This window comes from Phocoena phocoena, chromosome 10 (genome assembly GCF_963924675.1).
Source record: "Phocoena phocoena chromosome 10, mPhoPho1.1, whole genome shotgun sequence".
Lineage (NCBI taxonomy): Eukaryota > Metazoa > Chordata > Mammalia > Artiodactyla > Phocoenidae > Phocoena > Phocoena phocoena.
In genome coordinates this window covers 49,872,789-50,161,146 of record NC_089228.1, presented here as the reverse complement: position 1 = coordinate 50,161,146, position 288,358 = coordinate 49,872,789, and the positions used below count along the sequence as shown (strand labels likewise).

Genomic DNA, 288,358 nt, shown 5'->3' with positions numbered 1-288,358 from the left:
CTCCTCTGAGATCTAGTGTAAATTATTTCATCAGTCTGATCTTGTTCTATCTCTGGGCCTCAGTTTTCTCATTTAGAAAGTGAGAAAGATAAGAATACTAGCTCCCTCTCGGATTTTCTAAGTTCATTTTTTTTGTACCCAGAGCAAAATAAGTTCTCCTTAATGATTGTTTACTCCACAACCTTTATCATAGATTCCATTCTGGACATCTTTGTTTTGACAGGTATACCAGTTAGCTTCTGCTGGGTAATGAACTACCCTAAAACATTTTAAACAAAACCATTTCCTGAGCTCAGCGTTCTTCTGATTGGCAGTTTGAGCTGGATTTAGCTGGACGTTGTGTTGTGGATTTGGCTGATGTTGGCTGGGCTTGCTCTTAACTGCGTTTAGCTGGTAAGGCACCCAAGGCTGCCTGTGACAGGGGAGCCTTTCTGGAGAGGCTGGATTTGTTCCCACGGAAATAGCGGAGGTACCAAGAGAGCAGAGTGGAAGCTGTAAGACTTCTTGAGACCCAGGTGTGGAATAAACACAACGTTTCTTCTGCCACATTCTTTCGGTTCATCAACTCATAAGCCCAGCCCAGATTTAAGGGGCATAAAATACATTCCGTTTCTTGATGGAGGAGCTGAAAGAATTGGTGCAATATTTGCCGTCTACCAGGTAAGCTCCTTCTAGATACAGTTTTAATTAACAGAAGGAACACTGTACTGCATGACAGGATGCTTGGTTCTTAGTCACTTCACTGAGTCTATCATCATCTACAAAGGAGTGCATTTGTAGCAAAGCTTTGTTATTTTAATTTAAAATTGCGTCTCCATCTCCTAGTGATTCATCCCAGAGCTAAGACAAGCATTGATGCCTGCCGTGCATTTATTTATTGGGGGTTGGGGACACCTCCTCTTTTTTTTTCTTTGTAACAGGTGTCCTGGGAAATCCTTCTGGAGTAGCAATCTGGCCCTTCATCTCATTTTGTCAATCCGATCACCCTAGGGTAGGGCAATTTAACAGGAGTAATTAATCATTGTATTTTCTGAAATTCGAAGCCAAGGCACATTAGCCTCATACCAGAGAGCATGTATGCAAGTGAGGGGGTTATGAAGGAGTGTGTGTAATGAGAGAGGTAAGAGTCTTATAATTAAGGAGGAGCATAAATAATAATGAAAGTCATTAGTGCCACTCGGTTGAAAGAATGTCATCAATGTAATTGGGGCATTAAAGTGAAATCCATTATGACAAACATTAACACATACAGAGGAGGGGAAAATGCGGTTATCTTGAGTTTGACAGATAGTGTCAGCTTCCAGTGGGGCCCAGATGGCATTCAGGAAAATGTTATGAGCAGTTTTATTTTAATATTTTTGGTTATGTGATATTTGGGAATCAAATGACACAAACACATGAGGAATTTTCACATGCCTGGCCTTGAAGCGGCTGGCAGAGAGGGGAGGTCACCGGAGGCAGCAGCCGACTGGAGGACTTCCATCTCAGTGCACGATGTTTTTTCTTAGGTGTTGTGAAAACTCAGGGCATATGATGCAGCCTGGCATTTTTTCCTCTGTGAAATTCCCCGTTGAACCAGACATGCAGTTTGGATGCTTTCTTTAAAAAATAGCAAAGTGTGGGGGGAGCGACAGGGATGAGAATGAGGACATTTAAACAATTATGCAGGAAATTATATGATGCTAAAATTGAACACGGACAGACTGTGCAATGGCAGGATTCCCACTCGTGCTGAGCTTTGCAAAGTAGAGGATTTTTCTCTCTCTCTGGGACTGTCGTTTTTGAGCGTGAAATAATTTAGAATATAAAACAAAAGAAAAAATTTAAATATGTCTAGAGATGGAGGCAAAGAAAAACAAAAAAGAAGGCAGTTGTAAAAAATAAGAGAATTAAGATGAAGTGTGAGAGAGGGAGTGTGTGTGTGTGTGTGTGTGTGTGTGTGTGTGTGTGTGTGTTCAAAAGGAGAAAATGATAAATGATGGCAGTGGTTTGGAAAGAGGTATGTTCTTCTCTGGGGTTTCTTTTTTTTTTTTAATAAATTTATCTTATTTATTTATTTATTTTTGGCTGCATTGGGTCTTTGTTACTGCGCACAGGCTTTCTCTAGTTGCAGCGAGCAGGGGTTGCTCTTCGTAGCAGTGCATGGGCTTCTCATCGTGGTGGCTTCTCTTGTGGAGCATGGGTTCTAGGTGCGCGGGCTTCAGTAGTTGTGGCACGTGGGCTCAGTAGTTGTGGCTCACGGGCTGTAGAGCGCAGGCTGAGTAGTTGTGGTGCACGGGCTTAGTTGCTCTGCGGCATGTGGGATCTTCCTGGACCAGGGATCAAACCTGTGTCCCCTGCATCGGCAGGCAGATTCTTAACCACTGCGCCACCAGGGAAGCCCTCTGGGGTTTCTTTCCAGGGTAGGACAGACTCGAGGGGATTGAGTCTCTGCCAGCAGGGGTATCATGAGGATTCAATGAGTCTATATATGTAAAAGCCTTAGCACACTGACTAATGGTAAACTCTCAATAAATGGGAGCTATGATAACTATCATTATAAGTGTTATTGTATGTCAAGACTGGTAGAGCAATCCATATATGGGGGGGTCTAGATTATTCATGCATGATGGGGAAGAGGGCGGAGTACATTGACATCTGTGTCAAACCCACTGTATGCAAAGAGATTTAGATAATATGTTAGCTCATTTAATCCACGTGGCAAACCTGCTCAGCAGGTATTATTGCCTATAATCTAGGAGACAAAGGCTCAGTTTAACGCATGTAAAGCAGTTAAAATAGTGATTGGTACATAATAAAGTCTCAATAAATACTAGCTCTTATGATTGCCACACTCAAAGTCACACAGCCAACCATTGGAAGAGTCAGGTTTTAAATCCTTCTCTCTTTAATTCCAGCTGCACCAAGCTGCCTCTCACCTGACTCACCTGGAACAATCTGCACCCCACAGATGAACATTCTAGGGTGAAAAGGCTGTGGAGACAGCTGGGATGTGATGGAAAGACTTTGAAGCTTGGAGCCAGATACTTAAGTCGAAATCCCTGATACTTAGATGCATGGTTTTTGTAGTGCACATGGAATCAGGAAGGAAGGACTGGCTACCCCAGTTACTGGGAAAACTGTTAGTGCTCATATAAGGTCATGGCCCTTCCTGAGATAGTCCATACTTGATCTTGATGACTAATGGCCATGGAAGTGTGAAGGCATAGACATCCCAGCTTAGTAGGAACGACTCAGAGGGGCCATCATAGCTCTAGGGCTCCTCGCGTGCAGGGGTGTGTGTGTGTGTGTATGTGTGTGTCCGAATGTTGCCTGAAGCTGTCAAAGGTCCTGCATGACAACTGGATTCCTCCTTCCCATCCCCTGTCTTTTCCATCCCTTCCACAAGAGTGGATCCCAGACACTCTTTTTAATAAACATTCTGCAGATTAAACTCTAGTTCAGAATCTGCTTCCTGGGGAATTCAAGTGGAGACAGTTTTGAATCTGCAAAGGGAGGTGGTATGGTAGTTGCCTAAGAGGTTTCTGTGAGGCTCTGAGGGGAACTAGTCAGCCTATTCAGGCAGGAACACAGCTCTGAGCACACAAAGGAGTTTCAGAAAATATTACTGAATCTAAAGCTGAGTTGATTAAAGAAAAGATGATGAGCACACATCTTAACATCAGCACTGAGCAGGATCATTCAGGGGGGCTGAAGCATTTCAATCAGCATCTCCATCCCACCCTGAGGAGATGCCATCCTGCATTCACGTTCATCCCCAGGAGACAAAAGAGATTGTTTGAGTAACAGTGTCTTGCCGAACTTCCCCCATGTATGTGCTCTGATGTAGGAAAAAACCTATTTAAAATGAATATCAAAGACATCAGAGAAGAACAAAAAAGAGTCATAAAATGACAACATTTAAACCTAAGAGGAAATGTAGAGAACAGACTTGTGTCTTGATTTAGGAAGCCTGACTTAAGAGTCTAAATAATAAGTAATGATAATAATAATGAGTGGAACTGAGGAGGAACAATCAGAAGTAAGAGACGGACTGACTTAATTTTGTCTGTTTGCTTACTTGTGTTTTTTTGTTTGTTTGATTGATTGATGGCTGCTTTTCGGGTCTTCGTTGCTCACACGGGCTTTTTCTAGTTGCGGCGAGTGGGACTACCCTTTGTTGCGGTGCACGGGCTTCTCATTGCGGTGGCTTCTCTTGTTGCGGAGCATGGGCTCTAGGCGCGTGGGCTTCAGTAGTTGTGGTGCATGGGCTCAGTAGTTGTGGCTCATGGGCTCTAGAGTACAGGCTCAGTAATTGTGGCACATGGGCTTAGTTGGTCCACGCATGTGGGATCTTCCTGGCCCAAGGATCAAACCCATGTCCCCTGCATTGCCAGGCAGATTCTTAACCACTGCAACACCAGGGAAGTCCTTCCTTACTTGTTTTTAAATTACATTTTTATTTATTTTAAATTAGTTGAATAATATATAAATATGATCTCATAATACAAAAAAGCAAGTTAGTCCTTTAAGGATCTAACCCTAAAGGACTAGATCCTGCTCACCCTAGAGGTCTTTGGCAATAGAAAACATTGTTGGGCTAGAGATTCTTTTCTATTAGTGAATACAGTATTTGCTTTTATATTTTTATTTGTTTTTTTAGAATTTTCAATTACTTTTTGAGTCTTTTTTAACTTACATTTTTCTTTAAGATATCTTATTTCTTCAGACTCTTAAAAATTATTTGTAGAAGGTTGTTCGTAACTTATTTTGGAATTAAACAAAAGGAACCTCACGTTTGTAGCAAAATTACCCTTATACTTCCTAAGAGTGTTTATTTGTATATTGTTCCTTATTTTCTTAGAGAATTTTCTGATTTTCAAAGAATGAGCTGTGTGCGGGAAAAATAATCTTTGTTATAATTAAAATTACAGTAATTTAATCATTATACTTTTATATTTTTTTAATTTTTGGTTTAACTACAATTGTCTTTCTATGTTTTACAGTTGGATATTTAGATAATCACATCAACTGTTTTTGTAATTATCTATCTACCTATCAATCTCTATCCATTATTTGTAGGGCTGTGAAATCCCCTCTGAGCACAGCTTTAGTTACTTCCTAGTGGCTTGAAAAACAGGTCATTTATTTTAAATAGTTTCTATATTGTTACTGCATTTTAACTAGTTTATTATTTAAAAGTATAAAATTTAATTTCTCAACATGTTTTGGAGGGCATTAGCCATTAATATATTATTGATTTATAATTCAGTTTCATCAGGGTTAGAAAATAGATTGTCTGCATGTATTTTTTAGAGATAATTCCCTGTTGCCTAGCATATAATCTGTATTTATAATGTTTCCTAGGTTTGTAAAGAATGCATATTTTTTCTTTGGAAATTATGAGCTGCTCTAGAGAGCTATTTGATCGTACTTATTGTTTGTATCACTTAACTCTTATATCTTCACTATTTTTCCCTTCTTTTAGGGAAAAGGTTTCAAAGTCTCTCCTATGAATTCTCCCACTTCAGCTTTATATATTTGTGAAGATATTGCAAAATCTCTTTGCATTTTCAAAATTCCATCATTAGAAATGGTTTACTTTCCATCCAAATGGATTTTTATTTTCAAAAATTTTCTAAAGAAATACCATCAGCCTTAGAAAAGGTGATACTTCCAGCTGGCCTGGCAATCGCAAGGTATTGATGCCTCTCTCTTCCCTCCTGGGCCTTTGCCAGTCTTGGCTAATTGATCAAGGTCTTCCTTCTTGCAGAGTCCAGATGCTACCTTGGAATATACTGCTCAAGTCAGTTGCTACCAACTGATCACAGTTTGCCCTTCAGTTAAAACCTATTTGCCCTCCCTGTTTTAAACATTATTAGTCAATGTAGGAAAGTAAAGTTGACCAATGCCTACTAGGTTTGGAGAGATGCCTCAGATTAATACTTTATCTGTCAAGCTAAAGCTGTTGGCCAACACTGTTTAACATGGGAAATCTCAAGATAAAAAGTATCCTTGAGACCTTCTCAAAATAATTATTGGACAAAATCCAGGCAGCCAAGTGATGAATCAAAATAAACAATTCTGTATTAAAGAAACTATGGCCATGGAATCCATCAAAATAAGATTAAACAATTATAGTTACAGGACAGAATATACACAGTTTATACTCTGACCATGGAAATACAGTGTGTTACTGGCTGGAAATAAGTTAAAATAGCTGATCTGTGATTATTGGGAGGATATTTTGGGGGAAGGATAAAAGCTGTTGACCTCACCTAATCTTCTTTTAAACATCTTGGTAACTAAACCCCTTGGTAAATAACGATATTTGGTAGGAGGGAGGGTTCTTATCTATGGAATTGTCTTCACAGAATACCCATGGGTTAGGATTGCCTATGATGAACAAGACTAGTACAAGTGGATTTATGAAACATAATTCCCAAGAAATATTATATAAGCTATATGACAATCTAGAATATCAAATGAGAATGTCTCATGACTAAAATGTTTTCCCCTGGGTAAGACTCTAGCAAATTTCAATTAGAGGTCTCCTATATTACTCTAGTCCAAAGATCTCTTCTCAGAAGGAAGAATCTGAGGAACTATTAATGGTCTCTGGGACCTCTCTTCACTTTGCTTGGACCGCTCAATTCTTGCATATTGAAATTATTAGTAAAGCTTGGGGTTGAGTAAGGCCATTCATCTTCTTGACTCATATTTGACAATCAGTTCTTCATGTTTGCTGAGTAAGAAAATTGGGAAGATGCATAGACAGAAGTACGAAACTGAGTATTTCATCTTTCTTAGCATGGAATCCAGCAGAATTGAAACATGGGACTAACAAAATGTTTCACTCTCAACCTGTTAATGTTTTTCAAAGTATTCTTTACATACTTAGGGGATTTTTAGGCAATTCCATCACTTAAAGTGTAAAATGTTTACCTATTATTTAACAGATCATTTTGTTTTGCTTCTATTTCTCCTCATTCTATATCCAAGTAATTTATTATTATTATTAAAAGTAGCATGTACTATAAAATCCCTGAAAAATGTTTTGTTTCTATCTACCTACCCGTACTTTTTTTCAAGGAGAGCACACATGTTATAAAGATTATTTAACATTAAATTCTTTATAATATGTGTGAATAATTTTCAAATGATAAATTATTTATTTAAAAACGGTGTGCCAGATCCTTAGTAAGGATTGATTTAACAAATGTCAGGGCCTATGGAAATGCTAAAGGATGGGGAAGAAAATGATTAAAATGTGGAACCCAGCATTCTCAATCCTAACATTTGTCTCCAATCTGGTAATTTATACAGATTTTTAGAGTGTTCATTCTCCCTTATTTTTTCTACATGCACAGCTACTTATAATGTCCTAAGCAGTATTTTAAGTGATGATAAAAAGAAAAAGGATAGAAAATCTTCCCTCAAGGAGTTTAGAGTTCAAAATAAAAGTAGAAGTGTGGTGTATTGTTAAAGGTAACAAGCTCTGTATAAAGCGCCAAGGAGACTTGGAAGAGGAAACAGTAACTGCCTGGGGCAGCTAAGGAAGGCTTCCATGAAGAGATCAGTGTACAAACTAGGGACATCTAATTCATGGTATATAGGAAAGTTTTAAGACTTTGATATTCCATTATTCAAAATAACACTTTGAATGGGGTGCAAAATACAACATCACACCTGATTGAAATAGTCATTGAAAGAGTCATGAATAGTCATGTCAACACTGTAAACCTTGACAATTAACATCGTTATGCATTGACATAAACTCTTCGGGTTTCATTTTCTTCATCAGACAAAAAGTGGGGTTGAATTGCATTACCCAGTACTTTTTGAACACAGGAATCAGTGTTGCCAAGACTAATAATAAATTTATACCGGAAGACAGACTATAACCAAAACCTACCCTAGGAGGCATTAGCTTAGCAATCAGGCAGCAGGTGCGAGAATCCTGATATAAGAAGTTGGAAAGAGCAGAATGTCTGACGAAATTGTCACCTACAGTAACCTAAGAACAAATCACATTCCTTACATACATGAGGGCATGGGGGGAAAGTATGAAGACAGAACATGTTAGCAATGTGTGTAGAATATTGTTGGATGCTTCAGCAAAGTGTTAAAAGAAAGAGATTAACTCCAGATAGAATTGGCTGGTTTCCAAATAAAAATGAAGGAAAGCAAAGGGTTCTAATGTTGGAAAAGCATACTGCATCTAAACCCTAGTTAAGATGGCAAATATAGAGGTTTTGAATGGAAATATGCCCAGTAAATCTGATCAATTGATTAAAATGATGTAAGCAAAAATCAAAGTAAGAGTATAGCCTACATACTTATTGTTAAAATTATTTCAGTGGGTTATTGTGCCTCAGGGAAAAGATTGAACAAAGGGTTTGGCCTTTACACCTGTTATTGTAGATAACCTCTTAGAAGCAGCATAGAGAGAGAGAGACAGGGAAAGAGAACCAGAGGTGTGGGGAGCAAGGAGGAGGAACAGGAAGAGTTTAATAAACAGCCATGAGTGTAGTTAGCACATAGAATTTACTGGTATCAAACTATAAGAAGCCAAGTAAGTTTTGAAAGATAGTTACTACCAAAGAAACCAAGAGCTTGAGACTTAAAATGACCCTTTGGCTCTCAAATTGCTGCAGGCAAGAGGCAGAATAAGAAAGTCACACAACCCTCTAGGTGGGCCAAGGAGGATAATGGAAAAAGAACCACCGCCCCAGAAGGCATTGCCTAGAGACTCGAAGAGCAAAGACAAGGTTGCTTCTTTCCAAGAACAGAATCAAGAGTTAAAGACTTCTCTGTATACAGAGAATGGAAGACCTTAAGAATGTCTGCCCAGAGGATTTCAAATTTGCTACAAACCTGTGGCTGATATGTATTTCCCATTTCTCCACTTTCCACCTGGGAGTGTTTACTGTGGTTATCCTCTCCTTGTCTAATCTCTGCATTTGAGGGTAGGTTGATAGGGTGTCAGGAAATGCCTTTTAACTCACAAATTTCTGTAATATTCTATGAAAGTTCTTCTGAACCTGATATATAGTAATTACTACACATCACTAAGAGATCCTAGACTTTGAAATAAATGTGTTGATCAGTTGATATTTGGGATTGTCTCCCATGACAAGGGAGTAAATGGGTTTTGTTGTTGTTTTTGGTTTTGTTTCCTAAATATGTGGGAAGAAAGGGAACAAAGAGATATATGGTGATCACTAGGATAGAAAATTACAGTATTTATATATTTATATGTCTGAAATTCAAAAAATATCAAGGATAGCTGAATTTAATTAGCGTTCATGTCTAGGTGTTTGATGGCTCAGCAGTGTTCGGATGGGTGATAATATAAAGACGTACATACTATATAAATCAATGTACACTTATTTGCTTTTCTTGCCTTCACTTCAGGTAAAATCAATAATTATGTTTTTATATAAGGTTTGTCCCCTAATTTGTGTTCAGGTGACAATAGTAATAGAAAAGGTTAAAATATAAAGTAGAGGGACTTCCCTGATGGTCCAGTGGTAAAGAACCCGCCTTCCAGTGCAGGGGACATGGGTTTGATCCCGGTTGGGGAACTAAGATCCCACATGCCACAGGGCAACTAAGCCCACACCACAACTACTGAGCTCGCGCATCTCAACAAGAGAGCCCGTGTGCTGCAAACTACAGAGCCCACGTATTCTGGAGCCCATGCACCACAACTAGAGAGAGAAAACCCACGCGCCACAACTAGGGGGAAGCCTGCATGCCCCAGCGGAAGATCCCACATGCAGCAACAAAGATCCCGTGTGCTGCAACTAAGACCCAACGCAGCCAAAATAAATAAATAAATAATAAATATAAATATATATATATATATATATATACGGTAGAGATATAGTCAAAGTGCAGACAGCTTGAATATGAAACAAGCATAAACAATAAAAAATATAGAGTATAGATTTTCAGGAATGTTATTTTTCTTCTAAATTGTTTATTATTTTTTGTTAAAATAAAATGAAAAAAATCAAATCACTAATTTGAACAAAATATAGTAAATTAATTTGGATTTATATTTTTTAATTATTTAAATCAAATTCATTACTCTTTAGATATAAAACTATTCACAATTCTAGCCTTTAATGTCCATCTAGTTGCCAGTGTAAACAATCAGTATTGTCCTTCAGACATATTGCCCAATTTTATCAAATAAAAATGCAAGACACTCCATTAAATTTGAACCTCAGATAAACAGCAATAGTTTTTCGTATAAGTATGTTCCAGATATTGCATTAAGGCATACTTATTCTAAAACAGTTACCCATTTTTTAATCTAAAATTCAAATTAAACTGACTGTCCTGTATTTTATCTGGAAACCCTAATATACTATAAATTTAACAGTAATTGAATTTGCTGAATATTGCAACATGTTCCAGAGTCACTAGATACAACTGTTGCAAATAGTATGGTGATACGTAAGTAAATATCTGAGGAGGAATTCATTGAAAACCACAAGTAGCAACAAAACAGGCACTTGGCAATACAGGGAACATATTTCAATATATTAAAAAAAAACATTAAATTCACACCCAGGGGATAGATTTGACATGTTAATTAATTTGTCTTTTCTCTTACCTAAGTGCTTCCACTGCTCAAATTCCTCCTGCATTCCAAAGCAGCATCCGTCTTCATACTTAGCAATGCCAGGCATTTTCAAGGTAGTCAAGCACAGGTGTCTTCTGTCTCTAGGCCATAGGGCAGAAGTCCTGGAGAAGGGTTTTCCCCCAACACCTGAGACCTGCAATGGGATTAGTCATGGGGGTAGAGTTAAGAGTTATGACTTATGCTCTACCATGCAAAGTCCTTCATCCCAGTGTCATTGGGGCACATGTATTCCTTAATAAGTGTGTGTGTGTGTGTGTGTGTGTGTGTGTGTGTGTGTGTGTGTGTGTGTGTTCTTATAAAATCCTGGGCTCTTGAACACCCAGGACCCAGAGTAGACATCCCTCATACGCAGGTGTAAAATGAATAAATTAGACCTTAGATATATTTCTTTCCGACTGTCTCTGCTCTGACAATTCCCCAGTCCCCTTTGTAGGCCCCCTTTAGTCCATGTGACTAGTCCTGGGCAATGGACTGTGAGGAGAACTGGGCACTGTGTGTCATGTCTGTGCCATTTCAGAGCTGGTATGACATCCTTCAACTGTCTCCAATAGTATCTGCTGTGGAGATGGCAGCACAAGACTGTAGGGCCTCCATTTTTGACCAAGTGGAAAAGAGCCTGGCACAAACCCACATTAGATATGTTGCAAAAGCAAAAAAATAAACATCTGTTAGGACAAAACCAGAAGGATTTTGGAGGTTTATTCCTTCCATCAAAGCATAGCCTGGCATAATATGAATAATATCAGTTCCATACTTTAAAAGAGCTTTCCACATTCTAAGATTATGTATCCACCTGTTTTTTTTAAATCGTAGTTTGTGGTTTTTAAATTTATATTTAAATATTTAATCAAACTGGAATTTTATTTTAGTGTAACATATACCATACATATTTAAGGTTTTATTCCAAAAAACCTGTCCAGACAAAATTTATTACCTAATCAATGATTTCCCCAGTAATTTCCAATAAAATTTTTATCATCCACCAAATCAGGGGTCACAAACTATGTTCTGCAAGCCAAATCTGCCTGTTTTTTTAAAAAATAAAGTTTTTTTAGAACCCAGTTATGCCCATTTGTTTACATGTTGCTGTGGCTGCTTTCATACTATGGCCGAATTGAGTAGCTGTGACCAAGACTGTATTCAACTGACAGACAAAAAGTAAAGTTCAAAACTATAGCCAGGATAATCATTAAAAAGAAGAATTCTCAACAAAAAATAGAGATAAATATGTGAGGTATTGGATATGTTACCTAGATGATGAGAATCCTTTCACCATGTGTACGTATATCAAATCACCACCATGTACACTTTGAATGTCTTACAATGTTTTTTGTCAATTATACCTCAATAAAAGCTGGGGGGAAAAAGAAGAATGAGATCTTGCCTAGAACATAATCAAGCCTTAGTATAACCCATCAGTAATTAGAACAGTGTGATACTGGTTAGATGAAAACTTAGTGCTATCACCTCATTTTGGAAATTTAAAAATAAAAATGCTTTAAGGTGGAAATGACTTATTGAAATCGCATAGTTGATTTCATGGCTGATTCAGGACCAAACTCCTGGCCTCCTGCAAGCCACTCTTGGTCTCTGTTTACTTCAGTACATGTCACTTTCTCACAGGCCGACTAGCTTTATAAAGCAGGGAATCTAGGTTGTACTGTGGTAACAAAAAATCTGCAGAAGTCAGTGGCCTAAAACATAATTTTTATTTTCTTGCTTAGTTTGTCTGACATGGGTCACTGTTGCAGTCTGCTCTACACAGTCACTCGGGGACCCAGTTTGATGCAGGCTATCACCATGGAGCTGGACTATCTGGGCATCTGACCTCCTCTGTGGTTGTGTGGGGGCCAAGGAGAACCCAGAGGATTTTGCAGAGGCTTCTTACTGCCTCGGCCCAGAAGTGATATGTACAGCTCTGTTCACTTATTGTTAGTGAGAATTTGTCACATGGCCAAGCCTGACTGCCAAAAGGCTGGGGCGTGTGCTGTCCTCTAAAGGAAAGAAGTGGGTGTGGTGAGCCCTGGGTTACAATTGCATGTGATGAAGTGGAAGTTACTGAATTGTTAGACTGGTGATTTCTTTCTTTCTTTTTTTAATATTATTGGAGTATAGTTGATTTACAATGTTGTGTTAGTTTCAGGCGTACAGCAAAGTGATTCAGTTATACATACACATATATTCATTCTTTTTCATTCTTTTCTCACATAGCTTGTCACAGAATGTTGAGAAGAGTTCCCTGTGCTATATGGTAGGTCCTTGTTTGTTATCTATCTTATATATAGTAGTGTGTGTATGTTCATCCCAAGCTCCTGATTTATCCCACCCACCCCCCCGCCATCATTTCCCCTTTGGTAACTATAAGTTTGTTTTTGATATTTGTAAGTCTATTTCTGTTTTGTAAATAAGTTCATCTGTGTCCTTTATAAAATTAGACTCTGCATATGAGTAATATGTTATATTTGTCTTTCTCTGTCTGACTTACTTCACTCAGTGTGATCATCTCTAGGTCCATCCATGTTGCTGCAAATGGCATTATTTTGTTCTTTTTTATGAATGAGTGATATTCCATTACATATATGTACCACATCTTCTTTATCCATTCATCTGTCAATGGACATTTAGATATGCTTCCATATCTTGGCTATTGTAAATAGTGCTGCAGTGAATATTGGGGTGCATGTATATTTTCTAATTATGGTTTTCTCCAGATATATGCCCAGGAGTAGGATTGCTGGATCATATGGTAGTTCTATTGGTAGGTTTTTAAGGAACCTCCATACTGTTCTCCATAGTGGCTGTACCAATTTACATTCCCACCAACAGTGTAGGAGGATTCCCTTTTCTCCACACCCTCTCCAGCATTTATTGTTTGTAGACATTTTGAAGATGGCCATTCTGACCAGTGTGATGTAATACCTCATGGTAGTTTTGATTTGCATTTTTCTGATAATTAGTGATGTTGAGCGTCTTTTCATGTGGTTTTTGGTCATCTGTATCAGACCAGTGATTTCTTATCTGATTGAAAGATAAGAAATTATTTCTCTCCCACAGAAGCTTCCGGTTTTTTAACATATTCCTGACTCTCTGTGTCTGTACCCTCATCCTGAGAGTTGAAGGGTAAATATATGTCAAAGCAGTGATTTTGGCCCTGTGTGCTTAAAATGGTTAAATTGATAAGCAAAAAAAAGAGGATGAAAACAATGGTTTGGAGGCTTGCTCATGGCTCCCAGGGATCTGCTGTATTTCTGGAGTGAAGGAGGGCAGAGTCCACCAAATCATCCACAAATTCTTGGCCTGAAAGAGTTCACTCAGCTTCCTCAAATATTTACCATTTTTTAATAGAAAGAAAAGTGTTTAGTGTTTGTGTTAAGGGAAAAGCTTGAAGCAAAAAGATAATTAGTAAATTCACAGAATTTTTATTTACTTCTCTCTCCAAAACGAAAATTTTGCCTTATGACAATTCAATTAAAAATACACACATAACAACATTTCGTAGGTTTGTAATGGTATATTTATTTTTTTATTCTATGTAATTTATACCAGGAGGCAAAGGTCAACCAGCTCTTTAATAAAGATTAGTAATCAAAACAAAAGATATTCTGAAGCTGCTGTAGCATCTTTAAATCTAGTATTATGCCAAAATGTAAAATAAAGGCACGTTTGACAGGCATTTCAGATTTAAAGATTTACACTAATGGGATAATCCTCCAGTTTGGAAACCACACCCTCCAGTAGCCTTCACTTTTGCATAATACCCATATTTTGTATTTAATACACCACTCTGCTGTCATTAATATGTTGATGTAGTCAATGTCGTGGAGATAATGCCCATGACTTATTCTAAAGAAGAGAATAAGGAGCATATTATAAAGTGACATGCATTTTGCAATCCATTTATGCAAAATATACCTGTATATTTATGGATATATATGCACAGAAATTGGCTAAGCATGAAAGTGATGGCTGTTGAGGTGGTGGTATTTTGGGAGATTTTACTTTGTTCCTTTTTCATTTTGATTTCCACCCTCATTTTGTTTTTTTACGATAAATCTCTATAGATTTTGCAAACGTGCATTTATTTTTCAAAATTAAAAAAATTCTTTGGAGAGAAGCTTTGGAGAACAAATTTTACATTCACGTAGAATTATAAATGTGCACATTGTCCTTTAGATGCTGGATATTGGCCTACAACTGGGTTTCCAGTAAGATCATAGTACTCTTTTGAAATAGTAACACTGTGAATATATTTTACCTTTTAAACACACACACACACACACCATTTTAAGTTATGAAGAACAGTTAAAAATGCAAATGTGCTATATTTCATTAGAGATGGATTGTAGCTGTTTTATTCTAGTGGTTAATTCATAGACCTTTTAATGTTATCTCATTGTGGAGAAGCCAAATATATTATTCCAGTTCTGAATAACCTGGTAACCTTTTTTGTCTCCCTTTGCGTGAAAAAGAGAGCGGTGTCCATTACGGAAGAAAATGCTGTATCTCAGGGCCAGGAATGTAAAACTAGAGACAGGATTACACATTTGCTTTGGCAAATGCTAGATTATGCTCTGTATCATTCCTTGCATTGCAGGGAGAAACATTTTCCCCTATCCTTCCCAAATATGCCCCTGATGCTTCTGCTACATTTCTGCTTTCAATTCTGGGCTCTGTTTTTAAAAATCAAAAACATCTTTCATGGTTTCCGTGGGAAGTTGAGAGCACTTCATGCTGAAGGAAGTCCTAGAGGGCAGAGCTAACCCTAGGCAGGTAGAGAGGCCCCTAGACGTCTTGCCTGAACACACGCCTGCTCTGCAGTCAGATTCCCTGCATCTGAGTGCCTTGCTGCCTGGAACACAGGCCTCGGCTATGCAGAAGTCACGGGTCCCTCAGGGCAGTGGATGCAGAGAAGGAAGATGCACAGTGCTCAGGGGGACCAGGGGCCCAAACCCCCAAATACTAAGGTTGTGTCTAAATGCTGGTATTTCTTTCCCAAGAGATGCTAAAAAGAAATACGCAGTTTAGTCAACAGCCTTTCTTGTCTTTCGATGCTCAGATGACAGGTTTCCTAAACCTCTCTTCAGCTTTTTCTTCTTGTTGTCCCTCCGCTGATTTAGATGCATCTCCATGAAAATACTACACACATTCCTTTTTGAGGAAATTTCTGGGTTTGCCCTCTCAGCAAAGCATCACCGTGTGCGTGTGCTGGCCAGTGTTCATTTCCGGTCTGCCTGTGAGAATATCAGGTTCATGGAGATCATTTTCTTGTACTGCACACAGCAGACTCCAGAGGGATCTGTGCCATCAGAACATTTGGTTTCTAGTCTCCCAAGTCCTCTTTGTTTTTGATCGTGACATTTCTTCATGCTCAGATGCATACGTGATGTAACATTCTTTGTTGATGTTCTGAAATGTGTTTTAGAGTTATTTTGGCTTAGCACGAATTAAGAATGGGGAACTAAACTTTTCTGATTAAAATGTTACTCTTCTCCCCTCCTCCTTATTCCCCCTGCCTTTCTGTACCAGGCATATCTGTATGGCTTTAAACCCAAGACTCGTATTTAATAGACCCTAGACTGTTATGTTGGAAATAGGGCAAATGAGAAGTCTCTCTGGGGGGTTTGTGAGCCTTTGTTGTGATGGGGGAGAATGCCCTAAAGGGGAGCTCCTAGCAGCCTAATTGTTGAGAAATGATGGAAGTTCAACAGCATGGAAATTTATTTCTCGCTTCAGCTGAAAAGGTGCTTATAAAGGTAGCTGGGCTATTTTAGCAATTTGCCTTATTTTGAAAATCCAATTTGAAAGCTTCATTAAAGGGCACTAATTTAGTGTCTTAAGGGAATATGTGTAAAGGAGCTTATCAACAATCTTAGATGTTTGCCAGTGTGTAGGTGAGCTCAGCTCCCCAAGCTGGCATTACCTGGTTACCTGTATGCCCTTTCACTTCAAACAGAATGCCAAGTAAATTCAAAAGCATCCAGACCAAGAGGCTAACAGCACAGCTTCTGCTTGCCGCACAACAGGCCAGTAAATCGGGAGATGAGTTCTTGGGGCAAGGAATAGTGAGTGACTTTATTCGGAAAGCCAGCAGACCGAGAAGAGGGTGGACTAATGTCCTAGAGAACCATCTTACCCCAGTCAGACTGCAGGCTTCTTTTATAATAAAAAGGGGAGGAGGTGTGGTTGGTTGTTACAAACTTCTTGGGGCAGGAATCCTCTGTTCTTGCAGCTGTCCACCTAGGTCAGGCCAGGATGCTCCTGTAAACCTCCAACAAGACAAATTGTTGTTCTCTGTTCTGCAACTTTTTAACCTCTATATGAATGGAAGAGTGTTATACTCTCAAAGGTCAGAGCCTTGAAAATAGGCTATCATGTGTATTCCAGGCTATAGGCAACATTCGTAACTCAAAGCAAAAGAAATAGAATACAAAGGTTAAAGTAAAAGAAACAGATCTAATATGGAGTCAGATTTTGTTCTTCCCTGTTGCACTTCCTTTTTCCCCCATTACCACCACTTCCCACCCCTAAAGGCAGGATGCTTTCAGTGCAGAAACACGTCTGCATGGGCATCAGCATCATAGATGTCATGCAGAAGTCCAATAAGGTAGACAACAGATTTAGTGAGTTTAGTGGTAGTTAATATACAGCAGACCAAGGGCCTTAAGGAATGGTAACTGTTTCAGATTGTTTAAGGAAATACAAACACCTTCCAAATGCCTAGAAGAGTCACGTACTGTTCACTGCCTGCCTCATATTCCCAGAAGTATATTTCAGGCCCACATTGGGATGCAAAAGTTAAAATTGGCAAGCTGAATTCTAATTACCTGCACGGCCTCAAATAAACTTGAACCTTCTCTAGTCCCTAATTTGTTGACTACATATGAGAAAAGGTAGAAAAATTTAGCTGAATTAAATGAATATTATTCTTCTTTGTCACACTTTCCTTTCTAAATAAAGGTTAAACTCTATGAGAAACTGCATTAAGTTTCATCATCAAGCTTGTCTATACACTGATAAGATATTGAAACATTCTGTCTTTTTCTTTTACATAATCACCGAAGTATGTACTACGAGGGCTGTTTGAATTCCCCTTCCCCGATCAATGGTTATAATTTCTAATCCAGTTTATAGAATCGAGTTCCTGTGTGTGTGTGTGTGTGTGTGTGTGTGTGTGTGTGTATTTCCAGAGTGAAGTTCGATCTAGAAGACTTGGTGTTAAGAATAAGCTCTTCAGGTTTCCTCTTAGTAGATTACCCTTTCACCCATTCAGGAGCTGCTTAGGTGTAGTTCTGTCCAAAAAGAAAATCAAGTACACTGATCCTCCTTCCATGCAGTCGCAATCGTGTGAGTTTAAGACAGTACAACTTGTCACAACAATTTCCCCCAAGGAAAGTAGATTTTTTAGAACATAACTTGAGTTGAAGGGAAGAGAATTAGAAATACTTTTGATGAATTTTTCCTTGAATTCCATATGGCTGGAAGGAGGGGAGAAATGCCTGTCAAAATGTTTTTGGAGAGGACTAAGTCGAAGTCTCAAAAACTAGATCAACAGAAGGGTCTTGAATTCTTTAGGCTTCATTTGCTGAAACCTCATACAACAGATTTACTCTTACTCCAGCACGGCTGATCCCCACGGGAGGCATTTTCCAATATTTGGGAAATATGTATTCATCAAAGACCAGTACAACCTTATCCTCATTCTTTGCATAGCATTTGCTAGAACCACACATACCATCTGTTTGATATTTTAATCAATCTCTTAGCATATATGAACATGGCTACTGCGGTTGAAATTACATTTCTATAAAAAGTGGAAGGCGCCTCCCTTAATAAATCTGTTTATGACGTCTGTCATCGGGAATGGGTGTCAATAAATGGAACTAAAAGGACATTTATTGACGTGTATTACTAGTTATTTGTTGTCTCTTCATGGGGTTACTAATTGCAGCTGTTAAAAGTTGATTTTCTCTTCTCCAATTTATTGTGGGATGGGGCATTCATTGCGCCAGATCCATAGTTATTCAGTGCCTACATTTCAGAAGCTGAATTGCTGGATACTGTCAGAATGAGCTTTGGCAATTCCATGCAGGCGTGTACAAGTATAATTTTGCTTCCCGTTAATAACAGCCTAGCAAGGAAGCTCAGAATCAAATGCCTTGCTCTCAGCTGGGGGCAGAACGCCAGAACGATCTATCTTGGCTGGTGACCTATAATGTTGGAAAAGTAGGCTCCACATTCACTCAGGAGGGGTGGGCGGTATTCCGGAAATGTATTCCCATTCCTCCACTATTCCTTTTTTTTTTTTTTTTTTTTTCCTTTTGGTAGTGTGCGCCTTGAAACAATGGGAAAAAATGAATTACAGATAATAAAAATAGCACATCTCCAGAACAAACGGGAAATGCAGCGCTTTTATTTCTTGGGTTGTCAACTCGGCGCCCTGCCCCACGCCCTAGCCTGCCGGGGTTTCTGGGGGCACCTCTGCGATTCTCAGTCAGCGCCCGAGTGGGCAACGGGCTGGGCAGGCGCCCACGGGGAGTCCACTTGGCGTCGCACGCCGGGACTTGGGGTCCTGCTCAAAGCCGCGAATCTCTGAGAGCTCTGAGGCTACGGCTCGATTGGGGTGGAGTGAAGTGTTATTGTTGTGGGATATTCTCTGCAGAGTTGGCCTGGAGAGTGAGCCCCGGAGGAAGGGAGTGGGCAAGGCTTGGCCAAGTGTCCGCCAAGTCGGAGTCGAGAGGCGCCCGGGAGAGGTACGCGGGGGGTCTCGGCCCGGGGCGGGGAGGGATGCGCGCCGGCCGGCCGGCGGGGAGCGGGAAGGCAGGGTGGAGGGGAAGGGGGCAGCGTGCCAGTTTTCTCTCTGATGAATGATGCTCACGCCCTGTGCGTGGCTCACGCGCTTTGTCTCTAGCCCGGGGCCAGGCGGAGGAGAACGGCTGGGGGGACGGATGGCACCACGCGCTCCGAGCGCACCGGGCAGGTGCCCGAGCTCCAGCTCGGCCAACTCCGGCCGCGCCCCGTGGCCGAGGCCCGGCCCCCGCAGGCGCCCGGCCGCGGCCATCTCCCGGGTGTGGCGGGTCGGGGACTGGAGTCTGCCAGCCGAGCAGCTGCCACGCCACATGCCACCCGCGCGCTGCCGCCAGCCCAGGCGGGGACCGGACGCTGCCGGGGCTGCGGGGAGGAGCCGGGCGTGTGGGAGGGCAGGGGCGCGCGGGACCCAGGGACTACCCGAGCCGCCTGGCTCGGGGGATGGGGGGCGGGGGGGGGGAGACAGAGTGACAGAGCGACGGACAGGTGGGAGCAGTTAGACAGCTGGAGACTCGGAGACCGGCACGCAGAGAGAGGGAGGGAGAGTCAGGGGAAGGAGAGAGAGAGGAGGGAGAGGGAGAAACAGCCTCGTCCTCCCTTACTCCAGACGCCCTCTCCTCTGTCCGAGGGAAGCGGCTGGGGCATCGAGTGACAGAGCGACAGAGATGCGGGCACAGAAGACGGGGAGAGGGACCCTGCCTCGCTAGTGGGACCGAGATTCGCGGAGGGACAGACCGACACGAGGGGCAGCTCGGAGAGCTGAGCGCGGGACGGCGAGAAGCCCGCGGTGGCCCGCCAGGCTGAGTGACAGACGGCCAGACAGACAGACGTGCCCGGGGACGGACCGGCAGACAGGAGGCGGGGGCACGCTCGGTCTCCGCAGGCAGCAGGGCGGAGAAGGCGGCGGCGGCGCCCCCTGAGCGCATCCGGAGCAGCGACGAGCAGCAGGGGCCGCGGGGTCGCCGGCTGAAGCCACCGCCGTCGCCGCAGTCCTGGCCGCCGCAGCCCTGCCAGGAGCCCCGCCGACGCCGCAGAAGGCTCCTTTTACTAGCAGTTAAATAAACCCACCAATAATAACAATAATACTAATAACCCAAGCCAAACCAAACAAATACAGCCAAATCGATCCGTGAGAAACAATAATATTAATAAAAGCCAAAAACTAAATCAGATCAATCAAGGCACCGAGACGCTGGGGGGATATCCACTGCTCGGTCAAGGTAATATAATTAAGGTCTTCAGACGTGAACGTTGCACGCCTTTTGTGATTTTTTTTTTCTCTTTCTTTCTGCCTTATATCTATCTGTGCTTTCCTTTCTAGTCTGTATTTCTCCTTCCTGTTTGTAGAAAGCTGTTGTTTTATATGTATTGTGTATTTATGTTTTGTCAGAGGAGGGGTAGATTCCCCCTCCCCAGAATGAGGCAAAAATGGAAAGCTGCGAGAGAATTGAAAAGGGCAGGTCTCTTCATCAGAGAAGTCTACAGTGATTTATGCAGGTTTCTCAGTAGAAAGTTTGGAGTGTTTTTATTTCATTTGGAAGAGAGCTGTGCAAGGGGCAGAAAGTTGTCATCTGTTTGTTGTCCTCAGGGGACTTGAGGTCCCAAGGGGTTTAGGGGGAAGAGATGTTCAGTTTTATCTTTACATGGTTGAATTCTGTGTTTCATTGCAGACTCCAAATTTAACGTCTTCCATCTGAGGTTGTAGATATGGTGGTAGAACTGAGTTGACTGAGACAGGTGTTTAGAAAGTTTCCCAGGAAGAGAAATTGACTCACTGGATTTTTATGCATAGAAATCAAGCTGGAGTAGATGTGGTTGCTGTCAGCTGCTTGGGTTCAGTATTCCGAAGATACAGGATAAGGACAGAGTCCAAGCCTGAAAGGAAAGACAAAGAAGGAATTGAAAGTTAGAGGGATGGGAAGCTAGGAAGTACGATGCAAGGCTGGTAGGAATCACTTTCATGGTAATGTGTTTATAGAGTGCAGATATCCATTTTAATTTCTGATTTTTTTGAAGTTTGTTGGTATGACACTTCAGCCTCCCCAGACACAAATGACGATCCCCAGAGTTGGAGTGAATCTGGACAAGATTTCACTCAAATGCTGAGTAAATCCAGATGATCCCCACCTCTTTCTCATCCACTTTGGTGATCAAAATGGCTATGATTGTTTTTAGAAAACAGAGAAATTGAAATGAGAGGAAATCATTTTTCATTTGGTAAAAGTTAGGAAACCTTTGACACTTTAAAATAAATGCACCTACTGCTTTGATTCGTGTCACCACAGGGTTTGCATGTCTTCAGAAGATTTTAATGTCATTTTCGCAGAGGGCAGTCATTTGGAAGCCTAGAGCTCTAGCTATGTAGCCGAGTGGTCTACTGTCTTGGCAGTAATTGCTTCTGCTGCCTCCTAATGTGGATCGCACAGGAGAAATTAAGTATGTACTCTTCGCAGGTTTATATGGATTTTTAAGGTATGTATTTGTGTTCGATCCTATATTTCCTTTCTTATCACATTCTTATACTTCCTTTTATCACTTCAACTGACAGAACGTTTTTCAATTTTCCAGAGAGGGAGTTTAGAATACTCTTTAAGGAATACACTTCCTCCTCACAAAAGATACAAAAGGCTAACCTATTTCTATCCTTGCTTATTAATACCATTACTTGGTTTAAAGTAACTTGGTTTAAATGCAATTTTAAGACATTTAGACTGCTATGCAGAGATGTGTTAATTTCCCCTCACTGGACGTGATTGATGTTGTCCAATAAATCATATAACTAAGTTGCTGTGGATGAATGAATGTTCAACGGAGTACTTGTTTGGGTGAGGCATATTTAAAGAAACTTATGCAGCTCCAGAAATGGTCCTTTAGCTTCCCAGTGGCTTAATTTCACTCTACCCTGATTTCTCTTTTACAATATTCAGCTCAGACTGAGACAGGTTTGTGTGCTCTATTAGATTTGCAAATTGCTGATCTCCCAGTGACTTTCCCTCTTAGATACCAGCTGAGTGTGGTTACCTTGAGAACTGTGGCATTAGCCCATTAGAGCATGCTCCACTGGGGAGTTCTGTGCAGTCTATTTTTAATGCTATTTAATGAAGGAGCGAGCACCTCACTCAGCGATACAAGGAGCAGGATGGAAGACAGAGCTGGGCATGGTTATGGATACTGGAGAGGGATCTTTGGAAAGGTACAGACTGGCTACTGGGTATGGTAATTTTCATTAGTCCTAATATATCACACTAACAGAAATCAATTGATTTTAGTGGGAGAATTACACACGAATAGTTTGATATGTGTTTTCATCAGCCTTTTCAGTAATTCTTAGAAAGAAGACTCAATAATTTGAGTGCCTTAAAACTTCAGTGAGACAGTAACCAGGGAGTTGCTGCATATATACTATTTTTAATTCAAGCTGTCAGGTGCTTGGGTGGTAAGAAGTGCAGAAATAATTTCAGATTCCTAAAATATTGTACTAGGGAAGGGTTTGGAGCTTGTAAAATGTTCTAGGTGTAAAATAACTAACATCATTCTAAGATGCTGACGACTTGAAGCTCTGCCTTGTGATTTTGTTTTTCATTTTCCTTTATAAACTTGGAGTCTAGGTCAAGTATTGTGAAAATGAAGTGAAATAGGAAGTTTTGGTTGAACTTGTTAGAATATTTGAGTTGTTTTCTCTCCTTACTCTGAGATAAGCACAATAGATTATGTTACCGAAGGTTAAATATTTTAAAAATGTAGATAGCAGAGGCAGCACTGGTAATTTTTGGAATCTTATAATGAGGGGGGAACATATCTTTATATTGTAGTGTGTAAAACATGCAAAGCCATCTGTCTGCAACGTTTGCATATATGCAGAAGACCTTTCTTGAGGTAGAAAGTGAGAATGTTCAATCAGAAAGGTCTCTGCTGTTCATTTTCGTATTAACAACCTACTACAGTCGGGTTACTTCTTTCTACAGCGTAAAGCTAACTAGAAAAATGCCTAAGCAGTTTCAAAAGTAATAAACATAAGAGAAAGTGAGAAGTTTGTATTAAGTGGGGAAATGAGTCATATAATTATTGTTAAATGAAGCTGTTAGAACAATGTAAAGAGTTGTCCTGGATCTTGTCAATTTTTACAGGAAATAATCCAAAAAACAAGTACCGAAGGGAAATACATTGCAAAGAGTTACTGTAATTTGCTGTTGTTGCTTCTGTTTTCCACCTTGTACTTTTAGAGGGAGAAAGTAATCTATATTGACTGTAATATTTCCCTTAGTGGTCAGGCTATTTGGACCACTGTGCTGCTACCTTTCTTAGGATTCTCAAGGCAGTGGGCATTCTCATCTGAATTCAATGTGTATTTTGTCTGTGGACAAGATAATGATAAGCTACATGAGTAGAGTGTAGAATGAGTCAGCCACTGAAGACAGTATACCATGTAGCCAGAAGTGGAAAGGATTGAAAATTCTCATTAGTATGGGGAGACAGTTTTAAGTCCATAAGTTTGGAAATTGCAAATGAACCATTTGTATACACGTTAGTTTAATTCAGATCTGCTTTGTGACAAGGTTAGGAGAGAATCTGGGGCTTAAAGGTGAGGTCGACACCGCGAGCCATCTCTTCAAATGGTAAGTACTGGCATCGTCCTAACTGGTACCACACAGTGGTAGCCTGTTGAGAAATTTGTGAATCTCTAACCAGAATAGGAATTGATTTCCTTAAAAATGCCTTATGTCACCTGCAAAGTTCTGAACATATTTTAAGTCAGTGATGATTAACTTACAAAATACATGCTTCCTCTCTTTGGACAAAGGATCTTTAGTTTTTAGGAAATTGATGGTTCTAGAGGCTTTACATTTCTGCTGACTTTGCTTTCTTTTATTTTTCATTCTAACATTTAAAGTTAAATATGATAAATGATTTCAAGCAGTGATAGAAGTCAATGCTAAAGGGCTGTTGAAGGTATAAGCAGAACATTAGCAAGATGTGTCTGTGACTGGATTTGTTTTTCTCAGGTAGTCTTTGCTTCTGAGGGTCAGTTTCCTTTAAGGTGTATTTATGCCAAGTGCTAATAAAGTGATTTTTTTCAGTGCCTCAGAGTCTTATAATTTAAATTAGTTTTACTCGTCTTGGATTAAACTTGGCCCTGGATGTTCAAAGTATTTATTCTATTTACATCACAACGGTCTCATTTCTCTGAGGATGAGATGGGAGCTGATACAAAGTGTTTAAATTGCGTACATTAATATCATATGCTTGATAAAAAAATAAAGTGCTTGGGACAGAGTATCAAGTTTATACAGCAGTTTTTAATGTTTGGCAGCAGTGTTGTCTTGTGGTTTCAGAATTCTCTGTGGTCTGGTGATATTTTCTCCTAAGCTATAAAATGCCCATCTAACGTTTTGAAGGTACCTTTCTCTAAATTTACTGGGACATATCTGTGCCCTGGGAAATAGCTATGCAGGTAAGCCAAAAAGCGAATTGAAATAATTACATTGAGACAGTTGAGGGGATATCAAAAAAATAAAAGGACTGACTTCTATTTACCAAACTGACTCTACTTTCAAACTGAGTCCTTAGCATCATGTTATGTTCTTTTCTTGCTGCCAGCATAGACTTTGGTATCGCCAGGTGGAAAGACTGGTAATCACGGTCTGTGGCCACAGTAGATGAACATTTTAAATTTCTCTGCATACTTTTCTGAAGAAAATTTCTTCTGGTAGTTTTTTATGACCCCCGCTTAATATACATGTCAATGCCAAAGGTTATATAAGATTTTTAAAGTTCTGTAACCAAGTGATATCTATTAGGATAAACTTGCATCTGTGACTTATTTAAATGCCAAGGAATTAATCCAAAATTATCTCACTCAAGGCACAAGTTCATAATTATCCCTCAGTCATAAGTTCATACAACGTTTTTAAAGTAGTATAATTTACAATTGCTTCTTTTATCTAGCAACAGAAAATATTTCATTTTTTCCGGGTAAAGGGGAGAGGGTTCCACTAATCATTACCCTTTAAAAAACAGGCCTCTTACCACTTTGTCACATTTATCAGTACCTTAAAATTATACAACAGTTTTTACATTAAAAATGTGTTGTGGATAACACACAAAATATTAAGATTTTATTGACAAAATCACTTCTGTAAATAAAAACTGGTTTTAATATAAGTAAAAATAAAACATGGTTTCAATTGAAAGGAGGACTTAAGCTTTTTAATAGGAAAACAGTTACGTCACGTTTTATTTCAAATATTTCAGCAAATTTTGTAGAGATTTCTTTGGTATCCTGTGGTTACGCAGTATGTGATTCTACGCAGAATCACATAATGTAATATACAGTCTTTTTTCTGCAGGTTTTTTCACTGCGACATATTCACAAAGCTAATCTACCTAGATAAACCCAGATAAACTTCCTGATACCCACACAAGATAGGAAATCAGTGTTTGTGATAGGGACTTCCAAAAGAACCCTGTGACTTCTCAACCTAAGATGTAGTGCTGGAATTTTTAATAGTGGATATGCATTCTTTTACATTTGCATTATCATTGCTTGCTTCTTTATTATACACTAAATGCTTGAGATAAGAATGAAGACCATCTCTAGGGAAATGGAAACCAGAGGAATGATCCTCCTATATTTTGCAGATTTTCTTCCAGTTGCCAAGATCCAGTACTCACTGTTAGAACAATCTAATCCATAGAATCATACCTTAAAGGAAAAAAAAATGCATGTTGACATATTATGATCTGGTTGAAATTGAAAATCAACACCCATAATTGAGGTAAACTATTTCTACACCTTAAGAGAATTAAAATGGAACGTCAGTTTCTAAAAGTTTCACGATCCTTCAAGTACAAATATAATATGCCTTGACGTGTAAATCAGAAGGCCTAGCTGTCATCCGATTGTTCCGTCATTTGAGTTGCTTTCAGGTGAATTCATCACTCTCGCATAGATCTAGAAGAATCCAGCCATGGGTCAGAAGAGAATGAAGGAGGGGCATGGCAGCTCACTGAATTTCAGGGACTACGTATAATTGTTTAACTTCTTTTTGCTCATAAACTCAGTAGGAAGATAAAAAGCTATCAAATTGTTTTTGCAGTTTTTTTATACATTTCTAAAGCCACCAGCTAAAATCCCCCCCATGAAGTTCAAATATTTATTAATAAGAAAATATCTATACTCTGGATTGACAGATTTTTCTTAGCATTTTGCTTGTTAACATGTATACCACTTTGATGGAAATCCCAGTGTTGCTGTCATCTGACTTAATTTAATCATCAAAGAGCTGTTAGAAAATAAGTAGATTCTGTCACATGAGTATTTCAGCATTGTTTACAAGCTTCAAATACCCGTTTCATTAAAACATGACTTTTTTTTAAAAAAATGTTAGTGTCAGAAAACCTTTTGGTTGGAAATATGGCAATTTATTTTCTGTATTTAGAGAAAGAAGATTGAGGTTTATAGTCAGATGATCACTCTTTAAGCCAAGGAAGCACACAGTTGTGTTGAAATTGCTATTGAACTCTGCCAAATTCATTAACTGTCAGGACTTTGCAGTCATGTCTGTAATCCTGTTTCTTTTATCTGGCTTATGGGAATGATCAAGCTAACACTTTTAAATTACATAGTTTTATATTTGTTTATTTTAAATTTACTGAGATACGCTGGCATTGTAAGAACTTTAGGAAATTATCAAACAAATGGCATAGCACTAAAGATGGATTCCAAAATCCCAACTAGCTGGTATTAATGATTCGTCGTTTTTTTTTTTTCACTCTGGTGCTCATTTAACTTTGGTCACAGCACATACTTCCTTTGTGAAGATTAAAGTAGTTCTCTAATCCTGAAATTTCCACATAATCACCACCAGAGTTTTGGAAAGATGAAATGGTATAGCACGCCATCATAATGCGTGTCCATGCTGTTGCTATCTGCTTAAGCACCGTAAAGCACCCTTAACAACTAGACTCCTTTATCTTTAATTATTATTATAATTATTGTCTTCATCCGGAAGTCCACGTGACTTTGTTTTTAGTGGAGTTTTCTTTCAGCATCAAGAGATGGGAGAGTATATATAGTTAAATGTGAGAATTTACATATGAAAAAAAAGTATACGTATTTTAAGACAAGAATGTAAACATCCCTCCAAAAGGGAAATCATTTTACTACACAGATGATTGCAATGTCTGCGTTACTTGTCAAGTGTGATGTGGGAAGCTCTAGTAGAGAGATATTTTGAACTCAGTGGTGCTTCCGATCCAATGTCAGGTTAAAAGTGAGCGAGGGATGTATGCTAGAGCGTACTGGAGCTCATCAGAGAGGGAGCAGGTGACTGCTGTGTGCCGCGACGAAGGGCTTTACTTCTGAGGTATGCGGGCCTCCGTGGAATTCTGCAGATCAGAGAAACATACAAAATCTGGATTAAAATAAAAGGTCTGGAAAACAAAGTCAAAATGTGGTGGTGCACCCAGATCTCACTTCTCCAAAACTTACATCCGTAAATATGCAATTTACCACCTGAACAACCCATCCTGGAGTTTGGCCTCTGGATCTGAGTAAATAACTAGAAGTGTGTCTATGGCCAAGACTCTCAACCCCTCTCTGCTTCATAGTTTCTGCAGGTAAAAGAGCATAGTAACACCAGTCCAGAAGCAACAAATGACTAGTTATGTGACTTCAGTGATTTCGTTAATTCCTCATTGCTTCTATTTTCTCATGTAGAAGGTAGGACAGATAAGGCCGACTTTGCAGGACTGAAACAGAAACAAAGTACCTGCCACATAGGTATTTTTCACCAAAAGGAAATCATCATCTTTTCATATAAAAAAGTTTAGAGGGAGATTTAACCTGATTACATGAATGAGAAAAACGTCCTTTTAAGAATTTTTAAAAATAATATAGAGTACAGTTCTCTTCTGTTCCCACCCCGTAAACATTTTTACTGGTTAGAGTTGGAGACTAGCTTTACTCTCTCTAGGCCTATGAAATGTTGAAGGCCAAGCAAAGGTAGTAACTAATCTAGGAGGTGTGCCTTGTACGTGGATAAAGATGCTTAGTAGGGTCATTATCTTCTGTAGTCTGTAGGGGAAGGGATGGCTCCATTCAGAGTTGTCTGGAAAATGAACAGATAGGAATTATTTCTCTAAAACATTTTAATTGTTTTAAAATTAAACAATTTACAATTAACATTTAATTTAATTACATTAAACAATTAACATTTAATTTAATTTAATTTCTACCATCCCAAAGGGGTGGTAATCATTGAATAGGAAGGGGTTGAAATGAATCCATGAAAGAATAGCCTTACAGGGCTTCCCTGGTGGCGCAGTGGTTGAGAGTCCTCCTGCGGGTTCGTGCCCTGTTCCGGGAGGATCCCACATGCCGCGGAGCGGCTGGGCCCATGAGCCATGGCTGCTGAGCCTGAGTGTCCGGACCCTGTGCTCCGCAACGGGAGAGGCCACAACAGTGAGAGGCCCACGTACCAAAAAAAAAAAAAAAGAATAGCCTTACATCCTATGCTAATGGGTGAGAGCAGGAGCGGCAGCTTTGGGTTGGCATGAGAGGTGGAAACATTTTTCAACGACCTCCCAGACGTGAAGGGAAGCAGAGCTGTGGGCTTGCTTCTGGGCTCTCTGGCGACCCCTACAGACAGCTTTGGTTTCCTGTCTCCAAGCGCTGACTGAGCTGTTTGGGCAACTGATATGGCCTCTGATTTTCAAGTATCTTCACTTAATGTTGCGGAAATGAATCATTTCGGCACGTGTGTGAAAATAGTCAAAGGAGGGAGGGGAAGACTTCTCTCATAATTGGGGTTTAATCAGTTAGTCCCCCGTCAGAAAATGTAGAACCATGAGTTGTGTTCAGTGCAGAGGGTGAGCCATGCAAAGCAGTAAATTCATCAAATAACCACATTTTATTTTCTATTATAATTAAATATCAGCCATTCTTCTGAGGGATAGTACCATCAGAAAGTCATCCAGTGAAATTTCTCAGAATGTACCTGAGAATAAATTTATAATCCTTTGGTATTGTAATATGAGCTGGAAAACAAAAAAACAAGGAAAGGGTAGACAGATTACATATACTGTATACGCTATATAGATATATACATATGTATATCTATATAGCGTGTGTGTGTATCTAGAGTCAGCATACAATATATGCTTAAATAATAGCTATTTAACTAACATTAAGCAAAAAACTAATTTATCTCAAAAGGATACAGGCAAACCTCAGAGATATTGCAGATTCAATTCCAGACCACCTCAATAAAGTTACTATTGCAATAAAGCACATCAAATGAATTTTTTCTTTTCCCAGTGCATATAAAAGTTATGTTTACACTATACGACAGTCTAAGTGTGCAATAGCATTATGTCTTTAAGAAACCAATGTGCATACCTTAATTTAAAAATATTTTATTGCTAAAAAATGCTAGCCATCATCTGAGCCTTCAGCGAGCTGTCATCTTTTTGCGATAGTAACATCAAAGATCACTGATCACAGATCTCACTATAACAAATATAATGACAAAGAAAAGGCTTGAAATACTAGGAGAATGACCAAAATATGACACAGAGACATGAAGTGAACAGATGCTCTTGGGGAAAATGGCACCGATAGACTTGCTTGATGCAGTGGTGTCACAAACCTTCAATTTGTAAAAAAAAAGCAATATCTGCAGAGCACAATACAGTGAAGCGCCATAAAACAAGGCCTGTATTTCCCAGTGCATTTTTTTCGCTGTCTTTAGCTGTTCTTGCTTGCACATGCTAGATATTTAATCAGCTTGTTGAATTAAAAATTGACCTTTATATTGTTGATGGCACCTAATATTCAAGATTTAAAATCAGCTCTAAAGTTTTAATTGTGATTATTTTCCCCAAAAGTTTCAGCCAAAGTGGATCTGACATTCATCTTTCTGACAAAGAGAACAAAGAGATGCCCTTATATGTAGAGTTATAACTTCACTAGAGATGATTTTGGCTGTTACAAAGAAGCTTTTCCTTCAGATCTCAGGCAGTGACTCGGGCTTCTATGGGGATAGCAAGGTCCCTAAAACTTCAGTCGTTTAAACCGAGTACCTAGATCACTTTTACATCTACATGGAAGGAAATTACAGTTAACCGTCAGTTATGGTCTCGGGAGAGAAGATGAGGCAAGTTCACAAACAATTTCCAAATCACTGGCACGCAGAGCTAGAGACAACTGCTGTTTACTGGAGATGTGCCTTCGGAGAGATTAACATTGGTGAAGGTGATCCAGGATGTGGGGAAGAAATTCATTCCTCTGAAGAACTGGGCAAGTAGGCAGTGATGGATTAAAAGGCAGGGGTTAGGGAGTGAGGAGAAGAGAATACTGACAAGTTGGGGTTTCCTAACTCCTCTTCCTACCTTAAGGAGAGTCGCCCTACTCTCCCTGCTATGTGGGAACAATGATAGGATTAACCAGAGTTAAATGGCAAACCGTTTAATCCACTTGGGACCACCGGAACTGAATTAATGTCTTACTCCTATCTTTCAAAACAATCTAGTCCTAAAGGATGGGATCCAGTCGATTAAGAGTAGAGTGAGTTTGCTTTCTTAATTTAACTTCTACATTTTAAGATATGCTGAGTGTGGTTCTGATTGTATGAACATCTACTCACCCTTCTGACTTCCCAAAGCAAAACAAAACCTGGTACCTTAATTTAGAGAGATGAGGAGAATATTCTCTTTCTTCTTTGAGGCTACGGCAGGCTTTAGGAAGATGTGGATAGCAGGAGATTCTGACACAGCTGGTATTTTCATCAGGAAGCCGGAAAAATATCTTCCGAACCACACTGTATCAAAGTAGGGGAACTTCCATGGGAGCTGAACTGAGATTGGGTTCTTGTGTGCGAGTCAGCAAGACTTGTCTGTTGCATCAGATGTCCCACTCATTTATTTTTTCATTCTTGTTTTTCAGATATTTATTGAGGGTTTCCTATGTGTCAGGTCTCATGCTAAGTATTTGGGAAATTTGCTATATAGGATTTTGTAGGCATTTGGGAGAGAGAAATGCACTAGAACATTTTGAACAATGAATTGAATGGTTGAGAGTGTAAGGAAACTCCAAAATGATAGGTGGGCGATATCTTGGATGATAAAGCAGTATGAATTAATTTTGGCAAATGATAAAAGTCTTTTTTTAACCAGTAAATCTCGTTAAGAAAGTTGACAAGGAGTGTACCTCGAGAGCGGAGACCATTACTGTTTCCAGAAAACAAACAGGGAAGAAGTAGCCCCGCTACTGGGGAAAAGTTCTGTTGATGGTAATAGAGCACAAACTAAAACCATCAGTTGGGAAGTTCTCTAACAAGAGAAAGAAGATCAGCTGATTATGACAAATGTGTATGGAATTGGAATAAGCCATTTTGTTTTCTTCGTTGATTTATAAAATCATATATTTACAATATTACTAGAGCTGCAAGCAACTGGTACAGATTTAATTGTAATTATGAACTGCAAAGTTCAAGTTCATATCAGGTCAAACCAATGTATCTGTTTAGAATTAAAAAGTAAGTTTTTCTAAAAGCAAATTATTCTTTGAATTTGTTGTTAGATTCCACATTGTGCGTTTGAAAAAGGAAACTGAAATAGTTTCAGAATTTTATAAATGTCCTTAATAGATTAAAAATAATGCCTGTGATTAGAGGTAGGTGGAATTACGTATGGTTCTGTAGGGAAACTTTAGGAGTAAAAGATTTGATCTATAAGTTACCCGAAGGATTTTTGTTTTTTAAGGATGCAATTCTTTCCACTGGCAGAGATAAAGTTAAAGATTTAGGTATTTGGAAGCAGAGAGATATCTTGATACATTGTCCCAAAACCTGGCATCCTGTTAAAATTTCTTGCCCTGAAACACTGAGAAAGAACTTACTTTTAGAAGTTACCCATAAAGCAACAGGATTACACCAGAAGATTTCTAAAATCTCTTCCAGTTTTCAATGTCTATTAATGATTTTGGGGGGTATAATATTTGTGAATCAATTTTATATTGCATTGTCCATAAATTTTGGTCATGCTTTTTTTTTTCTTAGCCTTTAAACTAAGCACTAATGCTACAGTATGAGTGAAATGATTAGAAGGTTATCGTTCTTCTATCACATAACTAACTTATCAGGAATAGAATAGTTAGTTAAGAAAAAAGGATAATGGATTCCCAGACCTGGGTTCAGATCCCCCTCTGCAACTTGCTAGTAAGTTTCTCAAGCTTTCTAAACCTCAGCTTCCTCATCTCTAAAATGGGCTTGTTGTAAGAATTAAAGATGCAGTACTTATCCCAATGCTCAGTATTCATTTATTTATTTCCTGATGCTCACATTTTCAGATACGCACCTCCAAGCCAATGGTTCAGTGAGGAAAGGCCATCTGTGAACCCCTAAAATTCAGATGTTTTCCAAAAGATGCTCCTTTGCACAGACAGCAGGCTTTGACATTCTAGAAGCTTAGATGGACAATAGGGACCCTGGAAAAGAGATGTGGGCATGGATGATTTAGAATTTCATTATCTGTTAAGGGTAACTCACATGGGATAAGATTGTGGCTCAATGCTTCTTTACAAAGAAAGTTAGCTAGGCTTTTTTCTAGATTTGTCTAGAAATGGTGTAGAGAGTTTAGTCTTAGCATCATTCTGGGGAAAATTTGGGACTTTAAGAACCAGGAATGATTGCAAATAAAATTGTGGTAGACTTATGATTTGTACACTTTGCAGGTAAAACCAATAGCTATACCCAACAGAAGGCCATTTGTATAATCAGAGATTTACCCAATGAATCTAGCAAGAGAAGAGAGCTCTAAAATCAGTTTTTCTAAAATCACTGGAAAACATTACCTCATTGTTCTGACCTGGCTGTAAAAATAGATTGGTTTGGATGTTTTAAGAAAGGATGAGGGGATGTCACTTGTTTCATTGTTTATAGATTAGATCCTCGGGCTCAAGCAGGAATCAGAGGGTTTGCACTGTTAGTGAAGGTATGTACAGCAGTGAGACAGACCCAGACCTGCGAACTTGAAAGGACTGATAGATGTTACTCCAGGTCTTAGTGACCCGACCTAATGTATTGAATTGAAAGAAAGTCAACTTTGGGGGTATTCCTAATGAAGTACACCCAGAAACGTAAGGAAATTTTAAATGAAAGAGACGTGGGTTTTTTTTTTTTTTTTTTTTTCTGAATTTTTTAAGAGACATTACTGAGTATCCATTTGTGGAGGAAATCTGTACTTATTTCTCTATTGATTAGGTCATTAATGCCATTTGTTCTGCCCTGTGGGTGTTACTTTACTTGGCTAGCTCCTTCTGCGCTCTGCATTACCCTGTTTCTTCAGGCAAAAGTTCTTATTAATAAGAGATCCGAGATTTCTGTAGCCCTGCATGTGTCATTTGCTGGAGCCACAGGGACAGTGCTAAGGAAAAATCAGTATCCTTCCACTGATTCTGAATTTACCTTTGGATCATTTTTGGTCAAAAGTTGTCTGTGGCCTTATTATTTTGGAGAAATAATTTGTTTCATTGTTTTGCAGTGTAAAAGTTCTCAGATATTTATGAGCACCCTCTCTTACGAAAGAGAGGGACTTGCATGCCCATGTGATGTCCACGCCGACCTGCTCTTGGTTGTGGTCACAGCCGTGGCAAAATTTCTGTTGTAGCATACTTGCAGATTCTTGTTGCAGGGAAAAGAAAGGTGTATATTTCATCCTTCTTCTATTTTTTCCTCTGTAATATGACTTACACTGTAATATGTAATAGCCGTATGAAACACAGAGAATTTGATCTCATCTAGGCATAAGGAATTGAGAAACAGGATACAGTGGGATAGTGGAAGGATATGTATGGAGCCATGACAAAGGAGGGCATGGAAATTAACTTCTGAAATTGGTACAGCCACTTGGGACAAGAATGGATTCTCAGCTCCTGATTTTAGGGACATTTTCTCCTGGTATGATGGAAGGGCAATAGGCTTGAAGTCCAGGTGACTTAAGTTTGAATTCCATCCCCGCCTCTCACTGACCTAGTCAAGTTAATTAACTACTGTGAGCTTCCATATGTCAGCAACAAAACTCTCTTCATGAATTATCATACGTAAAATACTTGCCACAAACAGAAATGTTGTCTCTAGCCTGCTTCCTCCTACAGGGCCTATTAATCCGTTAAAACATTGAAACCTGTAAGAGCACATGTAATGAAATGATATATCAATACTTGTTTTAAAAATGCTACGAAGCTTGAGTCCCAAGTATTTTATCTGACCACAGATTACTGGAAAAAAAAAAGATAAAATTATTTTGGTGGGTGGTGGGATTTTTTGTTGTTGTTGTTGTTGGCTATGCCGTGCAACATGTGGGATCTCAGTTCCCCAACCAGGGATCAAGCCTGTGCCCCCTGCATTGGGAGCGCAGAGTCTTACCACTGGACTGCCAGGGAAGTCCCATGGTGGGATTCTTTTGCTTTGGCTTTTATACAATGTTGACAATACATATAGCATAGTTAAGGAAAAGAATAATGAAAGAAAAAAAAAACTACACCACATCTAACCTGTATCTTTACTCACCACTCAACTTAGTCTGAAACAATGTTATTGATTTAAGGGACCCAGTGGTTCATACTTAAGTACAAGTAGATGCCCAAGGATAACTGATTAAGGAACAAAATGTTAATTAAAAACTTTTAGTAAATAGATAATGGTTTTGAAGATATTTATTGAATGAGGAGTGGAGTTTCAAGATAAATTGCCTTTCCATTTTTTTTTTTCTCATGGAGTCACGAGGTTTGGGCTTTTAAGTGCATGCTTGACGGTGCACTTGTGATTCTTATAGTTCAGGTATATTGCCTCGCTCTTCAAATATGTGTTCTGAGCTATCACTCAGTCAGGTTGGGGAAAAGTTTATCTACGCTCTGCCTTCTGTCTCATGTTCCCCATTAGTTCTTCCTGAACTGATACCAGGTAGATAAACCTGTTTTAGGTCCACTGGCCAACCCATATTTCTGCAGTTTCCTAATATTGAAGATGAAGTTATCAGTTTTTACTGATATGTTTTCCCTGAAATTATCTTCTGGAAAACCTAAGTTAGAATGAGCCAGTGTGAGCTTTCTTCGTAGATGGTTTGTCCTCAATTCGTTTTCTACCTAGCGAACCCCAGACACCTGGGACACAGACCCACTCGTTCTTCGCCTGTGCTTTCCGTGTTTGCGTAGAGGGTGATGGTTGCCTTTGGCAGATGTACAGGATCAAAGGGGCCTTTTGATCCTGCTACCCTCAGGGAGTCAGTTTCTCAGATAAAGGAAGTAGTGAGGTTAACAGTAGTTTCAGCCCTCCCCTGAAATAAAAGATAAGTGTAGTAGGTATAATAAACATATTTATTAATTATTTGTCAAAGGTAGTGGCTTGGTTAAAATATTTGGACAGAGAAATTTAAGGATTATGCTTACTTTTTATTAATTAAATGCTTTAATTTTAGTAATTGCTGTAAATGAGATATACATTTACATATACACATATATTACATTTTATAGCATATATAATAAATTATATATTATATGTATATATATGTGTGTGTATGTGTATATATATATATATATATATATGTACATATATAAATTTGGGATCTTGTTATAAAAAGAGCAATCCCTCTTTTTGTGAGATCTGTGGTGAGGTGACCTAAGCTAGCTGCTTTTCTACTTCATTTTCCTTCTGAATTCATTTATCTCACTGCTGATGAACAATATCCCACTAAGGACAGGGTTACAGAACAGAGCCAGTGAAGAGAGGAAACTTGCATTTGCCCCTGTTCTCTACGCATCAGTACTGATAAAATGGCAAGATGGAAATAGAAGGTAGGGTGATGAATTCCTTGTTTCAACTGAGGAGTTAGGGATTTCTGTACATTTCAGGTTAGGGATTTCTGTACATTTCAGGTTTTGATTCCATAGCTCTGCCCCCGGTGACCAAAGTGAACCACACTGTCTGTGTTATAAATGTCAGTGGGTGATCTAGGGCTCATATGTGAACACAAATGAGCCATCTTACTTTTAAGTGACTCCTACTACAGAAGGAAGTACGTGTAAGTCAGTCTGTCGTCTCGAGGGGAAGTCTTGGACTATGGCATTCTTTTCTGTACTGCACAGAGTCGTTCATCCCTAAAGCAGTGGTTCTCAAACCTACACGAGCATCTGAAATCACCCGGAGAGTTTCTTCAGACAGAGATCACTGGACCCCACTGCCAGAGTTTCTGATTCAGTAGATCTGGCGTGAGGCCCAAGTATTTGCATTTCTAACAAGTTTCCAGGCGATGCTGACACTGCTGGTCGATGGACCACAATTTGAGAACCACTGATCTAAAACATAAAACTTTTTGTCAGAATGTAGAATTTGCATGATTGATGTTTCATAATCTGAAGTAGTAAAGAATACTGTAAAATTTCAAAAAAAACCTCAGGATAAATTTTGATTTACTCTGATTTAAAAATTATTTTTTAAGCATAGCATCTTAAAAGAAGAGATGAGGATTCCAAATTCCACTAAACAGAAAAGAGTTAAGAGCCTCTGTTTTGGATGACTATAGGAGGGTGCAGATTTTCCCATGAGGGTACGTTCTAAGAATCTCCAGTGTAGGATCTAAAATCCATGGACATAGAATAATCCCAAATTCACAAGATTGGGTATTCTAAGGATCAAGAAAAACTTTAGAATAAAATTTGGTGAGCACCAGATGTTAAAACTATGAACACAGAAACCTGTAGATAAAGGTCTGGAATAGCTTTATTCATAATTGCCCCAAACTGGGCGATTTGTGTTTCAAAAGGTGACTGGATAAAAACATGGTGCATCCATACAATGGAATATTACTCAACAATAAAAAGGAGCAAACTGCTAATTCTTGCAAAAATTTGGCCGGATCTCAGGGCCATTATGCTGAGTGGAAGAATCCAATCTCAAAACATCACAGACTTCATAACCCCATTTATGTAACGTCTCAAAATGATAAAATTATAGTGGCAGAGAGGAGGACAGACTAGTGAATGCCAGGAGCTATGTCAAAGGGGAGGTGTGATTGGAAAGAGATGGCGTGAGGCAGTGTTTGGGATGATGAAACTGTTCTCTAGCCTGATTGTGGTGGTGGTTACACAAACATACAGGCATTAAGATTCATAAACCATACAGCCCCCTGTCCCCAAGAAGTCAAATTTACTATATGATCACTTTAAAGTTAAAACAATTAAAATCAGAATAGTGCTATCTTTTATTCGTACCAAGTAACTGGATTTGCACAATTATATCAGGTAAAAGTACCAGTGTATTTAAAGAAATAAAAATGCTTTACCTCAAGCAAAAGGAAAACAAAAACAAAAACGTGATTTTCATGAAAAGGGATCTTCATAAATGGTTAAGGTCATTTGCTGCTAGCAGAGATCCTAGGAAAATTTGGAAGTTGGAAAAACCTGCCTGACACAGTCCTGACCTGTGTCCCTTCTAGGAGTTCTCTCTCATTTCCTCATTTTTCCTTTTTCTTAGAAACCTTCTCTGTAAGCTTTGTTGCTTTCAAAATGAATTTCAAGGACATTTGAATTTCATTTATATTAGCTGAAAAAGACCGACAACCCCAGAGCTGTCATCCACGTACCTCCCACATATATGCATGAACCCCCAGAAATCACCATCCACCCACAGCTTGAATAACCCCGTGATGGTGCCTGGGAGCCTTGGAAGGATGCCAAAACCGTTTGGAAGTAGCTGTATTTTTTAGAGACACTGATGTCTCTAGAAGGTCTGGCTCTGCAGAAATGTTGGCAGTTTAATATTAGCCAGGCTCTAATCAGGTAATATCAGTATCTGTTGAAAGGATGCATGTGTTTGTCTCAATGGGACATAGAATGCTAATTACGAGTGACAGTGTTCTTCTGAGTGCTTCACATGCGTTAACTGGTTTAATCCTCACAACCGTCTGGGGGGGCAGGGGGGTCTCATTATTTGGGTTCCCAGATAAGGAAACTGACGGCACAGAGACACGTAAGGAAATTGCTCAGTCAGTGGTAGAGTCAGGCTTCATCCCTGGACATCTAGCTTCAGAGTCCGAGCAGTTTCACAACTGTAAAGCTCTGTGATGTCTTGATTTTGCCTCTATTTTCTCCTTTTCAGGATAGGCTGATATTTGTGTTAATGGTGCCTTTCAGTTTCCATGTGACCACCAACCCCGAGGTCCCTCATTAACTCTTGTACACAAATGACCTTGTTGTACCAACTGGGCAGGACATACGGATTCTAGTGTTTAAACCCAATCACACAGGATGCCACTGGTTACCTGAACCTCGTGTGTGAGTCGAGTTACAGCTGTGGGCAGAGGGAGAGGGCAGCCAAAATGCCTGCTGATACCCAAAGCAGTACGCTGCTCTTGTGGACGCATACACATTGGCAAGCTCCGCAATACGGTGTCTCTGGTCTTTGGATGCCTAGACTTTACAGTACTTGGAAGCTGCTCTCACGTCGGTCAGGCCCGAGTGCTGCTTGGTTAAATCCAAAGTTTGTCCAAGAAGCCTGCTCCTGGCCTAGGGAATCTGCTTTTCCAACCACCTTGGGTGAGCCGAGGAGAACTTGACTTTGGAATGGAGAGAAGACTCCTTCTCCTCATTCTTCCTCTAATGCAGCTTGTAGAACAGACAGAGGAGAACAAGAATCCAATCTAGACCTTAGAAATACAGAGGTTTTCCTTAGGTTCACTGCTAACCAGCTCCTTCTCAGGCTGGACTCTGGTGATGTTCCCCCAGAAATCCTCCTTATCAGAGATAGTCGACTCAGTCCCCAAAGACAGCTGTGGATTGAGGTTGTACCGCCTTGAGGTCGGCTCCATGCATCAAAGAAATCCCTGTGCCTGAATTTCAGCATGGTGGTCATGGTGAGACCTCATGAACCTTAGAAACAGTCCCTCCCCCGGGTGGGGTAACACTGGCATGGACCACAGGTCATGCATCCATTGTACACTAACAGCTCTTCTGTAGCTCATCTGCTTCTCACTTTTAAGATTTTTATAGAATCAAGTATTCAGTATGCTTTTTTGTATTGTAGTGGGACATCCAAGGCAACTCTACTGATGAAACGTAATTGCAGGTTTCTGGCTAGGGACAGCAGAAATGATCCTCTCTTGCGATAAAAGGTGTAGTTATTGTGCGGTTTGCCATCTTTCTGGAATAAGCACCCGTGATTGTATGTGTGGTGTTGCGGTCACTCCTTGGTGCATGCATACCGCCGAATGCACAGATTGAACAATGTTATGGGTGGCAGTGGACAGAGCTATGTCAAAGGGGAGGTGAGTTTTTGAGACCAACATTTGAAGAATATCAGTGACATTTGACCTTGGGCAGGGGCCCTATCCCTTTTGAACTTCAGGTTTCTCTCCTCCTTCCCTCCCTCCCTCCTTCCCTTCCCCTTCCTCCCTCCCTCCCTCCCTTCCTCCTTCCTTCCTTCCTTCCTTCCTCTCTCCCTTCTCCCTTCCTTCCTTCCTTCCTTCTTTCTATTAATATGTGAATGAGATTAGCAGTAGTGAAGATTAAAAACACTACGTGTAAAGTATTTCTTGCAGCATTTGGCACATAATATAAGAAAACATGGTGGCTATTATTTTTTAAAGTATGAGTTTGTGCATCTGTGCGTAATTTGAATTAAATATGAACAACTCTGGAAATTTGTGACTATCATTATCCAGATAACAATTTTGTGATTTACTTTAAAAAAAAAAAGTGATATGGAGGATCAATTTCCATTGGTTACGAAGGATGCTCCCAAGGCTCTTCTGGTGACTTATCAGTAAGTCTCGTGAGGAAATACGGTAATTCAAATATAAGTTTCACCCCAGCACAACCGTAGAGGCAAATATGTCTATTAAATAAAGCACTTGATGTCTTAAGAAGCTGCCTTTCAGACAGGTTCTTTCTGAACTAACCCCTCTTCGGCCCCCAGGCTCTGGTGTGTGTCGCTGGACTTGTGCGGGGCTGAATCTCAAGAGTGAGTGTACAACTGGCACGCACAGTCTGCGTGTGAGCAACAGAGCACCGGCCAATCTTCTGCAGCTGGGAACAGCAATTAGCTGCTTGGTGAATTAGGGTCTTGTTTACACTGTTGTCCAAGATAATCATTTGCTTGTTTTAACTAAGATGCTCTATCTTCCTCAGAGGCATCAATCCTCATATTTAAATGATAAGTTCTTTAAATCTCACAAATCATGTGTGGGTTTCACAGGAGGAACCCGGTCACAGCCTGTGTTTTCTCTCCCTAATTGGGGAATCAAGGCATGAGTTACAGGTATATTTCAAAGTATTCTTCAGACAGTTATAAAAACATTATGTGGTCTAGTCCAGCAACTTTTTGGACACAGACCTATTTTTAAGAATGCCTTTTATGTGAACTCCCAGAACACATCTATACGTACACATGCACAGACACGCCCCCTCCCCCCCCCACCCCAGCACACAAACACCTGCACACACAGATGCGAAATTCGAGTTTACAAAATAAGGCATAGCCTTCCCTAGGGTATCGTACTCTAATTCTTACCTATTCTATTCTGGTGCCTCTCATTTCACTCCATTCTATGTTCTGTTTACTTCCTTTACAAAATTCAAGTTATAACCAATGATTTGACTTTCTGATTTACTAACATGTCACAACCTGAAGTTTGAAAAGCATTAATCTACATATAAATTGACTTTGGATTCTATCTGCTCTCCAAGTATTTGCAGAAAGGAGTACGTCTGGCATTACTATGTCTTTTTGATCTTCAGCTTCGTGTGATCACAATACAATGATCCAAATATGTCCAGATTTGCTCTACCGAATAAATGCCAATTAGTACCCCTTTAGGACAATAATGACCTCTAGTCACTCAGTATGTACTTATTGATGAGTCAGATAAATTATTTTGGAGATCATGAGTATGAGTCACTACCTACTATATCCGGTTTTTCCAGAAGAGGGACTTCCTGAACAAAGTGTCTGTGTATTCCTAGGAAATGTTTGCTGGTCTGAGTTGTGTTCTTCATGCAGCCACAGCACACAAAGTCAGGTTTTTTAAAGACATAAGTCTTAAAGACACATTTTAAAATTTTATACCATGAATATAATATAAACAGTTAATATTTTAAACAATTGAAAAATTAATACAGCATTCCTGGTTAAGATGATTAGAAGACATTCGCAGAAGACATTTATCTTTTTTAGAAACCATGGTTAATTTCCTGTTACGTTCCAGATACCTTCGTGGTTTCTGGAGACCTAGAGATAAGTAAGACATAGTCCCTGTTCTAGGGGCACTAACGCCTGACTCTCAGATAACTTCAGGACCCTCTGATAAGTGCTGGAATGGAGATGTGTCCTCTGATGGAGGTCATTGTGAGCACAGAGGAGGAATAGACCATGGGGAGTGGGGACAGAGCCAGAGATTTGATGGGGAAGAGGTGACTTTTGAATCTCATCTTGCTGGTTAATATATAGGTTTAAAGCAGTGATCCTTCACATGTTGTAAAATGAGTTTCTCCTTTGGAGAGTGGAGGTGGCTGGGGTCACCTTCCCCCGCCGCCAACTGATGGAGGGGCTTTCTGCTTTATCCCCAAAGCCCTATACCCTTCCAGAGTAGCCCAACCAAGAAACACATGGGTACACAATGACCATGAGGCCCGGATGTGTGAAATTCGTGTTAGTTCTTGTAACAAAAACATCGGAGAGCTGTTTTGTGACAAGTGTCACAGGTGTGCATTGCACCATCTGCTGGCACTGGAAGAATATGAGAAGCATTGCCAAGGGCCGGATTGAAGTTCTGGCCCTGACAGGCCTTACTGGCATATTTCGCAGGGTTCTCAGGTTATATGGACCTTGACTTCTTTCCCTTTTTGACTGGGTTCAAGGCCAGAGGTGGTATAATAAATAATATAAGGTATCTTTTCTAAATTAGTGAAGATTCTTTTAAATGTGTACATTTAAATGGTTCTTTTCAGTTTCTCCAGTGGGACATGGGGTGGGGCTAGTATATCCACACTAAGCAACAAGCAAGATGATCTGTAGACCTGAAAAGGCAGCGGGGGGGGGCGGGGGGGGGCAGCCATCAAAGGACCACTTACTGTGTGTTTACTTGTGACTTCGGCAGCTTATCCTGGTCTAATCCGTCCAGTGTGAGCAGTGGAACTCTGCCTCTGCCCCGCCTCCTGCATCCACACCAGAGGTGCGCATCCCTACTTTGACCTTGCTCCTCTGCCCCTTCGAATCATCCTGGCCGCCGGCTGTCACCTTTGCCCTCCTTTCTGATCTCTGCTGCCCCATCCCTGGAGAAAGGCCTGGGCTCTCAAGGAGGGCAAGAGGGAGGCTGTTCCCAACCCTTCAGGGTGTGGAACCACAGGTTCAGATAATGACCGGCTTCATTCTTAAAGTTCACGACTTGGCGAATAATTGTCAGACTCAAAAGGAGAATTATTAACTCTTGACTGAGGACTTTGAGTAAATATTTCCTTTCTTACTGGGAGGATACTACTTTCTTCATTTCATTGGGTGAGAGGATGTTTTCTTCAAAATCATAAATTAGTCTAATCTGTTATCCTTGAAGCTTAGTGAACTACCCAGTAAGGATTCATTTGGAATTTGTTGTTTAGCATACTCGCTGAAATACAGAGAGGGTAAGCCCTTGAAACGCTAAGTTGAATAACTCCTCGTTTTTAGCAGACTGTAAATTTCCTGAAGGCAGGGGCTGGACCATATCAATCTTTGCACGGCTCACAATTCCTAGCAGACTGGATTGTACCTAGTAGGAGCTGAGTAAATAATTGTTTATCCATTTCACTAGCATTAACAGCCCTGATTACACACATGATCACACACACGGATTGTCTGGGCAATTAAAGTGGGGTCCTCCAAGAGACTAAATGTTTTACCTAGACTGATTTAAGTACACATCTTCTCAGCCTCGTAAAACATCAAATGCTGAATACAACTTACTATTCTCATATTGATTCATTGTCGTAGTATGAAAATCAGTTATTGAGCTGTGTTTGTGGGAATAACGATTCATGCTGTTACAGCTTCACCTCCCCCGAGGCCTATCCACAAAGAGAAGTGGTGAAGGATGCCACATAAAGAGGGAAAGGGATAAAGTGACTCTGTGGGTTGTCACTGGTAAAGTTTATAGAATGCTGCTCAGCCTATAGGACCACAATGAAAGCATTAGCTGCTATTATAATTGTTTAGACTGCTCCTTTATTAGTGTCTTTGAAGTGCTAACATACTTGCTCTGCATAGGGGAAATCAGAACACTTATAAATTTCCTATGGCCAGCTATAAAAATTTTTAAATCAACAATATTCAGTTCTAATTTACCTTATTATGTCCTGCCTATTCCTCCAAAGAGTACTTTAGATAGACAACAGTAATACATGTTTCCTGTGGTGAAAGGCATGGTCAACACTTTCTAACTTGTATAATCTCGGGCAATTTTCTTGACCTACTGAGTCTCAGTTATCCCATCTGTATAATGGAAACTGTGACGGCTAAGTATTAGCGATTTTGACAGAGTAAATGATATCATGTGTATAAGCCGTTTATCATGATATCTTTAGTGCCTACTGTGTATCAGGCATGGTGTTAGCCGCTGGTGGTCTTGAAATGACATCTAGGAATGTCACTTTCAGAGGTGCCTGCAAGTAGATGTGTGCTAGATTTGAGGTTAGAGGACTGTGTAACCTAATAGTGGCCTCTGAGAATTGGAAGTTAAAAATAGGATCAGATTTTATGTTTAGATGAAAATTCATAACTTTGGAGAGAGTTATAGATTTTTAATTGACCAGAATTAAATGTGGGGTCCAATAAGAAGCAGTTACTCGGAAGTACAGATTGATATACAAATACACATAGTATGTACAAGTTTCAGTCCCTTTACACGTATTGCAAGATTTGGATCAGTAGTGAGGTGTCCAGGGTTAGAGAAGGTGCGTTTTGTGACCACCACGATGCGACTTCAGCCTTCCAGAGGGAAGTCCTGAGGTGCGGCAGGCAGGGTCCCCAGAGCAGCCTCTGAGATGGAGTTCAGTGTGCAGGAGGTTTACTCAGGATGGTTCTTGGGACCAACACCATGAGGGACACAGGGAAGGGAGCAGGAGTGGCCAGAGGGAGCGGTGAACCACAGTTCAGGCCTGAGGATGAGATCAGCCTTGGCCAGCTCCGGGGCCCTGCAGCTAGGATGGACCTGAGTGTCAGCCTAGGCTGGAGATGGCCATGCTTACCTTCCCACGTCAATCACTTATTGGATATGGACTGTCCTAGGAAGAGTGTGGCATTGGAGCCTCAGACTCTGCAGTCGAAATAACCCCTCAAGAGGCAACAAGTCCTTCCTTGAAGAGGATTCTGTCTCTACTATCAAGGTTGACCAGAAAGATTAAAAACTGACCACCACAGTGCCCTAGAACAAGTGTATTTTAATGTGTACCCCAGTGTTGCATAAAACTTGTCTTATATCACTCCTTGGGAAAAAAAGCCTTAACTAGATATGGGTCAGTTTTTTTCAAAGAAGCTGTGGATCTAAGAGATTTTCAGACCTCTCCCGTTCTCCCTGGCAATAATCATCAGTCATCTATGAATCAGAGTCTCTCCCATCTGGACTGAAGCCCCGTTTGGGTGCACAGTACTTCTATCTGATACTATTATATTATTTAATCCCAGAGGGATTTATTATGAAAATCTTTAAAACATGCACAAAAAATAACGATAATTGAGTACCAACCCCCCATGTATGCATCAGGGAGTGTCCACATTTCCCCTTCTCCTTCCGGAGGGATTTCTAATGCATAAAGCATAGCCTCCTGTGTTCATCTGAGACAGATCCTGACGGGTGTGTCCTCAGAGCAGGGTGAGATTTCACAATGTTTGAAGTCACTAATGTTTCTTAATAGCACTGACGTGAACGCAGTTGGAGTTGTCAGATCCATGGTTCCGGGAAGCGACCTGCTCACCACCCCCAGATCTTCAAAGCAGTGCCCCGCCAGCCACTCACATTTCTTTCCACTGTCTTGCCTCTGCAGCTCAGCAGTGGGGATTAGATTTGGGCCTGGAATGAGGGCTGTTGCCTTAGGCTGTCTCAACAATGTTCATGGCAACCCAAGAAGCCCACACCGGGAGTCACAGGCCGAGAAAGGTGCATGGAACTCTTGGGCTTCAGTTTTGTGATACTGTTGTGTGGAGGGGCCTCCTGAAAATTGATGGACATGGAAGTGACCTGCCAGCCTGCTGTGCTCTTGGCAATATTTCAGCCCAATGTAACATCAAAATCAAAATTTCAGTTTGGGAAAGGAGCATCGTAGGGAAGTCGTACAGAGACTATCTAGAGCCAAATCGGGGATCTGATTAGAACCCGTGACCTGAAGTTCCAAGACCATTTCTGATTCCCTAGCAAGTTCGAGTCCCCAGGTGGGTCTTCCAGGGTGTCCAGGATGAGGCCCCAAGCCTTAGGCTGCGCTGGGCCCGGCTCTGTCCTGAGCGGAGCAGCCCTGGCATGCCAGGGAGTGAGTCAGCAGTCCCCTCTGCCCCCGCGGATGCAGTGGGGACTTGGTGGCTGTTTGGCCCCAGCGCAGGTGGCAGCGGGGGTGGCGGCGGTTGCATTTCCTCTTTGAGGTGGGGACTCAGCTGTTTCCTTGGTCACGTGCCCCTCCTAAGCGCTTGGAAGAGGCAGGAGGCCAAGAATACAGCTGAGACTTGAGCTGCAGCCAACTCCCAGCAGCTGCTACTCTGTTCTCTGAGCTGGAATCAACTCCAGGCTGCAGTGTGGCCTGATCTGGCATTTGGGGAGGGGCCCGGGGGGGGGGTATCACTTGCACATTCTGAGTGACTTAACCCACCTGCTCTGTGTGTGTGTGTGTGTGTGTGTGTGTGTATGTGTTTGTGGCTTAATTTAAGTGACACTTTTCTAATATCCCAGTTACATGAAAAAAAATGTAGCTCAGTGAAAAAAGGAGAAGGCGTTCACTTTTGGGGGGGTCAGTGGATTTGTAGATCTTAAAGGAATTACTTTAAAACATAAAGTTGAGGGTACCATCCTAACTCAGAATGTGTTTAATACAAGCATGTTTTGGTCTACATTTTCGTCTCTATATATGCACAGAAGCAGCTTGGCAAGGATATTGCACCAGGAGCAAGAAGTACTGAGTCCTAGTGATTGTGTGGCCTTTACAAAGATAGGTATGTGATTCTGGACACCATCTTTGTTCTCAGCCTAGGCTGTTTGTTTGTTTGTTTAACATGCTAACTGAAGACAATAAATCTCTCAGATCAAATTATGAGTGTTTTTTGGAGAAGCAAAACAATTAAAGAAAGTGGAAAGTTTTGGGCAAAATGCCAAAAAATCAAATTTTAACAGTCTACAGAATCAAAATGTGTACTTAGTTAACACACAGTATCTATTTCTTTTTTTCCCCTTTATTTATTTATTTATTTACTTATTTATATTGAAGTATAGTTGATTTACAATGTTGTGTTAGTTTCAGGTGTACAGCAAGGTGATTCAGTTATACACACATATTTTTTTTTCAGATTCTTTTCCCTTACAGGTTATTACAAAATATTGAGTCTAGTTCCTTGTGCTATACAGTAGATCCTTGTTGGTTATCTATTTTATATATAGTTGTGTGTATTTTTGTATCTGTTTCTACACAGCAATAGTTGATAGGTCTTTAAAATGGCTTAGCATAGAGCTGTTTTATATAATGTAAACATAGCCGTTTGGAGGTAAGAGATCCTACCAAACATCTAGGATTTTCTTACTTGCTATATTTGAGAAACCAGAGAAAGAATTATCTGCGTAAACATCGCATGAGTTCCTGAATCTGTCCTCCTATTTGAAAGCATTGCTGTTGACGAAGAGCCACCTTTAATGAACTCTACCTGCTTTTTTACGCAGTTAATACAAAATCCTCCTCAAATCTGGGTCCTCCAGAGGGTGCGGTGTATTCTAGTCATCTTTGGACCCCCTGTTCCTATCAAGGTGCTCGTTAAAAGTATGTAGAAGAAATGAAAAGGCATTCAGTTTATCCTGTTCATTATGCTTTTGAAAGGAAATGTGATGATGATGTGTGTTGTCGTGGTTTTAAAAATACCCAGATCAGGCTTCCCTGGTGGCGCAGTGGTTGAGAATCCGCCCGCCGATGCAGGGGACACGGGTTCATGCCCCAGTCCGGGAAGATCCCACATGCCGCGGAGCGGCTAGGCCCGTGAGCCATGGCTCCTGGGCCTGCGCATCCGGAGCCTGTGCTCCGCAACGAGAGAGGCCACAACAGTGAGAGGCCCGCATACAGCAAAAAAAAAAAAAAAAAAAAAAAAAAAATACCCAGATCATCGCTCACCGTGTAACAGCTCCGCTGGTCTTTACCCTTCTTCCCAGACCCTTGGCTCCAACCTGCCCCTGAAAGGAGAGTGGCTGCAGACAGGAGATGTTTAAAAGTGACAAACTTATAGGTGGCTGCTGAGTAAAAGGGACTACAGATGGTATAGTTGGAGAATGCTATAAATGATGACGGATGTCACCCAGGCACCATTCCCTGAATCCAAACCTACAAAGCGGAAGGGAAACACATTTCTTTTAATGAAGTTACAGGGTTTCCCCACAAACAGTCCATTTTCATTGAAAACTTTTGGTTGATTCCTTGTAGAAGCAAGTAAGCTCAGAACCCAATATTCACGTCAATGGCTCCATATAAAAATATCCTTGAATTCTTAAGACATTTAAGTCCAGTCTAACTTGTAATTGTTTTTGACTTTGTTTTTAATGCATTTGAGTTGTTTTGATTTTAATATTCCAAGAACAAAACATATTTTATGATAATTTAAATGTTTAACTCATCTTGAGATTCTTATGGCATTATTAAAATAGTTCTAAAAAATTTTATTAAACAATTTGGTTCATGTGTAGGGTATTTTTCTTTAGGTTTATCTTTGATGTTTATTTATTTATTTTATTTACTTATTTATTTAGGCTGCACCGGGTCTTGGTTGCGGCACGTGGGATCTTCGTTGAGGCATGCGGGATATTTCATTGTGGCGCGTGGGCTTCTCTCTAGTTGTGGCGTGTGGGTTTTCTCTCTCTAGTTGTGGCATGCAGGCTCCAGAGCGCCGGGGCTCTGTAGTTTTTGCGACACGCAGGCTCTCTAGTCAAGGCGCACGAGCTCAGTAGTTGTGGCATGTGGGCTTAGTTGCCCCGCGGCACGTGGGATCTTAGTTCCCCCACCAAGGATTGAACCCACGTCCCCTGCATTGGAAGGTGTGATTCTTTATCACTGGACCACCAGGGGAGTCCCTGACGTTTATTTAAAACATGCCTTTCATAGACTAACTCCTTTCGCTGTGCATTTGATTGGATGGACTTATTCTCTACTTTCGGTTTTGTTAACAATTGCATTGTCTTTACTTTCATGTTTTCTAATTGAATGGGTAATTTCATGGCAACCAAAAAGGGATTCACTGTGCAGTTAGCACTGCAAGTAGCCTATTTGAACTCATTCAATATTTTTTGGTGTCTTCTCAATCTTTCAGTTTACTTTTTCTGATTGTAAAGCTAAAATAGGTTCATTTGAGAAAATTTTACTCAAAAAGCATGTACCCTCAGATATCCTGTGGTTTCATCCCATGGATTCCAAAGCATCACTTTGGCTGCCTTGGTTACTTATTATCAGGCATGTGGTGATTGTTATTCTCACTCATTTGAAAGTGTTGTGGTTGAAGTTGAAGTCCTGTGGCCAGTCTGTCAGAATCTGAACTGTAACCCCACCTTGTCCTAGAGCAAAATCTTAGCTATGATACTTAATGTCTCTGTAGCTGTTTCCTCCGTTCAAAAATAGGACATTTGAGGGTGAATCCTTTTATCCTATATTTTTTAATCGAAATAATGTCAGGTACACAGTGAGCAATAGGTGTATTGAAATTTTTGTCAATCGGCTCTGTTTACATTAGCATTAAACTTTCTTTTTATGTAAAATCTCTAATTGTATCATAGTAAAAGTCATTTTCTTTGCAGTGTGATTTATGGCAGTGATAATGATAATGAGGAAATAATTGCTAGTTTGAAAGTGGGACGTCAGCGGTTTTGCATTATGACTAGGTACCATAATCTCATGACTTGTTAAATTTATGTATTCATTCACTAATTCATTAAATAAGTACATCATCAAACCATTACTGAACACCAGATGTTTCCATACAATAAAAGTAAGGATAGTCCCAGTTTTTAAAGAACTTATGTGAGAGTAAGAGAGATAAGTAAGAATCTGTTACTTCTCTCTCTCTCTCTCACAGAGGAATCTACAGATTCTTCCTGAATCTTGACAGTCTTTTTTTCAATGTCCATTGGAAGCTGGGCTCCATTTGGCTTACTTCTTTTTTTTTTTTTTTGCGGTACGCGGGCCTCTCACTGTTGTGGCCTCTCCCATTGCGGAGCACAGGCTGAGGACGCGCAGGCTCAGCAGCCATGGCTCACGGGCCCAGCCGCTCCGCGGCATGTGGGATCCTCCCGGACCGGGGCACAAACCTGTGTCCCTTGCATCAGCAGGCAGACTCTCAACCACTGCGCCACCAGGGAAGCCCCATTTGGCTTACTTCTTAAATAGGTTTTGGAGAGGTGCTGGATTAAAGAAGAAAAAGAAGCAATGTAAGATTTTTTTAAAGTTAATTAAAGGAAAATATCTAATCTGAAATGGGAACTTATAATGCACAAAAATGTAATTTATAATGAAATTTCTCCTAAATAATGCACTCTGAAAACTAGCATGGAACAGGCATCTTGACAGCGTATACATTCTTGAGTAGACACTGATTTTCAAAAGGAGGACCTTTACATACTGGTAGTATAGTGGCTGAGTACCAGTAGTGGTGACTGGAGCATCCCTGTACCATCTCTGAATTTGTTTTTATCCATTTGGGGTGAGGAGTAGTCTTAATTAAATATAGAAGTGTTCATTTTTGCCTGAGCATATCTATACTAAAAAAGGGGGGAAAAAAGAGAACCTAAAAGCCTTTTTTAGGGGTGAAACTGTAAATATTGCTTCTAATAAATATTGTTTATTGTATTCTTCATATATAGCCCAGATGTGAGTGAGTGTGTGTGTGTGTTTCTGTGTATATGAATGTGTATCTTTAGAGAGGTTAAGATGTGTAGAGACTACACTTCACATAGACCATGGTGAATACAGTATCAATAGCTTATTATTGCTGGTCAGAAAACAAACTTTTGCTCCAGTGTTTATTTAAAGGCTGCAATTGTCTTTCAAAATCCACTAAGAAACCTGCCCCCCAAATTCAGTTATAATGTTTTAAAGAGAAAAGAAAAACAGTGAACAGAAAAAATTTACTTCTAATTTGCATACAGAACTTTTGACAAAATAAAATATGTGAAAATGCTGCATTACAATACGTGTTAAGAGAAAGTTTCCTAAATTTTCTACCAGTTTTTAAGAATGTTGCCAGGACACAAAATCTGCAGTAAAGCCCAGGCCACTCAACTAGGTTCTGTCTAGAGAAAGCCAGGAAATAAGGGTAGGTTTCGCTTATAACCAGAGCATTGGTTTTTTAAAATTTTTTATATATATACTTTTTGCGGTATGCAGGCCTCTCACTGTTGTGGCCTCTCTCGTTGCGGAGCACAGGCTCCGGACGCGCAGGCCCAGCGGCCATGGCCCACGGGCCCAGCCGCTCCACGGCATGTGGGATCTTCCCAGACCGGGGCACAAACCCGTGTCCCCTGCATCGGCAGGCGGACTCTCAACCACTGCGCCACCAGGGAAGCCCAAGAGCATTTACTTTTTAAACAAAGTTTTCCAGAATTGACCAACTGAATTCATGTATACACGATACAGCAGGCCGGGAGGATTTAGACAGGCAGCTCTTTTCAGTTTTTCACAGTCTCCTGAAGTTTGGCTTCTTGGTGAGCCAGTGGATGGCCTGTGGAGGGAATAGCCAGTGGTTTCTGTCCCTGTGTCACTCTCCCCTTTCTCCTTCTGGAGTCTCTGAAGTTGAGAAAAATTATGGCCTCACCTGGAATTGGCATCTGCAGGTGTGACCAGGCCCCCCATGGGAATGATCAGGCCACAGAGTTTCCAGCAGAAACACTCGCAGGCAAGTTAATAAGGATAGTTTCAGACCAGAAGGGATTTCAAAGACCTGGGATTGTACAAATCACACATGTGTGTTCTCTCTCTGTGTATATATGTATACATACATACACATAGATACACATACATATACACACACATATATATATATAAAATCTTAATATTTAAATTAGGATACTAACAATAACTTTTGAGGGTAAAAGTAGTCGTATATGTTGACATGCTTAGAATCCATCGGTACTAACAGATTCAGATTACCTTTCTTATCATTATGTACGTGATTTGTGAGGCAACAGGATCCAATCATGTTCTTTACACATCTTTTCCTTTTCAGTGAAATTACATAATTGTTTGAAGTGTAGAACCCTTTTTTGTATATACCATACTTTAACAAATACAGAAAAATGCTCTCCTAACATATCTGTAATAATGAACCATCCTGTCTTTGCTTAGATGCTAGTAATAATGAGTGAATGACTCTTTTTGTCTTCCTAGTTTTCAGTCTATTTATGAAAATTAAAATTTGTTTCAGGCTCCATCATGAATTCCTCCAAATATTCCATGTTCTACTTTCACATATTAATTTTGGATGATTTTTTCTGACAGTTGGGCTGGCCTGCCCCTTCCTCCTTACCTTTTTTTCTTTCCTCCCTTCCTCCCTTCTGCCCTTCCTCCTTTCTTCCCTCCCTTCCTCCCTCCTTCGTTATGAGTAAAAAAAGTTATGTTTTTTTTCCGCTCTGTATAGTTTTCCCCATGTTTACGACTTGGCCTTTTTATTAAGGAGATTGTATCTAACAAAAATGTTTCCACTTCTGAGCATGCCTTGCTATATATTATATTATGCAACTGTTGACTTCTCTTATCTATGTTTAAAATCTTGAAGGTATCACAAATAAGCCAGTGGCTCAAAAGCTGAATATTACACATTACATAAGACTGACAGATGTTTCATTTCTACAATAAATCAAATCATAAATTTGATTCTTTTGCAGATAATTTCATCCTGGCCATTTCCACGTCTGAGGCTTGGATGTACAGTCTTGCAAACTTTTAAACAGCTGTTGTTTAAAAGTTGTTTTCGTTCATTTTGCTTGTTTTTGTTCTTTGATCCAATACCAGATTTCCAGCCCCCATTTCAGGAATCCTGTTGTCCTACTGAGTTGCAGGGCTACTACATCCCGTCTGACTTTTAACTTCAAGGTTGCACCTTAGAGATATCAAAGTGCGCACATTAGCCTCATGTCTTTCTTCCTAAAATGTCCGTTTGCACTAGGTCCACCCACAGTCCCCCTTTTTTGAAGTCTCTGAAAATCAAGTGAGTTTCAAGGCTATTTTCTTCTAATCATACGACACATGTACAAGGCTAATAGCCCCTTCCCGACCCTTAGCTTAAGCATTATACACCCCATGAGTAGAATGACCCCAAGTCTTCAACTTCACCATCAGGAATCCTCAAAGAATTTTTACATACAGCTTAACCCTGTTCTTCCAGTAGTCATGGGACCCTTCAGCCCTGGGATCTCAGGCCCACATCTCTCATCACCTGGGTTGAAAGTGACCATGTATCTCCTGAATTTCATCAGTGATTTCTGCCAGTTCCCTTATATAGATGGTTTGATAACCTGTTTTTTCCCACGACAGGTAATTCTAGCAGGCTCTAATAACTCACAGAGCTTACAGCAGCGCATAGTTTTGTAAGATTATCCAAATGTATTAGATATTTTAAAATATAGAGAATTTTAAAAAGCACACACCTGTTTTCCCTGGGCTTCTCTGGATTGAAGGGACTTGTTGGAAAGTTTGAACAGGGAGCATCCCAATAGGAGAGTCTATCGAAGTAGAAGGCATTCACCTGCAAAATACTGCAGTCTTGAATGCAACTAACTCTCTAACAGTCCCTTAAAGCAAGAATGTTTTCTTTAAAAAAAAAAAAAAAAGCTTTGAGGTCAGGCTTGAGGCAGGGAGCAGGGGAGAGGTCATGGGTGTCTGGCCAAGCTTTTGAGGTACACAGTGGTCATGTGATTGCAGTAGTGACATTGAATGGTGGCACACAGGCCAACTTTAAACGGCAGCCCCTATCCTTCAAGTGACCGACCACAGCTCCCTGTAGGTGACTTTGCAAGCAGGGCACCTCGGGTTTTAATCACCATTGCCATAGATGGCCCCAGACCTGGGGGAGCATGTACATGCACATTCATATGTCTTAAGTAGGAAATTACCTGCCGGGTGAGTCCTGGGACACCTGGCAGAGAGACAGATTCTGTTCCACCAATGTGTCGTAAGTTTTCTGAAAATGTTTCCCTCCCAGGAATATATCCATTTCTCCTCCTGGCAAATTGGTACAGATTGTGTTCATGCTGTGTGTGAGGCATTATCCATGCTCTTGGACCAGAGACACTGGTCCAAGAGCCCTCTGTCCAGGGAATTTAGTCATTCTCCCACCCATGTTTACCACCTGGAATGCTTTAGATGGTTTATATTTAAAGCAGGATCCTAAAACAAGCCAAACCCTCGATGGCTTAGAAGTCAAGGCTTTGAGACACCATATTGCATATTTGCGTTCTTCTCCTAGACGTTTGTTCTCCCTGAGTCTCTGTAAGTCCTGTCTCTGAAGCCACAGAGGTTTCACTCCCTGCCTGCTTCCCTTCTCGTCGAGGAAAGGAAGCGTCGCAGGAAATGTTTTCCCATCACTTTCTCCAGCACTTGAGGTCCCAATGCAGACTCTTTTCCCGAAGTCCATTCCTGAACATCCTTTGGTGGTTTTGTTGTTAACTCACTCTCTCACATCTACAACTTACATAGTCTTTCTAGAGATTTCATTGTGGTGAGGAAAAATTCCAACACCGCGTTGCTAGCCATTAAAACCAAAAACATGCGGATGTCAAATGAATTCATGTATCCTACATTTCAAGTGCATTTTCTCCCAGGAAGTCTGAGGATAGTAGGAATTATTTATTGAACACCTATGTTCTTCTCTAGCAAATCTGTTGATCTCAGCCCAGTGGCTTTCTGGTTTTCATGACTGTGTTTGCAGGGGTGTCAGTATGGAATTCTGTGTCGTGCTGTACTAGGCAGTGTAGAGAAAGAGGAAAAACAAGAGGAATAAAGTTCCCCGCATTCAAGAAGGAGCAGAGATGGCCGGTAGGATGTAGATATATTATCCTCCTCTGTGTGGGCTGAGCACCATTGCACTGCAGTGGGGGCATGGCATCCTGAGGGGCCAGATGACACAGGTGAGGGGCCTGATGAAGTGAGCACTTGGACGAGACTCCATGGAAGAAACTCGATGTAATAACTAAAAAAAGTTGAGTTTAGAAGGAATGAGAGGCACTACTTCTGTATTTGTTTTTAGTCTGGAAATGTGAGCAAGGCCTAACTGTCTGGCCAGTTTAATTGTAATAACTCATACATTTGTTGGATGCCATCATTTTCATGAAAACTCAGACACTATCAAGGCCCTAAAGAAACTCACCCGCATGTGAGTCTTCAGTTCAGGGTTTCCATGCTTTCCTTTTATCTAATGAAAACGTCTGCCCATTGTCTGTTTTCTGTCACTTGTATTTATTAGTTCCCTTAAGACTGCATTCAAATTAGCCTTTGTGAATAGAAGACTTTGAGGAAACGTTAGGTCTAAGGTTGGCAGTGGTGTGCGTTTTTGTATTGTATGCTTTATTCCTCTGGATGGGTTTGCTTTGCTCTCAAATCCCTTTGTCCGCTGAATTCTCTAGTTGGGTTGTTAGCTGTCCCCGGGGGCAAGCGCCATCTCTTTCCTTTCTCTAGTGTCCTGTCCAAAAGGCCACACAAGTGTAGGTGCTCTCTAGGTAAGCTTGGACTCTTTCTCTGAATGGACTGTCCATTATCACAGACACACAGAGCTCAGTGAGACCAAAGCCCTCTTGAGACCCTCCCATCCAGAAGCGTGTCATGGTTTTGCCTTATTAGTGGCTGTTGGGCGTTTTCCCTTAACCTTGCCACATTGGTTAATAGGTCTCTGGATGGTTAGATGCCTTGACTTTTCGGGGTTGGAGGAAGCAGAAAAAATAGTACAGTGACAACAAGTCCTGCTGTGTGTCAGGCACTGTTCTCAACACTGAGTTAATACAGAGGTAAACTAACCAGGCACAAATCTCCATTGTTGTGTAGCTTATGTAATAGTGGGGGGAGAATGATTTTTACTACTTGTTTCAAATATTGAGCCTTGTTAAAGAGTGACTTGTCTGAGTGTCTAAGATCTGGGGATTTCAGTGATCGAAGTAGCCAGTAGCCAGCTGCCCTAACACTAAAGAGACAAGAAAAGTAGGCGTGGTCTTGCCCACTATAGGTTAGCAACAAATAGTGCAGTTGATGTGGGATAAAATGTAATAATCTATGGAAAACACTCATTCCAAAATCACCCATGTGGAAGTAAATACTAAAAGCATTTATTGGTGTGGCTGTTGGATCTTGTAGAAAGAGCTTGCTATCAATATATTAACACACAATTGTAGCCCAGAGTCACCCGACAGAACTAAAACTCCCTTTGTTCCTGAATCTCCTGAAATTCCCCCTGCTGTACTTGGGATGGCAGCAGACATCCGTTTCTGGTAAATCTCTCTCTCCTGCCTCTCTCCCTCCCTTTTAGGTGTAGAACTCGCCTCCTGCGGTCATAGACCCTTAAGACCCACACTTGAGCTTTTTATTTTGGGGGAACATCCTTCAATTCCTTTGCTCCCCTTGAAAATCTTTTCATTCTTCTGCTGTTGTAGGGGGGTGGAAGGAGGCAGAGCTGAGGTCCTGGGTGGGTAATTTAAACTTCTATGTTGATTCACTTTGATTAGATTTAGTGATGATGTTAGCTAGGAATAATTCTGAAAAGGCAACCTTAAGGCGTGAAATATTCACAGGCTGTGGCACCAAGTAATACCCCTTGACGTAAGGGAAAACAAAGATAACGTGGCATCATGGCCGTGAAAACCTCTTATTTTTCCCAGTTTATATATGGATAGAACACGAACCTTATCGCCATTTCAAGAACTGACAGAATAACAATTTATCAATTTATCTTTGCTTTTACTCATTTTATCTAAATGTCTCTTCCTTCTTTTCTGCAAGAAAGGTTTTAATGACACACACATTTAGCTCACCCTGTGACACCTATAACTGCATCACATTTGTTAAGTTTCATTGCTTTTGAAATGACAGATTCTTCCTTCACTTCTTGTAGGAATAAAGGACAAAAGAGTTCACATCAGATACGCTGAATAAAATTAGTATTTCTCCCCACCCTTTTTTTGAAGTGCCTTTTCTCTTCATGATGAATTTTTAGAGTTTTGAATTCTTTAAGCCAGAATTGAAAATATGCATTTGTGATAAATCCTTGTTCCGTTACAAGGTGTCTCCAGTATACGTAACTGAACATAAGTAATGGATTATATTCTTGGCATCCAGATCCTCCGAAAGAGGACATCTTAAAATATTGCATTGAACTGAATTGAACTGAGTTGAGAATACAGAAGTTCTGACATCTGTGAGATTAATAATGCTCAAGCAAAAGTATCATTTCAATTGATCATCCCCTCTCCCTTCCCTGAAATAGTGTTCTTTGTCCCAGGAAATCATGGTACAGTGATACCGAGGGAAATATTTAGGATAAGTGTGTAACTTGGTGAGATTCCTGGAAGATCTAACTATTTAGAAACATTTTTGTTTGAACAAAGTTATGTGGTATCATCAGCAACAAGATCCCAGCAGTGTTATTTACTTTCCCGGCAAATTTGTTTTAGTTACACTTGGAATAAAAAAGCAACTTCCCAAGTCGGAGATTCTGGCTCTTTGCTTAAACATTAAGGAGACACTCATTTCTAAATGTTACATGTGTTCTGGCACCAGTAAATTCAAATTCATTGTTCCATATTTAAAAAAAAAAAGTATAATGCTTTCTGAAAACCCTGGGCACACTTTATCTGGGAATCTTGCAGGCATGTGATTTTCTGTATGGCTTCTGGAAAGACAGGTACCATGAGTTCTAGAAGTGAAGGAGGAAACTGGGCAGATAACTAGCAGATATCTAGAGGTCATTCTGATGACTATGGCTTATGGGCTTTCAGGAGTTTCAAAGAAAAAGATGAAGCACAATGTCTAGAAACACACATGTGTCCATAAAATATTAGGGATAAGATCGGGAAAGAAACACACGTACCATTATCAGACAAACTGTTCATGAAGTTTCTGGGCAGTATTTGTTGGCTCATGCGACAGGAAGGGCAGTAGTGGTCTAAGGAAAAACAATGTGTGGGTGTCTCTTGCAATATCCCAGGAACTAATTGCACAGATTAGATAAGCCTCGTCTGTATTTCTAATAGAGCCCCAAGTCACTAGAGGAACACGGAGTTTTAAAAACAGCTCTGATCCCCAGTTAAAATGACAATGTTTCTTACCCAGCTCTGCCACTATCTGTTTGTAGATCTTCTCCAAGTCACTGGGTTTAATATCAGCTAGACTAGCTGATTTCAAGGTTCTTTGCAGCGCTGTGGTTCTCTGGGTACTTTTTTTTTTTTTTTTAAGTTTGCACATGGCTGGAGGTTGGTGATGCTACCCTGTGTATGGATAAATCATACCTAGACTCTTAACAGATTGAGGTAGGAAACATAAGGTGGTGATTAGCCTGCATGGCCTATGAAAGTTGAGGCTCTTTTAAAATCCTGGGACTGGTCCCAGGGGTCACCCAGTCAAATCTAAACAAGCCTCAGTGCTTTCTCAGTCTCGGACTGTTTTCTAACATGACAGCGGGGCCACTGGCCCTGTTCTCTGTGGCATTAATTGTGGTCAGAAAATTCTCCTTATCTGCAATAAAAAAATATGCAGGGCTTCCGGGTTCCGGCTTCTGGGACCGGGTTTGTGCCCTGGTCCAGGAAGATCCCACATGCCGTGGAGCGGCTGGGCCCGTGAGCCATGGCTGCCGAACCTGTGCGTCCGGAGCCTGTGCTCTGCAACGGGAGAGGCCACAACAGTGAGAGGCCCGCGTACCGCAAAAAAATATATATATGCAAAATACTCAGTCAGTGATGTGACAAAGTAGCTGATCAGCTGCCCCATTACCGGCAGCTCTCTCATTCAGATGATTGACAGCTGATGTTTGTATTGCACTAGGATGCGCCCAGCGTTGTCTTGTGCAGTTAGAAGTGGTTTCTGTTACCATTTGTGGATGAGGACACATTGGCCCAACATGCACTGATTCTAGTAGAGGTGCAGTAGAAAATTCTCAGCACATCACTGCATCCTAACCTTTTATTCTTGCAGTGTCCACATTGGATGGTTAAATCGCAGAGCTTATCTTGCCAAAGATGAGACTGCTAAGATGATGCTGAGGAGGAGGACGGCCCCACTTATTGGGTACCTATTTGAATCAGTACAAACCAAGGCGGGTTACATCCACCACACTTGTCTTTCTGTGTATGTGTTATCAATACACCGGAAGCAGTTTTGTAAAGTAGGCCAGTTCCTCTCTTGTACTATCATTTTCTGCCTTTGATCTGTTTGTATGTATATTGATTTGTCTGTTTTTCATTTATATCATATTCAAGAAGAAAAAAGTTTTTTAGGTTCTTTTATTGTGACAAAGTATACATAATATATAATATTTATCATTTTAGCCATTCCACAGTGTACAATTAAGTGGCATTGAACTGTGTAACCATCACATCTGTACCCACAACTTTTTTTTTCCCCCCACAACTTTTTAATCATCCCCAACAAAAACCAATTAAACAACAACTCCTTTCTTCCTTACCTCCAATTCCTGGTAGCCTCCCTTCTATTTTCTGTCCCTATAAATTTGCCTGTTCTAGGTACTTCATATAAGCAGAATCATACCATCTTTGTTCTTCTGTGTCTGACTTATTTTACTAAGAATAATATTTTTAAAGTCCATACATGTTGTAACATGTATCAGAATTCCATTCCTTTTTAAGGCTGAATAATATTCCATTGTATGTTCTAGTCCCTGCTTTCCATTCTCTTGGATGTATATTTTGGAGTTGAATTACTGGGTCATATGGTAGTTCTATGTTTAGAAAGGTAGGTTCTTATTTTTTTTTTCCTAGTGCTAACTTTTGAAGCAACACCAAGTAAGGCCAATTCCTTGTTCTCTGAATATGTTTTAAAATAGCGTTAGAAAATAGCTATTTTGTCCTCCCCAAGTCTTCTCTTGTCTAAACTAAAAATTGCAAATTATGCAACTATTTTTTAGAACCCAAATGTAAGATATTTTGTCCTGCTACATTTCACTTTATTACTTTCATCAGTTAGTTCTGAGGATATCCAAATATTTATTATGGAACCCAGTACATTATTTACTTCTCCCAAGTTTATGTCTTTCTTTGAAATACACTGAGAAAACATTTAAGAATTACAAAAGCAGAAGTCATCTTTGTTTTCCAGTTCATGAATAATCAAGAAAAGGATGATGAAATTGTTTAACCCGTCTTTAAAATTTTTCATGTGGATCCATTAGAAGTATTTAACTTTTATCTTATTTTATTTTTTTGAAAAAAAAAGAGGATTTTTTGAGATGGTGTTACAGCATCCTTGCAGGTGGTAGAGATTCCATAAACAGTTGTTATAAAAGTGAGGAATTGAAACATTGGCCTTTTTCCTTCAGATGTTTTTACTGAGATCAGACCTCTCTTATTTTTAAAGACACTTGTGATTATTGTGGGGCTGTTCTTATGTTCAAAGCTTTGACATCAGTTTTTTCCGTTACTGAAGTCTGCTAAATGTTGATGTAGGTTATGTTTGTGTCCAATTTGCTATGATAATAAGGAAGAAAAAGTGATATTCTACATATGAGGTACTGTATGTTTATAAACTGCCTAGCTATCAAAGTTGAAGTAAGAATATTCATGTAAAATACTTCTACCTTTAAACCCCTAGTATGAAAATTCCTTTTCTTAAATATCCTCCTAGGTTCTTCCTCCAAAACAGTTGTCTGATCACTTTGGCATTTGCATGGTGGTTCAAGAATTTTACAGAATGCCTGTGCATTGAGTTGACCAAAAAATGTTTAATGAAAGGGTAGAACTCCTGGTTGAGTATTTCTTATACATGTATTGAAGGAGACATTTTTCTTTGGAAAGTAAACTTACGTGAAATTCTCTTATTGGTGTTTTTCTGTTACCTGGGGAAATTTTCAAGCTTGCTGAAGGTATTAGTCCGTGTGTTCTATTCATGCCATGATGCCATGGTTGCTCTCATTTCTGAAAGGATTACATTCCAATTACTTCTCTTTTCTTTCTTTCTTTCTTTCTTTCCTTCTTTTTCTTTCTTTCTTCCTTCCTTCCTTCCTTCCTTCCTTCCTTTCTGGCTGCATTTTGGGTCTTTGTTGCTGCGTGCAGGCTTTCTCTAGTTGTGGCGAGCGGGGGCTACTCTTCGTTGCAGCGCGCAGGCCTCTCATTCCGGTGGCCTCTCTTGTTGCAGAGCCACTAGGGAAGCCCTCCAATTACTTTTCTTCTCTCTTTTTTTTTGTTTTTTAAGTCTTTAAACTTAATCTTACATGTTCAAACTAACTCGTTTAACTTTAACAGAATAACTGTTTTGAGACTAGGGTGTATCTTTGGTTGATAAGGGGTTGCAGCATTTAAATACCTTATGCAGAAAATTGACAGATCCCCCTAATATCACAATTTGCTAGTGGCTTACGTTTGCAGAACTGTGACTAGCTAAAAGAAGAAGGAACAGTGCATAAGGGGAAAACATTTCAGTTGTTCAAATAAGTAAATCTTGATTGTGTTGTCTCATCATAAAGTACCTATACTGATGGAGGATAAGATTAGTCATCCTCTGCTAATTTGGAGTAGAAGGATTGTGACAAAAGGGACTAATAAAGTGGCCCTCCCAACTTGCTAATAGAATTTAATGTCTCATTTTAGATATCCTCTGAGAACTAAATCACTGCTGGAATTTGAATTAAACCCCAAGCTTTCTTTCTCCACATGACAGCCCAGTGATTAATGTATGCAACACACACACGCGCGTGTGTGCACACAGTTAGGACATGCCTGTTTTGTTGGTAATGATGAAAGACAGAATACTTGGTCTTCTGCACGGTGCTTCTCTCCTCTCGCCCTCTCTTTCTCATTCCCACAAACCCAGTTGCTACTATATGCAACTCTAAAGTCAGCCCCAAAAATAAGAAACAACATAATCTAAAATGGTCATTATTTTACTCATTTTCCTCATTGTAAATAGCTGACAACACCATTGATCAATTTCCTATAGCTTACTTATTGCCTGCCTTTCCTCAATATCACCCCCTAAACCGTGGTTAAAATATTATTTCCACTGAAAGAACTGCAGTGACTTTTATCTTGTGCATTTGTATAGAGTCTCCTTTTTCTCCCTCCCCACCTCCAACCATAACAATTGACACTTGGCCAGGATATCTATTAACCAAATGTTGGGTAAAACATATTTGTTAGACATGGTTTTGCTTCTTTGTGAAAAATGGGAGAAATTGGGACAAATGAAGACTAAACAGCAGTGGAAGAGTCGGGTTCGTTTGGGGAACGGAAAGCTGGACTAGGGTTGATTCCCTGGCACTGCTTTCTTAGCAAAGAGAACAGTTTTAATCAGTTACAAAAATATTTGTGATCCATATGTTCCTCCCTGCTCGTTCCCATATGCCCATATTCTCTTTTATCTTGGTGGATGATGACTTTATGATTCAGGGAGGCAAGAATAATACCTCGCTGGCTTTAGAGCGCAGTGCTATTTCCAAACGTGTCCTGGTAGTTACACACGCACACATATCCAGGCTGTTCACGCTTTGAGATGGTTACGTGAACACCAGTTTGTTCTTTCTTCGTGGAAAGAATTATATCTTGCATCCACCTACTGGGGCTGGAATAAGGCATCTAAGGCTTAGATTTGAAAACTGCATGGCCATTTCACCGGCTGGATTAACCACCACTGTACAAATAGGAGCATCAGAAAAAGGAGACAGGAAGGCTGCGGTGATCGTTGATAACTTCATTTTCTTTGGGAAAAGGAAAACAGAATCCAAAAAGCATTTGGTAAATCCATTCATCACAGGTGCCTATTCTAAGACATGTTAGATATTGAGCTGGTTACTTAAATAGATCCTAATTTTAAGGCATGTTGACTTCTATTTAGTATCAAGTTTTCATTATGTGAAACTGATAAAAATTGAGAAATTAAAATTACTGTTGATGAGCAACGCATTTGATCCCTAAATTCATGTTTCCTTCGCCATAGTTATATAATTTTTAACGACAAAAGAAACACTTTTTACAGCCAAAGTATCCATTTTAATAAGACATAAATAATGCTAGAAATGATTGACTGTATAAGCGATTGAATTTTCAACAGTTGTTTTCCTCTTACACAACAAATGGTGTCGTAACCCAATAGGCTGTTGATAAAGCTGCAGTAAAATCCGATGAGGAGCCAGCTGTGCTCATGTCAACTTGGGAGGGGGCAGCGAGGGGGAGGCAGAGAGAGTTTCTAAACTTCAGAGTAAATAACTGAGATGCATTTAGTGTTTTCAAAGTCGGGTATATGGTGGAACACGTGCGCAGGCTGTCGGATTTAGCAGATGTGCGCCAGGGTAGAGTTGCAGCAAAGGGAGAGAGATACAGCTTGGTTTTGGCAAACGTTATTAGGAATCTGTCTCTCTCTTTGCATTCAAGCTGTATTTGCCGCTGCTCCTGTAGGAGTTGTGAGAAAAAGAAAGTGCACGTTATAGCAGGGATTGTTTTCAACAGGCTCAAAGTTTGCAAATCTGTTGAATCCCTCTGACAGTGTTGCTTTGCTGTCAAACAGAATGCCCAGCTGACGGTGGCAGTCCTGATTGGGAGGGGCCAGTAGGTGGCGGGTAAATGATGCTCACACAGCAAAGAGAATATTCGGAATTCTTCTTCTCAAACTGTCAGTGGAGAGGAAAGAGCTCTCTCAACAATACCACTGTGAAAGTTTTCTTTTTCCTTTCTTTGTTTTTTTCACTTTTATAGCTAATGCCTCATTAAGTCAAAAATCTTTCAGCCTTCTTAGGATAACTTTCAGAAGAAAAGAGTCACAGGAACAGCACTCAGGTAGATTATATTGATCTATAATTAAGACAAAAGCTTTGGTTAAAAACGGAGGCAAGACTTTTGCTCATAGGTGATCTGGATTGTCATTGAGGCAAACACACAAGCTTGTTTTTTTTTTTTTAATATAAAGTGCGAGATTTCACTAAAAAAGGTTAAAATTGAAGTGAGTAATCTTCGGTGCATAATGCAATTGTTAATTTTAGCTCGTTGCGTGGGTGCCCCTCTGACTTGAACAGCCGGCTGTAGCCTTCATTAGAGAAGAAGCAGGCAGCTCGGGACAGGTGGAGTGGATCAAGCTGTGAACGTGATTTGCTGGAGGCCGGTCATTAGTGTTAGAAACCCAGTCTTGTTTATTTCGTCCCTCACCCTTACTATGGTTGTTGCAATTATTGTGACTATTGACTTTTCGTCTTTTTTCAGGTGGATGATGTGTCAGGCTGTGTAAGGGAATCGCACGGAGATGGGTGTTTTGAACTGTTAATGGGGACATGGGACTCCCGCTGTCTCTGATCCCTCGTGTGGATTTTCCCAGCGTAGAAGGACAGAAGCCGCTCGTAAGTCGCCAAGACCGACAGCAGAAATTCTGCGCAAAAGGTAAAGGGCTGTCATCAGATGGCTGTCATCTCATCTGTATATTTTTCTCATTCTATAAATATGCCTGTTTGCATAAAACAGTTCATGAAAGGCAACCAAAACAGACAGGATCTGTATCAGGGATTCAACTGCCTTAGTGTTTGTAAAATTAGAGCTCAATTTGTTCTTTTTTTTTTTTTTAAAAGCTGGCCACAATCTGTTTTTTATTGAAACCCTCTGGAAAAAAAGTTAGGGCAACAGAAGTCCCATCTCCTCCCCCGACTCAGTACATTGAGAAACAAACGATTTGCTACTGGGAAACAGAACTTTTTGTTTGGTTAACTACACACATCCCCGGTGTCACTGAAATACAAGAGATCTGTCAGATACACTGAATGGATATCCTCAAACCTCCCCAAACCTAAGAGCCTTGCTCACCAGGCCCTCACAGACTCCCAAGTACCATCCTTGAGGAAAACTTACTTTTCCATTCCCACAATCCTTTGCCAAGTGAGCTTGTCCTGTCATGGTAGGTCTTAGCAAATTTGCAACAGAAATTACTGCAATTTAGATTTTTCTCGTGCTTCCTATGTCCAGTTGGAAATAAAGTTACTGAACTAGTAAATGATAAACACTCCCAGAGAAACATGTCAAGACACTGATTTGTCCAGTAATAGTTACCATTGTAATGACTAGGAACAGGGCAGTCATTACTTGGGAATTTTTGTGAAAAAACTGACTTTCTAGGCTACAAGGTCTTTCTCTTATTTTTCTTTCTCCTTCGTTCCTCTCTTTTCTTCTTTCTTTTCCTCCTTCCTTCTTTTCTCTCCTTTCTTGTTTTTCTTTAAAAAAAAAATTGAGGAGGAAGTAAATGCTAAATTATTGAGGAGCCCCCTTTGACAGCACATCAGAAGGGGAAGTGTCAGGGCTTTATGGAGGAAGGGAGAAAATAGTACTAATAACAGGCTTACACTTTGAAAAGCCATTTCCAGTGTCTGTGTAGTCGTCTCTTGTTAGCCTGGAGCATCGGAGTTCAGTTGTGATAGCTTCCTTCTGCAGAATCTCCAGCATCAGTCACCGACAGGGCTTGGGGAGGGCTTCTGCTTTTAATAGCGTCACTGTTACTTTGAAGCCTGAACTGTTGTCCCTGAAAGGTTTACTGCCAAATTTAGATCCTATGTGTATACTGAATTATTACCTCTTACATTGACTTCTGCCCCTTGTAGAGTGTACTGAATCCCTTATACCCAGGAAGGTATGTCTGTGGTTGAAATTTGCAAATGATTTATGAGTCATCTTAGAGATGCTGCAGAACCTAGTACCACCTCCCGACTCAGAAGTGGAGGAAGAGTTGGGGAGATACTCTCTTCTTCTTTTGCTTCTACTTTGTAGAGGAGCATAGGAACCGGGAGACGTGTGGGACTTTCATGTCTCATTTTAAGATGTATTGACCCACCTTGACGGCAAGGTGTATTCACAAGAGCATGTTTATGTGTTTGGAGGGGCGTGGACAGGGCAACTGAATCTGCCTCTTGTGTTTGTCTTGGGTACTTGATTTGATCTTGTTTTATTCTCCTTTTGTATAAAATTGTCAGGGAGGCTGGAGTTGCTTATTCGAATTTGAGTACAAAGGGAAAAATCAAATATCTCAAGGATAATGGTCAAGACTTCACCCTGTGCTGACATTACTTTCTGATGTCTTAACTTTGTAGGGTGTCAAATCTTGTTATTTTAATTTGCATCTGGGAGAATGTCTGAGCCAGGAGACCTGAGTCAGACCATAGTGGAGGAAGGCGGGCCTGAGCAGGAGACGGCCACTCCAGAGAATGGCGTGGTTAAATCCGAAAGTCTGGACGAGGAGGAAAAACTGGAATTACAGGTGAGCCTGGAGAAGTCCCATTTCTCATACCACTGTGTGCATCCCTTTCTTTCATTTTGAAGATACTCTGAAGGTTTGGGGGTTTTTTGCTTGTAAAGAGTTTGACTAGTAAAATAAATAGGAAATCCATAAAATGAATCTTCTCCTTTCCCAATTATTAGTCTTCTTTTTTTTTTTTTCTGACCAAACAGTGCATTCTGGTCAAAATGCCCTTTGAAATGAAAAAAAAAAAAAAAAAAATCCAAAGAACATATTTAATGACTGAATTTGCCCACAGCTTCTGCATATTAATTTCCAGATCAACTCAAGTAGCCTGTGGAGGACTTCTCCTGGGGCAGCTTTACACTAGCTGAGTTATAAAAATGGGTTTGTAGTCCATGGAATACAGCTCATGACAGACTAAGAAAAATCAAAGACATGAGCTCTGTTGACCTTCCTGGGCAGGCTAAGCTTCGATTCTTATTAGCAGAAAAGCCTGGGGAGAAAGAATGCTCTAGAAGGGGTAGGGGGAAGTTTGGGAGTGATTGACGGTACTGAAAAAGTGATATGATTAAATACTCATGATTTATGAGAGAAGGAGATTTGGTAGAAGGAAAACAAACTGTACTTGCAAATAACCTGTATCGATTTTCTTTAAACCAAACTACAAAAGTGTTAACTCTTCTTATATAAAAAGGGAGCAGAGGCTGATAACAGCATAATGGCCAAAAAAACCTTCAAGGCCGGCTTTTCCCCTCCCCAGGAGCTGCTATAAGGAGGGAATGAGAAAAGCTAAATGGTCAAAAGTTTGGGGAAGCAAGAGCTGGGGGAGTCCTCCCTGGTGGTTATAATACCTTGTTGCTGTTGTTATTGATTTTTCAACTCTGGTGACATCTTTTTCTCTCCTTCTCTCCCCTCCCCTCTCCTGGTTGTTGGTGGACTGTTTGTTTGTTTGTTTGATTTTGTTTCTAACATACAGAGGCAACTGGCGGCTCAGAACCAAGAGAGAAGAAAATCCAAGGTAGGGTTCTGGAATTCTACACTGACCTGATATCATGGTTGCATGTGGATTAACATCAGGGTTAGAGAATTTGCCAACGATTCACATGGCTGTATGTGGATCTTGGCTGCACTGGTGCTGCCTGCATTTAATGGGGCCGTGTTGATGCCTCTCTGCTCTATGTGCTTTTTTTGGATGTGGACCATTTTTAAAGTCTATTGAATTCTGTTTTATGTTTTGGTTTTTTGGCCACAAGGTATGTGGGATCTTAGCTCCCTGACCAGGGAACGAACCTGCACCCCCTACATTGGAAGGTGAAGTCTTAACCACTGGACTGCCGGGGAAGTCCCTCTGTAGGCTTTTTAATTAGAGCATTTAGGGTTCACATAGCTGCAGTGTATATATTTGATCCTGGCAGACTTGACAGTGCTTTACAAACAAATAGCTGCTTGTTTTCTTTTCATTTTAAATCAAGTTTGGGGGAAATGTTTTAGTCTGTCTAATTAGTTTCTGCCTTGAAGTAAACAGGTTCTAGTGTTTAGGACACAATCTTCAACTTTTAAAACATCTTCTCAGTCAAGTCACTTCCAAACCCAGTTTTAGTAGAAATTAATTTGTGTTATCTTTTTCTCCTTGTACTTTCATGAAAAGACAGCAATTCATTCTTTGTATGTTTCCAGTGTGATGGGCACAGTTTGCTAGGCATGTTCCTTAAATTCATCCTTCCACATTCTCCTCCACCTGCATCTCCATCAACACTGGGGTCCGATGCTTTAAGCCAGTGTAGACACTGCATCCCCATCAACACAGGGGGCTGATGCTTGGAGCCACTGTAGACAGCACTGAGCAGTGGATCTGAAGCTTGCTTTTAAAACTCTGATTTGGGAATGTCCAGAGAAGGTGGAGATGATTCGACAGCCTGAGGATATTTCCTGGGGTTTTTTTCTTTATTTTCCTTTCCTTCTCGTTTCTTTTCCCTCCCCAGTCAGGAGCAGGGAAAGGTAAACTGACTCGCAGCCTTGCTGTCTGTGAAGAATCCTCAGCCAGACCAGGAGGGGAAAGTCTTCAGGACCAGGTATACCCCCCATCATTATGGATCATTGCATGAACGGGATCTACCTTTGTGTGCATGAGTATTAATTTGGCATTAAATAGTGTTTTGGGGGAGCAAAAAACAGTTCAAGAAGGAAAAAGTCTTCTGGCTTCATCCTCTGTTTCTGAGACATTCAATATTAGTTGAACAGTTTGTCACAAAGTATTACATTTGTTTTTTTCCAGACCCTCTGAAAACTGCAAATGGAAAGGAATTCAAAAGAATTTAGATTAAAACTTAAAATGTAAGCACAGTCGTGCTGATATTCCCCAAAGGCTCTCTCTTGATAAAACTGAACCAAATATAGTCCCAAGTATCCCATCTCCTTCCTTATTGGAGATTCTTACCTCCCCAAAATGCACTTGCCTATAAAAAAACAAATCTTGGCTTTTATGAAACTTCAGAAATAGTGAATAAGGTGCATTGAGTTTTGGAGACATACTTTTATGGCCTTTGGTGGAGATTTCTCACTACTGGAAAAACTGTCCAGAAATAAACCTGAGATGATGGTGAATTTGAGTTAATATTATTAATTCATTGCTGCATATCCTTATACCTATTTTTGCTCCTTATAGCAAGACTATTAAGCTCTAAAAATTCAAATGCCAACAAAACCCTTCTGTGACAAAATGGGAAACTTCACATCATATTTATTTTTGTTTGCCTTTCAGGCATCATATTCATTTTTATAAAAATGGTCTTGCTGCTAAAAATTTTTCCTTATTTTATCAGAGGCTGAGAGCAGTCAAGACAAGTAAAATGATTTATCTGAGCCCAGAGGAGGAAAAATTGATTAAGATAGCATTATTTTTGTCGGGCCTTGTTTTGCTTCGCTCTTTTTACTTTAATGAAAATAGTCTAAATTCTCCTCATGGGTACAGAGAGCATTGAGAGCACTTTCTTTAAAAGGACCAAAAATAAATTCCTTATAGATTTTGTCCTAAGAGTATTTTTTTTCCCTAGCCTCATTTCCTTAAGAAGCCACCCATGTCGTAAGCCATGGGCAGGCTAGCTTTCAGTAGCCGTCCCTATGTTTCATACACAGGCTTTATTTTACTTGGGCTCTGAGAAATACGTGGCTTTTGTTCAGCATTTTATTTGTGCTTCTTCTTTTAAGGGAGATTGAAAAGGGGGAATAATGTGAATATCACAGCTTATATTATTCAACATTGATTGATGGCTTGTGATGTAATGCACACAATATATGTTAACACTGCAGAATGACAGACCCTGGGAGAAGTAATGCCCCAGTGGTCCCCCACTTCTAATGCCAGGCAGAGGAGGACAGCCTTTATAGATTTCATCTGCTTTTTATCCTATTTGACAAGTACCAGGAGGAAATTTTTTAAGAGATCATCTGTATCATTGTGCCCATCCTGGACCTAAGTCTAGGTTCTCCATACAATTGGTGCAGAGAAATAAGAGGCAAACGGTGCTTTGTTCCTGCTGGTTCCAAGCTGAGTAACTAAGACTAGCTTTGTAGAAATTAGAGCTTGCAAGCCTCTCTTTGGACTGGCTGAGGTGTGGTGGAAGCAGGGGGCTGATAGACACACAAATAAGCGAGTGGCCGTGCTACTTTTTTTAGAAAATAAAGAAGCAGACCTTTGAGCTTGAATGCAATGCCTTCATTAGGTACTACCGGCACTTAAACAAAATGTGGGAACTGAATCCCTGAGAACACTGGCCGAAGTATACAGTATACGGATTGTATTGCTTCCCCAATGTCTGTATATTCACAGTATTTGGAAAACTGCCTTCATTTTCCTGCGTGGGAAAAACTCTTGCTACCTGTATTACTTGATCTCAGACCCATAGCTGATGGTTCAGCCTGTCCTTAAGTTAAAGAAGTTTTGCTTTTCTAATGTTATACTATTTACCTATCAGTGTATTACTGCAACTTGAATCATTCTTTTCCTGTTGTTGGATATAAACTTATCCTGTACCGATGTATTTATTAATACTTGTATTTTATTATTGAGCATATCAATAAAAATATTAAAAAAGAACAGATTGTTTTTTACCAACTCTATAGCACTTTTGTGTGTTCTTTCAACACCAGAATGTGTAGAAAAGACAGGTATGTTTCTGAGTATGGTATTTGTCAACACACGGCATGAGTTTGTACATATTTTTGGTAAATGATGTCCTTTAGCCTGTGCTCTTACATTTATATTTCCAAGCCTCTTTGATTTTAGATTCAAACTTACCGAGGCTGGATGGTTCAATCGGTTTTGAAGAAGCAATGAGACCACTGCCATGGCCTGGTACCATCACTTTCCTCCCCTGATCCACTGTCGAATCGATTCTTCCCCACTCAGAGCCAGAAATGTTCCAGCTGTTTCCTTAACAAGTGGAAGCAAACCGTAACCCCGAAGTCTGCCTGAATCTTTGCAGACTGAGACATTTCTGTCCCAAGTCCGGTGATAAAAGACCTTACAATCAAATTACACTCCATTTTACATAATTTGTATATGTCCATCCCGAGGATAAACGTGTAGATATCAGGAAACCCGGCTAAGATAAATATTTACCATGAGAAGGTGTTTTATTTCATCCTCTGTATCATGCATCTTTCCAAACGTGGTGACTTTTTATTCCAGCCTGGAATACACAATGGAGCCTCTCCCAAAAAAGAAATTTGGCTTTGGAGGATTTTTGTTTTCTGCTTGTTAGATTAGCTAGATTTACCAAGAACCATTGAGAATCCCAGATTGACCGTAATTTGAGGACGTAGAGGCATAGTTTAGTCACATGTAGAGGAGCATTAGTTTAGTTATCAGTGAGAAACACTATTAGTCATTGGGAATATTTTTTTCCTACGTCATAAATGTTAATGTCGCTAGTAGAAGAAAGCTTTCCCATCAAATCATCTCTTACATAAGAGCCAGTGGGCTTAATGTTGGCTCATTTGTCATAGTTTTAATCATAGTGTAGTTTTTTCATGAAACTGAAAAACATAATTTGGCTCATTCTTCTTCAAAACAGTGAACATACTATCAACCAAATGGCTGATATATGAGTTAATACAAAATGATCTGTTTTCAGTGAAAAATCAATAAATATAAAAGTGGATCCAGTCCCAATACTGTAAATGGTCAACCAAGCATCAGTTCAAGAGAACCTTACATCTTGGAAAGGATTAACTGATGCTAGAATTAAAATAATATTAAATATTTATGTATAACTGATGGAAAATATAGTCCTATTTTCTACCTTTTCTAAAAGGCAGTGCTTATTGTAACCATATATTACGATGATTTATTAATAGCCTTTGTAAACAATGTATGGTAATAACCCATACCTAGGATTCCTGCAATTCTATATCTTGAGTTTTCATAGTGATAGAAATCATTATTGATATGGTTCTAAAACAGATTTTTAATTGTAAATTGGCTGTCATGGCCTTTATTTATGTCTGTTTTTTCTGTAATTATGATTCAGAGTATCTGTCTGTCTGTGTTTGTGCCAATTTTTCCTTACAAGGAATTATAGAAAAGAACTGCAGAAGCCTCTTTTTTTCTTTTTTTTTTTTTTTTTGAGACATGACAGGAGCTGTGATGCAAGCTTATTGATAAAGAAAAATTTTCCTAGGTGTTTAAAAATAAACCTGTAGAGAAAATCAGTGTTGTTATCTACGGAAGTTTAACTTGCTTATGGTTAATATTCATGAGGCAAAGTTTTAGTACTATATACTTCTCATGACCTTCCATTGACTTCTGAAGTTTAATTCACCTTAAAGGGCAATTATTTTTCTGACAGGTTTAATTTTTTACCATTTAAGAAAAAAAAAAATCTGCACCTGGCTTTCATTTTCCTGTTCTTAATAATCTCTATGCAAAATGGAAACCAGACAGAGATTCTTAAATCTGGCCCTAAATTATTATATTTTTTCCCCAACAGGAATCAATTCATTTACAGCTTTCCAGTTTTCCCAGCCTGCAAGAGGATGATAAATCTAGGAAAGATGACTCTGAAAGAGAAAAAGAAAAGGATAAAAACAAAGATAAAACCTGTGAAAAACCCAAGATCAGAATGTTATCAAAAGGTGAATGTGAAAATGTTTCCTTAACTTAACTTGGACGCATAAATAGTCACAGAATACATTATAGATTTTACACACATGTCACCTCCCACCAAATTCTGCATATAATTTTATATGTGTACGTATGTGTGTGTGTAAAAGGTGATGTGACCTTGATTTTTTTTTTTCTGTTCATGGTGTCATTTTTGTGTATCTAGAAAGGTTACTTTTAGGATCACTTATTTCTTTGGATATTCGTTTGGATATCCTATTTTCAATGAGAAGTTTGTACAAGGGAGTGAATATAAATATGTTCTTAATTCAGGTTTATTAGTCCAGTTAACTCGAATTGATGAACAGTAATAGTACCCAGTTTTATATCTTAACTTTCATGTTTATCTTAAAAAACAGATAGTGGATTAGCAATTCTCAGTCGATAAGTGGTAAGTGTTGTTATCCCCAAAGCACAGATGTATATACCAATGTCAATGGAACACATATTAACATTTTATCTGGCGCAGATGAATTTGGTCTCTGCAACCCATATACTGCTCCATAATGTCTCATTTAAAATATACACACTTCTGCTTCAATAAAAATTCTTCCCCAAAAGTTATTCCTCCTAAAACCCCAAATCCACAATCCGGGCTTTTCAAATTGTTGCCTTACGTATAATTATACAAAACTAAAACCAAAAAAAGAGAGAGAGAGACAAACAAAACTAAGTTGAAATGAAGAATACCATGAATAAATAGCTTGGCAGTAGACTATTTTTTTAAAAAATAACTGAGGGAGCATAGGGCATCAGATCAGCTGAGAAATGACAACTACTTCTCATACTATGCTCTATAACCACATATCTGCCTATAACGATTATCTCTGCTGCTGAATATCTAAAACCAAGGTGTATCCAAGAGTAAAGAAGTACAGCTCCCTAAGATGGCTTTAGAAATGAAGCTTTAGCCAGCATCAAAAGACTTGAAAGACTTGGAAATATTTAGTGCCCTTCTATACTTTGTATTGATTATTATTTAGACAGTCTTATAACAGAACTTTCAGTTTTTGCCTTCTCTGTTTTAAGAGAAAGAGAGTTCCATGGTACCTCAAACTCTTGAGAGCTCTCTCTGTGGGTTGGGAGTACCCCTCACTGTCACGGTGAGGTCGTGCCCTTGCTGACTGACAGCACAGAATGAACACATGACATTTGACTCCACCCACCCACCCAGACTGTGCCCACTTCCTCTCCTATGACAGTTGGGTCTTTCCACACTGGGAATTTACTGGGTGTTCTCAATCCCCGAATCTAATTTTCATCCTGATGTAATATTACCAGGTTGCTAGTTTTGTAACACGTATCTTTCACACCAATAGCTTCACCTAAAGTTTACCTGAGCAAAAGGGATCGGGAAAGGTTGGGAAAACCTTTTCCACCCCACCTCCCCATCGGCCTTTCTGACAACTCCATCCTGCTATTTGTTTCAGATTGCAGCCAAGAATATACGGATTCTACAGGCATAGACTTACACGAGTTTCTGATTAACACATTAAAGAATAATTCCAGGTAAATTATTAAGTAAACCTCTCATTTCTAGAAGAGTCAAGTAGAATATTACCATCAAACTCATTAATCCAAACACTTCTAAGAAGAGAGTTGTAAAAGGCAGGCTTCTTCTCTGATGTCTTAAACTGTCTCTTGTATTTTCTTTTTTCTGCAAATAGTTTGCATGTGTACTGTTTATAAATAGTCTTAATTCCTGGGTACTTAGCCAATGAATAAATTACAGTTTACAAGTTCTGCTTTTCTGGTCACAAAGAGATACTGATTAAGGGGAAAAAATAGAGGATGAGAATCAATGTCAGATAAACCAAATATGCATCATTACAGCTATAGAACCAACTACTTAGGCTTAGCTTTGTTCCAGTTTCCTATCAATTTAAAATATAAAATTTACTTGATGTGTTTTATGAGCCTAATACCTTGCATGCCTTAATTAATATTAAAAACTACAGGAGTTTCAATATTACAAAATACTTAACAAATGAGATGAGAAATAATCTTAAACAGAATGGAATTACAGGTATTTGGACAGCATATTCCAGAGAAGAGTTAGATACTGATTTGTAGCCACATAGATTTAAACAATCTTTTCCATACATATAAATGAAATTGTTAAGTCTTTGGGAATGGAAAGTACATAAAGCCTTTTCATTTTAACATTTATTTTGCAGAGACAGGATGATACTCTTGAAAATGGAGCAGGAAATTATTGATTTCATTGGTGACAACAAGTATGTCAAATTGCAATGCCGGTTAATTAATCTGATCTGTCTTAGTTTGGTATTTGGGTTTAATTATTCATTCTGGAAGGATTTTTAGGGATAGATAAAACATTATTTAATGTGTTTGCTGACTCATTAAATAGAGATGCTATTGGAGTTAGGAGCTATGTGCTGATGGGAATTGTTGCTTGGACCGTGTGTGCTCCTGCTTGTTAAATTCCTGACAAAATGGCTATAAACAGGGGGCCACTGATTAGCATAGAGTAGCAGTAACAAGAAGCGACCCTTTTCATTTTTATTATAGTTTTTTAATGGGCGCCAGCTGGCTGTAGTCAGTTATGCCTGGAAATAATTGTACTGCTTTCAGTGTCAACCATGTAATGACATATCTCCAGATAGGCATCTGCAGTCCCGTATTATGTCATGTCATTTGTCCTGTGCCTGGCTCTGTTGATAAGGTATCCTGGACCAAAACAGAACACTTTCCAGTGGACATTAAGTTCTCTGTGGTCTGAGAAATGTGCAACTATAAAACAAAAACACTTATTGTAACTTAATCAATACATCTGTAAGTGGAAAATGTGTCTGGAAGTGAGGACCTCACGTGATGCCAGAAATGAAATAAGCTTAATGGTTTGGATGAAAAAGAAATGGTTTTGTTTGTGTGCCTCTAAAATGTACTACAGGCCAGAAACGAATATGCTGATTCTGCTGTTTCTTGTATTCCTTTCCAGTAATCATTATAAAAAGTTTCCTCAGATGTCGTCCTATCAGAGGATGCTTGTCCATCGAGTGGCCGCTTACTTTGGGTTGGATCACAACGTGGATCAAACGGGGAAATCTGTCATCATCAACAAAACCAGCAACACAAGAATGTAAGCCCCACCACTGTATTTATTTAGCATTTGCTTTTTCTCTTGTGGATTCATTTATAAGAGCACAGTATAAAATTCAAAGTACATGGCATTTAAAATGTGCAGTGTTATTTCTCTCTTGCTCTTATCAGCAGTAGTGGCATTTATCTGTAGAAGATTGTCTGAGGACCAGGAAAGTCGATAAAATTTAGGCCGTACTGTGTTATTTATTGCCTGATCTTTTACATAACTCGTGAGACGCAATTTTCTTCCTTCCATCAGTAATCCCTGTGATTACATACAAAACATGGAACGTGTTATGTCAAATATACCTCCAATGAGAAATAACAGACATTTTAAAACAATAATGACATACATAGGATAATTGTCCTTTTCTTTGTTTTTCTGTTTTATAGACATCGATCTTAGTGTGGTTTTTAGAATAACAAAAAATTCCAAACCTGGAGACAAAAGTCCTGCCTCTAAGACCCAATTTTTTTACACTAGCTGTGAGACTTGAAACAAGTCATTTAAAATCTGCCATCTCAGTTTTTTCACCTGTAAAATGAGAGTTTTTGAGCTGGCTAATATCTAAGTTCTAGATCTAAAAGGAGGTTGCTTGTTTGGTTTTGCTCCTTTCAGTAATTGTTTGCTTCTATCTTAATGACTTTTCATGGTGCCACTGAGTCACCAAAAAGCGTAAGATGAGTAGTCATTTGCTTTGGTAATTTGGAACTGTCTCTCTTGAACTCATGTCTCCTTTAAGTACAGCACGAACCACCTTCATAGCAAAAATACACATTAAACTCAAAAACTGTCCCTATATAAAGCATTCTCTTAAGACATCTGTGTATTATAATTTCTTTTTTCACAGTGTTTGGTAAATTGTGTAACCTGCATGGTTTTTAGGAATGCCGTGTTGGTGAAGGGAACTTTTGTATCAAGCACAGCAGCATGGTTAAAACATTATTTTCTACTCACTGGAGGTTGGGACTTGTTGGGATGGAGATGAGGCTCTTTCTCTGCTCAAGACTCAGTCTATGTTCAGCAGAATGAGCGTGGAAGTCATAGTGGAGAGAGCTCAGACTAGGAGATCTGGGACTGAGGTTGGCTATTATCTCAGGACCACTGAACACTTCACTTCTCTGGGCTTCAAATTACTTATTTATCTGCAGGAGAGTTTGAAACGGATAATGTTTAAAGGCCCTTGGAGCTTCAGAATTCTTGGGTCCTGTGGTTGCATTCTACTGTGCTGGCAAAATACATCTTAAAATGTATTAGCTTTCCACTTTATCTGATTGTTGGCACATGGACCTCCTATTCTGAACAGTAGTAGGAATGAAAGATTACTGTCCTTTAATCCTTTACATCTTCCCTCTCCATCAGATACTCCTGGTTGTTGCTGTTGTTTTTCACTCTCCATTCTGGTTTTTCTTATGACGTTCTGATACTAATGCAGGGACACACTGATTGCAAAATAGGCAAGCAAGTGACTCTTTCCTTCTAATTTCACCTCTTTCTCTGTAAGGCCATAACAGACATGGAAAAAACCCATAGGTCAAGTAGATTGGTACAGTTTTAACGAGTAGAGATAGTGCATTTATGTTTAATTCACTGTGATTTTGCAATCGCATAGTCATAAATATTAATACACATGTTTGAGACCTGTTTCCTTGTATAACAGTTTTTGAGAAAATAAACCAGTGTATAAAGGCTCTCAGTAAACTCTGAGTGATGACTCTGAACTTGCTCAGTTCGATGTAGTAGTCACTACTTATGTATGACTATTTACATTTTAAATTAATTAAATTTAAATAAAATTTGAGCATTAAGATTCAGTTCCTCAGTCAGGCTAGCCACATTTCAAGTGCACCTGTTAGAGCATATATAGAACATTCCCATTTCTTCAGAAAGTTCTATTGGTCAGCTCTTCTCGAAATCCTTATGATTCTTGCAAGTTTCCATACACCACTAAAGGGCATAATTTGTCCCTTAAACCTTTTATTTTCTGCCAGTGAGCGTCATATTATCATAATATCAGACTTCTTCACTTCCAAAAGAGCACTAGATTTTCTTTTTCTTTTTTTTTTTTTAAATGGCCAGTTTCCAATAGACCCCATGTGTTCATGCCTCCAGGAAGAGCAGAAGGAGTGTTTATGCAGGGTACACCTTTCGGTGTTGCTGCTACAACAAAACGCCCAGGCCGCTAGACATTTTGCCTGGTTCCTGCTCTTGATCCTCACTCTGTGAGTCCTAAACAAAAAGAAATGACCGTATGTCATGCACAATCAAGGTATTTTCTGAAGAGCTGAGCTTAATAATCCTTCATCCACAGTTGTCAAGGCCTACTGTCCTATTCCAGCTGCCTTTCTGACCGTCCTCGATTTGAGTGGCTCTTGCAGGGGTTGAGATGGGGTTGGGGGAAGTTAATATCTTTTAGGACAAGAGAAAAGGAAGAATTAAATGTCCTTTTACAAATGTCCTTAACAAGTCACATTTCCAGGACCTGAATCACTTTGGGCAGTTTCAGCAAAGGAGAAATAAATATTGTTCTGTGGGAAATGATACATTTGATGTTTGAAGTCTGTTGCCGTGTTCTCATGGAGTTGAAGTTGGAAAGGGAACATCTCTTCAAGTTCTAGGTGTCTTGCGTTTCTTTGAAAATTTCAGGAGTTGTGCCATCAGCGCAATTGGCATGTGATGGTCGTGGGGACCGTATTGATTTAGATATATTATTAGATGAAAATGTTTCCATTTCTATAAAGGAGGGAGGCTGAGATGGAAATTCCTCAGATGGTTCCTTGCAGGTTTTGTGTTTTAGGAATACCTTTTCAATGTGTACAGTTTTATGCTATTCTGAAGCAAATACATTACAAATGCATATTTTAAATGGCACTGCAGCTGGGGAGAAATGCAGAAAAACGTGGATGGAAGATATAAAAATGAACTAGAGGGCTGAGGGAGAGAAAACACTTTCTTATTTAACCTTTAATTTTTCTTTGTCAATGACACTGAGCTGGCGTATAAGGTGTTCCTCTGGCGTGGATGCATATCAGCTAGATATTGGCTGGGATTTATTTCCAGAATCCCTGTTTTTCTAGATTGTCAGCAGTTCAAGTAATTATAGAATGTGACTTGAAAATATTAAGTTTTGCTTGGAGAGAAAATAGTTTCACCTGAAGTTCAAAATATTTAAGTCACGACAGCAGACTCTGAGGATTATACATACACGTATGTGTACCACACTCACTTCTAGTATTTTCTCTAATGTCTTCAGATATAATACATCCATCCTTTCATGATGGAAAAAACTTATCTCAGACTTCTCAGTTAGTTAAGTGGTATAATCTCTTATAAGAACATTACCTAATGTTCGTTCAATTGCACTGGGTACTTTACCTCTTCTTTAATGTATATTATTTCATTTAATATTAACAACATATAACATAAGTCATTAGAGGTTCATTTTACAGAAGAAGAACATTAAGCACAAGCTCAGGTTCAATTTTGGACTTACAGAGAAGCAATGCTCAGCGTGGCTGGGGTCTAAACCAGTGTGTCTAATGCTGAGAACAATTTCCTTAAATAATCTAACTCTCTTTAAAGCAAAAACGTCCAAAACATCTTGGGCAAAATCCTCAAGCTCTCCGGGATTGGTTGGGATTTTCAACTCTTAAGTCTTTTGTTGTCTGATAAGAAACAATGATTGAGGGAGAAGATCTTTTTGAAGATTAACTCAGTGGTGTCAATAAATAACAGAGTCTTCCTATAAAATGATAGTTCTTGCCAGATTTTCTGTATTTATCACTGCTACAAGATGTGATATTTGGGGAGAAAAAGATGCCGTATTTGGTAGGGGGTGATAGCCATCCAGTGGAAACTTCCTATACTCCATTTCGATCTGTGTTTTCAAGAATGAAAAAGCTACGCTTATGGATAATGTCGGTACAGGAGATAAACGTATCCATTGTGTTGATACAAAATTACTGTTCCAAGCAATTCAATTGTCCAAATGCATGTTTTCATGTCATAGCCACAGGAGCATGGGGTTGAGGATGTAGTAGTCCTGAGAGAGTAGAAAATAAGAATCATGTTCACTTGGGATATGTTCCAAAAAGGTGCCTTCTTCTGAGTGAACTGATGCACTTTAGAGACTTTAGCAAAGGAAAGTCACCTTAGCCTGGCACCACTGCATCCTTGTTGATTCTCAGGGCTAGCCAGGGTGAGAACAGGTGAGTGTATGTCACCTACAGCCATCCAACACATCTGTTGTTCCACGAGTTGGATCTGAATGGTTGGGGATGCCTCTCATTAGAATTGACTGCTTTTTGTTGAAATAACAGAGTTTTTGAGCTGAGGCTCACTACGTGTTTGTTTTTATTTTCCAGCTTTTGTTGGGCTCTCTTTCCCCCGTTTATTGCTAGAAATATGTTTCACTCTCTAGCACTTTTAAATTTTTTCTGTTGACATTCTTTGTTAACTGTCAGATTAGGTGGTGACACCAAATGAGCCCCTTGGAAATCTGGGGCAGAGGTACTAGGGTCCGTGCAATTTGGTAGTGCAAGTGATATTTAGAATGTATTTACTGTCTATCATGTTACTTTTTTGATAAGTATTGAGGGTTGAGGCTAAAAGATGAACAGTGCTTTTTAAAAAATATTTAAATGTTACAAATATGTGGGTCTATTTTCTTTATGAGAAGCTTTATTCTTCTCTTTGTTTCCCTCTCTGATCTTCACTCTTTCTCTTTTGCTTATTTTTCTACGTGTTTAGCCCAAAGCAGCTCATTGTTCTCTTATTAGATAATTTTTACCCGCCCCCCCCCTCCCATTTTCTCCTTCTTAGAGAAAAGATGTATGCTCAGGGTGTATCATATGGAGACGAGAAACCATCTACTTTGACTAGTATTTTCCAAAGGGCCAAGATCAGTCATAGGCAGAGAAAATCCCACGTGTATCTGAATGTCTTTGCATATGTCAGAGTAACCATTTAACTAGCTCCAGATAATTTTCATGTTAAGATGTTGTCATCTCTTGAATATTTTTTTCTTTTGTCTTTCACATCCACCCACTGTCATTGCCTCCAGTCCCCTACTCTTAAGAGTGCAAAGCAAGGAAAGGAAATGGCAGATCTACTGCGGAAAGAGGATACAGGCCCCTGCAACCATGAAACAAGAATAGTGGCTCAAAGGCAGAGGTTGGGGGTGACACCTTAAGAGTCCAGTGCTCAAGAGCACAAGGTCCCGATTCCTGAGAGGTGTGGACGTGGGTATTGGCCTGGAGTGATGAGCGGCGTATGGTGACTGTGGTAGTTTGCTTGTTTGTTGCAGAAAGGCTGATTCACTGAGCTGGCTATTAGGTAAATCACAAGAACCATGCAACTTGTTCTGGTGCTGAGCAAAGCCTCTCTCTAAGTGAAGCATTTGAGCCCAGTTGGCTTTGCTAAGAATCCCTGAGGTGATGGATGATGACTGCCCTATGAAAAGGACTGGGGGACTGCCCCCTTCTCAGGGGGCAGACCAGAGAGGAGTGGCCAGCAGTACAGCAGGGTCAGTGGACATCTGTTCTGCTTAGTTTCCTGAAGGGACTCAGGTTGAAGGTGGGAGTCATCAGTTCTTGACCCTTAAGCACTCACTCCCTGCAGGTGATGGAGTGCATTTATACCAGAACAAACCCAAAAAACCCATACTTTTCCTCCCACATCTGTTGTATTTCTTTTCCTTTGTCTCGGAATGTGAGTGGCACCAGGAATAAACTGAGCAGAGTCCTGATATGATGCTTGCTTACTAATCCTCTGAAGAGGACTACGCATCACTTCAAGTGCCTCTTGGAAATCTGTGAGCGGTTGGTTGGCATCCTGTCATTTCTAAACAGGACAGATTTACTCTGCGCTTTTTATAGGAATAACATTGAAAAATCATCTGACCTTAAGCCAAAGGTCAGAAACCTAACTAAGAATCACATTACTTTCAGGAAAACCGTGGGATTTTATTTACTGAACAGACAACCGAGTTCTTTAAACAATAGTCCAGCTCAAAGTTAAGACATTTATTTATTAACATCGGTCAAACTCTGCATCATGTCTCTCAAAATATATTTTCTCATATTATTATTCTCAAACACCTCAGAGAACATGTGTCTGTAGATAGACAGACAGACATTGTGAGGAGAGAAAATAAGTGTGCTGTGTTCCTTTCGCAACTTGAAATTATGTATGGGCCTTTGAGTGTTGAACATATAATTTACTGTTTAATTTTGGAAATGAAACATGCACGTACCTTCTATAATGTTAATATCCTTAATATAACTTTTTTAAAAAAGAGCTTTCCCATGCAGTAATAATACTTTCCAAATATCTGTATATCTATCTATCTATCTGTCTAGCTCACAACATTCTAGGTAGATAAAGCTAGACTGTCTTACAGAAGAGAAAACTGAGGTTCGTGTCTTGATCTTACCTGGTCATTTCACAGAAGATCAAGACTGAAATCCACGGCTACTGCCACTCAGCCAAGACTGAGGTTTACATGGTGTGTAAGTGCAAGCCTGTGTGTATAAATGTGTAAAGACATTATCTGTATTATACAGTTTGGGAGAGTTTAGAGGGAGGTTCACTATACATATAAATACTACATATAGTCTTTTCCTATATGTAGAGTAGTTTGGAGGGAGCCAGATTACAGTGATTTGGTTCCTTCCATCAGCACCTTGGCCTCCTGTAGGGAGCAGAATTAGGCCCAGTTTCTGCAGACTCCCTTTGTTGCTTCTAGATCCACCTTTAGTAGGAGCAGCCACATTAGCACTCTCCCTGGGGGAAGTTGTAGGGCATACTTGAAGGCCAGAGCCTGGTTGTATACAATGAATCTTCTTGGTGTATTTCCTGTGTCTTACTAATCTTAAGATTGCGAGAGAACAAATGTATGGACACCAAGGGGGGAAAGTGGTGGGGGAAGGTGGTGGTGGTGGGATGAATTGGGAGATTGGGATTGACATATACACACTAATATGTATGAAATAGATAACTAATAAGAACCTGCTGTATAAAAAATAAATAAAATTCAAAAAATAAAAATGGTCAATAGAATGAACTGAAATTTCAACAGAGAACATATACAAATGACCAAAAACAAAAAAAAAAAGATTTCTGCTAGTGGAGAGGCCGTGAGTGTGTCACCATGACTTCAGGAAAGGTGGAATTGGGGCATAGAGTAGAAAGAGAAGTTGTAGTCTGTTGGTTGAAGATGTTTGGTTTCCAAACTTAAATGCTAGAATGCTGAATTTTTAAGGCGTAGTCTCATTTAAAAGAGAATAAAATGGTATAGAATGACAAGGTGGAAGTGGAAATCATGAAATATGTAAAGAACATAGGACTTTCTTTTTTAAATAAGAGGTATCAGTTGTCAGTATCATAATTGAATATTTCCACGTGTTAAGGGAACAGGGCCACTCAGACTTCTGTAATATGTTTGACTATTAAAATATTTTTGACGAATGTCTTTGACATCAAAATATTTCACCCTGCTGTGCACAGCAAGCTTTCATGCATATTGATGACCATCTTTCCATTATTCAGTATGAAATTCAAAGATGTCCCTTTGTGCTTCTCCTTGTTTAGCAGAATTGAATTCTTCATTTGTGCATATGTGAGGGGGAGGGATTAAACTGAACTGTTTGGATGAGAAGTAATACATTTGGTTTCAAGAAATGGAAACCAAATGGCAGTGAGAGTAAACCACTGAAAATACTTCTAGATCAAAAAGATTTTAAAAAAATAATAAAGCATCCTCATCTTTTTTTAAGGTTCAGGCGAAAGAAATCTAACTAAAATTGGAATCAATTGACGAGAAGATAGAGTTTGATGGTCTTACACAGTATTTCACTCAGCCATACTGCCTGTCAATTCATGAGCTCTGTCTAATAAGGAACAATGAAGAGTTAGTTCTAACTTTTGAAAGGTTTGACTGGGAATGCCGAGACAGAATGGAATTGCCAGTACTGCTCACCACACGTGATCAATGAGTGTCACAGTAGACACCTGCTATGAATTGTGGGAAAACACTTTTTTAAAAAACTTAAGAAGAGGAAACTATTTTTTTTTTTTAATCAAGAAGAAACATTAGGAACTTCCCTGGTGGCGCAGTGGTTAATAACCCGCCTGCCAATGCAGGGAACACAGGTTCGATCCCTGGTCCGGGAAGATCCCACACGCCACGGAGCAACTAAGCCCGTGCACCACAACTACTGAGCCTGCACTCTAGAGCCCACGAGCCACAACTACTGAGCCCGTGCACCACAACTGCTGAGCCTGTGCTCTAGAGCCCGTGAGCCACAACCACTGAGCCCACGTGCCACAACTACTGAAGCCCGCACGCCTAGAGCCTGTGCTCTGCAACAAGAGAAGCCACCACAATGAGGAACCCATGCACCACAAGGAAGAGTAGCCTCCGCTTGCCACAACTAGAGAAAGCCCGCACACAGCAATGAGGACTCAACACAGCCAAAAATAAATAACTAAATTTTGAAAAAAAAGAAGAAACATTAAATTTGTTTTCTCTGCTTTTTGATAATGATAAAGAGACAGCTAAAAATAATAACTCATGGACTGAAATGTTCCAGGAAAAAAAAATGTAGGCATGTATAATGCATGGCCATGAGATACATAGTAAACTCTAGTTATCATTAATTTAATAAATACCTTGACCTTTTGAAGCCTTGAGGAGTTTTTCTTAGAGTTACATCTTGATACATTAAAAATAATTCATTACCATTTTAAATAAAGGTCCATGATATATTACTTTAGTTCCATTCATTTTATGGCTAAGAAATAATATTGCTATAATGTTAAATTAGTGGTAAAAAGGATTTTTAAAAGCGCTAATATAATGGTGCATTACCAGTAATTTTTAGTGTAATCACATATAATACTTCAGTAATAGCCTGCATGAGTTTAAACCTAAAATTACTCCTTACCACTAGGTAATTCTCTATAAAATCAACCTGGAAAAATCTTATTAGGTTTATTTTATTCCTTTTATGCAAACTTCAAATGGTTACTTTCTAACCTTTGAAAATATTTTTGGAGAATCAAGAAGGGATTAGTAATTTGGACTTTTAGTTTCTAATGTTTGAAAACAAATTTAAACAAAATACTTGAAAAGCAGTCGTGCAAGATGCAGTTTGCATAATTTATATCAGAGTAACAAATATTGTTGTTCTAAATAATATTTCCATTATTGATTCAAACGAGCTCCTTTGACTACTCTTGCTTATGTGATGGATGTATTTTTCCTGCTATGAAAAAAAGAAAATCAGTACTATGAAGAAACGCAGATGACATTTCAAAAATAATGGTTGAATAGCTCTCTCGTAACTATAATGACATTTTAACTGAGAAGTTCCCAAACTAGAAAAGCTAAAATTCCCATGTCCACCTCTTTTCCCAAGATATCCTCAAATGTGAAAAGCTTTTCTTTAATAACACAATTGACTTGAAGCCAAACATAAGTCTGATTTTTAAAGATGTTCCTAATGGTCTAAATTTTTTTTTAAGATTTATAATTTATTTATTTTTGGCTGCATCGGGTCTTAGTTGTGGCACGCGGGATCTGCATTGAGACATGCGGGATCTTTCGTTGCGGCATGAGGGCCTCTCCCTAGTTGTGGCAGGCGGGTTTTCTCTCTCTCGTTGTGGCGGGCAGGCTCCAGGGTACGTGGGCTCTGTAGTTGTGGCATGCGGGTTCCAGAGCATGCGGGCTCTGTAGTTTGCAGCACGGGGGCTCTAGTTGAGCCGCGGGAGCTCAGTAGTTGTGGCGCGCGGGTTTAGTTGCCCCACGGCATGTTGGATCTTAGTTCCCAGACCAGGGATCAAACCCACGTCCCCTGCATCGTAAGGTGGATTCTTTACCACTGGACCACCAGGGAAGTCCCTCTAAATTTGAATTTATGCTCCTACTAACCAAACTCTCTCCTGTTCTGTTTCATAAACATTTGTGACTGTATATCTTACTCAGTGATTCTTTGATCTGTCCCTGAATTACTGTGATTTATATACAGCTGCGCTAAATTTTCATTCATTCATACATTGAGTAATTTATTCATCCAACCAAATGCCTCGCATATGCCAGGCATGGTTCTAGGCACTAAGGATTCAGTTGTTAAAAAGCAAGGTCCCTACCCACATGGAACTTGCATTCTATCTCTGGTTACTACGCTGAAATCTCACTCTAAATGATTTTCTGCCTAAAGAAGAATTTGGTCTGAAGCAAATTCACCTTATGCTCATGAATCCAAAAGTTCACATTCTTAGACCATTTCATTTCTAAATGAACATTTATAGATGATTAGCAACAAATAAAAGAAATATATCTGTATATTTAGCTGTCAGCAAATCATTTCATTGACTAGAGTTTATCAGGTTTGCAGAACTTGGGGCTATTAGAAGAGGCTTAATTAGTATTGATACTATCAACGTTTGTACTTAAGTTAATATCCTAATTTTACATGCTACATAAAAAACAATACAACAACATCTAAGTGTCTGAAAATGTTGGGAAGCTTTAAAAAAGCTTTTTTTAAAAAAAAATTTGGATATCACTGTATTGTACACCTGTAACTTATATAATATTGTACATTTACCATACGTCAATTAAGAAGAAAGGAAAGAAAACAATATAACAACATCTAAGTGGTTGAAAATGTTGGGAAGCTTTAAAAAAGCTCCTAAAAAAAAAAGAAAGCGAAAAGAAAAGCTCCTGGAGAATTTTTCTCGTTTACAGTGACCTGTAGCTATTCACACTAGTATTGTCAGACTTTATAGCGTAATAAGTAATTGAAGTGACCTGTGACTGTGCTCCACCAAAATATATTTAATTTCTCTACTGTAAATGACCTCTTCATTATACAGTGCAAATTTACTCTGTTCTGATGTTAAAATGTCACATTCGCACTTCCAGATTGCTATATTTTATTACATCTTAATTTTGATGGAAAACGTTTACATTGATATTGAAGATGATATGATGCAGATTTTTTTGTTCTTTATCCTGAGGTGTGAGGCCCTCCAACCCACTGAGTACAACAGAAGCAGAGAGAGACTGAATCACTTCTCTGCAAGGATGTGAATAGGCTGTTTGATGCCTGTGGCTTAGTGGGTGAATCTATAAACTGGAGTCAAAAGATTTAGCGAGGGATGGTTTCTTTATCTGTAAAAGAGGCAAAAAATATTTGCTTTTCCTACATCAAAGTTTTTTTGCAAGGATTGAGTAAGATAATGATATCACTTTGCAGAAATTATATACAATTCTAGAAGGCTATAACTTGTATTATTTCAGTTTTCTGGTTTTGTCTGCTCCCCAATTATTATTATACTTTATGTATGTGCGTTTAAGGAAACAATGCTTCTCATCAAGATTTGAATTATACAGTTAAACTGCTCCTTTGTTTTCAAAGTGCTGTTTGCTTATTTTGGAGCTAATGATAAGATTCCCTTAATTACTGGTCACCTTAATTGCTGGTCATATTAAACAATAGATGCTGTCACATGGCTTCCCAATGACTGGATACATACTGAACCCAGGGGACTTACAGAGTTATACATCAGACACGAGAGACACTTTAATGACAGCCGTAAATTACAACTGCTCCTAAACTGGGGAATGAACATTTTAGCACTTCCTCTGGGATGAACCCAAGCCCAAGACATTCATTGAGTTCTTTGGTGTGCAGTGATGCCCGTGGGAAATTAACAGGGAAGTGGAGCCCTTTCCTGTAATAATACAAAATGATTAAGAGGACCTTAAAAAATCAATTGACTAATCAATAGTGTATAACTGCTTGGAGCATTTTCCCCATGCTAATCAGACATTAAGTTGTTTAAACTAAATATCTCCAGTTTCCCCTATTACTGAACTGATTTATAAGACATGGTCAAGGATGTCAGAGTCTGCTGGAGCCAGATTCCAGAGCATTTGTCATTAAAGAAAGACGGAAATAATTCGTAGATGGTTCTCTCTCACTACAGATTCAGAAGGCTCTTGAAAGGGAAGATATAATAGGAAGATATAAAAGAAAGTGTTCTCCTAGTTTCCAGACATTGGTGAATTAATGTGGTAATCCCAAATTCTAAGCATGTATAGTTGCTTGAGAATATGGGCAGGGACTTGATTGAATTCAGAGTGATGGAGGTCAAAATAACTATAGAAAACATCTATACACTATATATTTTCAGGCCTTTACAATTTTTTTTTAACTTCAGCCATGGTGAACGGCATGCAGCAAACAAGACTCCGAATTCCAAACAACCAAAGGTATTCAGACCACACCTGTGAAGTGACATATTATTACCTACCTGTATATTGCCAGCAATGCTAGTATCAAAACCACGTGTACACTTTTTTTTAAAGTTGAATGCCACTGTGCGGGGTGGGGGGGGGAACACTAAGAAATAACTTTAAACAGGGGGAAAAACTTTTTTTATTGATATGTTTTACTTTGCTGGCAGACCAGAGCAAAGGTTTTGTGAACATTTAAAAGATGAAAAAGGTGAAGAATCCCAGAAGCGGTTTATCTTGAAGCGAGATAACTCTAGTATTGATAAAGAAGACACTCAGGTTGGTTCTCAAGTTTGAGAGTGGCTGACGTTGTTGTTTTTGAAGGTGGGCTGCCTGATGTTCTTGTCATTCTGTTGTCCCCGCTCCCCCTCCCAAAGCTCCCCTGCCTCTGAAACGACTGTCCCCCCCAACCTCCTGCCCCCCTCCCCCCTGCCTCCCTCTTTGGCCTTCAGTGGGTAGCAAAACACCACATCCTGGTTGCTTCAGCGATGGCTCTGTGTTGGGCTGCATGGGTGGTGCTTGGCGCAGGCTCTGCTGCATGTCTTGGGGGGTTGGGATGCCTCAGGCTCCGAGCTGATGGGAAGAGCTTTGTCAGTTGCATTTCCAGGTGTCTGTGTAACTCTGGCAGTCGTTCCCCTCCCTACAGCTTTATCCTTCCGTTGTGCACACATTGAGCTGGATTGTCAATACGGACCGCTGATCAACTGATGTAGCTGTAAACAACAAACCTTGTTATGGTGAGGCCAGGTGGATTTTGCAAACTCTCCTAAAATAAGTCTTCACAACGAAGAATTGAGTTCAGGTTTTAGTCCCCCACCCCTTCCCCTTCCCATGTTTTATCGTCCATGTCAGTTGTCTGCTTGTTTTGCACGAACTGGAGCAGAACTTCCTCCTTACGTGTTTTTTGCTTGTGACAAAACATTACATTGTTCTAGAGTAGCCTTACTCATGGGACCTCAACAAGGCTAGAGAGACTTTTCTATGGATGGAGGGGGTGGGATCCAGGATGATTAAGAAGAAAACTAAGTAAATGGCAAAAGAAAACAAAATTTTAATGATAAGAGGAACAGTAGAAAGTCATATAAATGTCATTACAGTTACCCTTTATGTCTCTGACAATCAAATAGATTTTTTTTTTGGCAATGACTTTGCTTTAGAATGCTGAAAGGTAAGACAATCTGCGTCTCACTCAAGTTGTTATTTTAATTACCCACAGTGAGTCACCGTGAGCCTGTGTGTGCATCTCTGACGCACTTTTTTAAAAAAAAAAAAAACCCGTTCGTCATTTGTATATCGTTTCCTGCCACCACCATCAAACCACACCATGGCTCGAGTTGACTCTGGAACATGTGCCCGTGTCCTGTACTTAGTGGGTGTTTGTTGAATGGATGGATGGACGTGGTTAGTGCAGGGCGTTTGGGGAGGCACGGCAGGAGTAAGATGGGAGGGCGGTAGAGACACAGGAAGTGGTTCAGAGGGAAGAACAGCAGTCCTCATGCTGGGTTCTTTGAATTGTTAGATTTCTTGACATCGACCTTAATCAGCAGACAAGCTTTTTGAATTTAGTTCCTCTTTTTATCCCAGACGCAATTCACAGAATAAGTCATTGAGTGAATAAAAATACAAGTTAGGATGCAGAGAAGTAGCGTCCATATCTTCCATTCTGCCTGTTCCCTTCTTTACCACCTGGCTCTGTTTCTCTGGTCACCAAGTTTTCAAAGCCATTTCTTCTCTTAGTCATCTTGAACTAGCCACTTCCTCTTTTCTCACCACCATTCTGCCTCCTTTTGGGGAGTCAAAATCACACAGGTTTGCTAAGGAGACAGAGCCCATGACTCATGACCCATCACGTAGCCAACTGACCGAATACCTGAGGCACATTCAGGAGCTTACACTCCAGAAACTCCCATGCTACTTGCATCCAGCAAGGGAGCAAGCAGGAGTAACAAGCATCCCCTGCCATTGCATGGCACACACACCACACACGTACCCCACCACGGCTTCCTTAGGGACCAGAGGGAGTAAGGCTTTTCACGCCCCATTTGCTTAAGTGAACATTTATTATTCTCAGCTGACAGTTTTTCTTAACTGCAGATTTCCAACAGCTCAACTTGGATAACCCTCCTGATTTCTTTTTTCTGTTCAGCAAAACAGAATGCATCCATTTAGAGATGACAGACGAAGTAAATCAATTGAAGAGAGAGAAGAGGAATATCAGAGAGTGAGGGAGAGAATATTTGCACACGATGTGAGTAGTTGTTTTCATTGCCTCTTGAGTGCGGTCCTTCCATCAGCAGCAAGGCAGCCTCATTCCCCAGACAGGGAGCTGGCAGGGACGAGGGAAGCTGGAGGCAGGGAACAAACCGAAGAGCAGCAAACTAGAGGTGTTTCTGGAAGAGGACCTGCTTCAGGGAAGTGATGGAGGAGGGGCCGAGGGTTTGCATGTGTTCTCTAGGGTATGACCTGTGGGGAAATAGAGATACCATTTTGGTCAATGAAATAGACCGTAAGTACAGAGAGAGGTTGCCAGATTTGCAGAAATCCCTTCACGTTCATATTAGCCAGCAGATACCACACGGTTGTCTTTTTAAGACCAACATTGTACACAGGAAAGAATTACAGGAAAAGAAAGAAGAGTCGTTGATCTTACACACACACACACACACACACACACACACACACACACAGAATTTTCTGCAATCTTAGCAAGTATGGACATTTTATTATATCAAAGTTAAATAGTGATATTCATCCCCCCCCACCCCATTTTCAGATCGAATAGTTCTGTGAACAATTCTCAAGGATATAGTCAGAAAACAATTTTTATTGTTCAAATCCCAAAGAAGATGTGGTTGGGTTTTTTTTGTTATCCTTTTCCTCAGTGTGGCCAAAATTAAATGCAATTAAATTAAATACAAATTAAAAGGTTTAAAAAAACTGGATTTAAATGCAATGAAATGAAAAGGACAAGCTATTGCCATAGGTTTTCGCTTCCATGAACTCATCTGGCACCCTCCTAAAATGCTGTGGCCTCTTCTCTCTGCAGAGGTACAGCCGTGAGCACCTTTGTGTAGACCCTCTGCTGCCAACACCTCTGGCGTTACTAAGTCAGGTGGAGCATCTGACCTCCTGTGTGATTTGCTCCTGGATGTCTTACAAAGCCAGCCTAGCATGGAGGGGGACTGCTCTCCCTAGAGGTGTTAAGCCCAAGCCAGTCTCCCTGATCTCTAGATCCTCTCTGCCTTTCTTAAAACACAATTTTCAGTTGAATAATCTGGCCCAGAGCTTGGGAATTAGAGGAGTGTGAGAGAAGGAGATGGAGGTAGCCATAGTTGGCTGATGTCCAGGTACAATTCTAGAAGATTCTAGAAAATTCTTTTATTATGGTCAGAATTATTGAGGGTGCATAGGACAGCAAGACACATGGTAGACCTTTCCTTATGTTTGCTGGATACAAGAATGCAGTAATGAGAGGATCTTTTCTAGTCATGATACTATAATGATGCCAACTGTGGACTGGAGGTAGAATGTTCCTGTCTGATGACCTTCAAGAAGAGAAATTTTTCTGAAGGCTAGTTTATTTTCTATTTTCTCTGTCTCTTTCTCTCTCTCTCTTACGCACGCACACACACACACACACACACACACACACACATACACACACACACACCTTTTCCCTCTTAGTCTGGTTCTGGCAAGTCATATAGTTTATGAATGAGTTGTTACATTGATAAACAAATACTTATCACCCACATAATATACAAACAACATTATTCTTTTTTTTTTCTTGCCAAAGCTGTGCCACATTGCCAGACACTCAAGAGCCAGGTGACAGTAAGTAACGTCACTGATGCATGCCTATGATGGGGGTGACACTTGCCCTGCTGTACTTCATTTGTGTATTCTCGTGTCCATAGGGAGGTCATCAAAGGGAGAAGGGGTCAGCGTGACTCCCTTTACACACTGCATTTCCTCACATCCATCTTAAGCAGATTATTCGTAAGCGACCTGGGTTCCAGGCTAAAGATTGCAGGCAAGGGTTCCTGTTTAAAGCCTCTATGGCCACATGCTGTATTAACTTTTTTTAACAAGTAAAAGCAGACTTAAATGTGAGAAAGCTTAAATGCAAAGCTATTGTCATAGCCTTTTTATTCCATGAACTCATTCAGCAGCCTTCTCTACAATGCTGTGGCTGCTTCTCCCTATGGGAGTGGAGGCATGAGCTCCTTTGATAGGCTGTCACGCCCGGTGGCCAGCACTTCTGGCTTTACTGATTCAGGTGGGAAACTGCCTGTTTCTGACACTGCTTTTCACTTGATCTCCTAGGGCAGTAGTTTTTTAATCAGCATGCTGTACCCAGAGTGTACTCATAAAGGGCTTCAGAGATCAAATAAAATCCCTGATATTACCTGCAAAATATTATGTTCATGAGCATATGTGCATTTTTCTAAGGATAAGATCTGTAGTGTTTATCATATTCTTATAAGTTTTCATGAAGCTTGAATGAGCCACTAAGAGCCACTTTCCTAGACGGAAAACAAAATGTCTTTCTCCCTAGTCTGATCGCTCTTGTAGAGACAATGCAGTCATACCACTGGTATTCTCTGTTTTAGCTATTAATATTCCCAAATTCAGCAGCTTAAAAAACAAACAAATAAAAATCTGCTTCTCTCACAGTTTCCATGGGTCAGGAATCTGGGAGTGGCTTAGCTGAGTGATTCTGACTCAAGGCTTTTCATGAGGTTACAGTCAAGCTGTCAGCTGGGGCTGTACTCATCTAAAGGCTTGGTGAAGTGGTTATCTGCTTCCAAGTTCACTCGAGTATCTCCAGACCTTAGTTCTTTGCTGGCTGTAAGCTGGAGATCTCACTTCCCACATAGTGATGTGGGCTTCTCCATAGACTTGACAGGTGTCTTCAGAATGGCAACTAGCTTCCCCCAGAGCAAGTGATCTGAGAGAGAAAGAAAGAATCCCAATTGGAAGCCACAGTCATTTATAACCTGATCCTGGAAGTGACCTACCTTCCCTTCTGCTGTATTCTGTTGGCACACAGACCAGCCCTGGTGCATGTGGGAGGTGCTACACAAGGCAGGGGTCACTGGGCGCCACCCTGTACTAACAGGATAACACAAACTCAAGGACATAACAGCAATATGAACTTTCTCGAATATATATAGTAACATAAAGACAGGACCCTTTAGGGAGCCTTCACCTATGCAATTCCAGATTCCCAAATGATCATTACTGCTGCCCAAATTGTCGAGGTTCACAAGATAATAATTAAAGTATCTTAACTCAATTGTAAAACAAATGCAAAGAATCCAGCATAAGGAAATTAAGTTACAGGCATCTAATCTTTTTTTTAGCTGGTCTTCAATTTAGCATCTTCATAAGTTAAAAACAGAGGTCATGTAACCAGCTTCCTTTGCCAATTATTAAGTAGTGGAGTAGTTCAAACAGGTTCAAATATCGATACACTTAAGTAGGATTTTTTTTTCTACTTGAAGTTACAATAGAGATTTATGGGAAAATACTTCCTGGTATTTACACTTTAGCAAAATCCAGATTTGTTTTAAAATTAGAAGCGTTCTTGAATATTTTACAAATGTATCTTGGTTTCTAAGGATGTGTGTGTGTGCGCACGCGTGTGCTTTTGTACATAGGTGCACAGTCAGTATATGCAGATTACTTCAGGGTTTTCTAGAAAAAGTTTTTCAAATATAGTTTGAGAATTTTGGTATCTTGAAATGAGACCAATTTATCTATTATTTGGGAACTAAAATGTTATTTAGAGCACACAACAATTTAGTTCTCAAATAATAAATAAATGTACTATTGTTGTCAGAAGTACTTGAAATACAGCTCTTGTTTCCTTTGGCAAGAATTTCAACTTGTTTTATGATTAGTCCTATGCAGTGTTGTTCCTTTTAGGAAGGTTAAGTTGATAAAGCAATATATCTGAGAGAGATCTGTTTTGCCTGTAGGGTGATTTCTGAAGGGTATTTATGTATAAATAGGGATTCGCGGGGGACCTCATCTTTGGTCTCCTTTGCATGTGCTGGGATTCTTCAGGGAGAGCTGATGATGAGGGTGTGAGGCACCACCTGGCTTGGGGGTGGCACGTGGAAGAGAATTCTGTATGCCATCGGCAAAAATGTTTTCCTCCTTTAAAAAAAAAAAGACCTTTATTTACATCTGAGAATGCATATACCTGACAGCTCTGAATGCTGGGCTTAATTACTGTGACAATTTTATCTTTCTCTGCTATTAAATTTGTAAGTTATTAATGCTACTTTATACACACACACATACACACACACACACACACACACACATTTTCATCAGTTACTGAATCTTAGCCCATAACTGTCTCTTGTCTTATTTATGAAAATGTGGTAGATGGATGATGAGGTGATATTTTAGGACCTTTCCACAAAAATCAGGCAGATGCTCTGGAGATTGGTTTTGGGGAACATCATCTTTGACTTGCAAGTGACTTATTTTTTAATTCAAAGAGTTTTGGGCTGCTTCACTTTCCCCCAAATGCTATTAGATTAATGAGTCTGAAGAGGTCAGCATGTCTTTGATCAACTCTTTCAAAGAAGTAATTGAGTCTCAGTTATTCAGTACCAGCCAGAACATCCTAAATGTAATTGACCTCTTTTCAACCTCAACAGATGAGAAATAACAAAGTATTAAATTCATCATGGATATCTCACACAATCTCACTTTTGTCACATACCAGGACTTGGCTCAAACTTGACTCAAACCGGTAGGGAAACCAAACTAAAGGAAATAAAGACAATGGGATATTTAGCTTACTTTAAAGAGATCCTCATAGGAATAATGTCAAGGGCACATCATCTGTATTTGTTTCCTTTTATAAAATTAAATGTCAAATTTTTTTAAAAAGATATTTTTCTGAAAAGCTTTTTTCTTAGTTGGCTGTTTTTGCCTTTTGCTTAATAAAATTTTTGCACACGATCTTCGGGATGCATGTTAAATGCACAGAGGTTAAAACAGAAATCGTTCTAGAGATGCCCCCATTAAAATGCTTAGACCACTGAGAAAAACATTTATGCCCAATCTAGCCCTTTGGCTTAGTGGAAGGAAATGATTTTTCCAGTAAAATGTAGAAAGAAACCAATATCCTACTGGCATCTCTGAGCAGTGGTTACATTAGTAGCATTTTTAATTCAAAAATTCAATATTGAAAGGTCATTATTATTTCTTTAGTTTTATTTTATCTTAAAATTGACCTGTTAAGTCTCTATTTATCCCTTTAGCCAGGTGACTTATTCATCATTTAGAAAATCCACACGTATAATTTTACATTTGTAAATTTACATTTACAAACTTAGTACTTTGAACATGGTTTTATATTAGTTCCTAAACACAGTCGTATTTTAGGACTGTTGCACCATATTTTGTTTAGACTTCTCTTTCTCTGTTAAAATTTAATTTGATCTACCTTTCCCGAGCACATATGATAATGGAATTTTATCTTCCCTAAGTTGTATGTTAAACCCAAGATAGCAGAGAAATGCGTGCTAGAGAATGCAAGCTAAGAAGAAAGTCACTGGGTTTTTTGTGTGAAAAACTAAGATATATTAGATGGAGCTTGATATTCTTTCCCAAGTAACTTCATTTTGTTCTCACTTGTTTTCTGAGCACCCCGCTGCCCCCGCCAATTCCCCGCCAAGATTGTTTGATAGCATCTCTTCAGTTTGAGAGTCTGGCAGGTCATCTGTTTATGTTGTGAGAGTTTATTGTAGCCAGGTCATAATTTCAGGATTGTGGCTTTACAGCTCTCCTATCCTCAGGTGGATCGTGCCAAGTTTGCACGCTCTGCCTTGATCTGAACTTGTCCTTTTGGCTCCTGATGGCGGCTGCATCTCGGCAGCCCTAGAGGAAACCACTAGCTCAGGACCTGATGCTCACAGGTTTCTCCAGCAGCTTCATTCACAACATCTCTCTTCTGACCTTGGCGCTACCCGGGCTAAATCTGTTTGAAACCTGGAGACACCGTGATGGAAAAGAGCTGCATGAGAATGGCTTACACTTCTAACTCTAACCGTTTTATTTTTCCTTTTTTTTATTTCCATTTTTTCTGAAAATGGTACATATTTTTCTTAATTCTTTTCCTCTTGGAGGGGAAAAGTAGTTTGAAAAGCAGGCAAGGATTTGGGCTCCCTCAGCATATCCAGAACATCTGATACAATGCTTTTTTTTATTTTTCAGTCAGTTTGCTCCCAGGAAAGCCTTTTTGTGGAAAACAGGTAAAATGAAATTTGCTTTTTCATGTCTTTAGAGGAACAAAGTCTGTCATGTGTCTTGTTTTTCATAGATATACATATGCCATATATAAGTGTGTGCTTGAATATATGTATAAATACATATATCTATGTGTACACACATATATATGCACACATATATGTTATTTAGCATGTCTAAAAGCTATTTAACTGTGGGGAAAAATTCCCTCCATTACTTCCAAACATAAGTTTCAACAATTTCCTTATTTAAAGTCTCAACTTCTGGTCCTTCCAAAGGTATAATCCTGTTACCTTCCCCAGGCATTAAAAAGTATAAATGTTGAGACGAGAACTTGCAGTTTCATTGGCTTATTGAATAGGCTGCTAAAAGTACTTGTGTATTTGGTGTTACTGGCCTCTTCCTGTGCCCTATCGTTATATGTAGCTACACAGATGATAATTTGAATAGTATTGTTTTATGTTTCTCATTCTAAATAATCTGTCTTCATAAAAGGCTGAACTTGGAAAACTTATCTAAACCGATCTAGATTTATCAGTGTACCTGGCTGGGTATTAGTAGAGAAGGTGGTGGTTATGACATGAATGTGTTAAAACATTTATACAAAGTCTTGAGTATAAGAGCAGAAGTTCTCAAATTTAGCATGTACCTTTTAAAAATAGTTCTAAACTGATATAGATATTAAAATGCTCCATTGATTTAATTGCACGTTTTCAAGGGGAATTAAGGAATTCCTCATTAGCTGTAGTGATCACATTAAAATGCATCACAGCAGTCAACTTGGATTGGAAATATGGTAGCCATTAAAAGAGTGGTGGTTAATTTCATTTCAGGTGTTGGCTTAATGGGTATCCCTATAAAATCGATTAAAATGGAGGCTATCTGATTAAATTCCAGTACTTAGAGAAAAGTTAAACCTGGCATTCAAGAGGACTGGTTTAAAAAATGCCCTCATTCATAGCAGCAGTTAGAAAACGTCAAGTAACTACCCTCAACTGAATAACCTCTTGTAGAAGAAGGGATGAAAGTAGTGAACAGGTCTTTACAAGGCATCCAAAAGCATCCTCAAAAACCCATACAGTTTTCAACAAGTATTCCTTTTTTACAGTAAATTAAGAATCCGTGAGCTTTACCATCGTAGGGATGTTAAAGCAATCCAAAATTCTATATCGAAAATTGAATTTGGATGTTGGATGCAACATTTGGATGTTGAAGCAATCCAGAATTCTATATCCTTTACCCAAAGAATGAAGTGAGCATTTAGAATTCAGTTTAGTAGGACATGTATTCCCTAGTCTTGTAGCCAATCATTTTCCCTACTTACTCCCTAATCTTCGTCATACACTTGTGTTTTGTATGAAAAGACTGCTAGTGCACTTGTGTCCCTAATATTCAAATTGGATTATATTCATCAATACAATAATTTGTCACAAATATGCATTGCATATGTGAAGAAGTATTGATGGTCCCCAAAAGCAAAATTCTGAGTAGATCCCTACAAAAATAAATATATTTCTTTGATACCTGCCTTTGGAAGGCATATTTCACTATGCCCAAAATATAAAGAATAACTAATATTACCCAAAGAAAAAAATCGCAACCGATATATTTAATTAATTAAATGTCTATTATATCTATATCCATTTCTTTGATTCTCCCCTCCTCTTCCATTCCATCTGTTTCTTCTTCCCTTCTTTCTCCCTGTCTAGCATCGGTACTTTATCCTAGGGTAGGGAAAAATCAGGCTGCCATTAATTTATTAGGGCAAAATTCTACATCTTGAAAATAAACCGTAGCATATAGGGTTGATTTGCAAGACAGGTGTGCTATAGTTGAGTACACATCCATTTAACATAAGGCATTTAGTACCCTTAGATTTTATATCATAAAAATCATGTTTTTCATTTCCAGTAGGCTCTTGGAAGACAGTAACATATGCAGTGAGACCTATAAGAAAAGACAGCTCTTTCGGTTGGTATGGTTTACTTTTTTAAAACTGTGTTTTCAGATGATGTGGTGGAATCAATGTTAAATATAAGTGTATTAGTATAAAATATCTCTGTTCATGAAATAAAATATGTTTGGTTATCTCTTTGTAAAGGTTGTTAACTGAGCTAGTGTTGAAGCCATACGGGGTCCTGTGAGATACAGGACTGGGAAACCAAGTGCTTTGTCTACAGTCCTTTAGGGTTCTTCCTCTGATTTTCTGGGTTTTTTTCCTCCAGGACTAACTTTGACAGCACACTGATTTCACATTCCCAAATCAACTTTGGTGAATTACACTGAGTTAAAATTTCTCTTATAGCTTGCAATTGTGTATACGTTCCCAACACTGGAAAACAAATCAATGAAAACTCTATTTGAGTAGTTGATTTTTAGCCGCTACTATCCATCATAATATTTCAAACAATATTTTTTCAAGCACAGATTTTATTTCTAAAGAAAGATATGGGATTGTTTCCAATTATAATGAACTACTTAAATCAAGATCTGTGTGGGATAAGGAGAATAGATTTTATATATATATATATATAATATGTATAAAGTTTTATACTAGGCTAGAGAGTGCCATGAAAGCAGAGGTACTATACCTGCTCTCTCATTACTTTATTTTTATTTATTTATTTTATTTATTTATTTTTTTTTTGCGGTACGCGGGCCTCTCACTGTTGGGGCCTCTCACTGTTGGGGCCTCTCCCGTTGCGGGGGCACAGGCTCCAGACACACAGGCTCAGCGGCCATGGCTCACGGGCCCAGCCGCTCCACGGCATGTGGGATCTTCCCAGACCGGGGCACAAACCCGTGTCCCCTGCATCGGCAGGCGGACTCTCAACCACTGCGCCACCAGGGAAGCCCACTTTATTTTTTTAATTAAAAAAATTTTTTATCGGGGCTTCCCTGGTGGCGCAGTGGTTGAGAGCCCGCCTGCCGATGCAGGGGACACGGGTTCATGCCCCGGTCCGGGAAGATCCCACGTGCCACGGAGCGGCTGGGCCCACGAGCTATGGCCGCTGAGCCTGCGGGTCCGGAGCCTGTGCCCCCGCAACGGGAGAGGCCCCAACAGTGAGAGGCCCGCATACCGCAAAAAAAAAAAAAAAAAAAAAAATTTTTTTATCTCATTACTTTATTAAATGTGTCTCTACCATCCATTATAGGGCAATGGATACACAGTGCTATATATATTTTATATGTATATGTATATATATATATATATATATATATTCAATACCTAATACATTTACCTAATATATATAATATGCTAGTGCTTTTATGAATATTAGGATTCATCTCTGTTGTAGGAGAGGCAAAACAAACAAACCAACAGAACTTCTTGACCACTGAGAAAAAAGGAAATACCCAGAAGTAAATGAATTCTGTGTTTAGAACATATCTTTTTGCTGTAAATCTGAACTTACGACCTCATCCTTAGAAAAGTTAGAGCAATTTCTTTTCTTTTTACACTTTGGCAGAAACAAACAAAAAAAACAGGATCTATATTTTAACTTCCTTTACTTTTCTAGGTTGAACTATACATCTAATACCTTCCTCTTGTATCATTAGACAGTTTATTTTCACACTTGAAGGTTAAGAAAGTAACCTTGCATTTTTTCCCTTGAAAGCCCAGAGAAGGACTAGAATGTATCTGTGCTCTTGCAGTCACACACCATGACCTGGCTTGTTTAGACCAGTACAGATAAAATGTGGGTTCTTGCCCCCTAGAGGCATTTAGTTTTACATAGCCCCAAATCTGGTCCCTAGCCGGAGCTACCGTCTACTGAAGTCAACCATCCCAAATACGGATGCTATAACCCACCAAAGTTACCAAGCACAGAAACTCAGGAATATGACTTAGCACAAAGCCATCCACACACTGATAAAAGCAGTTCAAAATGTACATCATACCTAACTTGGTAAAAAAAATAAAAATAAAAAAGTGTCACGTTCAGACATGAAGGACATAAAAGTTATCAGTTATATTCATCAGCACAGGAGCAGAACTTAGAGTATGTGCTTTATGACTACTCTGGGGTCAAATTCTAGTTATGTACAAGAGGGCCAACGCCCCTTGATGGCCAGATATTCATTATCATTGTCTTCCTGGTTTCCAATAGAAGAAGACTAGGACTGGGCTTGTTAGGAAGTATAGGAAGGCACTTGTGGATATGATACCTATGATTCCACACCCAGATAGATATGAAATTCAGTTCTGGACCTTACCTTGCCAGTGTTAAAGTGAATGATTGATAGAGCAGTAAAAGATATGATTTCAGTGTATCCGTATCTAGAGATCATAAATTAAATGCATTATTTTGAATCTCATTAATGCTAACTCTCTAAAGCAACAACTTAAATTCCATTTTTTATAAAATGCACAGATCTTGACTTGAGATGAGGATTTGAGCCAGTGGATTAGAGGTAGAAGAAGTTAAGGAAATCTTAGGTTGCCTTATTGGCTATGGGATGTGACATGAGCCTAGAGGAACTACCCAGTGCTTTAGAAACACACTAAAAAGCACTTAGGAATAGTGGTGGACACCTCCTTTGCAGAGAAAGGCTTAGCCACTCTGGCATTTAGAGGAAGTCTAAATTCCTCCCGTGGAGGTGCAGAGTTGATAATTGAAGCAGACTTTAGTGATGATCGCCTCCATATGGGGAATTGCCTTCTGATGCATCCCGTATGCTGAGGACCCCACTCCAAATCTTTTCCTATAATAAATATTCTGCGTTATCTACAGGGGCGATTATTGTCACACCCTTGGTACATTCATGGTTGCTAAATAATGATTTAGTCAGGCTTTGTCAAGGGTGGGTCAAATTAATCAGAATTATATGAGAAAAGAATGAAGCTGAATTTGGAGATTTAAAGGGAAACAATCAGGAATAGAGCACCTTGAAGGGCTGTTCTTTCTCCACCTAGTCTCCTCTGGGCTGTTTGAATTTCATAGGTTTTAAGAACTAAAGACACCTGGCCCTTGGTGAGTGTCTGATACTTCCTACTCACAAACTAGTCTTTTTTAAAAAATAGTCCTTGTTTCTAAAACCAGCCGCCCCCGAGGTACGGAACACAGAGAGAATGTTTGTAAGAAAACATTAAGAGAGGACAGCAGGGCGCTGAGTACTTTTTGTTTTGTGAATTTTCTGTTGCATTTCCTCCCCTCACTGTACAAAGTCTTTATCACAGACTAGCTGTTTCATCTTTATTATCTCCTGGATCCATTGACCTTCTTAAATTTTCACAAAATGAAAGAAAATGTTCAGTAAGTAAAGTTGAAGCAAAACCTAAAATTTTCTGTATACCTTCTGTACAATTTGGTGGGTGAGTGTTTCAGATATATATACTTCTAGCAATCTAAAGACAGTCTTTAGAAGAATTGTCTTTAGAAGAATATTAATTGTCTTTAGAAGACATTGTCTTTAGAAGAATATTAATATTAATAAAACTGCTATTCACCACTGTGATCAAGATTTCTATCACATCGCACAGTGTTATGAAATTAGGGGTTATATCTATTGCCCATGGTTTTTGTCCCCTTTGCTTATTCATAATCCATGAGAATCTTAGAATATTTTGATGATCCATTATTTCCAAACTGCAGAAAAGCCTCTGAAAAATAGTAACCAAGTCGCTCTTTAAGCAGTTGGAAACCAATGAAAATGCAAATTTCATCAACTTTCTCTATAAAATACATGCAGTTTTGCACACTGCTTAGAAATACTCTGTAGTCTTCAAAAATGACTTTTGACTATTGGATCTCTTCCAATAAGTTCAATCTTTTTCTATTTGAATTTTGAACAAATGTGTCATTTCATCTATGGAGCTATTTTGTTATTCCCATTGATCTCCTTGGAAAGTTTCGTGTCAGTGTAGTGTTTGCACTGTTGTTACTATCACGAATTTTTCTGTGTGAAAGTTATTAAAGGGCTCTTTTCTCTGCCCGTGAAGGTTAAACTCACTGGACAAAATTCTCACCAAGGGTTAACAGAGGAATTCCTGTGAACTCTGTGCTGTCTGCCAAAGCCTTAATATGTATATAATATAGTTAGCAACTAAATTAGTAAATGGCTTCTTTGAAACTGTGTATTTTACCCTGGTCCAATTACTTAATGCTAAAGGGAGAGACGAAACTCTTCTTCGGTGGGAGTTGCTTTTAGGATCATTTAACATCATAATTGCTTTCAAACACTGATTCATTGTTGATTTGGGTCAGGAGAATTTACCTTCTTCTCTCCTCTCCACAAGAGAAGTTACCAATTATATCTTATATCCTATTTTTCTTGTTGTTTCCCCTTCACTGGCAGAGGGACCATGTGACATTTCTAGGTTTGGTCTTTCGTTTGTAGTATGAGTGTTTGTGTGATGTGTTACCTGTCTGTCTGTACATCAACAAGGTGTCCGTGTGCTGTTTGTGAGGCGACAGGTGTCAAGGAAAGGGTTGACAAGAAGGGTCTTGTGTAGACAGTTCTTACAAGAAAGGTCCCGCTCTGTGTCCGTTCTGCTCTCGGAATCTAATGCTGTCCCGTGCATCTTTCTGATGGCCACACTCCAGGGGCAACAGAGACAGCTCGGGGAGAACATCTGGAAGTCGGCAGAGCAGCTCGGAGAATGAACTCAAGTGGTCCGACCACCAAAGAGCCTGGAGCAGCACAGATTCTGACAGCTCCAACCGCAATCTCAAGCCTGCCATGACCAAGACGGCGAGTTTTGGGGGCATCACGGTGCTGACCAGGGGTGACAGCACATCCAGTAGCAGGAGTACCGGGAAGCTGTCCAAAACAGGTAGTTAGTACTGAATGGGTTTATGTCCTGTGATCGTTTCCTCTGATTCCGCCCAAGCTGTACAGTCAGCGCTCTCACTGACTTCCCTGAAGTAAAGATAATGATGTGAATGATATTAATCACTGGGATAGCAAAAAAGTCAGAAGGTGCAATTGAAATAACAATACTGCCTCTTGCGAGCTGTGTGCCTGGGTCCAATTATTAACCTCTCTGATCTTCAATTTCCTTATCTATAAAATGTGGATGGTAATAGAATGATACTGTAACTCCCCTCAGTAGACTATCGTAAGTTTAAATTTGACCATTTATATAAAATCAGTTACCAAGGCACCTGCACAAGGCGGCTATTTAACCAAGGTTAGCTATTTTTAAAAATTCAGTATTATGATTTATTCCTTAAAGATAAAGAATAGGATAAGGAAACAGAGCCTCAGAAATTTTCAAGTCTCCATCTTCTTTTTTCCCGTTTTTTTCTTTTAAGTGAATAGTGCTTTTTTTTTTTTTGCGGTACGCGGGCCTCTCACTGTTGTGGCCTCTCCCGTTGCGGAGCACAGTCTCCGGACGTGCAGGCTCAGCGGCCATGGCTCACGGGCCCAGCCGCTCCGCGGCATGTGGGATCCTCCCGGACCGGGACACGAACCCATGTCCCCCGCATCGGCAGGCGGACTCTCAACCACTGTGCCACCAGGGAAGCCCGGATAGTGATCTTTTGACATAGGTAGTTGAAGTTTGCATTCATACTGGTGCATTCATAGCCTGCATGTGCAGTGAGTGGGGAGTCCAGGGCCCCGAGGGGAAATGCTGAATGGACAACGCCAAGCAGAGGTAAAACACAGGCAGTCCTCCACTGTGAATACTTTCCCAACCAAGCTTCTTACTAACGCCCGGGGAGCCTCTTTGTGAAATCTCGGCTCATTATGCTAATGGTTTAACGTAATTATGTTGTTGACAAGTGCTTCCTAAGAAATTATCTTGTGTTTTCCTACATAGGCAGAAAATTAATAGCATTTAGTCTCAGCCACTACTTTATGTATATATCCTGCTTCTTGGAAAGATTCAGGTGGGCTCACACTGCCTTCTGTCATCTTTATTCACCAATTGGTGAATTCTTGATTTCTTCCTCTAATTAATTGCTCTTATATCCCACTATTGCAGCAACTGAAGTCAAGAAAATCCACTGTGGTACACTTGAGTTCCTGTAAACTAAGACAGGTTAAAGAGTTTTAAATCTCCTTCAAACGCAGAAACGAAGTACCTTAAATGGTGCACTTAAAAATTCCAGCACACCCAAAGAGCTCTTAAGATTTTTAAATTAATCGTCCTTCTCCACACACCAACCACCAATCATCTCCAAAGCAAAGCTCTTTGGAAACATTTAAAACACTTCAAGAATGCTAAAATGCCGTGTTCTTTGAAGAATGATTAGAAATTGTAAGTGCTTCAGACATTTTTTTTTTTTCTTTTCATCTAAGTGTCTCCATTTGAAAGCCTGTCAGGGTACAGGAATGGCAAGGAAAAAAATTAAAGGGGATCAAGATAGGATGTCAAAACAAACTTACAATCTCCCAAGATGGTTTTATGAAGCAAAGCTGTCAATTTTGCTGTCATGGAGCTTCAGAACCACACAAGTTTCTGATTTTTTACTTTATTGTTTACAGTGGAATGGCAAACTTTTTTTGACCTTTTAGAAACTAAGTCTGGAGTTGTGACGTTTAAGTTATTCTTCTCCTCCTCTAATTACATAGGTTCTAGCTTCAAATAGTTAATAATGAGACTCTTTCCAGGTGGGAAACATGTTTTGCTACATTTGGGGAAGAGCCTATTAACTGAAGTCAGAATGCACAAGCACATCCTCTTGAGATCTGGGCTGTATTTACCTTATTGTACCCCCTGCACTGAGCACAGCAGTGGTCACCTATCAGGGGTCCAGTACAGGCCTGTGGAGACAGCTGATTTCATCACATCCTCATTGGGAAGAGGACTTGAATGGCGCTTGCACTGCGACCCCAGCTGTTTCTTGGTAGTGGCGATGGGGTTGAGAGAGAAGTGTGTGTGATATCTATTTCTTTCCACACTGACCACACCATGTTGGTTTTTTTTGTTTGGTTGGTTGCTTGGGTTTTTTAATCTAATTTTTATTTTATATTGGGGTATAGTTGATTTACAATGTTGTGTTAGTTTCAGGTGTACAGCAAAGTGGTTCAGTTACACATATAACTGAATTCTTTTTCAGATTCTTTTCCCATATAGGTTATTACAGAGCGTTGAGTAGAGTCCCCTGTGCTATACAGTAGGTCCTTGTTGATTATCGATTTTATATATATTAGTGTGTATCTGTTAATCCCAACCTCCTGATTTATCCCTCCCCACCCTTCCCTCTTTGGGAACCATAAGTTTGTTTTCGAAGTCTGTGAGTCTGTTTCTGTTTTGTAAATAAGTTCACTTGTATTGTTTTTATAGATTCCACATGCAAGTGATATCGTATGATATTTGTCTTTCTCTTTCTGACTTAATTCACTTAGTATGATAATCTCTAGGTCCATCCATGTTGCTGCAGATGGCATTATTTCAGTCTTTTTATGGCTGAGTAATATTCCATTGTATATATTTACCACATCGTCTTTATCCAGTCATCTGTCAATGGACATTTAGGTTGCTTCCATGTCTTGGCTATTGTAAATAGTGCTGCCATGAACATGGGGTTGAGAAATAAGTGTGTGATATCTGTTTCTTTCCACACTGGCCACACCATGTTGTTTTACTACCGTCCTTCCGTCTTGATGTCCAGAGCAGGGCTTCTCGACTTTAGCTGCATCAGACTCACAAGAAGAATTTGTTCAAGCACAGATGGCTTCTCTACAAACCAAGCTTGAGAAACAACTGCTCTGGAGAAATAAGATAGCCTTCCGTTTTGTTTTCACCATTTTACATGGCCTGGCATCTTGTTTTCTGGAGACAAGGATATCCTTGTTGTTGTTACCTTCCTGGTCTATGCCTTGGGGTATCTCTGGAGCCAGTGCAAGATGCCTCATCTTTCCATCACTTCCTCTTCTCCGTGTTTATTTTCGTCACTACACGAATGCATCCTGGATATTCTTTTTCCCTCGTAATTTCAGAAGCTTTAGGTTATTCTACTGAACTCTGACACTTGGATCTGGAAACATTTTCTCAAACTCAGGAGAAAAAAATACTCATGGTTCAGGGTCCCTGTAAAAGAAAAATTGCATCTGATGAGTTAAAGTGGCAGGGAAGACTTTACCCATAACTAATTCAATAGAGGTCAAGACTGTTGCAGCAGGGGAGAGAAACTAAACTCAATCCTGCTGAAACAAAGGCAGGAGAGTCTGTAAATGAGCTAGAAGGCCTTAAAGAGGTGATTGGTCAATTTGATAAGACCGCCTGTGTTTGCTAATTGGTGCTGAGACTTGCAGAGAAAGGCACCATTTTTCTTGAGGACTTCACTTCAAAGGGATGGCTCCCAAGTCCTTAAGAAAGACCTTCCCAGGTTGTAAAACTGATAAAAGTCTGGGAGAAGATTTGCATCTTTTTTTTTTAAACATCTTTATTAGAGTATTATTGCTTTACAATGGTGGGTTAGTTTCTGCTTTATAACAAAGTGAATCAGTTACACATATACATATGTTCCCATATCTCTTCCCTCTTGCATCTCCCTCCCTCCCACCCTCCTTATCCCAACCCTGTAGGATAAGGGTGGGTGGTCACAAAGCACTGAGCTGATCTCCCTGTGCTATGCGGCTGCTTCCCACTAGCTATCTATTTTACATTTGGTAGTGTATATATGTCCATGCCACTCTCTCACTTTGTCACAGCTTACCCTTCCCCCTCCCCATATCCTCAAGTCCATTCTCTAGTAGGTCTGTGTCTTTATTTCCGTCTTACCCCTAGGTTCTTCATGACATTTTTTTTTCTTATATTCCATATATATTTGTTAGCATACGGTAGTTGTCTTTCTCTTTCTGACTTACTTCACTCTGTATGACAGACTCTCTAGGTCCATCCACCTCACTACAAATAATTTCGTTTCTTTTTATGGCTGAGTAATATTCCATTGTATATATGTGCCACATCTTCTTTATACATTTATCTGATGATGGGCACTTAGGTTGCTTCCATGTCCTGGCTAATGTAAATAGAGCTGCAATGAACATTTTGGTACATGACTCTTTTTGAATTGTGGTTTTCTCAGGGTATATGCCCGGTAGTGGGATTGCTGGGTCGTATGGTAGTTCTATTTGTAGTTTTTTAAGGAACCGCCATACTGTTCTCCATAGTGGCTGTATCAATTTACATTCCCACCAACAGTGCAAGAGTGTTCCCTTTTCTCCACACCCTCTCCAGCATTTACTGTTTCTAGATCTTTTGATGATGGCCATTCTGACCGGTGTGAGATGATATCTCATTGTAGTTTTGATTGGCATTTCTCTAATGATTAATGATGTTGACCATTCTTTCATGTGTTTGTTGGCAATCTGTATATCTTCTTTGGAGAAATGTCTATTTAGGTTTTCTGCCCATTTTTGGATTGGGCTGTTTGTTTTTTTGTTATTGAGCTGCATGAACTGCTTGTAAATTTTGGAGATTAGTCCTTTGTCAGTTGCTTCATTTGCAAATAATTTCTCCCTTTCTGAGGGTTGTCTTTTGGTCTTGCTTATGGTTTCCTTTGCTGTGCAAAAGCTTTTAAGTTTCATTAGGTCCCATTTGTTTATTTTTGTTTTTATTTCCATTTCTCTAGGAGGTGGGTCAAAAAGGATCTTGCTGTGATTTATGTCATAGAGCGTTCTGCCTATGTTTTCCTCTAAGAGTTTGATAGTGTCTGGCCTTACATTTTAGGTCTTTAATCCATTTTGAGCTTACTTTTGTGTACGGTGTTAGGGAGTGTTCTAATTTCATTCTTTTACATGTAGCTGTCCAGTTTTCCCAGCACCACTTATTGAAGAGGCTGTCTTTTCTCCACTGTATATTCTTCCCTCCTTTATCAAAGATAAGGTGACCATATGTGCGTGGGTTTATCTCTGGGCTTTCTATCCTGTTCCATTGATCTATATTTCTATTTTTGTGCCAGTACCATACTATCTTGATTACTGTAGCTTTGTAGTATAGTCTGAGGTCAGGGAGCCTGATTCCTCCAGCTCCATTTTTCTTTCTCAAGATTGCTTTGGCTATTCCGGGTCTTTTGTGTTTCCATACAAATTGTGAGATTTTTTGTTCTAGTCCTGTGAATAATGCCAGTGGTAGTTTGATAGGGATTGCATTGAATCTGTAGATTGCTTTGGGTAGTAGAGTCATTTTCACGATGTTGATTCTTCCAATCCAAGAACATGATATATCTCTCCATCTATTTGTATCATCTTTAATTTCTTTCATTAGTGTCTTATAATTTTCTGCATACAGGTCTTGTGTCTCCTTAGGCAGGTTTATTCCTAGATATTTTATTCTTTTTCTTGCAATGGTAAATGGGAGTGTTTTCTTAATTTCACTTTCAGATTTTTCATCATTAGTGTATAAGAATGCCAGAGATTTCTGTGCATTCATTTTGTATCCTGCTACTTTACCAAATTCATTGATTAGCTCTAGTAGTTTTCTGGTAGCATCTTTAGGGTTCTCTATGTAGAGTATCATGTCATCTGCAAACAGTGACAGCTTTACTTCTTCTTTTCCGATTTGGATTCCTTTTATTTCTTTTTCTTCTCTGATTGCTGTGGCTAAAACTTCCAAAACTATGTTGAATAAGAGTGGTGAGAGTGGGCAACCTTGTCTTGTTCCTGATTTAGTGGAAATGGTTTCAGTTTTTCACCATTGAGGATGATGTTGGCTGTGGGCTTGTCATATATGGCCTTTATTATGTTGAGGAAAGTTCCCTCTGTGCCTACTTTCTGCAGGCTTTTTATCATAAATGGGTTTGAATTTTGTCGAAAGCTTTCTCTGCATCTGTTGAGAAGCAGAGATGCGCTGAGAAAAGGGAGGTAAAGGGCCTGTACTCAGAAAGAAACCTATTTAAAGTATGGTTAAGCTGTGGGGAACTTCAAGGGCATCATCCTCACCTCTACTCATCATTTAATCTGGTGGCTTATATTTTACAAAAGAGGACATTGAAGTCTAAAGAAAATGTCACTTCCTGAAGGAAATACAACTAGTTCTGGCAGAACTGGAACCAAAACTCAGGGTGCTCCCTCCCTGGGGAGTGAATGCCCATTCCCTCCTCCAAGGGACTCTTCCCTTGCCCTTTCCTTTCTGCCCCATCCCTTTCCTGGATTTCCATTTTGCTTTGCCTTATGATCTCTTTTCCAATCTCTTCCCATTTTTCCCTTTTCCTGTGTCCCTCTTGAGGGTTCATCTGAGGCTTTCACCCAGCCACCCTAGTGTCTTCGGTCTGTACCTCCCACCAGCTGCCCCTCAGGGTCCAGCTTCAATTTCTGAGCATCCCATTGTGAGTAGCATTGAATTTCTGTGCAGTATCTCCTAGAATTTGGCATAGGCCTGGTCAGGGCCCTGGTCCTACCTGGTTCTTGCTGGAATGACTTTAGGGTAAACACATGACCTGCAGGCTTCAAGCTTGGTCCCTGAAGTTGCGTTGCCTGGGTTTGAACTCAGACTCCTCCACGCGCTAACTGCACTTGGGAAATATACTTAACGTCTCTGAGGATCAGCTCTCAGCTGCAAAATGAGGTTGCTATGAAAAGTAGATTAGATAATTCATATAGCGTGTGCTTAACACTGTTTGCCACATAGACATACTGTTGAAATATTTGCCGTTGCTGTCACTAAGTCCGTAAACAAGGAAGCACAAACCACTCTCAGCACCCAGAGTAGTAAAGTTCTCAAATATTAATTTTTTTTAAAAATCTGTGAACACTTCTAATCCTGTGCCTTTTATCACCATTGGTAGCAGCTATTTTTGATCAAGAATTTCAGTAATGCTGACTACGTGTCGAATAGTGCTTTACCTGAGTCTAGGTGATGGATGTTTAGAAACTGGTCAGAGCTGGTTATACACCAGCCAGCCCGCAGGGTGATTGCTGAGCCATCGCTCCAGGGAGGTCTGACTGCCTCCATCTTTGCAAGTGTTGAGAGTTTAAGCCAAAGTTAATTTTCCTTCTTCCCTTCTGTTAACCTGGGGGATCAAATCATTTCCATTATCTTTACCTTGTCTCCTCATTATTCCCGTTGAAGCTGCTGCTTTTTCTCAGCCAGTAGAAGGAAATATTGTCAATCAGTGATGAATGGCCATCTTCCAAAAGCCAAAATGAAGTCATCTTTTGGATTTTGTTGAGGCGTGCTAGTCTCTGTGTATCAATCTCTACCACCAGCACACACGCCCAGGATGGTGCTAGATGCCTCGTTAGCCCCGACTTTTTCTTCCTGTCTAACCCCTCCTCCTGGATGTGGGCTGAGTCAGTTGTGTACGAGCTTCATCGTCTGGGCTCAGGAAGTGTTATTGTATTATTACTGTTCTTGCTGTTGTTGTTGACGCTGCTAAGTGTCAAACTTGGACTGTAGCATCAAATCATGGGCACAAGTCCACAAACGCATGCTATAGTTTGCACTGGGACAGTGACTGCAGGATCAGACGTGTCAGCCATGTGGTCTGAAAACTACTCTTAGTATTTCCACATTTCCTTTTATCCTTCATTTTTCTGCCCATACATTATTCAGAAACCCATCAGCATTAGTTAGATGGAACATCCTGAATTAATCTGAAACTTTATCATTCTGAATAATAAAGTCATGGAAAAAGCAGAGAAGATTCCCACCTGAGAACACTGGTGGCAGTCGGTGTTGGGTCATGGTTAAATCTAGATCATTCTGCCTGGATCACATCCCAACTCTGTCACTGTCTTCCTGTATGAGTTGACTTGAGTTAACTGCCTTTTCTGTGCTTCCATTTCCCTACCTCTCTAGGCAGTATAGTCCTTATAATTACAATGTTTATCAGGTACCCACACATACTAAGTGCTCAGTAAATATCACTGTCCTTCTTCTAAAAAATTACCGCACTCTCCAATGGCCCCTCTTCTCTGCAATCACATGTTGTATTCCTCTCATTTATTTAAGAACTTGAAAAAGAGCAAACACATGTATATGTATAACTGAATCACTTGCTGTACACCTGAAACTAACACAACATTGTTAATCAATTATACTCCAATATAGAATAAAAAATTTTTCAATAAAAATAAAATAAAAAGGTCTTCAGTTTACCATAATTTAGAACTCCATATTCTCATTAAAGATGATAAATCACTTACTATTCCTTTAACCACTTATTAGTGCTGGAATAAGTTAGGGCTGTAGAGTTGAAATTCATATGTCAGCCACACTTTTTATTATTAAAAATGCTGAGAATTTTAGAAGGAACATAACAAAAACAGATAGTAGAACTAAAAGCCGTATCATTTCAAAGATAAACTTCATCACATGTTATTTTGTTACTTATATTCTTCCCAGTGTCCACTGTACAGAATATTTTTCCTCTTTATGTTTTGCAGAAAGATAATTTATAAGGCATTATACTAAATATTACTTTGAAAAAAATGGTTTAATAAAAGAATCTGTGTTCAGGAAAAAAAAAAAGGTCTTCAGTTTAAGGGCACATTTTAGAATCTTCTAAACAATCTTAACTATTCCTTATATGTGTTAACCTTTAATGACACAGAATAATGTATTTTTAATGACATAAATCAATAATGTGGGCTGATAGTTTTTAAAGTTTCTTATGCTCCATTCTTTCAAACTATGATGTCACTCAGTCCACCTGTTAGTTTGAATTCACAGATACAGAAATTTTACTCAGTGCATTTTCTCTCTGAGGCTCTGGTTAATATTCAGAGCCCAGAACAGTCACAGTCAAGGGTGCTGGAGCTGCTTGGTTCTGGTTGCAGTGAAGAGTGGCTGGTGCCTAATGGACGTGGGCTATAGTTTTTCTTGTCCACATTGGAGGGAAAGGGAGATGATTAGGGCTGGATTCCATCTTGGGAGCTTCTGCACACTGACCCAGTTACTTACATATTTGAGGAATCCACAGTCCACAAATCTCCCCATGATTCTACTCTACTGTGTCATCTGAAGGATGCTCAGTCAATAGCATGATGGCCAAGCCCTCCTTGGTTCACCTCTTGGTCATATTAACAAGACTTCTGTGAGTATGGGAGGTACAGTGCAGCTCTTAAGCATTTCTAATAGGAATGAGCGAGTTCTTCTACTCACATTTGAGGGAAAAGATCGTTTCTGACCATGACCCTTCAAAATGCAGCTTTACGGATGTTGGAGAACCAGTACTTTAGAACCATCTGCGTGACCACAGACTCCTCCTTAAACTGCAGTCTCTTTAACCTCCATCCCAGTCATTTTACTGTCGTAACTCCAGCTCAGTGAGACATTTCCACTTCATTAGTTACTCAGAGAGATGGGAGTTTTCAGGCCCTGAGTTCCCAGCTTTATGGTACCATTTACCAATTCATCACCCTAGTGGCATGTGAGAAGCCGGAAAGAGAGAGCTCATTCTTAATCTCTCTTTTCCTAGAAATCTGACACATCTGAAAAATATGCAGCAAATATTTCAGTCAAATGTGGGAGGGGCATTAGTTAATCTCATCCTGCAGTGCTCACCTCAGATTCTTTAGTGATGGATTCTTTACACTAAGTAGTGGTTTCTCTCCTCTCCTCCATGTGGAATGATTTGTTGATTTGTGTCTCTCTGGTAGGTTCTGAGTCCTCCAGCAGTGCAGGCTCGTCGGGATCGCTGTCGCGTACCCACCCACCTCTCCAGAGCACACCGCTGGTCTCAGGCGTGGCAGCCACTTCTCCTGGCTGTGTGACCTACCCAGAGAATGGGATGGGAGGCCAGGTCGCTCACAGCAGCACCAGCTACATCCTCCTTCCACTCGAAGCTGCCACAGGCATCCCACCCGGAAGCATCCTTCTTAATCCACATACAGGTTCGTTCATTACCTCTGCTTTGGCTGAGACATAATATCAGAGGTTTATTCTTGTGTTTGAGCTTATAAATTTGCTAGCAAGTGTTCTGAAAATTCCTGGTGCATGGATTGTTGTGTAGGGTCTTGATTTAGGAAGAGCAGATCTATAGAGAGCTGGAATCTATATCTCTGTATCGTTATCAATGTTGGTATGTAAGTCAAAATACTGATACTCCCCAGAAATATCCACTTTTCTCTTCTGTCCTCTTCCTGGAGCACAGTGTCTCTCACGTACTCCCAGGAGCTAAGATCAGAAACCATGGAGTGATGAATTGGGATGTACTAATTGAAAATTGATGTTTCTCAGACCAAATCCATGGTTAGCTTGTTTTTGTGTCAAAAGCATTTTTGCATCCAAGATATTTCAGGAACTTGAGATCTCGATTGGAGCACATAGCAGATTCTTCACTACAGAAATTGACTTCCCACCTTAGAACTCCATGCAACTCCTTCTGGGAAATAAGGAACAGCAGTGGCAAGAGAGTACAGAGGGCAAGTTCTTATGTATTTTAGGGATTTTAGGATTAGACTGGTTTTGGTGGGGTTTGGAAAATCGGTAACTTCATGACTATTGTTTCTTTCATGATGAATGGCCATTTTTTACTTTTTTAAAATTGAGGTATAGTTTTACAATATTATATAAGTTACAGGTGTACAATATGGTGATTCACAATTTTTAAAGGTTATGCCCCATTTATAGTTATTGTAAAATATTGGCTATATTCCCTGTGCTGTACAGTATATCCTTGTGGTTTGTGTTATACCTAACAGTTTGTACATCTTAGGTTTTTTACTTTTTTAATTTCTCCTGTGGTCAGTTCACTTCCACACTAATTTCAGAGGACCCAGAGCATTGGGCAAATAGACTGATGAACACCTGCTTCATGGGGGAAACTTCTCAACCAGAGGCAATTTTTCCATGCCTCCAAGGCCATTTGGCAATATCTGCAGATATTTTGATGATCATGACCTAGGGAGGAGGGGCTGCTACTGGCATCTAAGAAGGTAGAGACCAGAGATGCTACTAAATATCTTACAATGCACAGAACAGCCCCTGACACAGGAAGATTATCCAGCCCAATATGTTAGTTGTGCCAGGGCTGGTAAACCCTGGGTTAGAAGGCTTGATTTGACAAGTCACTTCTCTAGAAACCTTTGAAAGAGATTGAAAAAAAAACGAATTTTCTCAAAATATATCCGAGGTTTGGTTTAGATTACTTAAAAATGCAACGCTGGATGAGAATCTCGTAAAAGTGATCTGGCTCAATCTTCTCACATGTCTAGTGCTACTAATAAGTAGGAGATTCAGAGAAGCATGACAGTAAAACAGTTACTTGAATAATTGCCACATTTTCATGAAAACATATGGCACATTCTTAAGGAATGGTGTTCGATTGAGACATTTTGAAAATGCCACAAGTTTGAGGGAAAAGGAGGCATGATCATTTTATTGAAAACCATTTGAAAGCTTTCAGATTAGATACTTCTAAGGAGAATATTAGATATCCGGATCAGTGCAAGCACTATAAAGGAAATGAAAAGAAAACCAGGATCATATTCATTACTCTGGGCACAGATCAAAGTATGATCTGACTGTGTCAGCTTTAATTCTTTCACTTTTAATTGAGATGGAAGGTTTGTAGACAAGAGCAGCCACTAAGCATAGTTTTGAGTATTACGTTTTAACCAAAATTGCAGAGTATTTCAGGAAAGCTCAAAAGAGTATTTTTTAGGGGACAGCGCAGGAATATGATTTGTCATGAAAGCATGGATGTGTGTGTGTATGTGTATATTATCATCTATGATCTTGTTTATAGAAAAGGAAAGAATGTGCTCTTGGTGCCAAGTCCCAATTACAAATTGGAATGAGTAATTTGGAGCTGTTATTAAAATTTATCCTTTGCAAAAGGATCCTAACTAAAGAAAAGGATCCGATAATACTGTTGAACAACAGAGTTTCCCTACACACATCTCTGATCTGACAAATGCTAGACATAAAACTATCCCTCGACCAGGAGGAAGATGTACTATTCTATTCTGTGATTGAGTGGTGCGATGTAAGGTGAATTGTGATATTTCTTTTTTCCCAGAATGTGTTTATTTTTGTCAATTAAAAATATGCGTGGGGGGACTTCCCTGGTGACACAGTGGTTAAGAATCCGCCTGCCAATGCAGGGGACACGGGTTCGATCCCTGGTCCGGGAAGGTCCCACATGCCGAGGAGCAACTAAGCCCGTGCGTCACAACTACAGAAACCCACGCACATAGAGCTCATGCTCTGCAATAGGAGAAGCCACCACAATAAGAAGCCTGCGCACCGCAACGAAGAGTAGCCCCCGCTTGCTGCAACTAGAGAAAGCCCGCAGGCAGCAACAAAGACCCAGTGCATCCATAAATTAATTAATTAATTTAAAAAAAATATGAACAGGAGTTCCCTGGTGGTCCAGTGGTTAGGACTTAAGGCTTTCACTGCCGTGGCTCCAGGTTCAATCCCTTGTCAGGGATCTAAGATCCTGCAAGTCATGTGAAACACACACACACACACACACACACACACACACACACACACACACACACACACATATATGCCAGCACATATGAATGTACATCTGTGGTGAGTCATGTGCGTGTCTGTCTATCAGGCTGTCTGATCACTTATTTGACTCTACTCTTGAAACTGGAAATTTGCCTCCTTTGGGCTGGAACTCATCTTTCTCTGGCATTGCTGTGTCCCCCTAGAATCCACACCTCTTACCTTTTCCTAAATACCCTCTGCCAAATATGTGGTAGGAACACTTTGGTATAAGCAACCCAGAGCATATGACTACTTTGCTTCTTATGTGAATTGCCCTTGGATCCATTTCCCTGTTACCAGCACATTCATGAGCTTGTGGGGAGGAACCATACTTGGTTATATTTTTGGCCTCCCTAGAGTGGATAACAAAGGTCCTCAACAATTACACATTTTTGAAACAATATCTACTATTCATCATATATGCTAATGTGGATAATAGAGCAGTTTTTCATCCAATGTCATATATTTGAGAATGTCCCTCGTATGTAAAACGATGATTGATTAAATATCTGTCTTAAGCAGTAAGAAGACAAGCAATGATTTGAAATACTAAGGTGCCTGCCAGTCATTTGTCTATTAAATGAAACAAAAATGAAACTTCCTTTGTCAGCACAATTGACCGGGCTCTTACTAGGAACTGAATATTTGGCAGCTGAAACCAACCCACTCACATACATTCTTGTGGCTCCCCAGATACAACCAGGACTTTTTATTTCGTCTGGCTTTAGACTCAGCTCCCATTTGGTCCATTTCCAACTCTAAACCTGCGTTGGCTGTTGTTTCTTTGCTTTGCAGGCATCTGGATGAGGGAGTCAGAGGCTCTTTCTCAAAGTTATCCCTGGTCCGCATCTTCATCCTTGCCAGGCAAGCCTGGGTTTGACTCTTGAGAATGAGCTTCCTCCAGCCGTCTTGGACTCAGCCTCAGTTTGGAAATTTCTAGCTGAAAGCTCATCTTTGGCTATTTTCTTTCTACTCAGTGCTATCCAGAGATGTCAACAGGTGTTGGCATCCCTGAAGTGCTCGTTAGTGCCGTGTGTGTTGTTTTGCCATTTTGCTTTGCTTTCATCTGGCAGGAGTCCAGGAGCATGAGATGGAAGAACACGCCATCTGCAGGGACTTGACTTTGAGCCCCTTTGAGGGCTGGTCTCGTTCAAATGCTCCTGATGGGCTTCCATAACACTATGCTGTTTTTGTTTTTCACAGGACTTGTAGAATCGATTTATCCAAACTGCTTCCACCTTTCGATTAAATGCACCATGAAGGTTTTGTGTGCTGTCTAGAAACGTATCTTTGCAAGGCCTGAATCAGTCTTTGCTTATCCATAATCATCAGCTCCCTAATCATTTGATTGCTCACCTTCTAAGGACTAGGAAAGGAAAATATTTTTCCCATCATCCCCTCCCTTTCTTTTTAAATAATACCCTTCTGCCGGGTACATGGTAGCAGTGCTTTGGTATTGGAAACCAAGAGCGTATGATTACTTTGCTTCTAGTGTGAACTGCCCTTGGATTCATTTCCTTATTACCAGCACATTGGAAAGCTCTTTGGGAGGAGGAGTCCTACTTAGTTTCTCGTTGTTTGTTTTGCATCCCTGGAATGGATAACAAAGCTTTAGTCACCATGCAGGGGCTCAATCGTTATATATTAGTAACATAATATCTGCTGTACATTGCACACATTGATGTGAATAGTGGAGACGTTTTCCACCTAAAGTTATGTATTGGAGAGCGACGGACGCTCTGCATTCAATCCTTTTCTCTGCCCTGGCTCAGCTCGCCACACTGGCTTACCTCTGTCACTACACTCTCTTTACCTGCTAACACCCATTCCAAGGCCTGCTGGACACGCTTCTGCAGTTCTGACATGAAAACCTCTGCTAAGCGGAATAGTCCTAGAGCCAGTGTGTCTTTCTCTTTTGATTTTCAGCCACTGTCATTCAAACTAATTGCCTGGATTCGGTCGTAATTGCATCTGGATTGGTAAACAAGGTAGAATACCGAGAAGCCACCATAGCCTGGCTTGAAAACCAACAGTCAGTCATCCCGGCCCTCTTAGAAAATTGTTTTTGGTCTCTTCCCTGGCATCCATCTGACTTCTTTCATTTTCCTCAGTTCTCTCCACCACTCCTTGGTGAGCATAAGAATCAACCTTTTATACTACCTTCTCTTTCTAGAAGAACCTGTCATCTCTCTCTACCCAAGTGAATTATTAGTACTTTCCACATGCGGTTATTTAGAAATATTTCTTTCTTCTGGTCCACAGCACAATAATAATATTTTAAACAGAGGGTCTAAAATTTATTGAAAATGGCATCTGAATATTTTGCTGTTATATTTTCACCCTAAATATGGTCAGTTTTTCACGCTTCCTTAATTCTCACTGGGGTGAATCAAAAGTCACGGACATAGTAAAGAGCCTTTTCTTTTTAATTTTCCGTGTGTGTGTGTGTGTGTGTGTGTGTGTGTGTGTGTGTGAGAGAGCTTAGAGTGAGGTTGACTTTGAAGTTATTTTGTATGAAGTTGCTGTGATAATTTTTTTTAAATGTTAGGTACCTAAAATTTTCCTCTTCCCTATTAAGATACAAAAAAGGAGGAGACAAGTAAGGATTAGAACCCCAAATGGGCTAATAGATTTTTATAAATTGACCTTTTTTTTCATCCTTTCCCAAATTGCTGGGTTTTGCAGGGAAAAAAAAAAATGGGTTGCAGATTTCAAATTCAGAAAAGTTATTTTGGAAAGAAGAACAATAATTTAAAACAATAAAATATAGCTAAAATTAAGTAACAGTGATAGGAAAACAAGTGCTTATGAAGAACATTGAAAAAAAAAAAAAACTTCTAAATTTAGTCATTGTTCTCTGACTAAAATTCTGGCACATTTGCTTTTCCATCACATCATGTTGTGATTGGTTATGAAACTGTTGTTAGAACTCCTGTGGTTCTGGCAGGTATGTTCATGAATATGCAGCATGTAAGGTTACTTGTTGCATACATACACACATACATATGTATATAAATATTTGGGAGGGTACTGAAAATTTGGGGACTGCTAAAGCTTTCATGTCAGTTCCTAACTGAGCTGAAATCAAGTCCACTGTTCTTTTGCTGTAAGCACTTTGCCCATCTTTTCCCCCAGATTCTGATTCTTCTTTATTTACCAATCCTGGGGGTGATTCCACCTTGAAACATGGCCCCCACCTCTCCTAACTTCGCATGTGTTGATGAATAATTTTCAGTTACAATTGGATTTTTTTCATGGTACCTCGTTGTACCATGTACTCATTAAGCAAACTTGGATAATTCACTGAAGTTGTGTGGTATGATGGGAAGTGAATGGACCAGGGCCATTTCCTGGGTGTCTCACTTACTGCTTTGTGTATTTCTGAATAAATTGATTGGGGCCTCCAAACTTTGATTGTCTTGTCTCTAAAGTGGAATGAGATTGCACACCTGTGGGGCTCTTGGAAGAGAAGACCATGGATGTAAGGTGCCCGTTGCTGCACCTTCCATATTGGAAATCCATTTCTTCTCTCCCTTACCTCCTTTCTCTCTCTTTCATTTGCTGCCCTTTAATCTCTTCCTTTCAGCTCCTTATTCCTGTAATCTCCCTGGTGGGCCTTCATTTCCTCTTCTGAAACATAGGGAGATGATACCTACCTTCCTCAGAGGCCCGGTTAGGTTCCAGTGATACTGTTTTGTAAACCATAAAATACTCCTCAAATAGTAGGAAAAATAACAGTGAACCAAGCCATTATCTCAAAAGGCAAAATAATGTATATTTGCTCTGCCATGACAAGATGATTCTGTGATGGGTTTATTATGCATCACCTTAAGAATCTCTATCCCCTCCCCTGTGTACTTCTGCTTGTGAGAGAAGCGAGTGAAGGCATGTGGTATATCCTGGTTGTATATATATTTGTGGAACTGATAATGATTCTAAGTTGGTGACCAGCCCAGTGGAAGCAAAACAAATATATTGGTAAACGTTGAGTAACTGAATGTCGCCAGAGCCGTATAAACGGAGAGCAGCCCTTATATTTCAGTGTAAGTTATCTCGCTGGTAGCTGTGAGGTGCAGGGCAGCAAGACACAGGACTTGGTGAAGGTTGCTTCTCCACAGGCCTTCTGCACTGGGTGCCACTGTACAGATGCACTTAGCTTTGGCAAATTGCCTTGAAGGTGATGGATTCATTTGCGGCTTCTTTAAGTTGCTGTGGGCATACGCTGTTACCTCGCTCAGCCTGATGGGTCATAAACAGTCAAGTCTTCACACTGGCAAAGGCTCCAGTGTCCTGGACTTCCCCTGCCCCTTTGCTTTAGGTTCCATTTTTGAGTATCTGTCGGAGTGGTTCTTTGTGCCAAAGGAGAGCTTGAGAAGTTTACCTTGACCAAGGTGTGATTCCACTGCAGGCCAGCCCTTCGTGAATCCCGATGGAACCCCCGCCATATACAACCCCCCCACCAGCCAGCAGCCCCTGCGAAGCGCGATGGTGGGGCAGCCCCAGCAGCAGCCCCAGCAGCAGACCTCCCCGCGGCCCCAGCAGCAGGCCCAGCCACCCCAGACGCAAATGGCAGGCCCACTGGTCACTCAGGTAAGAGCTGGTGGGAAGGCAGGGAGGCGAAGTGCTCGGAGACGCAGACTGCACCAGCCTCAGCGATGCGGTGCATCAGGAAGAGGCGATATTTTCCATGGGTGCCAGCCCCGTCCACTCAACTCCATAATAAAACCTGGCAGCCTAGAGCCCTCGGTTTCAGGTTGACAGGACTTCAGCTGGAGCCTTAAGCTTAGGTAGAGATGAGGGCCCCGTCCAGTGACTCGCATGGTGAGGCATGGTACTTGGGAAAATGAATGACAAGTCTTGTCTTAGATCTAGATGCTGCTTTTATGTGTCAAGGAGCCTGTACTGTCTAGGGGACTGAACTCAAGCCCATCCAGGCCGTTGTGTCACCTTGCTCACCCATTCCTAATGCAGATCAGGTGTGCCTGACTGTTCATTTGTCCCTTGGAGAGACATTGGGCTGTCCTCCTTTTCTAGGACAACACATGGAAATGTTCAGAAACCTGAAGTGTTCCAGGCAGGTTGCCAGGATGAACCTCTTTTTTTTTTTGGCCACCGTGGGCAGCATGCAGGGATCTTGGCTCCTGGGCCTGCAGTGGAAGCAGAGTCTTAACCACTGGATGGCGAGGGAAGTCCCCTGAACCTCATTTTTTTTGTTTGTTTTTTCTTACTTTTTAGTACTTGGACTATATTTTTAGACCCAGGGACCTGACCACCACCACCAACATGAGAAGTATCACAATAACTTCTTTTTTTTTAATTGAACGAAAGATTCTTTAAGTTCTATAGTGCTTTACAATTTTCAAAAGTTTCACACACAGGACTTCATATCTGAGCAGCAAGCCTCCCTCAAGGCTGGCTGGCACTGGTCTGCCTGCATTGGCTTCCTGTTGGTGGCTGGTGCCCCTCTCTGGAGTGCACTGAACCAGGAGGACCTATGAGGGGGACGGTGGTGTGCTTCAGATGCGATCGCCTTCCGGTGGGATTTCAACCCCCAGTATTTCCCTGTTAACTGACCAGCTTTTTCTTTCCTCCAGTCTGTCCAGGGGCTGCAGGCTTCCTCCCAGTCAGTGCAATACCCAGCTGTGTCTTTTGCTTCCCAGCATCTCCTGCCCGTGTCTCCGACGCCGCAGTTCCCCATGGTACTGTATCATGTGGGGATGACTTTTCACCTGGGAGAGCATATTCACTGGTTTGACTGCTTTCTTGTGCAGGGCAGGCTGATGCTGGGTGGGTGCCCTGGGCTGACTGTAAGGGGGGAGGTGGTGTGTGAATGTCTCATTCTCCAAAATAATGCTTTCCTTTCTGTCATCTGTCCCATGTTTAGTGCCTCTGCAGTGGTACCCTTTTAAGAGTTTGCGAGCTAAGCGGGAATTGAATGTCCTCAGCGTTACATGTCAGGAACAGAGAGACACATGGACTTGGTGTGAGGGTTGGGAAATATCTTAAAAGTCAATATCCAGATGGTAACTGACATCACCCTGTGCTCCTGATACAGGTGTTCCCCTAGAATCCCAATCCTCCAACCGCCTCTCATTTCTCCTCAACGTACTAGGTCCTTTTGGACAACGTGAGCATTGTCCCTGAACATCAGGCCAGGCCAGTGACTAAATACTCTTTAACGTGCAAATGAAACCCCACTGATGACGCCAGTTCTGGCTCGATTTTTGTGGCAGCCATGGGCAGCACAAGTCCTTCTGCGTCCTCCAGAAGGCAGATCCTATGGTTACTGCTGGTAGACCAGATGACCCTCCAGGACAGAGCCCCAAATCCTTCTTGTCTCAGTGCCATCCCGAGGATCCCAAGCCCTCAGTGAAAAAAATAATAATTTGTTTCCACTGAAAGAGGGAGATACGGGTCAAACTGTTGGCCATCTCTAACCCTCAAGATGATTAAAAGCTGTCTTCTCTTGTTATGTTCTCTTGGTGTTCTGAACAGAGAATTCCTTTCATTCATTTTTTCCAAATTGTTCTCCCTCCGTCTCCCATAAGGACAAGCCTGTGTCCTATGTCTGCCACTCCCACTCCTCAGCCACTCTTGCTGACGCCCTGGTTTCTCTGCATGGCTTGCAGAGAGAGGATGTGACCACGCAGTTTGGCCAGATGAACCTGAGCCGGCAGTCCTCGGGGGAGACTCCCGAGCCCCCAGCCGGCCCTGTCTACACACCGTCCCTCCTGCCGCAGCCCACCCAGCAGCCAAGCTACGTCATCGCCTCCACAGGCCAGCAGCTCCCAACAGGGGGCTTCTCGGGCTCTGGCCCTCCCATCTCCCAGCAAGTCCTCCAGCCCCCTCCCTCTCCCCAGGGATTTGTGCAACAGCCTCCACCCACACAGGTAAGTGTGCTTTTTCTCACACCTGTGACCCAGAGCTGGTTGCTGGTGCATCTTGACCTCTGTTTCCATGTAGAATATCACCAGCTCAACTAATCTCGCTCTTGTGGTCCATACTGATATTCCCAGCCTACAGGCCCCGGTCTGTCGCGTTCATCAGTTGTGTGAAGTCTTGGGGGCTCAGAAAGTAAGTTTAATGACGCAGACCCGTGTCCCTGGTACCAGGGGAAGTGGCCCATTTTCCAGGCTGCTTTGTGCAGAGGCCATGGGAGAGCATTGCCCTCCAGCAGGATGTCAGCTCACTGGGGTGATTGACCAGGGAGGGAAAGCCTCGGGGAAGAAAGGGGAAGGCCAGCTCCTGGGGGACTTTCATCTCTCTTGCTGCTGCTCTGGAAATGTGTTGTTTCCTTTCTTGTCCATTCATAAGCATTTTCTGGAGCTTTTCTGGGGCTCCTCTCTGAATATAAAGGAGGGAGCTAAGCCCCATCCACTGTCCTCTCCACTTCCCTGGGGAGCGGGGCTCCTGCACATGCTCACAGGTAGCCATTAATCATATTTAATTGACTTGAGCATGTAAGACACCACAGATCACTGATTTTTACTGTCTTCTCAAAGACTGATTATGTGTTACTCTTCGCCACCAAACATCTCTGGGGCTCTCCTGGGTATCCCTCGCAGAATGTTGCAGGTGATTACTGTCAAGATGTAAAATGCACAGAAGCGTTTTCTGGTCCATTTTCAAGGCATGCATATCCCAAGCAAATTCCATCCTAATTATGAAATATTGCATTGGATGAACCGTTTAAAGTACAGTGTCACCTCCGTATCATTTGTGGTGTGGCACTGCCTTAACATCTTGAATAAATGATTTTCTTTTCCAGCCATGCAGAATCCTCCACCATGAAATGATTTTCACCCAGTTGTTCATTTTATTTTGAGTGATAATTAATAGTCAATCTTTAGTTGCCTTCTATGTAATGTAGTAATGTTGCTGGTAGGGTTTAAGGAGACGTTAAAAATAATTTTGAGTTACAGGAGAAAGGACCTCATTGATATATTAATTATTTTACTAATAAATATTTACTTTAATTATCAGGGAAAAATAGTTTAACTCTTTTAGCCTAAAGAGCATCTAAGTGTCACCCTTTTCTGATGTCAAAGAGAAGAGTTGGCAGAATATTTAATTGAAGACTTTTTTAAAAAAATGCCCTTCCTTGATTGAAGGAATTTCAATAATTAGTGCACTACAAGAGCAAAGACAACTCAGAGCTTTGGTGTGTCTGCAACAGAAATGTTTTCATTCCCTCTCCAACAGATTTAAAAATAGAAAGAGGGACGGAAGAAAAAAAAAGGAAAACAGATGCTCATGAGCAGTCTGGACATCTGTGAACTTCTTTGTAAAAGTACCACAGATAAAGGTATAGGATATAACCCACAGTGATTGTCAATTTAGTAAACATTTTAAAACTCAGTTACTCAATTATGTATAGTGTTGAAAAGAACACTTGAGATACAGTCCATGGGCATATATGGAAATACGTTATGTTTATGCAGAAAATGACCTATTTAATAACCTTAAAGGTCAATTTTGTCTGATTTGGGTGAACGCTTTCTGAACGCCCACTGGAAGGGTGAAGCAAAAATGTATGGACGAGGGCTTCCCTGGTGGCGCAGTGGTTGGGGGTCTGCCTGCCGATGCGGGGGACACGGGTTCGTGTCCTGGTCTGGGAGGATCCCGCGTGCCGCGAAGCGGCTGGGCCCGTGAGCCGTGGCCGCTGAGCCTGCGCGTCCGGAGCCTGTGCTCTGTGACGGGAGAGGCCACAGTAATGAGAGGCCCGCGTACCGCAAAAAAAAAAAAATGTATGGACAAGGCAAAGAGGGAAAATAAAATAGCCATAAAATTCACAGTTCTTAAACAGGTGACTCCTAATGTTATTCTAAGCAGATAATCCTTGCAGGCTGTGTACTGGCACACCTCTGCTTACATTTTAAAGAAGCTGATAGAAGAAAAGTCAGAGGCCTGTAAATAAAAAAGTAATCGATTAATAAGAAAACAGGGCTTCCCTGGTGGTGCAGTGGTTAAGAATCCACCTGCCAATGCAGGGGACACGGGTTCGAGGCCTGGTCCGAGAAGATCCCACATGCCGCGGAGCAACTAAGCCTGGGCACCGCAACTACTGAGCCTGCGCTCTAGAGCCTGTGAGCCACAACTACTGAAGCCCGCACGCCTAGAGCCCATGCTCAACAAGAGAAGCCACCGCAATGAGAAGCCCGGGCACCACAAGGAAGAGTAGCCCCCGCTCACCGCAACTAGAGAAAGCCCACGTGCATCAACAAAGACCTATCGCAGCCCAAAATAAATAAATAAATTTCTAAAAAATAAGAAAACAGCCTTAATATAAATGACCTGAGGCAGGCAAGGAAGTCTTTCCAGGTCAGGAGACATTTGATTTGAATCTTATTGGAAGTAATTAGAGTATTTTCAATCATTCTTAGTCATTAGAAAGTGACAGAAGGTGACATGAACAGTATTTTTAACATATGTCCCTTTTAAAACTGAACATCCATTTTTTGGGATACCAGCTATGTGCCAATCACTCTGAAAAGTGTTTTACTGGGCCTTCCCATATTTCATAATTTCATCCTCTGATTCTTTTAGGCAGGAGATCAGCAGATTTCATGACCTACCTGTGTTTGCATTAGCAAAACAATTCAAGTTAATGATCATATTTAAAACTACGTAAGAATGTGTTGTTGTAGATGACTGTTTCATTCACTCTTGTTTCATTTAAAAAGCACAAAATTCAGCACCTTAAGACAATCACCATTGTATTGCTCACAGCCAGGTCGGCAATTTGAGCAGGACTTGGCATTGATGGTTCGCCTCTGCACCACATGTGGCTTGACTGGGCCTGAAAGATCCCAGGTGGCCTGACTTACATGCTGCAGTGTTGGGGTCTTGGCTGGGCTGCCTCTGTTCTCCACACGGCCTCTTTCTCCAGCTGGGTAGCCTGGACTTCTCCTGGTGTCTGGGTTCTCTCCTGAAAGAGTGGAAGCTGCAAGTCTTCTTAAGGATCAGGCTTACAAGTCTCAGAAGTCATCATTTCTGTCTCATGGCATTGGTCAAAGAAAGACAGAGCCAGCTCAGATTCATGGCTTTCGGGAGTAGATTTCACCTTTTCATGGGAGCAGTAATGCGCGCACACACACACACACACACACACACACACACGTAGGCATGGTGGCCGTCTTTGCAATCTACTGTACTCACATTATGTCATAAGATGACAATATTTTACGTTTCAAAATGTAAAATACAGCTCTCATTTCCTGCCGTTGTTCCCTTTCTTCCACAGATGCCTGTATATTATTATCCATCTGGTCAGTACCCTACCTCAACCACGCAGCAGTACCGGCCCATGGCCTCTGTTCAGTTCAGTGCTCCGAGAGGCCAGCAGATGCCACAGACAGCACAGCAAGCAGGTACTTGGAATCCGTTTCCCATTTTCTCCTCCAACTCAGTTATTTTGCACATAAATCTCTCAGCTGTCCTCTTTGGATGAGTATCCAAGCTTGGCAATTTAAATCAGCTCATTTCCCTTCCCCAGAGAAGATAAAGGAGCATTTGATTAACTCCATGTGGAAAAGTGACAGGTCCAAGGAGGAGAAGCCCATGTCACGCCAGCATCCCTAGCATCCCCAGCATTCCTAGCATGCATGTGAAACGCGGTCTCCGTAAATGACTTGAGGATCCTCTTAGTTTCTCTGAAAGCAGAGAGCCAGCTGCATCCCTATCTTCCTAGTTCATACTTTTTTCCCCCTTTTCAACCTAAAGAGACGTTTCCCCTGTTCCTAAGGCTAGGGCACCAAATTAGGTTGTTTCTGTAGCATCCTAGAAAGCAGCGTTTTGAGAAGAAGGCCACTGACACTGCAGCCTGTGTCCCGATGGAACTCAGACCCTGGCTTATGGTCTGGAGGGCCACAGCCTCCTGCGGCAACCGCTGTGCAGTGGGAAGGGGGGCCGAGGCACTGTCCGAGAGTGAGTAGCAGGTCTCACAGTGAACCGGTCTCTTTCCCTACTGTGTCACACTCCTGATGGGATGCCGCGACCCCGACAGCAGCAGGAAGCCGGCAGACCTCAGTGACCTGTGCTAGGGAGACATTTGTGTCCTTTCTGCTGCCCACATGGCAGAGAAAACCGCTGATGGTCCTGCTGAAGACCGCCTGGCTGGGGCACCCTGCCTTCCGTGAGTAGGGCAGCATGTTAGAGCCCACACTCCCATCTGCCACCTAATTTCTGCACTGGATGTATGTATGTGCATCTGTAATGTGTACAATATGCCTGTGTGATATCTACAGGAAATGGACAGTTTTTATACGTTATGACAAAAAGCACCATCCTTGCCAAGGATGAATACCAATCCCCACTAGAATACTCACGCTGATGCTGCTAGCATTTTGTCACCTTGGAGGGGTCCTTTAATTCCTCCGTGGTGGGGGTAGCTGTATATTCTTTAGTTCATCTCATGGCTTAAAGTCTGTGGGAGAAGAAGGAGACGCATATAGCAGCCACCCAGACTATGTCTTATTTTCAACACTGTATCAGTTTGGGGAAGAATATATTTTGACCTCTGAATTGGCTTTACACTTTTACAGTAATGAGAGCACTAAAGGATTGCTAATTATTACTTTAAGACAAGCATTTGGCCATATTTTCTCTGACTGTTGGAAAATGGTATTATCTCTATCATTCTGGCGGTAACTGTGCTATCAATTCAGATATAGATTCTAGTAACGTGTTGTTTGCATTTTTGAACCGTCTTTTTTTTTTTTCCTGCTTATGTTATCAAAGAGTTAATTTATAAACTTCTAGCTATTGGTCCAGAGGCTACAGCAAAGTTTTCCTTTTGGTTGCCACTGCCTTTAGAAGAAGAAAGATGCCAATATCTAATTATAATGATTTTTTTTTATTTAGTTTAGTGCCACTGTTTGAGAGTTTTCTGAAGGATATTTGTCTTGTGTTAGGGTATAGTTCACATACAGGAATGCAGGTCCAGACGTGCGGGATCCCACTATCCCGTGAACTCTGGGTCTGTGTGAGGGGCTGAGAAAGTTGGATGAATATGTTAACTGGGCAACAGAATAAGATTTAGAACAAGCCTCGGGCTCCCCACTGACTCTTCCCTGCTACCTTCACTGATGCATGTCAACCCAAGGGAGAATCCACGTGACCTTTTCTTACCCTTTTTAAAACACTGTAGGGGAATTTGGGGATGCAGAAACCACCCTCCCCATTTTGGGGAGACCTAACTCATGGCTTTTATGACAACCCAGTGGCTTTGACTTGTCCCATGCCCCACATCACCAGGGAACTGCCACCCCAAGGCAAGTTAATGACACGTAATTAGAAGAAAGCATTCTAAGTCAGTATCTTGCTCAAAATAGCAGCTGGTGCTTCAGGTGTCAAGGAAGTGAGTGGCAGCTAATGTGCCTGTGAGGGTGGGGAGCTGAGAAATGCAAAATGATACGTGCACAGTATCTTCCCTGAGAGTGATGACCTCAGTATACACATGTAGACCCTTGTGCTCCTAGTGTGGTGGCCATCACAGCTGACATCAGGCCGAAAATCCCCCTGTGGTTTCCACCTCTGCTGAATTTACTGAGTGTTTGGGAAGGCAGATCGTGTCCCCAGACCTCACTGAGAATCACCTCTGCCAATAAAATCCAAGGAACACAGCTTGGCGATGGCTCTGTGACGGTGGAAGGGGGCTCTGGGCCCTACAGGTGGGAAGCTTTTCGCTGAGCTTGGTGACACCATCAGCAACTTCCCAAAGGGACATACATAGAGGAGTTATTTGGGGGAACAACTCCATGTCCGTGGAGTGCCTCACAGAGGAAAGAGCCTCTTAGTTAAGCCTGTGTGTTAACCAATTTATCATAATGACATAAACATACTTACTAGTTTTGCCTTTATTTCCTGGCATGGTTGATCCTGTAGAACTTAACATGCTGTAACTAAACCAGCATGTTACAGAGGTAGATAACATTTAATTAATTATTCAAGTACACAGGGTGGCTTAATAGCAGAACACATTGAGAGCCTAGACTTTTGTCTCCCGACTCACATGGGCTTCCATGTTATTTTGCAGAGCTGGTCAGTAACAAACGGCAGAGAGCAGCTGAGACATTCGTGCACAAATCACACATTGGGAAGGAAAAAAATAGCGTTCCTTTTACATCATGTCTCCAAATTCCCTTTTCAGTTTGACTTAAAAGTGTGCTCTCTCTCCCTCTCTCTCTTTCTCTGTCTGTCTACATATATATGGATATAGCTTCATTCTTCGTTCTCCAAGATCTCGGACATGTCCTAAAAACAACAAAAATGAACTTGTAAAGTCCCATATACTTTCCTAAATGGGCATTTGGGAATGAATAAATCCTAATTTTGGTATTAGAATAATACTGGTTTCATAAAATAAATTAGGAAGTGTTTCCTCCTCTTTTATTTTTTGGGTAAAATTGTGTAAAATGGGTGCTAAATCTTCTTTAAGTGTTTGGTAGGATTCTCCAGTGAAACTGTCTGGGCCTGGGGATTTGCAGAAGCAGAATTTTTTTTTTTTTACTTTTTATTTGAAGATAATGTGTGCAGCTTTTAAAATATGAATTCATTATGGTTATAAGACTATTCAGATTATCCATTTCAGTTTTGCTGAGTTTTGGTAGTTTGTGGTCATTGAGGAATTGACCCACTTCTTCTAAGTTGTTGAGTTTATGAGTATAAAGTTGTCAGTAGTATTCCTCTATTATCCTTTTAATAGCTACAGGATATGTTGTGATATCCTGTTCTATCTTGATATTGGTAATTTTAAATTTTCTTTTATTTTCATAAATCTTGCTATATTTATCAATTTTTATTGATCTTTTCAAAGAACTACCTCTTTGTTTCACGAATTTTCTCTATTGTTTTATTGTTTCAATTTTATTGATTTCTCCTCTTGTCTTTATTTTTCTCCCTTCTGCTCATTTTAGTTTGCTCTACTTTTTGTAGTTTTTTGAGGTAGGAAGTTAGATTATCGATTTAAGACCTTTTCTCTTTTCTCATGTAAGAATTTTGTGCTTTGTTTCCTTCTCAGCCCTGCTTTAGCTGTGTCCCACATATTTTTAGATGCCATATTTTGATTCATGTTTATATATTTTTTTCTTTTATTTGAGATTTTTCTCTTTGACCAGTGGATTTTTTAGAGGTATGTTGTTTAATGTGCAAGTGTTCGGAGATTTTCCTGTTGTAGTTCTGTTATTGATTCTACGCTGATTCCATTATTGTCAGAAAACATACTCTGTATGATTTCAATTCTTATAAAATTGTTGCAGTTGGTTTTATGGCCCAGGGTATGGTCTATCTTGGTGAACGTTCCTTTGAGCACTTGAAAAAAATGGGTATTCCGCTGTTGTTAGGTGGAATGTTCTATACATGTCAGTCAAATCCTGTTAGTTTATTTTGCTGTTAAGATCATCTGTAATTTTGCTGATTTCCTGTTTACTCGTTCTGGCAGTTGCTGAGAGGTGGATATTCGTGACTCAAACTATAAGACTTCCTAAAGTCCTGAAATGAATCTCAAGACAAAGGTTGCCCCCGTATCCCTGAAGTCCAAGGATGAAGGGGAGACTGTAGCTATTTGGAGCATGTTGGTTCCTTTCCCAAATAAACAAGAAATGCTTCATTCCCTAACAGAAGCTAGAAACGTTCCATAGAAGCAGTCTGGAAGGTAAAAGCCCTCTGACCAGTGAAGTTTGGGTAAGGTCTTCCTATAAGCTGCTGTCCACGTCTCTCACATGCCAGGCTTTCAGCCCTGTTGCTTAAGGGCAGTAATACTACTTTAGGTTTGGGTAGAAAAATCATGTAGGTGACTGTTTACAACAGACAGTCCAACACTTCTGCTTTCCTAATAGAGCAGATGTTTCTGTATTCTTGAATATAATGAAAATAGAACAACAGGAAGAGAACATGGATGGCTTCAGAGCAGAGCAGGAAGGGGAAAAACATGAAACTTGCGTGAGCCTTAGATTAGATTATAACTGCAGTAGATCATTTGATGTGGATTCTGAAAACTGTGGGGATGCCTCTCACCTCTGCTTTTCTAAAATCCCATTCCTCTCCCACCTTCCCCCACTCCCAGCCATCTGCCGAATGATTCATTTTTTGGTAAAAACCAATCTCATAGAGCATTTTCCATGACAATGTTTTACTTTTCAAATCATAGTTTAAAAGGAAGCCATGAAAAGGTAATCTTAAAAATGAATTGTATTGCAAAACTCCATGCAGCCTTTGTGGGGTTCTGCTCGCCTATTTACTTCTGCTCTGCTCAGTTCTCTGGATTGGGTCCATGAGGCTCCAACTGGCCTGGTGACGGAAGAGTTGGAATCTCTTATAGGAGGCAATGGTGGAGGTCTTCAGAAGTTTTTGAACTTTACTCACTCTTTTCACTTGGATTTAAGATAAATCTCACTTGGACTTTCTCTTATGCTCTGCTCGTCAGCCATCATGATATTTAAATGGTGGAAATAGAAATGGAAGGTAAACACCCAGTTTTGCTAAATGAGGAAACTGAGGAAGGTCAGCCTCATACCCGATGTGGAGTCTTTCTCGTCAGAGCCAGAAAGGGGACTTCTGCTACTTCCGTCTTTACAGATTTAGTAACCGATGCAGCTCTCAGACACTCAGCAGGATTATTCAGGCTGACTTGTGAGATTTTGCCCTTGACTATATGAACTCAGAACCAACTAGCATGTGCAGGTGGTAAGGAGGGCACATGAACAGGAGTAAAAATAACATCCAGATAACTCGGAGAAGTGTTATCACCCCTCCCTATTCATAGGAGAAAAAACTGAAGCTTCCCCACCTCTTAGGGCATCATCTCTCCCTGCCCTGATAGAGAAGCTGGAAATAAACCTTGCAGCAAGCCTCCTAGTGTCCAGTTAATCAGAGTGAAGAATGATGGATGCAGATAAAGAAGGTTGCAATTTATTTTAAATATATGTAAATAAAAGGTATACAAGAAGAATGGTGAGGGAAGAGGAAACCAGGTGAGGGAGTAGAGATCCTGTTTGTTTTATTTTGCTAACTGATGACAGGATAACAGTAGAATCCAGGAATCTGTTGGGGACACTGACCTTTGGGATATAGATTTCATTGATCCAAACCTCCATTCTATCTAGGAAGAAAACCACTTATATGTAGAAAGTTCTTCAGTGAAGAAGGTAGAGTTCAAGGGGGTCAGCCTGTCAGAAATACAAATGATATAATAGGCCATTAGGTTTTTCTGTTCTTCTCTGGAACAAAAATCCAAAATATCTTCTACTCTTTAGGTAGGGCAATTCAACTCCCTGTAGCTCCTTCCACACACAAATCAACTCTAGGTCTCTGAATATTCCTTAACTAGATTTTGTAAATGCAATGTCTGCCCCCTCATCCATTTTGGATATTTGGGGGAGGGTGACTGTAGCCAGTGTGCCTCAAACTTTCAGGTGTATACGTAGCACCTGGGACCCTGTTCAGATGTGTATTTTGATGCAGTAGTTCTGGGTGACTCCTGAGATTCTGCATTTTGAGCACACTCCCAGGTGATGCTGGTATTACTGCTCTACCATCTTGACAGCAATGTAGTAGATGGTACATTTTTAACCATGGCTATCTTGTAGACCAGCTACTGACAAGAGAAAGGACCTACCGAGATTCACTCTTTGATTCAACATTATTTCTATCTCAGGCATAAATCTAATACTTCACGGTCAGCATATATGATCTTATGAATTATAGCTAGTGAGTATCTAGAATAAACAGGTTAAAGCTTACAAATGCAAATCTTGAGATAGAAAATAAATAGAGCATGATTCTACTACATAGCAGGTACTCACAGGTGCTGAAAGAATGAATGATATGTGTACCTATTTTATGTTCACGTGTACAGGGAGTGTGTGCTTGTGAGTGAGAGAGCGGAGAATGTGGGAAAGTTTAAAACGTTAGGTGAAAACCTGTCAGCCCTCAAATTTAAATATCAAAAGATATTTATTAATAAGATTATTACTTAATTATTATTAATTAATAATTAATTAATTATCAATTAAATGTTATGAAATCAAGTAAAAGACAGCCTAACCAACCAATCCATGTTAACAAACGAATATACACATTTTTTTCAAAGTTCAAACATCCAAGGACTATGTTACAGATACACATTCAGGGATATAGTATGTTTGGATTTTCATGTGCTTAGCAATTTGGGAATTTCTATACATTTAAAGTAATGAGGGGCTTCCCTGGTGGCGCAGTGGTTAAGAATCCGCCTGCCAATGCAGGGGACACGGGTTCGAGCCCTGGTCCGGGAAGATCCCACATGCCACGGAGCTACTAAGCCCATGTGGCACAACTACTGAGCCTGTGCTCTAGAGCCCTCGAGCCATAACTACTGAGCCTGTGCGCCACAACTACTGAAGCCCGCACGCCTAGAGCCCATGCTCCACAACAAAGAGAAGCCACCACAATAAAAAGCCCGCGCACTGCAATGAAGAGTAGCACCCGCTCACCGCAGCTAGAGGAAGACCCCATGCAGCCAAAAAAATAAATAAAGTAATGATACTTCCATCAAAACTCATTTTACAGGGCTAGTTTTTTTTGTTTGGTTGGTTTTCTTTTTTTTTTTTTTTTTTTTTTTGGCTGCATTGGGTCTTCATTGCTGCACGCAGGCTTTCTCTAGTTGCGGCGAGCGGGGACTACTCTTCGTTGCGGTGCGCAGGCTTCTCATTGCTGTGGCTTCTCTTGTTGTGGAGCTCAGGCCCTAGCTTTCCTTTAATCGTTTTAGTTGCCTTGTGAATGCACAACGATGGAATGGATTGGGTGGCATTCCTGGCAGGAAGATAGAAATTATCTGTGACCCGTGTATATTTGAAAATAGACAAAAGCCTCTGTTCCTGATAGGAAAAGCAACGTCTTAGCTTTTTATTTCTTTTAGGAGTAATATTTCTTGTTGCAATAGAATATTGTTCATATTAACAGCTCCTAGTGAGAAAGAGGATTGCTGCCTCTTTACTGTTGCTCTGAAACACATTTGGGATGGGGCAGAATGTACCTTAATGGAGTCTATAAATTAATCAGTGCAGTGGAGTAAACTTGACAGTGAATTCTGTATTTTTAGCCTGACTTATTAAGCAGTCATTGTCAATGTAATTGAGAGGGATTTTATCTGCAAAAACCTTTTCTCTGTCTTTGTTCTTAGGATGCTATTCTTCACCTTGACTTCTTTCCCTCTTAGGATTGGCTCAGATGAGGAGAGGGAGCATTAGAGATCAGAGATAAAGAAAGAATGTGGGGCTTCCCTGGTGGCGCAGTGGTTGAGAGTCCGCCTGCTGGTGCAGGGGACGCGGGTTCGTGCCCCGGTCCAGGAGGATCCTACATGCTGCAGAGCGGCTGGGCCTGTGAGCCATGGCCGCTGAGCCTGCGCGTCCAGAGCCTGTGCTCCGCAGCAGGAGAGGCCACAACAGTGAGAGGCCCACATACCACAAAAAAAAAAAAAAAAAAGAAAGAATGTGGTACATCAGTGTGACCAATAAGAGATGTTCATTTATAGACAGTGGGATCTTCTCTTTTTATCTTAAATTGCCTTCCAAATTTTGATGATTTTTTTTAAAAAGAACTGTTTGCCTAATTACCCTACATATAATTTCCATACATTTTAATATTTTAAATCCCATTAATCTCTATTTTTTTTAGTTTGAGAAAGAATATATAACTGATAATCACTCAGAGAAGCGATGCAAAATTTTTTACACTTGACAACTCTAAGGAAGTGATTGCACTTTGGATGTCTGCATTATTATGTTCCTAAAAGCAGAGGGGGTAAATTATCAAAGAGTTACAGGAGGATTTAATTGTCTGATTTCTGTTAACATCAGTGGAAGTCACATGGATAAATCCTTGTGGAACATGCTGTCCTGAAAATATTGGTCTGGAAAAGGTTTCTATGGAAATGTTCATGTGTTTCTTTCATTAATTGGTCTAATTATTCCATTTACAGAAATGGGAATGAGAAGCATTAAGCTGAGATTATGAGAAAGGTTGACACTGTTAGGAGCATTAATAGGAATTATGCTATTTTTAGGTCTGAAAATCTTACAGGTTCCCAAAACAATATAGATGGCCAGGTCCCTCTGTCCCCTAGGAGGTTATGGTAAAAGAATTTATTCAACGTGTTTGAAATAGTTACTTTAACACTTTGCATTTTATGTACCTTTGGTGTTAACATACTCATTTGTTATGCATTTAAGCACTACAGGATGGTTAGGATTTCTGCTTTTCTGTAAAGATAGGAAGTAAGACAGATCATAGCATTATCTGTTTTCTTTTTTCTTTTTTTAAAAATCTGTTTCCTTTGTCTTACGCAACAGAAAGTGGAAAGCTTAACTTGTAAGGTGGCAAGAAAAGCATACAAATACATGTGTTTTTGAAAACTGTTAACATCTTTCCTAAGAGAGATACAGTTGTCCTAAGAGAGAATCCGAATTCATTAGAAAAATCCAAAGAACCCGAACTATACTTGTTCCAAGGTGTCAGTTACCTGATGGTTTAACCAAAGTAAATTAAGAGAAGTTAGGGGGCTTCCCTGGTGGCGCAGTGGTTGAGAGTCCGCTTGCCGATGCAGGGGACACGGGTTCGTGCCCCGGTCCGGGAAGATCCCACATGCTGTGGAGTGGCTGGGCCCGTGAGCCAAGGCCACCGAGCCTGTGCGTCTGGAGCCTGTGCTCCTCAACAAGAGGGGCCACAACACTGAGAGGCCCACGTACCACAAAAAAATAATAATAATAAATAAAAAAACAAAAACAAACAAAAGAAAACACACACAAAAATAGAAGTTAGGATGTTTTATGCCATGTGCAGTCTTGACCCTCCCTTTTTGTGTTCTGCTCTTTTTATGTCTTGTGAATTTGCTGCCAGCAATTTCTGCTGTCAGCTGTCACCTAGATCTATGAATGACCTCACTTTTCAGCCCCACTTTTCTACAGAAACATTTTTTTAATTCCTCAAGGTCTCTATTTCCTCCCCATCCCCAAATCCGTTTTCTTATTTTATTTTCTATCTTTAATTCTTAACTCTACACAGTCTGCCTCCCTTTCTCTCTCCCTGTCTCGTTTGTTTTCCTTTTTCTTTCTCCTTATATTAAATAAGATTTTCACTCCAAACTCTGGGTGCTTGGTGCCTTTCGTCTCATGTGTTCATTGTCTGCATTTTCCCCTTTATTTTTTTTAAAGTCTTCATTGAATTTGTTACAATGTTGCTTCTGCTTTTATGTTTTGGTTTTATGGCCGCCAGGCATGTGGGATCTTACCTCCTCCACCAGGGATTCAACCTGCACCCCCTGCATTGGGAGGCTAAGTGTTAACCACTGGACCGCCAGGGAAGTCCCTTCCCCTTTATTCTAATTTATCGATATCATTTCTTTCCACCCTACACATCCCTCTCCATTAAGAGATAGGATACTGCATTCTTTCAGAGACATTCACAATCTAGCATTCAAATGATTAAGAAGAATGTTGTAGATTTTCCCAACCTTCTGGAAGCAGAGCATGGAAAGTACTAGGCTATTTTTTGTTCCCGTTGCTGTCCCTAAAGCCAGCATCAAGTTAGCTGTCAGGGTTTGACTCCACTTAGAAATCTGTGGTGATAAAACAGTGAAGAGCATCTTGAATTATGTTATTTTTATCTTGCTTCCCAGATTCCAAGCTGCCATGGTCTCTACAGAAAAAATGATTAGGCTGGTATTTAAATTTGTCATTTCCAAGGGGGTTACTATTGCTTAAAATTATTGATTTTTTTTTTCTAACTTTGAATTGAAAACAGTGTGAAGATCACTAAAATTCAAAGGACACTACCTCCAAGTAAGTAGCCGTGAAATACGTTCCTTTCTTTTTTCCACGGTCTTCAGATGTGACCATTTTCTGTAGGGACACCAATATCAATTCAGCCAAGCCAATCAGCATGGGTGTACTTTATTCATGACATCCTAGTTTGCCCCTTCCCTGGACCAGCAGCGCAAGAACAAACTTTTAATCACCCCCTCCAGCTCTGAAATGCCACTGGCCCTTCTGTCCAAACGATGGCACATGAACGTGATAGTTCTGGGTCCAGACAGCAATCCAGGAAGGCTGCAGGATTGTAGGAGCCTCGAAAGTTAATATAATTCTCAAAGAAGCGCAGTGGCTCCCATACCCTCTTTAAAGCAGGTGGAGGTCGCATGCTTACATGTAGGGTCACTAGTTCAGTTGTTACAGCCCGATTCCACGGCAGAGGCATTTTTGCACGGCTGTTCATTAGAAGAGCAACATGCAATAGGCTTCACACTCATGCTCTTGTTCAGATCCCTGAAGAGGCCACAGCCCCACTGTGTGGTTTCATCCAGGTGCACTTCACAGTTGTCAGCCCATCTTCCCTGGCTGTAGCCAGGATTCTTTTTCTTTTATATAAATTTATTTATTTTATTTTTGGCTGCATTGGGTCTTTGTTGCTGTGCACGGGCTTTCTCTAGTTGCGGTGAGCGGGGGCTGCTCTTCGTTGTGGTGTGCGGGTTTCTCATTGGGGTGGCTTCTCTTGTTGCGGAGCACGGGCTCTAGGCGCATGGGTTTCAGTAGTTGCAGCACGTGGGCTCAGTAGTTGTTACGGGCTGTAGAGTGCAGGCTCAGTAGTTGTGGCACACGGGCTTAGTTGCTCCATGGCATGTGGGATCTTCCCAGACCAGGGCTCGAACCTGTGTCGCCTGCATTGGCAGGCGGATTCTCAACCACTGTGCCACCAGGGAAGTCCCTGTAGCCGGGATTTTGATGCCCTTCCAGGACCGCCACCAATCCCTAATTGCCCACTGACATCTTCTCCCTGATTCCCACACCATTTTCTTGAAGGCACCTAGAGATTCATTAAAATTGCATTTTTAACGTTTTCTCAGATGCTCTTACTCTGTCATTTTTTGTTTTTGTTTTTGAAGTAGGTCCAACGCCATTGCACTTTTTATGAGCCATTGTGGGTCATAACTGTTTGAGAATAAAAAATAAATGGCAGACGGAGGAGTTAGAATAGAGCCCCCAAAATGCAAGATACTGCAGTGGAGTACACATTTCGAGGGACTGTAAGAATACGCAGTAGGATATGTCAAACTAGCTCCAAGTGGGTTTGTGTGCATTTCTTTCCCAAGGAAAACAGTTTATAGATAAATATCACTCTGAGTACTCATCTTTGCATGGATGGTGTTAACCAGGCTGTGTGGTATCACATGATACAGGTCAGAGGGCTTGAGATACTCTTTAGTGAATTTTGATGAACACCTTGATTTCCCCAGTTGAGACCAACTAGATCTATCTTGGAGGAAAGGCTCAGTTTTTACTGGGGAGATGAGTCAAAGAGAACAATCCAAGGACCAAAAAAAAAGAGAGTAAAGCTCCTGCCTAGCTGAAAATTGTGGCAATTTTCAGTCCTAACATAGTAATTTTTGTCATTTTATTTAGAATATGAAACTTTTTATAAATTGTGAAAACAACACAGTACTTACAGGGAAGGAATTTTTTTTTTTTTTTTTGGCTGCGTTGGGTCTTTGTTGCTGCGTGCGGGCTTTCTCTAGTTGCGGTGAGCAGGCGCTACTCTTCATTGCCGTGCACAGGCTTCTCATTGCTGTGGCTTCTCTTGTTGCAGAGCACGGACTCTAGGCACGTGGGCTTCAGTAGTTGTGTCGCATGGGCTTAGTTGCTCCGCGGCATGTGGTATCTTCCCGGACCAGGGCTCGAACCCATGTCTCCTGCATTGGCAGGCGGATTCTTAACCACTGTGCCACCCGGGAAGCCCAGAATGTTTTGCAAGACACAAAAACTCCATGTTGACAGAATAATGATTTTTTTGCCTTTTTTTTTTTCTGTGTTTGAGCTTATATATGCATGTTATAGGCACATAATCATAGATCATGCCACTTTCTTATTAATACAATGTTTTTATTTATTGAAAACACCTTATTATTTTATACATGAATGTAAACTGATTCTCATAACAGTTCTGAACACTATATTTCTATGCAAAACTGTATTTTCAGGTGACATGCATGTTTAAATAAAAAAATTCAAGACAGTCTACAAAACAGTTACTAGAACGAATAAGTGAGTTTAACAATGTTGTAGAATACAAGGACACAATATAGGAATTAATTGTATTTGTATATACTGGCAGCAAACAAATGGAAAAATTTTAAATGTAATTGTAATAATATGTGGCATAATTTTAATAGCAATAATGAATCACCCCGCTCCCAACCTTGTAGGCCCAACCTTGCCTCAGTCATTCAGGACTACTCAGGAGAACCCCAAACACTCGGAAATATCTCGCACGGTAACAGCAGTTTACAACATGGAATGTTTCCCAGAGCAGCCCTTGCACTCCTGGTTTCCTGTTTAATAAGAAAGTACATGTGGTGGCGGAACAAAAGCTTTCAAATCTTTCATTTATCTATCTTCCTTAATGTCCATATCCCAGGACTATTTCATAACAGACTGTTGTTACTGGCTTCGCTTGTTCTCTCCCCAAACAGGGAGGACTCCACAGAAAGTTCAGGGTATTTCTCTGCCTTCTGTCAAGCACTCATGTCTTTTTAATTTCCCATTGTTAAAGCGACAAAATTCAAGGAGCTCATACTCTTTGGGTTGGAGTCTACCTCGAGAGTCTCTGGGAATGTGCCACACAGAGGAGGTTTCCTTGGCAACAGGAATGTGGGGGAAAACACATGGAAACATTTGCTCCCTCCCTCCTTCCCTGGGGCTCCTCAGCACTGCTGTCTGTCAGGCATTAAAAACTACACTTGTCCTCGCTGTCAATTCATTTAGCCATTGACCCCACTACCAACCACTTGCTCTGTCTTCCCATTCATGAAAATAGCTCATCTGTGAAATGGACACTGTTTCATTATTGCCTTTAGCTGGCCTTTTCTAGACATCCAAATAGAGAAAGGGAAATTGGGTTTTTAAGAAGTGTGTGTGTGTACGAATGTGATTGTCCAAATAAACTGAATTTAAATGACTGAGTGGTAGCACTTATTTTTACATGTATTTTCAGTTCTGAAATTTGCATAATAGGCATTTTCCAAACTCTGGCAGGATGTAATGGCATATTTGGTGACTAGTGTGAAAATTAATGTATTAATTTGGCAGAACTTATGACATACTTTCTAGGTATGCTTCTAAATGAGCCCCCAAGAGCTCAAAATGTTTTTCTCCCCCTCTTAAAAATGGCAAGACAAATATAGGCATGTGAATTTATAGATAGGTGAATCTAGGAAGTCCGATTCCAGGGACATCATTCAGCAAGTATGGGAATCAGCTGATGTGACTTTCAGTCCTAAGCTCTCACTATGCCCCAGGAAATCAATAAACCTGTATCAGTCTGGATCCAAAACTCAACCTCTTCCTAACCCACTTCATCCCTCTTATCTGTATTTTCTCCTTCCTCAGAACAATGATAGAGAATATGCATATATAGTTGTTGATTTCTAAATTATTCTGCTGCTAAGCTTGTCAGCTAGTTAAGGATATTTAGTGTGCTGTAGGCTTTTGCTGCTTTTTCCGGGTAATTGAACCACCTGTTCAACTTGGAACTTAAGGAATTTAAGAGTTTGCCAAGAGATTTAGTGTTTCTTATTCAGAAACAAGTCTTCAGCGCAAGTAGCAAAAATAAGAGGGTTAGTATGTGTGCGTGCGTGCGTGCGTGCGCGTGCGTGCGCGTGCGTGTGTGTGTGTGTGTGTGTGTGATAAAGAACTGGCATTTATTTCTCACCCTTCTGGAGGCTGGAAGTCCAAGGTCAGGTTGTTGGCAGGTTGGCTTCTTCTGAAGCCTCTCTCCTTGCAGAAATCTGTCCATTCTTTCTAAAGTGAAGAATTGAAAAAAGATACTAAGTGCAGAAAATCAGTGTGTTTTGCCAGAGTTCTTATAATGCTGTCAACAAGCACTAGCACGTTGGATTGTTTCACCCACCACTGGCTAAAATTAACCAGAACAAAAACAGCGATCCTGTGTAGCTTCCCATTTTGAGTTACTCTAATGTTGCAGGAACTACCTTATCCCTTCAGGACCTAGACGGCATATATTAAACATCACATTGTACCTGTGTGTGCTTGTAAATGGAGATTTAAAACCTAAAAGGGCATGCCAGGCTTATTCAAGAGGCTGTGAAACAGAGTAAAAAGACACCAAAAGCTTTCTCTCTTTTTCTTTTTCCCCCCTTTGTTGTTGTTTGTTGTTGGTTTGTGGTGACAGCAACTGACTATAAATTATGTGAGTCAGTAATTCCAGCTCTCAGCATCCCGCAAGCTCTCTTCCTGTTCCAGCTCACACTGGTGGCCCTGAGGGTCCGCAGGATTGTCGGGAAGACCGGCTACTTGAATCCTGTAAATTTGCCTGGTGGTGACAGCCAGCACTTGTACAACGACACCTGCCATCTGGCTCTTTCTGCTAGATTTGCAGCAGAAGCCTCTGTAGGGTGGAGGGGATGTGAGAGTCTCCAGGCAAACCAGAACCTCTGTGAAATCACTGCAGATGGCTTTATTTTGGGAACTAACAGGCGTGGAAGTCGAAGCAGGAAGTAAAAAAATAAATCAGCTGGGAGTTTGATGTCTGCTGGTCTTCAAGGGGCTTGAGATAAATTTCATTGATTTATTAGGACAATATTATGTACCTGGAAAAATTTGGAAGCAGTTTGGAACTTTAAAGACCCCATCACGGAACTGTAGCTACTATACTCATCTTCAGAAAAGGTGGTGATGTGATAGAAATTTCCCATTGGAAAAATGCACTTTCATCACTCCTAAATCACTGTTTCTCAAGAGATGTTCCATCGGCATTAGGCTGGGGAGGGGAGCTTATAAAAAATGCGGATAACTGGATTTTCCTGAATTGTTGACAGCTAGGCATCACCTCTCCCCAAGGGGTACTCTCTTTTTGTAGGGAAGGTGCATTTCTTCAGTCTCTTTAAAAGCTTTTTCTGATTTTAACTAAGTGCAACTTATTCTAATGCTCAGACAGATCAGCTTTTCCAAACTGCATTCTCAAGCAATTAATGTGCCATTAATCTTTTTTTCTTCTTAACTTCTTTATTGGAGTATAATTGCTTTACAACGCTGTGTTAGTTTCTGCTGTATAACAAAGTGAATCAGCTATATGTACACATATATCCCCATATCCCCTCCCTCTTGTGTCTCCCTCCCACCCTCCCTATCCCACCCCTCTAGGTGGTCACAGAGCACCGAGCTGATCTCCCTGTGCTATGCAGCTGCTTCCCACTAGCTACTTTACATTTGGTAGTGTGTATATGTCAATGCTACTCTCTCACTTCGTCCCAGCTTACCCTTCCCCCTCCCCGTGTCCCCAAGTCCATTCTCTACGTCTGCGGCTTTATTCTTGTCCTGCCCCTAGGTTAGTCAGAATTTTTTTTTTTTTTTTAGACTCCATATATATGTGTTAGCATACGGTATTTGTTTTTCTCTTTCTGACTTACTTCACTCTGTGACAGACTCTAGGTCCATCCACTTCACTACAAATAACTCAATTTCGTTTCTTTTTATGTCTGAGTAATATTCCACTGTATATATGTGCCTCATCTTCTTTATCCATTCATCTGTCACATTCATGGGCACTTAGGTTGCTTCCATGTCCTTGTGCCATTAATCTTTAAGAACCACTGCCCTAAAGCTAATCTACTTTGAGAATTCCTCTGATGTTTATTTCCTTCTCTATGTTCTAAAGAATCCTTATGGGCAGGAATACCATCGGGTTCAAATTGGTGGCAAATTTCCATCCACATCTCCAAGGATGTCTTTGTTGTCAAGAATACTGTCTGATGCAGCAAATGTTTGCTTTCTCTGTATTTTGGGATGTGTTCGGAGGTGATTAAGATGAAGAGGTGGCAGAGTGGTTAGGGTAGGCAAAGGTACACGAAAAATGTGACCAGAATTTTTTGACTGCTTATAAGGCAAAGCTACTTATAAACGACTCACGTGACCTCTGTGCCTTCATGGGTGTTTGCTGTCTATATAGTAACAGGATACAGTTATACAGTCACCGCTCACAGGAGCCCAGGGACTTGCTATTGGAGAATACTTCCTCCTGTACCACCTCCTCCTCTCTGTGCCTTGATGCCCATGGAGCTGTCCCATCGAGTCTGTCAGCAAAGTTGGCGTTCTAGTCTGTTTCTAAAGAGCATATTTTAATCCCCTCTGAGGGAAAACTTATCTGAGTGGAATTAAGAACCAATGTGATTTTTTTATTATTAAATGGTGGAAAGTGGGAGCTAAAATATTGTGGATTTCCAGTATGTGGAGACCGGAAAGATTAGCACTACTGCTAATCAGTAGTGCTGACACTACTAACATCACCAGTGATGTGGTTTTGTAATCAGGCATTTATTTATTCAGCAAATGTTTATTGAGCCCCTGATAGGACCAGGCAGGAATCCGGTGATATTTGGAGACACAGACCTGGTGTCATCTCACACTGAGGCCATTTGCACCACCCACCCACGAATCTTCTCAAATCTGTTGTGATTTTACAACATGTTTAAATAACAAAGAGCTTCTTCCAGACACAGAGCCCTCAACATCAAAATCAAAAACTATGATACCTGCACACACACGGAGACACACTCACGTACCACACATACACGCATATGGAATAGATCATTATTCTTGCACATTAATCTTACACATAAATTTTTTTCCAAAAATCAGTTGTTATTCCTTCACATATATTTTAAACTAAAATTACAGAGAATCAACTATATGCCAGTATAAAATAAAAATTAAATGAATAAGTAAAATTACAGAGATACTCCGTCATGGAAAATATTCTTATTTGTGTTGATAGCCAAGGTAGAATATCCTTTGAACACTAAAAAATGATATTTGTGATGCTAATAAGACGATGCTGATACTATTTCTCAGTGTTTACTCATTTGCTCGTTCACATTCAGTGTTGGCAACAGGCACTGCCTGTGTGCACATATGTGATACTATTCACATGTGATACACAGGTGTGATACTATTTGGTTATTAGTATATTTGAACCCTCAGTCTGAGACTTTCAGCTCCTCATATATGTTCTCTCATCATAATATCTACTTACTTCTGATAAACAGTAGATTCATGAAGGCTGAAGGGCTGGGCAAAGAAAGCATCCTTGACCTCTTACTGCCAGTTGAGACCAGTCGTGTCAATATAAACCTCACATAGCAGGCACACAATCAATATTTTTTGAACGAATGAACAGATGGCAGCATTTTCTAAAACAATAAGACCAAATGTTGAAGATGGTTCTAAGTGTCTCATTTAACCCCAATTTAAAGACCTGCATATGTTGAGGTTTTGTGAAGTGTTAATTCAGCATTGTATTGATGGCCAGAAGTTCAGAACCAGAATTGGCCTCTGGAGCCAAGAAAACTATAAAGCAGCATCATTTCCCAGGATCACTTGGTTCTAGTGGGGAGGGGTCATTTCCCCTCTGTCCCTCAATGACTTCTTTTACTAAATGTTATAGATTCCAATGCTTAGACAGACCAGGTTCTCTGAAATATCTTTGAAATAACCACTGGAGAAGTGAATCAGAGGCCTCAGTAGCAGACACAAATATAGAGCCAAACAATTAGATACGGTAGAGAAAAACCCCAGGGACGTAGTTCTTAGGTTAGTGGTGCTGTATGTCTTTTTAAGGCTGTGATTACACAGCTAGGGGTGGGGAAACCTATCAAAAGTTCTCTAATATAATTAACTGACATACTTTGGTTGTATTAACATCCCAGTGATTCTGATTGAGTTCTCCCACTTGCGTCATTCCTGCCCCTTGTAACCAGGATCTTAGTGGAAGATGGGATGCTGGCATAGCCTCAGGACAACTCATCAGAGAGTCAGCACCATAGTGTGACTTGAAATCCCGTGGAGGAAATCCTGCCCAGCACTGCTGGTTGTACATCTGATAAAGTTCTTCAAAAGTCTTGATGTGCGTGTATCATCCACCTGCCTCTCATTGGCATTCCATGTGAAGGGTGAGGAGGTGGGTAATGGCTGCCTCCCCCGCCCCATGCTTTTCCATCTGTGAAGGAAGAGAGCTATTTCCTAATCCCATGGAACCATGTGGAGCTTGTCCAATCACCAAAATGGTAACCCAGCAGTTGTAACTTGGCAATCATAAGTCCTTTAGGGATCACCCTAAAATCTAATACATTTTACAGAAGTGAATATAGCATATTGATCTTGAGTTTGAAGTCATAACTGACATCAGTGGAAATGTAGAGGCCTAGGTAGGGGCAACCCCCAGTCCAAGTATAGAAATCATGTGCTAAGTGGTATCCTTTCCAAATCTTTCATCACCTTCTCATATTTGTGGAAACATTCAGAGATTGTTCAACAGTAAAATTTTGTGAATGACTATTGTGTAGTCCGAATAGGATTTTCAGAAGGGGATAAATTGCTACAGATGACTAAAATAAAAAGGTACATTTTTTAAAAAGTTAACTTGTTTTAGGCAATTAAATGTTAGTGTCTGTTCTTGTCCCATGAAAGACCATGGTGAACCTTTTAACCATTATTGGTAAGCTAAAAAAAATAATGTTGATGAAAAAGAATAGTTTCAGTCCCTGTGAAACCTCTTAGACATACTTGTCAAGAAAACTTAGAGCTGTTTTACATGCATATTTTTGCATGATAATAAGAGCATTTTTAGGAATATTTATTTTTAATATTGTGGCTTTGATTTTAAAAGCTGACGCTTGCACTAGGAATGTAACAGTTGTAACCAGCGTACAGTGGTGTGGCAACAGATTCTAGCAGTTTTTTTCCTCCATGTATTCTGTTTTGTTTTCTCTTCCAGGGCTGATATACGCCCTCAGTTTTCTAGGTTAAATGTGGCTCTTTCGGTGCTTTCCTCCATGCATCCTTTGGGGAGGTAGCAAAGCAGGCCACAGTGGGTAGAAGTCAAGAATTGATCTCAGAAAGTGTCACACCTTCGTCCCTAACTCTAGGTGACTGTCTCAAGCAGTTTTCTTTGGTCACGAAAGAAGTCAGTAGGAGCACAGAATTACTGGGCAAAAAAGGGACCTTAGATAACGTTTGGGGGGGTGGGGTGGGGCTTTAGTTTTCTGTTTGCATATACATGCATTTTGGTTTTCTAAATGGTTGCAGAGAGACAAATGTAAGTCTACCACTCTTACTAAAATATTACAGTTCTCTTGTTTGTATGTGAAAGATCAAAATCCATATACATATATACATAGTTATACAAAGTCTAGAGTGGATTTTTTTAACTACTTATTGAGTTACGGCAAGGAGTTTAACACTCATTATTTCCAAAACCTCTTCACTTCTCAGGATCTGAAGTAATTCTCTTTGTTCTCTTGGCTAAATATAAAGCCAGAGCATCAGAATTAAAATCATGAGAAATGCATTATTGTCTCATGTATGTACTATTGGTGAAGGACAAGGAAAATTCTGCTTAGGTGAGTTAAAAAAAGAAAAGAAAATTATCCTTTTAAGCCATTGAACTAAAATTTTGGATAGAAATTTTGCAGAAGTAATTTCACTTTCCCACCTGACAAAACAGAATATATACACTGAACATAGCATTGTTCTCCCCCTAAATATCCCAAGACTACACTTCTTTTTGCTGATTTTTGTCTGTCAAAATGTCAAATTCTGAGCGGGATTGCCTCAGCCCCATTTTTTTTTCTTCTACTCTGACTTGGGTTGAGAGAGTGGTAACAAGGCTTGTTAGAGACATGTCTGAGATTGATTCTGAGTGATAGCTAAGAGCTTAGCTAAGAACGAAAAGCCTGGGGTTTAGTACAGAAATGCTGTAACAAGTAGTTAACTGGGTCCACTCTTTTGCCCTGGGTCCTTCCGTTTATTGCTTAAGTGAAGCATCAGTGCACTGAAAATCCATCACCAATCCTTCTTGTCAGTTAGGCATAGCTGGGATGCAGTTTTGCATGCTTTCTAGACAAGGAACAAAGCTCAGCCATTCCAAGAAACAGAGGTGACATGAAAATGTAAATGAAAGTAAAGTGCTTTCAATGCTTATTCAGTTGATTGAGTGTTAAGTAGTTTCTTCCTACTGAGATCAGAAATGGGAAGGATGGGGAAAAAAATGGAAAGAATGGAAAAGATAAAAATTAGTCCTTTAAAATAGATCAGTCTAAATAATTGTTACACGTAAGTAATTTGTCCTGCATAATGGAATGGTTAGAAATAAGAAGTTAGATTACCTGGCTTCAAATCTCTGCCATTTGTAGCTGTGTGACCTTGGGCAAATTAACCATTCTGCCTTGGTGTTCTCATCTGTAAAGTGAAGGGAATCCTAGCACTACCTCATTAATCATTAATGCAGTAATGAGAGGAGACTGCTTAAATTGTGGGAACTAAGTGCTTGATACACAGATCACAGTGACGGATGGGTCATGTAGCTCTGGGTACCTCACTGAGCCTGTGGAAGAAATGGGCACTGATTCTGAAGACTTTCTGTCCTAAGGTACCTCTTTTCTATGTAGGGGGAGTATCTAATATCCAGTGCAGTGAAATGTTCCACTCAGTGCTCTTCCATTAGGAATTTAGCTTTCTAGATTTTAAATGCTTGTCACACAGCTGGAGTCATGTTTTCATTCTTTAAAGAGGAAACTGGGCATTTTGGATTCTTTGGTAAAATATAGGTACGTGGCTCTGCCAAGTTTAATTCTGGAATCAACTGAGAAATCCCCACCAGTTATACTTTTAATGGCACACAGTCCTAAGCCAATGTTGAATGCAGTATGGGGGTGCCAGTCTCTTTACTGATAAAAAACAAGAGAAGCTTCGTTATTACAAAACAAAAACACTCACACAAAAGAAAACAATGAGGCACTAATTTGTTTCTTTGCCCACCTTAGATGCCACTGTATGTGAGATTATCATGGAAAACACATCTTGCTATAATTTGGAGCCTTTAGGCATTTGATGTGCCAATTGCCTTCACTTGGATCTGGTCTGTAATTTATCATTGGAGTGTCCTACCTTGCTCAAATGCACCCTTTGTGGGCAGAGGCAAAGCTAATATACTTGCCAAGTGTATTTGAATTGCTTCAATAAATCACAGCTGCCACTGTAAGCAGCTTTATCATTTGCCAGAACAATAAGTTATCTTCATGCTTTATAGATGCAGTGCTCTCCAAGACTTTTATTTGTGTAAATTGTAATGCATCATAACCCATTTCCTAAAATGAAATTAGGAAGCCACATATATATATATATATATATATATTTTTTTTTTTTTTTTTTTTTTTTTAAGATGCAAGGAAATATTCCAAGGAACTCGTTTAGCCTCACCAAGAAATGGGGAGATTTTTATCCTGCTTATTTTATAGTAGCAATTTATTTCTTTATTATTACTGTAATGATGTGGGCATTAAATGCTTGCAATTGGGGTTAAACTTCATTTAGCTCTTTACTGCTCCAGTGTCTCAGTAAAACCAGTCCACAAAGAAATAGGACTGAGCACAAATGGTTCCCGTTGGATCAGCCAGGAACAAGTTGGAGAAACCTGATATTTCATAAATATTTGTTTCTATTGACAGCTGTATTAGCAGTCATTCCAATAAATCAGGCTGCGGAATCAAATTTTTGCCCATAGTGATCTCTGGGACTGACTTCCAGTTTCCTCTTTATTTCACGATGACCAAACCCGAATTCAAACCTGATTTGAACCCGTTAGACGCCTGAGAGGGAAATGTATTACATAACAATATTATGTCTGAAGATCCCGATGAGGAAAACATAACCTAATTTTAATACAACTTCAGGACTCTAATCAACATGATGAACAATAAAATGTGCTCTTTTTTATTGGCTTGACTGAGTAACTGCTAAATATTTATAAACTAATTTGCCATCACTTCTTCCATGATAAGAAAATACTTTTGTTCATAATTACCTCAGTAGCTCACTCCAAGCAGAGAAAACAATGTTTGTCAAGAAGCCAGGTTTCATAATTAGAAACTAATTTATTTGTTTCAAAGCCAAGTGTTTTCCCATGCATATTACAATATTTGGATTCGCTTTAATTTTTTCTGTCTTCATTACCAAGAGGGGACTTATACATCCTGCCATGGAATTTTAGATTTTTCCATCCATCTCTCGAGTTAACAATGCTGTTTATTTTTATATCAGACTGCCCAATAGCTATTGTTAAGAGCGTCATAAACCCCTCCTTTTTGCGTGATTACAGGATCTTTAAACCAGTGTTTTCCAACCTACCAGTAGTGGTCCCATCCTGCCCCTTAAGCAGAACTCCATGCTCACCAATTCTCAATCATCAGTGTCCAGGTCAGTATCAGTTCCCCCAACATCTGCAGTTTATTCAGGATGCATCCCCATGACTCTCATCTTCTCATTACTCCCATTCCCTTACATGGTTTCTGGCTCCACAAGCCACCTCCTTGCCTTTCTGATGCCAAACCCAGGCAAACCCACCCCAGCTCCGGGCTCATACCCTGCTAGATGACCATGCATTCCTGTGTGTGTGGGGCGGGGGTGGGGGTGGGGGTAAAGGATGGGGAGGATGGAGGTAGAGATGGGACTCAGATTTAAGCAGGTAGAACTTTGCCTCTCTCCTTCCTATTTCTTCCTTTTCCCCAGGCCCTCACCACATTGCCTTCTTTCTTTTTCTCTTTTTGAAATTTTGAATTTTATTTTATTTATCTTTTTATACAGCAGGTTCTTACTTGTCATCAATTTTATACACATCAGTGTATACAAGTCAATCCCAATCTCCCAATTCATCCGACCACCAACACCACCCCCTGCCACTTTCTCCCATTGATGTCCATACATTTATACTCTACATCTGTGTCTTAGTTTCTGCCCTGCAAACCGGTTCATCTGTACCATTTTTCTAGATTCCATATATATGCATTAATATACGATATTTGTTTTTCTCTTTCTGACTTACTTCACTCTGTATGACAGTCTCTAGACCCATCCATATCTCTACAAATGACCCAATATAATTCCTTTTTATGGCTGAGTAATATTCCATTGTATATATGTACCACATCTTCTTTATCCATTCATCTGTCAATGGGCATTTACGTTGTTTCCATGACCTGGCTATTGTAAAGAGTGCTGCAGTGAACATTGGGGTGCACGTGTCTTTTTGAATTACGGTTCTCTCTGGGTATATGCCCAATAGTGCGATTGCTGGATCATATGGTAATTCTATTTTTAGTTTTTTAAGGAACCTCCATACTGTTCTCCATAGTGGCTGTATCAGTTTACATTCCCACCAACAGTGCAAGAGGGTTCCCTTTTCTCCACACCCTCTCCAGCATTTGTTGTTTGTAGATTTTCTGATGATGGCCATTCTGACTGGTGGGAGGTGATACCCCATTGTAGTTTTGATTTGCATTTCTCTAATAATTAGTGATATTGAGCAGCTTTTCATGTGCTTCTTGACCATCTGTATGTCTTCTTTGGAGAAATGTCTATTTAGGTCTCCTGCCCATTTTTGGATTGGGTTGTTTGTTTCTTTAATATCGAGCTGCATGAGCTGTTCATATATTTTAGAGATGAATCCTTTGGCAGTTGATTCATTTGCAAATATTTTCTCCCATTCTGAGGGTTGTCTTTTCGTCGTTTGTAGTTTCCTTTGCTTTGCAAAAGCTTTTAAGTTTCAATAGGACCCATCTGTTTATTTTTGTTTTTATTTCCATTACTCTAGGAGGTGGATCAAAAAAGATCTTGCTGTGATTTATGTCAAAGAGTGTTCTTCCTATGTTTTCTACTAAGAGTTTAATAGTGTCCAGTCTTACATTTAGGTCTCTAATCCATTTTGAGTTTATTTTTGTGTATGGTGTTAAAGAGTGTTCTAATTTCATTCTTTTACATGGAGCTGTCCAGTTTTCCCAGCACCACTTATTGAAGAGACTGTCTTTTCTCCATTGTATATCCTTGCCTCCTTTGTCATAGATTAGTTGACCATAGGTGTGTGGGTTTATCTCTGGGCTTTCTATCCTGTTCCATTGATCTATATTTCTGTTTTTGTGCCAGTACCATACTGTCTTCATTACTGTAGCTTTGTAGTATAGTCTGAAATCAGGGAGTCTGATTCCTCCAGGTCCGTTTTTCCCCTCAAGAATGCTTGGGCTATTCGGGGTCTTTTGTGTCTCCATACAAATTTCAAGATTTTTTTTTCTACTTCTGTAAAAAATGCCATGGGTAATTTGATAGGGATTGCATTGAATCTGTAGATTGCTTTGGGTAGTATAGTCATTTTCACAATATTGATTCTTCCAATCCAAGAACATGGTATATCTCTCCATCTGTTGATATCATCTTTAATTTCTTTCATCAGTGTCTTATAGTTTTTGGCATACAGGTCTTTTGTCTCCCGAGGTAGGTTTATTCCTAGGTGTTTTATTCTTTTTGTTGCAATGGTAAATGGGAGTGTTTCCTTAACTTCTCTTTCACATTTTTCATCATTAGTGTATAGGAATGCAAGACATTTCTGTGCATTAATTTTGTATCCTGCAACTTTACCAAATTCATTGATTAGCTCTAGTAGTTTTCTGGTGGCGTCTTTAGGATTCTCTATGTATAGTATCATGTCATCTGCAAACAGTAACAGTTTTACTTCTTCTTTTTCAATTTTTAATCCTTTTATTTCTTTTTCTTCTCTGATTGCCATTGCTAGGACTTCCAAAACTGTGTTGAATAATGGTGGCGAGAGTGGACATCCTTGTCTTGTTCCTGATCTTAGAGGAAATGGCTTTCAGTTTTTCACCATTGAGAATGATGTTGGCTGTGGGTTTGTCGTATATGGCCTTTATTAGGTTGAGGTAGGTTCCCTCTATGCCCACTTCTGGAGAGTTTTTATCATAAATGGGTGTTGAATTTTGTCAAAAGCTTCTTCTGCATTTATCGAGGTGATCATATGGTTTTTATTATTCAATTTGTTAATATGGTGTATCACATTGATTGTTTTGCGAATATTGAAGAATCCTTGCATCCCTCGGATAAATCCCACTTGATCATGGTGTATGATCCTTTTAATGTGTTGTTGGATTCTGTTTGCTAGTATTTTGTTGAGGATTTTTGCATCTATATTCATCAGTGATTTTGGTCTGTAATTTTCTTTTTTCGTAGTATCTGTCTGATTTTGGTATCAGGGTGATGGTGGCCTCATAGAATGAGTTTGGGAGTGTTCCTTCCTCTGCAATTTTTTGGAAGAGTTTGAGAAGGATGGGTGTTAGCTCTTCTCTAAATGTTTGTTAGAAGTCACCTGTGAAGCCATCTGGTCCTGGACTTTTGTTGGAAGATTTTCAATCACAGTTTCAATTTCATTATTTTTTATTGGTCTGTTCATATTTTCTATTTCTTCCTGGTTCAGTCTTGGAAGGTGATACCTTTCTAAGAATTTGTCCATTTCTTCCAGGTTGTCCATTTTATTGGCATAGAGTTACTTGTAGTAGTCTCTTACAATGCTTTATATTTCTGTGGTGTCTGTTGTAACTTCTCGTTTTTCATTTCTAATTTTATGATTTGAGTCCTCTCCCTCTTTTTCTTGATGAGTCTGGCTAATGGTTTATCAATTTGGTTTATCTTCTTAAAGAACCAGCTTTTACTTTTATTGATCTTTGCTATTGTTTTCTTTGTTTCTATTTCATTTACTTCTGCTCTGATCTTTATGATTTCTTTCCTTCTGCTAACTTTGGGTTTTGTTTGTTCTTCTTTCTCTAGTTCCTTTAGGTGTAAGGTTAGATTGTTTATTTGAGATTTTCTTGTTTCTTGAGGTAGGCTTGTATCGCTCTAAACTTCTCTCTTAGAACTGCTTTTGCTGCATCCCACAGGTTTAGGATCCTCATGTTTTCGTTGTCATTTGTCTCTAGGTATTTTTTGATTTCCTCTTTGATTTCTTCAGTGATCTCTTGCTTATTAAGTAGTGTATTGTTTAGCCTCCATGTGTTTGTGTTTTTTATATTTCTTTCCTGTAATTGATTTTTAATCTCATAGCATTGTGGTCAGAAAAGATGCTTGATATGATTTCAATTTACTGAGTCTGGATTTGTGACCCAAGATGTGATCTATCCCGGAGAATGTTCTGTGCACACTTGACAAGAAAGTGTAATCTGCTGTTTTTGGATGGAATGTCCTATAAATATCAATTAAATCTATCTGGCCTGTTGTGTCATTTAAAGCTTGTGTTTCCTTATTAATTTTCTGTTTGGATGATCTGTCAATTGATGTAAGTGAGTTGTTAAATTCCCCCACACTTATTGTATTACTGTCGATTTCCTCTTTTATAGCTGTCAGCAGTTGCCTTACATATTGAGGTGCTCCTGTGTTGGGTGCATATATATTTATAATTGTTATGTCTTCTTCTTGGATTGATCCCTTGATCATTATGTAGTGCCCTTCGTTGTCTCTTGTAACATTCATTATTTTAAAGTCTATTTTATCTGATATGAATATTGCTACTCCAGCTTTCTTTTGATTTCCATTTGCATGGAGTATCTTTTTCCATCCCCTCACTTTCAGTCTGTATGTGTCCCTAGGTCTGAAGTGGGTCTCTTGTAGACAGCATATATATGGGTTTTGTTTTTGTATCCATTCAGTGAGCCCGTGTCTTTTGGTTGGAGCATTTAATCCATTCACGTTTACAGTAATTATCGATATGTATGTTCCTATTACTATTTTCTTCATTGTAATGGGTTTGTTTTTGTAGGTCCTTTTATTCTCTTGTGTTTCCCACTTAGAGAAGTTCCTTTAGCATTTGTTGTAGAGCTGTTTTGGTGGTGCTGAATTCTCTTAGCTTTTGCTTGTCTCTAAAGCTTTTGATTTGTCTGTCGAATCTGAATGAGCTCTTTGTAGTCTTGGCTGTAGGTTCTTCCCTTTCATCACTTTAAATATATCATGCCCCTCCCTTCTAGCTTGTAGAGTTTCTGCTGAGAAATCAGTTGTTAACCTTATGGGAGTTCCCTTGTATGTTATTTGTTGTTTTTCCCTTCTTGCTTTCAATAATTTTTCTTGTCCTTAATTTTTGTCAATTTGATTACTATGTGTCTTGGCATGTTTCTCCTTGGGTTTATCCTGCCTGGGACTCTCTGTGCTTCCTGGACTTGGGTGGCTATTTCCTTTCACATGTTAGGGAATTTTTTGACTATATTCTCTGCAAATACTTTCTCAGGTCCTTTCTCTCTCTCTCTCTTCTCCTTCTGGGACCCCTATAATGTGAATGTTGTTGTGTTTAATGTTGTCCCAGAGGCTGTCTTCATTTCTTTTCATTCTTTTTTCTTTATTCTGTTCCACAGCAGTGAATTCCACCATTCTGTCTTCCAGGTCACTTATCCGTTCTTCTGCCTCAGTTATTCTATTGATTCCTTCTAGTGTATTTTTCATTTCAGTTATTGTATTGTTCATCTCTGTGTTTGTTCTTTAATTCTTCTAGGTCATTGTTAAACATTTCTTTCATCTTCTCAATCTTTGCCTCCATTCTTTTTCCGAGGTCCTGGATCATCTTCCCTATCATTATTCTGAATTCTTTTTCGGGAAGGTTGCCCATCTCCACTTCATTTAGTTGTTTTTCTAGGGTTTTGTCTTGTTCCTTCATCTGGTACATGGCCCTCTGCTTTCTCATCTTGTCTATCTTTCTGTGAATGTGGTTTTCGTTACACAGGCTGCAGGATAGTAGTTCCTCTTGCTTCTGCTGTGTGCCCTTTGGTGGATGAGGCTATCTAAGAGGCTTGTGCAAGTTTCCTTGTGGGAGGGACTAGTGGTCAGTAGAGCTGGGTGTTGCTGTGGTGGGCAGAGCTCAGTAAAACTTTAATCCACTTATGTGCTGATGGGTGGGGCTGGGTTCCCTCCCTGTTGGTTGTTTGGCCTGAGGCGACCCAACACTGGAGCCTACCAGGGCTCTTTGGTGGGTCTAGTGGAGGACTCTGAGAGGGCTCACGCCAAGGAGTACTTCCCAGAACTTCTGCTGCCAGTGTCCTTGTCCTCATGGTGAGCCACAGCCACCCCTCCCTTGCCTCTGCAGGAGACCCTCCAACACTAGCAGGTAGGTCTGGTTCAGTCTCCTTTGGGGTCACTGCTCCTTCCCCTGGGTCCCGATGCACACACTACTTTGTGTGTGCCCTTCAAGAGTGGAGTCTCTGTTTCCGCCAGTCCTGTCGAAGTCGTGTAATCAAATCCCGCTGGCCTTCAAAGTCTGATTCTCTAGGATTTCCTCCTCCCATTGCCGGACCCCCAGGCTGGGAAGCCTGATGTAGGGCTCAGAACCTTCATTCCAGTAGGTGGACTCCTGTGGTATAAGTGTTCTCCAGTTTGTGAGTCACCCACCCAGCAGTTATGGGATTTGATTGTACTGTGATTGCGCCCCTCCTACCGTCTCATTGCAGCTTCTCCTTTGTCTTTGCATGTGGGGCATCTTTTCTGGTGAGTTCCAGTGTCTTCCTATCGATGATCATGCAGCAGTTAGTTGTGATTCCAGTGTTCTCACAAGAGGGAGTGAGAGCATAGCCTTCTAGTCTGCCATGTTGAACCGATCTCTCCTGCCTTCTCTCTTTGAATCCATGGAAGGGAGCTGATTTCCTGTTCCCCTGAATGGATTCAGTTGGCAAATCCTGTTTCCAACAGTTTAAGTGGAAAGAGAACTATAATTTTTGGAAGATCTGCTCATTTTCACCAAACATGGGGCAATGCCTAACACTGAGATTTTAATGTTTCCTCTTTTAGAAAACCAGCTACTTACGGGGCTATCACTATTTTATAAATACCCATTTAAAGAAGAAAAACAACTGATAGTTGCTATTTATATCATTAATTTTAATAGTGTATCTTTGGAAGAAAAGAGCTATACAATAAAATATAGTATGCCATCATAGATGATTGTTTAGAAAGTTAATTGGCAACACTTCTATATAAAATCCCGTTCAAATATTTGCTTTTTATTTAAAAAATCTCCATTTGAGCATGTTGAGTTTTACACTTTTTCAAGTGCTGAATTGAGCGTGACTCACTCTCGTTTATCTGTCTTTTCACCAAAAGGCCGCCTGCGTCCTTTTCTAAATTATTGCAGTCTTACAGTATTATTACTATAATTATTTTATCATTAAATGCTTGCGATTTATTATCATATTGCCATTGTGCTCCTTAAATCCTGGCATGATATTTTTCAATATCCTGAGTTCACTGTCTAGGCATAGTTTACTAAATAATTAGGAATGTTATGGAAATGAGAAAGGGCTAGAATAAAGGAATTTCTCCTTGGGGGTTTCAACCTGTGTCAAATCCAGGCGGAAGGTTAAGGGAATGATTATTGAGAATCCATGAAGAAATGATGCATTCTCTGTCTCTGTCTCTCTCTCTCTCTCTCTCTCGTTCTATTGGGTTGGTCAAAAAGTTCATTCGGGTTTTCCCATAAGATGGTACAGAAAAACCCGAATGAACTTTTTGGCCAACCCAATATATGCTTATATATCTATATTTTGAGAGAGTAAAAATTAGCCCAGCCTGAGAAAGTAAAATTCTGCACAGCCATTCATCAGGCTAGAATAACAGACACAGAGAACAGCAGGGGCAACATTAACAGGATATGTGTCTCCTAAGGACAGGGAAATCTAGAGTCCCTATAAACCCCTTATGTGAGTGACTGCTGCCCTCTTATTCACGGAGAAATCTTGTCCTCTTACATTATGGACTATGTAAAGTTACATCAGTGAAGAATAAAACTTCCCACTCTCACCTGGAAGACCTAAGTCACTGTAACATAGAGAAGCAGCCTTGATTTACAACCCATGTGCAGGGGCTCAGACGGACGCTTCTGGACACAGCATTTCACATCTATCCTAACCTTGTGGTTAAGACAAAGGAGACAGGACCCTAGGTCCACTGTGCAGTCCAGAGAGAGGGATGTTAACTCCTTACAGGCTCTGCTTTGCTTTAAACCGATTAAAACTGCTTCACTTAAATTCTCTCTAAACTCCCTATGAGACCTACATTTTCCTCTGTCCTTTGTTGGTAAGACACCCTAAAGTTCCTCTGTTATGTGGCCTCCCTCATTGCAACGGGTAATAATTTATCAAATTACAGGTTTTATTCTTGGTAGTTTTAGGCTGACTGTGCTAAGACAATCTCTGTCCATCGACCCAGACCCCTTTGACTGATCATTTGGGGCAAATTTTCTTTGCGCCTGCCTAGAAAAGTATACATTCCTGTAGCCAAAGCAATGCTGCCCTGCCAAGAAACAGGAAAGGCAATTGATACGGAAACATCATGGGAGTAGAGGTATTGCTTGGAAAAACGTGGTAATTTGGTTTAAAAACTCACAAAAGTTTCCCCCAAACTGCAAAAATAATAATTGTACAACTCTGCAGGAGTGTGGTGGTGGGGAAACCACTAAGGAGAGGTTTCACAGTCCAGGGGACTCACTACTTAAATTTGCGGTGTTGTCACAGTTCATGGAACCCATTGCACCCGTGTAAACATAAAGGCAGCTGGAAAGCTTCTCAACCGCAGCATTCATTAACTGCCAAATGGTCATCCAAAATGTACTTCTTTTTTGTTGTCTCTGGGATTAGAACCAAACCTGTTTTATATGATGTTCTTCTCAGCCTAGCCCCAAACTGGCCTTCTAAATTCTCTTCAAGAAGGAATGCCCTTAGTCTTCTGGATGTCTCAGATCACTCCTTTTACTCGTTTCTTTTCTTTTCACCAGCTTGGTGTAGGAAAGAGTTGGCTGGGTTTTACCAACAGTAGTTTCTTTAAGGGTGTATGTTAGTAAGATTCTGAGTCTTGGGAGTCATGTTTTTATAGCTCAAGCTGCCTCTACTGTTGGAATGGTGGCCTTTCATCTCCATGACTTGGGGACAGAGCATTAGGAAGTAGCGTGTGGTTCTTTTTACCACAAACAGCATTGACTGTTTGTGGTGAAACAGTTCTTGCCACGGTTTTAGAAGATTCTTAAAGAATGGCCCCAGCCCTCGGAACGCGAACTGTTTGATTATGAGTTTTCACAGGTGGGCAGTGACTCTACCAACTTCCCTTGATGCCACATCATTTTGAGCCTGGTAGATAGCCTGCAGAAGAATTAAACATAAAATGTTAACATCACAAACAGCAGACTGCTGGGTCTTCCCATGCCATGATTCTTTATACCCTAATAGGCTGTTTGTGTCATGCATGTAATTTACTTGACAATGGGAAGGTTATGTGGAGGAATCACTGCTGTAATACATTATTTCAGTCAGCAGATGGTTGTGTGGTGTGGCAAATAGAATTAATCATCAATAAAGACCCAGGGTTTTCAAAGAGAGCGGGAGAGTGTCTGTCAATATTGACAAAACAGGAAGGTCCTGAATTGTTGGAACTGGAAGAATCGTCCAGCACTCTCATTCTTCACCTGTGGGGTGCGGTGAGTTACGTGCTCTGCCCAAAGCCACGGTGTTCGTCTGTGTGTGACCTGACCTTCCATTGGGAGAGAATTTCTTTTCTCTTACTTTTGTTGGAAACTGCCTGTGCCTTGGAGCTAGAGTCACACTTAGCCAGGTGGGAAGTCAGAAGAGCTAAGGACCACAGTGTTTCCCAGTCTCCTTGCCCACATGCACGTTGGTGTCCGTCGTCACCTGTTTTACTTGTTGGCCTCTGGGTTCTACCCTTTCGAAACAAGATGTCTGGGTGGAAAGTTACATAACATCAAGCCCTAATGCTGTTTTATCTATCAACTTTCATTTAACGATAACAATACATTTATTAAGCATCTGCTGTGTGCAGGAATTGTTACTGCCTGGAGAGTATGGGGTAAGCAAAGTGGGAACCATGTAACAAAGATAAATGATAACATAGAAGCAGTCTCTTAAGGGGACTTCAGTCAAGAGGAAGAAAAGTGACTCTTAAAATCATTGCATAGTCATATACATTAGCAAAATATTTTTAAAGGCCTTTTGGACTGTATTCAAATCAAGAAGGGTTTCTTGGTCTGTTTATTTTCTCCCGAAAAATATTGATATAAACTGATCTGAACAGACCGACCTTAACAGACTCCATGAAAACCCAACTCACATTAGGCAAAAAAAATATTTGTAAACAAACCTAATATCAGATTTGGTTCAGGTTCAATATTATCTTTTCAAGTAGCAAATGTAGCTCTTCTTTGAATCCATTAAAGTCCTAATTTTGGTTGCAGCTGGTTATTGCACCCAGTGAGAAATGTAACCTTTGATGAATTTGGCAAGTTGAATTTGAAGCATTTGGAGGCATCTGTTGAAGTATCCAATGTCCATATCAGCTATTCCTGGAAGTGGGATAAAAAGAAAGGGTATTTAAATAGGAAACATCTTCCAGAGCTTCAAAAGTTTGTGACAGAATGCTTATTTACTAAGTCTTCCATAAAGCAATCCTGTTTAAATATTAGAATGTTAGAAGACCTCTTAAACAGATCCAGTTTAGCTCAGGGCCCTAGCTTGACAGTCATATTCATGGTGAGGAAACCAAGGCCAAGGGTGGTTAAGTCACTTGCTCAGAGCCATACAATGGAGTAAAAGTCGAGAGCTGAAGTTCAGGTTTCCATACAACTGTTCAGTGATCAGCACAGCTAACCTTGATTCAGAGATCAGGATGTTTTCTGCATCCAGACGTGAGGCCGTGGCCTCCTGGGTGGTTCCTACAGTCTCAGGCTCGCCAGCACATTTCAGTCTTGCCTTTCTCAAAGCCAGCCTGTTTTCTTTCCAGTCCAGTGGATTTACCTCTACTAGATATAATCCTCCTCTTTTTTTATTCTACTTTATTTTGGGCAGTCATCTGTGTGGTGATCACAGATTTCTTAGCTGCAGATAAATTAAAGGGCTTTGGATACCCGAGAACAGCTGCACAGGCTTCGGCTGGGTTAATGCATTGATTGAGTTCAGCCTTGCAGTGCAGGGTGCGAGCTGGAACCTGGCTCAGCTGCTCTTCTTTCTGGAAGGGCGCCTCTGTAACAAAGCCTCGCACTAGATTACAATTATTTTTGCTTACAGCCACTGTTCCTCACAGATATTTTACTTTTTATGGAAATGAGAAAGAAAGGATTTTATACTTTTAAAAGACAGCTTTCTTAGCCATATCTTCAGCATAAGCCTTGAGTTTCTTTTTATTCAGGGACTCGAAACTGTGTCTCAAAAAATAAGTAGAAAGTATATCATCTTGAGGGTAAAGCATCTTATTAGAGTATGATGCCTTTTGGGGGGTGGCGTACTCTTGGCAGCAAGTGAATTTCTAACTTCACATCATTTTTAAAGTTATAAATTAAAGCAAGAGTGTTTTTTCTCTATATGCCAGACAGTGTGCTTAGGGGTGTATTACTACTTAATCCTCACTCCAATCCTGTGAGATTGATGTCATCAATTGTGTCACCTCCCCCGCTTTCCAGATGATGGAAATAGAGGTTTGGAAAGGGGAAGTAACTGCCCTAGGAGACACAAGGAGTCTGTCACCCAAGGCTGGGTCTTTACTGTAATATATACTGCCTCCTGTGATTTGACAGCTGTGCCTACAAAATAGAACAGTAATCATCTTTGCTTTCTCCCAAAGAAATGTTTTTACTGGTCTTCGGATGAGATGTTTGTATCCACTGAGACATCATTAGGTGTGTGGTCCTGGGTATTAGATATCAAATAGCGGTTCTTTCACACCTAAGGAAAGCAGTTGTAATCATCTATTTTTAAACTGCTCAACTGTGTCCTTCATCATGATCTTGTTAGTAATGCTAGGCTGCTCAGGAGTTATCAGTCATGAAATTTCATCATATAAGCTTTCCAGGGGCTCTCACTTGCTGAAACACCAACTCTCCTTAATTAAAATTTTATTCTCAAGAGAAACAGCTCTATGTGTTTTTTGGTGAGTTAATAATGAAACTAATTATCATGGTTGGCTGCGTCTTTGGCTACATCTATTTAAACATGGACATTTGTAGCCTTGTGTTCCCTGGCAGCATTATGAAGACACACTGTCAGCTAAGCGCATGTTTTTGGGAGAGGTTCTGCCCACTCCATTTCAATCGAACACTTTTGGAAGATGGTGTCTGCGTCCTGCCTTTGCTGGTAGACAGTCTTATTGATGGGGAGGTACAAAAGCCTAACAGCCCTGCAGGGCGTTTTTATTTTAATGTGGCTGAGGTAGGATGGAGAATGTCCCCCCAAAATGTACTTAACCGATTTAATAACAGATTAGAAAGGATTTCCCTAAGGACAAGCAATTTTTTTAAAAACATGGCTGGAAATATAATGAGAAACATTTTATTTATTTTTTATTTTATTGTAGTTGATTTACAATGTTGTGTTAATTTCTGCTGTACAGCAAAGTAATTCAGTTTTTTTATATATATATATTTTTCATATTCTTTTCCATTGTGGTTTATCACGGGATATTGAATATAGAGTTCCCTGTACTACACAGTAGGACCTTGTTTATCCATTCTATATATACTAGTTTGCATCTGCTAATCCCAAACTCCCAATTCTTCCCCCTACTCCCCTTTTCCCCCTTGGCAACCACAAGTCTGTTCTCTATGTCTGTGAGTCTGTTTCTGTTTCCTAGATATGTGCATTTGTGTAGTATTTTAGATTCCACAAATAAGTGATAATCATATGATATTTGTCTTTCTCTTTCTGACTTACTTCCCTTAGTATGATGATCTATAGGTGCGTTCATGTTGCTGCAAATGGCGTTATTTCATTCTTTTTATGGCTGAGTAGTATTCCATTGTATGTATATACCACATCTTCTTCACCCATTCATCTGTCGATGGACATTTAGGTTGCTTCCATGTCTTGGCTATTGTAAATAGTGCTGCTGTGAACATTGGGGTGTGTGTATCTTTTCAAATTATAGTTTTGTCCAGATATATGCTCAGGAATGGGATTGCCTGATCATAGGGCAAGTCTATTTTCAGTTTTTTAAGGAACCTCCATACTGTTTTCCATAGTAGCTGCACCAATTTACATTCCCACCACCAGTGTAGGAGGGTGGAGCGTCCTACGTCTGTTGGTAATCTCTCTTGGATTAGTCATAGATGCCTGAACTTGTCTAAGACATTGAATTGCTCTTCATCAATGCAGATTTATTTCTTGTGAATTCCTCAAGCCCCCTCTTCCACTCCTATCTTCCACTCCTTTGTAATAGTTAGGATCTTGCTGGAAGAGTGTATTGAGAAGTTGACTGCTTTGAATCATGTTTGTTATATTTGAATGATAAAGAATGAGAATTGCTCATTTCTCCCACTAGATCAGGAGTTTTAAATTCTGGGTTTCCGGAGTTCCTGAAGCCAGTGGAATTTTATGTAAAGTGTTTTTTGTATGTGCCCAGGTAAAACTGACTAGAAAACGGGTTCATGACTCTCAGTAAATTATCAGTGTGATCCATAATCCTCGGTAACTGTTAAATGTCAGTGCCCTTGATCAATAAACTTCCCAGTGGTGCCTATTGTTTTGTTGCCTCCCTTTCAAAGGTTAGTGAGGAAATGAAGCAGCAGTTCCCAAACTGTCGACATTAGGGCTTCTGGAAGTTTCTGCTGTTAAAAACAGCAAATATGTCAATCTGAAGAAGATTAATACATCAAATTATTATAAGCATCCCCCATCTCCCACCCTCCCCCCAACAAAAGGAATTCAGCAGATGTGCTCTGAGTGGGAGGAGAGCTCAGATGACAGAGCTGCCATGACTCAGTCACTCATTCTTTTTGGCACTGTTCTGAACCCAGTTATCTGCCAAACTGATTTAAATAGTTTCAGTTTGAAACTATACATTGTTTAGCTTATATGCATAACAGAACAGGAAGAGAGAGAACAGCCAATGTTGCAATGCAAGATATGCGGAGCACAAAAAGAGTGACATTTCTCTAAATTCATATCATAAAAATCTTCACTCAGTTCCTAAAAAAATATATTTATGTATACATATACGCATATTCATACACATGCAGACACATATATATGTATATATGTGTGTAAATGTGTACAGTATATGTATATACCTATATATAGTAACTGCAAAATTTCTTATCTGAACCCATACTGATTTGAGAGTGAAAAGGAAGGCTATTAATAATTACACTAGAGTAACTGGCATTAGTAGACACATGTGGTCACCTTATATGTAAATGCAGTATTTGCTCGGTTACAAAAAAAAAAAGTTTTAGAAGTGAGGGAGTTAGATTTTAATCTTAATTTTGTGCCCCTTTGGACAATATGTATTAAATAAAAACTGATGATTAGAAATAAATAAATACATGCCAAATTCTAAGAGAGGGAAATAATGACATATCTAATTTGGGTCTTTGTTTGGGAAGAATAAAGGCTGTCTATAATCCACAATGTGTTTTTTGTGGATAAGGGCTTGCAGTGAGCAGCAGGAATCCTTTTATCTCATCTCATCAATTAGAAACAAAACACAAAAATTATCAAAACCAGTCAGTTGATTTTTTTTAACATCTTTATTGGAGTATAATTGCTTTACAATGGTGTGTTAGTTTCTGCTTTATAACAAAGTGAATCAGCTATACATATACATATGTTCCCATATCTCTTCCCTCTTGCGTCTCCCTCTCACCCTCCCTATCCCACCCCTCTAGGTGGTCACAAAGCACCGAGCTGATCTCCCTGTGCTATGCGGCTGCTTCCCACTAGCTATCTATTTTACGTTTGGTAGTATATATATGTCCATGCCACTCTCTCACTTTGTCCCAGCTTACCCTTCCCCCTCCCCATATCCTCAAGTCCATTCTCTAGTAGGTCTCTGTCTTTATTCCCATCTTACTCCTAGTTTCTTCATGATCCTTTTTATTTCTTTCTGAGATTCCATATATATGTGTTAGCATACGGTATTTGTTTTTCTCTTTCTGACTTACTTCACTCTGTATGACAGACTCTAGGACCATCCACCTCACTACAAATAACTCAATTTCGTTTCCTTTTATGGCTGAGTAATATTCCATTGTATATATGTGCCACATCTGCTTTATCCATTCATCTGTTGATGGACACTTAGGTTGCTTCCGTGTCCCGGCTGTTGTAAATAGAGCTGCAATGAACATTGTGGTACATGACTCCTTTTGAATTATGGTTTTCTCAGGGTATATGCCCAGTAGTGGGATTGCTGGGTCGTATGGTAGTTCTATTTGTAGTTTTGTAAGGAACCTCCATACTGTTCTCCATAGTGGCTGAACCAATTCACATTCCCACCAGCAGTGCAAGAGTGTTCCCTTTTCTCCACACCCTCTCCAGCATTTACTGTTTCTAGATTTTTTGATGATGGCCGTTCTGACCGGTGTGAGATGATATCTCATTGTAGTTTTGATTTGCATTTCTCTAATGATTAATGATGTTGAGCATTCTTTCATGTGTTTGTTGGCAATCTGTATATCTTCTTTGGAGAAATGTCTATTTAGGTCTTCTGCCTATTTTTGGATTGGGTTGTTTTTTTGTTATTGAGCTGCATGAGCTACTTGTAAATTTTGGAGATTAATCCTTTGTCAGTTGCTTCATTTGCAAATATTTTCTCCCATTCTGAGGGTTCTCTTTTCACCTTGTTTATGGTTTCCTTTGCTGTGAAAAAGCTTTTAAGTTTCACGAGGTCCCATTTGTTTATTTTTGTTTTTATTTCCATTTCTCTAGGAGGTGGGTCAAAAAGGATCTTGCTGTGATTTATGTCATAGTGTTCTGCCTATGTTTTCCTCTAAGACTTTGATAGTTTCTGGCCTTACATTTAGGTCTTTAATCCATTTTGAGCTTATTTTTGTGTATGGTGTTAGGGAGTGTTCTAATCTCATACTTTTACATGTACCTGTCCAGTTTTCCCAGCACCACTTATTAAAGAGGCTGTCTTTTCTCTACTATATATTCTTGCCTCCTTTATCAAAGATAAGGTGACCATATGTGCGTGGGTTTATCTCTGGGCTTTCTATCCTGTTCCATTGACCTATCTTTCTGTTTTTGTGCCAGTACCATACTGTCTTGATTACTGTAGCTTTGTAGTAGAGTCTGAAGTCAGGGAGCCTGATTCCACCAGCTCCATTTTTCGTTCTCAAGATTGCTTTGGCTAATCGGGGTCTTTTGTTTCCATACAAATTGTGAAATTTTTTGTTCTAGTCCTGTGAATAATGCCAGTGGTAGTTTGATAGGGATTGCATTGAATCTGTAGATTGCTTTGGGTAGTAGAGTCATTTTCAGAATGTTGATTCTTCCAATCCAAGAGCATGGTATATCTCTGCATCTATTTGTATCATCTTTAATTTCTTTCATCAGTGTCTTATAATTTTCTGCATACAGGTCGTTTGTCTCCTTAGGTAGGTTTATTCCTAGATATTTTATTCTTTTTGTTGCAATGATAAATGGGAGTGTTTTCTTGATTTCACTTTCAGATTTTTCATCATTACTGTATAGGAATGGCAGAGATTTCTGTGCATTCATTTTGTATCCTGCTACTTTACCAAATTCATTGATTAGCTCTAGTAGTTTTCTGGTAGCATCTTTGGGATTCTCTATGTATAGTATCATGTCATCTGCAAACAGTGACAGACAGCTTTACTTCTTTTCCGATTTGGATTCCTTTTATTTCTTTTTCTTCTCTGATTGCTGTAGCTAAAACTTCCAAAACTATGTTGAATAATAGTGGTGAGAGTGGGCAGCCTTGTCTTGTTCCTGAATTTAGTGGAACTGGTTTCAGTTTTTCACCACTGAGGACGATGTTGGCTGTGGGTTTGTCATATATGGCCTTTATTATGTTGAGTAAAGTTCCCTCTATGCCTACTTTCTGCAGGGTTTTTATCATAAATGGGTGTTGAATTTTGTCGAAAGCTTTCTCTGCATCTGTTGAGGTGATCATGTGGTTTGTCTCCTTCAGTTTGTTAATATGGTGTATCACGTTGACTGATTTACATATATTGAAGAATCCTTGCATTCCTGGAATAAACCCCACTTGATCATGGTGTATGATCCTTTTAATATGCTGTTGGATTCTGTTTGCTAGTATTTTGTTGAGGATTTTTGCATCTGTGTTCATCAGTGATATTGGCCTGTAGTTTGCATAAAGTGTAACATTTCAAAACATCAAGTCAAAAAGCATTTAAAAAATCTATTTTGGCGCTTTAACATGCCTTTAACTTAAATGCCTATTTTAGTATTCATTGGCCCCCAAGCTGAACATTTTGAAAGATATTTATTCACAAATCATGATTTTTTTTCCCTCACATAGTTAAATAGAAAACAAATGAAACATCACGTGTCATTTGTTAAATGGGAAGAAGTAAAATTGGTCCAGATATATCATGAATATTATTAAATATTGCATTTGAAAGAATACTGTAGTATAATCAATAATATATTCATTGAAAATATACTTTTTTCCTAAAAACTGCTTGCTTAATCATCTTGCATAAAAAATAGTACAGAATGGTTAGGTTAGAAATATTCCTAAAGTGGAAGATTCTCTGTCCCTCTGCAATGGTCTCAGGGGTTCTTGGTGCTGGGAAGCATCCTAATAGTCTAAGGAGTTAGGAGATGGGCCCACAGTGAGAGCAGCTGGCCAGGGGAAGCAGAGGAGGGGTTGACGCTTTGTATCTTATCTTTGATGTGATGAGAGGGGGCTCCATTCATTAATTAAGTCACCAAAAAAAAGATGGAAAGGCACGTGCTTGAACCCAGATTTCCCCCAGTCTTCTTTTGCTCTGAGACAGCTTTAGATTAGGACACAAGAGAAGAGGGAAACTTGGTCTGTTTCTTATATGGGAACAAAAGGAAGCCTCACATTTCTCTGAGTCTTTGGTGATAAACATGGAGCAGAGCCTCTAAACAAAGGATAGACAGCACCCTGGCTGTCTTTAAGTTACAGCCTAGAAATCGGTGCTGCGCCAGTGCTTGGAGTCTGGACGCACAGGCCTTGGCAAATGATTCCCACCTGCACACAGCCTCCCCAGGTATGATTAGCTTGCCTCTTCCACTCCCTGCTATACTGAGTGCTTTGCCTACCTTCACGTTCAGAGCTGCTTCTGCTGCGTTTTGTTTTGTTTGCTTTGTTTTGTTTTTGCGGTACGCAGGCCTCTCACTGTTGTGGCCTCTCCCGCTGAGGAGCACGGGCTCCAGACACGCAGGCTGAGCGGCCAGGGCTCACGGGCCCAGCCGCTCCGCGGCATGTGGGACCCTCCCAACCACTGTACCACCAGGGAAGCCCTCTGCTGCTTTTTGCTACTAGAGATTACACTTTCCTCATAAACCCAGGTCAGAAGAGCACATTCATTGCAGCGCCCATGGTCATGTCCAGGTGACTGTGTCTTGGCTCATAGGAAATTTGGGGTAGTGAAGCCTGAACATTGTGAGCTAGGTGGGGCAATTCCAGGAACTTTTTTTGGCATTTGGAGTCCTTCCTGGTACTATCAACACCCAGTTTGTTCTTCATGTAGGGTACAATTCTGCAGGGAGTGAAAATACTTTCACTTTACATAGCATCGTTTGGTGGAGACAAGTGCCAATTACCATGTAGTCAATGCCGTGTCTGAGGACGTGTGACTCATATCTACTTGATCTTCATAAAAGCCCTGGGAAGTTGGAAATTAATAGGCAAGCAAGACAAAGCTCAAGGATAATAGATAACTTCCCAGTCACGGAGCCAGTGGGTGGAAGACTTAGCAATCAGCCTCTTGTCTGTCTGATTACGGAGCCTGTGATTTTTCTATTAGGAAGCCGAAACTTAGATTTAACACCAGAAGGCTAAGTTGAAGTCTCATTGAAGTATTCTTTTACAGTATTGCATCTTGCTGATAATTCCTTTAAATATCTGAAACAATTATGGCTAAATGTATTAGACTTGAGACTAATATATAGCAGAACATTTTCTAAGCCAAATATGCTTGGGGAATGCGGAGATCAGTTAAGGTCATTGTGGAAATAAACTAGACCCTCCTTTTTTCTTTTTCATTTTCTCCCAAAATATCCTTTGCCCATTGTTATCCATTTGATCTCAGCCATCTGGTTCTGCGGCCAGCAAAGGAAAATGTCAAATTCAACAAAATGAGTAGTACTGCTTGAGTTGAATCATAATTTAACTTTTTTTCTCTACCCTACAGGATACTGAAACAGTAACATAACTTAATAGTACTTCCTACGTTATTATCAGTTTCCTACAAACAATGCCATTTCCTCAGAATGGAAAGGCAAGCATTAGGGCGGAGAGTCAGCTATTCTGCCCTAATAGCCAAGGACATCTAAATTTGAGAGTTAACATTTACTTAATTGCTGAAGCAGTCATGCTAAGTGCATAGTCTGACACATCATCAGGTGTTAAAAAAAAGATAATTTCTGAGGGGAAAAAAAACCCATCTATAAAACCAAGAGACAGTACTCTGCGAAAATTATCACCCACCTCTCCTTAAAATCTTCACTTGATCAGGTTGGCGCAGTGGCTTGGGGAATACCGCTTGACATAGGAGTGTATTCCTTGTACTTTTTCTTTTTTTTTTTTTTGCGGTACGCGGGCCTCTCACTGTTGTGGCCTCTCCCGTTGCGGAGCACAGGCTCCGGACGCGCAGGCTCAGCGGCCATGGCTCACGGGCCCAGGCGCTCCGCGGCATGTGGGATCTTCCCGGACCGGGGCACGAACCCGCGCCCCCTGCATCGGCAGGCGGACTCTCAACCACTGCGCCACCAGGGAAGCCCTCCTTGTACTTTTGGAAGGGAAGGGGTGTGCTGGTTATTCCGTTTGCTTCTCCTCTCATCACATAGCCATTCTGCATCCTTCTGTTAGCTTCCTTTTGTCCTGTGGCTTCCAGGTGGGTTTTGCTAATGGAAGGCGTCAGAGGGCAGAGGAAGAGGGAGATCAGAGTCTCTTCAGCTCCTCCCTCCCTTGCAGTGCAGTTTGTTCTCCAGGTGGCCCCTAGGCTCTTACTGGCTTCTGGTAACACTGGCTCCTCCCCTGAGACCTGCAGGCTGAAGGGAGAGAACGGTCCTTCCTGTTGTTAGGCTCTGGGTGCCCCTCGCTTGCCTGTTGGTCACGTAACTTGCCTGCTCATTTGGCAATGCTCTCTTTATTAACAAACACCTCTTCAGATGAATCATTGGAGCGCAATTCTGTTGCCTGCCAGGACCCTGAGCTGGAGGTGGGAAGAAATTAGTAGGTATGCCTGACTTAATTCTGGTTCTTCTAGGCTGCATGGCCCTAAACAATCTACCTGGATTCCTTGTGCTTCATTTTCATTGTGTAAAATGAGCGTCATAACGGCACCCGCTCCACAAGTGCTTAACTCAGTAAGGCATAGGCCGTAAAGGTTACTATTAGCTTGGCTGAAGAAGGGGGAACGAATGCTTGTTCTCCTGGTTTGAGTTAATGCAAGCGTGGTCCGTATTAACCCAGTATATGACCTCCTGGGAATGTTGCCTGTTGGTAAAATAACTGCTAATATCTGTACCTAAACATCGAGATACAGTCAGGCTGATAGTTTCAAGAGATGGTTTGATTCTGGGTTTTGCAACTCATGATATGTTCCTTGAATCTCCAAACTTTTCTTTTCTTTTTCCCTAATGCCCTACTGTGGGTTATCTTAGAAAAGTCTGTTGGTAGCTCCTAGAAACAAGCTTGGTGAACTCCAGTTCACATACACAAGTTATATTCTCCAAACTCTTAGTAATAACATGATAACAGCAACAGAGGCAACGCATGTGTGGCTAGGAAACAAAACTATGCCTAGCAGTCCAGTCTGTCTTATTTGGAGGAAGCACTATATAGCATATATGCTAGCAAAGGGACTAACAGGAAAATGGGATTTAGTCCCCAGTTTATGAGAAATTCTGCGTGTGATCCTGTGCCTACTTAGCCCTCTAAACCCCAGCTTCACCACCCAGAGCTTGTTGGGCCAGGAGATCTCTGATCCATTGTTCCCACTCAGGTTGAAGGACTTCAGGCTTGGGGGGGCGCCAAGAAGAGATTTAGAAAAGCAAGGAATTCCAGCCGTATGCTGTAGGAGGGAAAGTAGGTGAGGTCCAGGTTTCTTGCTTGCCTTTTTTTTAGGCCAAACGAAGATTGAGACACAGTCACAAGGGAGCATAACCATGGGTTAGCAAACTCACAGTTATGTCCCAAAGACACGAGGCTACAGAAATCTGGTTTGTTTTCCTAGATGCCTCACCAAGTGCTAGCAGATAGGTTTGAGAAGGCCAAACAGTGTCTCCAATGGGTTTTCCTTCCCTCTCCCACTCCCTATTTCAGCTCCTTCCCGCATCTTCTCCTTTCCTTTTGTGGACCTCTCCCTATGCCTATCCCATTAGCATCAGGTGGAAGTGGAAAACTGTGCTGTGCCCTCTTGATTTGCTGCTGGAAGGAACTTCTTTTTTCCAGAGACAAAGGGGCTAAGAGAAAACATTTGGCAACCAGTCGTCTTTGTCTTTATTCTACTGTGATGGTGATAAATTGTTTCCATTTGACCCTGCCTCACGCACGGGCAGGGCTGGGGGCTCGCTCTTCTGAGTACATTTGCTTCTTCATTCTTTTCCTTGACGTTTTTGTTTGTTGGCTTATTTTCTGTAATGTGGCATGGTAAGAGTCGTTTAGGGTGAATGAAATGAGGATGGTTTTTTATCAACATCATTGATAAAATGTTCTTGAGACACTGAATGTAGAATACGGGGCTAGGCCCAGATGTATAAGATACGCTTCCTCTTCCAGAGGATTATAATCTACCTGGGAAGCAGGACCTAAATCAGTAATAAAATTTAATTCAAGTTCATACAAGGTGGAAAGTGAAAAGAGCAGAGGCAGGGCAGTCACATATCTTGGTCATTGCCAGGTGCTCAGTCCCTGGGATTTGTCTTACAAGAGGTGCATCTTGGACCATCCTAACACCCCTTGAGAAAGGATGGTCCCCATTTTACAGATAAGGAAAATGAAATCAGAGAGGAGAGATGGCCCCCCCTACAGGATGTGATGTGCCAGATTCCATCACCCACTCTATGAAGGGAAAAGTAAGCGGGTTAAACGATAGGAATTCAAGGAATTCAAGTATTTATTGAGACCCAGGGTCCAGCAGTGATTCCCAAAGTGTGGTCCCCAGACCAGTGGCATCAGCATCCCATGGGCACTCGTCAGGAAAGCACATTCTCAGGCCCCACCCAAACCTACTGAATCAGAACCTCTGGGGGTTGGAGCCCAGCAATATGTGTGTTTTAACTTGGTCACTTGAACCAGGTTATTCAGAGACAGGAAAATGTCGAGAACCATTGACCAGGGAAAAGAGTTCCAGCTGGGCGGGGAAGCAGGCACTCAAACATGGAGACAAGATGATGAGGCAGGACTAAGTGGCAAAAACCTTGAGAATCCAAAGCTCCACGAAGGCCGCATACACTCCTTGCTGGGAAGGATGGCCCTGGTTTAGCACACTCTCAGCACAGCCTGGTGTCCTGCCACGGACAGAACCTGAGGCCTTCGCTGGTTCTCTCAGACCCGGCGTATTTGCATCAGCTCATTACGTTGAAGTCAGCAGGCAGCAGAGGTTGTGACTATCTTAAAATGCTCACGCTCTATGTGGGTGCTTATAAAGCATTTAACCATGATGAAATGTGAGTTTTACTCTTGCAGGCCTTGGGTGGAAGACCGTTTGTCCTTCAATTTTACTTTTACTCTAATTATTGTGAAATAGGATTTAAGTGTGGACCATATACTCTGATTCCAGCTAAAAAGATGATGATAAGCGCATGTGTATTTGTGTGGACAAGCCTGTAGATTTCTAATTGTTGTGTCAACCCAGATAAAAGCAACACTTTTAAATAACAGTTCCCCGCGTGGTGAGATTAAAGATTGTTCTTATTGCTGTTAACAAGGATAATCGTGTGTTGATTACGTAGATGAACAGAAAGTATCTCTTCATTGTTGCTTAGAGTTGTGACATCATCTGGTGCCCAGCAGCTTTACTTTGGGGCCATCTGTCGGAAAACTGATAAAGAGACAGCGAACAAGGGACTCAGGAGTTATGTTCCCTGAACCCTATGATGAGAACTTTACAAATGTGTATCCCCATATTTTCTCCTTGGAAAACATTAGTTATGGATAGAATACGTACATTTATACCAAGTTCAGTTGTGGGTTTTTTGTTTTTGTTTTTGAGCTATACATTATATAATTTAGAATCACTCACTCTTTGGTTGTAACAAAATGTAAGCAAGTTGACTTTTAAACTTTTTTGGCATCTTGAGATTGAGAACAGACTGATGTGTCTACTGGACTGCAAGGAAAAATCAGAAGAAACTAAATCCTGAAATCAGTTAGAGCTTGGCATCTTGCATATATATGTTCAAAGGACGTGTGTCCACAATGTACCAGAAAACGTCATGCTGGTGCTTCAGTTTCTTCACAGTTCAGTGTACATCCACTGTACAGCCCAGTGTACATCTCAGTGTACATAGTGTACAGTATAGTGTACGGTCCAGGGTACATTCCAGTATGTAGTGTACAGTCCAGGGTATATTCCAGTGTACAGTGTATAGTGTACAGTCCAGTGCATATCACCTGTACAGTGTATGTCTCGTGTACAGTCCAAGGGCACATCTGTGCACATCTGGTGTACAGTCCAGCGTATGTCCAGTGTACCATCCATTGTACAGCCCAGTGTACACCCAGGGTACGTCGTGTACCATCCAGGGTACATTCCAGTGTACGTCCAGTGTACAGTCCAGTGTACGTCCAGTGTACGTCCAGTGTACAGCCTAATGTACAGTCCAGTGTCTGTGCCTGTCTTCTCCACGTTCATAAAATCCTATGAATGGCTTTTACAGTCACTCTTACAAGAAATGTCAAAGAACAAATAGTCAATAGGTTTGAAGAAGGAAGGATAAAAGGAACAAAATTTAAATGAACTGAAAATTGGATTGCTTGACATTGAATTCAGGTCAGTGGTGTACCAGAGCTCTCTCGTTCTGGCCCACACGAGCAACATTCAAAACATCAGGAATTTTGCCAGCTGATTGTTAAGCCCTTTATAGCTTGAAATTGGCCACAGTGGGAATAGTTACACCAGGGAAATCAGCGAGCACTACAAATCAGGGCTTTTGTTTATCAGAGAGTTCATGTTCTAGTGGACACGTGGACAACGGACATTCATGACTATGGTACAAACTCATCCAACATGTGATGGCACTAAAACTCCTAGATGCCAGTGTCTGGCAGTTCACATCCTAAGTATTTCCCCAGTGTGTCCCTTCTCTGTCATCCTACCATCTCTGCCTTAGTTCCTGTCTTTACTGTCTCTGCCCTAGATTTTTGCTCTTGCCTCCCAGCAGACTTTACCAGTGGAACAATGTTATTGTTAAATCTACCACTAGAATAAAGTTTAGTTAAGAACCCTGCCAGTCTGGAATTGAAGAAAAGAAGATAGTTATCTTTGACTATTGGGAAAAATAACGTATAACACTTTCCTATATAAACAGAGCACTTCTGATTGACTCTAAAGTAAGTGGTTTTCGGTTTTTTATGTTTTTTCCTGTTTTGATGTGGGTTTCTACAGATTGTATCTATGACCATAGAACTTACTTTCAAAATAGTTTGGCCAGGGACTTCCCTGATGGTCCAGTGGTTGGGACTTCGCCTTCCAATGCAGGGGGTACAGGTTCGATCCCTGGTTGGGGAGCTAAGATCCCACATGCCTCCCTGCCAAAAAACCAAGACATAAACCAGAAGCAATATTGTAACAAATCCAATAAAGACTTTAAAAATGGTTCACATCAAAAAAAATCTTAAAAAAAAAAAAAAAGTTGGCCAGGGCTAGGTTACAGCCTGTAGCTATGTGACAGTGACAGTAATATGATCACAATGGTATTGACCCCATGACCTTTGACCTCACGATTGTCCTGTTCTAGCCAGCTGATCAAAAGCAATTCATCAGTGAAAATATCCACCAGAGGGAATGCTACTGTGGGGAATGATTAGACCCATCTTTGTCTTGACTTTGCCCCGAGCTTAGTCTGGGGAAAGAACTCCTCCAAGTTGCCTCCGCAACAGTTCGCTGTCACCCAGCCTGGTGTGAGCACATCCGTAATTAACACTGGTAGATGTGCAGAAACGCGGGAACGCCGTATTATCTTCTAAGCCACATGGCCTCATTAATAAAGTAAAACGTTTGTGAGGCTCATGCAGGTTTTCTCCCTCTGGGCTGTGGAAGCTCTCTGGCTGTCAGCACAGCACTCAGGGCCAGGAAAGTTCAGAGAATTACTTCAATAATATGACAGCCTCGTCCTTTTAAAATGGAATTCAATGCCGGCTTCCCTCAGAGGCATTCATTGAAATTCCATGCATGAGCCATTCCTGTAGTCACTTAACAATGTCTCTCATGTTTGCCCTGATTTAAAAAAAAAAAGAAAGAGAGAAAGAAAACCAACTTTGTAGTTGCGATAACATGGATCTGGATGGTCTAATTACATGAAGAGGCCCCGAGCCTGCAGTAATAGATGGTTCATCTGATGTGTACGGCCATTAGAAACTGACCCACGCGTGGACGTTCAAGGGGGACAGTAAAGAGGCTTTTAAGAATTACACTCTGTGCGGTAGGAAAGCTAATGAGCAAAAGACCAAGTAGGAAGAAAAACTACTGCTTCAGGAAGTGTAGTTCCATTTACGGCCTGTGACAGCTTTCCTCAAGTTCATATGGATGGACTGGGCTTCCCTCTCTTCCCATGCAGCCTCCCCATGGCTCATTCTGCATCTTGTTTTTCAGGAATGAAACCACTGAATAATAAATGGTGAGGAAGAGAAAGGGGATGGATGCAGAGTCTGCCAGTAAATAAGATGCAGGCAGACACACAAAGATGAAAGAAGTCATAATGGACTTCAAGAGCCCAAAAAAAAGCAATTTTTTATACTTCTCTTTTTGACTTTTTTATGCTATTTTACTTCATATATTAAGAAGAAAACAGTATCTTATTATGATGTCGAGGCTAGATATTTTTATCCTATATCTTAATTTTTGGACACGTTTGAAAACAAGTGTCTTCGGATGCAGTCTGTACGGCTTTCTTGTTTTAAAAGTCCTACGTGGCATTTCAGGTCACATAATTTGGGAGGTTGACGTAGAGGCAAAATGCTTCAAAAGATACACACCTTGCCTTTCAAAGTGGACCCCCCTTCACCTACACTGTCACACCAGGGAGTCAGCACCTAGGAGTAAGAAGAGTGGGACAGTGTCTGTAAAGGCCAGTGAAATCAGATGCCTCCTTAGTCCCAGAGGACCCCCTGGTTCTGGGAGGCCTCAACGTCAGTGGAACTGTCGAGGGCATCTTCCATTCTACCTGAGGTGGGCGAGGGGCTATCGGTACCCCAGATCCACTTTCTGAAGCATAAGGTGGTGGTTCCTCTTTCAGGAAACCATAGCGATATCGTGATTCCATAGGATACATCTGTTCCCCCTACTCAAGCCTACTTTGAGCACCAAGGTGCTGTAGGTAGATGAGGCCAGAAAGGACCCCTGTCTTAAAGACAGTGCGCCTTCATAACGAAGTAAAACTGGGGAACAGATCCATAGTATTCATAGAATTAGAACACTGATGAGAGCAGTCTATAGACTCCGAAAGTACAGCCGCCTCTAAGTGGCCTGGGGGATTTTGATTTCTCTGACATCCTAGGCTGTTTCGCAGAGTTTCTGTGTATCGTCTCTCTCTTACCCACTTTTATCTTTCAAATACTACAGATACTATTTTTGTTTCCAAAGGTCAGGTGACTTTCCTAGGGGCAGCAAGTTGCCTGGTGCAGTCAAATAACAGAACTGATGTTACACTGAATGTGCAAATAAGTTATTTTTACCTTATATTTTGAGAAAACAATCCAGAGTAAATATACAGAGTCTTCAAAGATTGTGAGGAGAAGCGTTATTTGAACTGGTCTTAGTAATTGAAAACTGTAGTTTCCACTGATTAGAAACTAATTAAGTAAATGAAGGGACTAGAATCCATTTGACCCTACTCCAACCTGACTGCCTGTCTAGTGTCCCAGTATCTGAGTAACAAACCTTTAAAATGTTATTACATGGTCTGAGTTGATTTTGTCGGGCAATTATGCTTTACCTTTGATTTTTTTCCTTTGATATCAGCAAGATCTTGTTCAACAGACTATGGATCATAACTCTTGTCCTCTTTACTTAATTAACTATTGAGAAAACAATTAATGCAATGAACAGCCGTTGAGTACCTGCCATGCTAAGGGGATTTACGTTAAGCTATGAAAGTTGGAAGAATGTATAATAAATAGTACTACAATTTAGGGAGTAAAAGCAGGGATGCCCAAGTGAGAAAACCACAACTTAATTTCTAGCGTTCCCTCCTCCTAGCTGTGTGACCCTGACAATGTCTACATCTAAGTCACAGTTGTCTCTTTTGCAAAAGGAGTTTAATAACACTGACTGCCTCCCGGGATTCTTGTGACAATAAAGTAAAAGTGCTTAATTTACTGCTTGGATCGGAGTAAGTGATCAACAAATATAGCTTGTTAGCTCCTTTAAAATGGAAAATCTTTAAAGAAGATGAAAGTTTAGAGGAATTGATAGGAAACCAAGAAACCGAACCGGGCAGATATTAGGCAGTGGTGTGTGCAGTGCATGAACTATAAAAATTCGGCAAAGGGACAAGCCAGCCCTGGATGAGCACTTTTTTTCTTTTTCATAGTCTTCACCAGCCATGCCACAACTGAACTACTGTAATTCCATCTCAATACCATGTACAAAGAACAGAATTTGAATTCAGAATCAGCTAGCTGGTTCCTTAGAAACCTGGAGAAATGTGTGTATGTTGGTTCATCCAAGATAAGTCATATTTTCTATTAAGCAGATTATCAACTTTAATCATTTGAAAAGGCATTCTACCATATTAAGAATACTTAATAAACCCAACAGGAAAATTACACTGCTTGGGTGGGTTTGGGGAGGTGATGAGAACTGTCTAGCTTCTCAATTACTTTGCTCTGTAGATATTTGCCCTCCTAACTACACCCTTCCTCATCGTCAACCTTTATAACCAACAACAACCAGGGAATCAAAACCCTGAAAATACAGGTTACTACGGCTTTGTCATTCATTCATTTCCAAAATGTTGGCTCTGTAACAGTGTATTCAAATAAGAGTTAAAATAATGTCAGTCACAATCATGCAATTTATAATTCCTAAATTGTAATCCCAATTAACATTCTGATTTTTCATAAATATGCTACATCCAGCGAAATGTTTCCTTGACAGACTATTAATGAATTATCCTCTGACTACAAACAGTATTCAATAACTGCTGTATTTTAGTCAAAACAATATTAAATTTTCAGATTTGTAAGCTCCAGACATTTTAAATGTTATAACTCCTCCGTCTTAGTAGAGGGTACTCATTTATTTGCTAGGAGGCATTTGTCCTTTCCTAACCTTTTTACCTTCAGAAAATAAATGATGCATGTGACTTGAAAACTGAATTAATCTCAACTGAAAAAGGAATAATAACAATAGCCCATGTCTTTATGATCACCATAGCAAGCCTACAGGGCAGTTACTTCTGCTATTTCTGTTTTGTCAGATGCATTCTATCGACTAATCCTCAATAAAATGTGAAAAACTGATCATTTCACAGCTAAGAATTGACAAACTGGAACACGTTTCTCATTCGAATAGACGAGATAAGCAGGTTGCCGCCAGCCAGCGTTGCCACCTCTGCCTTCAGGCGAGCTGTGTCCCTGGTAGACCCTGTTAGTTCGTGCCTAGGTCACTGCTATCACATTTCTATTTGTCTATTCCTGGACCGGAGCTCAGATTCACATTCCAAATAGCCTCCTGTCTCAAGGACCATTCTGCTGCCTACCTTCTGTAGCATCATGTAAAGGAATGGAGCCCTCCAATTAAACCATTCCAGGTGTACATTTCTTGCCTGGAGAGCAAATTGAGAAATGAATGGGGTTCATGAATATAAACTGGGCTTTCCTTACACTTAAGTTTTCATTTGGAAATTGTATGGCATGATTCGCTCCCCACGTAAATCTTTATTTGCCTTAAGTGTGTTTACTGTGGGAATCCCAGTGCACAGCTGGTAGCCCATTGCTATGCATGACTGAGTATTAAAGTTCACAAATCATCAGGCAGAGGGGGCTTGGGGAGGGCGACATCGCAGTGTCCCTGCATCTGTATGCTCAGCAAAGATGAATCACACCCTCCCAGGCCGTGCGCCTTTACTGGGACGAGGCCACCCAACCTCACTCTTTTTCTCTCCTTGAATATTATTTGACAGTTGCTTCCCCTTTCTACCAAGACATTCTGTTTTCTGTATGTCTTAACAGCTCTGTTATCATCAGACTTATTTTTCCTTTCACCCCAATTTTGGTTTATAGAGCTGATGCAATAAATGAATCTTTCATAGGCCACCTCAATTTATTTTTGAACAGACTCTGTGAAACAGAGTCATTTTGAAGATGACTCGGTGAAAGGATGGAACGATTCAATAAGCAAATACATCATCTTTAGATGCAAGGCCACTGGACCTCTCCTGCCCTCCCCGCTCCCCTCCTTTCCTCTCCTCTTTTTGTTTACATAATAGCCGTGTGTATTCTGCAACAGGACCACTGAGGCTAACTGGGCTTTCACCAGAAGACCAAACATAAGTCAGACTTTTAGAAGACATTTCTCTCATTTTCAACCTGTACTTTGAATCTTCAGCCAGAAATAAGGCACCATTACACAGACTTGGAAGTGTGTTCACATTGCCTGCTCTTTGTTGTAGAACTAGGAAATGGTAAGGAAGGCTGTGGTCATAAATTTTCTATAGTCACGCCAAGTTATTTTTTTAACATATACAACGATTCATATGACAGTGAATTTGACGTGGCTAGGAGTAATGTCATAATAATAGTAAAAGAGCAACAGAATTTTTTTAGGGCCAACGGGTATATGAATAAGAGTGGTAGATCTAGACAATGGGAAATCATAGAAAACAGTTTTTTTACAATTAATGTTTAATTTCTCCCTGCATATAAGGCATTCTGGGAGGTAGTAAGGGCCATGACATGGCCTTAAGTCACATTTCTTGTCCCCCAAGTCTGATGATTTTTCCATACCGTATAAACTGCCGCAAAGCATATGTAAGGGAGGCTTTGACTGTGTTACCCCAACACAATGTAACTGGAGGAAAGGTGGTCAGGACCCTTACTTACATTCTTAATATGTGGTGTCTTTGCGAGAATGTAGAATAACCTAGTAAGGAAAACCATTATGACAGTGGAGTAGGGAGAGTAATTTGAACGTGAAAAAAATGGGACACATAAAGGAGGTCAAAGGATGACTTTCCAGATTACACACCTGCTCCACTTACCAATCAATGCAGGCACAAGTCCAGGCCTCCCAACTCGGCTCATCCCCAAGTTTGCTCTCTCAGGTGTTCCAAACTGACCACACCTTATTTCCATCTCCTTAGATGAACAGAGTTTAACTCAGTGACTATCTGCAAGACACGTTTCCACAGTATTTCTAAGATGAGTGAAAACACATTTTTTCAGAGCAAAGGAGAGCGAAGTACTGTCTGTTTAAATTACATTATAGGGCTTCCCTGGTGGCGCAGTGGTTGAGACTCTGCCTGCCTATGCAGGGGACACAGGTTCGAGCCCTGGTTCTGGGAAGATCCCACATGCCGCGGAGCAGCTAGGCCTGTGAGCCACAACTACTGAGCCTGCGTGTCTGGAGCCTGTGCTCCGCAACAAGAGAGGCCGCGCTAGTGAGAGGCCCGCGCACCGCGATGAAGAGTGGCCCCCACTTGCCGCAACTAGACCGCAACTAGAGAAAGCCCTTGCACAGAAAACGAAGACCCAACACAGCCAAAAATAAATAAAAAAAAAATAAAGGAATTCCCTTTAAAAAAAATTTTAAATTACATTATAGTCTTTATGTAATTTTACCCTTTCTCAGTTAAAACTCTCACATGCACTCAAAACAAGGTCTATTTATAAACAATGTGGATTGATTAGGAATCTTTTACCCTTTGTTTCAATTTTTTAAATCTGGTTGTAAAACAGTGTCTGCATTAAGAAAACCTAGGATTGTAAAGACTTTCTTGCAGGGAACTGTATTAAGACAGCAGTTCCACTGATTTCCAGGCACTCAGCACAGTTAATAGTATGAGCTCTGGAAGGACCTTATTTTACAGCATGAAGTAAATCTGTTTTATTTCTCTAGCACCATGTCATTTTCACCTACATTACAACCTTCTTCCCAATATTTGTAAGAACAGTTCACAGCCTTCATTTAAGAATGCATTTTAAACCACATCTTGTAGGAGGGATTAAGATAATTAGAATAAATCCTGGTCCACTTAAAAAAGAAGGAAAAGAAAACCTACCAACTGACCCATCCAGAAGGTCATAAACACATACCTTCTTTACATGTTGTACTCTGCATTATCTGTGATATGTACATGATCCTTCATGGGAGTGTTTTGCCAGAACGTTTTCTTGGGAGCTAGTGGTGGCACAGAATAAAAGCATGACACACCTGCTGTTGTTACCTTTTGTCTAAGTCAATGAACGTTGAATTATGTAGAGTAGGGAGTCATTTTATTCACTAGGGTATGGAAAACAGAATGTATCCTAAGTTAACAGGCTGTTTGGTGATCTGTGTGTGAAGTGAGGTGATGCAGAAAAGCGAGAGGGTAAGAGAATGAATCAAATTAATTAGGAAAAAACTTGATAATGTGTGACTTCTCCAAATATCATTGAAACCAAAGCAAAAGATAGATCTGAAAGGTTTAATTTACAGCAGTCAACCGATGTCAATACAGGTTCCCGTCTTTGCATCATGAAGAATTTACCACTGTCACAACCTGCTGATTGGACCGCTCTTAAGGATGGAAGTATCAGTGAATTTTTTGGAGTCATACCCTTGTCCGCCCTAAGAAGCAAAACATGCGTTATTAGGAAATACACACTCCTGATAACAGAGATTGAAAGGTCTGCAGGTTGCCTGGTGAAGAAGTGCTCTCATCCCGTACAATGTCATTCATCATTGTTCTTCTTGGTACAACCAGTTCAAATGGTGTTCTTTCTTCACAGGTTACCAGCCGCTCTTGTCTGGTCAACAGGGGTTCCAAGGCCTCATGGGGGTACAGCAGCCGCCTCAGAGTCAGGGCATGATGAGCAGCCACCAGGGAACTCCAGTGCAAAGCGTGATGCTCTCCTACCCAACCGTGTCTAATTATCAGGTGCATATCAGTAACTTGGAAAATTGTGTTTTATAAAGCAGAACTTGCCTAAGTACAGGCTGTGGGTATGTCCCCACGTCGGCTGGTTGGCTGGGTGGTAGGTGCTAGGCCCAGCCAGTGCTGACGGCTGATTTTGAGTCAAGATTATAATAGACAAGCAGAAAATGGGAAATGTATACTTCTGTAACTACTGTGGCTTTTGAATGCCCTGCTAAGTGTGATTCCATATAGACTTTGTATTCATGGAAGAAAATTCTTTAAAGTTCTATTCATGAAGACCTTCGGGCATTCTGTTGAAATTGTACTTACTGGGAGAAAGTCCTCACAGCAAATTTTCATTTGTTTTTGGTCACACTCAAAGAAACTTCATTTCAGCACAAATTTATCTTATAAGGGATTTTAAAATGGCATCTCAAGATTCATTTAAAGGGCATTTATTGGACCTGACAGCTGCATTTTCCAGACTAAACCCACACTGGGTATTTAAAAAGTGTCATGCCCCCTTCTGTAATGTATATCCTGAAATACCCTGGCAGGGGGCAGGGGGTAGTGAAGGGTTGGTGAAACACTTTAATCATTAAATTTAGCTGCATCAGGTACGGATGGCCCTGGAGAACTTATCCTCGGTCCTCCTGCCCTGACAATCCTTGTTCACACTGCATCAGTTTCTACCTCCGACTGGAAAGGAGATGTTCTCTAAAGCTGCAGGTTGAGAGTGAGCTGGTGTTCCTGGGACAGAATCCCCTTTTACTATCGATGGCTCCAGACCACTTTGCGTAAAACCGGAATGGGAGCGTGGCTTTTCAAAACAGAGAGAAATCCGGAGTGGGAGGTCCAGATGGCAGTCCCTCGAGGGCCAGGAGAGAGGAAGGAAGGAGGCTCAGAACTAACATCTCCTGAGCATGTACTTCTAGCCAGATGTGTCCCAAGAGCTGTACACCCCAGCAGTCCTTTCAGGGGCACTTTGAAAGGAGGTTACATTATGCAGATGGACTCAGAGAATCAGAGAGGTTAAGTGACTTGCCCAATGTGAAACAGCTGATAAAAGGGAGAGCTGGGATTCCAACCTAAAAGCATGACTGTTTTTGATGACACCACTAGCTCATGGGACACCCCAAAATAACCTCTTCATACAGGCTTCTGTCTTGTGTCTTTCTACAGGTGCCAATGACCCAGGGTTCTCAAGGACTGCCCCAGCAGTCATACCAACAGCCAATCATGCTACCTAACCAGGCAGGCCAAGGGTCCCTCCCAGCCACTGGAATGCCTGTGTACTGTAACGTCACACCGCCGACCCCTCAGAACAACCTTAGGCTGATGGGCGCTCACTGTCCCTCCAGCACTGTCCCCGTGATGTCAGCCAGCTGCAGGACCAACTGTGCCAGTATGAGCAATGCTGGGTGGCAGGTCAAGTTCTGAGTACTCTGGCCATGGTACATGTCTTCAGATACTACTCATGGCCTTTAAGGGAGGAAGAGCAAGGTGCGAAAACTCACTGAGGACTTAAGTATTCACTCAACACCCAAATGACTGCTGCTGGTATTCTGTAAAAAACAAAACAAACAAACAAAAAAAAAAACAAAGACTAATCCACACATTAGCTGGTTAATGGTGCATATTTCCGTCATGTCTGCTAGGTATGCCTTTCTAGCTTAGCTAGTGACATGAATTCATCAAGGTAAGATTTTCTCCTACCACTGAATACCACTGTGTAGATGATAATATCCCTAATTTGGATTATTAGTTTTGTACTTTGTGTTGACTTTGTGATGCTAAAAGTATTTAAAAATTATATACTGAAATCACATTGTACCAAAGCTGTAATGGAAAAGAATTGATGAATGGAAGGAATAATTTATATTCACTATAGAGTTTTCTTTTTTTAATGGATATATACTGTATTGTAGTGTCTAATCAAAATAAAACTATTTGACCTTATGGAGGAAGGTCATGTTTTTACCACCAGTTTGCTTCACTCTCTGTTCCAATATATGTTGGCTTATGTGTCACTGTTATCCCTTTTGAGCACTATTTCATGAATAATGCACAGAAAAGATGTTCCAGGTGTTTGTAGATGAACTGGCATCACCTTGGTAGGCAAACACTGAACCAACTGTAGTTTCTTGTCACGAATACTACAGGAGTCCTGAAAATCAGGCAACATTCATCTCATCTGTTCACTGACTTCACATTTTTGAAATGTGTACCTTGCTTTTAGTTTTAGGCCCATTGAATGCATGTAGCTATACTTCACCAACTAGGAAAACCTGAGTATCCTTGGTAACAACAGCTCTACACCAAACTCTATACCAAACCCTGATCCACCTCCATTCAAATTCCATCACCTACCTGGAAAACAAGATATCTTTGCTTAGAGGGAGATTAAAAGAGGCACAGTCTAATTTATACTGGGTCACACAATGTAACGTACCACTAATACTGACAGTAGGTCAGTATCTCAAAGGTGCTGTTTGTCCTAATAATTGAAAACAAGGCAAAATACTGCAATTTGTTTACAAATACTCAGAACATTCACACACACAAAAAGAAAGAAAATTAGAAGAAGGCTGTTCCTGTCTAATCCCAAAATGTTTAACTCCCTATAGATTCTGCAGGTAAGACTGATTTATGACAACCTTTGAAAAATAACATCAGAACTCTGTATACCATCTTTGGCCCTTCCAGGAGATTTTTTTTTTTTTTTTTTTTTTTTTTTTTTTGTGGTATGCAGGCCTCTCACTGTTGTGGCCCCTGCCATTGCAGAGCGCAGACTCAGCGGCCATGGCTCACAGGCCTAGCTGCTCCGTGGCATGTGGGATCTTCCCGGACCGGGGCACGAACCCACGTCCCCTGCATCAGCAGGCAGACTCTCAACCACTCTGCCACCAGGGAAGCCCTCTTCCAGGAGATATTTAATAAGGGACTAAAACCCCACAGCTTTCACTTTGCTATGGCAGTACAATGACTAACAGTTTTGTATTTTATACTCTTTACCTAAAAACCATTATTACCAATGAGAAGGATTTGGAAAGTATATCTAGATAATTACCATTGTTTTTCATATTATCACATTCTCTATATTAGATTTTTCCATATTCATGTTGTTTAGCTGGAGATAGAGTTAGGCAGCTAGTTAAAAACTCAACCTCCCAGATTACCGTTCCTTAATTTTACACTATTGTTGTATTTTTCCTTTAAAGGGGACTTTTTACACATACTATCATTAGTTTTATTCCTTGTGAAAAGTCTGTCCCATTTCCCCAAATCTCAGTCTACTGATTTCTTCATAATAAGTAAAACCCTATGAAAAACGTTATAAAAAGGGGATGTTGCATTTTTTTTAATTGAGCCATTAAACCAATAGGCTGAGTAGCTTTTAAACCAAGAGCTGCTCTGAGAAGAAGCTATGTGTTTGCCTAATTAATATCTTCCCCTAATAGAAGGAGGGGGCTGACCAATATAGATTCATTTTTAAATATATTCCCCATGTAGCCCTCTGATCTTGGCAGTGATCCCAAACTCAAGGATCCAAATATGAGTCTGAATGTTTATTTTCTTTTCATACAATTCTGAGAAATTTTGAGCATTTCTTTAATGATTCTTAGAATTATCGAGCCTTCTTTCCCACGGATTTGAAACATACGTCATGCTAATAAGAATAAAGACAGACCTTCTTTCTTGTTGGCCATTCTTCTCCAAATGTGTTACACTCTTTCATATTTAGACATTTGACTTTATTGCATAAATCCCTTCGGGTACTTCTTCCAAGCTGAGGCATCTTCCTTACTTTCACTAAATATTTGTATCCAGCATTACCTTATTCCTAATCTCATGTTATGCTTACTGTCTTTTTACATTTGAATATTCAAGGTGGTTGTGTAGAGTGCGGGTCCCCAACCCTACCGGTCCGCCGCCTGTTAGGAACCCGGGCCACACAGCAGGAGGCTCCCCATTGCCCTCATTACCGCCTGACCATCCCCCCCAGCCGCACACCCACATCCGTGGAGAAACTGTCTTCCACGAAACTGGTCCCTGGGGCCAAAAAGGTCGGGGACTGCTGGTGTAGAAAGACAGTTGTTATTAGTGAAGCACTTCCAGAATTTAATTTACCTTCAGGAGAACATTCCGTTTTTTTCACATTAGTTAAAATTTTATTACAATCACATTTTGAAAATACATATTACATATATGTCTATGAACTTATATAGATACATACATATGCAAATATACAAATATACATAGTCATCCCTCATGATCCTCCATGTGAATGTAAAAGAGAACAGAAGTGACTTATGCATTCATTTATTCAGTAAAATTTTATTGCATACTTCATTATATCCTAATTATGTGGCACAATTTAAAATAAAAGTGCAAATAAATTTCATGCCCATAGATTTATTCTTGTAAGTTTTATCATACATTTGGTTATTCTGTGATAGTTGTAACTAAATGTGCTAACTAGGATACCGATGAATTTCAGCCGTAATTATTTTATTGTTTTAATATCGTTCCCCAGGATGTGGGGTAGGATAAGACAGTGTGTTATATAACATTATGGAAATGGATTTATGTCATTAATTATAAGTATAGTTGGAGGATTTAGATAAAGTCGTAAATCACCATAACAAAATAAGTGGGGTACCTCTGAGCCAGAGCAGCTTCACAAGAAAGGATGGAAGGACAAAGCAGTTCTAGCTCTTAACCCTTAGCAATTCTATTTTACATGCAGCAAAGCTTTAGCGGCATGTATTTTCTTTTTCCCTCTTGGACAGAAACTTCTGTATGTAAGTGCCCTGTCTTAAGCTGCATGACAAGGCACAGTTCCTATAACCCATCAGGATAAAACAAATGAGACTGAACAGAACATGGAGACAGCACAGGAGGGCTGCCAAGTCTCCATCACGACATATTCTGTACCAATACCCAATATGCAATGAAATCGGGTAAGTCCCTCCTGTTTAAAAAAAAAATGGTGAGACATTTATCCATTCTGACTCACAAAACATTTTTTGTTTTCTGTACTTTGCTGGATGCCACTTCTACACAAGACCAGAAATCTTTGCTTCTTCCCATACGATTCTGTCCAAAACCCTCTTTACTGAGAAAGTTGTTCCCTTTAGGGCTTTGACACTGTTTTCCAATAGTTCTCAGCTGTAGTGTTTGTTTCAAATTCAAATCTTTATCACTTGCCTTCTGTGAAGTTTTGTAACCGCTGGTCTTCTCCCCCTCAAAAGATCTGCCACTATTATGTGTCACCAGTGGCAAGAGCTTTTCACTCTTGGAGCTGGGTTCTCTGCTCTTCTTGGCATTGTGTACACAGTGGGGGCGAGAGGCATCTGATACTATTCTTCTGAAGAGGAAAATCATTTTCTGATTGATGTCCTAACAGAGAACCGACTCTTCTACTGGGCATGAGGTTGCTTCCTCTCAGACAATAATAACCAGCTCCCTGACTGCAGAAGCTCAGGGAATGCTTTGAAATTTGGGTTCGTTATTTGATTTGTTTTACTGCCTTATTCCATATTACTCTCAGTATGGTCATAGAAGGAGACGGAAGAGGTCAGATACTGAGCAAATAGGAGGAGACGTAAATCTGAAGGGGGTGAGCCCTGAAACCGGATTCGATGGACAGTCAAGGAGCAAACCCAGCAGGCACTCATGATAATGTGTGTGCCACTGATGCACTGGTCAGACCGATTCAGCATCCTGTTGGAAGAGTCGCTTTTTGAATGTTCAAGACTTCACTCCTTTGGTGTCTGGTATATACAGAGGATGGGGGAGACATGCAGAGGTGCGGGGGAGAAGATGAGGCATAGAGTATAGAGATTCTGGAATTAAAAGTAGGACAGGGCTTCCCTGGTGGTGCAGTGGTTGAGAGTCCACCTGCTGATGCAGGGGACACGGGTTCGTGCCCCGGTCCGGGAAGATCCCACATGCCGCGGAGCACTGGGCCTGTGAGCCATGGCCGCTGAGCCTGCATGTCCGGAGCCTGTGCTCTGCAATGGGAGAGGCCACAACAGTGAGAGGCCTGCATACCGCAAAAAAAAAAAAAAAAATGTAGGGCAGCTGGGACTTCCCTGGTGGCACAGTGGTTAAGAATCCGCCTGCCAATGCAGGGGGCACGGGTTCAATCCCTGGTCCTGGAAGATCCCTCATGCCACGGAGCAGCTAAGCCCGTGCACCACAGCTACTGAGCCTGCGCTCTAGATCCCACAAGCCACAAGTACTGAGCCTGCACGCCGCAACTACTGAGCCCACATGCCGCAACTACTGAAGCCTGCGTGCTCTAGGGCCCGTGTGCTGCAACTCCTGAGCCCGCATGCTGCAACTACTGAAGCCCACGTGCCTAGAACCCGTGCTCTGCAACAAGAAAAGCCACTGCAATGAAGAGCCTGCGCACTGCAAAGAAGAGTAGCCCCCACTCGCTGCAACAAAGACCCAAAGCAGCCAAAAAAAAAAGTAGGGCAGCTTATTTGAAGTTCTGAATCATGTTTCTTGCTAAAAGATGCAGCGTCCCCATAAGAATGGCCCAAGAAAACAGATCTGGTTAAATATGGGGGCAACTTAGGGCCTTATTGCTCTCTCTGTACCCCCAAAGTTTTCATTGTATTAATAGCTTGGAAACCATTGCTGTTTGCATTGCCGTAATGCTATCATAAAACACCCCCCGCTTCTTGTCATTCGATTCCTTTGCGTAGAGTTTGCAGCTGACTCTTCTGGGTTCTTCAGCAAGTAAGTCAGTGGGACCTCTGTCTGGGCACTTACAACATCCCCCTTTTGTATAAAATACCTCAGCTCATATAGGATTCACATTTCCTTGAAGAAACGGATGTGCGTACCATCCTGTTATGGGGTGACTGGAAGAAACACCAAGCATATAATGACATCTGGGTCACTTATAGCCGTCCCATGAATTGTTTCTAAACTGATGAAAAACACAGAAGCAGGAAAACAAACCTGTTTTTTTTTTTCTTTTTAAGAAACAAGACAATCACCTGTCATTTTCAAGTGTTTAAATATTTTTGTCTACAAGAAGGAGACCACATTTTCAGATGAAATGCACAAGCCAATTTCATCATTTTCAAAAGAGAGAGGAGTCACTTAAGGTGCTTAATGGTAATGTAATAGGGAGCAATGGCCTGAGACAGAAAAAAAGCAGCAATTTAAATTGGACATTAAGAAAAATTTCACTGGAAGCAAGGGCAATTATACAATGAAATAATTTCCTAAGGGAGAAACAGTGAGGCACCATTAAGAAGAGTTGTTTAAAAGTGAACAGATTAAAAAACACTTGCAGCTGAGGCTGCTGGAGGATCGTTTTATGATTTATTGCTTTACTCTGCCTGCGTGTCATACTCACGAGATTTCCCAGGCTCAGCTAGCTTACCTTCCATCAAGGAAGGATCTGCATGGTGCCAGAGGTCTATGATGTCTGTATTTATTTTTCTTTATGCAAAAATGTGGACAGAGCTCTAAATGGAGTATCAGTGAAAAAGGCAAGGAGAACCTAGGCGGCTCTAGTTGTTTGAAAAGTACTCTGTGTCAGTGTCTTAGGATACTTTACACACATGCACACCTCTCTCTCTCTCCAATCTTATTTAAACCTTCCCGCAACTAATTGGTTGACCTGTTCAAACTGGTGGCCATTAATCAGTTAGTATGACTGGCCATGAGGATACATGACACAATTATTCCTTCACACAGACATAATGCTATGCATGCAGCGTGGGGGGTAGATAAAGCATCCTTTACCTGATGTCCAACATTTCGCGCTTGAATCCTAGCTCCCATGATCAAGCACCCTCAAAAACTAACCTCTGGGTCCCGCCTGTACAGGTCTCTAATCATTGCTATTCCCTTTTTTTTTTTTTTTTTTTTTTTTGCGGTACTTGGGCCTCTCACTGCTGTGGCCTCTCCCATTGCGGAGCACAGGCTCTGGAAGTGCAGGCTCAGCGGTCATGGCTCACAGGCCCAGCCGCTCCGCGGCATGTGGGATCCTCCCAGACCGGGGCATGAACCCGTGTCCCCTGCATTGGCAGGCGGACTCTCAACCACTGCGCCACCAGGGAAGCCCCTGCTATTCCTTTCTTAATCTCTTTCCTCCCTTATCAGGACCAGCAATTTTCCAGCCAGTTTATGTAAGGATTTAACACTAGTTACCAGCCTACCAGCCTACCAGCCAGGAGAGGAAGGGAGGTTGTCTGCTGAGGGGGAGAAGGGATTTCACGGTGCTTCCCAGCCCAGCGCTGGGGAGAGGCTACCTCCATGCACTCTGAAGGTCCAGAGGGGCCTGCAGAACCAACATCCCCCGGTACATATATCAAGATGCTCCCAGGCCACGTTTCGGGATTTCTGGTTTTCTTAACCAGGGCCCTGACTTTAGCATGGCAGGACTTTTCAGCTGAGCATTCAATGTCTCTGGAGCTCTGAAATTGTGGGATCTTATGTTTGCTGTTTCCTGCTCAGCTGTGTCCCCTCTTCTACAACAGAAGCTTGAAGCCTTTTTGTGTGCTCCCAAAGAGGCCCTCTGGCTCTCACCCTTAAGACTTGAACTGTGAATGGTCTTTGGTTCTTTGTTAGCCCTCTGCAGAGTGTCCATGCAACTTGGCAATAATTCTAGCCACCGCTCCACTGCCTTGCAGGCATTTTCTCCTCATGTCTTTCATATGCTTGAATCATCAGCCCTTCAAGGGCATTTTCCTCCACAAGGATGCTTTGCCCCATCACACCAGGGCAATATTTAGCAAGGGAACCGTGTGTCAAGGGACTCAGGACAGCATATTACACCACTCTTCGCACCACTTGTATTAGTTCAGGCCTCTGAAAAGCAGATGCCAAGATGGAATTAGACTTTTTAGAGATTTAGAAGGAAAATTCGGTAAGGAAAAATGTGTGGGGAGTTGCAGGAAGCCATCAGAGTCATCTGACTTGATGCAAGTCTGACCTCTGTGGAGGAGAGAGGAAAAGTCTTAGAATTCAATGCAATTAAAGAAAGTTTCATCGAGATCTACAGGGGGTTCCTCAGGTCAAAGTCTCTGTCAGAGACCCACATGTCTCAGGAGTGAGCCTACCGTAGCATCTCTGCTGAGTTCATTAGTGTCTTGGGCAGTGTGTTTGCCTTGGTGTAAACGCAGTGATGGTTTTCAGAGCCCCCAGAGTCAGAGATATAAGAGGTGCATTCCTATGGCTGCCACACACAGAGACCCAGAGTTCTTCCATCTTGACAATTCAACCTTCTGTATGGCTAAAGTCCTCTGCATTAAGCCAGTGGATAAGAAGAGTGAGAAATGACACACATCACGGAGGGGGGGAGGGAGACGGATGGACTGAGAGTTTGGGGTTGGTAGATGCAAACTATTACATTTAGAATGGATAAACAAGGTCCTAATGTATAGCACAAGGAACTATATTCAATATCCTGTGATAAACCATAATGGAAAAGAATATTAAAAAAGAATGTATGTGTATAACCAACTCACTCTGCTGTACAGCAGAGACTGGCACAACATCGTAAATCAAATATACTTCAATTAAAAAAAAAAAAAAGAAGTGACACACATACCTCTATTCACAAGGATGCACTTCATTGAACAGAGAGTCTGAGAAATGTGTACCTGGTTTGGGGGCCACTTAGCAGCAAGAAGTCTACAATAAAGAACAAGAAATGCCTTTGATGGACAGTGGGTCATTCCTGCCACTTAGAATAAATAAAAGTGAGTGGAGGGCTTCCCTGGTGGCACAGTGGTTGAGAGTCCGCCTGCCGATGCAGGGGACACGGGTTCGTGCCCTGGTCTGGAAGGATCCCACATGCCGCAGAGCGGCTGGGCCCATAAGCCATGGCCACTGAGCCTGCACGTCCGGAGCCTATGCTCTGCAACGGGAGAGGCCACAACAGTGAGAGGCCCACGTACCGCAAAAAAAAAAAAAAAAAGTGAGTGGAAAGCTAACAAAAATGTCATCATTTTGATGGCATGAATGATGAAAAAAGAAAGAAAAATTAAACAATACTAGAAAGGAAAAACAGGGCCTAACTACAAACACACTATAAATCAAAAATAAAGTGTCAATGCTCTGAACACCTTTATGCAAATAAGTTTTAAAAGCAGATACTGTATTTGCAAAATATTGATTACCAAGAATGACAAAAGTAAATGCAAAACCTGAGTAAGAAGATAACAGATTAAAATAATTTACAGTTAAAGATATTCCAATCCCCAAACAGCAGACTCAGAAATATTTACAAGGGACTCCCACAAAGCCATCTTATATACATTCTTACATATTTTTTTAAAGGCCATTCCCAAAATAGCATACGAGTCTGCTAAAACCATGAAATCAGAACAAAACAAGGAAAGAATAAGACAGTCAGATCACAGTCAAACTCACTCGTGAAAACAGATGCAAAATATTTGCGATGAAATATTAACAAATGCTACCCAACAATATGTATATGTGTGATCGCATCAGAAGAAACCAAACCTGCTGACATCTTGATCTTGGGCTTGAAGCCTCCAGAACTGTGAGAAAACAAATCTCTGTTGTTTAAACTAGGGTTCCCCAACCCCCAGGTCATGGACTGGTACCAGGATGCAGCCTGTTAGGAACCAGGCCACATAGGAGGAGGTGAGCAGCGGGCAAGTGAGTGAGGCTTCATCTGCCGCTCCCCATCGCTGGCATTACCACGTGAACCTCCCCACTCCCAGTCCACGGAAAAATTGTCTTCTACGAAACCAGTCCCTGGTGCCAAAAAGGTTGGGGACCACTGGTTTAAACCACCTCATATGAGGTATTTTGTTATGGCAGCCTAGCAGACTAATACTTCAGTTTTCCACATATTAAATTAAGAACTCAAACTGATTATAAACAACGTTTCAACCTATTTTTAAGGAACTTCTAAAGTGTACCCTAAAATTCATGTAGAACAGCCAACAGCTAAGAACATCAAATAAATATGAAGGAACAAGATGAGAGCGTTGAGACCTTCAAGATGGTGGAGGAGTAAGACGCGGAGATCACCTTCCTCCCCACAAATACATCAGAAATACATCTACATGTGGAACAACTCCTACAGAACACCTACTGAACACTGGCAGAAGACCTCAGACCTCCCGAAAGGCAAGAAACTCCCCACGTACCTGGGTAGGGCAAAAGAAAAAACAGAGACAAAAGAATAGGGACAGGACCTGCACCAGTAGGAGGGAGCTGTGAAGGAGGAAGGGTTTCCACACACTAGGAAGCCCCTTCGCAGGCAGAGACTGTGGGTGGCGGGGGGGAAGCTTCAGAGCCATGGAGTAGAGCTCAGCAATTGGGGTGCGGAGGGCAAAGCAGAGAGATTCCCGCACAGAGGATTGGTGCCGACTGGCACTCACCAGCCCAAGAGGCTTATCTGCTCACCCGCCAGGGCGGGCGGGGGCTGGGAGATGAGGCTCGGGCTTCGGAGGTCAGGTCCCAGGGAGAGGACTGGGGTTGGCTAATGAACACAGGATGAAGGGGGCTAGTGCGCTACAGCCAGCCAGGAGGGAGTCTGGGAAAAAGTCTGGACCTGCCGAAGAGTCAAGAGACCATTGTTTCGGGGTGCATGAGGAGAGGGGATTCAGAGTACCACCTAAACGAGCTCCAGAGACAGGCACAAGCTGCGGCTAAGAGCACGGACACCAGAGACGGGCATGAAACGCTAAGGATGTTGCTGCAGCCACCAAGAAGCCTGTGTGCAAGCACAGGTCACTATCCACACCACACCTCCCCTCCCCGGAGCTTGTGCAGCCCGCCAAGGCCAGGGTCCTGTGTTCCAGGGACGGTTTCCCTGGGAGAACACACGGCGCAACTCAGACTGGTGCAATGTCATGCTGGCCTCTGCTGGCGCAGGCTTGCCCTGCATTCCACCCCCCCCCCCCCCCCCCCCGCCTGAGTAAGCCACAGCCCCCTAATCAGCTGCTACTTTAACCCCGACCTGTCTGAGTGAAGAACAGATGCCCTCAGGGGACCTAAATGCAGAGGTGGGGCCAATTCCAAAGCTGTGCAAACAAAGAAGAAAGGGAAATTTCTCCCAGCAGCCTCAGGAGCAGTGGATTGAATCTCCACAATCAACTTGATGTACCCTGCATCTGTGGAATACCTGAATAGACAATGAATCATCCCAAAATTCAGGCAGTGGACTTCGGGAGCAACTGTAGACTAGGGGTTTGCTGTATGTGACTGACTGGTTTCTAGTTTTATGCTTTTTTAGTTTAGTATTTAGAGTTTATTATCATTTCTTTATTGATTTCATTGCTCTCTTTTGTTTTTTTATATATATAGATACTTTTTTTTTTCCTTTTTCTCTTTTTGTGAGTGTGTATGTGTATGCTTCTTTGTGAGATTTTGTCTGTATAACTTAGCTTTTACCATTTGTCCTACAGTTCTGTCTGTCCGTTTTTTTTGCTTTGTTTTGTTTTAGTATAGTTTTTAGCTCTTGTTATCATTGGTGCATTTCTTTTCTGGTTTGGTTGCTCTCTTCTTTTTTTCTTTATTACTTTTTAATTATTTTATTTTTAATAATTTTTTATTTTAATAACTTTATTTTTTTTTTTCTGCCTTTTCTTCTGAGCCATGTGGCTGACAGGGTCTGGGTGCTCTGGCCAGGTGTCAGGTCTGTGCCTCTGAGGTGGGAGAGCCGAGTTCAGAACACTGATCCACCAGAGACCTCCCAGCTCCACACAATATCAAAGGCTGAAAGCTCTCCCAGAGATCTCCATCTCAACACTAAGACCCAACTCCACTCAACGACCAGCAAGCTACAGTGCTAGACACCCTATGCCAAACAATTAGCAAGACAGGAACACAACCCGACGCATTAGCAGAGAGGCTGCCTAAAATCATAATAAGGTCACAGTCACCCCAAAACCCACCACCAGATGCGGTCCTGCGCACCAGAAAGACAAGATGCAGCCTCATCCACCAGAGAATAGGCACCAGTCCCCTACACCAGGAAGTCTGCACAAGCAACTGAACCAACCTTACCTACTGGGGGCAGACACCAAAAACAATGGGAACTACAAACATGCTGCCTGCGAAAAGGAGACCCCAAACACAGTAAATTAAGCAAAATGAGAAGACAGAAACACACAGCACACGAAAGAACAAGGCAAAAACCCACCATACCTAACAAATGAAGAGGAACTAGACAGTCTACCTGAAAAAGAATTCAGAGTAATGTTAGCAAAGAGGATCCAAAAACTCAGAAATAGAATGGAGAAAACACAAGGAACATTTAACAAGGACCTAGAAGAACTAAAGAGCCAACACACAATGATGAACAACACAATAAATGAAATTTAAAATTCTCTAGAAGGGATCAATAGCAGAATAACTGAGGCAGAAGAACGGATAAGTGACCTGGAAGATAAAACAGTGGAAATAACTACCACAAAGCAGCATAAAGAAAAAGGAATGAAGAGAATTGAGGACAGTCCCAGAGACCTCTGGGACAACATTAAACGCACCAACGTTCGAATTATAGGGGTCTGAGAAGAAGAAGCGAAAAAGAAAGGGACTGAGAAAATATTTAAAGAGATTATCCTTGAAAAATTCCCTAATATGGGAAAGGAAATAGTCAATCAAGTCCAGGAAGTGCAGAGACTTCCATACAGGATAAATCCAAGGAGAAACAGGCAAAGACACATATTAATCAAACTATCAAAAATTAAATACAAAGAAAAAATATTAAAAGCAGCAAGGGAAAAACAACAAATAACATACAAGGGAATCCCCATAAGGTTAAGAACTGAGCTTTCAGCAGAAACTCTGCAAGCCAGAAGGGAGTGGCAGGACATATTTAAAGTGAGGAAAGGGAAAAACCTACAACAAAGATTACTCTACCCAGCAAGGATCTCATTCAGATTTGACAGAGAAATTAAAACCTTTACAGACAAGCAAAAGTGAAGAGAATTCAGCACCACCAAACAAGCTTTACAACAAATGCTAAAGGAACTTCTCTAGGCACAAAACACAAAAGAAGGAAAAGACCTACAATAACAAACCAAAAACAATTAAGAAACTGGTAATAGCAACATACATATTGATAACTACCTTAAATGTAAATGTATTAAATGCTTGAACCGAAAGACATAGACTGGCTGAATGGATACAAAAAGATCCATGTAGGGCTTCCCTGGTGGCACAGTGGTTGAGAGTCCGCCTGCCGATGCAGGGGACACGGGTTCGTGCCCGATCCGGGAGAATCCCACATGCTGCGGAGCGGCTGGGCCCGTGAGCCATGGCCGCTGAGCCTGTGCGTCTGGAGCCTGTGCTCCGCAATGGGAGAGGCCACAACAGTGAGAGGCCCATGTACCGCCAAAAAAAAAAAAAAACAAGACCCATGTATGTGCTGTCTACAAGAGACCCCCTTCAGACCTAGGGACACATACAGACTGAAAGTGAGGGGATGGAAAAAGATATTGCATGCAAATGGAAATCAAAAGAAAGCTGGTGTAGCAATTCTCATATCAGACAAAATAGACTTTAAAGTAAAGACTATTACAACAGAAAAAGAAGGACACTACAAATGAATAAGGGATCAATCCAAGAAGAAGATATAACAATTGTAAACAACTATATTTATGCACCCAACATAGGAGCACCTCAATATATAAGGCAAATGCTAACAGCCATAAAAGGGGAAATCGACAGTAACACAATCAGAGTAGGGGACTTTAACCCCCCACGTTCACCAATGGACAGATCATCCAAAATGAAAATGAACAAGGAAACACAAGCTTTAAATGATACATTAAAAAAGATGGACTTAATTGATATTTATAGGACATTCCATCCAAAAACGACAGAATGCACTTTCTTCTCAAGTGCTCATGGAACATTCTCCAGGATAGAACATATCATGGGTCACAAATCAACCCTTGGTAAATTTAAGAAAATTGAAATCGTATCAAGTATCTTTTCTGACCACAATGCTATGAGATTAGATATCAATTACAGGAAAAGATCTGTAAAAAATACAAACACATGGAGGCTAAACAATACACTACTAAATAACCAAGAGATCACTGAAGAAATCAAAGAGGAAATCAAAAAATACCTAGAAACAAATGACAATGAAAACATGATGACCCAAAACCTGTGGGATGAAGCAAAAGAAGTTCTAAGACAAAAGTTTATAGCAATACAATCCTACCTCAAGAAACAGGAAATATATCAAATAAACAACCTAACCTAACACCTAAAGCAATTAGAGAAAGAAGAACAAAAAAACCCCAAGTCAGCAGAAGGAAAGAAATCATAAAGATCAGATCAGAAGTAAATAAAAAGGAATGGAGGAAACAAGAGCAAAGATAAATCAAACTAAAAGCTGGTTCTTTGAGAGGATAAACAAAATTGATAAACCATTAGCCACATCAAGGAAAAAAGGGAGAGCACTCAAATCAATTGAATTAGAAATGAAAAAGGAGAAGTAATAACTGACACTGCAGAAATACAGAGGATCATGAGAGATTACTACAAGCAACTCTATGCCAATAAATGGACAACCTGGAAGAAATGGACAAATTCTTACAAAAGCACAACCTTCCGAGAGTGAACCAGGAAGAAACAGAAAATATAAACAGACAAATCACAAGCACTGAAATTGAGACTGTGATTAAAAATCTTCCAACAAACAAAAGCCCAGGACCAGATGGCTTTACAGGTGAATTCTATCAAACATTTAGAGAAGAGCTAACACCTATCCTTCTCAAACTCTTCCAAAATATAGCAGAGGGAGGAACACTCCCAAACTCATTCTACGAGGCCAACACCACCCTGATACCAACACCAGACAAAGATACCACAAAGAAAGAAAACTACAAGCCAATAACAGTGATGAGCATAGATGCAAAAATCCTCAACAAAATACTAGCAAACAGAATCCAATAGCACATTAAAAGGATCATACACCATGATCAAGTGGGGTTTATCCCAGGAATGCAAGGATTCTTCAATATACACAAATCAATCAATGTGATAAACCATATTAACAAATTGAAGGATAAAAACTATATGATCAGACTTCCCTGGTGGCAAAGTGGTTACGAATCTGCCTGACAATGCAGGGGACACGGGTTCAAGCCCTGGTCCAGGAAGATCCCACATGCCACGGAGCAAGTAAGCCTGCTGCCACAACTACTGAGCCTGCACTCTAGAGCCTGTGAGCCACAACTACCTAGAGCCCGTGCTCTGCTACAAGAGAAGCCACCACAATGGGAAGCACATACACCTCAACGAAGAGTAGTCCCCACTCGCTGCAACTAGAGAAAGCCCGAGCGCAGCAACAAAGACCCAACACAGCCAAAAATAAATAAATAAATACATAAATTTAAAAACAGAAAAAAACAAACAAAAAAAACCATACGATCATCTCAATAGATGCAGAAAAAGCTTTTGACAAAATTCAACACCCATCATTTATGATAAAAACACTCCAGAAAGTGGGTAAAGAGGGAACCTACCTCAACATAATAAAGGTCATATATGAAAAACCCACAGCCAATATCATCCTCAATGGTGAAAAACTGAAACGATTTCCTGTAAGAGCAGGAGCAAGACAAGCTTGCCCACTCTCACCACTGTTATTCAACATAGTTTTGAAAGTTTTAGCCACGGAGATCAGAGAAGAAAAAGAAATAAAAGGAATCCAATTCAGAAAACAAGGAGCAAACTGTCAGTGTTTTCACATGACATAATACTATACAGAGAATCCTAAAGATGCTACCAGAGGGCTTCCCTGGTGGCGCAGTGGTTGAGCGTCCGCCTGCCGATGCAGGGGACACGGGTTCGTGCCCCGGTCCGGGAGGGTCCCGCGTGCCGCGGAGTGGCTGGGCCCGTGGGCCATGGCCGCTGGGCCTGCGCGTCCGGAGCCTGTGCTCCGCCACGGGAGAGGCCACAACAGTGAGAGGCCCGCGTACCGCAAAAAAAAAAAAAAAAAAAAAATGCTACCAGAAAACTACTAGACCTAATCAATGAATTTGATAAAGCGGCAGAATACAAAATTCATGCACAGAAATCTCTTGCATTCCTATACACCAACAATGAAAAATCTGAAAGAGAAATTAAGGAAACACTCCAATTTACCACTGCAACAAAAAGAATAAAATACCTAGGAATAAACCTACCTAAGGAGACAAAAACCTGTATGCAGAAAACCATAAGACACTGATGAAAGAAATCAATGACAACACAAACAGATGGAGAGATATGCCATGTTTTTGGATCAGAAGAATCAACATTGTGAAAATGACTATACTACCCAAAACAGTCTACAGATTCAATGCAATCCCTATCAAACTACCAATGGCATGTTTCACAGAGGAAAACATAGGCAGAACACTCTATGACATAAATCACAGCAAGATCCTTTTTGACCCACCTCCTAGAGAAATGGAAATAAAAACAGAAATAAACAAATGAGACCTAATGAAACTTAAAAGCTTTTGCACAGCAAAGAAAACCATAAACAAGACGAAAAGACAACCCTCAGAATGGGAGAAAATATTTGCAAATGAAGCAACTGACAAAGGATTAATCTCCAAAATATACAAGCAGTTCATGCAGCTCAATATCAAAAAACAAACAAACAACCCAATCCAACACTGGGTGGAATACCTAAATAGACATTTCTCCAAAGAAGATATACAGATTGCCAACAAACACATGAAAGGATGCTCAACATCATTAATCATTAGAGAAATGCAAATCAAAACTACAATGAGATATCATCTCACACTGATCAGAAGGGCTGTCATCAAAACATCTACAAACAATAAATGCTGGAGAGGGTGTGGAGAAGAGAGAACCCTCTTGCACTGTTGCTGGGAATGTAAATTGATACAGCCACTATGGAGAACAGTATGGAGGTTCCTTTAAAAACTACAAATAGAACTACCATACGACCCAGCAATCCCACTACTGGGCATATACCCTGAGAAAACCATAGTTCAAAAAGAGACATGTACCACAATGTTCACCGCAGCACTATTTACAATAGGCAGGACATGGAAGCAACCTAAGTGTCCACAGACAGATGAATGGATAAAGCAGATGTGGCACATATATACAATGAAGTATTACTCAGCCACAAAAAGAAACGAAATTGAGTTATTTGTAGTGAGGTGGATGGACCTAGAGTCTGTCATACAGAGTGAAGTAAGTCAGAAAGGGAGAATCAAGTACCGTATGCTAACACATATATATGGAATCTAAAAAGAAAATCGTTCTGTTGAACCTAGGGACAGGAAGGGAACAAATACGCAGACGTAGAGAATGGACTTGAGACCGTGGGGAGGGGGAAGGGTAGGGTGGGACGGAGTGAGAGAGTGGCATGGAGATATATACACTATCAAATGTAAAATAGATAGCTAGTGGGAAGCAGCTGCATAGCACAGGGAGATCAGCTAGGTGCTTTGTGACCACCTAGAGGGGTGAGATTGGGGGGGGTGGGAGGGAGGCGCAAGAGGGAGGAGATATGGGAATATATGTATACATACAGCTGATTCACGTTGTTATACAGCAGAAAATACCACAACATTGTAAAGCAATTATACTCCAATAAAGATGAAAATAATAAAGATATACAGTTAACATTTCATGGTGTTAACACACCAGCAAATTAATATATCCGCAGGAATAAAATAAAGGGTCCAGAAACAGACACAACCACAAATAAAAATAATGCAACACTAACTCTAGGAAAACGATACTTTATCCAGTAATGGGAATGAGACTATATGTAATCTCTATGAAAAAAATATAATTAAATATTTTATCTCACAAGGCACAGAGAAATAACATTAAAGTAGATGAAAATCCTAATTATGTAAGTTATGGATGTGTTAACTTCTTTGATGAGGGGAGGTCTTTCACAATGTATACACATATCAAATCACCATGCTGTATACCTTAAATAACTTATAATTTTATTTATTAATTATACCTCAGTAAAGCTGAAAAAAATTCTAAATACAAAATACAAAACCATAAGATGTTAGAAGAAGCTACAGAAGAACATCTTCATGTCCTCAGGTTATATATTGATTTTTTTTAATGAGGATGCAAAATCACAGTAAAGAAAAAGTATTAATGAATTTTGATCACCATAAAATTTAAAACTCCTCTAAAGAAATGTCACCATGACAAGGTGAAAAGAGAAGCTATTGACTAGAAGATATTGTATATATTCAAAAAATATAAAGAACACTTAGAAATCGATAAAACAGACACCCAACCCAATATAAAAATAGAGAACAATCAACTTACAGAAGAGTAAACTTGAATGGTCGATATACATATTGAAATAAAGGCTCAGTATCACTAGTGGTCAGGAAATAGATTTAAAATTCTACATACCATTTTACTCTCAATCACATTAGCAAAAATGAATAAATGTGGCAACAATAAATATTACGTGAGAATGAGAAGCTCTTATACACAATTGGGGGTGGGGGGTTGGATTCGTGTGTAAATCGGTACAGTCACTTTGGAAAAGAAAATAACATTATGTAGTAAAGTTGGAAATAAGCTTATCCAGCATCCAACAATACCATTTGTAGGAAAACAGCCCAGAGTACCCCTTGTACAGGTAAACAAAAACACACAAGAATGATTAATGGCATTTTTTTTTAATTAATCTATTTATTTTTGGCTGCGTTGGGTCTTCATTGCTGCGTGTGGGCTTTCTCTAGTTGTGGCGAGCGGGGGCTAGTCTTTGCTGCAGTGCAGGGGCTTCTCACTGCAGTGCCTTCTCTTATTGTGCAGCATAAGCTCTAGGCACGTGGGCTTCAGTACTTGTGGCACGTGGGATCAGCAGTTGTGGCATGAGGGCTCTAGAGCGCAGGCTTAGTAGTTGTGGCGCACGGGCTTAGTTGCTCCGCAGTATGTGGGATCTTCCCGGACCAGGGCTCGAACCCGTGTCCCCTGCATTGGCAGGCGGATTCTTAACCACTACGCCATCAGGGAAGTCCCTAATGGCAATTTTTTTAAAAGAGAAAAATTGGGATCAGCCTAAATTCCTACAAATAGAATGGACTGATGCATTGATACAATGAAATGAAATACAACAGTAATAATGAATGAACTAAAGCTGCACATATCAGCACGGGAAAATCTCAAAAACAAATTTCTGATAAACATGCAAATAGAAAAGAAATATTTAAAATATAATACTTAAATAAACTTGAAAACATTCAAAATAATATTGTGGTTCATGAATATGGATAAAGTATAATTTAAAATATGCAATAAAATATGCAGGTGAATAATAGTAAATTTAGACTACTGCTTCATAATAGAGGAAGAGGGTGAAGAATGGAAAGGGCATATTTATATTAGAACCTCAAAATTGATCTGAAACATAAAATAGGAATGAAATGTAAAAACAGTAATGACACAAAAAATAGATGGTTAAAGAGCTGTTTGCAAAATTTATTCTCTATATTTTCCTGAAACCTTGAGATTTCAAAGTAAACATTAGTTGAAGACATAGGAAAAGGTGTTTTGTTGTTGTTTGTTGTAGTTTTATCACTTTAGTTCTGAGTTTGGTGAGACTTCATAACTGAGAAATACCCTACATTTCTTCTTACAAACATCAGTGTAGTAAAGGATAAATGTTTGGAAGTTTAATAGTTCATCCATGAGCAGTGGTAGCATTTTTTTTGCCTCTTAGGAGAAATGTTACTTCATATGGTCACCTGGATACAGCTGCCTATGGGTTTTTGACTTTCCTAGCAGAGAAAGCAGAACTGAAGCTATATTAATGGAAGAAAAGAAGTTGTGTGTGTGTGTGTGTGTGTGTGTGTGTGCGCGCACGTGCGAGAGAGAGAGAGAGAGAGAGAGAGAGAGAGAGAGAGAGAGACAGAGAGATGTCTCAAGTTGTGGATTATTTGCCAAGATGAGTCAGATTGAATTTCTCAGAACTTTTTGGACATTTGGGTATTTTTGGTACTTTTGTGTTTAGCTGAGTTCAAATAACATTTCATCCCTATTTCTATGACTGCTGTAAATAACAATGACTAGACACTCATTGAATGCCCATTGAATGCCAATACCATAGGGTAACAGAAAAACTGAATTAACCATATTTAGGATTTTCTAGAAAGAAATGTGCTTCTTTGGGGTTCTGATTGATTTTCTTGATATACCCAATGTCCACTACTGAAGCTGCTTTGAAGGCTCTGAGTAATTTCTACAACTGCAGGCGAGTTAATAAATGTTTGGGGTTCGAGTTTTCTCATCTCAGAAAGGTATTATTAAGCTTAAACGTTGTTTATTCTTCTCCTTTCCAAGAGATTTGACACATCACTGTAGCAGGAGGAAATCACTGAATTGTAATCTCTTGCATCTAACAAGACTGCAGAGAGCATTTAATGTTAGCAGAGGCCCCTGAGGGTGAATTTTGAAAGCTCACAGTGACAGTGTCAGAAGTAGAATCCAGATATTCTAGTTTTCATCTTAGTAGTTATTAATTCTAAAATGAATTTACTTCAAGCCTCTCCTGGTGGCGTAGTGGTTAAGAATCCGCCTGCCAGTGCAGGGGACGGGGGTTCAATCCCTGGTCCGGGAAGATCCTGCATGCCGTAGAGCAACTAAGCCCATGCACCACAACTACTGAGCCTGCACACCACAACTACTGAAGCCCATGAGCCTAGATCCCGTGCTCTGCGACAAGAGAAACCACCACAATGAGAAGCCTGCGCACTGCAACAAAGAGTAGCCGCCGCTCGCCGCAACTAGAGAAAGCCCACGCACAGCAACGAAGACCCAATGAAGCCAAAAATTTAAAAATAAATAAAATAAAATGAATTTACTTCATTATTTTTCCCTCGCTGGGAAAAATATAATATCATCATCAGTCTCTATATTTTTTATTGGCAATGCCCAAATTAAATTTTAAAGACATGCAAGAAGAATTTTTAAAAAAATAATCAGATGATAAAAGCAAATCCAAAGATAAGATATAGAAGTACATAGGGAAGTTTAAAATGGCCACATAAATAAGTTAGAAAAAATAGATTTTTAAATGTCTAAAAAAATGAAGAATTTCAATTGAGATATGGAATCTACAGAAAAGAATCAAATGGGCATTCTAAAATAAAAGTGGATATTCTGAAATATATATATATTTATATATATATATACTGCCTATTAACTGAGAACTACTAGATGGGTGGAAAGATACACTGAGCAGAAGACAGAATTAGTGAACCCACAAGCAGATACATAAATATATTAAAATTAAAGCATAAACGCACAAAAATGATGGAACGGGCAGGACAGCATAGGAAATGTGTAGGATGCAAATGGTCTGACATACAGGTAAATGTAGTCCTAGAAGATCTTAGAGTATAGCAAGATGCAATAATTAAAGATTCAATTGTCAAGCTATTTCCTAACATGCTAAAAATGATAAACCCACAGATTCAAGAAGCTCAGCAAAAGCTAAACAAGATTAATACAAAGAAGATTACACAATGTTTTAGGTTATTTGGCTGAGCTGATGGATCAGTTTGATCAGCTGCTGGGTCGACAGGGCTGGAAGGTGCATGATGGTCTTAGCTAGGATGGACTGTATTCGCTCCATGTGGTCCCTCACCCTCCATCAGGCTATCCTGCTTATTCTCAAGGCAGCAAGGAGGTGCCAAAAGAGGAAGAAGTAAGGCTCAGAACCGACACACTTCCACCACATTCTATTAGCCAAAGCAAAACACAAGGCCAGACCAGGTTCAAGGAGTGGAGAAATAGTCTTCACCTCTTGATGGGATGAGCTGCAAAGTTACATCATATGGAGTAGTATAGATACAGGAAGGGGAGTAACTGCTGACAATTTTGTAACCATCTACCGATGCTTACCCCAGAAACCCAGAGCTCTTTGCACACACATATCATTTATTCTAATTTGCGACCATAGTTTGGGTGAGGTTTTATGAATGAGAAAAATCAAAGAAAAAGGATGTCATGTACTCTATTTAAGGTTACAATGAGTGATGGAGACTTACTCTTTTATAATACGCTGCCTTCTAAATGCCTGTGCAAAACCATCTATTATAAAGTTCTACATGACTGATCACACTGCCACCTAAATATATCTTAAAATGTGCATTATCTGGTCCTTACAGTGTTTTCAAAGTTTTGTACTAGTTGCTGAAGCTTTCAAGTAAAGTCCAAATTCCCACCTTCTCTGGAGCATCAGAAGATCCCCACCACCCGGATGCCTGCAGCTTCATTGCAGCAGCTGTGGGAAATAATGTTTCCCCAGCCTGTACCTCCCCCAGCACTCCCCATCACCTCACCCACAATCAGCTGCCCACATCCTTCCTGGCCTTTGGAAGCATGAGACTTTGTAACTTCCTGCTCTATACCAAAGGCTCAATTCTGTTGCCAATTAATTTAATAGCTACCAATATTAGGTGGATAATTAGTTTGTATATTTATCTTAGTGCAGAAGAACAAAACAGAAGAACTAATTATCTTTTGCACCTCCCTATCCCAAGAAGAATTAGCAATGCCTTGAGCCCCAGAGTTGGGGATATTGCAAAAATGCTGATTCTGATTCAGCAGGTCTGGTTGGGGTCTGAGATTCTGCATGCAACTTTTTCAAATTGAAGTATAGTTGATTTACAATGTTGTGTTAGCTTCTAGTGTTCAGCAAGTGATTCAGTTACACATAGACACGCATTCTTTTTCATATTCTTTTCCATTATGGCTTATTACGGGATACTGAGAAGAGTTCCCTATGCTCTACGGTAGGATCTTGTTGGTTACCCATCCTATATATACTAGTTTGCATCTGCTAATCCCAAACTCCCCATCCTTCCCTCCCCCACCCCCTTTCCCCTTTGGTACCCACAAGTTTGTTTTCTAAGTCTGTGAGTCTGTTTCTGTTGTATAAATTAATTCATTTGTATCAACTTGTACATTCAACCTATAATTGATATCATATGATATTTGTCTTTCTCTTTCTGACTTACTTCACTTAGTATGATAATGAGATTCTGCATTTCTAACAAGCTTCTGGGGGATGGCTTTGCTGCCAGACCCCACTGAGCCCCACTGTCACAGAGAACTGCCACCTCCCTAAGCTTCGGGGCAAGCTGAAGATGCTCTGCTCCCACAACCTAAAGTTCAAGAAGACAAGAGCGCGATTGTCCAGGAGGAGAGCAGATTGCTGCTGCAAGAACAGGGTGGGAGAAGGGGAGGAAAGTTTCCAGAATGAAGAGAAAATTCCTAAGCCTAGAAAAGAGCAGTTAGGTTTTGTGGATCCTGGAATTAACAAGAACCTACCTATTTCCTTAGAGAGCCAGACTCACAGGAACTCTGATCGGATGACTAGGGATGACCCAGAGTTCTAACATAAAGCACAGGAGTGGCAAGGCAGGCTCACGGAAACACCATCTGTGCAGCCCTGCAGAACCCCGTGCCTACAAGGCCTTGCACTTGCTTTAAAACTCTGCTCTTACCATCTTGAAACTCTTAAAAAATTTAAACCAGAAGCCCTGAATTTTCTTTTTGCACTGAGCCCCACAAATTATGTAGCTGTTTCTTAGTAGCAGTGAGATTTACCTCAAAAGATGCCTATTTAAGAAGCAGGGGGCAGGCGAGAATTCTATCACTGAATTTGGAATTTGAGAGTAACAGATACACACTAGCATATATAAAACAAACAAGGCCCTACTGTACACCACAGGGAACTGTATTTAATATCTTGTAATAAACCATAATGGAAAAGAATCTGAAAAAGAATACATACATTTATATATACATGTATAACTGAATCACTTTGCTGTACACCCGAAACACTGTAAATCAACTATACTTCAATAAACAAATAAAATTTTTTTTAAAAAAGCAGGGGAAGCCATCTTTGAGGCAACTCCTGAGTTCAGATAAGAAGCATTTAAGAGACAATGATAATGAATTTATCTCTGAACTCATCTACACCATACCCTCATGTCACTCAACAATTTTTGGCAGCCCCAGAAAAGGGGAATCCTCAAACATGACTGGCTTTGAATTTCTTGTCACCCAGGGGAGTATAGGCTCAGAATTCAATCTTATTTAATTTAGATAAATAATGAGAAATTTTTTAAACCTTGGATGGCAGAACAAGGAACATAACCCCTGCACATGTTTCAACCAACCGATCAATCTGATTAAGAATTCTACAGACAGTCGAGAACAGTTATAAGTACATAAACACCTAGCCAAAAGGACATCATGTCAGCTGAAATGATTGACTGTTAAATGGAGGGTAGCTTGTGATTACATCTGTTCAACAGACTCTGTTGTATCCACATCATCAAAGCAGTGTTAACATGGGCTGTGAGCCAAGAAGGGGAGCTAGCTGCATTACAGGGACCGGGCGCTCTGGTGGCGTTCATTAAAATCGGATGCTGTCACACATCTTGAGTGATTAACTGGAACAGGAAGCAACTGACATTTGTTCAGATCTTTCAGGGGAAGCTGGATGTGTGAACAAGAAGAGTTTGAAGAAGATCTTCATTAGTGGTGAAGTGATGCATCAAAGCTTGCAGGGGAGACTTTGATGCCCAGAGGCCCAAGAAAATACACGTGTCAAAATCAGAAGTGACGCCCATGTTGATTTTTTTGTTGTTGCTGTTCCTTTGACATCAATCGCCTTGTTCAAAGAAAATTAATCTCTCAGGGTCCAGCTATCCTGTATGGTTAGAAATTAAGACACAATTGAGGACGTCTGTATAATCTAATAGAATCGAACTATGCTTTTTCCTTCGTAAATTGAGCAGGTAATATTGAATACCCACCATTTGAGTAACTCTCTGCTTTGTGCAAGGGGCTGTGAGAGAATATAAAGATGAATCAGCCTTGGGTCCTGCAACCAAGATTATACTTTTCAGAGACAAGATAAGACCTGGACAAAAATGAGAAAAGAAGTCATGCCATGTGAAAGATACTGTGAAAAATGCTTACAGCTGTGGTGAATTCAGGAGCTGTATTCCTACTTGAGAAGATTGGATGGGAGGATTAGGGGCAAGTGGATGGAAGATGATGCAGCCTTCTTGCTGGGTCTTAAGATATTGGTAGAGTTTAACTTCTCACTGTTACTGGGGAAGGCTATTCTTAGTACAAGAAGCAACTTACATAAAGACCGGGAGGCAGTGAAGAGTGAGCATATATGAAAACTTTTAGGGGAAAATTCACAACCTAACATTCTAGAACGTGTGGTTCCTAAACACATCATGGAATGAGGGATTGCAATAGTGAGAAAGTCCTAATCCCTTGGGTGGTACTAATGCTTTCCATTGTCAATTTGTTGGTTTTTGGAGGGCTTCTTAAAGATCTTAATATTCTTATGTTCATATTAATTCCACAAAGGAAGACACTGTAGAGTTTGCTGGGGTTTTTTTTTTGGGTTTTTTTGCGGTACGCAGACCTCTCACTGTTGCGGCCTCTCCCGTTGCAGAGCACAGGCTCCGGACGCGCAGGCTCAGCGGCCATGGCTCACGGGCGCAGCCGCTCCGCGGCATGTGGGATCTTCCCGGACCAGGGCACGAACCCGTGTCCCCTGCATTGGCAGGCAGACTCTCAACCACTGCACCACCAGGGAAGCCCTGCTGTTTTTTTAATAAAATTTTATTTTGGAACAGTTTTAGATTGTAAGAATTACTGAAAAAATAATACACAGAGTTTTTGTATATATCACACCCAGTTTCCCCCATGGTTAAAATCCTCAATGAGTATGGCACTCTTATCACAATTCATGAAGTAGCATTAATATATTCTTATCCACTAAAGCCCATACTTTATTCCAATTTCCTTAGTTTTCACATATTTTCTGTTCCAGGATCCTGTCAAGGATACCACATTAATTTAGTAGTTGTGTCTCCTGAGGTTCCTCTTGGTTATAACAGTCTGTCAGTCTTGCCTTGCTTTTGATGACCTTTGCAGGTTGGAAAATTGATGCCTAGGTATTTTGTAGAATATCCCTCCAATGAGGTTTTTCTGATGTCTTCCTCATAATGAGACTGGGGTGTGGGTTCTGGGAGGAGGTCCCAAGGTAAAGCGTCAATTTCATCACATCACATGAAGTGTGCATACAACCAACATAGCTTATTACCGTGATGTTGATGACATGGCTGAACAGTGTATGTCAGGTTTATCCACAGTAAAGTTATTTCATGTTTTTTTCTTGTTTCCATACTCTTTGAGGAAGTTTCTATGCTCCACCTCCTTGGGAGCAGACCTTCTGCAGTCGACGATATTTGTGTGAGTGTATTTCCAGGCATGGGATTCTGTTCCATTGATCTATGAGTCTGTTCTGTCAATAATACCATGCTGTCCTGATTACTGTAGTCTTACAGTAAAGCCTCCATATCAGTGTTCACTCTTCCATCGTTGCTCCTCTTCCATGTTTTGTTTTGTTTTGTTTTTTGCAGTACGCGGGCCTCTCACTGGTGTGGCCTCTCCCGTTGCGGAGCACAGGCTCCGGACGCGCAGGCTCAGCGGCCATGGCTCACGGGCCCAGCCGCTCCGCGGCATGTGGGATCTTCGTCCCCTGCGTCGGCAGGCGGACTCTCAACCACTGCGCCACCAGGGAAGCCCCTCCTCTTCCATGTTTTGATGCTTTGTCAAGGTTTTTTTCCTTTCCATTAAAGTTTACAGTCAGTTATCATTATTTACAAAATAGACAGCATGTAGACAAAAGAGTAGATAAGGTCATTTAAAATAGTGGAGATAACTGATAGTGATCTATAGTAGAGAGTGACTGGGGGTGAGTTTTGCCAGTGTGATTAGGGCAGGTCTCCCAAGGAGATGTGTTTTGAAAGAACTGAATGAAGAGAAAGAGCAAGTTCTGTCAAGTTCACGGAAACAGATCTGCAGAGAAGAGACTGAGGAGTGAAGGGCTCTGAATCAGGTTCAGTTTGCTTTGTTTTAGCAACTCCAAGAAGGCCAGTATGGTTGTTGCGAAGCTAGTTGGGGGAGAGTAATAAGAGATGAAGTTGAATGAAGTTGGAGCATGAGGCAGGGATTTGAACATGTAGGTGCTGATGGGCTAATTGAGACAGAATGAGAGGAGTGGGGTCAGAGGGACTCTGGACAAGTGTTTGACAGAACCAGGGCAGGGACCCTAATACTTGATTGAAATTCACACACAAGAGATAATTTCTTGCATTGAGTTCAAAAATTTTCCCACTCTTTTTAACTTCTGCAGCAGTTATAAAGGCAGGCTAGAAAAAGTGAAAGAAAATAATTCAGAGAATTTTGTACTTTCCAATATGAACTGAAGTTTCCAATAACCATAAATAGCTGCCTCACTTGTAGAAGACAGATTAAAATGCAAAGAAGCAAGCGTCCGTGTAATCTGAGATGTTCTTCATGATCTTGGACTTGCTTGTGTATAGTACTTTTTTTTAAAAAATAAATTTATGTACTTTTTTATTTTTGACCGTGTTGGGTCTTCGTTGCTGTGCGCAGGCTTTCTCTAGTTGCGGCGAGCGGGGGCTGCTCTTCCTTGTGCTGCGCAGGCTTCTCATTGCAGTGGCTTCTCTTGTTGCAGAGCACGGGCCCTAGGCACGCGGGCTTCAGTAGTTGTGGTGCATAGGCTCAGTAGTTGTGGCTCTAGAGCACAGGCTCAGTAGTTGTGGCACACGGGCTTAGTTGCTCCGCAGCATGTGAGATCTTCCTGGACCAGGGAGCGAACGCTTGTCCCCTGAATTGACAGGCAGATTCTTTTTTTTTTTTTTTTTTTTTTTTTTTTTTTTTTTTTATGGTACACAGGCCCCTCACTGCTGCGGCCTCTCCCGCCATGGAGCACAGGCTCCAGACGCGCAGGCCCAGTGGCCATGGCTCACGGTCCCAGCCGCTCTGCAGCATGCGGGATCCTCCCAGACCGGGGCACGAACCGGCGTCCCCTGCATCGGCAGGTGGACTCTCAACCACTGTGCCACCAGGGAAGCCCCTATAGTCTTCTGCTTAAATGTCTTACTCTTCTTTTATTATATCTTCCCCCACTCTCTGTCTCCCCTCTCTACTCTCTTTTCTCTTTAAATCTAGCTCATTCTATCTATCTATCTATCTACCTATCAATCATCTATCTGTATCTAATATGATCTAAATCAAGGAGCTCCAAAGGTAAAACTGTTAGCATTGCAGTATTATTTTGACTAGAGAAAGTTTATGCTTCAACGATAAAGAGTTATTTGCTTTTCCCCAAACTCCTTCTGCCTCCTCTGTTTGTTCATGTTGTTTTGCTTCCCCTAGATTATCTCCATTAGGACCCCAGCCTATAAGAAACCTACCAATACCACAGGAGCCAGCTCTCTACAAATCACTTCTTGAGAGTTAAAATACTAGAGATGACTTTTGACCAGGGTATCGCTGGATCTGAACTGTGCTTTGGGGAAATTACTCTGACATGGGTATGGGATCACTGCAATATAAAGAAGTAAAAAGGAATAGTCAGGGCTTCCCTGGTGGCGCAGTGGTTGAGAGTCCGCCTGCCGATACAGGGGACGCGGGTTCGTGCCCCAGTCCAGGAAGATCCCACATGCCGCGGAGCGGCTGGGCCCGTGAGCCATGGCCGCTGAGCCTGCGCGTCTGGAGCCTGTGCTCCGCAACAGGAGGGGCCGCAACAGTGAGAGGCCCGCGTACTGGAACAAAAAAAAAAAGGAATAGATTGGTAAGACTCAGAAACCATTATTTTTGAAAGCCTATGCGCCATTTCCCCCAACTCTCTGCAGTTTTGCACCTTTTCCTTAGTCATGTGTATCAGTGGCACAGGTGGTCAGTAATTTTATTTCTTAATGAGTACAAATGAGTCCTGGATGTTTGACGGTGGCTGGCTGAGTCCCCGTGATGATGACAAAATCACTATCTTGGTCCTGGATTTGAAAGAATACTACGTAAACAGGGCTGTGAGTTGCACATTTTCAATTTAGGCAATTGCATTTGGACATGGGATGATTCTATCTGGAAATGAGATGAGTCAGGAAGAAAAATGGACTTTGTGAGGCTGAACAAATAAGTTGCTCACCAAAATTGGAAATTCTCAGTTTTTCCCTGAGTTCTTAGATGAAGCTGTCCATGTCTCTGAAGCTCTGGAGAGTTCTTCTCTTGTTTTTTCCCTTTGTGTCAAATAAGATGTAGTGTGTGTGTGTGTGTCTGTGTCTGTGTCTGTGTTTACACCAAATGCCTACAATGATCCTGGTGTATTTGCTACAGAGCAAGATGCATGGCAATATATAGCTGTTGGTGCATTTGTAAAATGCAGGCTTCAAGACAGATTCTCTCTCTCTCTCTCTCTCTCTCTCACACACACACACACACACACACACACACACACACTTTCTTCCTCCTTCCTCCCCCCCTTTCTCAATCTAAATCAGAATGAACAATGGTAATGAAATCTGCCTTGGCAAGCTAATTCCATTTCCTGAACCAAATGAGATAACACTAGGGCTCTTGGGAACCATGAGTTAACTAACTTTGTAACTCTATGTTTGTAAAAATATGATTTCTTCCTCCCCTGTCCCTCAATCACAGCTAATCTGAAATGTGCACTGTCATGACTGTTCTAAGGGCATACAGCCTTTGTTTCTGAGCCAGGCCATCCTCTAATGCACTTTCAGTTACGAAGGCAGCGACTGCAGGTTGAGATTCGCTCTCTAGAATTGTATTCAGTAGTAGCAGTAGCAGCAGTAGTAGTAGTAACATGTATGGTTTGTTGTGCTGTAATTACATACTAGCCATGGAGCTAAGCACTTGATACATAGTATCTAATTTAGTCACCCTTGTCATCTTCTGCAATAGGCATTATTATCCCCATTTTGGCAATGTGCCCCATTTCAGGCTGAGAAAGCATATAGGACAAACAACTTATAAGTATTAGAGCCTGGATTCAATCCCAAGCCTACTGAAATTGTCATCTTCATCTCCCTGCCAGATTGCCACTCAGAATCTTTAGAAGGAGAAGCTCTTACCTCTAATATATATTCATATATTAATCATTTTTTGCAGGCAATATGATAGTGAGAATGGGGCTTGCTTTAGAAGTTAACCACATCAATGGCATTTCCTGCACTGAACAAAGGAGCATGAAGACTTGTAACATCGTGAGGAAAGAACACATTGAAGTTGCTAAATGGAATTCAGTGAAAGTATATCGGTTTCTACTACATACAAGGTATACACTAAACAAAGGGTGATGAATTAGACCCAATCTTTGACTTCAAGCAGAGTTGGAGAAGAGGTTCATACAAAAAACAATTAAGGTCACATTGTTAAAGAGTGCTGTTAACAAAGATACATTAAAAGGAATGAGGTGATCGGGGAACCATAGACCATTTGCAGGACTTGGAACATTGCATTTTGAACAACAATGTTCTAGAAAGTTGTAGATTGACAATTATATGAAACCATGTCAAGGAGTATAGCCAGGTCTAGAGGGAAGAAAATATCATGCATGTGTCTCAACCTGAGAAGTAAGCAAGGAAGAAATGACCCTTCTCATGACTCACGGTAAAGAACGGTCAGCCATGTGATCACAAGGGTAAACAGCCCATACACTGACCATTTGTATGGGCTGAATGCATACAACCATTTTGTTGTTCACTTTAAGTACAGTATTCAATAAATTACATGTGATATTCAACACTTTATTATAAAATAGGTTTTGTGTTAGATGATTTTGCCCAACTCTAGGCTAACGTAAGCATTCTGAGCACGTCTAAGGTAAGCTAGGCTAAGCTATGCAGTTCAGTAGGGTAGGTGTAGTAAATGCATTTTCGACTTAACAATATTTTCAGCTGGTAATGGGTTGATCCTAAGTCAAGGAAGATCTGGACTGAATTGTGCTAAGCAGGTTGAAATGCCAGTAGTGTGTGGCTGAAGCCAGACCCATCTGACTCCATTGCCTACCGCAGCCAAACCACAGTTTTCGCATTCTCTAAAACACGGATAATAATAGAATTTTATTCAAAGCTTAACAGATGATTAGTGAATTAGTATGAATCATGTACGGAGCACATCACCTGAGAAAAACTTCTCAAAAAATGATGTTACTCCTACAATTATTTCTGTTGATGACATTAATATTGATTCAATAGATATTGATTGGGTGCCACTCCTATGCCTAGAAACCATGGCCTTGAGAGAGAACAAAGACAGTAGAACCAGGCTGATTAGAACAGAATCAGCAGTTTAACACATCTTCCAGTTGATGGTGATGACCGATGACCATTAGTGCTTGAGGAACTCTGTTTTCGTCTGAGCAATTTTGACATTTGAATAGCCTCGTACTTAGAAATCTAAACTATTCATCTGCCAGTAAGATAGATAAGAGTTTGCATTATAAAATAAGTGCAGCTTGAAACAATGTGTCTGTTTCCAGTCGTCTCCATAAAATCATTTCCCTCCAACACAACATATTGAAATAAGCCTGAAGCCAACCTCCTACCTGGGTGAAGCAGCTATATTCAGAGCAGACAACTATTCACTTTTGAACTTAGAGCTCTGTAACTGCTCTTTGTCGGACAATTTCAACTGTGTAGGATTTTGTATGTGCATATTTATGTATTTATGCAGCCCTGGTGGGGATGATCCCATTCTTCTTTGTTACCCATGAACTCAGGAGGTCACGTAATCAAAATCAACTAGATTCAATAGGTACTTGTAATTTGTTTAGCACCAAGCTAGGAGCTATGCAATGTAAAACAAGACACCGCTATCAAGATTCTCAAGAGCAAGTTAAAAAAAAATGTGGAATGTTGGACATGATAGTAGTAGGTGGTATTAAATAGTTTCAGTTGCTGCTGATGTCAGTCCTGGTGCCACTTTTGGTAACGCGTGTGATGGGTTGATTATGTCTCCCAAAGATATGTTGAAGTCCTAACTCCCAGTGCCTCAGAATGTGACCTTATTTGGAAATAGGGTCTTTGCAAATGTAATCAAATTAAGATGAGGTCATTGGGGTGGGCCCTAATCCAATAAGGCAAGTATCCTTATAGGAAGAGGGAAATTTGGACACAGAGACACAGGGAAAATGCCATGTGAGGACAAAAGCAGAGGCTGGAGTGATGTATCTACCAGCGAAGCAACACCAAGGATTGCTGGCAACCACCAGAAGCTAAGAAAGAGGCATGGAACCCATTCTCCCTTGGAGCCCTCAGAAAGAACCAATTCTACCAACACCCTGATTTTGGACTTCTGGCTTTCACACCTACGAAAGAATTAATGTTGTTTTAAGCTACCCAGTTTGTGGTGCTTTGTTATGGCATCCCTAGGAAACCTATTAAATTAAAAAAATAACCTTGGATACTGTCTGAGAAAAGAGGTTTATAATATATTTGGGAGCATGCCATTTGCGATCTCCGAGAGCAGCTTCATTTGAGTGTATGTGTTTAGGAGACAGTCTCCAGATAGCTGCCAACAGTTCCTCCCTTCCTTGTAAACAAATGCCACTGCTCATTATCAAGGGGTAGAGACTACAGTTTTGCCTTTCTTTGATCAATTGAACGCAGTGGAAGTGACATTCTGGGACTTCCAAACCTGGGCTTTAAGAGGACAGGCAACTTCTGCTTCTTGCCTTTCGGAGCCCAGCCTCCATGGTCTAAGGAAGTCCAAGCTAATGAGTTGAATGATTAGAAAACACCTGAAAAGAGACCCTAAATGACGAGAGTCCACCTGGGATGTTCTAGTTCCATCTGAACTCTTAGCTGATTGGAGCCACTGGAGTGACCCCAGTCAGCATCACCGAAAACAAAAGAACCGCCTACCTGAGCCCGGCCTCAATTCCTAACCTCCAGCATTGTGATAGATAACAAATTGTTCTTGTTTCATTTTACCAAGTTTGGGGCAGTTCCTTACATGACAATGGATAAGTGATACAATGTGTATGAGTGTTGGGGGCTGGGGCAGAAACAGAGAGGTGGGCCCCTGGCTAGATTACAACGAATTTTAAGACAAAGGTGAGTAGAGGCAGGTGAACACTATTGAGATCAGGAGTTTAGCAGGTGAAGTGCAGATGTTAATCTGTGAAGAACAAAGAATAGATTGGACTTGATCGTTTCTAGGCCAGAGCAAGTTGGGTGTGTTTATAAAAAGAGCCCATGATTGAGGAGTAGTTGGTCATCTCCAATTTTACTTTTAACTTTAAGCTGTTCAAATGACTTCTGCATCCAGTTTTGTCTAAAGAGCAGAAGCCTAACACAGGCCATCACTAGATCCTCTGGTTCTGTACCTCTTAGCATTGATTTTTCTCTACGTATTTTTCTCCTTTTGTGCAAGATAACGTTTTACAGCAAAAAGTTTATCATGTATTTTAGAGATGACATAACCATTTTTACTAAATTGTCATAATTATTTAATGCTTTCTTCTCTAGATATGTTACGATGACTCTGGTCTAACCCATGTGGTTCAGAAAATGCAAATTATAATTGATATATTGCCCAGCCACACAGCCGACTTTTTGGTGCAAAGAATGTTCAGACAAGAGGAAGTACAATGTCATGCCCCTCGGCTTTTTTACACAATGCTTCCTAGACATCTGAGACTGCTTCTCCCCCTCCCCTTATCCCATACAAACATACGTGGCCACCATAAGGGCAAATTCACACTCATGTCTGACAACTGAAGACAGATGTTGCCTTCTTGAATCCTGTCTTGCAAGCTCCCATGTGTTTTCACTGTGCTTTTTACATGCCTCTCTCCTCCAACATTTTGAATTTATATATTTTTCTCTGTAAGTCTGGGAGCTCCACAAGGGCAGTCTTTCATTTTATTCATTCCTCTAAGCTCAGATCCCAGCACATACAATTGTTCAATAATATGAAATAATAAATGAACATATGATCTGGTATCAGAATCTGGGATGTTATGACCTTGTATGAGTCACCTAACTTCCCAATGCTTGATTACTTCTCTACCTTTAACTGAAAGAGAGTGATTGCCACTTGTTCCTCTCTCCTCTATGCTGCCTTTCTGGAGTGTAATCAGTTAATCATCATAAAACACTCCCAAGATAAGGGACAGGAACAATGCCAGATGGCAATAAAATCCCAAGGCATCTGGAAGCGACCTGTCAATCAGTGAAAAGTCATGGAATGCAGCTTCAAGCACCAGATATTCTGACAGCTGCAGAATCTTGTCTGTATGCTATGCTGGTGTCAGGGATCCTGGGGGCTCAGCTATGATTCCTGCTGATTGATGTTCATAGTCTCAGCTCTGCTTGCACCTGTTTGGATGTATCATTGAAAGGTGAACATGTAACACCACTGCATTTGGCTCTGATATTCAATTTCACATGTGTTCTTTATTTATCTGCAACAGTTGCAAACCTTTTATAGTTGTGAATTCTAACATCACAGGAATTCAAGGCTGGGGTTGTCTAGGACAGGCTGACATTAGCCCAGAATGTCATGGTCAATTCTTACCACGCAGTCCTACTTTGGATAATCAGATGTTGGATGAAAAGCAAATATTGCTGTTTAAATGCAAATAAACATATATAAATGCACTTTCCTAAACTGTCCACGCTTTCCAATATTTCCATTTTCTAATATTTTCTCAAATTTGCTGCAACAGTAGATCCTCCCATTTAAGCCACCCCAGCTGATCCTGCAAGGAGCAGAGCTCTTCCCATCAAGCCCTGCCCAAACTGAAGATTCAAGAGATAAATGTTCATTTTTTTTAAGCCCCTAAGGTGGTTTGTTATACAGCATGTGAATACTGATACACCTCCTTCTCCATTCTTAATTCCTACTCTTAGAGGCAGATATTTTAAACTTTTTTGCTATTTCTCCTGGAAATTGCTTCCATATTTCCAACTAGCATCATCTCAAAACCAATTAAAGGAAATTATGCACACTTTCTGAGGCTCGGTCTTATCTGTAAAATGAAGTAGCAATAATAGCTTTGTCACTAGTTGTTCTAAGGATTAACTGAGAGTATGAACTCAGACACATAGGACAGGAAATGGCACATAGTAAGTACTATATAAATTATAATTACAATTTTTTAATTAGGAGAAAATACATTTTTTCATGTCCATGTAGAATAATCAAGAGAGTGGAGACCCTTATCAGGGATACACGTGATCAGGGTCCATTTAGATTTAAAATTAGCATGATCTTGAAAACAGAGAATTATGTATCAGGCATGGATGAGTCAATTCATATATGTTTTTATAGGTATTTCTTGAATTTTTAAAAAGTGAACATTATCAGGAAACTCTATACTATAGAAAATGACCACTTATTTCTTTTATAGTGATTATAAAGGCATTTCCTTCTCCATCTCCCTGCTATGGTAATACCACAAATTTTGGTTTAATTAATATTAAGTATTTACGTTATAACCATTCAAATATTTTTATATCCAATCCATATTCTATTATTAAACTATGTATTTTTTTCATTTTTTTGAAGCTAATTCTTACAGCTTTACTGTTTTGTTTAATTTTCTATAACCTGGCATTAATTCATAAAGAAAGGCTTCACTTTAAGCTTTCCTCTGATTCTTGGCTGTCTGTTCAAATTTGCAGTTGAGTCACTAAAAATCTAAAAATCTTCCTTGAACTGACAGTCCATGCAAAAGGCAAACTGACAGGTGGTTTTGAATGTAGAATGATAAGGAGTTAAACTGATTTTTTAATTAAGATTCCCCCAATGTCATTCTCTGTATCTATGGTCTCTGGGGCTGAGGAAACATCTCCAGTCCTGCCTGAAGTGGATAAATCTGGTGGCCTCAGCAGGGGAAGAGGGCAGAGGTTCTCATCATTCATGTGTTTTCAGTTGGGAATTTCTATCACACTAGCCATGTCATGACCACATGATCCGTAAATGCAGCTTCTCCAGAAAGTAAACCTAATGTGTCCTGGGGTTATGGAGTGGCTGTTACCTGGTTGTATGGATCTGGAGAATGATGTGATAGGTCTAACTGATCCTTAAACAAAATTTCCATCCTTTTTCCTGTCCCTCCACCCAACACACCAGCCTTGGAATCCACCTTCAAAGGTAGCTAGAACTTCCAATTTCTGAGCCTTTCCAGAGCTCTGTGGCATGAATCAGTTTGTTCCTTAAAGGCTCTCCCACTGCACACTTTCAGCTCTGCTATGTCAGTTTTCACTTGTCCATATTCTTTCCTGCTTCCAAAATTAATTGAAATAACATCTTAAATAAGCTGCTGCAACTTCACTAATTCTCATATCACATACTTTTCTTTTCCCTTTACCTATCCACATTTTTATTGCTTTACTTCCATCTTACTGGAGCTTAAGAGGAAGTGAAGTAAATGCATTTGTTTACATCAGAATGTTTAAGAATTTTTCTTTATCTTCCATCAATTATTCTCAAACATTCTCCTGGATTAGAATCAGAAGTTAAGAGTGTACCCAAGGGAAGTTGGGTCCTGGGGAAAACAGTTCCCTTCACTTTGGACCCTGGGACTGGCTTATTTGAGGGGATATTTTAAGCTTATTGGTTAGTGAAGCTCTCATGATTATGGTACAGATTTCTGGGACACCCCCTGTGGAGTCAGGGAGGGAGTGAATCCTCATGAATTTTCACACTGGAATCAGGCTGAGTCAGAGAAACAAGGTAACAAAGGCTTTGTTGGAGTAAAAGTTATTATTTCTTACAGGACTTGGAGCCGGGGGACCCATCTTTCATCCTTGCCAAAATACTCAAGCCAGAAAAACCTTGTTTCCCAAGAGGAAGGGAAAAACCTCCATGGGTTTCTGCGAAGCCAAAGTGCAAACACAATCTTCATATAGATCTTTGAGAACTGACAGAGGACAAGGCTGAAGCCTCGGACTGTCACTCCCCACAGGACCTTCTCAAGGCTGCTGCCACCCAACCTTCCTAGCTTCCTCATTCCTCACCACTGCTTAGCTTTGCATTTCTAAAAAGTAAACCTGCCTTTTCGTTTTAAAACTCAAAATTTTAGTTGTACATAGCGACTGGCTACTTCACAATTTCTTTTCATGCCCTCACCTCCAATGGCTAAGTAAAGATCTCATCCCAACATGAGAAGTTTTTCCTTTTGAGAGGCGATCAAGGAATCCCTTCTCCCTGTCTGGGTCTCCTAATACATGGGGGTTTCCGGGACCTGCCCTCAAGCACCGTCTTCTCACTCTGCAGTCTAGAACAAGTTGCTGGAAGTAGAGATGATCTAAGAGAAAAACAGAACTTGAGACTCTTAAAATCTATTAGAGTTTAGTGAGAAAATTCCTCTTAAATTGTGAAAAAATATTTTTTTTTTCTTTCAGATTAGTGGACTGTTTGTTCCCTTTTGAACAGATGATGAAATTAAATCAGACTTTTTGCTTTTCTCTTTTGGTAAGTTAGCTACCATTCAGTATGCTGAGTAAACCTGAATAAACCAATTAGGCAATCTTGATCATTAAGAATCAGGTAAACAAGCCCTTTATCTCTTTCTTTGCAGGTTATTTCTTCTAAACTACAGTGAATTTGTTCATCTTGAAGAAGAGGTTCTTAGAATCAAAACAGTAGTAATTTCCTAAGTTAAAAATAGTGAGGGTTCCTCATCCAATTTTCACACAGTTTTCACGGAAAATTCCCATAGAAGAAAGCAGTGGGATTTGTATGCTGTTTGCATTCTTGGAGTGCTACTGTATCCTCCATGTCCTTTTGCTAAAATGGATAACAATTCCCAGATGGCATTTTCTGGCGGAAAAATCAACCTGGGCATCTTACAAAAACAAGTTCTCCAAGTGTAAATGGCTTACTTTATATTCTCTTTCTTCTTCTTCCTCCCCTTTCCTCCCCTCCCCCTTTCCTCCCCTCCCCTTTTTCCTCCTACTTCCTCTTCCCCCTCCCCCACCTCCTCCTCTCCCTCCCCCTCTTCCTTCCCGTCCTCTTCCTACTGCTGGTGGCTGGGTTATAACTAAAATAAAGTTGTCCAAAGAAGTTATTTGTCTATTTAAGAGCTTGTAAAAGACAGGCAGGATAGTCTTAACTGTTGTAGTCTTGGTGATAAAAATCAAATACCGTTTTAAGACTTAACTCTTCTCTCATCCATATCCACTTCTCTGTTTTAGAAACCTCAAACTGATTTGTCAAGACAGATCAAAGAGAAAATTTTTTTTCCATTGGGATTATTGCTTCTGAGGGCAAACAAAAGACAGACAATGAATTAGAGGCAAAAAAAAAAAAAGGTGGAAAAAAAATTGTGGTGTTCCAGCTTCATTACTTTTTATAAGGCCAACTAATGATGACTTTCACCATCTTCCTGATAAAGAGAAGCAACAATATTTCCATTTCCCCCTAATCTCTCTGAGAGAGAGATATGGAGAAACCCTCCTTACTGAAGAGCTAAAATAAGTTTGAAACCTGTGACTTTAGGTGCATGCATGTTGGATCAGTTTTTTGCTTTTAATGAAGCAGATGGGAGAAATTCCACACATGGGGAAAGCATGCTGGAAAATCAAAACCCAGTGAATCTCAATCAACTGGAGTGATGCAAGACACATCCAGGGATTATCACAAAGCCTCTTGCGGATGAGAGAGGCAGGCACAAGTAGTTTTAAAAAGCTCATTTAATACAGCCATTGTTTCAATAATGAAGCCTACAGAATTTTAAGCTGGACAAAAGTCTCTTGGCTTAAGGGTGGTGCAGGGATGGGAGAAAGGCAGAAAATTAGTCTAAAGGAACAGGCAAGACTGGATTTACAATAAATGGCCTTGAATGCTATTTTAAAAGTTTGCAATTAGCTTTGTAGGAAATGGACGGGGGATGGGCAGCTTTAAGGTGCAGACAAAAGTGTAGATTGGTCAGGACAGAATTCAGGAAGATGACTGCGTTGGCCGTGTAGCACTTTGAGGGGCTGATTTGAGTATGAGGGGGTTGGCAAGGAAAGAAGCGTAAGAACAAATCCTAGATTTCTGGCCTTCAATGTTAGGTGGATGTTTGCACCACAGGTAAAGAGAGGGGAGACCCTGTTTATTTTTTTTAAAAAGCTAAAAATAAAAGCTACCATATATCAAATGAACTTTGTGGGGGGTGGATTATTTCCCAATTTTACAAGTAAAGAAACTAAAGTTTAGCAAGACTAATGACTTCCCTGAAGCCATCTGGTTCATAAATCCTGGATACAGAATTCAAATCCAGATTTGCCCAATTTCAAAGCAACTCTGATTTTTGCTATTCCATCAGAGACAGTGAGTTATTTTGATGGCTATGTGGCAGAGATGCTTGTCCTGCTCTGTCACTCCTTCCTTCCTTCCTTCCTTCACACAGCAACAATTACTGAAAACATATTATATATGGGCAAGGTCTTTGGTCCAGACTATTTCAAGTAGGAAAAACAGATATTGTTAAGTTACCATATTTTGCCTATAGCGTCCATGCATTATGTGCTCTCCACTCTGGCTTGAGGGATTATTACAATAAATAACAAATAAATAAATAAAAGTTAGCTATTATTTTTAGAAGTCATAGTAGTAGTTGTATTAATAGTAAACATCCCAACACTACTGTGTTGAAATTCATGTTTAAAATTTTATAGCAAAAATTATGAATCCTTCTGAAATGTAATCTTCTAGCCCATAATTGGACCTCAAAATGAGGCTTTATAACAACAAAGATAAATGACTTTGCCAGAGCCATGTGCCAGGGAAGTGACATGAACAACTCCTAAAACTTGTATAAGATTGCTTCCAGGGACATCCCAGACGTAATTCACTTCACAAGGACATCTGGTTGAGGGGGTGAGTAGCAGCTGAAATCTAGTCCAAATTTCCTTGCCAAGCATCAGTCCATAGATCCTTTTTCTAATTCACACACATCCACTGTCCACTCACCCAAGCCACATGTCAATGCAGTTGTGTTTCCACAAAGGGAGAGAGTGTGATTTCAAATTCTCACAAAGGTGCCTTGAGGGCTAGTGGTGACGACAGCCGGTTTGGATGCCCACCTGCGGACCCAGGCTCTGAAGGTCCTGAAAGCCACGGCCAGTACTACGGTGTACCTGAGGTTGGCTTTTCAAAGGTAGCATTCTAAGTCTATAGAAAAATGCATTTTCAAGTGGTGTGAGTTTGAGAATATGATTAGAATTCTCTTCATTTTTTCTAAACAATTTGCCTTTTTGGCTGCTTCTAAGGTTTTTAAGGTGCAGTTGAATGGATAGGACTGAACAAGTATCAGGGAGGCAGAGTAAAGCTTGATAATGGAGATGTGATGGCACACGGTTATGTCTGGTCTCTCTATATCTGTAATATCTTTGTTACTATTTTCAAACCCTAAATGAATCATGGGTTGGAACTTCACCGTGGGGGGATTTTGAGGTCTTTATCACATGTCCTGAATGGAAAACACTTTCATCTCATTGTTAAAAAAAAAAAAAAAAGTCTGTCTGAATTCAGGTCCTCATGGTAACACATTCTGAGACTAAAGACTACATTAAAATAGTGTAAAACATCTAGAGGTGCCATTACAAAAGGGTCAGTGTTTGACCACCAGCCAATAGAAAGCAAAAAATAAATGGAGCAAACAAATTCCGTGCATTCGCCTGGATCCCTGTGCTCCTTTACTCGGGTCTCTCTGCTGGGGTTACATATTCCTGAATTTCTTACTGCTGCCCTCAGGACCATGAGACCTCTACTCACCCACCTGGTCAGCATGTTTCCCTTTTCTTTCAAGTGCCTCTTTGAAGCTTATCAAAGCCACTTCTCTCACCATCCTTTAAAATTTTCCCCTTAAATGGCCTCCAAAGCTGAAAGTCCCTCACCTTGCCCTTTCTGGTTACTCTAGTGGCGCCTACTGATAATGGATATTCCGATGACTATTTTGAGCTTAATGATTCCCAAATTATTCAGTCTATCTCATGAATTCCCTAGGGACTCATCATGAAGATGACGAGAACCCCAAGTAAATGGTGAACATCACAATTTGGATGTTTCAGATGGAGATGACCTAAAGGCTCTGACCTTGAAAAGTCATGCTTGTGTATTTAATAGACAAGTTTCACTCTGATCAGGGGCTCTGAACACTGTAACTGGTGTATTAGTGGCTTTTGCTTCTGGTAATGGCAGCCTAGGCAAATTAGACCAACTCTCTTTTTTTTTTTTTTTTGCGGTACACGGGCCTCTCACTGTTGGGGCGTCTCACTGTTGTGGCCTCTCCCGTTGCGGAGCACAGGCTCCGGACGCGCAGGCTCAGAGGCCATGGCTCACGGGCCCAGCCGCTCCGCGGCATGTGAGATCTTCCCGGACCGGGGCACGAACCCATGTCCCCTGCATCAGCAGGTGGACTCTCAACCACTGCGCCACCAGGGAAGCCCATAGACCAACTCTCTTGCTGAGAACAATTAGAATCACTGGAAACAAAGCCTAAAAGTGACTGGATTGATAACAAGCTTGTGAAGAATTACCAGAACAAAAGATCTAGGAAAAAATGAAAACTCAGATGGGTAAGACTGTCATCTGAAGCTCCTTTTCTCCCAAAGGCTTTGCTGAATTCAGAAGAGAGAGACTGAGAAGCTACGCAGTATACCTGACAGCCTCTTGGGTTTAGAAGGGAGAAAAATTGGATTCTGTTTATTGTTCCATAGCCTACCTGCTGTGATTGAAAACCCATACTGACTGAGCTTGGTGAGGAAGGAGGCAGCTCCAGGCAAGAATGCCACATACTCATACTCTTCGTACTCAAGTTCAGCAGTTTTGATAAACACATATTAGTTTGTTGCATGCCTTTACGTGAATTTCTGAGCATTACCGTGGTTGTTTGGGACCATTTTTTCCGAGTTTTTAGATGCCTTCTGGGGAAGTGACTTTTCAACCTTCTCACTCCATTGTGCCAGAAGAAAGAAGTCCCGATTTGCAGGGCAGAAACTGAGACACAGATGTAGAGAATAAACGTATGGACACCAACGGGGGAAAGGGGCGGGGGTGGGGGTGGGGGTGGGGGTGTGATGAATTGGGAGATTGGGATTGACATGTATACACTGATGTGTATAAAATTGATGACTAACAAGAACCTGCTGTATAAAAAAAATAAATAAAATAAAATTCAAAAAAACCAAACAAACAGAAGAAAGAAGTCTCCACAGCTTTTTAAATCATTCTTTCTGTGATGGTTTGTCCAAATTCCTTAGCCCATTAACACCTCTATACATCTTTTTTCTTTCTCTTACTATGGCCCTTTCTTTGTCCTTATGTTTTATATACATCTCTAAACATGCATATAGCTATATTTTTTGTTACCTTATGTGACAATCTGTATCTTTTAATGGGATATTTTAATGCATTTTTATTACTGTGACAACAGCAACATTTGCATTTTCTTTTCCTTTTGCCTTCAATTTTTCATACTTTTCTCTTTCCTTTAATATATAGAGGCTTTAATTATTTTTCCACTTCACTGGCTTGAAAATTTTCAATTCACTTTATATCCCTTTAATGGTTACTTTTGATTAACATACATAACTTAAAAAATTAATCAAATCAGTGTATTTATACTCCTCTTAAACAAACAAGAGCCTTAGACAGTTTTAACTCCAAACATTGCCTTCCATTTTGTACTTTGTGTTATTTTTGGTTACCAACGAATCAGATATTAAAAATGTGTTTGTTCTGTATTTTTGTAACCCTGTAAATTAGACATTAAAAATATTCTTCTAGGGACTTTCCCGGTGGTCCAGTGGCTAAGACTCTGCACTCCCAATGCAGGGGGCCCAGGTTTGATCCCTGGTCAAAGAACTAGATCCCACATGCCACAACTAAGAGTTCGTGTGCCATAACTAATGATCCTGCATGCCTCAACTAAAAGTTAACGTGCCACAACTAAAGATCCTGCATGCCTCAACTAAGACCCAGCACAGCCAAATAAATAAATAAATATTTTTTTAAAATATTCTTCTATACTGTCAGTGCTTATTAACATTTACCCATGGATTCCTTGCCTCACCATTCCTTTTGCATCGCAGAGTACCTTTATGACTATTTTCCTTTATTCTGGAATCCCTTCCATGAACTTCTTTGGGTAAAAACTCATTTCTGTTTCTCTGACATTTCTTTATTTTGTCCTCTTTGAACAACTTTAGGTTTCTTTCAGCACTTCTGTGATATCACTGACATCTTTTACATTCCATTTTGCTACTGAGAAAGCAGCTGTCTTATTTCTCTTTAGATGATCACTTTTTTTAACAGCTGCTGAGATTTTCTCTTTTTCTTTAGTTGCGTACAGTCTCACTACTATGCGTCTAGGTGTGGATTTCTTTTTCTTTACCATGGTCGATTTCCTGTGCTTTCTTTATATGAAGCTTTGTGACTTTAATTTCTGAATAATCTTTGCTACTCTTACCTTATACATTGCCTGTCCTATTCTAATCATAATTTCCTGATAAAATACACACAGAGCTTACTCAAAGTTCATCGGTTATATATGCACTCGTGTGTGTGTGTGTGTGTGTGTGTGTGTGTAGCTCTACACAATTTTATCATGCATTGTTTCCTATAACCACTGTTGCAAACAAGATCCCTGCCTGTACCATTACCATGAGGTTCCTTTGCTACTGCTTTATACCTCCACAGGTCTCCTGCTTCCCCATCCATAATCCCTAAATGAGTTTTGAATGGAATGCCAGCCTTGCATACCTGGCATTAAGTCCTACTTGGTCCTGATATATGTTTTTTACATATTGTTGGATATAATTTGCTAATTTTTTTGAGGATTTGTACATCTAAGGTCTTAGAGATATTCATCTATAGTTTACTTTTTTATGCTGTCTATGATTTTCATATCAGGAAAATTTTGGTATCATAAAACCAGTTAGGAAGTGCTCCATCCTCTTCCATTTTCTGGAAGTAATTGTGTAGAATTAGTGTTAATTCATCTTTAAATGTTTGGTAAAATTCTCCAATGAAACAGTCTGGGCCTGGATTTTTTTTTTTTTTATTGGAGTAAAATTGCTTTACAACGTTGTGTTCGTTTCTCCTATACAATGAAGTGAATCAGCTGTATGTATACATATATGCCCTCCCTCTTGGACCTCCCTCCCCCAACCCCCATCCCACCCATCTAGGTCATCACAGAGCACCGAGCTGAGCTCCTTGTGCTATACAGCAAGTTCCCACTAGCTATCTGTTTTACACGTGATAGGGTATTTATGTCAAACGTAATCTCCCAATTCATTCCACCCTCCTCTTCCCTATGTCCACATGTCTGTTCTCTACGTCTGCGTCTCTATTTCTGCCCTGCAAATAGGTTCATCTGTACCATTTTTCTAGATTCCACATATAAGCGTTAATATACTATATTTGTTTTTCTCTTTCTGACTTACTTCACTCTGTATGACAGACTCTGGTCCATCCACATCTCTACAAATGACCCAGTTTTGTTCCTTTTTATGGCTGAGTAATATTGCATTGTATATATGTGCCACATCTTCTTTATCCATTCATCTATCATTGGACACTTAGGTTGCTTCCATGTCCTGGCTATTGTAAATAGAGCTGCAATGAACAGTGTGTTACGTGACTCTTTTTGAATTATGGTTTTCTCAGGGTATATGCCCTGTAGTGGGATTGCTGGGTCATACGGTAGCTCTATTTTTAGTTTTTTAAGGAACCCCCATACTGTTCTCCATAGTGGCTGCATCAATTTACATCCAACAGTGCAAGAGGGTTCCCTTTTCTCCACACCCTCTTGGGCCTGGATATTTTGTTTTGGGGAGATTTTTAAGTGAAAAGTCAATTTCTTTAATAGTTACAGAATAATGTGGGATATCTATTTCACTTGGTTGACTTTTGGTAGTTTGCAGTTTTTAAAGAATTGGTCCATTTCTTCTAAGTCATAAAATTTAGGAACATAAAATAGTTTGTAGTATTCAATTATTATCTTTTGATAACTTCAGGATCTGTTGCTATGCCACCTGTTTTATTCCTGATACCGGTGATTTGTGTCTTTTGCTCTTTTTCTCAGTCGTGCTAGAGGTTTCTCGATTTTATTGTTTTTGAAGAGACGGTTTTTTGTTTTATTAATTTTCTCTACTGTTTTCCTGTTTTCAATCGCACTGAATTCTGTGTGGAATATAAAAACATCAAACCCAGAGTAGAATAGTGGCTGCCAGGGGCTGAGAGGTAGGGGAAACAGAGGTAGGGGAAATGTTAGTCAAAGGGTAGAAATTTTCAATTATAAGATAGGTAAGTTGCAGGGATGCAAGGTACAGCCTGGTGACTACAGTTAAAGCGTACATTTGAAAGTTGCTATGAGAGTAGAGTTCTAATGTTCTCACCATAACGACAACAACAAGAAGATAATTATGAGAGGTGAAGATGTGTTAATTAACCATATTGTTGTATCAAATCATCACATCATACAACTTAAATTTACACAATGTTATATATCAATTATGTCTCAATAGAGCTTGAAAAAAATAAATTCTCAACAGATACCCATACTCTACATGAACAAATCTCTGGCCACTTCCCTGAAATTCTCATGAAACTGTCTTTATTCTCTAAACTCTAACTTCCATAGCCTCGCTCTGTTCTGCAAACATGTGAAGCTAGTTTACTCTTCAGATACTAGCAACTCTGACTTCCTTAGACACTCTTTTGTAGACGTGATTCTTTCCAATCTTTCAAGTCAAAACCCAATTGTCTTCTCAGAGGAACTTTCCTGACCACTTGGTCTCAAGTAGCCTCCAGTGTATCTACCCACTCATTCTGTTTTTTAATCTCTGCTAGCATTTGCCACTATCTGCAACCACATTATGCAGGTTTTCTTGGTTATATGTTTATCTTTTCTCTTTCTTTGTTCTTAGAATGTAATCCCTTATAGACAGAAAACCTATCGTTTTTATATTCCTTAATACATCCTCCCTTCTTAAAAAGAGTCTCTAAGTGTAATAAATGTTACGTGAATGGATGAGTGAGTGTCTTTCTTACTTTCTCTTCAGCTATAAGCCTACTGAAGTACAGGACTTGCCTTGTTCATCTACGGTGTCTGTTATATAAGCAGATAACTTGTATTGAATGATTAATTATTTTGAAATGCTGGGTTTTTGCTTGATAAATACACTGATGCTTGTCATCCTTGAATATTGTGCAAAACCATGCTGATATTCAGTGGGAAAAAAAAGTGAACTTAGGCTCTAAGAGGTTTGCTATGAATTAGTTCTGTTTCATCTTGTCAATTCTTCTGTACTAAATCTGTGTGACTCTTCCCCCAGGTGTAACTTTGCAAAGTATCTTCTAAGCCTCTCTGTTTTTGCTCCTTACTTTCTGATTCCTTAGCCTTTCTTGTCTCTCTCTCTCCCTCTCTCATTTCCTTTTCCAGGTAATTTATAAAGGGTGGTGTCAGGGACAGCTGAGTCCCTGCATAGCTCACCAGGCAAGCTCCTGGCAGTTATATTTATTATCTCCACACAAAAGCAATTTCAGTGCCATTTTTAGTCTCTCGGGAGACTTGGAGTGTTCAGAGCTTTCTTCCTTAGACTAGGAAGCTTTATTTATTTAACTAAAATGAACAGGAAGGTGACAGCAAAGGGACTCATACAGTCTCCAGTTGGCACACGATCTTCATCCTCCTCGGGAGTAACCTACTGGTTGTAGGATCACAGTATCTAAACAGAGAGACCCCAAGGAGCAGGGAAACATGAATGAGAGTTGACAGTTCATGCACACCAGCAGACAGCTACAAAACGTTATTTGACATTAAAAGCGATTTAGAAGTCAGTTTCTCCTTCACTGGAGACAATGTTCTGGTCTATTTCTGTGAGTCAAGTGCTGTTTGAAATATTTATCTATGGAGAGAAACATACTCTTATAAAAATCCTTACTCTAGACATTCACTTTCTGTCATTCGGTAGAATCTAATGTAATTCCTCAGAAAATCTGGGGCTGGCCCCTGTGGTCTTACCAGCCTCCCTCCTTCCCTTCCCCATGAAATGTTCACATGGAAAATCTTGCCTTTACTGAACTCACTATACAATTTCATTCTTTCTGTTCAAATGATACCTACTCTGTGAAATCCTGTTTGGTCCATCCTAAGCTGGCGAGGATTCCCTTCATTAAACGGTATTACAATAGTCTGTTCAGATATTCACCTTTCCAGTTGACTCTGGGACCATGACTGAATCTCCACTGTATCTTCAGAACCAAGACTTGTGGCTAGCTAGGTTTATTTACTGAAGAACATTTAAAATAATTTTAGACGCATGCTGAGTTTACTGTCTCATAAGTTGGTTATTTTTTTATAATGCCAAGAAACGATTTTCCCCTCACAAACCAAATTCTGAATACATAAGGGCCAAAAGTTGATTGGTTCTTCCTCTATTAGACTGCATCCTCTTAAGAGTAGGACAATATGTCTGAATTTTTTTCTCTATGCTGGCCCCTACAAAAGTGTCTGATACAGAAGAGGCACTCAGTAAATACTTGTTGAAAATAAGGACAGAAATACAACATTAAAAGAGGGACCATTCGTATAAAATTGAGTCAGAACAACTGACTTCCAAAAATCACAGTCTAAGTTCACACTGTATTTGTAAAGTAGAAAGAGAAAAAAAATAAATACTTCTGGTTTAGATTTTTCCCCCAAAGTTGCTGAGCTATGTTGATGCTACAAATAGAAAGGGAAAAATTGATGTTCTAAGATGAACTGAAGCTACTAAAATAGGTTTAAATTTTTCAACCTAAAGTTAAGCTGTCCTTGGAAATAATATTTCCTTTAATTCCCTAAGAGACTGAATATTTGCTGAACATCCTTGTACTACTTTTCCTCGGCTTTGAATTGCTGCAGCAGAAACTTTTAGATTGGTTTTAGGTTTTTGATCTGTTATTATTAGCCCTCTAGTACTCAACTTAGCATTGGAAAAACCAGGGCTAGAAGAAATAAATTCAGCTTCATTTTTGAGCAAGAGTCAGTCTCAGAGAAGTGGTACATCTCAGGATTCCTAGAGGAGACACCTTTAGTTTAAGCAAATCATACATAATCATATTTTCACTCCCCATTTAAAGTTTTATTTTTCAGCTCTTGCTGAGAAGGATCCACAACATCAAATGGACTTAGATGTTTTAGCCATAAATTTCAATAATATAAGATCAAATGTAGCTATTTCAGGAAGGAGGGAGAAGAGAGAGTCAGCTGAGAACAAAGAGACAAATTTGGAGACAAACAGAAACCGCTGAGCCAGAAGAATAGTATTCATGAATGCCTGGGTACATGGAAGGATCAAGGGCGAGAGACAGGAAAGGAAAATATGATGGAAAAGTAGGCAAAGGCACACTGTAGAATACCTGGTGCACTGTTCAATTTTATTTTGTGTTTTAAAATAAGAATGAAGAAATGTGTGCCGCAACACCAAGAGCTCTGCATTCTCTCCTTTAAATTTCTGAATGCTGAATTTTGGAAACTGCTAGAAGAAACTGCACAATGGCCTGGTACTTCAACCTGGGGGCCGGAGGCAACAACTTCACACAACTGAATGAAAAGTAGGCAACACTACAACGTGACTCTGTTACTGCATAGGTAACCTATAGGGGATGTGATGGAGTCAGCAGCCTAAGATAGAATGATGCTTACTTAGCCTTTTAGGTATTTGGCTTCATTCTGAGTTTAGAATTTTTTTAGTTAAAAATCTCATACCCAGGCTTCTCCTAATTATTTTTTTTAATTTTTATTGGAGTTGATTTACTTATAGTTGATGTATTTGTAGTTGATTTACAATGTTGTGTTAGTTTCTGCTGTACAGCAAAGTGAATCAGTTATACATATACATATATCCATTCTTTTTCAGATTCTTTTCCCATATAGGTCATTACAAAGTATTGAGTATAGTTCCCTGTGCTATATAGTAGGTCCTTATTATTTATCTACTTTATAAATAGTAGTGTGTTTATGTCAATCCCAATCTCCCCATTTATCCCTCTCCCCTCCTAATTTTTTAACTAGAGGTTGTCCTATAATGACTGATGTTTTAACATCATTGAAGGAGGGGTGTTCAAGTTAGCTATACTATAGGACCCTGCTATCCTAATGTTCAAACAACCACCTTTTTATTCCTTGGTTATGTACATTACTATAGCGGTATGCCTAATTGTTAAACTATTTTGTAGAAAAATGCCTGACTCTTTGGGGAAAAAAATGCATCAAAGCATTAGAGACTAAAATCCCACGAACCTTTAATCAGGTATAATGAAATCAAAGCTATCCACAAGTTGACAAGTGAGAAGCAAAGGAGGTTGTATTTTAATTATCAGAAACGAAACATGTTTCAAATATCAGGCAAGATATGAAGATATCTATGCATAAAACACAAGATGCAGAGTGCTTTGTGAGATAAAATTATATGTTTTTGAAAAACAGTAAAGTAGATCTAAATAAAAGGAGAAACATACTATGCTCACAGATTGGAAGATGAAGTAGAGATGTCAGTGTTCTCACAATCAACTAAAATTTCATCTAGTTCAATAGAAAAGTCAAGAGATGACTAACAGAACTTGACAATTTGAGTCTAAAATTTCTGGGAAAGCTGAAGTCCAAAAAAATCACAATACTGAAGGAAAATGACCAGGTAGGGAACAGGACAAAGATTTATTAACAAGTTAGAGTAGTTTTAAAGGCTATTGATAAAAACAGCATGATTTTGACTTAGTGACAAACAAACAGACCAATGGAACAGAGTAAAATTCCAGGAACAAACTGATGACAATATAGAAACAGCACTTGTCAACTCTGGTATTGCAGATAATTGGGGAAAGGATGGATTACTCAATGAATAGTGCTATATACATTAGTTATATATGTGGGGAAAATAGAATTGCAAGTCCTACATTTTACAAAAATCTTTGTGAATAAACTGCTTAAATGTGCAGGGCAAAACTATAAAACATTTTTTAAAATATGAATTATACTTATCACATAACAGTAAAGAAGCAGTCCTTAAACAAAACAGAGAAATACTCAAATTTGACTATTAAAATTTGACTATTAAAATTTGACTATTAAAATGAATAACCTCCATGTCTGAAAAACTACTGTAAAGGAAATGAAGACACGTGCCATATTCAACAAAAAATAGTATTCTTATCTAAAATAGTTGAATCTCCATGTGAAAGACACAAGAAATCCAATACAAAAATGGATAAATAACTTAAGCAGGTACTTTAGAGAAGAGGAAACTCAAATGAACTCCCTGAGTAAACCAAAAGTAATTAAAACAGGTATTTAATTTATAGTCATTTTTGATGAGTAGACCCTCAAGGCACCTTATAGAAGCAGATGAAAGTTCTCTGTTGAAAAACCCACATTACTCCAGGCCTCAAAAACTCCTCATGCATATAGTAGCAGCTCATGGGGCGGGGGGAATACAAAATACAAACAAGGCACATAAGATAGTCATCAGAAACAACAGACATCACAATGAGAGCCTAAAAATTATAGATACAGGAATTATCCAACTCAAAATAAAATGTTTAGTTTTTTTCAAGACTTGAAAATATAATATACACACTACTATATTTAAAATAGATAACCAACAAGAACCTACTGTATAGCACAGGGTACTCTGCTCAATATTCTGTAATAACCTAAATGGAAAAAGAATCTGAACAATAGATACATATATATGTATAAGTGAATCACTTTGCTGTACACCTGAAACTAACACATTGTTAAATCAACTATACTCCAATATAAAATAAAAAATTTTTTAAAGACTTGAGAATGTGAATAATGAGCCCAGACAGGTCACTCATAAAAATATTTAAATACACTACTTCTGGAAATAAATCGAATTGTCTCAGTTCCCTTCACATTTTGGTGCTCTGTGTTGCTGGCACTTTTGAAGGCAGGTGTGCCAATCTCTATGGGTGTGCCTGGGAGGAATGGAAGCCCAGCCCAAGGAACTCCAGAGACCTTAGAACAGAAACGGTGTTTACTCCCTAGCAATTCCAGCATCTGCTAGCTCCCTGGTGCTGTCTGCATTTACACCTAGCAGCCTTCCATATGTGAACGAAAGATGCTCATGTACTCTTCAGACACTGCTTGAGCCTGGGGAAGGTAGCTCTTCAGAGCTCATCTAGTAATTTTCGGCTGTTGACACTGTTTATTGGACATACATACTGCTTTCCATTGGATGGTGACTTACTGTAAGAATCAGTGCCAAAGTTGCTCTGGAATCCAACAGGTCTGTCCTTGCTCAGTTTCCAATTAAATGCTGCATTTTCCTCCTATACTCTACAAATTTGATTGATAATTTGGTTTCAAGAAAGAAGGTAACTTAAACCCAGTAGACTATCTGACATGCTCATAGCTTAAGACAGCTGAGGAACAAGTGGTCTAAAATCTACAGCCCTTTCAATTAATTTAGTGGACTCACTTGGGTCTAATGCTAAGAAAACCCATTTAGTGGCCATGAAGCTGTCAGTCAGAGACCCTTGAGTGAAGAGATAGAAGAGCAATACGATTAAAGTAAAGCGATTACATTTGCCAAGTAGAAGACTTTATTTCATGAAAAGGAACAGCAACAGGTGTTACATTGGATCAGCTGAAGATTATGTCAATTTTTTTCTCTATAGCTTTTCTGGAAAAGTTCATAAAGATGGTCTTTTTTTTTTACCTTTATGACCAAGTAAGCCCCTATATAATTTTTCTGCTGCTTGGAGTCTGCACTATTTGTATTATGATGGGGTGGAAAAGTTTTCTGCTTTAAAGATCAGCCCCCCCCCCTTGGGGTTTCCCTGGTGGCGCAGTGGTTGAGAGTCGGCCTGCCGATGCAGGGGACACGGGTTCGTGCCCCGGTCCGGGAGGGTCCCGCGTGCCGCGGGGCGGCTGGGCCCGTGAGCCATGGCCGCTGAGGCTGCGCGTCCGGAGCCTTTGCTCCGCAACGGGAGAGGCCACAACAGTGAGAGGCCCGCGTACCGTAAAAAAAAAAAAAAAAAAGATCAGGCCCCTGACTTTTTATGGGTGCACACTAGTTTTTGAAACACAAATGTCTCCCATTCCCCATCTGCTACAGCCCTTACACATTAAAGATACCTAAAGATACAAGGCAGACCAGCAGGAGACATTTGTAACATGTAAAAGAAGTAACTAATTTCTGGAATGTAATAGAACACCTTGCAGAGCAGAAAAAGGAAAAGAAGGAATTCGACAGAAAATGGACTAGGGATATGAAATAAGAAGACTCCAAATGGCTAACAAGTATAAGGAAATTCAATGTTAGTAGTAATCAGAGAAATGTGGATTAAAGCAAAACTGAGACTTTGTTGTTCCAGGTTAGTTATACGAGTGTGTTCTGTTCTAAAAATTTATTTACCTGTACACTTAGGATACTTATCTTTTTCTTATGTTTATTATATTTCAACAAGAAGTTAAAAATGATTGAAAAGTAGAAGCAGTAGAATAACATACAAAAAGAGACACACCAATGTATACCCTTACAGACTGACAAAAATTAGACAACTGAAATGACATTAAATACTATCAGGGATGTAAGGAAATGCAATACCTCTTACACTCCTAGTGGGAATATAAACGGGCACCATGTTGGGCTGCACCCCACAGGCCTGCAAGTCCCATGCCTGGCCAGCTTCAGGACGGAAGAGTCAGCAACAGAGACATCAATGGTTTAATGGTTGGGTGATCTTAAGTGTCTAAAGCAAGGTCCTAGAGCGAATCCCCACCGTGTATGGCAGGACATGGCAGTAGTCTTCATTACCCGGGGAGAGGAAGGTTACCAGTTATAGAGGAAATTGACATCTGGTTGGCTCACTGGTTACCAAGGAAACCAGCAGAGGGGCATGCCCCTCACTGCCCCTTTGATAAGCTATCCTGGTGAAGATGTTCTGATTGAAGATTAGAACAATCACTAGATGGGACAGGGGCAAGAAAGTAGGAAGGTCAGTCATGTGAGTAGGGTGTAGGTGAAGCACGTACTGGTTAAGCAGGGATGTACAGAGAGCAATCCCAGGGGGAGAAGAATCTGGCACTGTTAGTACGGAACTGAGGATTCTCAAAACTCTAGGACACAATTCCATTCCTGGAAATACACCAAGAAACTCTCATTCAGGTCCACAAGGGAACATGTATAAGGAAATCAGGATCAGTAACAGTTCTTTGAATCTGATATTTAAAAAAAAATGAGATATTACACATAAAGTGCTTGGGGTACCTTTCCATACTGTTGATCACACAATGGGTTAATTGGAAAAAAAAAAAAAAAAGCAGAAGATGGCAGGACACGCCTGGCTGGATCCAAGATGAAATGTGGAAAAAAATGAAGCTACCAAATTAAATATTGCTCCACTAAATCCATTTTTAGAAGTAAATAAAAATTTCCCTTGATTTCTAGGCTTGTGGAGGGAAGTGGGGGGGAAAAATGAAAGCAAAAACAAAAACTTACATATGGGAACATATGTATATGTATAGCTGATTCACTTTGTTGTAGAGCGGAGACTAACACACCATTGTGAAGCAATTGTACCCCAATAAAGATGTTAAAAAAAAAGACAAATAAGATATTATAATGTACATACATGCATTCATTCAATAAATACACGTCAAAGTCCAAAAAAAAAAAAAAAAACAAAAACTTACAGAAGACTGAGTGAATGAAAGAGGTAACAAAGCCTGAAACAATTCAGTTTTTTTAATGTCCCTGGAGCCACTGAAAACCTCAGAAAGTCATTCTGGGTAATACAGATGCTGATGGCCTGAAGAGTCACCAGGAGAGATGAGGAATCATGAAGTGACAAGACAAGCAAAGAAAGTATACTCAGGTGACACAGTAAGCGGCAGAAGGGTAATGAAAAAACAAGGCCTTGAAACCAAAGATAAATCAAAGAGGAAGAGTACAGGCAGAGGTGAACTGACCCGAAAGCTGATTACATTTAAGCTTCAGAGTCCCTCCCTTGCACAGGTCCATCAAAAGGTCTGCATCTGGGCTTCCCTGGTGGCGCAGTGGTTGAGAGTCCGCCTGACGATGCAGGGGACACGGGTTCGTGCCCCGGTCCGGGAGGATCCCACGTGCCGCGGAGCGGCTGGGCCCATGGGCCGTGGCCGCGGCAAGAGAGGCCACAGCAGTGAGAGGCCCGCGTACCGCCAAAAAAAAAAAAAAGGTCTGTATCTAACTTTGTATTCCTCATAAAGGTAACTGTCCCAAATTTTACAAGGCTAACAGAGAAGCCAAAAGTGCCCCATTTCTTGTCTCCAATCTAGAGATAGGCTCTGTTATTGTTCTGTCCCGCTTATTTTGAGAGTAAAGGAATTACAGGCACTATCTGTCCAGTGGTGTCACCCCGAGACAGCTTTGCCTGGAGAGATACAGACGAAATGTCCAAGGAAGCAGCTAACACTCTCATAGTTTCACCCACCTCCCTGCCCCACCATCAGTACAAAATAAATGCTGTTAGGGATTACCAGAGAAGGAATTTAGAGCCGCAGCGGCCGAAACAGCCAAGGAGAAGACAGTCTCTTTCATCCTGAGTCCCACACAGGACAAGGAGGTAATCAGGGCTGCTGCAGCCTCCCCAACATGTGTAGTTGACTGAATTAATTACACAGGTCAGCTTTTTCCCTGTGTGCCCAGAAATAAAATCTATAAGAACTAGAAAGCCTTTGATGAGGACACCAATAGGTCACTGGCCAGATTCACATTTAATATGAGGATTGATTACCTTTCTACCTGGGGATGCATAAGGAGGCCACTGAAACCTAAATAATTGCTACACTTGGGCAGAGATTTTCAGCATTTCACAGACTTGGGAACCAGTTTCACCTCCTGTGGGGTCTTATTATTGCACTCAGTTTGCTAAACAAACGTGTAATCTGTAACCGCTGGCATAAATTACCTCTTTCACAGCCTGCTCCAGAGCATGAAAGAGATCAGGGAGAGATAAAGATTCTTTTCTGTAATTCCACCCACTGCGGGCAACTTGATGAAACAGCTTATGCAGTTTATTAATTAAGTGAGCTGACCCCCGAAAGGTAATACACAGCAGCTGGAAGTGTCCAGGCAATCAAAGCAAGCAGATGTGGATGTGACCTGCTGGACTGCAGCTCAATTTAATAGAATTGACTGTCCTTTAGAGCCTTGCTACTTTCTCAAAGTGTGGGCCTGTGTCAGAAGCACCCGCATCACCAGGGAGCCTGTGAGGATGCAGATTCTTGGGCCCAGCTCTTGACCCACTGAACAAAATCTACATTTAAACATCCTCAAATAATTCATAGGCACAACATGTGAGAAGAACTGGTTTAAAGGAATGATACTGAAATGATCAAAAATTCTCCCCAAGGCTATCTGAGATCTAAGCTCACTGTTGGGATCTGAGACCACATGCAGTGAGTCACCTTACACAGGCTCTGGAATCAGACCAAAAGGATACAAACTCTACATCAGCCTTTACCAACTGCGTGCCCTTGGGTAAGTTGTCAACCTCTGTAGCTTCCGTTGACTATAGAGCGGGATAACAACACCACTTTTTTCATATGATTGTGATACGCGTGCCAAGCTGAGAGCATGTGGCCTGCAATAAGCCCTCAATGTAACTTCATTCTTAATATTATCATTTGAGAGTACAGATGCTTAAGGTGTGACTTGGGAAAGCATAACAGAATCCAATGACCTCTGCTTCTGGCCTTGATTATACAAGTGCTGACCCTCTGCGTGCCTCCTCCTGGTTCAGTTCTCTGCAGGAAACACATGGACTCCCTCAGTGACTTTGTCTGAACCTTAACACGCCTCTTACCTCCTAGTGCAACTCTAGGATTAGCTCATTTTTCTAGCAACTTTTTTTTTTTTTCTAGCAACTTTTTAATCTTTTTTTTTTTTTTTTTTTTGAGGAGTGCAGATTTCAAAAGTAGGCCAAAGTAGAAAATGTGTTGGTCTTTGTACAAGTTATTTGCAATTCAGCAACATGTAGATTCTCAACTGGACCATCTCCACATTTAGGCATCTCAAAGGAGCAGACACAGAAGGGAAATTCTGAGTTCAATTCACCTTACTTTGGATTTGCCCCAGAGCTAAGCCAGCTTCTGTAATTTTTTATTTCAAGTCAAGCGTCTTATAGTACTGGTATTCTGTGTCTGTTTCATTTATTTGTTTCTGAAATCATTATTAATTCATTCATTTATTATTTATTCAGAGCCGCTGAATTGTGAGTGGTGCTAATGGAACTGAAAGATGAAAGAGACCTAGCCTTTCTCCACCAAAGATTTACACTCTAGTAACTTACATCCAAACAAATAATTACCATAACCATATAAGTCCCCCCTCATCACACTTTTTTCCCCCAAATGTTCTCCCCGTTATTCCTACAGGATCCCTCTTGCATTCCTTTTCTTTCACATCTTGCCTTACTCTTTCATTCTTTATTTCTCTTCTCACTGGCACTGCCACTGATTTTGTTTTTGTTGTTGTTTATTTTTTAAATTAAGTGTTATTGGAATATAGTTGCTTTACAATGTTGTGTTAGCTTCTACTGTACAGCAAAATGAATCAGTTATACATATACATATATCCCCTCTTTTTTGGATTTCCTTCCCATTTAGGTCACCACAGTGCACTAAGTAGAGTTCCCTGTGCTATACAGTATGTTCTCATTAGTTACATGCAATGGAATATTACTCAGCCATAAGAAGGAACAGAACTGGGTCATTTGTAGAGACATGGATGGACCTAGAGAGTGTCATACAGAGTGAAGTCAGAAAGAGAAAAACAAATATTGTATATTAACGCATATATGTGGAATCTAGAAAAATGGTATCGATGATCTTATTTGCAAAGCAGAAAGAGACAGACGTAGAGAACAAACGTGTGGATACCAAGGCGGGAGGGAGGCAGGGTGGGAGGAATTGGGAGATCAGGACTGACACATATACTGTATGATACTGCCACTGATTTTGAATGTAACACTGGAATTGGTCTCATGAACTGATAACAAGAATGTATTTCCTCTGCTGTTTTAAATAGCACCTTTCCCAGCTGAATTGTCTCTTTCAGTTTATCTGAACATTCTGAGAGATAATTTTCCAATTTTAGTTAAAGAAAAATGCCAAATGCAGTATATTCTCATGATAGGTATGTAATGGCAGCTTTTCGGTGAGCATGGAAATGGCAGTTTTCATCTCAGAAAAAAATAAAAACTAGGCAAGTACAGTATTACATTAGATGACGAAAAATGTCGAGAATATTTGGCAGCAAACAGAGAGATGTTAATGTAGATATACTTTTAAGTTTGGATTGCAAAATTCAGTATATGTTACCAGGAAATAGCACAGATTAGAATCCCAAGATATGGCTGCTTGTGAGGCCCATTGCTAGTCAGAGAGGAATACGTAGGTTGTCGAGTTGTTGTGGGTTTTTTTTTTCCCTGTCTGTGATCACAAGGGTCCACGATACCAGAAGCTCCTAACAACTATTGCTGCTTTTAGTTGACCACCGTCTAGGTTGCGATTTCCATGCTCAGTTGTCCACGACACAAAAGCCAAGTCAATTACCCACAACAGCCTCAGCAACTTGGCTTCAGCCATTTCCAGGATGTTTTCCCAACATTCTGATCCAAAGGATGCAAACACCCAAAGGATGAATTGTGTCACAGCAAATGAGAACCAACTGGCTCTAATTCTCCAAATTGGCCCTTTAGGAAGCCAGAGAGGCTAACTTTTAAAAAAGCCTTATTTTGGTAGGGTAATGTTTCCCAGAAAACAAAACAACACAAAACAAACCTAAAACACTTTCACCCTTCCTTTAAATACAAGCTGTCAAAATTTTTGGCAGCTCTATGCATTCAAATTGCTCTCAAATAGAACAGACTTGTGGTTGCCAAGGGGGAGGGGGCATCGGGGAGGGATGGATTGGGAGTTTGGGATTAGCAGAGGCAAACTAGTAAATATAGGATGGATAAACAACAAGGTCCTACTGTATAGCACAGGGAACTATATTCTGTGATAAACCACAATGGAAAAGAATATGAAAAATAATATATATATATATGTATAACTGAATCACTTTGCTGTACTGTAGAAATTAACACAACATTGTAAATCGACTATACTTCAATAAAAGAAATTTTTTTAAATTGCTCTCAAATCTATTTTTGGCCATTTATCTCCAGTGCTCCAGTATAAGCCCTCATCATTTCCACTCTGGATGGTGACTGCTACCATTTACTAACTCTTCTTTCAGTCTCCAGCCTAAATTGATAGAGCAGCCTCTCTCAACTCCATCTGATCAACTGTGGGTCCCCATTGCTGTGGGGATAGCATTCAAATTCCTCCATGTGAATGCAAACCCTGCCACCATCTGGTCCCAGGCAATCTGCAGTTTTCCTGTGCTCCCCATGTTCTAACTTCTGAAGATTCCCCCCTGACCTGCTATTACTCAAGCCATTCCCCTGCCAGGAATTCCTTTTACTTTCTTTACTGAACATCTGTATCCTACATCACACTCTGTTTAAAACTGACCTCTGTAGTTGCCCTCTGCCGATAAGTGATTATGTGTTTTAATTTTTTTCTTTTTTTTTTGCGGTACGCGGGCCTCTCACTGTTGTGGCCTCTCCCGTTGCAGAGCGCAGGCTCAGCGGCATGTGGGATCTTCCTGGACCGGGGCACAAACCCGTGTCCCCTGCATCGGTAGGCGGACTCTCAACCACTGCGCCACCAGGGAAGCTCTATGTGTTTTAATTTTTATTTCCCTTTCCCTCTCATGACATGGTCCCTGCCTACTTCTTACCTCTGTTCCTGCCTCCTCTCCTCTCCTTCTGAGATTTCTGTTCTGTATGGAATGATCCTCCCTTTCTCCTAGTGTATTTCTTCCACCCATCTCTTAGGTCTCAGCCTGTAAACCATCATTATAGGTGAGCATTTCTCCCATAGTCACCCCCAGATAGATTAAAACTCCCTGTTCATTCTGTTGGTTCGTTGGTTGGTTTTTTATTCTGGCATAGTTTATTTCCTTCAGAGCACCAATGACAGTCGGTGATTACCTTGTTTTCTTGTTTATTGTTTCTGCCCCACCCACCCGTAGGCTGTAAGCTCCAGCAGGGACCTCATCTTCTTATCCACTCTGTCACTAGCATGCCCTGCACCCAGTGGGCACTCATTTAATTTTTGTTGAATGAATGAATGAACTATTAGCTTCAGCCCATACACTGAAGATGATCACATTCCGTTTATCACATTCTAAGTGAATGAGCAGTTGTTTGACCTTTGTCTCCCCTGGTGGACTGAAAGCTCTATGAAGTCAGGGACAGTAACTTCGTCTTCACTTTGTCTGGAAATTATCTGAATTTGTCTGGAACTAGGTAGCTATTCACTTGTTGGAAGACTTCAAGCTGCCTAAAGACAATAATGATATAAATAAATATATGTAACATTTAAAAGAATAAAATTACCTTAAATATTATTAATTATAATAAATAAAATAAAACTGCACTGATAACATCATTAAAATTGCTAAGGTGCCATCATTTTCTCCACTAAATGACTTATCCAAAGGAATGTATCTTCATGAAGAATCAGAATTGGGGAAAATTTTAAACTCACTGGAGAAAGGCATGTTTTCATTTTTTAAAAGTCTCTGAATTATATGCTATTATGAAGTTCTATTTATTTTAAATTCATAGACTCTGACATGTTAGTGTCCTTTGGGACTGCTTGTTTAATGGCTACAATAAGAATAATTTATATTAAATTATTTATATACATATAAATTATTATTATATTAAATTATTTATATACATATAAATTTTTGCTAAAGCATTTAAAGCAGTGTTACCAATTAGATTAAACACATCTCCCTAAAATATGATCGGTGTTTTCATTTGACTATCAAGTAGTTTTAAACTAAGTAACACAAACAAATTAAGCACAAAATAAAAATATTTTACTCAAATTTCACCAATTCCAATCAAAAGGATGTCAGTTGGGGCATTTAAATATATTTAAGCCTCTAACACACCACCAGCTACATTTTATTCAATTAATACAGTCCTAGTGTTGATTGAACAATTTCCACACACCCTACACATTTTCCTATGAGAAGATATTTGTTACATCTCTTTTTTAAATTGGAAAGCTCTTTGAAGACAGGGAAGTTTTTAGCATTATTGTCACAGCTGTGGTTTTTGAGCAAAGTTCCCAGGAAAAACACCAGTGAAGGTTACCGGGTCCAGTATGGACTCTGGGCAAAAGGCCAACAAGTATCTTGGCCCCCATTCCCCCAACACCTTTTGGAGAGTCGTCCTTGGGCTGAGGGATAGCTGGATATGGTGTGGGGCTGAGCTCCAGCCAAGGGACCTAGACTCTTCTTTTTCATGCATCAGGCATGGTAGCAACACTGAGTGGTTGCCATGAACATTTGGACTTGGATATTAAGCGGTCTGAGCTTGGACACCAATGATTTGGTGCAGTGCTGAGAAATGCCAGACTCCCAGCACATCACGTGGAGAGCTTGGGGGCTATGGTCCTGTAGGAATTGAGTCTGTGCACAGCTCTTCCCTCTGGGAGATGAAGCCCAGCACACTCATATCACCTGACAACCTGGGGTGAGACTTGAAGCAACCCATTAGAAATTCTGCCTGCCTTCTCCATGCACATCTTCTTTACTCATGAACTCATGGTTTCACAATGACTGAGTTGAGGCTTAAAATACTGGTGTTCTTTTTTCTTTAAGGTATTGAATACACAGAAGCCTGGAAACTTGATTTGTTAACAACCGATCAGGAGAAATTGGTCTTTGATTATTATTTAGTTGAGAACTGGGATGAAAAAGGCAAAGCGACTATTTTTGTGAACATCTGCTCACAACTGTGACATCATCTCTTCCTACAATACCCCTATCCAGTATTACTGGATTACTGGCCCTCTTTGAAAACTAGAAAAGGGAGAATCATTAAATAAGTGGCCCAAGGTGCCATCACTGGTAAAAGGCAGTCTTGTCTGAATCCAAATCCCATTTGTTGGGCTGATTTTCCGTGGTTTCTTGTAGTGATCACACACACACAAACAGTTTGTTGTTATGACAACTACACAGAGCTTTTGGGTCAATAATTCAGTGTTATCTGTAGGCCCCAGACAATGTGTCATTTACTTTTTTCTTTCCTATCCCATCTGATCATCCACTTGTCTTCAGTGGATTTTCTGCTCAAATTCTAATTAAACCACAAATCAGTGGTTTTCAAATTTTTCTTAAATTAGTGGAATCCATTTTTTTTTTTTTTTTTTTTTTTTTTGCGGTACGCGGGCCTCTCACTGTTGTGGCATCTCCCGTTGCGGAGCACAGGCTCCGGACGCGCAGGCTCAGCGGCCATGGCTCACGGGCCCAGCCGCTCCACGGCACGTGGGATCCTCCCGGACTGGGGCACGAACCTGCGTCCCCTTCATCAGCAGGCGGACTCTCAACCACTGCGCTACCAGGGACGCCCTGGAATCCATTTTTAAGTGAAGGCCTAAATCAGAAGCCCCACTTTCTCTTCTTCAAATACAAGGTGCTCTTGCACATATTTTGGAATACAGGTACTTCATAGAACATGGACTTTGAGAGCCATTGTTTTAGTCAGGAATGTACTATGTACTATAGGAAACAAATGAGCAGGTCCAGCTGTGAGCTTTCTGGTTCCCCAGAAACTCTGTCTTGGACAGAAGGCCATGCCCTGAAGGAGGGGTGAAGGCAGCTCACAGTGTGTTGAGTGGCTGCCACAGCAAATAGAGGACAACATTTTCTCTGAAGTTTCAACTCACAAAATGGGAGAATCACCTCATTACCCCTGGATGTGTGTTACTGCAACTCAATTGTATGGTGTACAAATGTTGGTGTCATAAAAATTATGCTCTCAATATATCACGTTGAAATTGACCTAACCTTACCCTTACAATAAACTCATGAAATCACATGGATTTGCAGCTTGAGTCCATTTGTCTTCCTGGTCCATTAACAGTGCATTTATCAACAAGTGAACTTAAAATGATTTTGCTGCTGTTTGCTCTCAACAGTGTAGGTGACCAAGGTACTGACATCACTCGGTGAATCTTACCGGGGGTAGAGACTCTGTCGGTACACAGGAGGCTAGAAAGATTCTCTGAAAGAGGAGAATAAGAGACTCAGCAGAAGGCAGAAGTCAAAACAAAAAGCGAAATCACGGAATAGACTGACCCTCTGTGATAGTGTCTCAGACAAACATGGCTCCTCTTTTGGCAATAAGGAGGAGTGAGCATCCTTCAAGGGTTTACGCTTTATTCTGCATCATGGGTTTTACTTAGTGAAATTGTCCCGAGAGTCTAAAATGGAAATAAATGCTGTCATTGTCTTTATCATTTGGAGGTAAGAAAACACAAGAACTTTGTGATACCCAAGCTGCCTTGGCTCCAATTTGTTATATGAGATACTGCAAATGTATTTAACCCCTTCAATGTGGTGAGTTAATCAGTCTTTTCAGAAACTGTAATGTCAGACATCATCTCTCTATGGGCCCCTTCAGCCATTACACCCATATAGCCCCTTTTACCTTTAAGGCAACACCAAGAGCAATGAAACAGCCCAAAACAACATTGACTCTTCTGTTCCTGCCAAGAATCATTGAGTTTCGTTTTACATAGCCAAACAATAAGCCATCTCTTAACTCATTCTCCACATTACCAGTTTCATCCTGGATTCAAAGCCTTGCTGTCTCTTTCTACCCTCATCTAATTATCTCCTTCCAAACAAGAGCACAGAGCACTGAGTCAGGAACCCAGTAGGGTACCTTGAGATTTCAGACAGCTGGGGTGGGCCTGAACTTGCCCAGAGTTCATGGAGTTATGTCAGAAGCATCAATGAAACAGAGAGCAAAGGACATCCAAGCAGACAGAGTCTACCTGAGTCATAAATTCTGAGGTGGAAGCTAGGCAGGGCAGATGAACTCTGGCAAGAAGCAATGGGAAGGAAACCCAGGATCCCACGTGGAATTTCTCTACTCTTGTTAAAATTTTAATTTATTTCCAATTTTTTCTAGGGTCTCTTCCTTCTTATAAGGGTGCTTATCCTACCATGCGGACTCCACTCTCATGACCTCACCTTCTAATACCATCATACTGGGGTTTAGGCTTTCAGTGTAAGTATTTTGGGGGACATATTCAGTCCCTAACACTCTGTAACCTTGTACAAGCAAGCTACTTAATAATGCTGAGACTGTAAAAAGGGAAATAATAATACCTCACCCTTAAAGGGCTGCTGTGATGCTTAAATGAGATACTGCACAAACAGTGTTTAGGATGGTGCCTCATACATGGAAAGACCTGGAAAATTTTGTTCCCTTTTGTTTTCTCAGGGAAATACACAGCTATTTCTTTCCAGGGTAGAACTTAAACAAAGGAGTAAACACAACCTGTACTGCCTAGGGAAGCATACATACAGTCCCAGAATGAGGGAGGGATTCACCTCATCTCTGCACCACTGGCTCAGATCTCAGTCCTTCACCTGGAGTGGTCTCACATAAAGGGAACCATGCCCAGAGGACACTACCATGATGTCAAGGCATCTGGACACCAAGACACTTGCATTTACTTAGAAGCATCATATTTTTTAGGAAGATTATTAACAGACGTGGGGATTTCTAAAGATGACTAGGTTAGGAAAAGTCTGGAAGCCAGGGGAATGAGTGACCAATATACTAGAATTAAGGTTGCCATATTTAGCAAATAAAAATATAAGAAGTCCAGTAAGATCAGAATCTCAGATAAACAACGAATTATCCTTCAATGTAAGTATGCCCATTGCAATACCTGGGGTCTACTCATACTAACAATGTACTTCTTGTGTATCCAAGATTCAAATCCAACCAGGATCTCTGAATTTTATCTGGCAATCCTGGCTACAATGAGTTTACCATCTTATAGGAAGACAGTGCATACCCATGAGATAGAATGTAACATCACAATCGTGAGCACGTTTTTTGTATTTACACCTGAATAATACGAGCTGCTGGGTATACACATTTCTGAGTAAGCAATGGGAAAGTTCAGAATTAGGGGGGCATTACCTGTGGAGAATTCTTCTACTCATTACAAAGAAAGTCCTCCACACTAATGTAAGCAAGGAGTAAGAATTACCACAGAATTTCCTATATCTGTAGCCTCTGGCCTGTTGTAATCTGAGGATTCCCAGAAGTAATCTTAGGATCCAGTCTTCCCAGGTCCACTGTTTGCTATAGTCTGTCCTTGTCTGCCATCATTGCTGGTTCCAGTCAGGGGAATTTTTAGGATCATACTGTGGACTCTCTTACTGACTCCCCAGTGGGTTAAGTCTTAGGTTATCCACCTTTCCTTCATAAAGACATGAAGAAACACTTCACAGAAATGTATTTGCTTCTGGGATGATAGCAACCTTCTCAAATTTCCAATTTGCCACACAGTGTTCCATGAATCTATTATATAACACTTCAATACAAATTCCCAAACATGATAATGTAAATAAGCCACCAGCAAAGGAACAAGAGACTGTTTCACAAATTCTATTTGGGAAATGTCCACATTGCTCAGCTTTTCTCTAATCTTTATGCTGAGGAAAAGAAACTGCAAGAAGACATCTTATTCAAGGAAACTAAAGGAGGTACCTTCCTGAGCTAGCATTTGGCTACCACAATAAGTGCCCCAAATAAACTCTTCAGCCCAGAAGAGAAGGCCCATGTCGTGCCTGTTTCCATATCTACTTCCTTCCATACCTGCCCAGCCAAGGTGCTGCATCTCTGAAATTTCAAAACAAAACTCTGGTAAACCAAACATTTCTTTTCTCATCTTATCTGGATCTGTAATATTCAGAAGGACCCACAAAGAGCAATTCCCCAAACTAAGCAAGACCTCTCTCCCTCTGGAAGTGTAAACAGTGTGACAAAAATCACATAGCTCCAGCATGATGGAGTGAGGGGGGCAACACATCCTTTCCCAAAAGCAACAAAAGAGCTTGGGTAAAACTATCAAAAACAGCCATTTCAGTGTTCTGGAAATTGTCAAAAGATGAAAGACAAACTGAGATGCATTCATTCGTGAAACTGTTGAACTTCTGCTAAGAACAGAGCATCCTTGCCCAGCACTCCCCACTCCCCACTTAGTGTGGTCTTTCAACCAGGGCAGAGCAGGCAGTGGACACCAGCAGCTTTCCTTCCACTGCTGACAGAGAACCCTTAAATAGAACACTGTCGATTAAATGGTGACCTCAGTGGCAAGGAAACAAAACCAGCAGCTAGCTCCACTAACCTTGTAATAGTCCTGTTTGGGACCGGGAATGAATCAGCAGACTAGCCAGGGATTTAACAGTGAATTCTGGGAGACGAGAGAGCCACAGGGGCCTGTAATCTCTCCACTCATCGCGGGTAAACTGGAGGTTTTGCAGGTGCAGGGCACAGACCCGCACAACTGGAGGGTTGATTGCAAAGAGACTCAAGGAGGTATTCTGAGGTGGAGCAAATAATCTAAGACTGGAGTGGGTTATGGGTGCCCAACTCCATAAATATATTGAAACTAACTGAACTGAATATTTACAAGTTATATAGCATATTATATTACGGTATATAACTTATACCCAAATAACGCTGTAACAAATTCACGTAACCCGTAAAAAATATATGTAACAATTCAAAAGCAAAGACCCAGTCTACATAACTGGATACCAAATGAATCTGAAGATATTAAGATAGGCCTTACTTAAAAGATTTTAAATTAATAGATATTAATTTTTGAAAGTATTATAAAAATCTAGTAACTTTTTAAAGTATTGTATAACAGAAATTTAAGAGCAGCATTGTCCAATATAACCTTTTGCAGTGATGGAAATCTATAGCTGTGCAACCCAGTAAGTTGGCTCCTATTTGCATGTAGCTTTTGAGTTCTTGAAATATGGCTAGTGTGACTGCGAAATGGAATTTTTTTTTTTTTTTTTTTTTTTTTTTTTTTTTTTTATGCGTTACGCGGGCCTCTCACTGCTGTGGCCCCCCCCGCCGCGGAGGACAGGCTCCGGACGCGCAGGCCCAGCGGCCATGGCTCACGGGCCCAGCCGCTCCGCGGCACGCGGGATCCCCCCAGACCGGGGCACGAACCCGCGCCCCCCGCATCGGCAGGCGGACTCCCAACCACCGCGCCACCAGGGAAGCCCCGAAATGGAATTTTTATTGTATTTCATTGTAATTAATTTAAAGGTAAAGTTAAAAAACTATTTTTGACTAGTGGCTACTTTATAATACACTATATAGTGATATGTAGTGATAGTACAAGTCTAGAAAGAGCCCAAATATATACATAATTTTGTTTATGAAAAGTGGCCAATTCAAAACAATGGGAAAGGAATGGATAACGTGGAATACATTTTTAAGGTTTCCAATTCAAGAAATCCAAATTAAGCTAACGTGACACTATTTTTACCCAATTAACTTGGCAAAAGAAAAATATATTACCCATTATTGAGATTGGTTCAAGATGGCAGAGTAGAAGGAGGTGATCTCACTCCCTCTTGTGAGAGCACGGGAATCACAACTAATTGCTGAACAGTCATTGAGAGGAAGACACTGGAACTCACAAAAAAGATACCCCACATCCAAAGACAAAGGAGAAGCCACAATGAGATGGTAGGAGGGGAACAATCACAGTAAAATAAAATCCCGTAACTGCTGGGTGAGTGACTCACAGACTGGAGAACACTTATACCACAGAAGTCCTCCCACTGGAGTGAAGGTTCTGAGCCCCACATCAGGCTTCCCAACGTGGGGGTCTGGCAACAGGAGGAGGAATTCCTAGAGAATCAGACTTTGAAGGCTGGCGGGATTTGATTACAGGACTTGGACAGGACTGGGGGAAACAGAGACTCCACTCTTGGAAGGCACGCACAAAGTAGTGTGCGCATCAGGACCCAGGGGAAGGAGCAATGACCCAACATGAGACTGAACCAGACCTACCTGTTAGTGTTGGAGGGCCTCCTGCAGAGGCGGGGGGTGGCTGTGGCTCACCATGAGGACAAGGACACTGGCAGCAGAAGTTCTGGGAAGTACTCCTTGGCGAGAGCCCTCTCAGAGACCACCATTAGCCCCACCAAAGAGACCAGGTAGGCTCCAGCGTTGGGTCACCTCAGGCCAACAACCAACAAGGAGGGAACCCAGCCCCACCCAACAGCAGAAAAGTGGATTAAAGTTTTACTGAGCTTTTCCCACCAGAGCAACAGCCAGCTCTACCCATCACCAGTCCCTCCCATCAGGAAACTTGCACAAACCTCTTAGATAGCCTCATCCACCAGAGGGCAGACAGCAGAAGCAAGAAGAACTACAATCCTGCAGCCTCTGGAACAAAAACCACTTTCAAAGAAAGACAGGCAAAATGAAAAGGCAGAGGACTATGTACCAGATGAAGGAACAAGATAAAACCCCAGAAAAACAACTAAATGAAGTGGAGATAGGCAACCTTCCAGAAAAAGAATTCAGAATAATGATAGTGAAGATGATCCAGGACCTCAGAAAAGGAATGGAGGCAAGGATCGACAATATGCAAGAAATGTTTAACAAAGACCTAAAAGAATTAAAGAACAAACAAACAGAGATGAACAATACAATAACTGAAATGAAAACTAAACTAGAAGGAATCAATAGCAGAATAACTGAGGCAGAAGAACGGATAAGTGACCTGGAAGACAGAATGGTGGAATTCACTGCTGTGAGACAGAATAAAGAAAAAAGAATGAAAAGAAATGAAGACAGCCTAAGACACCTCTGGGACAACATTAAATGCAACGACGTTCGCATTATAGGGGTCCCAGAAGGAGAAGAGAGAAAGGACCAGAGAAAATATTTGAAGATATTATAGTTCAAAACTTCCCTAACATGGGAAAGGAAATAGCCACCCAAGTCCAGGAAGCGCAGAGAGACCCGTATAGGATATAGCCACCCAAGTCCAGGAAGCGCAGAGAGACCCGTATAGGATAAACCCAAGGAGAAACACACCAAGACACACAGTAATCAAACTGGCAAAAACTAAAGACAAAGAAAAATTATTGAAAGCAGCAAGGGAAAAACAACAAATAACATACAAGGGAACTCCCATAAGGTTAACAGCTGATTTCTCAGCAGAAATTCTACAAGCCAGAAGGGAGGGGCATAACATATTTAAAGTGATGAAAGGGAAGAAGCTACAACCAATATTACTCTACCTGGCAAGGATCTCATTCAGATTGGATGGAGAAATCAAAAGCTTTACAGACAGGCAAAAGCCAAGAGAATTCAGCACCACCAAACCAGCTCTACAAGAAATGCTAAAGGAATTTCTCTAAGTGCGAAACACAAGAGAAGAAAAGGACCTACAAAAACAAACCCAAAACAATTAAGAAAATGGTAATAGGAACATACATATCGATAATTACCTTAAACGTGAATGGATTAAATGCTCCAACCAAAACACACAGGCTTGCTGAATGGATACAAAAACAAAACCCATCTATATGCTGTCTACAAGAGACCCACTTCAGACCTAGGGACACATACAGACTGGAAGTGAGGGGATGGAAAAAGATATTCCATGCAAATGGAAATCAAAAGAAAGCAGGAGTGCAATACTCATATCAGATAAAATAGACTTTAAAATAAAGAATGTTACAAGAGACAACGAAGGACACTACATAATGATCAAGGGATCAATCCAAGAAGAAGATATAACAATTATAAATGTATATGCGCCCAACGTAGGAGCACCTCAATACATAAGGCAACTGCTAACAGCTATAAAACAGGAAATCGACAGTAACACAATAATAGCAGGGGACTTTAACACCTCACTTACATCAATGGACAGATCATCCAAACAGAAAATTAATAAGGAAACACAAGCTTTAAATGACACAATAGACCAGATTAATTGATATTTACAGGACATTCCATCCAAAAACAGCAGATTACACTTTCTTCTCAAGTGCACACGGAACCTTCTCTAGGATAGATCACATCTTGAGTCACAAATAAAGCCTCAGTAAATTTAAGAAAACTGAAATCATATCAAGCATCTTTTCTGACCACAACGCTATGAGATTTTAAAAAAATTAAAAATGAGATTAAAAAAAATCAATTACAGGGAAAAAACGTAAAAAACACAAACACATAGAGGCTAAACAATAATAAAGGCCATATATGACAAGACATCACGTAAGAAATCAAAGATGAAATCAAAAAATACCTAGAAACAAATGACAATGACACCACGATGATCCAAAACCTATGGGATGCAGCAAAAGCAGCTCTAAGAGAGAAGTTTATAGCTATACAAACCTACCTCAAGAAACAAGAAAAATCTCAAATAAACAATCTAACGTAACACCTAAAGGAACTAGAGGAAGAAGAACAAACTAAACCCAAAGTTAGCAGAAGGAAAGAAATCATAAAGATCAGAGCAGAAATAAATGAAACGGAAACAAAGAAAACAATAGCAAAGATCAATAAATCTAAAAGCTGGTTCTTTGAGAAGATAAACAAAATTGATAAACCATTAGCCAGACTCATCAAGAAAAAGAGGGAGAGGACTCAAATCAACAAAATTAGAAATGAAGAAGTTACAACAGACACCACAGATATACAAAGCATCCTAAGAGACCACTACAAGCAACTCTATGCCAATAAAATGGACAAACTGGACGAAATGGACAAATTCTTAGAAAGGTATAAACTTCCAAGACTGAACCAGGAAGAAATTGAAAATATGAACAGACCAATCACAAGTAATGAATTGAAACTGTGATTAAAAATCTTCCAACAAACAAAAGTCCACAACCAGATGGCTGCACAGGTGAATTCTATCAAACATTTAGAGAAAAGCTAACACCCATCCTTCTCAAACTCTTCTAAAAAACTTCAATTGAAGGAACATTCCCAAACTCATTCTAAGAGGCCACCATCACCCTGATACCAAAATCAGACAAAGATAGTACAAAAAAACAAAATTACAGACCAATATCACTGATGAATACAGACGCAAAAATCCTCAATAAAATACTAGCAAACAGAATCCAATAACACATTAAAAGGATCATACACCATGATCAAGTAGGATCTATCCCAGGGATGCAAGGATTCAATATATGCATATCAATCAATGTGATACACCATATTAACTAACTGAATAATAAAAACCATATGATCACCTCAACAGATGCAGAAAAAGCTTTTGACAAAATTCAACACTCATTTATGATACAAACTCTCCAGAAAGTGGGCATAGAGGGAACCTACCTCAATATAATAGAGGCCATATATGACAAACCCACAGCAAACATCATTCTCAATGGTGAAAAACTGAAAGCACTTCCTCTAAGATCAGGAACAACACAAGGATGTCCACTCTCACCAATGTTATTCAACATAGTTTTTGAAGTCCTAGCCACAGCAATCAAAGAAGAAAAAGAAATAAGAGAAATACAAATTGGAAAAGAAGAAGTAAAACTGTCACTGTGTGCAGATGACATGATACTATATACATAGAGAATCCTAAAGATGCCACCAGAAAACTACTAGAGCTACTCAATGAATTTGGTAAAGTTGCAGGATACAAAATTAATGCACAGAAATCTCTTGCATTCCTATACACTAATGATGAAAAATCTGAAAGAGAAATTAAGGAAACACTCCCATTTAACACTGCAACAAAAAGAATAAAATACCTAGGAATAAACCTACCTAGGGAGACAAAAGACCTGTATGCAGAAAACTATAAGACACTGATGAAAGAAATTAAAGATGATACAAACAGATACAGAGATATACTATGTTCTTGGATTGGAAGAATCAATATTGTGAAAATTACTATACTACCCAAAGCAATCTACAGATTCAGTGCAATCCCTATAAAATTACCAATGGCATTTTTTACAGAACTAGAACAAAAAAATCTTAAAATGTGTATGGAGACACAAAAGACCCCACATAGCCAAAGCAGTCTTGAGGGAAAAAAGTGGAGCTGGAGGAATCAGACTCCCTGACTTCAGACTATACTACAAAGCTACAGTAATCAAGACAGTATGGTACTGGCACAAAAACAGAAATACCTATCAATGGAACAGGATAGAAAGCCCAGAGATAAACCCATGCACCTATTGTCAACTAATCTATGACAAAGGAGGCAAGGATATACAATGGAGAATGCACAGTCTCTTCTGGGAGAGAAGAGACTGTGCTGGGAAAACTGGACAGCTACATGTAAAAGAATGAAATTAGAACACTCCCTAACACCATACACAAAAATAAACTCAAAATGGATTAGAGACCTAAATGTAAGACTGGACACTATAAAACTCTTAGAGGAAAACATTGGAAGAACACTCTTTGACATACATCACAGGAAGATCTTTTTTGATCCACCTCTTAGAGTAATGGAAATAAAAACAAAAATAAACAAATGGGACCTAACGAAATTTAAAAGCTTTTGCACAGCTAAGGAAACCATAAACAAAATGAAAAGACAACCCTCAGAATGGGAGAAAATATTTGCAAACGAATCAACGGACAAAGGATTAAGCTCTAAGATATGTAAATAGCTCATGCAGCTCAATATTAAAAAACAAACCCAGTCCAAAAATGGGCAGAAGACCTAAATAGACATTTCTCCAAAGAAAACATACTGATGGCCAAGAAGCATATGAAAAGCTGCTCAACAGCTCTAATTATCAGAGAAATGAAATCAAAACTACAATGAGGTATCACCTCACACCAGTTAGAATGGGCATCATCAGAAAATCTACAAACAACAAATGCTGGAGAGGGCGTGGAGAAAAGGGAACCCTCTTGCACTGTTGGTGGGAATGTAAACTGATACAGCCACTATGGAGAACAGTATGGAGTTTCCTTAAAAACTAAAAATAGAACTACCATACGACCCAGCAATCCCACTACTGGGCATATACCCAGAGAAAACCATAATTCAAAAAGACACATGTACCCCAATGTTCACTGCAACACTATTTACAATAGCTAGGTCATGGAAGTAACCTAAATGCCCATCGACAGACTAATAGATAAAGAAGATGTGGTACATATATACGCTGGAATATTACTCAGCCATAAAAAGGAACGAAATTGGGTCATTTGTAGAGACATGGATGGATCCAGAGACTGTCATACAGAGTCATGTAAGTCAGAAAGAGAAAAACAAATATCATATATTAAAGCATATATGTGGAACCTAGAAAAATGGTACAGGTGAACTGGTTTGCAGGGCAGAAATTGAGTCACAGATGTAGAGAACAAACGTTTGGACACCAAGGGGGAAAAGCTGTAGTGGGGGCTGGGGGGAGTGATGAATTGGGAGATTGGGATTGACATATACACACTAATATGTCTAAAAGGGATAACTAATAAGAACCTGCTGTATAAAAAAATAAATAAAATAAAATTCAAAAATATATTACCCATTATTAAACAGATGGTTCACTAATAGATGGATGAACTTGGGAACTTGATTTTTAAGACACTGCTGATTGAATTATCAAAGAATCTGGTTTCTGGGGGAAAATTGGCTGTGCAGAGCAAATAATTTAAAATTATGCTTTTAGTTCATTCAGAAATTCCACTTGTAGGAAACGGCCCTACAAAAATGATTTAAAATGAACATAAGTGTGCTCACTACTGTGTTTACAATAACAAAACACTGGTAGTAAATTAAATATTCAAAAATACAAAACTAGTGAAATAAATTACACCATTGTATTGGTAGAATTATAGTGTATTTTAATATTTACTTAAACTTAAAATATGTTTATTGTTTGTTAGTAAAGGCAAAAGGTGGGTTGCACAACATTCGAAAATGTGATTTCATTTTTGAACTCTCTGTGTCTATGTTTATCAGTCTCTATATCTAGAAGCAAATAAGTCAGAGAAGCAGCAGGGCTCATCTATGGGTGATGAAATTATGAGCATATCTATTAGGGAATCTGTTGGCAAGCACAGAAATCAATTCCAGTTACATTATGCAAGCACTGTTTATTTAAGAAGACTGAAAAAATAGATTAACCCATATTGAATCTAACCAAGGGGAAAGAGAGAGGGAGAGAGAGAGAGGCACGAAAGAGTAGGAGAATTACATGAGGTACAGCTCTCTATATAGCTGTATGGCAACAAATTTATAAACCTGAGTGGTCTCCTGATAGCCCAGACATTAAGCCTTTAGTTGCTGGACTATAAGATGGTCCAGTGGATCTTTGGGAAAGAGACCAGGTAGCAAGGGTCAGAGGTGTGGAGGAGAGTTCAGGGATCACGTTAGTAGCTAGCTACCAAGCGGTACAGAAGTGTTTCAATAATTTTAAACAACCACTACAGCTGTACTCATGCAAGCAAGTTCACTATCAGCTTTGTCTATATCTACATCTCTACATCCCATATTTACTCTTTCTTTTCTCCATGAGGTCTCTGTTCTATTTGTTTATTAGAAGCATGATTCAAATATATTTCTTAGGAGAGAATAAACTATGTGGATTATTCTAAGAGTTCTTAAAATTCCTCAAAAATTAGATAGATAGATAGATAGAGATATAAACAGAATAGAGATATATTTGTCAAATAATATCTTTCCTAAATTTAAGACACTTTTGTTTCAATTGTTTGTTTTTAATGATATATAAATACTTTTCCTCTGACTTCTAAATGCAAACTTTGCAACTGAGGAATCTGATAGCAGTCAAATTCTGTGTATTTTTTGTAGGTACCTTCTTTTGGCCTGCAAGTTTATATCATTTTTATCCTTAGAGAGCACGGGTTTTACCAGGTATGCCTCGGAGGCTGTGCCTTTTCTGATTAATTTAGATGGAACTCTGAATATGTTCAGTCTAGAGACCCTGATCTTTCTTCTTCAGAGTTAACTTTACTATTTATTTAACTATTGCCTCTACTCTCTTGACTTTTTTTAGTGAATCGCGAGTTTGGTATCATGATTAAGAATTTTCCCCAAAGCCTTGGTCTCACCGAATTTCTCCTATACCTGCTTCTAAAAGTTTTATATTTAAATCTGTAATTCATTTTGAGTGAATTTGGGTATATGATGGGAGGCTTAGGTTCACTTTTTTTTAAATTGGCCTTATGTTTTTAGAGCAATTTGAGGTTCACAGTATTTTTTACCCTCCGTTGATGATCTTGCTTCTTAATTCACTGAAAACCTGAAGCAATCAGAAGATAATTTCTCATGACTCTTAATACTCACCTATATATCTAACATCTGTATTCATATGCTCTGCCTTCCCTAGTGATACAATAGATTAACCATCTGCCTTCCTTTGTAAAGCATCCTCCCCCCTCCTCTCTCGGTTTTACACAAGGACAACACTCCAGCAATATACCATTCCCTCGAATATTATCAGTTTCCTCCCTCAACTGGATTATTCATACTAGCATATGAACATACTGCTATTTCTTCTGCATTAAAAATCTAGTATCTTGAACACACATTCCTTTCAAACTGCCACCCATTTATTTGTTCCCCTTATCAACAGTACTTCAAATTGGTGACTGTAGCGACTGTCTCCATTTCATCTCTTTTCATTTTGTCTTATACTCAGGCTAATCAGTGATTTTCCCCCATTATTCCACTGAAATACTATAATAAATAGCCTTCATGTTATTAAATCCAATGTTCAAATCTCAGTCCCTATCTCATTAGAGTAGCAGTTTTTATGGTGGGTCCCTCCTTCCTCCTAGAAACAAAATCATGACCTGGCCTCCAGTCTAGGTTTTCCTCTTATTCCATTGGTTGCTCCTTCTCAGGTTTCTTTGTTATTTTTTCCCTATTCCCCTAAATCCCCAGGGATTTTCAAAGTGAAATCAAAGTCACAGATATTTATCTTCCTTCAATAACCTGTCCATGGCCTCCTTCTCAGTACCATCTTCAGGACTCTTATGCCCTCCACCAGGAACAAACCCACTCTTGCCCAAAGACTTTCCTGTGTCCTATTAGGGATGCTCTGTATAGATCTGGATCACATGGCCCAGAATGCTCACAGTGGTCCTCTGATGCATCAAAGAAAAGATTCCCCCTTAAGATGTGAGGATCTCAGGCTTGTGAGAGGGTAATCCAGAGGCAACACCCAAGCCTCTGTAATTAATGGACTGGAGAGTAGTGAAATTCCTTCAGGCGCTTAAATAACTTGCGAGTCTGCTTTTGTGATCTTAGACCAATTTGTAGCTGCAGGGTAAGGCAGAGTGACAAAAGATGAATGGCTAGAATTGGAGTGTGCTTTAAAGTGTCCTGTAGCTAGGGTACCCACCTCCCTTGTTCAAGAAAGAACACGTAAATGTTAAGAAATATCTCTTCTCATAATTTGTTCTTACACAGGGGGGTTTCTTGGCAGGGATCCCTAATAAAAATGTATTATTTTTTCTCTTCTTCATTTTTGCCTTCATTAGTTTCCTGTAGTGCTTCTCCCTGAACCTCTTTTCACTTTATTAAAGCGCATCTTGTGGAAATTATCCTACACTAAAGAACATAATTAAACTTTTATTTAGCAAGCTGTGGAAATTAGGGATATGCAGCAAAGACGACTGAGCTCATTAAGCAGCAATGTCGCTAATGCTCTCTCACTCATTACTCATCCATTTCACTGATTGCTTTAACAGGAGAGGAGGCGCCACTTCTCCCCTGGATCATCACATCCTTCTCTATGGGTGTCACAGAAGATAGGAGACAGGGGCCGGCCAGACTATGGGCTTTGGTGCTTCAGGAGACACGATGGGAATGTCATCACTGACAGCTCCAGGGTTGGGTATTAGCTGTCTCAGGCTCTTCCCTTCCCTTCTCCCTCTATAACGGGCACAGAAGGAGGCGATAAGAGGCACACTGAGTTTAGGAAATCCTCTGAAATGGAAATTTCATACTCAGCATTTGGTGGGAACTAGTTCAGGGGATCCAGAAAGTAGCATCTATCATTTATACAGTGCACTAGTTTATTTCCACTCTAAACCTGTGTTTACAGAGTTAGCTCAACACTGATTCTACCACTGTTACTGCCGGAAGCATCCTTTACCCCAAATAATTGAAAGAACTTGTGATACATTTCACCACAAGATTTGTTCAAGTTCTTGTAACAGGAAATATGTAGAAACTGATCTTCAGACTCTGAGTCAGGTAAGGAACCTGAAAGAGTCTTCTATTTACACATGGGAACAGACTGCAGGAAATTATCATTTGTGTGTACATAAATTCATGGCAAATTTTCAGCTACCGAATCACATGGAAAAATGGCTGGAGAAAAAGAAGTTTTTTAAAGCGAAGTATAGTTGATTTACAGCATTATATTAGTTTCAGGTGTACAGCGTAGTGATTTGGTATTTTACAGCTCATACTCCATTAAAAGTTATTACAAGGCAATGGCTATGATTCCCTGTGCTATACAATATATACTTGTTGCTTATCTATTTTATACATAGTAGTTAACGTTTTAAGTAGACTTCCTTAAAATATAGACTATGTGGCATATATGGAATTCACTTGGTGACTGGGGGCGGATGACACCTCACAAGGCTGGACCACCATCCTCTACAGCAGCAGGTTTGCAACAGAGTTGTTCCTTGCTGGAACAGCAACATAACAGGTACTGCAAGGTGAGCAGTTCCGTGTGGTTATTTCCTTAACAAGGGGCAATGATTCCCCTGGTAATGAGTCTGGAGAAGAAATCTAGTAATGTCATAATCTCAGCTATGTGTCAGGCACAATCCTAAGACTTCAATTGTGCCGTGTCGTCAAATCTCCAAAGTAATTCCATATGTTAGGTATTATTGTTACCCAGACCCCCTTCCATTTCACACATGAGAAAAGAAGGACCAAGCAAAAGGTCCTACAGCTAGTATGCAGCCGTGCCAGTAGTAAAAACAAAGCTGCTTAACTGCAAAGCTGTTGCATTTGACAGCTACCCTCCAAAACATGAAAAGTCAGGATCATAGTCTTTACATATTCATCCCGGGTCAGGAAGATAATATACAAGTCAGCAAAGTAAGCAGCAGGTTGAGATTAGGAGAAGCAGAGCAGTGTGTGCCTGAGGTTAGAGGGTTAGAGCCTGGAGAGATTACAGAAAACCCAGCATGGAGCAACCGGAACTAATCGAGGGTATAGATAAGGACCAGGGACACCACTTCAACTTTCCTTGTGTCTGAGACATAATAATGCAATGGAAAGTCAGCTTGAATCAGAACAAGAAACCCAGTACTTCTTCGCACAGGTTTTCCTCTCTCTATTCAGTAAGTGGGGGACAACAGGGAGAAAGGGAATAGCTAGAATTTGACTGATTTTCCAATGCAGAGTGGTAACTGACCCTTCTCAGAAATGACATCCTGGGGACATCAAAAGAAAACCCTGGCTAGGTGGCGTGCGCCCATGTAAAACTGGAATTCTATTGCTAAAGAAAGCTAGCTAGTCAGGGCCCAGTAGTTATAGAAGTCACTCCTGCTCCCATTCTGCCCAAATGAAGAACTACTTTAATCAACGGATCCTGGAGGCACAAGGGCTGGATTCTTAAATTTGTTGGCTAGGAAAAAGCATAGATGGGCTTTGCTTTATTTACTGATTATAAAATGAATACATCTTTATCCTGGAAAAAAATTAAATTTGCAAAACTATATAAAGAAATATGCAGGGGAGTAAAAGGTACAAGCTATTGGGTATAAAATAAGCTACAAGGATATATTGTACAACGTGGGGGAATAGAGCCAATATTTTATAACTATAAATGGAGTATAACCTAAAAGAAAAAAACCAAAATATCAATCACCCATATTGCCACACTTTAGAGGCAATCATTGTCAGCCGACATAACTTTTTCATACCCTTCATCTACTTCTAACTTCAGACCCCACTAAAGTCCAAGATGTCCTAAAAGATACTATTTATAATTAACAGGGACTGTACCACATGTGCTGAAAGAGTCTAAGAAGGAAATCCTCTTTTTCCTTCTTCTCAGGCTCTGAACAACCGTTTCTTCCCCTGTGATGGACAATTTGATTAAGGAAGACTCCTAGTAAAATTGATGTGTGATTGGGGCAAAGGATTTTTCTCAGCCCTGAGAGTTAAGATTGCCTGGTGATAGGAAATGGGTGTTGTTCTGGGGTAGCCACAGTGAGATCTTCAGATAGCCATCCTTTTGTCAGCTTCATGCCAAACTCCACAAAGTACCTCAGGGAAAGAAATTAGTTGGCAAACCCGTTGCTTATCAAATCTTTTCTTTTTCTCTCAAAGGCTGTCACCCTTTGAGAGAAAATAATGGGTGAAAAGGTACCACTTCCCAGCACAGAAGTTTCTGAGGCACAGAAGTTCTTTCTCAAGACTATTACTTCATGCTAGTAAAGAGCCCTTCCCGAAGCTCTTTCAGAAACTGAAACTAGAATGAGATGAGATCTGGGACAACTTTCACCAAATTTCCCTCTCCGTTTTTGTATAATATGTTTGTGTTTCTGGTGGGGCTACAACAACTGTACATGTGTGCAGTGCACACAAAAATACATCTCTTTGATGCATTCACCACTCAGCCAATGTTCACAGACCATCACCTACATCCCAGGGGCTATTTTGGTTACTGCTGTGGTAATGAAAGCACCATGTACTCTGGAGGGCTTATATTTTAGTAAGAGATACAGACAATAACAAATCGTATCTAATATAATTCAAAGTATTGGGACTTCCCTGGTGGCGCAGTGGTTAAGAATCCACCTGCCAATGCAAGGAACACGGGTTTGAGCCCTGGTCCGGGAAGATCCTGCATGCCGCGGAGCAGCTAAACCCGTGCGCCACAACTACTGAGCCAACGTGCCACAATTACAGAAGCCGGCATGCCTAGAGCCCATGCTCTGCAACAAGGGAAGCCACCGCAATAAGAAGCACATGCATTGCAACGAGGAGTAGCCCCCGCTCACCCCAACTAGAGAAAAACTGCTTGCAGCAATGAAGACCCAGCACAGCCAAAAATTAAAAATAAATAAATGAATAATTCAAAGTATTACATAGCACAACGAGAGAAAGTTTTAAAAGCATCATACAGACATGATCAGATGCTTCTATTTTGCATGGGATAGTCAGGTAAAACCCTCTGAGGAGGTGTCTTTCAGCTGAGTTTGAATAAAATAAGGGGGCAAGACCATGGTTGACTGGAAGAAAAACAAACCAAACAGAGGAAAGAGTAAGTACAAAGGTCTGGGTAAGGGGGAGGTGGGAGGGATCGGGGAGGTGGTGAAATTTGCTTGGCCTCTTTAAGAAACAGTACTTGTGGCTGGAGTGAGGGAGGGAAAGGGTAAGTGGAAAGAAAGTCCTTTAGAAATCAGATAGAGCCTGAAACACCATGAAAAGACATCACCATGGAAATCACTGGTTTCTCCCCACTTCTGCAGCCCTGAAGTCTGAATTCCTTCATGGGGCACCCACCGTCTTTGATGATCTGGACGCCACTCACTACTCAGCTCCCAGCCCTGACCCCTGGCTCATGTTCAGGCTTCTCTTCAGTTGTCCCAAGCTATCTCACCCACCCAGCTCCCCACAGCCTTCCTGGCCTCTCTGCCTCTGCACAGGCAATTTCCTCAGCCTCGAAAGGTTTTCTCCATATTGATCTGGTGAATTATGACCTTTCTGAGAAAAAACACCTTTGATGTGAGGCTTTTCCTGGCTCACACAGGAAACCACCCTTGTCTATACCGCTTCTATTTCTAGCATATCTGATAGCTGCTTTGGGGTAATTACTTCTCTGCATAAAAATATGAACTTTGTGCAGTCACAAACTAGCTCTTTTAGATTCCGTATGGTTAGCACAAGGCCCCATGCATGGTAAAATAATAATAATAATGCATATGAATAAGTGAATGAGCTTGTGAGTGCCTACATGAATGAAAAGTTGTCTGAATGAATTTGGGGTTTGTTTTACTTTGGGTCAATAACACAAAGAGTCATCACAAAACGGACTCCTCTTTCATTCTCATTCAGCCAAGAAGACAGTTTTTTTTCTTTTTCTAAGAGAAAACGGCAAGTGAAGTAAATGTCAAGAATGTTCTATGCATGGAAAATATAATAACTACATAATACACCTGTCAAAATGGTGTTTAAAATAAAATGCTAACAGGCCCATAAAACTGAAGAGGCTTTGTGGGAGTTGCTATTATAAAGCAGTTTTTAATGCTCTGCAAAGAAAATTATCACCTACGTGAAACTTTTAGAGCAACTGTGATTTAGAGCTGGAAACTGTACTTGACACTACCAGTAAGCCATTTCAAACACTTCTTATATCTGATCATTGGTTTGCAAATCTATAGAATGGGCCAACCCTTATGTGCTCAGGGCTGGATGAGGAGGAAATGAAAGACATTTCAGAGTAAAGTTTTTCTTTAAATATTGCCCTTTACTTAGGGTCAAAGTCTAAATTTAACATAGAGTATTAAATATATGAAATTAATATGTGCCTAAATATTATATAGGAAAAATAAATGATCTTCCATATGATTCAATGATCGAATTAAGTTGGAAATAAAATCCCCTCATAAAAGTCAAGATATTAAAAATCAGAGGTAGGTCAAGAAAATGAACTAAAGATATTTTTCCTGCTCTATTTTTTCATGTCCAACATCTCTTTTCTCTCTTTTCTCCTTTGGTCACAATTGCTCTAGGTTGCTGTTGATCTTGTCTCTCCGGCAGGGATAGGAGTGTTCCAGCAGAGCCTAAAGTAGGAAATGCCTCAGGTGAAACCACGGTGGACACTGAAATCATGGATATGGGCAGAGCTCATCCAAGTGTACAAACTAAATCTGGCGATTTGGAGTCTAACTGGGCTAACCAAATGGAGGAGCCAGAAAAGGGACAGATATCTGAGGTCCACAGCCAGGAGAAATGGGGGTTGGTGGTGGGGGAAGAAGTAGAAAGGAGAGGAAGGAAGAGGAAACACAGCTAACACTTATTCACAGCTCCACATTGTTAGGCACTATTTTAAGTACCAGAAGCACAAAGCTCACAATTAGCCAACAGCATCCTGGCACCTGCCTGGAGTAGGCTTGATAATCAATTGGAGGAATTACCTGGCACAGCTGGCTTGGTTCAAAGGAGAACCTATTGGTGGTAACATGAATAGTCATCATTTTCCATGACTTTCCAAGAGAATCCCCTTGGATTCTCTTCTTACCACTGGTATTGTTCCTTCTCTGCGTTTTCAGTCTGTCATTGTAATTGTGGATCTCTAAAGCACAGTCATTAGCCCTCTGGTTTTCTCTAATACTCTCCCTCTTTCTAATTAGCTGAAAATACTCTCAATACTTCAAACAGGATGTCTAATGACAATTCGCAGATCTTTAAGCATTCTCTCTAATCAGTTGAATGTAGGAATCACCATTTGGATGTCCCACCGTTACTCAAACTTAGCATAGCCCTGTTATCACCTTCAAAGAAACTTCTCAAGACATTAAGGGAATTATAAATTCTACAGAGGTATTTTAGACATATTGTATTTATTAATCTGTTCACTCTTCTTAGATTCCAGGACAGTTGATTCCAGGGTTTGTGTCTTTTTCTAAGCAGCATTGCTTAGAGCATCTAGTACGATACTTGGCACATGGAGGGACCCATCACGTGTTTAGTTCACTGAAGTGAACTTAATGGTTAAGTAAATATGAAGAAATGGAATAGCTAAGAAAACACAATTCAGTTAAAATATTTTGGACTGTTCAGAAAATATTTTTAGCAATATTTTCAACCCTGGATTCTCTATGTTCATGAGTGATTTTCAAAATATCAAGGAACATAAAATATATCATATATTTTGTTGAGCAAAATATATACCTACATATATATGAAAAAACAGAATGATTTCAATTGCAATATCATTTGTAGCACCAAGCAGAAACCACAGAAATACTCATTAATGAGAGTTGGTAAAAGAAAGTGTGGTACGTCAACAAAATAGCATATCACATTAAATACTCTGTGTGTGTCTGTGTGTGTGTGTGTGTGTGTGTGCGTGTGTGTGTGTATGAGAAAACACAAGGTGCAGCCCAGTTGTATCATTATCATTTTTCTTGGATTTATTCTAAAAATTCACACTGCACAAGAAACTGGGAAATACACACTACTATATATAAAATAGATAAACAGCAAGGTCCTACTGTATAGCACAGGGAACTATATTCAATATCTTGTAATGATCTATAGTGGAAAAGAATCTGAAAAAGAGGGACTTCCCTGGTGGTGCAGTGGATAAAACTCCACGCTCCCAAGGCAGGGGGCCAGGGTTCAATCCCTGGTCAGGGAACTAGATCTGACAGGCATGCTGCAACTAAGAGTTTGCATGCCACAACTAAGGAGCCCTGGAGCTGCAACTAAGGAGCCTGCCTGCCGCAACTAAGGAGCCCACGTGCTACAACTGAGGAGCTGGCAAGCCACATCTAAGACCCTGCACAAATAATAAATATTTTTAAAAAAGAATCTGAAAAAGAATATATATTATATATTGTATATATTCACTGTACATAAGCTTTCAGTTTGATGTAGTCCCATTTATTTTTGCTTTTGTTTCCCTTGCCAGAAGAGACAGATCAAAACATACGTACATTGCTAAGGCTGACGTCAAAGAATATATTGTCAATGTTTTCTTCTAGCGTTTTGGTTTTAAGTCTTACATTTATTTAAGTCTTTAACCTATTTTGAGTTTATTTTTGTATATGGTGTAAGAAAGTGGCCCAGTTTCATTCTTTTGTATGTTGCTGTCCAGTTTTCCCAAACACCATTTACTGAAAAGGCAGACTTTTTCCCATGGCATATTCTTGCCTCCTTTGTCATAGATTGACATATAAGCTTCAGTTTATTGCTGAGCTCTCTATTCTATTCGCTGATCTATGTGTGTCTGTTTTTAATGCCAATACCATACTACTATGATTACTATAGCTTTGTAATACAGTTTGAAATCAGGGAGCATGGTATTTCCAGCTTTGTTCTTCAAGATTGTTTTGATTATTCGGGGTCGTCTGTGATTCCATACAAATTTTAAGATTACTTGTTCTAGTTCTATAAAAAATACCATCGGTATCTCGATAAGGATTGTGTTGAATCTGTAAATTGACTTGGGTAGTATGGATATTTTTTTTTTTTTTTTTTTGCCTCTCACTGTTGTGGCCTCTCCCGCTGCGGAGCACAGGCTCCAGACGCGCAGGCTCAGCGGCCATGGCTCATGGGCCCAGCCGCTCGGCGCCATGTGGGATCCTCCCGGACCGGGGCACGAACCCGCGTCCCCTTCATCTGCAGGCGGAATCTCAACCACTGCGCCACCAGGGAAGCCCAGTATGGATATTTTTTAACGTTAATTCTTCCAATCCATGAGCATGGTGTATCTTTCCCACTTTAGCTGCTTCTCACAAATTTTGATATGCTGTGCTTTCATTGTTATTTAAATCAATATTTTACAATTTTTCCTTCTGATTTCTGTTTGGGTTACTTAGAAGTATGTGTTTAATTTCCAAATATTTGGGAATGTTTCAAGATATCTTTTGTTATTGATTTCTGGTGTAATTTTGTGATGGTCAAAGAAGAAATATATATGTATATAATTGTTTAATATATATACATATTTAATTTTTTAAGATTTATTTTATGACTCAGAATGTGGTCTAGGTCACTGACTGTTCCATGCACATTTGAGAAGAAAGTCTGGTGGAGTGTTCTTTAAATTTTAATTGGGTCTAGTTGGTTGCAAGTTCTGGCCATCTATAACCTTAGTGTTTTTCTGCTTATTTGTTCTATCAATATTTGAGAGAGAAGTATTGAAATCTCCAACTATAATTGCGGATTTTTCTATTTCTCCTTGAAGATCTATCTGTTTTTGTATCATATATTTTGAAGTTATGTGGATAAGTGCATAGAAGAAATATGTATTTTTTTAAAAGAAAAAAGTCAGGAGTTACAATGATATTTTCAGTTAAAATTTCAAATGAACAAGTTTTGACCTAATTTGATTTCATATTTGTTAACTTTTTTTAATTGAAAATCATGTTTTCTGAAATATATTAAGAACATTAAAGTTTGTACTTCTCTGATCAGTAAGAGCAAACATCTTTTCATACAGTTAAGGGCCATCTTAAATTATTTTTCTCTAAACTGTTTACTCATGTATTTTGTCCATTTTGCTGTTAGTCTTCCACTTCTTAATTTTTAGGAGTTCTTTATATATTAGAGATTTTCAAACATTTTTCTGTTATACATTTCCATGTAGATTTTCCCAATATTTTCATTTGGATGTGGGTTGTCAACGCTTTTTTTAGTTATAAATGCTTTGTAATGTAAATGAAATCACCAATATTTTCTTTAATTGCTTTTAAATTTTGAATCATAGAGAAATTTTCCACTCCATTTTAGAATGAAATCCATCCATTCTTTTCTAGTATCTTTATAACCTTTAAAAAAAATATTTAGGTCTGTCAACTATTTGGTGTTTGTGTTTGGAGTGTTGCACAAATTTTTATCTTTTTTCAAATGGCTATCCAATTTTCCAATATCATTTATCAAAAAGTCCATCCATTCGTCACTAACTTGAGATAACTTCTTTGTCATATGTTAAGATTCCATATACCCCATATATATTTCAGAGATTTACCTTTTGTCCAATTAGTCTGTAGGAACATTCCCATATAGCCAATACCATACTGTTTTAATTATAGAGGCATTACAATTTGGTAGGGCTGTTCCCCAAATTGCTCTTCTCTTTAAGGATTTTTCTAACTAATTTTGTCTTAGAGAACAGTGTTGTTTTCAGATTGTTTAGTTACAAAAACAATGTATGTATTTTATTGTAATGCCACAAGTTTATGAATTTACTTAGCAAGAACTGACATCTCACCAATATTCCTTGGACTCTCTAACCATGAACATATTACTTTTCTATCTGTTGAGGTCAAATTTTTATAATGAATAATTATTTTAAAGGTTTTCTCATGTAAGTTTTAAACATTTTAAGTATATATCTAGGATCATTTGTTGTTTGTATTTTGGTAGGGGGACATTAAAGATAACTCCGGCTTCATTAAATTAGTGTGCAATGGTAATTCTTTCTCCTGCTCCCTCACCATCGAAGCCTCCCTACTTTCAAGCTTCTACAAAGCATCTATTACTGCGACCACCATTTCATCACCTGTAATTCTGAAATCTTATTCACACACATTAATGACAACCTGGATTGTAGATTGTTCACAGGGTAGGTTGGAATATACAGGAATCTTTCTTGAGTGTATGTGTTGGAAGCTGGCTGAACTGGTATAAAATCTAGAAGGAAGAAGATTGACATGTAAACTTATTAAGGTGAGTTCAAGAAGTTGTAACTTGGCTTATGAAACTCAGAATGTCAGCAGCCCTGTTCTTCACTTAACTTCTTGCACGCCTTTCCCACCTGGTAGATTGCATCTCTCCTGGGCATATATTATGTCAGCAGAACATCCTGACATAAATTTTCTTTCACTTAAGTTCACAGGCAGTGTTCAGGAAAACTACCATTAGGAATTGTAAGAGTGAAAGTTGAAGCGGGTGGGATGCAGAGGGGTGGGGACGACAATTACGAACTGAATTGGAGGCATTGTTCTGATGCTGTGAAAGGTGCTTTTAAGTATATTAGTGATAATCCTGTGAAAGCCACCTTATTAATTCATTCAAAATAAAACAGCCATTATGTAGAAATTGTGACACAGAAGGAAAGAACATAATGATCCTTTTGTTACAAACATCTAAGGCAAATAAGTCAAGATTTAATCAGGGTTCCCTAAAAGAAATGTTAAGTGTTAGAATTAATGGGTCTTTTGAAAATATTTCTGAATATTAAAAAACTATTAAAATAATCTGAAAATACCTATTCTTTCTTCCCATATAGTTCTTTTCTCTCTTCCTTATACTAATAAGTCTCCCTAGAAGTTAAATATCTGTTTCAATTAACCTTACTTCTTGTTGACACTGAGCTCCCAATTATTAAAAAGTAGGACAGAAATAAATGGTTACCAAAATTAATAATATATGTAATTATATTCTATTCTCTACATTGGGTAGTAACAAAAGATACTCTCTCCAAATATTTTTGCATAAATTCTCATGCATATACAGAATAATATCCAAGCGTTTTCAAATTTTTGAATATTGGTCATCCCTTGGCTATATTAATAATGTATTGGAATGTATCCCAACTCTATCTCCTTTATTCTGACTTTCTTGTCTCATAATAGAGCTCATTAGACTGTAGGACTCTGCCTATACATGGAACAGAAGCCACATTGGTGGGGTGTTGAGTTTCTCTCAATACCATAATTACAGGTGCTTGCTAGTAATTAGCAAGATGGGTGTCATATAATTTTGAGAACCATCTTTCAATCCTGATCACTTTCTCACAGCAACATTCTCTGACAGGTATATTCATCTTTCAAATTTAAACATTGCAAGATCAAGAGACTTAAAATGACCAGATCCAAAAATCAGTGCTAAAAGAGGGAGCCCAAAAATTGAAATGATGATGATAACTATCCCACCTCTGAACTATTAGCTCCCTGTGTTTTCTTTTTTTTTTTTTTTGACATGAACCATTTTTAAAGTCTTCATTGAATTTGTTACAATATTGCTTATGTTTTATGTTTTTTGGCCCTGAGGCATGCAGGATCTTAGCTCCCCGACCGGGGATCGAACCCGCACCCCCTGCATTGGAAGGCTAAGTCTTAACCACTGGACTGCCAGGGAAGTCCCTTCCTCGTGTTTTTAGTGCCACTTGTATTGGTGGTTGAAATGCCTCCCTGACAAAATGACATGCTTGCTTCCCAGTTATTGAGAGAAGAGCTGGAAATTGGTGGCGTTACTGCTGCCCTATCCATAGCCGACATTCTCAGCTATAGCAAACATTCTAGAATCTGTCATTATTTTAAAACACCAACCAGAAGGTACAGCCATTTCCTTATAGCTATGAATAATTCATTGAATATTTCAGGTACTGAAGTCACTAAAAATAACAGGAAAGTTGAAGGCCCTGAGCTTAAAACAAAATCCTAACTATTGCTCAATACTGTTATTTTTTTTAAACATGACACCAGTCAAGCTAATTTCCTAAAGACTTTGCTTGTTGTATTTTAACATATTGGCTTCACAGCAAAATTCCAAGTACCTTCTGAAATATCGAACAAATGCTGAAGTCATTCTTATAATATTTCTCTAGTTCTTAAAATTTAAGTACAGATGAGATCTTACTTTCCGTTTACACTCTTATCCAGATGCCTTAACATGACTGACACTTGAATATTGAACCAGACTATGAGAGACTGAAAATTAGTTTGGAAAATCCTGTGGAGAAACTGGAATTGTGGGCAATAGCTCTATTTTTCCTTTTTTATTTTTCCATTTAAAAAATGTTTTTAGGGCTTCCCTGGTGGCTCAGTGGTTGAGAGTCCGCCTGCCGATGCAGGGGACACAGGTTCGTGCCCCGGTCTGGGAAGATCCCACATGCTGCGGAGCGGCTGGGCCCGTGAGCCATGGCCGCTGAGCCTGCGCATCCAGAGCCTGTGCTCCGCAACGGGAGGGGCCACAACAGTGAGGGCCCGCATACGCCAAAAAAAAAAAAAAAAGTTTTTATTGAGACATAAGTGACATAGAACATTATGTAAGTTTAAAGCGTACAACATGTTAGTTTGATACATTTATATATTGCAATATGATTACCACCGTAGCATTAGCTAACACCGCTATCCTTTCACATAATCATTATATCTTTTTTATGGTGAGCCCAATTAAGATCTAGTCTCTTAACAACTTTGAAGTTTATAATACAGCATTTTTTACTATAATCATTATTCTGTGCATTAGATCTCCAGAATTTACCTACTAGTTGCAAGTTTGTATCCTTAAACCACATCTCCCCAAATCCCCCACCCCCAGACACTGATAACCCCTGTTTCACTCTCTGTTTTATGAGTTAGGCTTTCTTCCATTTTGAAGATGGATACTCTATTCTGTTAGAGAAAAAAGTTCTGAATTTGGTAATGATAGATTAGGTTAATAACTACTAGCTATATATCCACGGGAAAATCAATCTGCCTCTCTAATCCTCTGTTTTCTCATCTGTTAAGTAGAGATATTAACACCTGCCTATAAGAGTGTTATACAGATCAATTGAGAAAGCATAAGTGAAAACCTTTTTAAACCATAAAACAGCACAGCAAATTAAGTAATATTGTGATTGATTTTAAAAGAAGGAAGTAAAATCACCATAAAGGAAATTTGGATAAGTTCCCTCTCTTATTTTGAGTTAAGGGTATTTTTTCATATTATTTTATTCACACAGTACATGAATAACTTATTGTAAAAGATTCACAAATATATGGAGAAAAATGAGAACTTTTTTTCTAATGAACTTGTTTAGGTTTTTTCCCCCTCAATGTAAACCATTCTTAATAGTTGAAAATATATTTTCTTCTTTCTTTATGCATTCAATCTGCTGTTGTTACATTTGAGACAGATGTGGGAAGGTGCTGTGGTTTCACCTCTGTGTGACCTTCTTTGTCATTTTTCCTGCTTGGAGTGTGTGGATCTTTTAGATGTGAAGAAATAGAAATCACCTTCTGGATTCAGGTGATGACAAACTGAATCATTAACATCCCCCCACCCCAAAAGCTTGATGTTCGAAATGTTAGAGGGTTTTTTTTTTTTTTCAGTGAAAAGATCCCATGATTCATCAATTTTAGGCTGTTAGTAACATGAACGTTTGAGAATCAAACTGACAGGAAAATAGCACCAAATCACTAATGTGGATCTTAAAAATGCTGCATAATTTGATTGCTCTGCTATTTTCAGTGGAATATAATGCCAAAATGATACCTTAGATCTGTTGAATATACAATTTCTTGTCAAACTTTTTTGAGATGTTTTTGAATTTTACATTTCAGATGTTTCTTACTAATCTAGAGGTACTGTGATGGAAAATAGCCACTAGTTTATTTGGGATTTCATAAAATTTTGTATCAAATCTTAATTGAAAATTTCTACTTACAGATTCTAAGAATCTTTATCTTAATTGTTAATAAAGATAATATATTTTTATGTTTTATATAACCACAATAGCTATACACCAAAAGCTAATTTTCATTTTTATAACTATTTTAGGAAGTGAGAAATCTACATCCATGATCTTTAAAATTTGTGCTTTTTTACCCCTAAAAATATGTTGAAAAACTACGTACCTCTTTACATATTTAGAGTTGACATATAAAACTTTTATTATAAATCTAATTAGTTGTAAAATATGTAATTTCTAGCATATCATAAATAGACATTTTAAAATAAAATTCTTTAATTGCATCTAATAGAATCTAAACCCTCAATCTATTTGATGCCCATATTTATTTATTTAGACAAATACCCAAACTCTTATTTGGGTATTGATGTGAAATATCTTACATCATTCCTTAATGTTTTTGAACTTATATTTATATTCTATGTAACTCTGGAAAGGTGAGGCACAGGGAGGTCAAATGAGTTGCCCAAGGTCACACAGCATGTATATGGTAGCTCTGGGTATGAACCCAGACTGCTTGCCTCAGAGTCTGTTATTTACATTTATTATCAACAATTCATTATTTACATTTTGAATTTAAATAAAATTTAAATATGTATGTTATTACCACATTATCTCCCTTCTTTTCCTTTTCTCTATCTAGAAACCTGCTAGTGGTATCCACTGTCTCTGATTAAGTCTGATTAAGGGCTTTTAAGTCTTGCTGTGCCTTGAGAGTTGTCAAGATTAAATACAATGCTGAGCCTTACTCTGGAAGAACTGACAACCCAGTGACTGCATCTGACAGTTTTCTCTATGTCACCCACAAAACCCATCCCACAGTGTGGAGGGTTCAAGGCATTTGGGAGGAGGCATCAAAATTATTTACGCTACAGCAAACACTGTGCCATCCATCTCAGACACATTATGACATTAGATACAGATAACACAACTTCTACATCAGACAGATGAAGAAACAGAAGCTTTGAGGGCTACTAAAGGCCATGGAATAGGGATGACCCAGGTCTACCTGGCTCCAGCCTGTGCAAAGCTGTCTCCCTCATCCCCTCACTGCCTCTGGCCATGTGGTCATCCCTAAATAAATTCTGATTGAACTGGATTCCATACCTCAAGTTTATATTCCATGAAGAGAATACTTACGGAAACCTTAGCTATTACTCAGGCCTCCCCACAATGTGAACTGTGGCAAGACGCCAGTCTTCCACAGAACATATTCTACTGTACCATTTCTTTCTTCTGGTTTCAGAATAAATTCCTTTCAGTAAGAGTCTGAAGGCTTAAACTGTGCCTTTTTCTTTGTAGCTGTGCATATATTGGACACAAACTATTTATGGGAGTTAAAATAAAGCTTCATTGAAATGGAAGATTTTTTTTTTAATTTGCCATGATACTATGCTAAACTCCAACAGGTTACGATTAAGGACATACACACCCAAAAAGTGAAATATCACAGAAATGACAAACATTTAGAGCCAGCAGGTTTTTCTCAGCTGCTTTGGAAAGGTAAAACTACATCTTTTTTCTCTCACATATGACCATATGTCTTTCACCATGATATAAGTGTTATTATATTCAAATTGCACTTTTGTTTATTCATTTCATCCTGACGGCAAATATTTAGGAAAGAGCTATAGGAAAATGTTTAAATGACTGATACTGCATTTGCTATCCAAAGCACAAATCAAGTTATCTCTAACAGCACTCAAATCCCTTTTCCATTTGAAACACAGATAATAAATTAAAATGTCAAAAATACACTTTGGCTTAAACATTTGTTTTGAAGATTAAAGATATGACCTGACTCTATTGTTAGTGAAAGTCAGACACATTCTGTTCTTTGGTGCATTGCAGCAGTGTGAGTCCATAAAAAGAAAAATCAGTTTTGGACTCTTCATCTTGAGTACTTGATATTTTTTTTAGGATACTTGTATTCGTGTGTCTTGAATACAGCAAGCTCATTTTTGTATAATATGGGAAGCAGATCTGGTACTGTGCAAAAACACAGGAAATGGATTCAGGATCTGTTTCTGCTTCTTGCTATGTAGATTTTGGGAAATTCATAATCTCAGTTTCCTCATCTATATAATGGGTATGATAGTGATGCCTGACTAATAGAATTGTTGCAAGTATTAAGTGTCATTATATGTGTAAATATCCTTACCATTTTACCTGACATGTAGTAAGGTAGTACAGACTCAATAATTGTCATTATTAATTGCATTACAGTTATTACACATGAGAAAGTTGGCTAGGGTAAGAAAGATTTGGAAACATTTTCCAGAGTGATTATAATCAAATAAGTGCAAAGTACACACAAGCATACTGAATGCTCGGAAAAGTGCTACACTGAAGAATGTTCCCAAGCTTTAATTAACCCAGCATTTTTCAATGTTGTTTACCAAGGACCGGTCCTCTCACACAACACCCTAAAACTTTGACGTGAACATCCTACAGAAATCAGAATAGTGATAAGTACCCCAATATCAAGCCGTTCCTTGGTGGGATTTATATTTGAGAAATGTGTTGGTTTTGCTGATGATGTTGGCTTTTAAAGTAAGGTATTTTTTTATAATAAAGGAATGCACAGTTATTACTGAAGTTTTGGAAAATTAAAAATATAAAATATAATGATTAATTACACTTAGGCTCATCTCCCACCCTCCCAGAAAAAGCATTGTTTTTTTTTAAGTTGGATTTTTAACTGAATATAAAACTTAAAAGATATGGTGGAATGTACATTAAAAGCTTATTACATGCACAATACTCCAAGCTATCAGTGTAGGGAAGTTACAAATTTTTCACTTCATTCAGCTGAGTTTTTAAAACATGAAACAAAATATGAAAGTTCTAATGCATGTGAGCTCTTCTAATAAAGAACAATGATCAACAGCAAAAAAAAAAAAAACGCAATCAAAAAATGGGCTGAAGACCTAAATAGACAGTTCTCCAAAGAAGAAATACAGATGGCCAACAGGCACATGAAAAGATGCTCAACATAGCTAATTATCAGAGAAATGCAAATCAAAACTACAATGAGGTACCACCTCACACCAGTCAGAATGGCCACCATTAAAAAGCCTACAAATAATAAATGCTGGAGAGGGTGTGGAGAAAATGGAAGCTTCCTACACTGTTGGTGGGAATGTAAGTTGGTGCAGCCAGGGTGGAAAACAGTATGGAAGTTCCTCAGAAAACTAAAAATAGAATTACCATATGATCCAGCAAACCCACTCCTGGGCATGTATCCGGACAAAACTATAATTCAAAAAGATACATGCACCCCTATGTTCATAGCAGCACTATTCACAATTACCAAGACATGGAAACAACCTAAATGTCCATCGACAGATGAATGGATAAAGAAGATGTGGTATATATATACAATGGAATACTACTCAGCCATAAAAAAAAAACAAAATAATGCCATTTGCAGCAACATGGATGCAACTAGAGATGATCATACTAAGTGAAGTAAGCCAAAAAGAGAAAGACAAATACCATATGATATCACTTCTATGTGGAATCTAAACTATGACACAATGAACCTATCTATGAAACAGAATCAGAATCCAAGACATAGAGGACAGACTGGTGGTTGTCAAGAGGAAAGGGGGTGGGGGAGGGATGAAGAGGGAGGTTGGGGTTAGCAGATGTAAGCTTTTATGTATGGAACGGATAAATGACAAGGTCCTACTGTATAGCACAGGGAACTGTATTCAGTATCCTGTGATAAACCACAATGGAAAAGAATATACTAAAAAAAGAATGTATGTACATGTATAACTGAATCACTTTGCTGTACAGCAGTAATTAACACAAGATTCTAAATCAACTATACTTCAATTTTTAAAAAAATTTTTTAATTAAAAAAAGAACAATGAGTCCTTCTGACGCAACAAGACTTGTTCTAGCAGCTCCTCTCCTAACTAATTACACCTGCTGAGGAAGAGCAAGGTTGCCGCTGGAATAAGGTCACCCCTTGTGGCTGTTCTTGCAGCTCAAGAACTCATTTTACACAACAGGCAAAACAAAAACCTGAAACCAAAATCCATTCTGTCACCATGACAGAACTTCAGAGCAGGATGAAACTTAGAGATGTTTAGAGAATTCGCGGCAGGCGCGTGTGTGGGCACGTGTTTCTGTGTCTACTGAACTCGAGTGAGCTCCTACGAGTTTTCTCCGGTATGACTTCTCAGATCCTGGCACTTAATCTTCCCGTATCTTTGGGGACCGGGTGAGAAAGAGTGCCAGTGAGAGCTCTCAAAAGCCCTAGGATCAAACCATGCAGTGATTCCCTATTAGGTCAGCACGTGTTTCTTTCTCATTAGGACAAACACCTGAGAGCAGAATTCCTCAATGGGTGAAACACCTGCACCCACGGCCTGCTCCCGAGTTCTGTGGGCTGATGGAGCACTCCTTAGACTCCCGGGGCCCAGCAGCCACAGAACAGGGGCGGCACTCCTTACGACGACTCACTAGAAATGAACAGGGCCATTGCGAGGCCAGGCCCAGCCCACCTCTCCTTTTGTCCACTGTGGGCAGCCCAAAACTCTTAAGGGTAACTTTAAGTCATTATAATCTCATTACAATTCACAGCAACAGAAACACACGCATCCGAGCGCCATGCCATTCTGCAAGGGGCGAAGGTTAAAGCACGAAGGGCCGTGCCGCCCTGGTCTCCCCACCGGCTGCCGTGTCCGTGGCTACACGGCCGCACGCCGCCCTTCGCCGCTTCCGGGGCCCCAAGGTCAAGGCGCGAAGCACGCCGCTCAGAAACCACCAAATCACTGCCACTGACCCCAGAACACGAGTGCCGGTTCCTGAGGGCCTCGCCGGGCCCGCCCTCGTCCACCGCCTACCTCCCCCCGGCAACCGACTAGGCCGGTGCAGGACGACCCGCGGGCCGCCGTCCCCGGGAGCCCCCGGGCCCGGCCAGACTCCAGCCCGCAGCTCCCGGGGCGCGCGCGGCGCCCGCCGGCCAGTCAAGCTGCCCCGCATCCCTTGGGACCCGCGCAGCACCTCACCCAAGCCCGGCCCGGCCACTCAATCCCCCAGCCCCCCAGACTTCAGCCCCCGGCCAGTCCACTCACCGAGCAGCAGCAGGAGCAGCGGCCGTCGCCGGGCCTTCGGGGGCCGCCATGGGCGCGAGCGGAGTTGTGCTGGGTCGGGGGGCTGACCCGGCGGAGTGAGGGCAGCTGGTCCCAGTGCGGCGCCCTCTGCAGGAAAGAAAGAAAAAAGCATTGTTAACCTGAGTTGCATGACTTTCCCTATTTTTTCTTCGTTTCTTTATTCGGTTTTTATTCGTATGTCTTACTTAGGCTCATTCTGCATCTAAAACCTGGTATGTAGCTTTTCCACTTAACATTTTAACAAGTTGTTCTAAACTTCATAGATTTTGTTGGTAAAATATTCTATTGTTTTCAAATGAGTTGCCATGCCATAAGTTACCTAACCATTAATTGATGATAATGTATTTATGCATTTACCAAGTTGTCATTCTTACAAACTAGTGTTAAACTCTCCAAAAATTCTAAAATTTTTAAATTCTAAAGTTCTCTTCCCCATATTTTGAACTACTTATTCACAGTGAAATCTGAGAACTGGGGTTAAAGTATCAGAGTTGTATTTACTAATTCACTTTTTAAAATAATTTATTTTATTTTATTTATTTATTTTTGGCTACGTTGGGTCTTCATTGCTGCATGCAGGCTTTCTCTAGTTGCAGCGAGCGGGGGCTACTCTTCATTGTGGTGCGCACGCTTCTCATTGCCGTGGCTTCTCTTGTTGCAGAGCACAGGCTCTAGACACATGGGCTTCAGTAGTTGTGGCTTGTGGGCTCTAGAGCACAGGCTCAGTAGTTGTGGCACACGGACTTAGTTGCTCTGCGGCATGTGGGGTCTTCCCCCGGCAGGGAGCAAACCTGTGTCCCCTGCAGTGGCAGGCAGATTCTTAACCATTGCGCCACCAGGGAAGTCCTAATTCACTTATTTATTCAACAGATACTTACTCACTTTTATCTGGGTATCAGTGCTAGGTGTGGTGCTAGGGCTGGGAGCTAATGGGATTCAGCCACGGATCCTGTCTTAAAGGACATGCTATCAGATTTTTAAGGCTATGGATGTATAGAGACAAATTGCTTTCCGTTAAAAGCATGGTCCAAATTAGTGCTATAGATTATCGTAATTAAACTCCAATGGCAGTTGTAGAAATATATTAAAAATATAGATACAGTTATAGATGCAGACATACAGATACTGTATATGGACATGTAGATATGAATTTGTCTTGGAGAGGAAGGTAGCATTATGATGAATGTGTGAACATCTCTCATTCTTCTCTTTTCATCCCAATTCCGCTTTAGTAGTAACCTATTTATCTAAAATATATGTAAATATCTGAATATCACTGCCAGTTATCTAATTTGAATATTATTTTTGCACGTATTTCCCAAAACAGAGACATCAAAAGAAATTCTTAAGTTTTTAATATATTTTAATTGATATTGTCAAATTGCTCCAGTATGATCTAGCCCTGGAGGAAATTCCAACCTGCCTCTAGGTCCTCAAATTCTCAGGTCATTTAATACTTAAAAATTCATTCAACAAATAGCATTCCAGCAAACTGCTTCCAAATGTTTCTCTCTCTCTACTCTGAATTCCCTCAAATTAATGCCACTCATAGAATCTTCCTTCCACCATTGCTATAGCAACTCAAAGTGGTTTCTCCCTTCTTTCAGTTCTCCCCAACCCAGCTACCAAATCAACACTCCTGAGACCTGATTCTGATCATTTCACCCTCTCAACCAGAAGCCTTTCATGACTCCCCACTAACCTCAGAGTAAGAATATCTGAAGACAATTTTTTCAAATCATATTTTCTCCTTCCTTTCAGGCAACTCCAGTTCCAGTTAAATCCAAATCCCCAGCTCCCCATACCCTTCACTTTTCCACCTACTTCCTTGATTCACTCTGTCTAGTTGATCTAGAAAGCCCCATGATGTCTACGTAGTGATAATAGTTGTCAAGATAACAGTTGTCAAGAATCAACTATCTGCTTTATGCCTGGAACTGAATGAGTGTTTCCAAATGTTATCTCGTGTGCTTTAATCATCACAGCCTCTATTTCACATTCAAAACAACTGTGATGACTTCAGTGACTTGTCCAAATTCACACAACTTGCTTAAATTTAGAGCTCTCTTGGACTCCAGAGTTCTTGTTAAACTTCAGTATATTCCATCATCCCAATACTACTTGGTTTTTGGTTTTGTTTTTTGGTTGATTTTTCTTTTTTGGGGGGGGCCACACCACGCATCTTACAGGACCTTATTTCCCCAACCAGGGATCTCACTGCCCCTGGCAGTGAGAATGCCGACTCCTAACTACCAGACTGCCAGGGAATTCCCAACTAGTTTTTTAATCACAGTTATCACCAAATTCATGAAGTCCTTTCCCTCATTCCAGTTAGAAGTGATTTCTCACTCTTCCAAGTTCCTGTAAATCTTACTCTGTATCTCTAGCTCATCACTGATTATGTTTCCTCTTCATTTATCTAGGTAATGTAAGGTCGGATCTTAACAAACGGCACGGCGAAACAGAGGAAAGCTTCAAGTGAGCTTTATTAGGGAGCGCTCCCGAGCGAGGTTCACTGGTCTGAGAGAAAGGGGGCCAGAGAAGTTGCACCCCGGCGACGGTTGGGCAAGATTTTATAGGGGAAGGAGGGAAAGGGGTGTGGTGAATCTGGGAGGGCGCAGGGTATTCCTTATTTGGTGGTCTTTTCAGGTATCCTGGGGGACCGTTAGTCCCGCCCCTCGAAAGGCGGAAAGGCTGGGCCGGGTTCAAAGTCCCCGGTCAGTTCCTGGAACTGGGTGGTCCGGAATGTCTCCAGGGCAGTTTCTGGAACTGGGTGGTCCGGCGAATTTCGGTCTGATGCAACCTGTGAATCTGATTGTGTTCCCCTGCCTCGGGCCAGTTGGCCTTACAGGTAATATGTCTTTTTTCAATTTTTTATCCATTCAATATTTTATAATTAATATTTTATTAAGTCTGGGCCTAGTAAATGGCAAGGACTTTGCTAGGCATCTGGACTATAAAACAAAGTAAACATGATCCTTGCTCTCAAAAAACATACAATTTACTTGTGTTAAGAAAACTCAAAATAAATATATACTTATACATTTTAACTAGTTCTGTGAAGCAAAAGCATGGAGTACAGGAGAAAATAAAGAAGGATCATATTGTGTATGTGGGCGGGGTGGAGGGGGTGAAGATTATTCAGAGTTGGCCTTAGTGAGGAAATAAACTGTCAGCCAACACATCAAGATGAAAAGAAATTAGCCAAGTAAAGAATGGGAACGTAGAGGAACAACATTCTAAGCAGAAGGAAAATCACAGGCAAATGTTTTGAAGCAAAAAAAGACTATTTTCCAAGAATTAAAAGAAGGTCATTCAAGGATGCAGTAAAAAGCTGTGCCATTGTCTGTGTGAATGGAGCCCCACAGGGTTTTGCAGTGGTGCCCTGAGGTCAAAATGCCTTGAGAGTGAACCAATGGACTGGAAAAGTAGAACTGCATCCCTGTGGAAAGGAAGGCAGGACCACATCATTCAACAGTCTGCTAAAGAGTTCACATCTACTTTAAGTGCAAAGGGAAGTCTCTTACAAGATTTAACCAGTGATTGCTATAATCCAATTTCAGATGTTTATTTATTCTTCTAGCAGGGAAACACTGTGGGTTGATACATCAATGCATACCTTTTATCTTTAATATGTCTTTAACTCCACAGTGCCTAAATAATTATTTGAGGATATCAGTTGTTTAATGCTTATTTCCTGAGATAAAATGAGTTAGCGTTTCTATCTTCATATAGGCATTGTCATTATGGCTATTTTCTTATATCCTTATGAGACAGGAGATAGATGGGCCCCAGGCTGAGCAGCTGGAGTCTGTCCCCTGTGGACAGATACTCCAAGATGAAGATGATAGCAGGAGCAAGGAGAAGGCTGGGCCCTGCCCAGATAAGAGATAAAGAGACCACATATTCCTCATTCTCAAAGTCAAGGAGACCTTCCCTACTACACATGTGCAGAAAGCCTCCTTGGAGGTCAAAGGGCGGGGGGCACCACCCCATAGTAGGTGATGTCAACCTACCCATAGGCCTCTTCACTAGAATCCATCTTGGCTAAGAGATGCGCATGCACACATGGGAGGACCCTGAGATAAACCAAATACGGACTTAGAACCAGGCAAAGCAAGATGATTGGCCAGAGGAAACCTGGAACAAATGCCCCATATAAGTGATTCAAACTACTATGAGGGCGTGACTCTCTGAGCCTGCATGTGTGGGTCTATTCACACATGTCTTTTTTCCTCCTAGTAAACACTTTACTTGTTTCACTACTTTCTGTCCTTTTGAGGGAATTCAGTTCTACAAAGCCGATGGGCCAGGGCCTTGTCACTGGCCACTGGTCTAGTGGTCAGGATTCAGCATTCTCACTGCCACAGCCTGACTTCAGTCTCTGGCTGGGGAACCAAAATCCTGCTTCAAGCCTCTGCAGGCTGAGGCCACTCAAAATGACTTACACCACCTCTCACTGGAGAATATGTGTGAAATTCTGCACCATTTTTCCCCCCAGGTGATATTTCTTTAATCATTTTTAATCAAGTTTGAACCTTCCCAAATAGCTGACTTGAGCTCATGATATTGTTGCTAGCTAGAAATGACCATGAACTACGAATGTTGGGTGCAAAGATGGCTTTGACAGTCTAAGTGTAAAAGAACTGTCAAGCTTTTCACTCTAAGGCTACAGGTTACAGAAAATTCAGAAATAAAGTTTGGTGTTCCCTTTGAATCAATTTGTCACATCCTCTGCTAATCCCATTTCCAAAAGGGTTTACTTTCTAACGGATTATATACTATAGCCCTTGACCTTTCTGAGAGGACTGAATAAAGTTGAATTTGTAGCAAGTTAGAGGTTGTATAGAATACTAGAAGACTGTCCTTTCCCAGTTGGAAATTCACTGGGTGGACTGATACAAATTTATTAGACTGGGGAGGAAAAGTCACTTATATTGCATACTGCCAATCAGTTGGTAGTAGCTGTATGGAGAAAGATTTGGAGACCACATTTGGGCTGGGGAAGAAATGATTAACGGCATCTGTCACATGTTCAGAAGGAGGAAATGGCATTTGGACACATGGTTATTTCTGCCCACGCTCATTTAGTATAGCCAGAGCTTTGAGTGGTGTTTCTAATATGAGAGAATTTAATCAAAACACGAAACAGGGGATTTAAAACAAGATTTTAAAGAATGGCAAAAAACACTATCCAGTATTAAAAAGGCTTGTGAAATTAAAAATAATGTTCAAAGGGCTAGTAAATCAATAAGAAAAATGACCTCAAAATAAATTTGGGTAATAAGCCCAAGCACATATTGATTGTTTCAATAGTCCTTTATATTTAGCTTACTTGCTGAATTGTCCTCTAAATTTCTCATCATTGCTACCTTGACCCTCTCAGATTTTCACATGGAGAATCTGCTGGTAATTATAACAAATTCCATTGCAACTTCCAAATATCTAAATATTTTTTTCTTATTGCATTGACTAGAAGTTCTTTAAAAATAAAAATAATGAAGGAGGGAGTGTACATCATTTTTCTGTTCTTACCTTGAATGAAATTATTTTAATATTTTACCACTGAGAGTCAGAGATTACAATAAGGGTTTTTTTTAATCAAAATAGAATTTACATTTTATAAATAATTTTTCTGACATGAATTGATATGATTCATATGATTTTTTCACCTTTGAATTATTATGTAATATATTTCCCAATATTGATGAAATAAACATACTTGATTATGTTGTATTATTCATGCTCCAATGATTAATATACCAATATTTTATTTTAAGATTTTTGTTTCAATGTTTGAAAAATGAGAATTGCCCAAATATTTTTTTCTTATGTATAACTATTGGTAAGATTATTGTGTCAACACTATGCTTGTTTAATAAAATTCTGTACTTTGTTGCAATTTATGTTCTGGGAGCAACTTTAAGGTACTGGTTAAGAATCTAGGCTCCCACAAATCAAAACAGTATGGTACTGGCATAAAGAGACACATAGATCAATAGAACAGAATAGAGAGCCCAGAAATAAACCCACACTTATGCAGTCAATTAATTTAGGACAAAGGAGCCCAGAATATACAATGGGGGAAGAATAGTTTCTTCAATAAATGTTGGGAAACTAGAGCACCACATACAAAAAAAGTGAAACTGGACCACTATCTTACACCATACAGAAAAATCAACTCAAAATGGATTAAAGTCTTGAATGTAAGATCTGAAATCATCAGAATCCTAGAAGAAAGCATAGGGGTAAGTTACTTGATATCAGTCATGGCAATGATTTTTTGGATTTGATGCCAATAGCAAAGGCAACAAAAGCAAAAATAAACAAATAAGATTACATCAGACTAAAAAACTTCTGTACAGCAAGGGAAGCCATCAACAAAATGAAATGGCAACCTATAGGGTGGAAGAAAATATTTGCAAGTCATATCTGATAAAGGGTTAATACCCAACATATATAAAGAGCTTAACAACTCAATAGCAAAACAAAAACAAAACCCCCAAACAATCCAATATAAAAATGGGCAGAGGGAGCTTCCCTGGTGGCGCAGTGGTTGAGAATCCGCCTGCCGATACAGGCGACGTGGGTTCGTGCCCTTGTCCGGGAGGATCCCGTGTGCCGCAGAGCAGCTGGGCCTGTGAGCTGTGGCCGCTGGGCCTGCACGTCCGGAGTCTGTGGTCCGCAACAGGAGAGGCCATGATGGTGAGAGGCCCGCGTACTGCAAAAAAAAAAAAAAAAAAAATGGGCAGAGGAGCTGAACAGACATTTTTCCAAAGAAGAAAGACAAGATGGCCAACAGGTACATGAAAAGGCGCTCAGCATAACTAATCATCAGGGAAATACTAATCAAAACCACAATGAGATACCACTTCACACCTGTTAGAATGGTTATTATCGGAAAGATAAGAAATAGCAAGTGTTGACGAGGATGTGGGGGAAGGGAAACCCTTGTGCACTGTTGGTGGGAACATAAATTGGTGCCGCCACAATGGAAAGCAGTTTGAAGCTTCCCCCCAAAACTGAAATAGCAATCCGGCAATCCCACTCTGGTATTTATCTGAAGGAAGAGAAATCACTATCTTGAAACGACATCTGCGCCCCTTTGTTTATTACAGCATTGTTTAAAATAGCCAGGACATGGATACAACTTAAGTGTACATGATGAATGAATGGATAAAGCAAGCATGGAATATTCAGCCATAAAAAGAAAAAAAAGTCCTGCCATTTGCAACAACATGGATGGACTTTGAAGGCATTATTCTAAGTGAAATAACTCAGACAAAGAAAAATACTGTACAATCTCACTTATATGTGGAATCTAAAACACACCCGAACTGATAGATTCAGAGAAGAGATTGGTAGTTGCCAGATATGGGGAGTAGGGGGTGGACAAAATGGGTAAAGATGGTCAAAAGGTATAAACATCCAGTTATTTGATAAACAAGTCCTCAGGATGTAACATACAGCATGGTGACTATAATTAACAATACTGTATTGTATATTTGAAAGTTGCTGAGAGAATAGATCTTAAAAAATTCTCATTAGAAGAAAAAAAATTGTAACTATGTGTGGTGATGGATCTTAACTAAACTTGTTTTGCAATATACACATATATCAAATCATATAATACAATGTTATATGCTAGGTATATCTCAATAAAATTTAAAAAAAGAATCTAAGCTCTCAGTTGTGAGCTATTGGGGTTAGAAATCCAGTTTCATTACTTGCTAGTGTTCCCCATTTGTAAGAAAAGAGATAACAATTGTATCTACCTCATAAGATTGTGAATATTAAATGATAGTTCACACCAAGTACTTACCAGGCTTTGTGGCAAGTAATAAGTACTCAATAGCTATACAAACACATACACATAGGCACACTCAAAGAAACATAAAACTTGAGAATGTATTATATTTTAAAAGCTTCATAAAATTTGCAAGTAAATTAGTGACAACCTAATGCCTCTTGGACGCTTAATTCTTTGAAATCTCTCCCCTCTTTCTCCTATGTGTTTCCTTTTCAAGGCTCTCTGCCTCTTTTGTCTTTTTTACATTTAATTTGTATTAGCCCAGATAGCAACTATTTCAGTGAGATTCTGAAAACGTATTGGTGAGTTATAGTTTTTTTTTCTTTACATCTTTATTGGAGTATAATTGCATTACAATGGTGTGTTAGTTTCTGCTGTATAATAAAGTGAATCAGCTATATATATATACATATATCCCCATATCTCCTCCCTCTTGCATCTCCATCCCACCCTCCCTATCCCACCCCTCTAGGTGGTCACAAAGCACCGAGCTGATCTCCCTGTGCTCTGTGGCTGCTTCCCTCTAGCTATTTTACATTTGGTAGTGTGTATATGTCCATGCCACTCTCTCACTTCGTCCCAGCTTAGCCTTTCCCCTCCCCGTGGCCTCAACTCCATTCTTTACGTCTGCATCTTTATTCCTGTCCTGCCCTAAGTTTTTCAGGACTTTTTTTTTTAGATTCTGTATATATGTGTTAGCATATGGTATTCGTTTTTCTCTTTCTGACTTACTTCACTCTGTATGACAAACTATAGGTCCATCCACCTCATTACAAATAACTCAATTTCATTTCCTTTTATGGCTGAGTAATATTCCATTGTATATATGTGCAACATCTTTTTTATCCATTCATCTGTTGATGGACACTTAGGTTGCTTCCATGTCCTGGCTACTGTAAATAGAGCTGCAATGAACATTGTGCTACATGACTCTTTTTGAATTATGGTTTTCTCAGGATATATGCCCATTAGTGGGATTGCGGGGTCGTATGGTAGTTCTATTCTTAGTTTTTAAAGGAACCTCCTTACTGTTCTCCATAGTGGCTGTATCAATTTACATTCCCACCAACAATGCAAGAGTGTTGCCGTCTCCCCACACCCTCTCCAGCATTTATTGTTTGTAGATTTTTTGATGACAGCCCTTCTGATCAGTGTGAGGTGATATGTCATTGTGGTTTTGATTTGCATTTCTCTAATGATTAGTGATGTTGAGCATCCTTTCATGTGTTTGTTGGCAATCTGTATATTTTCTTTGGAGAAATGTCTATTTAGGTATTCCACCCAGTGTTGGATTGGGTTGTTTGATTTTTTTTTTGATATTGAGCTGCTTGTATATTTTGGAGTTTAATCCTTTGTCAGTTGCTTCATTTGCAAATATTTTCTCCCATTCTAAGGGTTGTCTTTCGTCTTGTTTATGGTTTCCTTTGCTGTGCAAAAGCTTTTAAGTTTCATTAGGTCTCATTTGTTTATTTCTGTTTTTATTTCTATTTCTCTAGGAGGTGGGTCAAAAAGGATCTTGCTGTGATTTATGTCATAGAGTGTTCTGACTCTGTTTTCCTCTAAGGGTTTTATAGTGTCTGGCCTTACATTTAGGTCTTTAATCCATTTTGAGTTTATTTTTGTGTACCGTGTTAGGCAGTGTTCTAATTTCATTCTTTTACAGGTAGCTGTCCTGTTTTCCCAGCACCACTTATTGAAGACACTGTCTTTTCTCCATTGTATATTCTTGCCTCCTTTATCAAAGATAAGGTGACCATATGTGCGTGAGTTTATCTCTGGGATTTCTATCCTGTTCCATAGATCTGTATTTCTGTTTTTGTGCCAGTACCATAAAGTCTTGATTACTGTACCTTTGTAGTAGAGTCTGAAGTCAGGGAGCCTGATTCCACCAGCTCCATTTTTCTTTCTCAAGAGTGCTTTGTCTATTCAGGGTCTTTTTTGTTTCCATACAAATTGTGAAATTTTTTGTTCTAGTCTTGTGAAAAATGCCATTGGTAGTTTGATAGGGATTGCATTGAATCTGTAGATTGCTTTGGGTAGTAGAGTCATTTTCACAATGTTGATTCTTCCAATCCAGGAACATAGTATATCTCTGCATCTGTTTGTATCATCTTTAATTTCTTTCATCAGTTTCTTATAGTTTTCTGCATACAGGTCTTTTGTCTCCTTAGGTAGGCTTATTCCTAGGTATTTTATTCTTTTTGTTGCAGTGGTAAATGGGAGTGTTTGCTTAAATTCTCTTTCAGATTTTTTCATCATTAGTGCATAGGAATGCAAGAAATTTCTGTGCATTAATTTTGTATCCTGCAACTTTACCAAATTCATTGATTAGCTCTAGTAGTTTTCTGGTAGTATCTTTAGGATTCTTTGTGTGTAGTATCATGTCATCTGCAAAGAGTGACAGCTTCATTTCTTTTCCGATTTGGATTCCCTTTATCTCTTTTTTCATCACTGATTGCCATGGCTAAAACTTCCAAAACTATGTTGAATAATTCTGGTGAGAGTGGACAACCTTGTCTTGTTCCTGACCTTAGAGGAAATGCTTTCAGTTTTTCACCATTGAGGACGATGTTAGCTGTGGGTTTTTCATATATGGCCTTTATTATGTTGAGGAAATTTCCCTCTATGCCTCCTTTCTGGAGTGTTTTTATCATAAATGGGTGTTGAATTTTGTTGAAAGCTTTTTCTGCATCTATTGAGATGATGATATGGTTTTTCTCCTTCAATTTGTTAATATCGTGTATCGCATTGATTGATTTGCATATACTGAAGAATCCTTGCATTCCTGGGATAAACCCTACTTAATCATGGTGTATGATCCTTTTAATGTGCTGTTGGATTCTGTTTGCTAGTATTTTGTTGAGGATTTTTGCATCTATGTTCATCAGTAATATTGTCCTGTAGTTTCCTTTCTTTTTGACATCTTTGTCTGGTTTTGGTATCAGGGTAATGGTGACCTCATAGAATGAGTTTGGGAGTGTTTCTCCCTCTGCTATATTTTGGAAGAGTCTGAGAAGGATAGGTGTTAGCTCTTCTCTAAATGTTTGATAGAATTCACCTGTGAAGCCATCTGGTCCTGGGCTTTTGTTTGTTGGAAGATTTTTAATCACAGTCCCAATTTCAGTGCTTGTGATTTGTCTGTTTATATTTTCTATTTCTTCCTGGTTCACTCTTGGAAGGTTGTGCTTTTCTCAGAATTTGTACCTTTCTTCCAGTTTGTCCATTTTATTGGCATATAGTTGCTTATAGTATTCCCTCATTATCATTTGTACTTCTGCAGTGGCAGTTTTTACTTTTCCTTTTTCGTTTCTAATTCTATTGATTTGAGTCTTCTTGCTGTTTTTTTCTGGATGAGTCTGGCTAATGGTTTATCAATTTTGTTTATCTTCTCAAAGGACCAGATTTTAGTTTTATTGATCTTTGCTATCGTTTCCTTCATTTTTTTTCATTTATTTCTGACCTGATCCTTATGATTTCTTTCCTTCTGCTAACTTTGGGGGTTTTTTGTTCTTTTTTCTCTATTCGCTTTAGGTGTATGGTTAGGTTGTTTATTTGAGTTGTTTCTTCTTCTTGAGGTAGGATTGTATTGCTGTAAACTTCCCTCTTAGATCTGCTTTTGCTGCATCCCATACGTTTTGGGTCATCATGTTTTCATTGTCATTTGTCTCTAGGTTTTTTTTTTTCTTTTTGCGGTATGCAGGCCTCTCACTGTTGTGGCCTCTCCCGTTGTACAGCACAGGCTCCGGATGCGCAGGCTCAGCAGCCATGGCTCACGGGCCCAGCCGCTCCGCGGCATGTGGGATCTTCCCGGACCGGGGCACGAACCCGTGTCCCCTGCGTTGGCAGGCGGACTCTCAACCACTGCACCACCAGGGAAGCCCATCTCTAGGCATTTTGTGATTTCCTCTTTGATTTCTTCAGTGTCTCTTGGTTATTTAGTAGTGTATTGCTTAGCCTCCATGTGTTTGTAATTTTTACAGACTTTTTCCTGAAGTTGATTTCTAGTCTCATAGAGTTGTGGTCAGAAAAGATACTTGATATGATTTCAATTTTCGTAAATTTACCAAGGCTTGATTTGTGACCCAAGATATGATCTACCCTGGAGAATGTTCCATGAGCACTTGAGAAGAAAGTGTATTTTGTTGGTTTTGGATGGAATGTTCTATAAATATCAATTAAGTCTATCCTGTTTAATGTATCATTTAAAGCTTGTGTTTCCTTATTTATTTTCATTTTGGATGATCTGTCCATTGGTGAAAGTGGGGTGTTAAAGTCCCCTACTATGCTTGTTACTGTCGATTTCCCCTCTTATGGCTGTTAGTATTTGTGTTATATATTGAGGTGCTCCTACGTTTGGTGCATAAATATTTACTGTTGTTATATCTTCTTCTTGGATTCCTCCCTTGATCATTATGTAGTGTCCTTCTTTATTTTAAAGTCTATTTTATCTGATATGAGAATTGCTACTCCAGCTTTCTTTTGATTTCCATTTGCATGGAGTATCCTTTTCCATCCCCTCACTTTCAGTCTGTATGTGTCCCTAGGTCTGAAGGGGGTCTCTTATAGACAGCATATATATGGCTCTTGTTTTTGTATCCATTCAGCCAGTCTATGTCTTTTGCTTGGAGCATTTAATGCATTTACATTTAAGGTAGTTATCAATATGTATGTTCATATTGCCATTTTCTTAATTGTTTTGCGTTTGTTATTGTAGGTCTTTTCCTTCTCTTGTGTTTCCTGCCTAGAGAAGTTCCTTTAGCATTTATTGTAAAGCTGATTTGGTGGTGCTGATTTCTCTTAGGTTTTGCTTGTCTGTAAAGGTTTTCATTTCTCCATCAAATCTGAATGAGATCCTTGCTGGGTAGAGTAATCTTGGTTGTAGGTTTTTCCCTTTCATTAGTTTAAATAAGTCTTGCCACTCCCTTCTGGCTTGCAGAGTTTCTGCTGAAAGATCAGCTGTTAACCTTATGGGGATTCCCTTGTATGTTATTTGTTG

At 40.1% G+C, this 288,358-nt stretch overlaps 1 protein-coding gene across 15 annotated transcripts; it reads left to right on the top strand.

The window, feature by feature from the left end:
• The first annotated feature begins 65,984 nt into the window (after positions 1-65,984).
• ARPP21 (cAMP regulated phosphoprotein 21) lies at positions 65,985-182,417 on the top strand. 15 transcript variants are annotated; one of them, XM_065885836.1, is made up of 19 exons: positions 65,985-66,113; positions 67,072-67,113; positions 68,078-68,167; positions 72,086-72,230; positions 73,689-73,767; positions 74,436-74,495; positions 75,221-75,361; positions 87,839-87,947; positions 89,815-89,916; positions 95,910-95,947; positions 97,857-97,913; positions 102,491-102,720; positions 112,443-112,676; positions 119,699-119,880; positions 120,885-120,989; positions 121,920-122,180; positions 125,534-125,660; positions 180,312-180,460; positions 181,622-182,417. In XM_065885836.1, the coding sequence occupies exons 1-19, from the start codon at positions 65,985-65,987 to the stop codon at positions 181,877-181,879; spliced, it is 2,538 nt and encodes an 845-aa protein (XP_065741908.1). In that variant the 3' UTR covers positions 181,880-182,417. The 15 variants fall into 15 exon arrangements, with proteins under 15 accessions (XP_065741908.1, XP_065741907.1, XP_065741905.1 ...); XM_065885835.1 differs by having other exon boundaries at positions 102,491-102,723; XM_065885833.1 differs by having other exon boundaries at positions 97,854-97,913.
• The last annotated feature ends 105,941 nt before the right edge of the window (positions 182,418-288,358 follow it).

Excerpts from the sequence above, each read along its gene's own strand:
- ARPP21 (XM_065885832.1), top strand. The coding sequence starts at position 65,985 with ATGTCTGAGCCAGGAGACCTGAGTCAGACCATAGTGGAGGAAGGCGGG. Across the intron at positions 73,768-74,435 it reads ACATTAAAGAATAATTCCAG|AGACAGGATGATACTCTTGA; the intron begins GTAAATTATTAA and ends TTTATTTTGCAG. Across the intron at positions 180,461-181,621 it reads CAACCGTGTCTAATTATCAG|GTGCCAATGACCCAGGGTTC; the intron begins GTGCATATCAGT and ends GTCTTTCTACAG.